The 262804-nt window shown below is 43.8% G+C and overlaps 3 protein-coding genes and 1 long non-coding RNA gene across 9 annotated transcripts; 1 reads left to right on the top strand and 3 right to left on the bottom strand.

The window, feature by feature from the left end:
- Positions 1-21244: 21244 nt before the first annotated feature.
- LOC120989910 (TRAF-interacting protein with FHA domain-containing protein A-like) lies at positions 21245-29942 on the bottom strand. Of its 2 annotated transcripts, none has more exons than XM_040418360.1 (2): positions 29815-29942; positions 21245-22119 (listed from the first exon to the last, which is right to left on the bottom strand). In XM_040418360.1, the coding sequence occupies exon 2, from the start codon at positions 22115-22117 to the stop codon at positions 21533-21535; it is 585 nt and encodes a 194-aa protein (XP_040274294.1). In that variant the 5' UTR covers positions 22118-22119; positions 29815-29942; the 3' UTR covers positions 21245-21532. The 2 variants fall into 2 exon arrangements, with proteins under 2 accessions (XP_040274294.1, XP_040274293.1); XM_040418359.1 differs by lacking the exon at positions 29815-29942 and adding an exon at positions 25420-25564.
- A 27434-nt stretch (positions 29943-57376) lies between these two features.
- Positions 57377-66642, bottom strand: LOC120989913. The gene is made up of 3 exons (XR_005776342.1): positions 66121-66642; positions 61698-61699; positions 57377-57389 (listed from the first exon to the last, which is right to left on the bottom strand). It is a non-coding gene; the product is annotated as an uncharacterized LOC120989913 (long non-coding RNA).
- Positions 66643-68230: 1588 nt separating this feature from the next.
- Positions 68231-89743, bottom strand: LOC120989911 (TRAF-interacting protein with FHA domain-containing protein A-like). Its single transcript, XM_040418361.1, has 2 exons — positions 89604-89743; positions 68231-69527 (listed from the first exon to the last, which is right to left on the bottom strand). Exon 2 carries the CDS (start codon positions 69523-69525, stop codon positions 68959-68961), a length of 567 nt encoding a protein of 188 aa, XP_040274295.1. The 5' UTR covers positions 69526-69527; positions 89604-89743; the 3' UTR covers positions 68231-68958.
- Positions 89744-89746: 3 nt separating this feature from the next.
- ALPK1 (alpha kinase 1) lies at positions 89747-262596 on the top strand. 5 transcript variants are annotated; one of them, XM_040418354.1, is made up of 14 exons: positions 89747-89834; positions 142495-142671; positions 161552-161706; positions 194186-194384; positions 195767-195826; positions 199168-199254; positions 218754-218830; positions 219418-219513; positions 230070-230171; positions 236813-239099; positions 241594-241747; positions 257061-257223; positions 259489-259669; positions 262299-262596. In XM_040418354.1, exons 2-14 carry the CDS (start codon positions 142554-142556, stop codon positions 262535-262537), a joined length of 3918 nt encoding a protein of 1305 aa, XP_040274288.1. In that variant the 5' UTR covers positions 89747-89834; positions 142495-142553; the 3' UTR covers positions 262538-262596. The 5 variants fall into 5 exon arrangements, with proteins under 5 accessions (XP_040274288.1, XP_040274289.1, XP_040274290.1 ...); XM_040418355.1 differs by having other exon boundaries at positions 89775-89834; positions 142443-142671; XM_040418356.1 differs by lacking the exon at positions 89747-89834 and adding an exon at positions 115436-115480 and having other exon boundaries at positions 142443-142671.
- The last annotated feature ends 208 nt before the right edge of the window (positions 262597-262804 follow it).

Below are 262804 nucleotides of genomic sequence, written 5' to 3'. Positions count from 1 at the left end.
ATAGTTCAGTGTCTGAGGAGTCCACTTCAGATGTGGACACCTCAGACACCAAGGGTACGTTACAGAAGTGTAAAAAGTGGCCTGGTCTTTCAGGGTGTTTAAGCACTGGGGGCTGAGGTGGTTAAGTGGTAGTATTGAAGGCAACAGATAATTGCATTAGGCTCGTCCGTAAAAGCAAAAAAGGAATAGACCACTGTGGTACTCAGCAGAAGTGGTCAAAATCATTAAAAACAAAAAGATTGCATTTAGTAATTGTAAAAAAAAAAAAGAGGATGACAGGCAAATTTATAAGATTAGGCAGAGAGAGGCCAAGCAAGTGATAAGAGCTTCTAAAGCACAGGCAGAAGAGAAATTAGCTCAGTCAATGAATAAAGGCGATAAGACATTCTTCAGATACAGAAATGAAAAAAGGAAACTGAAACAAGGAATTACCAAATTAAAAACAAAAGAAGGGAAGGTATATGGAAGAAGATAAAGAACTAGCTGACTGCCTCAATGAATACTTCTGTTCAGTTTTTACAAAGGAATATGAAGGGAAAAGGACCTCAGTTAGGAAGGAAGACTAATGAATCTTTTGATGCATGTGTCTTTACAGAGGAAGAGGTTCTAAGTCAGCTGTCTTAATACAAATAAGTCACAGGGGCCTGATGGGATACACCCAAAGCTATTAAAAAAGCTTAGCGGTGAACTAGCAAAACCATTAACAGATTTATTTAACCAATCACTGGTAACAGGAGTCGTCCCAAAAGATTGGAAATTAGCAAATGTTGTGCCCATTCGCAAGAAAGGAAGTAGGGAGGAATCGGGCAACTATAGACCAGTAAGCCTGACTTCAATAGTGGGGAAATTAATGGAAACCATACTAAAGGAGAGGATTGTGGAACATCTAAAATCTCATGGATTGAAAGATGAAAAACAGCATGGGTTTACTTCAGGGAGATCATGTCAAACTAATCTTATTGATTTTTTTGATTGGGTGACTAAAATAATAGATGGCGGAGGTGCAGTAGACATCGCTTATCTAGACTTTAGTAAGGCTTTTGATACTGTCCAACATAGAAGGCTTATCAATATATTACAGTCTTTGTGCTTTGACTCCCATATTGTTGAATGGATTAGGCAGTGGCTGAGGGACAGACAACAGAGGGTTGTAGTCAATGGAGTATATTCAGACCATGGTCTTGTTACCAGTGGGGTGCCTCAGGGGTCTGTTCTGGGACCCATATTGTTTAATATCTTTATCAGCGAAATTGCAGAAGGCCTCGATGCTAAGGTGTATCTTTTTGCTGATGACACAAAGATTTGTAACAGGGTTGATGTTATTGGAGGGATACACCAAATGGAAAAGGATTTAGGAAAACTAGAGGAATGGTCAAAAATCTGGCAACTAAAATTTAATGTTGATAAGTGCAAGATAATCCACCTGGGGCGTAAAAACCCAAGAGCAGAATATAAAATCAGTGATACAGTCCTAACCTCAGTATCTGAGGAAAGGGTTTCAGAAGACTTAAAGGTAGGCAGACGATGTCATTGAGCAGCAGGAAATGCTAGCAGAATGCTTGGGAGTATAAGGAGAGGCATTACCAGTAGAAAGAGGGAGGTGCTCATGCCGCTCTACAGAGCACTAGTGAGACCTCATTTGGAGTATTCTGCGCAGTACTGGAGACCATATCTCCAGAAGGATATTGATACTTTGGAGAGAGTTTAGAGAAGAGCTACTAAACTAGTACATGGATTGCAGGATAAAACTTACCAGGAAAGATTAAAGGACCTGATCATGTATAGCTTGGAGGAAAGACGAGACAGAGGGGATATGATAGAAACTTTTAAATACATAAAGGGCATCAACAAGGTAAGAGGACAGAATATTTAAAAGAAAAAAAACTTCTACAAGAGGACATAGTTTTAAATTAGAGGGGCAAAGGTTTAAAAGTAATATCAGGAAGTATTACTTTACTGATAGAGTAGTGGATGCATGGAATAGCCTTCCTGCAGAAGTGGTAGCTGCAAATACAGTGAAGGAGTTTAAGCATGCATTGGATAGGCATAAGGCCATCCTTCATATAAGATAGGGCCAGGGGCTATTCATAGTATTCAGTATATTGGGCAGACTAGATGGGCCAAATGGTTCTTATCTGCCGACACATTCTATGTAAAACATCCCAGATCTGGGGAGTGGGTCCCACACCCTCAAATCTCAATTTTTTTTATCTGTATGGGTTAACAAATCCCTAGACAAATCCTACAGAAACAAATTGAAAGCGGAATGTCCGAGACCTACCCTGCCTCAGAAAGTATCCCAAACTCCGGAACTAGATCCTATTATCACAAAATACTTAAATAAAACGGTAAAAAATCCCAAAAGAGGCCTTGATAGGTCATTCAAATTGTGTCAGAATAAACTCCTAGACCTACTAGGGCCTCTCACAAAAATATTGTGCTTGTCCGAACAAGCTGCTTCTACTGGCCAACCCGTAGACACATCAGTACTCCGTGGCTGGGCCCAAAGGGCCATATGTTTCTTTGGAAATATTCATTCTGCCCTCAGCGCGGAAAGAAGAGGTAATGTCTTAATGAATCTGGACCCACAGCTCACTCACCTGGCCAACTCAGAGCCTGATCCTTCTGCTGAGGGTCTTCTCTTTGGAGACACCCTCATCAAGGAAATGCAGAAGTTTGTCAGAGTGTTTACCTCTTGACAAAGCTAAAACATCTTTGAAAAAAGTAAGTCAACCAAAAATTTTTGGCAGGGCTGGGAAAGGTAGGGGCCACTTTCCCAGCCGGGCCTCGCACAGACAGACCTATCACCTCTATATCATCTGCCATACCTACACCATTCTTCCCTACCAGAGGACGCCCATGGAGAGATCGAGGCTTCCCTAGATCGAGACCATCGTCAGGTAAGTCTGTCTACCCTAAACTATCCCCACATTCCTTTAGGGGGAAGACTGAAACATTTTTTTTCCAGACTTGGGCTACGCTAACCTCAGACTCATGGGTCCTAAATACTATCTTAGGTTATCAGATAGATTTCCTATCCCCTCCTTCACAAAACCACACCCCTCAACCAATACTCTTCTCTACTCTAGATCAGAACCTCATAGAGTCAGAGATAAAAGATCTCCTGTACAAAGGAGCCATCATCCAAGTCCCCCTCCTATCTCCGGGTATTATCAGCAACATCTTTCTAGTAAAAAAGAAAGATGGGGGTCACAGACCTGTCATAAATGTAAGAACCCTCAACGATTTTGTCACTTACCATCACTTCAAGATGGAGGGAATCCATCTTCTCAGGGACCTGTTACTCCCTCAAGATTGGCTCATAAAGATAGACCTCAAGGACGCCTATCTTACTATACCTATACACCCTTGCCATCAACCTTACCTACAATTCTTCTGGGACAACCAAAAATGGCAATTTACTTGCCCCTTGGTGCTTCACCAAACTAATGAAACCAGTAGTCTCATCCTTAAGATCCCGGGGTGTACGTCTAATCATCTATTTGGATGACATCCTAATTATGGTACAATCCCTTCCACTAATCCGACTTCATTTACAATGGACCTTATTCCTTCTGAGCAACCTTGGGTTTCTAATCAACTCCAAGAAATCAATTTTTTTCCCCATCCAAGGAAATATAATTCCTAGGTTTCAATATCAATACTGTCTCAGCTCTCCTGAGTCTTCCTACCAGGAAACTCTCCCTGATTCGGAAGGAAATCTGATCGGTGTTAAACAAACATCTAAATAATATGCTTGCAAGAATCGCATATGACCAAACAATCTATACATGTCATGCAAAAGCCGTGGTTGGGTTATTCGGTGCACTCCGTCTTCTCCTCGCATTCCAGGGGGGCTAGTATCCTAGTTCATAAGAATATCATATTTGAATGCCTGAGGGTATGTGTGGATGAAGAGGGAAGGTTTATAGGAATGCATTGTGTGGTCCAAGGGATGAGAATGGTGTTAGCGACAATCTATATACCCCCCACCATTTTCCTCGGTACCTTTAAGGAAGCTTATAGAATTCATGGCAGAATTTCCTGAACTTCCAATGTTAATAGTGGGAGATTTTAATAATGTACTTGACAGTTCGCTTGATAGATGCCAGATCACACCTAGTGGTAGTAGTACGGGTGAAACCTCGTTTGCAAGAATACTGAGGGAAGTAGGTCTGATGGATGTATGGAGAGAGACCCACCCCCTGGACAGGAAGTACTCGTGTTGCTCCTCGACATATGGCTCCCTGTCGCGTATAGATCTAAATCTGTGTCACGGAACCATGAACCAGACGTACAACAAGAGATAAGTGAAAATAAGAAGGCTTTATTGAAAATAAAGCTGTAAAGCAAAAGTCCAAACGGATGGCGAAACCGAAGCAGAGTCTTTGCGAAGCCAGAGGTCAGGAACCAGAAGGGTAGTCAGACGAAGCCAGGATCAGGAACCAGCAGGGTAGTCAGACGAAGCCAGGATCAGGAACCAGCAGGGTAGTCGGACGAAACCAGGATCAGGAACCAGCAGGGTAGTCGGACGAAACCAGGATCAGGAACCAGAAGCAGCAGCAGTCTAGAAGCATGTGAACACAGGAGGACCAAGCAAGGAACTGAAGCCACAGACCTCCTATATATATGAGCTAGGCATCCAGCTCCTCCCAGTGGGAAGGAGGAGCCGCAGGGTGGGAGGCTACAAGAAACCCAGAAACCAAGATGGCCGCCAGCACATGTCAAACGAAGGACAACAGCAGAAGGTAAGACCATGACAGTCTGGTAAATGCTCATATGTTCCCGTTTGTACAGACCTCAGAGTATCTTTCTAGGACCCTATCTGACCATTCCTTATTTAGCATCACCCTTGATATATCTGTGACAGCCAGGCCGGGGGTTAGATACTGGCGACTAAATGCCTTTTGGTTAAAACTGATGGGTGATCCGTCCGATATGCTTCAATCCCTTAGGGAATATTTTTGTATAAATGAAGGGACTGCGTCTCCGTTAGTCGTCTGGGAAGCGATGAAGGCCTTCCTCAGAGGATCCTTTATTAAAACAGTCAGTCGGATTAAATCTAAATCTAGAGAGCTTGATCGGCAGAAACATGATAATATGAAGATAGCGGAGGAAGCTTTTGTGTTAAATCCTTCTATCATGACAAGTAATACCTTAAAGACTAGGCAGGAGGAGTTGAGGTGTCACCTTTTGGAGGTAGCAGAGAGGAAACGACTGTTTTACAAGCAGCAATTTTTTACTGAAGGTGAGAGTGTAGGCCATATGCTCTCTGTTATCGCAAAAGCGCAGCAAGGATCACAATGTATATCTGGCCTGTTAGATGCTGACGGAGTCCTCAGGCGTGATACGGATAACATTTTGAATATACTAAATAATTTTTATTCCTCTCTGTATGCTTCCAGGGTGACATGCTCGGATGAAGAGATTGACACCTTTTTGGCCACATTAGATCTTCCTAAGCTTTCCAGGGAAGACAGTATGCGGTTAGAGGAGCCGATTGAGCTAGAAGAATTGAGGGCGGCATTGGCTGCTATGGCTAATGACAAGGCTCCGGGTTTGGATGGGCTTCCGGCGGAAGTATATAAGTCTTTTGCGGAAGTGTTGCTCCCGGAACTTCTGAAGGTATTCAATTGTTCCAAGGAGAGGGGGGAGCTACCTCCGTCTATGCAGGAGGCGGTAATAGTAGTCATTCCTAAGCCGGACAAGGATCACTCTCTGCCTGACTCATATAGACCGATATCGTTACTCTCCACTGATGTTAAGTTGCTTGCAAAGGTCTTGGCCATGCGTCTGTCTAAGGTGATTTTGTCTATCATACACTCTGACCAGACTGGCTTCATGCCTCAGAAATCAACGTCAATTAATATTAGAAGAGTGTTTGCCAGTATTCAACTTCCAGCTGATAATGTTGGAGATAGAGCTATCCTTTCTTTGGATGCGGCCAAGGCCTTTGACAGCATCGAGTGGCGATTCTTGTGGAGAGTTATGGCGTATATGGGATTTGGAGATGAGTATATATCCTGGGTCCAGGTGCTATACTCTAAACCCGAAGCATGTATCAGGGCGAATGGAGGGGTGTCCCCCAAGTTCTGTCTGGGCCGGGGTACTAGACAGGGGTGCCCGTTGTCGCCTCTGCTATTTGCAGTTGCGATTGAGCCATTAGCCGCAGCAATTCGTAAATCAATGGACATCCGGGGGTTCCAATATGGGACAGTTAATAATAAAGTGGCGATGTATGCAGATGACACCTTGCTTTTTCTGGGAGATACTGGTCCATCGTTGGAAGCGGCTATGAAAATCATTGATTGCTTCGGGGATCTGTCAGGTCTGACTATTAACTGGAGTAAGTCGGCGATTATGCTGCTTGACGGGCAAGTGCAATCACAGACAGTGCGAGACAGAAATATTCCATGTGTAGCGACCTTTAAGTATTTGGGTATCCATATATCTCAGAGAATCCGAGACTTTGGGCGCCTTAACTTTGACCCGTTGGTTATCAAATTTCGTAATAAGACTAAGGCATGGTGTAAACTATATCTGTCGGTGGCGGGAAGAGCTAATCTCATTAAAATGGTGTTGATGCCCCAGCTACTTTATGTTCTACATAACTCCCCGGTCTGGCTGTCAAAATCCAAATTTGTTCCTATCAATGCTACTTTCAGGGAGCTCATATGGCGGAAGGGGCAACCGAGAATTAAGCTTGAAACGTTGCAATATCCTAAAACAGAAGGGGGCCTTGCAGTGCCAAACCCCTGGGTGTACTTCCTGGCTGCACAATGCCAACATTTTAAGGGGTGGATGGAACTGGAGTCGAGTGAGATGTCGTGTCAGTTGTTTAAACATTGCTTGTCCTCTAATGACCTACTGCTGATCCTTGAGACTAGGGGGGCTGGAAAGAGTGGTCCGATGGGCGATTTGGGACACTTGATGCAGTCCGTATGGAATAAGGTCAAGCTCCTGAGGGGGGTTTTCGGCAATACGGAATACACTCCACTGTGGGGCAATCCTGTGCTGCCAGAATTCCTCTCCCTGTCTGAGTTTGGGGCATGGAAAAGGAAGGGTATTCTGAGGTTGGGCCATCTTTTGGAGGAAAAGAAGTTCATGTCATTTGCCAGATTTCAAGAGAAGTATGATCTGCCTAGAACTCACTTTTATAAGTACCTTCAGGTGAGACATGCATACAACTCCACATTTAAAGGTACGACTATGGTGGCTGGGAGAGATGCTGCATTGCACCAGATTCTGTCCAGGGGGGCGAGGAGAGGTATGATTTCCTGTATATACAAGCTGCTGCTTGATAAGTTTCTAATGTCGCATCCGCTTACGGCTAAAAGTAAATGGGAGAAAGATGTTGGCGAATTAACTGATGACCAATGGTCTGACATACTGGAGGCGATACCTCTCTCTTCCTTGAGTGAAGGACGTAAACTCTCGCAGCTGTTTATTGTCCATAGGGTCTACAAAACACTGTTTTTTTTGTTCCGTATAGGGTTCAGACCTACGGATGAGTGTCCAAGATGCTCTGTGGTGTCTGCAGATCTGTTGCATATGATGTGGACGTGCGAGAGGTTAGGGAGATACTGGGAGTTGGTACGTCAGACAACACAGGAATTTTACAAAGTACAAATACCCTCTGACCCGAAAGTGTGTGTGTTAGGATATGTCTCTGAATTGGCCACTGGGCAGGTGCATAAAATAGCTATAGGGAGAATGTTATATGTCGCTAGGAAGTTAATAGCCCTACATTGGATACAGACAGCGCCGCCAATCCTAGGCGAATTCCTAAGTGTGGTTGACACAATGCTGAGTTATGAACGGATGGTGTACCAGAAGCGTGGATGCCCAGCGAAATTTGAAAAATTGTGGGATCCATGGCTGTCGTTTTGACGTCTGAATAGAAATGTTTAACAATGTGCCTTTGTATTTTGTAGGTTAGGGTGGGGTGGGATGGGGGGGGGTGGGGAGGTTGGATTGAAACTGGATTAATACACATAGTTTGGTGTCCTTTTTGTTATTAGTCCTATGGACAATATGTCTCCTATGTCATCCTTGTATGTATTGTGAAAAAACGTGTATTTACACTGTAAAATGTTTAATAAAAATGATCTGATTTAAAAAAACAAAACAAACATCTAGTATCCCTACGCACTATTGCGCGGATCGTGGGGCTGTTATTGGCTTCCATACAAGCCATCTTCCCCACCCCATTACACTACAGAGCCCTCCAATGCCTCAAAGCACAACATCTACGGGAGGGCCTACAATATTCAAACAAAATCCTCCTCTCTTCAGAAGCCAAGGAAGAACTACTTTGGTGGCTCCAACACATCCAGATATAGAATGGAAAAATCATTTTCAATTCCTTACTAGATCTGGTCCTAGAATCAGACGCCAGTTAATCAGGCTAGGGCGCTTGTTGCGGCCCTTATTCCACAGGAGGGAAATGGTCAGAAACAGAATCTCTTTTACACATCAACTGTTTGGAGCTTCTGGCGGGTTCTTTCGCCCTGAAAAGTTTTGCGAAAGACAGATCACACTGCTGCATCCTACTGCGTATGGACAATATCGCAGCAGTGCAGTACAGTACATCAACAGATTAGGGGGCACTACTTCCAAGATCTTAAACGATATTGCCAAGGAATTTTGGCATTTCTGCTTGGACAGAGATATTACCCTGAGAGCAGAATACCTTCTGGGTTTTGTCAATTCGGTTGCCAACTGGAATTCCCGATACCTATCGGATTCCAGCGACTGGCAATTGGATCCTCTCATCTTCCAACAAATCAACAGCTTATGGGGCCCCCTCCACATGGATCTATTCACATCACGACTGAACAGCCAATTACCCATCTTCAGCTGGTATCCAGATGCTCTGGCTCTGGATTCTCTTTGCCAAATCTGGCCACAAAAACGCCTTTACGCCTTCCCCCTCCTTCGCCCTAATACCCAGAGTTCTACTTCAGACGATTTCCCAGAGATCAACATTAGTGATAATCACTCCTTGGTGGCCGTCTCAAACATGGTTCCCCACACTACTCAGTCATAGTGGCCATAGATATCCAGAGTTCTCCCACTTTCCCAGGATCTAGATCCTTCAGGTCATCGTCACCCTCTGATCTTGTCGGGACTCCTATCATTAGTAGCCTGCTTGATCTCAGGCAATCAGAATTCGATCACGGCCTTTCACAATCTACTCTTGACATCCTCTCTGACGCATGGTCCCCAGGTACCAGAAAGGCTTATAGATCAGCCTGGAAAATTTGGCTTCATTGGTGCTCTCGATGGGATTTGGAGCCCGTTCATGCATCTATTACCTATATCTTAAACTTTTTATCTGCATCCTTTGAAATCGGGAAGGCCTATAGGACCATAAACCTTTACCGCTCTGTGATATCAACGGAACATGCCCCCGTTAACTCCATTCCTGTTGATAAACACCCAATGATCTGCAGACTTATGAAGGGCATACGTTTTAGGAAACCTCCTGAACCTAGATACCACTCCACTTGGGATGTTACCCTCCTTCTAAACCTCTTCTCATCTTGGGAGGACAATGAGCATCTACCCCTAAAACTGCTTTCCTTTAAACTCACGGCTCTCTTATGTCTTATCTCCATCAAGAAAGTGTCGGACGTCAGAGCTTTGGACATTACTCACAGATCCTTTACCCCGAACGGCGTAACCTTCCGTATTGTCTTCTACCCAGCTTTCCCTTTCCATGATAAACTATCTGTTGTCCGTTGTCTAAAGGCATATGAACTTATGACCCAATCTCTACGCACCCCTCAATCTTTCCAACTTCTTATCTCCTTTCGTAAACCACATCTTCCAGTATCTTCACCTACAGTGGGTTAAACTTACCATGCAAATGGCCGGGATTAATACATCAATCTTTGGTGCCCATTCAGTCCGAGATGCAGTATCCACTAAAGCCTTCCAAAAAGGAGGCTCTCTGATATTCGGAAGGCCGCAGACTGGTCTTCAGAGTCCACCTTTTAAAACGTTTTATTTCAAACCTAACTCTCATGTCTCTATGTCCATTTTATAAACCAATATTATTATCATGTTTTTTACGTACTATTTAGCTTTAAACTTGCACAATGTAAGCCTCCTGTTGCAATAAAATTGAAGATTTTTCTAGCTATTGTAACGGAAAATATAGATTTGATTGAAGACAGGAGGCGAACATTGTCCCTCCCTATTAACCCAACCCTGACTGTATATATTCGGTCTCCACAGCATACTAGAACATCTTGGATACTTAATCATTTCATCCATCCTCAGAAGTTCCTGTCTTCTATCATCCAGACCTACGTTTATTTCATTGCTGCCATATTCCGATTACTTCAAGCCAGTTCCACTTCTTCTCTGGTCGTCATCAAGAAAGGGGCGGGTTCTATGCTCTCCTCACCTTATATCCACTGACATGCTCACTGATTGGTTACCTGTATTCCTCATTCACATACTGATTACCTGTTTTGAAAAAATGTTTCATTCACCTGTTATAATAGTTCTTGCTGCTATGGGAGTAGTAAAAGAAAGTTCTGCACAATATTCGCCTCCTGTCTTCAATAAAATCTATATTTTCCGTTACAATAGCTAGGAAAATCTTCAATCACTTAGTATTTTCTTTGCTTGATGTTTCTTGGTCAATTATTCTTTGGCTCAACTTTATATGCACTTATAGCACACTTCCCTACCCAGCCGGTGTTGTATTTGCCTTCTGAAGATCCGGAAACATATGGAACACCCACATGGTGGTTGATTTTGAGTCCAGCTGCCACCGTTTTGGATCTGATCGTATTTTGAGACACTTTGCCAATGAAAGTAAGTCAAATATCAGGGACGCCTCCATTTTTTTTTTGTAAAAAATTAGGAATATACAGTGCCTTGCAAAAGTATTCACCCCCCCATCCTGACTTTTTTCGTATTTTGGTGCCTCACAACCTGGAATTAATATGGATTGTTTGAGGATTTGCATAATTTAATTTACAGAACATGCCCAAAACTTAGATGTGTGTTGTTTTTTTTTATTGTGAAGCAAACAACAAATAGGACAAAATAACAGAAAAAGTCAATGTGCATAACTATTCACTCCCCTAAAGTCAATACTTTGTAGAGCCACCTTTTGCGGCACTCACAGCTTTAAGTCGCTTTGGATAAGTCTCTATGAGCTTGCCCCATCTTACCACTGGGATTTTTGCCCATTCCTCCTAGCAAAACTGCTCCAGCTCCTTCAAGTTAGATGGTTTGTACTTGTGAACAGCAATATTTAAGTCTGACCACAGATTTTCTAATGGATTGAGATTGGGCTTTGACTAGGCCATTCCAACACATTTACATGTTTCCCCTTAAACCACTCAAATGTTGCTTTAGCAGTGTGTTTGGGGTCATTGTCCTGCTGGAAGATGAACCTCCGTCCTAGCCACAAATCACAAGTTTTGCTCAAGAATATCCCTGTATTTAGCACCATCCATCTTTCCCTCAACTCTGACCAGTTTCCCAGTCCCATCCCCACAGCATGATGCTGCCACCACCATGTTTCACTGTGATGTGATGTGATGTGTTGGGTTTGCGCCAGACATTAGCGTTTTCTTTGATGGCCGAAAAGTTACATTTTAGTCTCATCAGACCAGAGCACCTTCCTCCATACATCTTGGGAGTATCCTGCATGCCTCTTCGCAAAGTCACATCGTGCCTTTTTGTTTTTAGCTGAAAGTAATGGCTTTCTTCTGGCCACTCTGCCATAAAGACCAACTCTATGGAGCGTACGGTTTATTGTCGTCCTGTGTACAGATACTCCAGTCTCTGCTGTGGAACTCTGCAGCTCCTCCAGGGTTACCTTAGGTCTCTGTGCTGCCTCTCGATTAATGCCCTCCTTGCCCGCTCCGTGAGTTTTGGTGGGCGGCCATCTCTTGGCAGGTTTGCTGTTGTGCCCTGTTCTTTCCATTTGGTTATGATCAGTGATGGTCGGTCAGCAGTGTTCGCAGCGAACATCTATGTTCCCTGCCTGTTGAACACATGCGGGATGCCATCTTTAGTAAGGTAGACTCACCTGTATGAAGCAGTCTGGCGATGCACAGGTGAGCCCTTACCTGTGCCTGTTCCGGGAGACGGTCTGAAGACCGGCTGCCGGAACTCCGGCACCCCGATGGTCACGCTAGGCGCTTCATCCCGATGAAGGCTCCCGGCGGCTGTTCTCGGAACTGCCTGCTCCCAGTGACTGTATTTGATACTGTCTAGGGAATCAGGCAGCTACGTGGACAGCCACCGGGTGCCTTCATCGGGATGACGCGCCTAGGGACAGGTAAGCGGTGTGGCTGTTCGCTGTCCGTGGCGGACAGCGAAGGGCCATCACTAGTTATGATAGATTTGATGGTTCTCCTGGGGATCATCAAAGATTTGGATATTTTTTTTTTATAACCTAACCCTGACTTGTACTTCTCAACAACAGAGTTCCTTGGTCTTAATGGCAGTGTTTGGTTAGTGATGCCTTTTGCTTAGGTGTTGCTTCAAAAAAGGTGTGTATATGTAATGATCATGTGACACTTAGATTGCACACAGGTGGACATCATTTCACTAATTATGTGACTTCTGAAGGTAATTGGTTGCACCAGAGCTTTTTATGGCCTTCCTAACAAAGGGGGTGAATACATACGCACATGCCAATTTTCTGTTTTCTATTTCTAAACAATAGTTTTATTTATATATTTTTCTCATTTCACTTCACCAACATAGGGTACTTTCACACTTGCGGGAGAGGATTCCGGCAGGCAGTTCCAAACTGTGCCGGATCCGGCAATCCGGACGCAAACGGATGGCATTTGTCAGACGGATCCAGATGCGGATCCGTCTGACAAATGCATTGAAATACCGGATCCGTCTCTCTGGTGTCATCTGGAAAAACTGATCCGGTATTTATAATTTTTTTTGCATTTTTAAAGGTCTGCACATGCACAGACCCGAAAGCCGGATCCATTTTGCCGGAACACTTGATGCCGGATCTGGCACGAATACACTACAATGTAAATTAATGCCAGATCCGGAATTCCAGCAAGTGATCAGTATTTTTGGCCGGAGAGAAAACTGCAGCATGCTGCGGTATTTTCTCCGTCCAAAAAACGTAAGAGGGACTAAACTGATGCATCCTGAATGGAATGCTCTCCATTCAGAATGCATTAGGATAAAACTGATCAGTTTTTTTCCGGTATTGAGCTCCTGTGACGGAACTCAATACCGCAAAACAAAAACGCTAGTGTGAAAGTACCCTTAGACTATTGTGTTCTGATCCATCACATAAAAATTCAGATTAACAAAACTTGAACTTAAGGCTGTAATGTAATGTAATAAAATACAAAAAAAGTCAAGGGGGTGAATACTTTTGCAAGGCACTGTAAAAGTGCCATCTGGGGCTATTTTAGTTGCATTTGATGTGATAAGCCTTTATACGTCAATCAATTATAAATGTGGGTGAGTGTAAAAATAAAAAGCTTTGGCTCATTCAAATTTTTCAGATTTCTGTTAGGTTTGTTGGCAGTCACCATTTCATGTTCAGTAAGGAGGGTTTGGATGAGTTTTTGTCCATTTTGAAGTCATTTGATACTGACATGGTTAACTTTGAGACGTTTTGTACTCCCAGCTTTCCCAAAGCAATAACTTTTTTATTTTTCCATGCTCATATCACATGTCAGTTCATTTACTGGCATAAATTAGCTGAATTCTGCTTCGTTAATGAGGCACAAAGCAGAGTTCAGCTTAGCATTTTGATACAGTAATTTATGGGAATAAATGAAGTGACGTGATAGAGGCTAGATGAAGTCTTGTGATATTTACAGAAACCTTGGAAAAACCTCCGCGCAGGACATACATTTTACAGTAAGATGGAGCCCATATTATTAACAAAGTTTTTAAACTAATCCAGTTCAGATACAGAAATCCACAACCGATTCGCTCAACCCTAGTTGCATACAATGTAGTGGGAAGCTAGAAAAAAATTCCAAATCGGGTGGAATTATATATAAAAAAGAAAAAGTTCCACCACAGTTTTATGTGTTTTGTTTTCGCAGCTTTTCCTATGTGGTAAAGCTGACCTGTTTCATTCATTCTCTAAGGCAATACGATTATGATACCACATACAATCAGGTCCATAAATATTGGGACATCGACACAATTCTAACATTTTTGGCTCTATACACCACCACAATGGATTTGAAATGAAACGAACAAGATGTGCTTTACCTGCAGACTGTCAGCTTTAATTTGAGGGTATTTACATCCAAATCAGGTGAACAGTGTAGGAATTACAACAGTTTGAATATGTGCCTCCCACTTGTTAAGGGACCAAAAGTAATGGGACAATTGGCTTCTCAGCTGTTCCATGGCCAGGTGTCTGTTACTCCCTCATTATCCCAACTACAATGAGCAGATAAAAGGTCCAGAGTTCATTCCAAGTGTGCTATTTGCATTTGGAATCTGTTGCTGTCAACTCTCAAGATGAGATCCAAAGAGCTGTCACTATCAGTGAAGCAAGCCATCATTAGGCTGAAAAAACTAAACAAACCCATCAGAGAGATAGCAAAAACATTGGGCCTGGCCAAAACAACTGTTTGAAACATTCTTAAAAATAAGGAACGCATCGGTGAGCTCAGCAACACCAAAAGACCCGGAAGACCATGGAAAACAACTGGTGGATGACCGAAGAATTCTTTCCCTGGTGAAGAAAACACCCTTCACAACAGTTGGCCAGATCAAGAACACTCTCCAGGAGGTAGGTGTATGTGTGTCAAAGTCAACAATCAAGAGAAGACTTCACCAGAGTGAATACAGAGGGTTCACCACAAGATGTAAACCATTGGTGAGCCTGAAAAACAGGAAGGCCAGATTAGAGTTTGCCAAACAACATCTAAAAAAGCCTTCACAGTTCTGGAACAACATCCTATGGACAGATGAGACCAAGATCAACTTGTACCAGAGTGATGGGAAGAGAAGAGTATTGAGAAGTAAAGGAACTGCTCATGATCCTAAGCATACCACCTCATCAGTGAAGCATGGTGGTGGTAGTGCCATGGCGTGGGCATGTATGGCTGCCAATGGAACTGGTTCTCTTGTATTTATTGATGATGTGACTGCTGACAAAAGCAGCAGGATGAATTCTGAAGTGTTTCGGGCAATATTATCTGCCCATATTCAGCCAAATGCTTCAGAACTCATTGGACGGCGCTTCACAGTGCAGATGGACAATGACCCAGAGCATACTGCAAAAGCAACCAAAGAGTTTTTTATGGGAAAGAAGTGGAATGTTCTGCAATGGCCAAGTCAATCACCTGACCTGAATCCGATTGAGCATGCATTTCACTTGCTGAAGACAAAATTGAAGGGAAAATGCCCCAAGAACAAGCAGGAACTGAAGACAGTTGCAGTAGAGGCCTGGCAGAGCATCACCAGGGATGAAACCCAGCGTCTGGTGATGTCTATGCGTTCCAGACTTCAGGCTGTAATTGACTGCAAAGGATTTGCAACCAAGTATTAAAAAGTGAAAGTTTGATTTATGATTATTCTGTCCCATTACTTTTGGTCCCTTAACAAGTGGGAGGCACATATGCAAACTGTTGTAATAACTACACCGTTCACCTGATTTGGATGTAAATACCCTCAAATACAAGCTGACAGTCTGCAGTTAAAGCACATCTTGTTCGTTTCATTTCAAATCCATTGTGGTGGTGTATAGAGCCAAAAATTTTAGAATTATGTCAATGTCCCAATATTTATGGACCTGACTGTATGTATATTTTTTCTTGCGTTTTAATACTGAAAAAAATCAAACTTTGGAAAAAAAAACAATTATTTTTTTTTTCTTTGCTTCGCCATATTCTGACCCCCATAATTTTATTTTTATGTGTATGGAGCTCTGTGAGGGCTCATTTTTTTCAGAGCGATCTGTACTTTTCATATGCAGCATACTGTATGTTTAGCTATAGTAGCAAATCATTTCAGAGGCCATTTATTTGTTCGGTTACAGTAATATTTTTAGAGAGAACTTTTTACTTTTGTTTTTTATCCCCTGCTTATTTGGGATAATTCCTTTTTATTGTGCAAGGGATCATAAGGGATTTGCCAACATTTAAGATGGAGTGGTTGCTTTCTGTTTAATCCGCTGTGCAGATGCGGATGTTGGTGATGCAGTAGTGTTTTGTGGTCCAACTGTGCGGACGTCCTACTGCGCAGATGCGGACCTCAGGGGATGACAGTGCGGCTTCGCCCCTGTGTATTGTTAATAATGTTTTCGACAAGCTCAATGGATTTAGTCAGCTGCCGCACTGCTTGAATGGACATTGGCTTTACTTTTTGATCTGCTCCCAGTGAGTGTTTATTAGATGTTTTTAATGTACACTTAGCAAATATGACGAATGATACAAATTGTCGAGCTAATTGTGGGTTATAGAGACTTTATTATGCACTCGTCATTTTACTTGATTTATACCCATTCAAGGTTTTATTTAATGAGATTAATGCATGAATTGGACAGACTAGATAAACTACTAGATACACATTGCTTGAAAATGGCTCCATGGGGCAGCTGAAATATTGCTTTGTGGACCTTGGGTGAATAAAACACCACTGGAATGATGTGTTTTGTGTCTGGACTTTGATCCCTAAGAGCTTGCACTTTGTTTTTTGTTCTTTTTCACGGTGCCGCTCCGACTTCTTTTGGGGTTTGTGTGCAGTTTATAGCACTGGTATCCTCTTATATGGCAGAGAAATAGTGGACCAATTCCCAGAGGCAATAATGATATCCCACTGTGAAAATAAAGATGACGTTACAGTCCTAGCACAGTAAACACAGAGGTATAATAAAACCAGTTATGTCACCGAACAAAGATAAGGAACAATGATGAGATTATTGCACAGTGACAAATCTTCATACCAGAAGCATAAAGCGTGGTTACAGTAAGTCCTAGTAAAAACAAACTAGTATTTCCTTATGGGGTTGTGCACTTAAGGTGCCCATACACCTTTAATAGCTGTCACCCGAGTGCTCAGTCAGCTGACAGCTCTCTCTGGCTCCCCATACACAAGCACACTCAGGTCAGCTGAGCATGCATGTGTTTTCAATCAGGAAAAATAGAGGAAAGCCGCTGCCAGCCACCTCTAGTGGGAGTATATCCCCCAGGAACCAAATCCCAGATCCTTCTCCCCCAGGAACCAAATCCCAGATCCTTCTCCCCCTACATAATCTGTTGGGAAAGAACTAGGAGCTCCCCAAACACAGTACATCGTAGTCTCTGTCCCACTGAAAATGGCGTGCCTAGTGTGTATGAGGGCATTCAGACTGCTGCATCAGTGATGAAAATCTCTAGGTGATGTGCAAAGGATTTTCTGCCATATGGAATGACAGGCCAGAAGATTTATTTATTCTTAAGCAATTTTGCATAATTTAAAAAATAAAAAACTATCACAACTTTCAATATTTATCCACACGTGAATTAATTTGTTAACTTTACACAAGTCTGCAGGAGCTGAGGATATCAAATTCGAAGGCATTGGCTACGTTAATAGAAAAAAACCATAAATAGGGGCACAGTCTATCTGGCTCCCCAATAAAACATAGTATCCTATTAGCCCACCTGAGCTGGTTGTCAGAAGGCCCCCCACTGTCTGCAGGATCGGGACAGAAGCTGAACTGATCCAGCACCTGCGCAGCGGGGGATGCACTTGTGCATGGTTAAGAAGGCAGGTTAATGAAGCCGCAGTTCCCGTATCAGGCTTTCTTAGTGGAGATCCAGAAACAATGTACAACATTGTCAGGTAATCGGCAGTATTATGGATGTGTCCGCTCTTGTCACGATCATACAAGCTTTGAGAAGTTGTAAACAGAATTAGGGTTTGTTAAGGGTGCATTCACATGACAGTATGCATTTTGTGGTCCGCAAAAAATACAGATGACGTGACGTCCATGTGATGTCCGGGTTGCATCCATTTTTTTTTATTTTAAGGATCCATTGTAACAATGCCTATCCTTGTCTGCAAAATGGTACAAGAATAGAGTGTGTTCTATCTTTTTTGCAGGGCTATGGAACTGACATACGGATGTGCAAAATGCTGTCTGCATTTTTTTGGACCCATTGAAATGAATGGATCTGTATCCTATCCGCAAAAAAAATGCGGGTCGGGTGCAGACCAAAAATACGGTCGTGTGAATAGGGGCCTAAAGGGAATTTTTGCGGAGATTCATGCTCCTTAAACCATGAGCAGAGTGAAACGGAGACAAGCTCCCTGGTGATAAGTAGGTTTTACTCAGACGCTGTGGTGAAACCGTTTGATAACAGGCAGGGAACAAGGAGAAGAGTCATGGGGGCAGCTCTCCTCTGTTTCTCTTGCCCAGCTTGAGTTTCCCTATAAACAAATAGGAAGGGACTTGTCAATCAAGAGTTGCTTGGCCAGGAAGAGCCAGAGGAGAGCCCTCGACTCTTCTCCTGGTCTCAGTCTCGTTTTTTAAACTGGGTTTTCTCCATGTACTGTTGCTCTCATAGGAATGCACAGAGACACTGGCATCAGGTCCACAGCAGACACTGTGGAACTTGGGTAGTAAATGTGGGGGGGGGGGGGGGGGGGGCACGTGGTATAAAGCCACTGGTAAGAGAATGCCCTGCACTACCTATAACATTATGTACCTTACAAAACAGGGTAAACATTTTCCTGGAGTGTTTCTTTATTATATTGCAGATTAATATTATATGTAGAAGTAGTATAAATTCTTTGTGAATACAGGAGCCTCGAGAAACTGCCACTAACATGTTTGCATTTCATTAAAGGGGTTTCCCCATTACAACAACAGGATGGGGAGAAGTGTCTGACTGGCAGGGGTCTGACCACTGGGGCGCTTGCCACACTAGACTGGGGGTCCATGTTCCCCCATTTGAATGGAAATGCAGACACGCATTCAACTCCATGGAACTGCAGCACAGAGTACAAGCACTTGGTTATCTCCAGCAGCCCCATAGAGTAATGCCTTAGGCCTCATGCACACGACTGTTTGATTCCATGTCTGTTCCGCCGATTTTAGCGTATCTAATGCGGACCCATTCATTTCTATGGAGCCGTTGAAAATGCGAATAGTCCACCATTTGTTATCCGCGTCCGTGGTTCCAGTCCGTCAAAAAAATATAACCTGTCCTATTCCAAATGCGGATGCACAACAGTCATCCGCGTCAGTTTTTGTAGAATCAGTTGCCTGTTGACCAGCATATATACCTGTATCCTGGGTGGGGATATTAAAATTACACTTTTTTTACCTTCCTTTTTTTTTGGGGCGGTCCGCCAAAAACAACGAAAGACACACTGAAACAAAAACGTCAACGAATAATGTATCCCCAATTTGCGTACCGCAAAAAAAAAAAAAAAATGTCGTGTGCATGACATTCACACGTCAGTGTTCGGTCAGTGATTTTTAATCAAAACCAGGTGCGGGTCTAAACACAGAACAGTTGCAGATCTTTCCCTTATGGCCTATTGCACACGACCATATGGTTTTACGGTCCGTTTTAAACAGATCCTTTTTTTGTTTCAGTAGTGTTTCCGTTCCGCTTGTGATCCATTTTTTGGTGGAACGGAAACGTAAGCATACAATAATGTTTAAATAGTAAGTGCACAAAAAAATTGGGCTGGGCATAACATTTTCAATAGATGGTTCTACAAAAATGGAACAGATACGGAAGACATACAGATGCATTCCTTTTTTTGTTGAAACATTGAATTAAATGGAGCTACGGAACGTGATTTGCGGGCAATAATAGGACATGTTCTATCTTTGAACGGAAATACAGAAACGGAATGCATACGGAGCACCTTCCGTTGTTTTTGTGGACCCATTGAAGTAAATGGTTCCGTATATGGACCGCAAAAAAAGGGAACTAAAAAAAAAATACGGTCATGTGCAAGAGGCCTATGTCTGTGGAGGCTCCAATCCTGGTTTTGGTTCACAATCACTGACCAAAACACCGACATGTGAATGAGGCTTAAAATGGAGTGGGGACAGGAGATATGTTGTTGTAATGGGACAACCATTTTAAAATTGGAGTCGTTATAGGGGTGGCAGAAGTAGCAAAGTAGTGCACTCTATATTTCCATCCGCATAAGCAGATTATAAGAAGGTTGTACAATTATATCTTCTAAATACACAGTAATATAATCCAGTTAGATGGCGCCATCTCACAGTACAAAGTAATATATTTCAAAGGGTTATCCAATCAACAGTATTATTCAATGAACAGGGTATTTAAAATTTAGTATTATTGCAAAATACCATATTTTTCGCTTTATAAGTTGCACGTGATGATAAGACGCACCTAGGTTTTTGAGGAGGAAAATAAGAAAATATATATTTTGAACCAAAAGGTGTGCTTTTGGTGGGTTTTGAACTAATGGTGGATGACACTGTTATGGGGGGAATCTGTGGATGACACGGTGTTATGGGGGGGGGTCACTATTTACACAGGGACATGAGAAGACACAGAGGGGACCAGTATAAGATGCATCTTATGCGGGTCCCCCCTGTGTCTTCTTATGTGCTTGTGTAAATAGTGACCCATTACACCAGGCCCCGCTCACAGCAGTCTACATATGTAAAGTCTTGTCCTGTAATCCTCAACCAGCGGCTCTGCTTTGATAAACTACCGTAATCATCTTTAGTAGTACTCACGATCAAACTAGCAGGCAGCATAATGTCACTCAGTCACGCTCTGGCTCTGCCAGCTTCATTAATGAAGTAAGAGGAGCATGACCGAGTGACGTTACGCTGCCGGCCTGCTAGTTTGATAGGGAGTACTACTCAGACGATTACGGTAGTTTATCAAAGCAGAACCACCCACTGGTTGAGAATTACATGACTCGACTTTACATACGAAGACTGCTGTGAGCGGGGCCCAGTGTAATGGAGTACAGTGACTGCAACGGGCCTCGCCGCGAGTGCAACAGCAGTTGCCGGCCTCCAGCCCCTCCTCCCACCCCGCGTGATAGAGCTTAACTGTAACTAATACATCGCAGGCCGCGCTGTTCAGCATAGCTGCCGGCGATGTATCTGTGTCAGCAATGTAAAAATTGCACCATTCGCTTATAAGACGCACTGCAATTCCCCCCCCCCCAATTTTTTGGGGGGAAAGTGCGTCTTATAAAGTGAAAAATACAGTACATGCAGTCAAATATATTCTTTCCTATGTGCATTTGGGAATGGGTTAACAAGAGCTAATTGCAATGCATCTTGGGAGATGTAGGCCGCCCACAGAAAGGAAAGAAAGTCCTCCAAACATGCGAGTGATAGAGTTTTAAAGAGAATTTACATTCGTGGGATCACTCCTTTAAAAATGGATAGAGTGTCTTATAAGAATAACTTCATCCTGAGACACCGTATCATATGAAGTCTTTGGGAGCAAGATGGCCGCAGTGCGGCTTTTACACCAAGGCTACGGTGGCGTTATTTCATCAGTTCTTCATGTATTTGTATATGAATGGTAATACACAGATAATAACCTTTTTATACATAGTTTTCATCATCTTCCACTGGGGGAGGAGTTGGTGGGACACTAAGAGGCTGATGGTTTGACTCATTTAATGGGCCGTTTTCAGGAATGGATTGCTTCACTGGATGGCCTGTTTCTTGTACAAGAGAAACACGCGATAATTCACAGTAGACTGCAAATTTGTCCTCTGACTCTCCGGCTTCAGTCTCCATCAGAATCTGAAATTCCCCAAAACGAACCATGCACTTTGGAGGAAGGTCGACCTTATTGAGGTAACTCAGTTCCCATCCATCAACATAGAGTTTGGTTTTCTTGCTTAGGTTTTTTATCTCAAAAGACAATGCTGAACTATTGAATGGTTTGAAGAACTGCAAAGCAAACTGCATGCGGGAGACTCTGTTCTGTAGCAAGGTGAACCTACAGCAATTAACGTCCCGTCCAAAGGAAACCACCTCCTCGGCTCGGATCTCGTGTTTTCTGCACAATTCAATGGCACTAAAAATTCTTCTGTCATCTTGGTGAGGATGGTACAGCTTCATGAGCAAACATGTGAGAGTCTGTTCTGTGTCCACATTATTGTCCCCGCCTGTGGAGGCCATTCCTACAGGAAATTGATAAAACCAATAAGAATATAAATTTACATACTTATCACTGGTCACTAAACAAACTTGTTTTATGAAGTGGAATATTTACCAAATTGATAAGGCTGATATTGCCTTATCTTGGGTCATGGTTCACTCACATACACGTTATGTAAATAAATAGTAAAATGTAAAAAAATAATGTGATATTATAGGAGGCTCAGCGGTCAACACTGGGATCAAATCCAACTAAGGGCAGGAGTGAGGAGCAAGCTATCAGTGACAGGAGCGATCCCTGAGAAGGCACAGGCTTTGATGACCTATCTTCAGGAAGAACGGAAAATTATTTTATTAGATAATTATTAAAATAGAGAAGGAGAACCCAGTATAGATAGGCAGAGATGTTACTGTGGGCCTAGATGAAGCACCAGAAGAAATGTTCACAGTATTGTATGACATTGCTGGGTATACAAATCCTCCATAGCGTTGTGATTGCCCCCAGACTGAATAGAATTACTGCTGCTTTGTATCAGGTACTTGATTCTAAGCGGATCGAGGTCCACTATCAGATAGAGAGCATCTGATTAAGGTAATTGGGAAACTGATACTATGTGGAGCAGAGTCCACTATCAGACACAGTGTAACGGGTGAAGGGTAGGGACAGTGTGGACAGGGGGTCCACAGAGAGAAGGCCCCGCTAGCAGAGATCCAGATGTGACAGGGGACCAGGCTCTTACTGTCCGAGGTCTGGTGTATTGTTTGCCGCCAGTATGCTGTGACCGTCCTTTGTGAATACATTGCTGCACACAGCACTTTTCCTAGAAGATATACAATTACTGTGACTGACCACAAGTTAGGTGATTGCTGTGTCCCTATTGATTCCCCCACGCACTGCACAAACACATGGATTAGCGGTCCATTCCTCTCTGACCCCAATTCATCCGCAAATGCCATTCAGTTTTGTCTATTCCCCAGCCAGACAGCTTCATGCTAATTATCACCATTACTGATGCTGGATGGGGATCTCACTGCTCATATAGATAATGCCCATATGCTGTATGCGTTTCGCTGCTGTTTGGCTCATCAGGAGCAGGGCAGAGCGGTTTAAAGGGAACCGATCACCGGGATTTGATGTATAGAGCTGAGGACATGGGTTGCTAGATGGCCGCTAGCACATCTGCAATACCCAGTCCCCATAGCTCTGTGTGCTTTTATGGTGTAAAAAAAACGGAGATGAGTCCTGTCCCTGAGATGAGTCCAGCATGAAGGAGCCCAGCACCGCCCCGCATCCTCAGAATCTCCTCCTTGCTCCCCGACGTCAGAAAGCTAGAGCGCCGTAATCTCGCGATGCGCGAGCTAGCGCATGCGCAGTTCCTTACCTGGGGCTGATGCCAGCACAGGGAAGGAGCACTATGAGGACACTGCGCATGCACTAGCTCATGTATCGCAAGATTACGGCGCTCTGGCTTTCTGACGTCGGGGAGCAAGGAGGAGATTCGGAGGACGCGGGGCGGTGCTGGGCTCCTTCACGCTGGACTCATCTCAGGTTACTTTGCATATGGATCAAATCGGTTTTTTTATACAATAAAAGCACACAGAGCTATGAGGACTGGGTATTGTGGATCTGCTAGCGGCCATCTAGCAACCCATGTCCTCAGCTCTATACACAAAATCCCGGTGACAGGTTCCCTTTAACTAACTGAACGAAACAAAATGCCATCCATCTCTGATGTTGAAGTGGCGGCGTGACCACTGCTAGTGTGGCCTCAGGGTAGGTCATCAATACTAGATCTGGTGTCGGACCCCCACCTGTCAAGTATTTGAAGAGGCTGAGGCATTTACCAGAGCCTCCTTGCAGCTTACCAAGCACAGCGCCATCCACTAGATAGCTGCTGTGCTTAGTACTGCACCTTGGTCCCAATCACTTGAATAGGAGTGAGCTGTGCTCAGGTTATGTGACTGATGGATGTGATGCCACTGGCCTCGGAAGAGGACGCTCACCGCTGTGCCGCAGCCTCTGCAAACAGCTAATCAGCAGAGATTTGGGGAGTCAGACCCCACCAATCAGATACTGATGGCCTATCCTCAGGATAGAGATCTATTAGGGTGAACAGGATTGTCACATGCTCCCTGCAGCAGGGAGGCTACCATGGCAGCCATGGAAGGATTCATAAGCATCCAGGCTGCCATGGTAACCAATCAAAGCACCGCTATTTCACTGCAGGGGTTCTGATCGGAAGGCAGAGGGAGACGCATCCCTCTGCCTTGCCTCACAGAATTTGTGATCGGTGTTAATCGCGGCTTCTGAGAGGGTTAAATTACGGGTATCAGCACGATCGCTGCTCCCAGTCATTGCGGCCAGGTGCCTGCTGTACGATACAGCCGTCACCCGCCGTGTATTGAGCAGGCTCACTGCAGCAGCCTGCTCCATACATTACCTCAAGCACCATGATGTATGCGTATGTCACGGTGGTTGAAAGGGTTAATGTAAGTCACAAGCTACATGAGACTCAACTGTGTTTTTACAGCCAAAGCAAAGTTTTCAAATAGTTGCTGACAAGTCACACTTTTTTTTTTTTTGTCCCGAGACTTTTCTGTGACATGACACCATGTAGCATTAGCCTAAGGGGTTAAAAGCCACTGTTGTAAAAGAACTGCAACAGCTATAGAACAGCCCTGGTAGAGAAATGGCTGGGTCAGCGAGACCCACAGATCACCTTCTGGCCTATAGTGCAGCACTCGGCCAATGATGTCAGTGCATGTAGTCTCTGCACATAGGTGCCGCCCACCCTACAGACAGCTGCTGCGACCATGTCCCCGACCCCCACAAGCAGATTGTTAACACATTTCATGTTTCCTCTTTTTCTAAGTGTTAATGGTATGTTGCATTTTATGTTTTCTATAAACCGAATTTAAAGAAAAAAAAGAAAAAAGCCATTGTCGAATTGAAGTCGCTTTAGATAGTCTAAACATATAAGGGAAAATTTATTAACGAGCACCCGACAGCAGGATCAACCCTATTAAACAAATTATACTGACTGGTGGGGTCTATCCTGCTGATTAAAAGTCTTGTGAAAAAAGGTTGCAGTGTTTGGCCTCTTGCACGTGCGCCCCGTAGCCGTGCTGCGGGCCGCAATGCACGAACACCCACCGTGGGGTAGCCACAGCAGATCGCGGACCCATTCACTTTAATGTGTCCGGACATGTTCTATCCTTTTGCGGAACGGAAGTACGGGACAAAACCCCACGGAAGCACCCCACGGTAGCCACTAGTCCTCCTCTGTCTAGCACACATGGCTCCTTCTCCCCCAGTCCCTTACCTGTGTTGTGATGCGCTAGCAGCAAGTCACCTCTCCTTCACACCGTCCTTATCTGAGTTATGACTACTAGCCTCTGGCTGCGGTTCGGTATATTACACAGGCAGCAGCAGCAGCAGCCCGCCCATTCCTGTCACACGCCTCCTCCCTCCCCGTACATTCCTGTCACATGCCTCCTCCCTCCACTGCTGTGTGGAAAGCAGCAACCCCCGGCCAGGAGGGACGGACAGGGTGCAGGTCCCCCAGCTAAGGGTATTTTCACACTAGCATTAAAGTTTTCCGGTATTGAGTTCCGTCAGGTGCTCAATTCCCGGAAAAAAAACGCATCAGTATTGTCCTAATGCATTCTTAATGGAAAGCAATCCATTCAGGATGTCTTCCGTTCCATCCGCATGCTGCGGTATTTTCTCCGGACAAAATTCCGGAACACTTGCCAGATCCTGCATTCATTTCCATTGAAATGTATTAATGCTGGATGCGGTACCAAGTGTTCAGGAAATTGCCGCATTGACGGATCCGGTTTTCCGGTGCGCGTATGCACAGACCTTTAAAAATGTGAAAAAAATATATACCGGATCCATTTTTCCGGATGACACCGGCGAGACGGATCCGGAATTTCAATGCATTTGTTAGACGGATCCAGATCCGGAAACAAATGATATCTGTTTGCATACGGATTTCAGGATCCAGCAGGCAGTTACGGCAACGGAACTGCCTGCCGGAATCCAACAACGCTAGTGTGTAAGTATCCTAAGAGCCAGTTCAGACCTGAGCGTTTTACAGCGCGTTCCTACGCGCTGTAAAACGCTCAACAAGGAGAAACCAATGCTTCCCTATGGGAATGGTTCTCACCTGGGCGTTTTACAGCGCGTACGATCGCGCTGTAAAACGCCCGACGCTCAAACAAGTACATGAGCGTTTTTTCGGACGTTTGTCGCGCGTTCCCGTACATAGACTTTCGGGAACGCGCGACAATGTGTGTTTGCTTGTCTCTGTATGCGCGATTGTAAACGCCCGTACAATCGCGCATACAGAGCGCTCCTTTCACAACGCTCCGGTGTGAACCCAGCCTAATAGTATGTACCTGTAACGCTTTACTGTCTGTCCTGGCACACACGTACGGCAGCCGCCCCTTCCCCCATTATCCCCTCACACTAGTTGTGGTTAGACTTCACTTCCTGATCCTTATTGTTCCAAAGTCAGGAATTCCCCTCAGTGGTCGTGACGTCACCGGCGGAGCTCCTGCTCGGAGTTCAGACACAGGGATCAGTACTAGTGGAATTCTCATTGCAGATACGATGTATTATTACTACCAGCGTTATTATTACAGCTACTTCTGGCATTTTACTATTATTAACCCTTTCTACCTTGGAGGTTTCCGTTTTGCGCTCCATGCCCTCCCACAGCCATATCTTTTTCGGTTTCCTCGCTTCATGAGGGTTTTTTTTTTTGCAGGATGAGTTGTGCTTTCTAACGCCACCATTTAATATTGCATATGATGTAGGGGAAGCAGAAAAAATAATCCAAATGGGGTGGAACTGAAAAAAAAAAAAAAATAATAATTCTGCCACAGTTTTACGTGTTATTTTTTTATTTAAGAAGTTTGGATGTGCGATAAAACTGAGCAGTTGCTTTCGTTTTCCCGAATCCAGTGATACCATATATGTGTAGTTTTTCTTTTTGCATTTTTTTGAAAATAAAAAATCAGCTTTATTTTCTCGTCGCCGTGTTCTGACCCCTATAACTTTTTGTACTTGTAAATATTTTTCAAGACTGGCCGTTTTGGCATGATGTGTATTTTTTTTTCGTTTTAAAATTTTGCGAAATGCACACGGAACGGTGCCCGTGTATTGCAGATCCGCAAATGCAGTCCGCAATACGACCACAGAGCACACACGTGTGCAATAGGCCTTTCAGAGAGAAAAGAAAAAGAAAAAAAAAGACTTTACAAATTGCGGATCCGCAAAACACGGATGGCACCCGTGTGCCTTCCGCAGTTTGTGGAACGGAACAGAAGGCCTATTATAGAAATGCCTATTCTTGTCCGCCAAACGGACAAGAATAGGACAAGACTCTTAGATAATTTTTGCGGGCCCACGGAACGGAGCAAAGGATGTGGACAGCACACAGAGTGCTGTCCGCATCTTTTGCGAACCTGTTGAAATAAATAGTTCTGTAAACGGACCGTATGCGGAACGCAGAAAACGGCCCGTATACGGAACGCGAAATATGTTTGTGTAAACGTGCCCTTAGGCCCATTTCACATGAGTTTTCCGCACGGGTGCGATGTGTGAAGTGAACGCATAGCACCCGTACTGAATCCTGACCCATTCCTTTCAATGGGTCTGTGTACATGAGCGTTCTTTTTCATTCATTATCTCATTATCCAGCGCCAGTAAAAAACGGAAAGAATTAACGCAACTGCATACAAAACTGACTGAACTTGCTAGATTGCATCTGATTAAAGCAATTGTATATCAGTGAAAAACACACTGCACCCGGATTACATTTTCTGGAGAAAAAAAAATAAAAAGTTAAAAATGCAGTGCGAAACCACAGCGGCAGCCGCGTCATTTCTGTCTCCCATTCACTTCAATGGAGAATTCGGCGGGGCAGCTGCAACTCGGACATGTCCCTCTGCGGTCCTCAGCGCTGCCTCCCATTAAAATCAATGGGAGGCAGAAATCATGCGCCACCAGTGAGGTTTCAGAGCAGGTGTCTGCGCCAAAGTTCTACTGCAAAATACGCGGTGTGAATATAACCGAAGAGCTGTTGCACAGGAGCGAGTCCATTGTGGGAATCGCGCTCCGTGTGTGAGTGTGATCCTCGGCTCTGGACTTGCAGGAGCGCACGGCATTATCATGATTTATAATGCTATGTGCCTCTGCATGGCCTTTTTTCCCTAGAATCATAGTGACATAAAGCTGGCAGTATGATTCTGGAGAAATAAGGTCAAGCAGAGGCACATAGCATTAAAAATCATGATAATGCCGTGTGTTTCTGGAAGTCCAGAGCAGAGGATCACACTCACACATGGAGCGTGATTCCCGCAATGGACTCACTCGTGTGAAACAGCCCTAAGAGTACGTCCGCACACCACTTTTTTTTTATTCACTTCTGGTTTTGGCTTCCAAAACTGCATCAGAAAACCTAAAAGTGTAGCCAGACCCTAACCAGGTAGGGTGACCACGTGTCCCGGATCGCCCGGGACAGTCCTGCATTTGGAGAGTCTGTCCCGGGTCCCGGTCACCCTCATTTCGGGACAATGCAGTGTCCCGGAATGACCTGAGCCGCCGACCGCTGCTGTTGTGACAGTCACTTCTTTATACTATGCGATCGCCGAATCAGATCGGTATCGCATAGTACTGTCCAGTGTGTGTGGCTCCTCCCCTGCCTTGCTGCGCGGCCGACTAGCGTGACCGTGTGATGATCTTAGGGTACTTTCACACTTGCGGCAGGACGGATCCGACAGGCTGTTCACCCTGTCGGATCCGTCCTTCTGCTATTTCGCCGTGCCGCCGCTCCATCCCCATTGACTATAATGGGGACGGGGGCGGAGCTCCGGCGCAGCACGGTAGTGCACGGCGAAAGGCCGCCGGACTAAAGGTCCTGCATGTCCGACTTTTTAGTCTGGCGGCCTCTCACCGCGAACTGCGCCGGAGCTCCGCCCCATCCCCATTATAGTCAATGGGGACGGTCCGGCGGCACGGCGAAATAGCGGAAGGACGGATCCGACATGGTGAACAGCCTGTCGGATCCGTCCTGCCGCAAGTGTGAAAGTAGCCTTACACTCACGTGACGCCGGCCTGGCCGGGATCTCTACTGTGCCTGTAACTGTGCGGCCGTTATCAGCATTAAAGAGGACAAAAGGTACGTTTAACTTTGCAATGAATAATGAGGTCTGCCTCTTCTTTGGGTTTAGGGCAGCAAATATTTATTTCTTAGAAAGTTGGATCGGTTGTTGTGTGACTTGTAAATCGTGTAGTAAGTTAGTTACTACATGGAATTAGAGGCAGGAAATGGAATGTAAGTGCAAATTAAAAGATAAATGGAGAGAGGCTCAGGCAACATATAAGCAATGGATATGTAGATGTTAGGGCAGGCAACAGGAGATGTCTAAGTAGCCAGGTAATGTGTGCAGAAATACTGAAAAATGCACAGGCAGATATGTTTTTGCCAGTCTCAAGTATAAGTATGACGAAATGCACTTGTGAAAGTAAGTGTCCCTGAATGGCAGTTAGGAAATGTGGTCACCCTATAACCAGGATGCTGAGCTGAACATCTGCTGGCTTTATATGGCAGACAAGCGACTCCATATATCCTGCAAGGAACTAGCCACTAGTCCTCCTCTGTCTAGCACCCAGTGCACACATGGCTCCTTCTCCCCCAGTCCCTTACCTGTGTTGTGATGCGCTAGCAGCAAGTCACCTCTCCTTCACACCGTCCTTATCTGAGTTATGACTAGCCTCTGGCTGCGGTTCGGTATATTACACAGGCAGCAGCAGCCCACCCATTACGGTCACACGCCTCCCTTCCCCCCCGTCCATTCCTTTCACACGCCTCCCCCCGTCCATTCCTTTCAAACGCCCCCCCCGTCCATTCCTGTCACACGCCTCTCTCCTGTCCATTCCTGTCACACGCCTCCTCCCTCCACTGCTGTGTGGAAAACGGACAGGGCGCAGGTCCCCTAGCTAAGGGTATTTTCACACTAGCGTTAAAGTTTTCCAGTATTGAGTTCTGGCATTTTACTATTATTAACCCTTTCTACCTTGGAGGTTTCCGTTTTGCGCTCCCTGCCCTCCCAAAGCCATAACTGTTTTGGTTTCCTGTTCACATCGCTTCATGAGGGCTTTTTTTTTTTTGCAGGATGAGTTGTGCTTTCTAACGCCACCATTTAATATTGCATATGATTAGAGATGAGCGAACTTCTGTTTTAAGTTCGGCGTCTAAAGTTCGGCTTCCGGTTAGCGGAGGATCCCGATATGGATTCCGAATTCCGTTGTGGTCCGTGGTAGTGGAATCAATAATGGCCATTATTGATTCCACTACCACGGACCACAACGGAATTCGGAATCCATATCGGGATCCTCCGCTAACCGGAAGCCGAACTTTAGACGCCGAACTTAAAACAGAAGTTCGCTCAACACTACATATGATGTAGGGGAAGCAGGAAAAAAAATCCAAATGGGGTGGATTTGAAAAGAAAAAAACAATTCTGACACAGTTTTACGCGTTTTTTATTTATTTAAGACGTTGGATGTGCGATAAAACTGACCAGTTGCTTTAGTTTTCCAGGTCTGTACGAACGTTATACCTTATATGTGTAGTTTTTCAGAAAAATGTGTAGTTGTCAGAAAACCTGACAGTGTAGCCAGACCCTAACCAGGATGCTGACAATCTGCTGTTTTATATGCCACATATCACTTTTTATTTAATTTTTTGGTGGGAAACGAAGCGACCAAAAACTGTGAAATGGCCATTTTGAGGTTTTTTTTCCATTTCGCCAGTTGCTGTATGGGGAAAATATTTTTCTAGAGTGGCTGTTTTTGCATGTGACAAATGGCATGATGTGTATTTTTTTTTGTTTTTTCATTTTTATTTTTGGGGAAAGGGTAGTGATTTGAATTTTTATTTTTTTTAAACTTTATTTTTATTTTTTACACTTTTTTATGGTTCCCATAGGAAACTATAATAAGCAATCGTTAGATTGCTATTCTCATAGACTGCAATGTGTTAGCACTGGAGTCTATGAGAAATGTACTAGTTTCCTATGGAGCCCTGCTGCAGACAAAGAAACACTATGCAGCAGCCTCCTGTCATTCTCTATGACAGGGGCTGCTGCATACAAGCTCCGACTCCTCCGATCGCCGCTGGAGGGAGTCAGAGCATTACCGGAAGCGCGTGCTTTCGGGTTTTCGTGATCTCGGATACCTTGGTCAGGATTGACCATGACATTTGAAGTGTGGCCAGTGATAAACATCTGCATCTTCAAAGACCAGGCCAGCGCCGTACTAGTACAGTGCTGGCCGGGAAGGGGTTAATGGCATTAGTATTGTTTCTTGTTAGTATTATTTTACTGTGATTATTTCTACTTTTAGTGGTATCATTATCTCTTGCTTTTGTTAGGCTGCCTGTACACGTTCTAGTTTTGATCAGGTAACGGAACAACGGATGCGGACAGCACACTGAGTGCTGTCCGCATTTTCTACGGGGCCATTGAAATAAATGGTTCCGTATTTGCGGAACGGATGCAGATTACAAAATACTGACGTGTGAATGGACCTATACGCGGATTCGTCAAAAAAATAGAGCCCATTGTAGTCAATTGTTCCGCAAAAATGCGAATGACATGCGGAATGCATCAATATGTCATCCGCAATTGTGGATCCGTTTCCAGGAAATAGAAAAAAAAACTATTTTTTTAGTACCCTAGCAACATATATTTCTCCTTCCCTTTTTTTCTTTGCGGAAAAACTGAACGGATGTGGATCTGCAAAAAACGGAACGGAAATCTGGAAAATAAAAATACTGACATGTAAATGGACCCTTCAATGGGTTGTGCAAGAATGTGGGGAACACCCCCCTCACGTGGCCAGATCTATAAAAGAAAGCTCAGGCTTTGTTCACATTTCCGTCAAGATCCGTCAGGCCGTGTCGACACAGAGCACATAAATGCCGGTTTTGGCTGGACAAAAAACGTTGCATGTTTATTTGCCCGGACTGGCATTTGCACTGACTCCACAGCCCAGGATCAAACGTCTGACATAGGGCAGTGCCGCTAATGAGATGGTATGTCATATGGTTTATGTATGACGGTACCCTGGTGCAGGAACTCAGGAACTATGACCATGGTATTGGCATCAAAGAGAAACGTTCTCTTCATTCAGGGCTCATGCACGGAAACGTATTTTCTTTCCATGTCCATTCCGTTTTTTTATGCGGACTGTATGCGGTACTATTAATTTCAATGGGTCCGCAAAAAAAACGGAAGTTACTCCGTGTGAATTCCATTTCTTTATGTCCGCATGTCTGTTCCATAAAAAAATTGAACAGTCTTATCCTTGTCCGCATAATGGACTGTTCTATTAGGGGCCTGCTGTTCCGCTCCTCAAAATACGGAATGCACATGGACGTCATTCGTATTTTTTGCGGACCTCAGAATACATACGGTCGTGTGCATGAGCCCTTAGGGTCCATTCACACGTCCGCAATTTCGTTCCACATTTTGCGGAACGGAATTGCGGACCCATTCACTTCTATGGGGCAGCATGATGTGCTGCCCGCATCCGGAATTGCGGATCCGCACTTCCGGGTCCGCAATTCCGATCCCGAAAAAAATAGAACATGTCCTATTCTTGTCCGCATTTTCTATTAAGTGCCGGCGATGTCCGTGTTTTGTGGATCCACGGATCCGCAAAACACACACGGACGTGTGTGTGGACCCTTAGGCCTCATGCACAGGAAAGTGCTGTTTTTTGCGGTCCGCAAACCGCGGATCCGCAAAAAACGGAAGCCGCCCGTGTTGCCTTCCGCAATTTGCGGAACGGAAGCCGGCAATATAAATGCCTATTCTTGTCCGCAAAGCACGGACAAGAATAGGACATGTTATATTTTTTTAGTGGGGCCACGGATACTGTCCGCATCTTTTGCGGTCCCATTGAAGTGAATGGGTCCACATCCGAGCCGCCAAAATGGCGGCTCAGATGCAGACCCAAACAACGGTCGTGTGCATGAGGCCTTAGGCGCACGAACGTTTTTTTTCACAGTCCGCAAAAACAGGGTCCGTAGGTCCGTGATCCGTGACCGTTTTTTCGTCCGTGGGTCTTCCTTGATTTTTGGCGGATCCACGGACATGAAAAAAAAAGTCATTTTGGTGTCCGCCTGGCCGTGCGGAGCCAAACGGATCCGTCCTGAATTACAATGCAAGTCAATGGGGACGGATCCGTTTGACGTTGACACAATATGGTGCCATTTCAAACGGATCCGTCCCCATTGACTTTCAATGTAAAGTCCGGAGTCCCTTTTATACCATCAGATCGGAGTTTTCTCCAATCCGATGGTATATTTTAACTTGAAGCGTCCCCATCACCATGGGAACGCCTCTATGTTAGAATATACTGTCGGATATGAGTTAGATCGTGAAACCTCATTTCCGACAGTATATTCTAACACAGAGGCGTTCCCATGGTGATGGGGACGCTTCTAGTTAGAATATACTACAAACTGTGTACATGACTGCCCCCTGCTGCCTAGCAGCATCCGATCTCTTACAGGGGGCCGTGAGCAGCACAATTAACCCCTCAGGTGCCGCACCTGAAGGGGTTAATTGTACTATCATATCCCCCTGTAAGAGATCAGGGCTGCCAGGCAGCAGGGGGCAGACCCCCCCCCCCCCCCCCCAGTTTGAATATCATTGGTGGCCAGTGCGGCCCCCCCCCCCTTCCTCCCTCCATTGTAATAAATCGTTGGTGGCACAGTGTGCGCCCCCCCCCCCCCCCCTTCCTCCCTCTATTGTAATAATTCGTTGGTGGCACAGTGTGCCCCCCCCCCGCCCCCCCTTCCTCCCTCTATTGTAATAAATCGTTGGTGGCAATTATTGGCCCCCCTCCCTCTATAGCATTAACAACATTGGTGGCCAGTGTGCGGCCTCCCATCTTGCGCCGCCCCCCCCCCCCCCGATCATTGGTGGCAGCGGGTTACTAGCAATAGTACAAGATTCATACTTACCTGGGAGCTGTGATGTTCGTGTTCGGCCGGGAGCTCCTCCTACTAGTAAGTGACAGTTCATTTAGCAATGCGCCGCACAGACCTGTCACTTACCAGTAGGTGGAGCTCCCGGCCGGACACGAACATCGCAGCAGCAGCCTGGAGCAGGTAAGTATGAATCTTCTACTATTGTACTATTGCTAAGTAACCATGGCAACCAGGACTGTAGTAGCGTCCCGGTTGCCATGGTTACCGATCGGAGCCCCAGCGATTAAACTGGGACTCCGATCGGAACTCCGCTGCCACCAATGATGGGGGGGGAGATGGGAGGCCGCACACTGGCCACCAATGTTGTTAATGCTATAGAGGGAGGGGGGGCCGATGGGGGGCGCACACTGTGCCACCAACGAATTATTACAATAGCGGGAGGGAGGGGGGGGGGCGCACACTGTGCCACCAACGATTTATTACAATAGAGGGAGGGGGGGGGGCCGCACTGGCCACCAATGATATTCAAACTGGGGAGGGGGGGGGGGGGGGTCTGCCCCCTGCTGCCTGGCAGCCCTGATCTCTTACAGGGGGCCGTGATCAGCACAATTAACCCCTTCAGGTGCGGCACCTGAAGGGGTTAATTGTGCTGATCACGGCCCCCTGTAAGAGATCGGGTGCTGCCAGGCAGCAGGGGGCAGTCTTGTACACAGTTTGTAGTGTATTCTAACTAGAAGCGTCCCCATCACCATGGGAACGCTTCTGTGTTAGAATATACTGTCGGTTCGGAGTTTTCACGAAGTGAAAACTCAGCTTTGAAAAAGCTTTTATGCAGACGGATCTTCGGATCCGTCTGTATAAAAACTAACCTACGGCCACGGATCACGGACACGGATGCCAATCTTGTGTGCATCCGTGTTCTTTCACGGACCCATTGACTTGAATGGGTCCGTGAACCGTTGGCCGTGAAAAAAATAGGACAGGTCATATTTTTTTCACGGCCAGGAAACACGGCTCACGGATGCGGCTGCCAAACGGTGCATTTTCCGTTTTTTCCACGGAACCATTGAAAGTCAATGGGTCCGCGAAAAAAAACGGAAAACGGCACAACGGCCACGGATGCACACAACGGTCGTGTGCATGAGGCCTTAGGGTGTGAGAACATGGAAAATGCCTAGCTGCTGGAGTGGAAAGAGAAGGCTCACTAAGCTTGCCTATACACGGTGCAGCCCAGCCACAGGATCCACAGATGGATTACCACTATTTGCCAGACTGCACCTGTACTTGTCATTTGAAACAAGCCTGGCAATTAGTGTTAATCCACATGTGGATCCTGTGGCTGGGCTGCACCGTGTATGTCCACCCTTAGGCCTCATGCACACGGCCGTTGTGCGGCCATTCCGTGCTTTGGGGACCGCAATTTGCTGTTCCCAATGCATGGGTAATGTCCGTGCGGCGTCCGGGACGGATTGAGAACCATTCAACTTGAATGGGTCCGTGATCCGTCCGCACCACAAAAAAAATAGAACATGTTCTATTTTTTTGCGGTGTGGAGGCATGGAGAGAAACAGCACGGAAGCACTCCGTAGTGCTTCCGTGGGGTTCAGTGCCTCCGTTCTGCACTGCAGCTCCGGATTGCGGACCCATTCAAGTGATGGCCGTGGCCGTGTGCATGAGGCCTCATGCCTCTTTCACTCAAGCGTGAAGGATTGGCTCCGGATGCGTTCAGTGAAACTCGCACCATTTTGCAAGCAAGTTCAGTCAGTTTTGTCTGCGATTGCGTTCAGTTTTTTCTGCGCGGGTGCAATGCGTTTTGATGCGTTTTTCACTCGCATGATAAAAAAACTGAAGGTTTACAAACAACATCTCCTAGCAATCATCAGTGAAAAACACATTGCATCCGCACTTGCTTGCAGATGCAATGCGTTTTTCACTGAAGCCCCATTCACTTCTATAGGGCCAAGGCTGCGTGAAAAACGCAGACTATAGAACATGCTTCGATTCTCATGCAACGCAGAACTGATGGGTGAAAACAACACTCATGTACACAGACCCATTGAAATGAATGGGTCAGGATTTAGTGCGGGTGCTAGGCGTTCACTTCACGCATCGCACCTGCGCGGAAAACTCGCTCGTGTGAAGGGGGCGTTAGGGTTACTTCACGCGTTGCAAAAAATTCTGCCAGAAAATCTGCAGGTTTGTTGCACATTTTGTTGCAGTTTTCCTGTATAAGAATCTCTCCATTCAAGTCAATGGCAGACTGATTCTGCAGTAGAAAATATCGCTGAAAAATCTGCAACGAAATCCTCGCGGATTTGCTGTTCTGAAAAAGTGATTGAATGCATTACTGTACATTGGTATAGAGGGTTAGTGGCTGCAACAATAGGAAACAGTGGTGTGGTGCTCTTCCCATGCGACTCACCCCTGTGTCGCAGAAAATAGGTAAGAAATGCAAGATATAGATGTGGGAGGCACTCGGTATCCAGGTTAAATATGTGTAGGTTGTGGAAATATTGAGGGGTTAGTGGTAAAGGTGTGGATTGTGTTCTCGAAGTGGTATATAACGGTATATAATGATCACACCATAATTGTTGCTATTTAAAAAATGTTAATTTATTGATAAAATTATAAAGATATTTGTGTCAGGTGCTTACAATGGTAGAGGGAGGAACCCTAGGAAACAGGGTAACAAACGCAGTCGGTTGTGGTGTGCCGAAACCGAGGATGAGGTAGGCCTGAGAAAGAAGAGGGCCTACCCAAGGAAAAGATATGGAAAGGAATGAATGTGAATAAGTGGAGTGGTGGGAGGGTCAAGCAGTTCAGACCTCAGACGGTACAGGAGCCAGGTAAGGGGAGTGCCCTAAATAGACTGGAGGTGGAACTCAGCCCCTCCCACAAATCCAGGCAATTTGCCTTAATACTTGTGTCAGGCGCTTACAATGGTACAATGAGGAACCCTAGGAAACAGGGTAACAAACGCAGTCGGTTGTGGTGTGCCGAAACCGAGGATGAGGTAGGCCTGAGAAAGAAGAGGGCAAAATTGAAGTGAACAAGTTTATTGCAGACAATCAATATACGTATTTCTCAACCAGACATGTTTTTGAAAGCCTCCCTAACCTCCTGAACTGGATTGGGTATGTATCGCGAGTAAGCGGATGATTTCCAGCGCCCTAATGTTTTTATGACATGAGTTGGGATGTTGGCGCTGGAGGCTGTAGATGCGGCCCCTATACGAAAGGAGTGCCCTGAGTAGTTGGCTGCGTTGAGGCCTAGTTGTGTGAGGGAAGACCTGACATGAGTCATGAAGGTGGTGGTGGTGAGTACAGATCCTTGCAGCTGTAGTAATGGTTGTGAGGGTAGGAAATTATGACGCTGCATGTAGGCATCAAGAACCCTGACTGGACACCATCTGTTGTGCGTGGGGTAGTATGGAATGTTGACGGGTATGTGCTGACTGCTTTTGGAGTGAGGTAAGGTCAGGATGTAATGATCCATGTGTTTTGACAAGTTGGAGGAAAGGAGGAAAGGCGTAGTTTGGGTCGTGGAAGACGTAGTGAATTCTCCCGGCCTTAGGAATCCATAGAAAGCCAAGTATATCGCTGTTTTGATGATGGAGTTTGTACCTGTGTCAAAAGGCTTTGCGTCTAGTAGGTCGGATAACGCCTTGAAGATATGATTGTCTATGGGTAGCCTCTGGGCTGTGCGTGCGGGTTCCGCTTTCTGAATACCTCTGAGTATGGTTTTGACTTGGTGAGAGGCCATGAAACTGATGTTGTTAGGGTGTAAGATAAGCATATGGTGTTGAATGCCAGTAAGATAGAGTTTGATGGTGTTGTATGACATTTTGAGTTTAAGGTGGCAGAAAGAAGCAAACCCCAGAAGAGAAGTCATGACAAAAGGGTGCGTGATGTTATGATCCAGAAGGAATCTTTTAAAAAGTGTGAACGCTCTGCTGTATGTTCTGTGTGTATTGTCGGACAGTGCTAATTGGGACAATGTCCTGCTATGCTGCATGATGGTTTCTAGTCCAGTAAGAGCTGTTGAAAAGTTGGAGTGATGGTGGCTGTGGGCGTCGCTGACGGGAGAGCCTGGTGAAATGCCTGAAATTTAAAGCGAGTCAGATTGTCAGCAGCTGTGTTACACACCCCTGGGACATGGAAGCAATGTAAGGAAAAATTATTGCAAGCTGCCAACCAAGTGAGTTTCCGCAGGAACCTCATGATTGTGAGAGATTTGGAACAGCCTTTGTTAATGATTTGACAGGTCGCCTGGTTGTCTAAATAGCAACGGACTGGCATGTTTGCCCATAAATGACCCCAAGCTACGGCAGCCGCCACGATGGGATAGATCTCGAAAAGAGCTGAGGTAGCGGAAAACCCTTCAAGATCCTGGACTGCAGAAGGCCAGCTGCCCCAAAGCCAATTGTTCCCAAAAATTGCCGCAAAGCCTGTGGTAGATGCCGCATCTGACCAGATGGAGGGGGATGAGTCCGTCAGCTGAGGGAGGAACAAGCTTTTACCATTCCAGGTGGATAAAAATCTCTTCCACATGTTTAGATCTGCCGTAGCGTGGGCATCCAGGGACAACCTGTGCGTATCGTGTAAGAAAAGTGGGAAGAGGTGCAAAAGTCGTGATATGAATGAGCGACCCTGAGGTATAATACGCATGGCAAAATTCAGGGAGCCCAGCAGGGACTGTAGTTCTTTGCGGTTGCAGGTGCCAAGATGAAGGTAGTTGTCAATGTAAGTGAGAATATTCTGAATTTTGTCGTGTGGCAAACTGGCTTGCATTGTGGCTGAATCTAATTGGATACCCAAAAAGGTGATGACCGTGTCTGGCCCTTCTGTTTTCTTGGGGAAGATGGGTACGCCAAGTTCCTTGAACAGCTCGATGGTGGCTCTGAGACTGGAGGGGGGGGAAGTGTTCCCTTCTACCAGTAGGAAATCATCAAGGTAATGTAATACCGTAGGGCACCTTGCAATGTTTAAAAGTAACCAGCATAATGCTTCAGCAAATGTGTCAAAAATGGCCGGGCTACTCTTGGATCCAAAGGTTAACCGGGAGAAAAAATAGTAGTTCCCGGACCACTTGATGCCATGTAGGTGCCATAGTGAAGGGTGTATCGGAAGTAATTTGAAGGCGTTGGTGATGTCGGTCTTACTGAGCCAAGCTCCAACCCCTGCTTGTATGATGGCGGTAATGGCGTGGTCTACGGTGGTGTACTGCAGGGAGAACTCCTCAGAGGGAATGAGGGAGTTGAGACTGGGGTTGGCTGAAGAGTGGGGTGCCGATAAGTCGATGATGAGTCTTTGTTTCTGGGAAGACTTCCCTGTGACGATACCAATGGGGTTGGTGCGCCATTCGGTGAATGGGGGAGTTTTGAAAGGCCCTAAAACAAAGCCCACTTCTTGGGCTATGAGGGCGTCGACCGCAGTGGGGTTGTGTTGGGCGGATTGAAGATTGGGACATTCCATGGTGCCGGTTGGCATGTGCAGGATACCCGTATGGAAGCCTTCTGTCAACCCCGAAATGAGAAAATCAGTGAGATGTCTGGACGGGTGCTGGGACATGAAAGCAGTGAAAACTGGCATATTGATGGTCGTTAGATACGGTTTTGAATACATTTTATTCGGACACATGGTCTTGCATGTGCCCTGAAACATTTTGTACATATATGCAGTAGCCTACACCCGCTGTAGTTGCAGGACCCCACATTGAAATTGTTGCATATCTGGGATTTGCCCAGAAACTTGATTGGGCGTCCCAGTTTGTCCCGAGATGACTTGTCCGGAACCCCAGAGGGACCGGCTCCTTGCGTGAGGGCATGTCTGTCCGTCGTGTTGGGACAGAAATTCGTGGTGTGGGCTGTGGAGGAGCAGTATGCACAGGCCAGTGTTCTTAGACCCGCAAAGTGTCTGCAAAAATTGACAGTGTCAATCCTGGCCCAGTTGGAGCGGACTCCGTACTGGGAGAAGGCTCCAGACACTTTCGCAGAAAAAGACCTATGGTAATCATAGAAGCCTGAGCCCCCATATTTGTTGCCCAGGTCTACCAGCTTGTGCATATAGAGATGGAACTCCTCCCTTCTGTTGGGGTAGACCGCACAAATGACATCTCTGTAGATGCCAAAGGCCAGAACAAATTCGGGAATAGTCAGTTTCCTGTTTAGGCGGGCATCCCTAGATTTGACCACAACCGAAACATCGTCGTATGCGTACATCTTGTTTTCGACAACATCCTGGGAGGCAATCAGCAGGGAAGCCAGGTTGACGTCCTTACCTTCCAGGATATCTCTTTTGATATTCTCCGGTATCATATGCGCCGGACTAACCTCCTGGTCATCCAGGTTGATGGTCTGCGCGATCACTGGCAAGCCGGGTGGTGCCTGTAAGACTGCCGGCGGAGGCCCCGCCAAGGAAAGGGTCGTGGTGACTGACTCCAGTCTCTCCAGCCTGGAGTTGACCTTACTCATGGACGCCATTAGAGAGGATAGCATAGCACGTACATCCCCTGCACCGGACTGGCTAGGTCCTTCCCCGGCATCTAAGTAGTTTGTGGATGCGCGTAGTAGCCTGAAAAGCTCAGCTTTCCTTGCCGTAGCGGGGTAGGGGATTTGCCGTCTCCTCAATTCCGTTGTTATGCGCGGGATCGTCCAGGATCTGATAGATGCTGGACAGGCTAGGTCGTCTCCCTGAGTGGGAGTGACCGATCTAGCCGGGGTGCCAGGTAGGGCGAAGTCCTCTACCCCTTCCAGAGACATACTAAAACAAAACAGTTGATTGGCGTTGGAAAACCATGGACTGTGCTGGCAGGCTAGCTAGGCCGGATGGCGAAAGATTATACTTGTTTGGTGACAGATGAGGCCCTGCTAATTGCCAAGCGGCTTGAGAGGCTCTATCTATGCGTTGGCGCGAGGGGTTAATGAGGCCACTCGCCGTAGTGGCAGGAGTTTTAGGCCTCTCTGTGACTGTAAGACAGAAAATAGGGGAAGGGAGTGACAGGTGAGGCCCTCTCTATGCAACATGCGAGGCGGCTAGCTAACGTGTGGCTCGATGGGCGGATGCCTCTGAACGTTTTGAGGCGGGGTGTTGGCCTCGCGGGACCACTAACTGAGGGCAAAGCCAAGACGGGGCAACCTAGTGGGCTGTCTGTGACCCTAATGCCAGCACACTATCTCTGACGGGGTCATCTGAAATGAATGGAGGAAAATCGTATGAGCAGGTGTACGTACCTGGTGGTCAGAAAATTCACAGAACACGTGTAGAGCAAAATATGTCTATGCTTGACCGCCTAAAAGGGGTTAAAAGAAAGTAGTATGACGAGTGTGAACTGTGGTGCGAACAGACACATGACCTTGATGGGATCATAATGTAAGTATGAAAACAAGTACATGCTTGCGCGTGTGACTGGTCGGATCAAGACGTGAGAAATGAGGCCTAGCATGTAGGCTGACATGACCGTCATGAACGTGTGACCGCATGGTCTATGTAGGCGCTTAAAAAATATATATATATATATATATATATATTTTTTTTTCTTTCTGTCAGTGCTAAACATGGGAAGGTCTATGTGTGATGGAGGATGATTATGAGTACACGAAGTGACATTTATGGTGGTTTCCACACGATTGTATACCCATGGGATGGTAAAAATGCTTGCTGCCTGTGATTCAGAATTATGTTGTGGCTGCAAACAAGAATGATCTGAGTGTGCTGTGGATGGAACCGTGGCTCTAATGCGTGTTAGCCCGAGTGCAAGTACTTACGGCACTTACATGGGATGGCGGAGGTGGGGTCACACCCAGAATTTATGCATGGTAAAATCATGATTGAAGCCAGGATATGGCCTGTGTACTGTGCTGTATGGAGTTTGGTCACAAAGAGGAGCCGGACATCAGTATAAACACAGTATGAATCGACTGGAGTGCGAGTCAGCAAGGTATGGGGCAACCCATGTAGGAGCCGCTTAACATTTGACATGGTTGTGTTGCCTGACAAGCATATTCCTGGAAGCCCATGTTACCTCGGATGCCCCAGCGTCCGTGCTGCCTAGTGAGTGTGGGGTAGGAGGCTGACCGCCTGCACCGGGGCTCCGCCGGTTAGCCGGTAGAGACGGAAAACCCCGGATGCCGGCGGCCCCCTGCACTCGTTGCGGCGGTGGATGCCTGGACACTGCGCATGCGCAGTACTGCCGGCCGAGCGTGCGCAGACCAGCCAGTAGGACGCGGCCGGCCGCCATCGTCAGCGTGACAGGAGGGACGGAGGTAAGCAGGAACCGGAGGCAGAGTGGGGCCCTGTAGCCGCGGCGCGTGTGCCGGGCGGTGATGTGGCGATACAGGAGGCCAAACAATGGTGAAATGCAAGATGAGATTGGTACAGGGGGAAATAATGGTGAGGCCCCGTGCTGTACCGTGTGGTTAACTCACAGTTTTAGGGGCAAACGCAATCTGCGGTGAAACCGGGTAGGAACAAGATGAATGGTATCAAGGTATGCTCCAAAATCAAACGATGGCGACGAACTTCCAGAAACTCAGCAACTCGCAAGTAACTCTCCAGTGACTTCTCAGTGACTCTCTCTTAAGCAGTTCAGATGTCAGACGGTACAGGAGCCAGGTAAGGGGAGTGCCCTAAATAGGCTGGAGGTGGAACTCAGCCCCTCCCACAAATCCAGGCAATTTGCCTTAATACATGTTAAAAAATTGAAAAAAAAATGAAGAAATGAAAAATTCTAACAATATAGAAATTCGAAGAATATATAAAAATCGAAGAATATAGAAAGAAATATAAAATAATGGCGAAAATTATCTTCGGTCCACTTAAAGGGAATCTGTCACTAGCATATTAGCAAATTTATTTTTTTAATGAATCCATGTGTAATAAAGTACCTTATTTCCATATGTCTTGTTCTTTTTATTCTGTCTTGTCATTTCTTCAAAAAAAACGCTTTTTATGATATTCAAATGAAGCTGTAAGGAGCCCAGAGGGGCGTTATTCTTTGTCCACGGTGCCCAGGAACGCCCCTCTGAAGTGCCGTGCCCGCCTAAATTTGAAAACTAAGAACTCCTCCAAGATCGCCTAAATCACCTCACTGGGATCGGCGCATGCCCAGTGACGCTGTTGAAGCTGTTGCCCTCAGTCGTCTTATCATCGCGCAGGCAATCGCCGGCACTGCGCCTGCGTGGGATTTCAGCTGCGGGCGAGAGGAGGATCGAGGGTGTTTGCCACAGAGCGCGGCGCTGGGGGGGGGGGGAGCACTTAGCCTTGCCTCTGGGAGGTGATTTAGGCGATCTTGGAGGAGTTCTTAGTTTTCAAATTTAGGCGGGCACGGCACTTCAGAGGGGCGTTCCTGGGCACCGTGGACAAAGAATAACGCCCCTCTGGGCTCCTTACAGCTTCATTTGAATATCATAAAAAGCGTTTTTTTGAAGAAATGACAAGACACAGAATAAAAAGAACAAGACATATGGAAATAAGGTACTTTATTACACATTAATAAAAATTTTTTTGCTAATATGCTAGTGACAGATTCCCTTTAATGTGTTAGGACAGAGTTCGCATATAATGTTCCTTGTCATTTGTGTCCTGTAGGGGGAGCTAAAAGATGGTTACAGCTGAGGGTGATTGCAGCCGGGAACGATGCAAGTGCCTGGTTCGCTGGGAGAAAAATGTAAGTGTAGCAGGATCGACATATGAATAGCCTCTAAATTCGTAGCTTTGTGTCGATACGGGTTAGGTATGTCGATATAATAAAATACGTTGCAAATATGCGGCTAAAAAAAGGGGAGGAACATAGACAGGCAAATTTATAAGATTAGGCAGAGAGAGGCCAAACAAGTTATAAGAGCTTCTAAAGCACAGGCAGAAGAGAAATTAGCTCAGTCAGTGAAAAAAGGCGATAAGACATTCTTCAGATACATAAATGAAAAAAGGAAACTAAATCAAGGAATTACCAAATTAAAAACAAAAGAAGGAAGGTATATGGAAGAAGATAAAGAACTAGCTGACTGCCTCAATGAATACTTCTGTTCAATTTTTACAAAGGAAAATGAAGGAAAAGGACCTCAGTTAGGAAAGAAGACTAATGAATCTTTTGATGCATGTGTCTATACAGAGGAAGAGGTTCTAAGTCAGCTGTCTAAAATTAATACAAATAAGTCACAGGGGCCTGATGGGATACACCCAAAGCTATTAAAAGAGCTCAGCGGCGAACTAGCAAAACCATTAAGAGATTTATTTAACCAATCACTGGTAACAGGAGTCGTCCCAGAAGATTGGAAATTAGCAAATGTTGTGCCCATTCACAAGAAAGGTAGGGAGGAATCGGGCAACTATAGGCCAGTAAGCCTGACATCAATAGTGGGGAAATTAATGGAAACCATACTCAAGGAGAGGATTGTGGAACATCTAAAATCCCATGGATTGAAAGATGAAAAACAGCATGGGTTTACTTCAGGGAGATCATGTCAAACTAATCTTATTGATTTTTTTGATTGGGTGACTAAAATAATAGATGGAGGAGGTGCAGTAGACATCGCTTATCTAGACTTTAGTAAGGCTTTTAATACTGTCCCACATAGAAGGCTTATCAATAAATGCAGTCTTTGTGCGTGGACTCCCATATTGTTGAATGGATTAGGCAGTGGCTGAGGCACAGACAACAGAGGGTTGTAGTCAATGGAGTATATTCATACCATGGTCTTGTTACCAGTGGAGTACCTCAGGGATCTGTTCTGGGACCCATATTGTTTAATATCTTTATCAGCGAAATTGCAGAAGGCCTCGATGGTAAGGTGTGTCTTTTAGCTGATGACACAAAGATTTGTAACAGGGTTGATGTTCCTGGAGGGATACACCAAATGGAAAAGGATTTAGGAAAACTAGAGGAATGGTCAAAAATCTGGCAACTAAAATTCAATGTTGATAAGTGCAAGATAATGCACCTGGGGCGTAAAACCCCAAGAGCAGAATATAAAATCAGTGATACAGTCCTAACCTCAGTATCTGAGGAAAGGGATTTAGGGGTCATTATTTCAGAAGACTTAAAAGGTAGGCAGACAATGTCATAGAGCAGCAGGAAATGCTAACAGAATGCTTGGGTGTATAGGGAGAGGCATTACTAGTAGAAAGAGGGAGGTGCTCATGCCGCTCTACAGAGCACTAGTGAGACCTCATTTGGAGTATTGTGCTCAGTACTGGAGACCATATCTCCAGAAGGATATTGATACTTTGGAGAGTTCAGAGAAGAGCTACTAAACTGGTACATGGATTGCAGGATAAAACTTACTAGAAAAGATTAAAGGACCTTAACATGTATAGCTTGGAAGAAAGACGAGACAGAGGGCATATGATCTTTTAAATGCATAAAGGGAATCAACAAGGTAAAAGAGGAGAGAATATTTAAAAGAAGAAAACTGCTACAAGAGGACATAGTTTTAAATTAGAGGGGCAAAGGTTTAAAAGTAATATCAGGAAGCATTACTTTACTGAGAGAGTAGTGGATGCATGGAATAGCCTTCCTGCAGAAGTGGTAGCTGCAAACACAGTGAAGGAGTTTAAGCATGCATGGGATAGGCATAAGGCCATCCTTCATATAAGATAGGGCCAGGGGCTATTCATAGTATTCAGTATATTGGGCAGACTAATGGGCCAAATAGTTCTTATCTGCCGACACATTCTATGTTTCTAGACAGATGCTCGATGTAGAGGCACCCTATATAGTGTTACGTTACCCATTCTGCTGCTGTGTTATTCGCCGTCCTTACATAGAAACATAGAATGTGTCGGCAGATAAGAACCATTTGGCCCATCTAGTCTGCCCAATATACTGAATACTATGGATAGCCCCCGGCCCTATCTTATATGAAGGATGGCCTTATGCCTATCCCATGCATGCTTAAACCCCTTCACTGTATTTGCAGCTACCACTTCTGCAGGAAGGCTATTCCATGCATCCACTACTCTCTCAGTAAAGTAATACTTCCTTATATTACTTTTAAACCTTTGCCCCTCTAATTTAAAACTGTGTCCTCTTGTGGTAGTTTTTCTTCTTTTAAATATGCTCTCTTCCTTTACCGAGTTGATTCCCTTTATGTATTTAAAAGTTTCTATCATATCCCCTCTGTCTCTTCTTTCTTCCAAGCTATACATATTAAGGTCCTTTAACCTTTCCTGGTAAGTTTTATCCTGCAATCCATGTACTAGTTTAGTAGCTCTTCTCTGAACTCTCTCTAGAGTATCTATATCCTTCTGGAGATATGGCCTCCAGTACTGCGCACAATACTCAAAGTGAGGTCTCACCAGTGTTCTGTACAGCGGCATAAGCACTTCACTCTTTCTACTGCTTATACCTCTCCCTATACATCCAAGCATTCTGCTGGCATTTCGTGCTGCTCTATTACATTGTCTTCCCACCTTTAAGTCTTCTGAAATAATTACTCCTAAATCCCTTTCCTCAGATACTGAGGTCAGGACTGTGTCAAATATTCTATATTCTGCCCTTGGGTTTTTACGCCCCAGGTGCATTATCTTGCACTTATCCACATTAAATTTCAGTTTCCAGAGTTCTGACCATTCTTCTAGTTTTCCTAAATCCTTTTCCATTTGGCGTTTCCCTCCAGGAACATCAACCCTGTTACATATCTTTGTGTCATCAGCAAAAAGACAAACCTTACCAGCGAGGCCTTTTGCAATATCACTTATGAAGATATTAAACAAAATCGGTCCCAGTACAGATCCCTGTGGAACCCCACTGGTAACATTACCTTGTTTTGAATGTTCTCCATTGACTACAACCCTCTGTTGTCTGTCACTCAGCCACTGCCTAATCCACTCAACAATATGGGAGTCCATGCTCAATGACTGCAGTTTATTGATAAGTCTTCTATGTGGGACAGTGTCAAAAGCCTTACTAAAATCTAGATATGCGATGTCTACTGCACCTCCACCGTCTATTATTTTATTCACCCAGTCAAAAAAATCTATAAGATTTGTTTGACATGATCTCCCTGAAGTAAACCCATGTTGTTTTTCATCTTGCAATCCATGGGATTTTAGATGTTCCACAATCCTATCCTTTAATAGGGTTTCCATTAATTTGCCTACTATTGATGTCAGACTCACTGGTCTATAGTTGCTCGATTCCTTGCTCTACCTGCCCATGACGTGGCGTCCCACGTGGGCGGGAGCGGCGGCTTGGAGTTTGAAAAAAAGCGCGGGTATCGATGCAAGTCTTCTAATTGATGTGAATCTTCGAAATGATGCATTCTTTGAATAGAGCGATGAGTGTTTTTTTAATCCTATTTCCAAGTACTGTGTTTGCGATCTGAAGGGTGGCGATGCTGCAGGGTACCAGACGCGTTTCGAAGCACAATGCTTCTTCCTCAGTGGCCTGCAGCAAAGTGATATGTCCTGGCTTTTAAAGGGAGAGGTGCTTCACCCCAGGGAGGGAGGGGGAGGGGCATTTTCCAATTAGTAGAAAATGAAGGGGAGTGACAGTAAAAACGTGGAGTGGATGCTGCTGTTGTTTGCAGGGTGTGGTTGCCCATGTTTTTGTACATTCATTTGTGGGTGTGTTACTGTTTTTTCGGTTTCTCAGTGTTTGGTATGTGCCAATATGGCAGGGGGTGAGCAATTGTGTATTCAACGGATATTTGATGGAATTCTTATATCCACCATACATGATATGAGACACGTGCTGTATTGGTGCGTTATCTGGTGAATGTGCGATTTTGGTGATTGTGCGATTTTTTGGGTGCGATTTTTTTATTTATTTTTTTGGTGCCATTTTTGGGAATGTGCGTTTTCTTCTTGATAAGTGGGGGTACGGGATGGATGGTGATATTTTCCAGGTGCTAAATGAGAAATATGGTGATAAGAGTTTTTGGAAGAATTTCTTGGGAAAAATCTTCTCAAAAAAATCATTTTTTATATTAAATTCTTGGGTAAAGATGGTGGTGTTGGGGGGCCTGTTACTTTCCTTATATCTGTAAAGTTGGTATGAACTGTATATATGTTATATATATGTGGAGTCGTGTTGATGATCCTATTGTTCATATATTTTCTCTATTTATTTTGTTACAATAGTTTCTGAAGGGATGTCTACATGAGAAATGTAAGGAGATAGCCCCCCCCCCCCCAAAAAAAAAATAGTGCAAAAAAAATAAAAATAAATCACACCAGAAAAAAATCGCACATTCACCAGATAACGCACCAATACCGCACATGTCTCAATTCATTTCTATGATGGATATGACAATTCCATCAAATATCCGTTGAATACACAATTGCTCACCCCCTGCCATATTGGCACATACCACACACTGAGCAACCAACAAACCAGTAACACACATACAAATGAATGTACAAAAACATGGGCAACCACACCCAGGGCCAGTGCAAGGATTTTTGCCGCCCTAGGCAAGATAAAAATTGCCGCCCCCCCCCCCCTATCAGATAATCTGCCCATATCATGACATCACATATGTTTCACCCCTTTCTTAGCATTTAAATTAAAATAACTGCTATGTTTCCCTTAGGGTTAATCAAGCTTCTTGTAGCTGTCTCCCTGACAGCCGCTAGAGGTGCTTCCGCGATTCTCACTGAAAATTACAGTGGGAAGACGCGGAACATAGTTTTGAATGCATGCGCATGCGCATTCGGAGCTGAGAGGAGGATCGGGGAGAAGAGTTCCCAGTGCCGGCGCTGGAGAAAGGTAAGTGGCTGAAGGGGTTTTAAATCCTTCAGCCTAGTGGGAGGGGGACACGAGGGTGCCCCACTCCTAACAACTATATAGTGCCAGGAAAATTAGTTGGTTTTCCTGGCACTATAGTGCTCCTTTACACCAGTACTGCAGTGTCTTTTCTCTGCAGGAACAGGCTATAGACACCAGTACCACTACATTAAACTGTACTGGTTCTGGGACTATAGCGTCCTTTTAGGCTCCATTCACACATCCGCAATTTCGTTCTGCATTTTGCGGAACGGAATTGCGGACCCATTCTTTCCTATGGGGCAGCACGATGTGCTGCCCGGACACGGAATTGCGGATCCGCACTTCCGGGTCCGCACTTCCGTCCCGCAAAAAAAATAGAACATGTCCTATTCTTGTCTGCAATCAAGAACAGGCATATTCTATTAGTGCCGGCAATGTGCGGTCCGCAAAATGCGGAACGCACATTGCCGCTTTCAGTGTTTTGCGGATCCGCGACTCTGTGTATCCGCAAAACACGTTGCGGACGTGTGAATGGAGACAATGTGAGGTAAATTAGTTTCCAATGTAGTATTAATAACTAAACAATTAAATAATAAACATATTGCATTGTCTACTTACCACCAGGACAATAAGATGATCTGGTCTCTGGCTGCAGTCTGGCTCTTGGTCTGGCTCTGGGAACTCTCTTGTCACTCTCTTCTCCCCCCTCCCTTGTCACTCTCTTCTCCCCCCTCCCTTGTCACTCTCTTCTCCCCCCTCCCTCCCTTGTCACTCTCATTTACTCCCCCCCCTCTCTTGTCACTCTCATTTACTCCCCCCCTCCCTTGTCACTCTCATTTACTCCCCCCCACTCCCTTGTCACTCTCATTTACTCCCCCCCAGACTCCCTTGTCACTCTCATTTACTCACCCCCACTCCCTTGTCACTCTCATTTACTCCCCCCCACTCCCTTGTCACTCTCATTCCCCCCCACCTCTAGTGTAGCGTGGCCGAGCTCTGTTCGGTCCGCGGTACAGGACTATTTGTTTCCTGTACCCGGCCGGACTGAAAGCAAGTGCACACTAAGTGAGCACTTCCTGTCAGTCCGGCCGGGTACAGGAAACAAAAGCTCCTGTACCACGGACCGAACAGAGCTCGGCCACGCTACATTAGAGGCGCTTCCCTCCTGTCAGTCCCTCTCTTCAGGCTGCGCCCGGGCGGTGCACAATTATAGATGCACCAGCCCGGGCAGTGCGGCAGCCACCCGGTGCGGGTGAGGGCCCGCCGCCGTACTTTAAAAAAAAAGCTTGCGGCAACACTTTTTTTTAAAACTGCACGGTCGCCTTACAGGTGGCGGCGGCCCTGACAACACCCTGCAAACAACAGCAGTATCCACTCCACGTTTTTACTGTCACTCCCCTTCATTTTCTACTAATTGGAAAACGCCCCTCCCCCTCCCTCCCTGGGGTGAAGCACCTCTCCCTTTAAAAGCCAGGACATATCACTTTGCTGCAGGCCACTGAGGAAGAAGCATTGTGCTTTGAAACGCGTCTGGTACCCTGCAGCATCGCCACCCTTCAGATCACAAACACAGTACTTGGAAATAGGATTAAAAAGACACTCATTGATCTTTTCAAAGAACGCATCATTTTGAAGATTTGCATCAATTGGAAGACTTGCATCAATACCAGCGCTTTTTTTCAAACTCCAAGCCACCGCTCCCGCCCAGGTGGCACGCCACGTCATGGGCAGGTAGAGCAAGGCCGGCGAATTACACAGCAGCAGAACGGGTTACGTAACACTAATAGGGTGCCTCTACATCGAGCACCTGTCTATGTTCCTCCCCTTTTTTTGCATATTTGCAACGTATTTTATTATATCGACATACCTAACCCATATCGACACAAAGCTACGAATTTAGAGGCTATTCATATGTCGATCCTGCTACATGTGCACTTACATTTTTCTCCCAGCGAACCAGGCACTTGCATCGTTCCCGGCAGCACCTGAAGTGCTGTCTGCATCTTTTGTGGCCCCATTGAAGTGAATGGGTCCACACCCAAGCCGCAAAAACTGCGGCTCGGATGCAGACCAGAACAACAGTCGTGTGAATAAGGCCTAAGCCTGCAAAAAACATATTTTGCACTTTGCCTCTAGAGCCCTGCTATGAGTCCATACAGCAGGCTACAAGGACATATGGGGTGTTTCCTCAATGGGGAGAAAATGGGGAACACATGCTGGGGTGCAATTTCTCCTTTAACCCTTTGTGAAAGTGAGAAATTGGGGTCTGTTAGTAATTTGTATTTTTTACAAATGTGTGCTTTGAAATCCTTTAACAATTGTTTCTGCCTTCTGTGTACTGAAAAGTACCCTTTCCACCACTTAAAATGTTCGTACGGGGGTGTTCTTTCCAAAATGGGGTCAATTCTTGGGGTTTTTAATTTCTAGGGACCTCAGGAATTATTTTACATTTTAAATAATTTTTTATTCGGATTCATATATATGTATCAATTTCTAACTGTATCAATTTCTGACAATACTGTGTAATGTCGATGATGTTGATATATCTATATATATACACTGCTCAAAAAAATAAAGGGAACACTTAAAGGGCTTCTGTCACCCCACAAAAGTCATATATTTTTTTTTTGGATAGTTACATTCCTTATAGCGCGATATAGGAGAATATAATCTTGTCACTTACTTTCATGCGGCCGTTTCTTTAGAAAACAAAGTTTTATAATATGTAAATCCGGTCTCTACCAGCAAGTAGGGCGTCTACTTGCTGGTAGCCGCAGCAGAAAACCGCCCCCCTCGCCGTGTTGATTGACAGGGCCAGCCGGGATCTCCTCCTCCGGCCGGCCCTGTCAGTATTTGAAAAATCGCGTGCCTCTGTTCATTCGGCGCAGGCGCTCTGAGATGAGAAGGCTCGTCTCCTCAGCACTCCCTCAGTGCGCCTGCGCCGATGACGTCTTCTCTTTCGGTGATGTCATCGGCGCATGCGCACTGAGGGAGTTCTGAGGAGACGAGCCTCCTCATCTCAGAGCGCCTGCGCCGAATGAACAGAGGCACGCGATTTTTCAAATACTGACAGGGCCAGCCGGAGGAGGAGATCACGGCTGGCCCTGTCAATCAACATGGCGAGGGGGCGGTTTTCTGCTGCGGCTACCAGCAAGTAGACGCCCTACTTGCTGGTAGAGACCGGATTTACATATTATAAAACTTCGTTTTCTAAAGAAACGGCCGCATGAAAGTAAGTGACAAGATTATATTCTCCTATATCGCGCTATAAGGAATGTAATTATCCCAAAAAAAAAAAAGACTTTTGTGGGGTGACAGAAGCCCTTTAAACAACACAATGTAACTCCAAGTCAATCACACTTCTGCGAAATCAAACTGTCCACTTAGGAAGCAACACTGAGTGACAATCAATTTCACATGCTGTTGTGCAAATGGGATAGACCACAGGTGGAAATTATAGGCAATTAGCAAGACACCCCCAATAAAGGAGTGGTTCTGCAGGTGGTGACCACAGACCACTTCTCATTTCCTATGCTTCCTGGCTGATGTTTTGGTCACTTTTGAATGCTGGTGGTGCTTTCACTCTAGTGGTAGCATGAGACGGAGTCTACAACCCACACAAGTGGCTCAGGTAGTGCAGCTTATCCAGGATGGCACATCAATGCGAGCTGTGGCAAGAAGGTTTGCTGTGTCTGTCAGCGTAGTGTCCAGAGCATGGAGGCGCTACCAGGAGACGTGGAGGAGGCCGTAGGAGGGCAACAACCCAGCAGCAGCACCGCTACCTCCTCCTTTGTGTAAGGAGGAACAGGAGGAGCACTGCAAGAGCCCTGCAAAATGACCTCCAGCAGGCCACAAATGTGCATGTCTCTGCTCAAATGGTCAGAAACAGACTCCATGAGGGTGATATGAGGGCCCGACGTCCACAGGTGGGGGTTGTGCTTACAGCCCAACACCGTGCAGGACGTTTGGCATTTGCCAGAGAACACCAAGATTGGCAAATTCGCCACTGGCACCCTGTGCTCTTCACAGATGAAAGCAGGTTCACACTGAGCATATGTGACAGACGTGACAGAGTCTGGAGACGCCGTGGAGAACATTCTGCTGCCTGCAACATCCTCCAGCATGACCGGTTTGGCATTGGGTCAGTAATGGTGTGGGGAGGCATTTCTTTGGAGGGCTGCACAGCCCTCCATGTGCTCGCCAGAGGTAGCCTGACTGCCATTAGGTACCGAGATGAGATCCTCAGACCCCTTGTGAGACCATATGCTGGTGCGGTTGGCCCTGGGTTCCTCCTAATGCAAGACAATGCTAGACCTCATGTGCCTGGAGTGTGTCAGCAGTTCCTGCAAGACAAAGGCATTGATGCTATGGACTGGCCCGCCCGTTCCCCAGACCTGAATCCAATTGAGCACATCTGGGACATCATGTCTCGCTCTATCCACCAACGTCACGTTGCACCACAGACTGTCCAGGAGTTGGCAGATGCTTTAGTCCAGGTCTGGGAGGAGATCCCTCAGGAGATGGTCCGCCACCTCATCAGGAGCATACACGCGTTGTAGGGAGGTCAAACAGGCACGTGGAGGCCACACACACTACTGAGCCTCATTTTGACTTGTTTTAAGGACATTACATCAAAGTTGGATCAGCCTGCAGTGTGTTTTTCCCCTTTAATTTTGAGTGTGACTCCAAATCCAGACCTCCATGGGTTGAAAAATTTGATTTCCATTTTTTTATTTTTGTGTGATTTTGTTGTCAGCACATTCAACTATGTAAAGAACAAAGTATTTCAGAAGAATATTTATTTAACTCAGATCTAGGATGTGTTATTTTTGTGTTCCCTTTATTTTTTTGAGCAGTGTATATATATATATATATATATATATATATATCCACATCATCGACATTACACAGTATTGTCAGAAATTGATACAGTTAGTCAGTATAGACCTTTTACAGATAGACCACAAATCAGCCTGTTAAGGTTGTGCCATCAACATCTATTTAACTGTATAATAGAAAGGCGAATCCATTTTCTATGTGAAAAACAAAAATAAACTTCCCCTTGAACCCAGTGGCGTGGGCCCTACGCCACTGGGGGCCCGCCGAGACTGAGGATAAAAAATAAATAAAATGTGGCGAGTGGGCCAGGCGTAGCGCTGTGATAGGGGCAGGGCTCCAGATGGTCTCTCCCTCCCCCCTGTGCTGCTGCCGCGGCCAATAAGAAGAGGGACAGGGGGAGGGGCTGTGGCCACTGCGCCACCAATGAAGATAACTGACCTGTTAATACAAATGCAGGAGGCGGGTGCCGGAATCAAATAGCCGACACCCAACCTCTATGACAGGGAGCGGCACCTGAGGGGTTAACTGCCGCTGATCGCAGCTCCCTGTCATAGAGTTCGGGTGTTGGCTATTTGATTCCGGCACCCGCCTCCTGCATGTGTATTAACAGGTCAGTTATCTTCATTGGTGGCGCAGTGCGGCCCCCCCCCCCCCAACACCCCAGTATAATAAACATTGAGTGCGGCCCCCCCCCCAGTATAATAAACATTGAGTGCGGCCCCCCCAGTATAATAAACATTGAGTGCGGCCACCCCCAGCATAATAAATATTGAGTGCCCCCCCCCCAGTATAATAAACATATAAACATTGGTGGGCAGTGCCAATGAGGGTTAAAAAATAAAAATAAAAAATTAACTCACCTCCTCCAATTGATCGCGTAGCTGCTGCCGATCTCCTGTTCTTTCTTCAGGACCTGTGGTGACGTCACTGAGCTCCAGCCTCCATCACATGGTCCATTACCATGGTGATGGATCATGTGATGTATCATATCCTGAAGAAAGTACAGGAGACCGGCTGCTACGCGATCAATTGGAGGAGGTGAGTTAATTTTTATTTATTTTTTTAACCCTCACTGGCACTGCCCACCAATGTTTATATGTTTATTATACCAGGGGGGGGCGCACTGCGCCACCAATGTTTATTATACTGGGGTGTTGAGGGGGGGGGGGGGCCAACTGCACCACCAATGTTTATATGTTTATTATACTAGAGAGGGGGGGCGCACTGCGCCACCAATGTTTATTATATTGGGGGGGGGGGCGCACTGCGCCCCCAATGTTTATTATACTGGGGTGTATATAATGTTTATTATATTGACCTTCTACTGCGCATTCTGCATTAAAGAATGCTATTATTTTCCCTTATAACCATGTTGTTATAAGGGAAAGTAATACAGTGAATAGACTTTCATCCTAGCAACCATGCGTGAAAATCGCACGGTTCAACCGGAAGGATGGATCCGGTATTTTGAATGCCGGATCTGGCACTAATACATTTCTATGGGGAAAAATGCCGAATCCGGCATTCAGGCAAATCTTCAGTTTTTTTTCGCCAGAGATAAAACCGGTTTTATCTTTTGCCTGATCAGTCAAACAGACTGACCTGAAGACATCTTTTCCGGTATAGAGCCCCTGTGACGGAACTCTATGCCGGAAATGAAAAACGCTAGTGTGAAAGTACCCTAAAATATTAAGTTTAAATCCCCCCTTTCCCAATTTTACATATAAAATATATAAACAATAAATAAACATATTACATAGCGCTGTGTCCGAAATGTCCAAACTATTAAATTTTTTAAAAATTTCTCCTATGCGGTGAGCATTCGCCATTTTTAGTCACCTTGTCCCCCCAAAAAATAGGATAGGACTGTTCTATTATGGGCCGAACGTTTCATAAAATGAGAAATGCACGCGGCTTTTTTTGGTGTTTTTTTTTTTTTTGCACGGTATTGATTATCGCAATACTTTTTTATGGTGACGAAAGCGAATCAAAACTTTGGTATTGAAACAACCCTACGCCAATCTGATCGGCGTAGCGTTGTCACGATACCAAAATTTTGATTCGGCGACTAAAAATTAAATTTGGCTCCTAAATTTTTCAGTTCAGGAGCCAATGGCTACTAGGTATTTTTTTTAATCTGGAGCACTGGATAGGGGGCGGTCGGACTCGGAGCCGGCGGAGGTAGAGAGGCAGTCGCCGGAAGTGGAGGAGGCGGGGTCGCAGACTAGGAGCGGCACGTACTAGGAAGCTGCGAGTTGAGCTGCTGGAGTGTCGGTGGTGGGCGGCGCATGCGCAGTACGGGGTACAGTTCGGTTCGTTCAACTTCAAGTGGCTGAGGTGAGGGCTGGCTGGGGAGTGGGACTGAGTCTGACTAAGTCTCTGACCGAAGCGGCCTCGTCAGTCAGTGGAGAGATGTGGAGACTGGAGTACTGTAACTGGAGTCACTCTGGAGACTAGTGTAGTGGACAAGTTGAGGAGACTGGAGTTATTTTATCTGTGTGTGTGTGAGCTACCGCCGGATCTCAGCATCTTCCCTATTCACACATATACCTGCTCAAGCCTGGCAGGCGCAACTGCGCCCGCATTATTTAATAGTGTGGTGTGGTAATGGTTAATGGCATTGGCGAAGACACAGCCACCTAATCCTATCTGAGGGGTCTGTGATTAGGTGGCTGTGTCTTCCCCAAAATGCCATTAACCATTACCACACCACACTATTAAATAATGCAGCTGTGCCTGCCAGGCTTGAGCAGGTATATGTGTGAATAGGGAAGATGCTGAGATCCGGCTGTACCTCAAAGTGAGGTACAGCCAGATCTCAGCATCTTCCCTAATCCATATTCACACATATACCTGCTCAAGCCTGGGAGGCGCAGCTGCATTATTTAAAGGGATTCTGTCCGATTTAACCCCTCTAACCTAAACATATGCTCATGTCCAGACTAATAAGAAGAATCCTAAGCTGGCCTTATTAAACCTCACTGTGGCTCTATTTGCCCAAAAAACAGGTTTTTATAACCTGTCAATCACTTACTTAAGGTGCCCAAGGGGAGGTCCGTTAATACAGGGTGCCCAGCGCCGCCTTCCCTGTCTTCAGCGCCGCCTTCTACAGCTCACTGCCGCCTCCGCAATCCTCCCCGTCCCTCTGCCAGATCCCACGCCTGCGCACTAGGCTCAGCCTGATGCGCCCGTGCGGACTCCTGGCAGCGGCAGGCTCGGGATCTGGCAGAGGGACGGGGAGGATTGCGGAGGCGGCGCTGAAGACAGGAAAGGCGGCGCTGGGCAACGGACAGCAAGGGGTGCGGCCGGGCACCCTGTATTAACGGACCTCATCTTGGGCACCTTAAGTAAGTGATTCACAGGTTATAAAAACATGTTTTTTGGGCAAATAGAGCCACAGTGAGGTTTAATAAGGCCAGCTTAGGATTCTTCTTATTAGTCTGGACATGAGCATATGTTTAGGTTAGAGGGGTTAAATCTGATGACAGAATCCCTTTAATAGTGTGGTGTGGGGATGTTGGGGTGGAAGGTCTGAGAGGTATGTTGGGGTGGGAGATCCGGGAGGGGGGGGCATAATTTTTTTTTGCTATGGGGCACTGTCATTTCTAGCTACGCCCCTGCTTGAACCCCTATCCCACAACGTAGCCTGTGAACAGTAAAGTTTTGCACTGTGGGTAAATCCCCTTCAAAGATCAATCCCCTAGTTTACCTAGCCTATTAGCCACCCTTTCCTTCATGAACCAGGTAGTCTCTCAGGAATTATTAACATGTGACATGGCACCTAAAATCCATGTCTGCCAATTCAGGCCTGCCAGCCAAATTCACATTTAGCCGTTTGCCTGCTGTGCGCCCATACTGCAGGCTACAAGCACATATGGGGCGTTTCCTGATTGGGTGGAAAATTGGGAACACATACTGGGGTGCATTTTCTCCTTTAACCCCTTGTGAAAGTGAAAAATTGGGGTCTGCTAGTAATTTTTCTTTTTCACAAATGTGTGCTTTGAAATCCTTTAACAAGTGTTTCTGCCTTCTGTGAGACACCTGTTTGCTAAAAAGTACCCTTTCCACCACTTAAAATGTTCGTACGGGAGTGCTATTTCCAAAATTTATATGGGTTTTTAATTTCTGGGGACCTCAGGAATCTTTTAAATGTGACATGGCACCTAAACATTTAGGCCCCTTTCACACGAGCGAGTTTCCGCGCGGGTGCAATGAGTGACGTGAATGCATAGCACCCGCACTGAATCCCGACCCATTCATTTCAATGGGGCTGTGTACATGAGCGTTGTATTTCACGCATCAGTTCTGCGTTGCGTGAAAATCGCAGCATGTTCTATATTCCGCGTTTTTTACGCAGCCCTGGCTCCATAGAAATGAATGGGGCTGCGTGAAAAACGCATTGCATCCGCAAGCAAGTGCGGGTGCGATGCGTTTTTCACTGATTGCTAAGAGATGTTGTTTGTAAACCTTCAGTTTTTTATCACGCGCGTGAAAAACGCATCAAAACGCATTGCACCCGTGCGGAAAAAACTGAATGCAAAATCGCTGACAAAATTGACTGAACTTGCAAAATAGTGCGAGTTTCACTGAACGCATCCGGACATGAAGTCCACCCCTCCCATGAGCAAATTATAGTCGTGGACACAGAGGGGCTTTTCAATGACAGAGGGGCTTTTCAATTTGTATTGTCGTGTCTGCGTGAATGGAGAAGAGCATGTAAACGTCACGCTTGTCTCTCCATTTCACCGCGAGCAGTTCTTCGTTACACAAGGCAGCCCTCTCCCCCCTTGCAAGACGGGTGGTAACGAGCCGTTGGGGGAAGCCCACGCGACTAGTTCGCGCGGTGCCACAGCAGCCAATCTGTTCTAGGAACAAATGCCTGAAGAGGGCCACACTTGTGTAGAAATTGTCCACATAAAGATGGTACCCCTTGCCAAATAAGGGTGACACCAAGTCCCAGACTGTCTTCCCACTGCTCCCCAGGTAGTCAGGGCAACCGACCGGCTCCAGGGTCTGATCTTTACCCTCATAGATCCGAAATTTGTGGGTATAGCCTGTGGCCCTTTCACAGAGCTTATACAATTTGACCCCATACCGGGCGCGCTTGCTTGGGATGTATTGTTTGAAGCCAAGGCGCCCGGTAAAATGTATTAGGGACTCATCTACGCAGATGTTTTGCTCTGGGGTATACAAATCTGCAAATTTCTGGTTGAAGTGGTCTATGAGGGGCCGAATTTTGTGGAGCCGGTCAAAAGCTGGGTGGCCTCTGGGATGGGAGGTGGTGTTGTCGCTAAAGTGCAGGAAACGCAGGATGGCCTCAAATCGTGCCCTGGACATAGTAGCAGAGAACATGGGCATGTGATGAATCGGGTTCGTGCACCAATATGACCGCAATTCATGCTTTTTGGTTAGACCCATGTTGAGGAGAAGGCCCAGAAAAATTTAAATTTCGGAAACTTGGACTGGTTTCCACCGGAAAGGCTGGACATAAAAGCTTCCTGGGTTGGCGGATATAAATTGTGTGGCATACCGATTTGTTTCTGCCACGACTAAGTCCAAGAGCTCCGCAGTCAAGAACAGCTCAAAAAATCCCAGGGCCGAACCGATCTGAGCTGTCTCAACCTGAACTCGACTGGGCGGTGAAAGGGGGAACTAATGGTGCGGCTGAAGTTGGTGACTGCCAATCAGGATTTGCCAGCACCTCAGGGACTCTAGGGGCTCTACGGGCCTGTCTGTGCGGTGGCTGCGACGGGGTAACTACTGCACGTGCCACCGTACCAGCTTCAACTGCCCTTCTGGTGCTCGCTACTTCACCATGTTGTACGGCAGTGCTGGTACTAGGTCCAGGGAGGGCTGCGCTGCTGGTGTATGCCTCACCACGTGATCCGACAGCACCAGCCCCACTCTGCTGCTCTTGAAGCGGATCCTGCGGTCTAGCGACACGGGGCCGGGTACGCCTGGTTCTATCAGGGATCTCCACCTCCTTGTCCGAACTTTGGGTCAGAGTGCCACTGCTTTCTACAGGTTCATATTCTGACCCGCTAGATTCGTCAGATGAGGGTTCCCATTCCTCATCCGACTGGGTCAGAATCCTGTAGGCCTCTTCAGAAGAATACCCCGTTTGACATTTTGGACTACTAAATTTAGGGGTATTCCCTGAGACTACCCAAGAAAAAAAGCAAGCCTGTCTTACAAAGGGGAGGCTAGCGAAGTACCGGAGGCCGCTGCGGTTGATAAAAAATATCAAAACTGATTTTTTTATCGCCGCAGCGCTTGGAAAGTGATTGTGCAGTGATCAAAAAAATATATATTTTTTGTCACTGCGGCGGGGCGGGTGTGGGTGAACGCACGTGTGGGCGACCGATCAGGCCTGATCGGGCAAACACTGCGTTTTGGGTGGAGGGCGAGCTAAGGTGACACTAATACAATTATAAATCTGACTGTGATCAGTTTTGATCACTTACAGATACTATAAATGTACAAATGCTGATTAGCGATACGCTAATCAGCGAATCAGTGACTGCGGTGCGGGGGGGCTGGGCGCTAACCGACGCTAAACTACCTAACCAAGGGGCCTAAACTATCCTAAAACCTAACAGTCAATACCAGTGGAAAAAAAAAAGTGACAGTTTAGGCTACTTTCACACCTGCGTTTAGGTTGGATCCGTCTGGTATGTGCCCAGACGGATCCGCACCTATAATGCAAACGTTTAGATCCGTTCAGAACGGATCCGTTTGCATTACCATGAACAAAAAAAAAAAAAAAAAAAATTTTTTTTTTTTTTGTTCATGATAATGCAAACGGATCCGTTTTGACTTTACATTGAAAGTCAATGGGAGACGGATCAGTTTGAAAATTGAGCCATACTGTGTCAACTTCAAACGGATCCGTCCCCATTGACTTACATTGTAAGTCTGGACGGATCCGTTTGCCTCCGCACGGCCAGGCGGACACCTGAACGCTGCAATCTGCGTTCAGGTGTCCGCCTGCTGAGCGGAGCGGAGGACAAAAGGAGCCAGACTGATGCATTCTGAGCGGATCCGCCTCCACTCAGAATGCATTAGGGCTGGACGGATCCATTCGGGGCCGCTTGTGAGCCCCTTCAAACGGAACTCACAAGCGGAGCCCCGAACGCTAGTGTGAAAGTAGCCTTACACTGATCACTTTTTTCCTTTCACTAGGTGATTGACAGGGGCGATCAAGGGGTTAATTCGGGTGATGGGGGTGATCTGGGGCTAAGTGTAGTGTTGGTGGGTACGCACAGTGATCTATGCTCCTCTGCTGGAACCAACCGACGAAAAGGACCAGCAGAGGAGCAGACAAGCCATTTAACACATCATATTTACTAATATGATGTGTTATCTGGCTTGTGATTCGTTTTTTTGAAAATCGCCAGCCTGCCAGCCAATGATCGTGGCTGGCAGGCTGATGACGAACTTGTCCTCTAACTTTTGCCGGCCCGCGATGCGCATGCGCGGGCCGGCTTTGAGCGAAATCTCGCGTCTCACGAGATGACGCGTATATGCGTGACTGTGCGCAGCGCTGCCGCCTCCGGAACGCGATCCTGCGTTAGGCGGTTAAGGTGAAAAGTGGCTCGGTAGTGAAGGGGTTAATGTACACTTCGCAATTATGATCAATGATACAAAAGTCTAGAGAGACTTTATTATGCACTCGTCATTTTACTTGATTTATACCCATTCAAGGTTTTATTTAATGAGATTAATGCATGAATTGGAAAGACTAGGAAACTACTAGATACACATTGCTTGAAAATGGCTCCATGGGGCAGCTGAAATATTGCTTTGTGGACCTTGGGTGAACCTGTGGGCCAGATTTATCACTACACTTACATCTTACTACACTTTTAGATATGTCCAAAGTCACTTTTGGCTAAGTCAGATTTATTAATGGTCCTTTAATACTGTGATAAATGTGGTTTGACGGTAGCAGTTTTTGGTCGAACTCTAGGTCCGAACCAGATCTTGAGAGAGACCAATAATTAGTATAAAACAAGTGGATCTACGAAATCGGGGTATACCACTGAGGAAGGGGAAAGCATCTCCCCGAAACACGTCTGGTGAATACTTGGAAAAATACCCCGCTCTCCATGGATAAAAGTGCACTATAAAGAAGAAGAATTAGGATTTTCTCTATCTCAGAAAGACCTCAAATACGTCATCAACCTGTGCCTGAAGTTACGAGTACGTGACTCTCATACCAAGTCAGCTCTTGGAAGCAGCTGCGAAATACACGTGGGACGCGACGGACTCCATAGCCGGGACGCCGGCATCCAGCACGGAGTAAAAGTCGATTTACCAGTCCCAGCGAACTTGAGAACCAGGCAAAGGTAAGCCCACATAGTGGGTAAAAACTCATGAGGCAATATATCAAACTAATAAGACGGAGAAATTGATGAACTGCACCCGGTTATATGTCAAGAACATTTTCCAGCCATTGAACAAAATTGAATGAATCAAAATTACACCTTGTTGATATCGCAGAGACTGGATACTTTCTACAAAGATTATTAACTGGATAGGAGAAGTTACTTATGTAGAGCGCTACTTGTGTACTTAGAATTGGATACACATCATATTCACTAAGGACATTCAACGGCATTTAACATTTACGTGTGTTTTTTTTATTTGGACATAGGACTGAATTATATTGTTTAATGTGTTTTTAGTGGATTGGTCACATTTACCTTCCTTTTAGAATTGATATCATATAGAGGATACTTTATTCATTTTGGCAAAGGCTGCCTATACAATATATCCTCCCCCCTCTCAATTGTATTGGGGAACACTTCAGTGAGGATTTTTGGATCGGTGACCTCTGTCCAAAAAGCATCCATCTTTTCTATGTATCTCATCAATATTATTTTTATTTGTATTATTATAACTTTTTAACATATATGTCATAATAAATTTGTCCTATATTTCCGTTTGAGTGCCCATCTATATTTTTTCTTACATTTATTCCAATTTTGAGGGGTGCACCTACCTTGAAAGAGCAGGGGTGAGCGGATCTCTGTAACATTATCTTTCAGTAAGTGGCTTTAAAAAAAAGTCGCACGTCTTTACGAAAAAGTCGCACATTCTATTTAAATAGTCGTACGTTTGCATATGTTATAGATAAAAAGCTGTGTGTTTATAGGTTTCCGACAGAAAAGTCGCAAGATTTACTTTATTATCAGTTGTACCTAAGAGAACATGGCAAACATGGACCCCATCTTTGATGACAGATCTTTTTGATGATGAAAAAAGGAAAAGAAGAATTTTACAGAAGAAAAAATATTAGTTGAAAAGGTAAAAAAAAAAAAAAAAAAAAAAAATATCAATTAAAAAAAAACTTTAAAAAACAAAACTACATGTTATACTTTACAATATATTTAACCAAATATGCATTAATAAAACATTATTAATTCTAGTAAAATAATGAAAACTAATTAATTTATGTTGATGAACATTTTTACATTTAACATTCAACATTCATAAAGGTTAAAAGATAAGAAAAAAAAAAAAAAGGTAAAAGAGTCTTCTGTTTAATACCAATGTTATAAGTGCAGGAAATATATATATACATATATACACACACACAGTGGCGGAAATAATTATTTGACCCCTCACTGATTTTGTAAGTTTGTCCAATGACAAAGAAATGAAAAGTCTCAGAACAGTATCATTTCAATGGTAGGTTTATTGTAACAGTGGCAGATAGCACATCAAAAGGAAAATCGAAAAAATAACTTTAAATAAAAGATAGCAACTGATTTGCATTTCATTGAGTGAAATAAGTATTTGAACCCCTACCAACCATTAAGAGTTCTGGCTCCCACAGAGTGGTTAGACACTTCTACTCAATTAGTCACCCTCATTAAGGACACCTGTCTTAACTAGTCACCTGTATAAAAGACACCTGTCCACAGAATCAATCAATCAAGCAGACTCCAAACTCTCCAACATGGGAAAGACCAAAGAGCTGTCCAAGGATGTCAGAGACAAAATTGTAGACCTGCACAAGGCTGGAATGGGCTACAAAACCATTAGCAAGAAGCTGGGAGAGAAGGTGACAACTGTTGGTGCGATTGTTCGAAAATGGAAGGAGCACAAAATGACCATCAATCGACCTCGCTCTGGGGCTCCACGCAAGATCTCACCTCGTGGGGTGTCAATGGTTCTGAGAAAGGTGAAAAAGCATCCTAGAACTACACAGGAGGAGTTAGTTAATGACCTCAAATTAGCAGGGACCACAGTCACCAAGAAAACCATTGGAAACACATTACACCGCAATGGATTAAAATCCTGCAGGGCTCGCAAGGTCCCCCTGCTCAGGAAGGCACATGTGCAGGCCCGTCTGAAGTTTGCCAATGAACACCTGAATGATTCAGAGAGTGACTGGGAGAAGGTGCTGTGGTCTGATGAGACCAAAATAGAGCTCTTTGGCATTAACTCAACTCGCTGTGTTTGGAGGAAGAAAAATGCTGCCTATGACCCCCAAAACACCGTCCCCACCGTCAAGCATGGGGGTGGAAACATTTTGCTTTGGGGGTGTTTTTCTGCTAAGGGCACAGGACAACTTATTCGCATAAACGGGAAAATGGACGGAGCCATGTATCGTGAAATCCTGAGCGACAACCTCCTTCCCTCTGCCAGGAAACTGAAAATGGGTCGTGGATGGGTGTTCCAGCACGACAATGACCCAAAACATACAGCAAAGGCAACAAAGGAGTGGCTCAAGAAGAAGCACATTAAGGTCATGGAGTGGCCTAGTCAGTCTCCGGACCTTAATCCAATCGAAAACCTATGGAGGGAGCTCAAGCTCAGAGTTGCACAGAGACAGCCTCGAAACCTTAGGGATTTAGAGATGATCTGCAAAGAGGAGTGGACCAACATTCCTCCTAAAATGTGCGCAAACTTGGTCATCAATTACAAGAAACGTTTGACCTCTGTGCTTGCAAACAAGGGTTTTTCCACCAAGTATTAAGTCTTTTTTTGTTAGAGGGTTCAAATACTTATTTCACTCAATGAAATGCAAATCAGTTGCTATCTTTTATTTAAAGTTATTTTTTCGATTTTCCTTTTGATGTGCTATCTGCCACTGTTACAATAAACCTACCATTGAAATGATACTGTTCTGAGACTTTTCATTTCTTTGTCATTGGACAAACTTACAAAATCAGTGAGGGGGTCAAATAATTATTTCCGCCACTGTACACATATACACACACACGTTCCCAACATAAGCATGGAGTGAAAATGCACAATTTTTTGTGACTTTTAAATTGTCGCTGTAGTAAATCTGTCTAGAGATTGATTTTCATAAGAAAACACGCCCACTTTCAGAAAACTGGGGAGCATAGCGCAAAGCCAGAAAAAGTAGAACATTTTTGCACAGTTTTACCGATTGCGCAAAAATTTCACGCCATATATTTGACTTTAGCTAATGATAAATCTGGCCCTATGTGTTTTGTGTCTGGACTTTGAACCCTAAGAGCTTGCACTTGTGTTTTTTGTTCTTTTTCACGGTGCCGCTCCGACTTCTTTTGTGGTTTGTGTGCAGTTTATAGCACTGGTATCCTTTTATATGGCAGAGAAATAGTGGACCAATTCCCAGAGGCAATAATGATATCCCACTGTGAAAATAAAGATGACGTTACAGTCCTAGCACAGTAAACACAGAGGTATAATAAAACCAGTTATGTCACCGAACAAAGATAAGGAACAATGATGAGATTATTGCACAGTGACAAATCTTCATACCAGAAACATAAAGCGTGGTTACAGTAAGTCCTAGTAAAAACAAACTAGTATTTCCTTATGGGGTTGTGCACTTAAGGTGCCCATACACCTTTAATAGCTGTCACCCGAGTGCTCAGTCAGCTGACAGCTCTCTCTGGCTCCCCATACACAAGCACACTCAGGTCAGCTGAGCATGCATGTGTTTTCAATCAGGAAAAATAGAGGAAAGCCGCTGCCAGCCACCTCTAGTGGGAGTATATCCCCCAGGAACCAAATCCCAGATCCTTCTCCCCCTACATAATCTGTTGGGAAAGAACTAGGAGCTCCCCAAACACAGTACATCGTAGTCTCTGTCCCACCGAAAATGGCGTGCCTAGTGTGTATGAGGGCATTCAGACTGCTGCATCGGTGATGAAAATCTCTAGGTGATGTGCAAAGGATTTTCTGCCATATGGAATAACAAGCCAGAAGATTTATTTATTCTTAAGCAATTTTGCATAATTTAAAAAATAAAAAACGATCACAACTTTAAATATTTATCCACACGTGAATTAATTTGTTAACTTTACACAAGTCTGCAGGAGCTGAGGATATCAATTTTGAAGGCATTGGCTACGTTAATAGAAAAAAACCATAAATAGGGGCACAGTCTATGCGGCTCCCCAATAAAAGATAGTATCCTATCAGCCCACCTGAGCTGGTTGTCAGAAGGCCCCCCACTGTCTGCAGGATCGGGACAGAAGCTGAACTGATCCAGCACCTGCGCAGCGGGGGATGCACTTGTGCATGGTTAAGAAGGCAGGTTAATGAAGCCGCAGTTCCCGTATCAGGCTTTCTTAGTGGAGATCCAGAAACAATGTACAACATTGTCAGGTAATCGGCAGTATTATGGATGTGTCCGCTCTTGTCACGATCATACAAGCTTTGAGAAGTTGTAAACAGAATTAGGGTTTGTTAAGGGTGCATTCACACGACAGTATGCATTTTGTGGTCCGCAAAAAATACAGATGACGTGACGTCCATGTGATGTCCTGGTTGCATCCATTTTTTTTTAAGGATCCATTGTAACAATGCCTATCCTTGTCCACAAAATGGTACAAGCACTTGGTTATCTCCAGCAGCCCTATAGAGTAATGTCTCATTCACACGTCAGTGTTTTCCATCAGTGATTTTTAGCCAAAACCAGGTGCGGGTCTAAACACCGAACAGTTGCAGATCTTTCCCTTATGGCCTATTGCACACGACCATATGGTTTTGCAGTCCGTTTTAAACGGATCAGTTTTTTTGTTTCAGTAGTGTTTCCGTTCCGTTTGGGATCCGTTTTTTTGTGGACTGGAAACGGAAGCATACTGTTTAAATAGTAAATACATAAAAAAAATTTGGCTGGGCATAAAACTTTCAATAGATGGTTCCGCAAAAACGGAACGAATACGGAAGACATACGGATGCATTCCGTATGTATTCAGTTTTTTTTGTGGAACCATTGACTTGCATGGAGCCACAGAACGTTATTTGCGGGCAATAATAGGACATGTTATATCTTTGAACGGAAATACGGAAACTGAATGCATCCGGAGCACCTTCCGTTGTTTTTGTGGACCCATTGAAGTGAATGGTTACGCTTACGGACCGCAAAAAAAGGGAACGAAAAAAAATAATACGGTCGTCTGCAAGAGGCCTATATCTGTGGAGGCTCGAATCCTGGTTTTGGCTCACAATCACTGACCAAAACACCGACGTGTGAATGAGGCTTAAAATGGAGTGGGGACAGGAGATACGTTTTTGTAATGGGACAACCATTTTAAAATTGGAGTCGTTATAGGGGTGGCCGAGGTAGCAAAGTAGTGCACTCTATATTTCCATCCGCATAAGCAGATTATAAGAAAATTGTACAATTATATCTTCTAAATACACAGTAATATAATCCAGTTAGATGGCGCCATCTCACAGTACAAAGTAATATATTTCAAAGTGTTATCCAATCAACAGTATTATTCAATGAACAGGGTATTTAAAATTTAGTATTATTGCAAAATACCATATTTTTCGCTTTATAAGTTGCACGTGATGATAAGACGCACCTAGGTTTTTGAGGCGGAAAAGAAGAAAAAATATATTTTGAACCAAAAGGTGTGCTTTTGGTGGGTTTTGAACTAATGGTGGTCTGTGGATGACACTATTATGGGGTATCTGTGGACGAAGCACTGTTATGGGGGTATCTGTGAACGATGCACTGTTAATGGGGGGGGAATCTGTGGATGACACCGCTATGGGGGGGATGTGGATAACACTGTTATTGGGTGATCTGTGGATGACACATGGTGTTATGGGGGTCACTATTTACACAGGGACATGAGAAGACACAGAGGGGACCAGTATAAGATGCATCTTATGCGGGTCCCCCCTGTGTCTTCTTATGTGCTTGTGTAAATAGTGACCCATTACACCAGGCCCTGCTCACAGCAGTCTTCATATGTAAAGTCTTGTCATGTAATCCTCAACCAGTGGCTCTGCTTTCATAAACTACCGTAATCATCTTTAGTAGTACTCACTATCAAACTAGCAGGCAGCATAATGTCACTCACTTAGTCACGCTCTGGCTCTGCCAGCTTCATTAATGAAGTAAGAGGAGCATGACCGAGTGACGTTACGCTGCCGGCCTGCTAGTTTGATAGGGAGTACTACTCAGACGATTACGGTAGTTTATCAAAGCAGAACCACCCACTGGTTGAGGATTACATGACTAGACTTTACATATGAAGACTGCTGTGAGCGGGGCCCAATGTAATGGAGTACAGTGACTGCACCAGGCCCACCGTGAGTGCAACAGTAGTTGCTGGCCTCCAGCCCCTCCTCCCACCCCGCGTGATAGAGCTCAACTGTAACTTGTACATCGCAGGCCGCACTGTGCAGCATAGCTGCCGGCGATGTATCAGTGTCAGCAATGTAAAAATTGCACCATTCGCTTAATAAGACGCACTTCCCCCCCCCCCCCCCCAAAAAAAACGGTGTCTTATAAAGCGAAAAATACGGTACATGCATTCAAATATATTATTTCCCATGTACATTTCCCTCTCTGGTAGCGCCCCCAGCTGTAGATTAACACGTGCAGTAGCTTCCCTTCCTCCTCTCAGACCTGGGGTAGTGGTCTCATAGAGAAGCAGGTGAAGACGTCCACACACCTTTCTTTCATTCATACCCATTTCTAAATTCATAGAAATATTTGTGATGGACTATTTTGTATGCTAGGGAGGCAGGGGTTAACAATAGCTAATTGCAATGCATCTTGGGAGATGTAGGCCGCCCACAGAAAGGAAAGAAAGTCCTCCAAACATGCAAGTGAAAGAGTTTTAAAGAGAATTTAAATTCGTGGGATCACCCCTTTAATAGAGTGTCTTATGAGAATAACTTCATCCTGAGACACCGTATCATACGAAGAAGTCTTTGGAAACAAGATGGCCGCAGTGCGGCTTTTACACCAAGGCTACGGTGGCGTTATTTCATCTGTTCTTCATGTATTTGTATATAAAATGGTAATACACATGGATAATAACCTTTTTATACATAGTTTTCATCATCTTCCACTGGGGGAGGAGTTGGTGGGACACTAAAAGGCTGATGGTTTGACTCAGGAATGGATTGCTTCACCGGATGGCCCGTTTCTTGTACAAGAGAAACACGCGATAATTCACAGTAGACTGCAAATTTGTCCTCTGACTCTCCGGCTTCAGTCTCAATCAGAATCTGAAATTCCCCAAAACGAACCATGCACTTTGGAGGAAGGTCGACCTTATTGAGGTAACTCAGTTCCCATCCATCAACATAGAGTTTGGTTTTCTTGCTTAAGTTTTTTATCTCAAAAGACAATGCTGAACTATTGAATGGTTTGAAGAACTGCAAAGCAAACTGCATGCGGGAGACTCTGTTCTGTAGCAAGGTGAAGCTACAGCAATTAACGTCCCGTCCAAAGGAAACCACCTCCTCGGCTCGGATCTCGTATTTTCTGCCCAATTCAATGGCACTAAAAATTCTTCTGTCATCTTGGTGAGGATGGTACAGCTTCATGAGCAAACACGGAAAAGTCTGTTCTGTGTCCACATTATTGTCCCCGCCTGTGGAGGCCATTCCTACAGGAAATTGATAAAACCAATAAGAATATACATTTACATACTTATCACTGGTCACTAAACAAACTTGTTTTATGAAGTTGAATACTTACCAAATTGATAAGAGAACAAATCATAAATAGCAACTATACAAAAGGCTGATATTGCCATATCTTGGGTCATGGTTCACTCACATACACGTTATGTAAATAAATAGTAAAATGTAAAAAAATTATGTGATATTATAGGAGGCTCAGTGGTCAACACTGGGATCAAATCCAACTAAGGGCAGGAGTGAGGAGCAAGCTATCAGTGACAGGAGCGATCCCTGAGAAGGCACAGGCTTTGATGACCTATCTTCAGGATACTATCACTGCCTGGAAGAACGGAAAATTATTTTATTAGATAATTATTAAAATAGGGAAGGAGAACCCATATAGATAGGCAGAGATGTTACTGTGGGCCTAGATGAAGCACCAGCAGAAATTGAAAGCCTCATTGCATAATATTCTTGTTTTGGTTGTAATAGTGTTTTGTTGGCACCATCTAGCTGCGAATTCTGGGTACTGCATATCATTGAAATTTACATTGATTAATTTTTGATTGTATAATAAATCATTTATATTTTTGCATAGACGCTTGTACCCTGTTCTTACTAATTGCACAAAATAATTAGGTTCTCGATGGAACTCTTTTTGAGGTGTCAATATGTCCACCTCGTGGATCAATATAATTTGAATAATTTTTCTTTTGATTAGATAGAGATTATATATATATATATATATATATATATATATATATATATATATATATATCTCTCTCTATCTCATTTGCTTTATATTCCCAACATAAAATGGTCCCACCAAGATTGAGTTAATTCTTTGATTATTTGTGCAAATAGTAAAATGTTCCATTCTTTTCTTGGCTAACCAGATTATTCATAGATCTGTGTTTAACTTTGTTGTAGGAAAATGAGTGCAGCCGGTAGTGAAGCTGGTAGTGGTGATGCAACAGGAGATAGTCCATCTAGCCCGGAGCAGTTAATCCACAACGTTCTTGAATATGTAAATTCACATTTGGATCATGATGTGGCTGCATGGATAAGTGAGTTGCAGGCAGAAGCCAAGAGAATGTGTGGATGTATGGACGCCACCTGGCAGTCAGGAGACATCCAACTTATCTTAATGTGCCTAAAAATACCACCAGTAAAAATCAACACCTCTTAAAAAGATGTTGCCATCAATTCTGTACATGTTATTAGAGGTCAGCATACTCTCAGAGAGTAGACATGTGCATATAACGAAAATGCAAGCATATGTATCCCATATGGAAGAGAGATTAGAATCTGCAAAGGCATCGATCGAGGACTTAAAATGCGAGCTCGATCACAGCCAAATCACAAATTTAAAAAAAGTGAGTAAGAGAAGCTGCACCTCCGTTCTAGCAATCTGCAGCAAATTAACGAACCAAGCCACACTGTAGTCAATGTTGAAAGTGATCTGTCTGATCATGAGGGATCTCCAGACCCTCCAGTTCTCATACCCCAAAATGCAGATATGTCGTCACCACATGCTCTTAAAGCGGATTCCATCCGAGACCCTATGCCACCTGAGAGCGATGGCATGATTATACAGGAGGCCTTAACCCAATTAAGTCAGGTGTGTCAAGCTGTAACCGCCTTACAAGGCGCTAGCGACACGAAAGGTCACAGAAATGTCCCCCCACACCTTCCTTTGGAGAGGAATGTTAGGGTTAAGTCACCTGTGCCAAGTGGGTCTAATGGAAGTGATCGGAGAGTGAGGGATTGTGACCGTGATGTGGGAAAGCGTGTGGTTCATTCCCTACCGCGCAGGCATGAGTTTGCCCATAAGGAGGATGAGAGTTTCAGACAACCGACATATGCTGAGGTGGTCTCTAGAAAGAAAAATGCTCAGTGGGTTAGCGTATAGGTCCCATCCTACGCTTTATGGTGCAATGCCCATGCAAATTAAATTTAGCCTAGCTAGAGATCTTGATCTCAAAGCTCCCTTGGATAGGTTGGCGACTGCTGCCACTTCACTGTATAACATCAGTGAATGCCACGCTACAGGTGAGAGGAGATATAAAAAGTCCCCAGAACAAAACGGAAACCCTAGCTTGAAATTTGAAACGCAGCCACACAAGTACCCTCAGTCTACAGGACCTGTCCAACAAACCCAGCGACAACAGGTAGGACCCAAGCAAACAAAACCTCAGAGCCCGAATGGGCCAGAGGGGGATAACTCCGGTGCTGGGAGGTCTAACTACCATCCCCAATATTACAATAGGGGTCCCCAGGAATACAGGCGCTAAAACAGGCCCAGACAACACAAGGAAAGTAGGCCTGAACCCCCTACTTCACCTAGAAGTCAGTCACCCACCTCTAACAAGGGCACACCACAAGACCAAACTGCGCAAATCAAACAATCGATTTGATCAGTTGGCAGATCAAGTGGCCAAATTAAGTGAGATCGTTAGTAAAATACCCCACATGTCTACTGGAAAACAGCCGGAGTCTTTTTTTAGGGGCAACTGCAGGTCCCAGCTCAGCCCCATAATGCAGATGAGATGGTTGTAGAAGAATCTAACGTGATGCCTAATCCTATATTGCCTTGCAACGTTTTTGACCCTAAAATTGAGGCAAAGGAGGAGATATCTAACATGTTGTCTATCTTGCGGTCTAATGTCGATTCGTGCACTAGTGTGTCTTCTTCAGTGAGTGATCCTATCATCTCGGCGTCCAGTTGCGAGCTGCCGTCTGTAAGCTGTGGTGTGATCCAGTTTTCCCCAAAGGTGGGGGCTCCTGCTCCTGCGTGCAGCAGGAATGTACAGGGTTCACCAGACGTCGCATCGCTGAAAAAGGATCAAGTCCTCAAAAAGCATCAAATAAGTGAACATCCTAATTTCTTATGCGATTTATTTCAGGTTGAAGGACGATATTTTGTTGATTCTTATCTCAAAGATGAGCTTATCGGGCCGATCAGAGGTTTACTTGCCACAGGATCACAAGCCACTATATTGTCATATAGTTATTTCCAACAGGTATTGTATGTGACAGCAAAGAATCAGAGATTGAAATCGTTTGATGGCTGTTTGATAAGTGTAGGCGGAGACGCTTTGAAGGTAATAGGTACATCATGGTTAAAATTTACAGTTGGCAAGAAAGTAATTAGACATCCCCCATTGACTGTAGACCTTCCCTATGATCGGCTGATCATCGGAATCGACCTACTGAAAAGATTGCGTTCCATAGTAGACTTAATCAATGAAGTAGTCTGGGACTCAGGTGAAGACACCCATTGCCAATGAGTACTCTTGTAATGCATAACCCCAACGTAGTTGTCATGTGATGGAAGAAAGGCAACGTTGTAGAAGTTTATTTTAGGAACAATCAAACGCCGGATGTCACAATCCTGAAAAATGGTGAACTCGAGTAAGCCGTCAACGGTGCCGCCCATACCATAACCATCCAAAAAGACAGAATTGAAAAGGTAACCTTGGATAGGGATACATTAACCATTTCTCTTAAAAGGAGGAAATTACGAAGTTGTGGACCTGACCAAGCATACTCAATCTATGGTACGGATTGAGAAGGTTAGAGATAACTTATTGATTCCCGTACAGGTGAACAATATGGCCCAGGTAAAATACGCTAAAGTCTCTTGAAACAGGTCGCTAACCCTAAAGTGATTAAGGTTTCCTCTCCAAAGGACCAATGGGTTAATGATTTGGATGGAGATTCACAGAGTCATAATGTGATTGCAAGATGTCTATTTCCATAGGCGATAAGACTACGGAACATTTATTCATCATGTTGAATGAACCACGGTACCAGATGTATCTAGGTAATGACCTTCTACACCGATTTGCCGTGCAGATTGATCTGGTCAACAATACTCTATGGTCCAGATTACCTGGAGACCCGGAGGGATTCCAGGATGAAAGGCAAGCCTTGAAATGGGGACAACAGATGCCTTATGCCGTGAGTATCATGGTTGCTGATGAGTTTAAAATCCCTGAAGGATGCAAACCATTTCTTCTTCCCATTCAAGCAAAGAAGGGACAAAGACTGAATAATGCAGATGCAATGATCTGTTTGTCTAACCGGATGCAGCAACTCGGCCTGAAGGTAAGGCCCACTCCTGTGATAAATATCCATCAAGATCCAATGCATATGGTAATTCATAATATGGCTTCCCATGGTATAATATATCTACAAAAAGACACCATAATTGGTCTGGCTATGGATTCAGAGTATTATACATTTGGATTCCAAAATAATGTAATTGGACTTATTCCTCAAATACTTGACAGAAGAACAGGTAGTGGAACAACATTTTTCCTCAACACCTGAGGGGTTATCCACTCTGCTTATCCTTTCAGTTCTGAAGAAGGTACATGCCACATAAAAGAATCATCACTGGTTTTCAACCATGAGATCAATGAGAAGGAGTACGACTCATGCCAACAAGGAAAGGAGAAAGTACGCAATACTCAAAACGATTTAACTAGTGAGGTCGAAGAAGCTTATGAGTTAAGTCAACATTAAATCTTTCCAGAATTTCAGGAACAGGTGGAAGAGCAAATCTCTACAGCCGACGCATGTTCCGAGGAGTCAGAGCGTCAACGGCTAAAGGAGCTCTTCGCAGAATTCCAGGACATGTTTGCTAAGGATTCTTATGGCTCTAGAGAAACTGACCTACCACGTTGCAAAAATCCAGACGGATCCCAATGCACCCCCTGTATATGTCAAACAGTACCAACTTCCGCTGGCAGCTTACGAGTCGCTATCGGAAATCGTCAAGAACTTGGGAGAAGCGAGGACTCATCCGCACGGTGCGCAGCTCGTTCAACCATCCTATACTTGGGATTCTCAAACCCAATGGTCAGTTTCGTCTCTGTCCGGATGGCCCATGCCGTATATTGACCAGAGTTTGGCGCTAATACAGGGATCCAAAATTTTCACTGCTCTGGATTGTGCGCAAGGATATTGGACGATTAAAGTGGATGAGAGGGATCAATAAAAACTGACCTTTACATTTGGAAAACAACAATATGCATGGACCTGATTACCTTTCGGGTACATAAATGCGGGTCATGAATTTGCTGTGTTCATGCATAAGGCGATGCCTGATGCCACTGAACGAGGTACCTTATCCTATGTGCAGAACTTTTGAGGAACATATTGCGGAACTGAGGCATGTACTAACCCAACTGAGAAAAGCTGGTGTGAAACTTTCTTTACAGAAGGCTGTGGTGTCGTACCAAAGTTAATTTCCTAGGTCAAGAAATCACTGCTGATGGAACTATCCAAAGAGTTGAGATCCTTCCTAGGCATGATGAACTATTCACGTGAGTTCATAGACAACTATAACAAGATTACAAAACCTCTTTTGCAGTTGCTGAAGAAAGGAGTGAAATGGGAATGGAGTGAGCGTCACGAGCAAGCTGTGAACGAGCTCAAAGCCAGACTTATCCAGGCCCCATGCCTTGCCTATCCAGAAGGTGGAAAACCCTTTTACATTGAAACAGGCTTCACCGACAAAAGCATGAGTGCGGTCCTCTTCCAAAAACAGGACAACCTGAACAAGATCATCGCCTATGCCAGCAAGTCCTTGTCACCGGTTGAGGTAAAGTTCAATGACTGAAAAAACATTACTGTCAACTGTGTGGGCTGGGCAATATTATCCAAGGCGAAAAGATCATTGTGGAAACTGCACACCAACCACTGCAATATTTGCAAAGTGATAGAATCAAGGATGGGAATTTATCAAACGGCAGGATAGCCGCCTGGACGATGTCCTTAATGGGGTGGCCATTGGAAATGTGAGAGATGGGCTTTATATCTCTATATAATGTGGTGTGAACATTCTGTAGTACACTTTTTTTTCCACTAGATGGCCGCAAACCATATGTATGAGTAGGTCAATAAGGGAGGGGGAAAATGGGGATTACATTACAATTTTCAAATATACCTATGAACTCAGTTGAAGATGCCGAAACCACTCCTATCAGGTTAAGGAGCCAATAGTCTCTTCTTAAGGAACACGCCTTTTGTGAGGTCATGTCTGCTATTTAAGTCAATGTAATGTGAATAAAGGGCGCCTCTTCTACCATGGCTCAGGGAAGATGAGAAGATGCTTTCATGAAACCACCTAGTGTGTCTGGTCTTATAAAAGCAGTATGGTGTACACATACTTATACTTCTAATTGATTTGGCCCCACACAAACAAGATGAGAAGTGCATGAATTGCGCTGACAGAAATCAGGTACAAACAAAATAAGAATCCAGTTGCTCAAGGATTAGCTGAACTTCACGATTGTACCAATGCAGGACATAAAGGTGAATCACCAGAAAATGATTTCCTGGAAGAACAATCTTCATCTCCATACAAGTCTTATGAAGAAGAATACTGCAAATCATTACCATGTGTATATGTAGACGGCTGTTCTTTCCATACCAATATAGGAACTGAACGTACATTCGTTGCAGGTATAGGAATCGTGTGGAATAACACATTCCCAGACGTGTCCGTCGGATACAAAATTGGTTCCAAAAGTAGCCAGGTTGCAGAGCTTACCGCTGTGTATAAAGCCGTACAAATGGCTATCGATTCTGGTCTTAAAGAGTTTGTTCTAATCACAGATTCTAATTATATTCGCAACAGCTTTGTGGAGTACTTCCCTGGATGGAAAAGGTCTAACATGGTAAGAAGCAACAATAAGCCTGTTAAGCATGGTAAAAGGTTTTATAGGATCGACGAGATGGTTATCTCCCATCATCTCACCATTTACTGGAAAAAGGTAAAAGGCCACTCAAAATATCTAGGTGTGGATTAGGAAGGGAATGATTCTTGCAGACAAGCGTGTCCGGATTAGGTCCGGATGCATTGCGTCTGCGATCAGGGAAAATTGTGCGAGTAGATACGCAATTGCAGTCAGTTTTGACTGTGATTGCATTCCGATGTTCAGTTTTTATTGCGCAGGTGCAATGCGTTTTATCTTCATTCAGCAGGACCTGCGCTGACGTCACCGCGCTCACCACATGGTGAGCGCGAATAAGTCAAAAGGTCCTTTTGCAGGTCCTGAAAGAAGAAGAAAGAAGATGATGCCAGCTGTGCGAACAACAGGATGAGGGGAGTTAATTTTTTAACCCCTAAAGCCACATTTTAGTAAGCATTCTGTATTAAGAATTCTATTATTTTCCCTTATAACCATGTTATTAGGGAAAATAATGCAGTAAATTGACTTATCAATTTACTTACATCATCTCCAAGCAACCATGCGTGAAAATCACACCGCATCCGCACTTGCTTGCGATTTTCACGCAGACCCATTCATTTCTATGGGGCCTGTGTTGTGTGAAAAACTCAAATATACAGTTGTGTTCAAAATTATTCAACCCCCAATGCTGTAAAGGGTTTTAGGGAATTTAGTGTACATTTGTAATTGTGTTCAGAATGAAATCTTACAAGGACTTTTTAAAGAACCAAATGCAACTAAAATGACATCAATTGTTTTTGTAATACAGTATTAAATGTTTTTTTTGTGATTTCTTCATTGACACAATTATTCAACCCCTTAAAGACTACCACTCTTAAGAACAGAGGTTCATTCAAGTGTTTTCGATCAGGTATTGAAAACACCTGTGGATGTCAAGGAGCAGCAATCAAGCATAATAAGCACCAATTAGGCAGATTTAAAGGGACTGTGATACTCAGCTCCTTCTAGACATTTACTGGTGTGTTTACAAACATGGTGAAGTCAAGAGAATGGTCCAGGAAGACAAGAGAAGAGGTGATTTCTCTTCACAGGAAGGGCAATGGCTATAAGAAGATTGCAAAGATGTTAAACATACCAAGAGACACCATAGGAAGCATCATTCGCAAATTCAAGGCAAGGGGCACTGTTGAAACGCTACCTGGTCGTGGCAGAAAGAAGATGCTGACTTCGACTGCTGTGCGCTAGCTGAAGCGCAAAGTGGAGAAAAGTCCCCGTGTGACTGCTGAGGAACTGAAAAAAGATTTGTCAGATGTGGGTACTGAAGTTTCAGCTCAGACAATAAGGCGCACACTGCGTAATGAAGGCCTCCATGCCAGAACTCCCAGGCGCATCCCCTTGCTGTCTCCAAAGAATAAGAAGAGTCGACTGCAGTATGCCAAAAGTCATGTGGACAAACCACAAAAGTTTTGGGATAGTGTTCTGTGGACTGATGAAACAAAATTAGAACTGTTTGGGCCCATGGATCAACGCTATGTTTGGAGGAGGAAGAACAAGGCCTATGAAGAAAAGAACACCTTGCCTACTGTGAAGCATGGCGGGGGGGGTCAATCATGCTTTGGGGCTGTTTTGCTTCTACAGGTACAGGGAAGCTTCAGCATGTGCAAGGTACCATGAATTCTCTTCAGTACCAGGAGATATTGGATGAAAATGTGATGCAGTCTGTCACAAACCTGAGGCTTGGGAGACGTTGGACCTTTCAACAGGACAATGATCCCAAGCATACCTCCAAGTCCACTAGAGCATGGTTGCAGATTAAAGGCTGGAACATTTTGAAGTGGCCATCGCAGTCACCAGACTTAAATCCGATTGAGACCTTTGGTGGGACTTAAAGAAAGCAGTTGCAGCGCGCAAGCCTAAGAATGTGACTGAACTGGAGGCTTTTGCCCATGAAGAATGGGCGAAGATACCCGTATATCGCTGCAAGACACTTGTGTCAAGCTATGCTTCACGTTTAAAAGCTGTTATAACTGGAAAAGCATGTTGTACTAAGTACTAAGATTGAATGTCACTTGGGGGTTGAATAAAACTGATAATGATGTGAGCACAGAAAAGACATTTGTGGTTATTTCATTATAAATGTTATGTTATATTTGTCTGACTTACAAGTGCCTCTTTGATTTAATTGTAAACAAGATGACTGAAATGATCAAAATCAATGTCAAACTGGCCAAAACACTCAATTTCAGTGGGGGTTGAATAATTTTGAACACAACTGTAACAGGTAGAATTTACTGTTAGGAACCAGTCTTACAGAGATCGCCTTGACGTGCGGCAGACGGGCTGAATTTTTTTTTTACAAAATGTATTTGTCAACATCTATAATTTATAAGTATAGCACTAGCAATTATTATGCATTTTTGTACTTTATTTGGGTTTGCAGAGAGCTGTTTTACAGTGTTGTTTTCAGCCATAGCAACGTGCCCCTGCGCATTGGGATGTGCTGACTGACCCCCTTTTTCTTTGCAGTTTGCACTGAGGTTGCGGTTAGGTAAACAAATCAGGAGGATGATCAGAGTGAGGAAGTGGAAGATGAGGTGCTGGTCGACGAGGTCACTGACCTAACCTGGGAAGGTGGCAACAAGCAGAGTGAGGATAGCAGTACAGAGGGGGAGGGATCTGCAGCACTGCAACAGGCTGGAAGAGGCAGTGGGGTGACAAAAGGTATTAGGCGGGCACCACCGAACAGGCCCGCAACTGTTCCACGGAGCACCCCCTTGCGTAAATATCCCTTGCCAAGGGGTAGGTGTTCGGCAGTATGGCGCTTTTTTGAGGAAAATGCGGACGACAAAATAGTAGTAGTTTGCAACCTGTACCACACCAAAATGAGCCAGGGCGTGAACACCAGCAACCTTACCACCACCAGCATGATCCGCCACATGGCATCAAAGCACTGTAATAGGTGGGCCGAACGCCTGGGTCCACAATCTGTGTCTGCGGGTCACACCACTGCCTCCTCTTCCCCTGTGTTACGTGCTGGCCAATCCCCTGTCCAAGACGTAGGTCCGGATGCCTCCCGCCCTGCACCTGGACCTTTGCAAGCACCATCAGCGACCACATCTACATCCAAGTCCCAGCACAGAGTTCAAATGTCATTACCCTAGGCATTTGAACGCAAGCGCAAATACCCAGCCACAGGCCATAGCACTAAATGCGCAGCTTTCCAAATTACTAGCCCTGGAAATGTTGCCATTTAGGTTTGTGGACACTGAGGCCTTCCGCAGCCCGAGGTCGGTGGCCGTCCCTCGTTACGCAGTCCCCAGCCGCCACTATTTTTCAAGGTGTGCCGTGCCAGCCTTACACCATGTGTTCCTTAACATTACATGTGCCCTGACCAACGCAGTTACTAGGAAGGTCCACTTAACCACGGACACATGGACAAGTGCTTTCGGCCAGGGACGCTACATTTCGCTGACGGCACACTGAGTGAACGTTGTGGAGGCCGGGAGCGACTCATACCCCGGGATGGCACAGGTGCTACCGACGCCAAGGATTGCGGGCCCCAATTCCATCAGGGTTTCCGCCACCACCTAAGTTAGTGGCTCCAACCCCACTTCTCCTCCTCCTCCTCCACTTCCACCTCCGAAGTATCTGCGTGCAGCACCAGTCAGTCATCAGTCGGTAGCTGGAAGCAATGTAGCACTGCAGTGGGGAAGCGGCAACAGGCCGTGCTGAAGCTGATCTGCCTAGGTGACAAACAGCACACCACAGCAGAGCTGTGGCAGGGGATAAGAGACCAGACTGAGCTGTGGCTCTCACCACTCAACCTAGAACCAGGCATGGTTGTGACTTCTTTAGTGGCGTCTTTGGAGCTGGGCAACCTTAGACACATCCCATGCCTTGCCCACGTATTTAACCTTGTGGTTCAGCAGTTTCTAAAAACATACCCCAATTTGCCTAAGCTACTGGTGAAGGTGCGCCGCGTGTATGCACATTTCCGCAAGTCACCGACAGCTTCAGCCGGTCTGTCAACGCTGCAGCAGAGCTTGACATTGCCAGCTCACCGGCTGTTGTGCGACATGAGCACGCGCTGGAACTCTACGTTCCACATGTTGGCTAGGCTTTGTGAGCAGTTGTGGAATACCAGCTGCAACATGGTCTTCGCCTTTCCAGTCAGCTTCCGCTATTCACAAGCGAGGAGTGGGCATGGATGTCTGACCTCTGTGAGGTTTTACGCAACTTTGAGGAATCAACACAGATGGTGAGCGGCGATTAGAGTTGTTGCGATACCAAATTTTTGATTCGGTTTCGATACCATGAAAAAGTATTGCGATACTCGATACCATTCGATACCACGCGAAAAAAATAAACAAAAAAAGCCACGTGCATTCCTCATTTTCAAAAATGGCGAATCGCGCAGTTTTTATTTTATTTTTTCTGTTCCGGCATTCACCACCTAGATTTTTTTTTTATATTTTAATAGTTTGGACTTTTCTGACGTGGCGATGTAATATGTTTATTTATATATTTTATATGTGAAATTGGGAAAAGGGGGGTGATTTATACTTCATATTTTAGTGTTTTTTTTTCACTTTTTATTTAATAACTATTTCCCCCCTTAGGGGCTAGAACCTGGGATCTTTCATCCCTTTTCCTATTCACCCTGATAGATCTCTATCAGGGTGAATAGGACTCCACACTGTCCCTGCTGCTCTGTGCTTTGTGCACACAGCATCAGGGATGTTACCATGGCAACCAGGGCTTCTGTAACCGATCGGAGCCCCAGGCTTACACAGCTGGGGCTCCGATCAGAAGCTGCCACTGCACCACCAATGAGGGGGAGTGGAGAGGTCCCTGTGGCCACTGCCACCAATGATTTTAATACTGGAGGGTTGAGAGGGGCCGGCGCACTGTGCCACCAATGATTTTAATGGGATGGGGGGATTGAGGGGGAGGGGGTGCACTGCACCACCAATGATTTTACCCCTTTATACAGGAGGCGGGTACTAGCAGATCAGCGGCAGTTAACTGCCGCTGATCGCAGCTCCCTGTCAGGGGCAGGGTGCCGGCAATGCGATTCTGCTGCCGGCACCCGCCTCCTGTATGTGTTAAAGACTGACTACTGTATATGAGTCCAGACTTTCACTATCAGGCCACACAGAGCGGCGCCCAGCGATGTCTCAGCACTCACCATTTAGTCCTGGGCGCCGCTCCGTTCGCCCGCAGTGCCCCATTACTGTCTCCTCTCCTGCTCCACATGCTGCTGATTACTATCGGAGCGATGGGAGGAGACATCAGCTTCACTAGTGGGCGTTCCTTCTCCCTGGCTGTAGCGCTGTCCAATCGCAGCGCAGGGAAAAGGAACGCCCACTAGTGAAGCTGATGTCTCCTCCCATCGCTCCGATAGTAATCCTATCATTGGTGGCGCAGTGCGCCCGCCCCTCCTCCGCCCCTCTCTTCTCATTGCCGCCCCTCCTCCACCCCCTCTCTTCTCATTGCCGCCCCTCCTCCGCCCCTCTCTTCTCATTGCCGCCCCTCCTCCGCCCCTCTCTTCTCATTGGTGGCAGCGGCAGCAGCACAGGGGGAGGGAGGACAGCTTCCTTCTCCCCGTGCTGCTGAGAGAGAACATGAGCGCGCCGATAGCAGCGCGCTCATGTTCAGAGATACTAGACTGCGCAGAAGCGCAGCCCAGTATCGAAAAAACGGAAATCCCGGTATCGTATCGATACCGGGACAAAAGTATCGATTGGGTATCGAAATTTCGATACCCGCAACAACCCTAGCGGCGATAACACTATTATCAGCGTCACCATGCCACTTCTGTGTCTTCTCAAATGCTCGCTGCTCACAATTAAGGACGATGCTGTGCATGTGAAAATGGGGGAAGACATTACACAGGTTGATGATAGCCAGACCACCCTCAGTTCGTCTTCTCAGCGCGAATTGGAGGCTGAAGAGGAGGAGGAGGAGGAGGAGAAGCAGGAGACCGTTGCCTCAGCTACAGAGGGTAGTACCCATGGAAGTTTAATTCCATCTGTTCTGCGTGGGTGGGCAGAAGAGGAGGAAGAGAATGAGGAGATCGGGAGTGATCCTCCTGATGACGACAGCGAAGTCTCGCCTGTTGGTACTCTGGCACACATAGCTGACTTCATGTTAGGCTGCCTTTCCTGCGACCCGCGCGTTATACGCATTTTAAACAACACGGATCACTGGTTGTTCACCCTTCTCGACCCCCGCTACAAAGAGAACTTCTCATCTCTCTGGTGGAGAGGACAAGCAAAATGGTGCAATACCAGAAGATCCTTGGTGGAAAATTGCTCCATCCAACAACGCTGGCGGCAGAGTCCGTACTTCCTTGGCCAACCGAGGAGGGGAGACAAGGGGAACACACAGCAGTTCCAACAGAGGCAGGGCAACACTCTCCAAAGCCTGGGACAGTTTTATGACAACCCGCCAGCACCCTCACCCTGATGTGTGGCCTACTGCCACAAGTAGAGAAAAATTTTGGAAGATGGTGAAGGAGTACTTAGCAGACCGTGTCAGCGTCCTCAATGATCCCGCAGTGCCTTACAACTACTAGGTGTCCAAGATGGACACATGGCACAAACTTGCGCTTTACACTTTGGAGGTGCTGGCCTGCCCTGCCACCAGCTTTTTGTCTGAGCGTGTATTTAGTGCTGCTGGTGGCATTATAACAGATAAGCCTGACAGGATGACTCATAAAAATGAACAAGGCCTGGATTGACTATGACTTCTCGACTCCACCAGAGGAATGCTGATGAAAATAAAGGCACTTTACATGTGTTGTTTTTAATGTAGTTAATAGACTGCATTCCCATGCACCCCTTCCACCACAAAAAAGGGTACCGTATTTTTCGCCCTATAAGACGCACTCCCCCCCCCCCCCCCCCCCAAAGTGGGAGGAAAATGGCAGTGAGTCTTATGGGGCGAAGGCTGCCATTTTTACACTGATACACCGCCGACCGCAAGCTGCACAGTGCAGCCGGCATGTGTATCAGCAAGGAGGGGCTGGGGGCCGGCCTTTAGTTTTGTAATGGCAGCGGGGCCTGATGCAGTCACTGTATTCTATTGCACCGAGCCCCGCTCACTGTACTAATGCTATCTACTGTAACCGCAGGCAGGCAATGGTTAACTATAGATATGTTCGATCCAGCACTGAGCAGCCTGGAGGCAGGGCGGGCGGGGCACTGGCAGCGTAACTTCCTACGTCACGTGCTTGCTCCACCCACTTTATGAATGAAGCAGGCGGCGAAGGCACGTGACGTAGGAAGTTACGCTATACCCGCCCGCCCTGCCTCCTATGATCGTAAGTACAGGCTGCTCAGTGCTGGATCGAACATATCTATAGTTAACCATTGCCTGCCTGCAGTTACAGTAGATACCATTAGTACAGTGAGCGGGGCCCGATGCAATGGAATACAATGACTGCACTGGGCCCCCGCTGCCATTCAAAAACTATTGTAGATGCCAGCCCCCACCCCCTGTATTGGGGGTCATTCACAGTGGCTGACACTGTTATGGGGGGGATCTGTGGATGTCAAATAGCATAAGATGCTATTTATCTGTAATCCACAGATCCCCCCATAGCAGTGTCATGCCAGCCACAGACGCCCCCACAACAGTGCCTGCCACAGACGCCCCCATAACAGTGCCAGCCACAAGCTATCATTAGTTCAAAGCCCACCAAAAGCACACCTTTTGGTTCAAAATATTTTTTTTCTTATTTTACTCCTCAAAAACCTAGGTGCGTCTTATGGGCCGGTGCGTCTTATAGTGCGAAAAATACGGTATATGGTTGAATATTCCTTTTCTCATCCTCCTCCTCTTCCCTCATATCAACATGCATTGCTTATTCATCACATATAATGCCGTCGCATATATGGCCTTCGAATATAATTTTTTAGAGGGTCCGCTCACCTGCAGGACCGCAACTTAATGTGAATGAGGCCCTCCTTTATGTGATATACAGGTTGTATCGGAGTGCCTCTTCCTTGTAATTTTTGGCAGCACTTGCACTTTATATTTAAGTAAATATACAGGAAAGAAGGTTTTAAATCAATTTTTCCTATAAAGTCGATTTTTTACTTTGGTTTTGTGCGTAAAACCTTAATTAGATTGTGAGCCTGGTGATCACTTTAAGGCCGTTTAAGCAGCAGCATGGTGATAAAAATGAGTGGCAAGGTGACATGGCGTGGAGATGGCAGCATAAGGAGGCCACATAGTGTCACAATGACTGAGTCTGGATAAAAGACTGAGGCCACAGATTGTTTAGAAAGAATCTGTGGAGCTGTATCACGGTCACCTGCAGATTAATGCAGACCAGAGGCATAGCTATAGGGGAATCAGGGGAAGCTGCAGCTTTGTGGTCCTGACCCAGAAGGGGCCCATCCAGGAGAAGGAGGACTAAAGGATTTGGTCAGGGCCCCCCTCAACAGTATTACACAATGAAATTATATACAGTGACAGTATAGAAAACGGATGGAACAGCTGCCGGCCCTGGTCTGAGAGAGCGATCTTTACTAGCCACAGGAATGGGGGCAGCATGAAAGGAAGGGGTCGCTAAAAAATTACTGTGGGATGGCGCCCCATTAAAAAATTTGCTGTGGGGCCCAGTCATTTCTAGATACGCCACTGATGCAGCCCACAAAAGCAAGTTGGGTTTATCGATTCCAAAACCTTAAAGGGGTTGTCCAAGTTATATTTATTGATGACCTATCCTCGGGATAGGTCATTAATATCAGATCGGCTGTGGTCCGACACCCGGCACCTCCGCTGATCAGCTGTTTTAAGAGAAGGCGTGCGCTGTGCCATCTTTTTTAGACCTAAAATCTTTTACTGGGTCAGCTCAGCTGCAGGCCCTCGCATATAATGTTTTACAGGGTCATCTCACCTGCAGGCCCGCAACTCATGCTGCCTTGCTTTGAAGTAGTAGCCGTTTATCAGGCTCCCTCTCCGAAATCGAACAATGATTCCCCATTACCGGTGGTCACCATGTTAGGCGCATAAAAGAACATCGAAAGTTAATAGGGAAGATATCCCATTGGATCGTGCACGTCACGGGGATGTGCGATCAGGCAGAAGTTTTCTAGAGTCAACAAAGTGGCAGCACGGCCTCTCCTGTCTAACATTTCTCCCTCTCCAGAATCAAACACTGATTCCCCGTTACCAGTAGTTTACAATGGTTTTGAGCTGACAATTACATCAAACGTTGATAGGCCAGACATCCGAATGGATCGTCGCCGTCACGGGGACGTGCCATCGGCCCCAGGTTAACTAGAGTCACCAAAGCGGCAGCAGGCCACCGCCCATAATGTTTTAGATGGCCAGATCAGCAGGCCCTTGCTCCTAATGTTTTTAAGGGTCACCAGCAGGCCATCAATCATAATTTTTAAAGGGTGTGTATGATGCCCTCCTTTATGTGTAACTAAGGGTGTATCAGAGTGCCTTTTCCTTGTAATTTTTGGCAGCACTTGCACTTTATATACAAGTAAATATTCAGGAAAGAATGTTTTCTATAACTTTTTCCTCTAAAATCAATTTTTTCCCCCTTGGTTTTGTGCGTATTATTGTCATTATGTAAAAGTGACGTACTATTCGGACAACATAGTTCCCAGCAGCGACCAGCGAGTCCAAGATGCATCCAGACATCCTCCCCACGCTGTTACAGAACCATTTCGGTGGTGTTACCAACAATTTCTGACCTTTTCTTATGAACCAGGCACCCTCTCCTCTTCAGAGCAGGGGGTACCTGGTTTAAAGGGCTTCTGTCACCCCCCAACCCCCAATTTTCAGATTTTGACTTATTATATTTGTTAATGTAAGCAAATTCCATATATGTCCCCCTCTTACCTCGGGCTGTGCAGTAATTACAGTAAAAAACATACTTTTATTATATGTAAATATCTTCACTACCAGCAAGTTGGGCGGACTTGCTGGTAGCCGCCGCATCCTCCGTTTGAAAAAATGCCCCCTCCTCCACTTGATTGACAGGCCAGCGAGCGCTCTCCTCCTCTCGCTGGCCCTGCCTGCAGCCTCAAATCCCGTGCCTGCGCCATACCGGTCGTCATTCGGCGCAAGCGCTCTGAGAGAAGGACGGCCGCTCCTTCCTCAGTGCGCCTGCGCCGATGACGTCAGCCCTACACCAGGAAGAGAAGACCTCTCTTCCGGGTGTAGGGCTGACGTCATCAGCGCAGGCGCACTGAGGAAGGAGCGGCCGTCCTTCTCTCAGAGCGCTTGCGCCGAATGACGACCGGTATGGCGCAGGCGCGGGATTTGAGGCTGCAGGCAGGGCCAGCGAGAGGAGGAGAGCACTCGCTGGCCCTGTCAATCAAGTGGAGGAGGGGTCGTTTTTTCAAACAGAGGATGCGGCGGCTACCAGCAAGTCCGCCCAACTTGCCGGTAGTGAAGAAATTTACATATAATAAAAGTATGTTTTTTACTGTAATTACTGCACAGCCCGAGGTAAGAGGGACATATATGGAATCTGCTTATGCTGTAATAAGTCAAAAACTGAAAATTGGGGGTTGGGGGGTGACAGAAGCCCTTTAATGCTCGGGTTCTCCCATTATAATTGGGTGCTCAGTCGAGCACCCGAATATCACAATGTGTTCGGCCCGAGCCCCCGAGCACTACGGTGCTCGATCAACACTAGCTGTATGCATTTCGCTGCTGTTTGGCTCATCAGGAGCAGGGCAGAGCGGTTTAACTAACTGAACAAAACAAAATGCCATCCATCTCTGATGTTGAAGTGGCGGCGTGACCACTGCTAGTGTGGCCTCAGGGTAGGTCATCAATACTAGATCTGGTGTCGGACCCCCACCTGTCAAGTATTTGAAGAGGCTGAGGCATTTACCAGAGCCTCCTTGCAGCTTACCAAGCACAGCGCCATCCACTAGATAGCTGCTGTGCTTAGTACTGCACCTTGGTCCCAATCACTTGAATAGGAGTGAGCTGTGCTCAGGTCATGTGACTGATGGATGTGATGCCACTGGCCTCGGAAGAGGACGCTCACCGCTGTGCCGCAGCCTCTGCAAACAGCTAATCAGCAGAGATTTGGGGAGTCAGACCCCACCGATCAGATACTGATGGCCTATCCTCAGGATAGAGATCTATTACGGTGAACAGGATTGTCACATGCTACATGCTACCATGGCAGGATTCACAAGCGTCCACCCTGCCATGGTAACCAATCAAAGCACCGCTATTTCACTGCAGGGGCTCTGATCGGAAGGCAGAGGGAGCCACATCCGCCGATTCTGTGATCAGCGTTAATCGCGGCTTCTGAGGGGTTAAAATACGGAGAGCACCACCATCGCTGCCCCCCGTCATTGCGGCCAGGTGCCTGCTGTACGATACAGCCGGCACCCGCCGTGTATTGAGCAGGCTCACTGCAGCAGCCTGCTCCATACATTTCCTCAAGCACCGTGATGTATGGGTATGTCACGGTGGTTGAAGGGGTTAATGCAAGTCTCGAGCTACATGAGACTCACCTGTGTTTTCACAGCCAAAGCACAGTTTTCAAATAGTTGCCGACAAGTCACACTTTTTTTGTCCCGAGACTTTTCTGTGACATGACACCATGTAGCATTAGCCTAAGGGGTTAAAAGCCACTGTTGTAAAAGAACTGCAACAGCTATAGAACAGCCCTGGTAGAGAAATGGCTGGGTCAGCGAGACCCACAGATCACCTTCTGGCCTATAGTGCAGCACTCGGCCAATGATGTCAGTGCATGTAGTCTGCACATGGGGTGTATAAGGGGTGGTGCCGCCCACCCTACAGACAGCTGCTGGGGAATTCCCACACATGATGCAACCATGTCCCCGACCCCCACAAGCAGATTGTTAACACATTTCATGTTTCCTCTTTTTATAAGTGTTAGGGCCCTTTCACACTTGTGTTGTCCGGATCCGGCGTGTACTCCATTTGCCGGAATTACACGCCGGATACGGAAAAAACGCAAGTGAACTGAAAGCATTTGAAGACGGATCCGTCTTCAAAATGCGTTCAGTGTTACTATGGCACCCAGGACGCTATTAAAGTCCTGGTGGCCATAGTAGTAGTGGGGAGCGGAGGAGCAGTATACTTACAGTCCGTGCGGCTCCCGGGGCGCTCCAGAATGCATTAGGATAAAACTGATCAGGATTCTTCCGGCATAGAGCCCAGACGACGGAACTCTATGCCGGAAGACAAGAACGCAAGTGTGAAAGAGCCCTTAGGCTCCATTCACATGTCCGCAAATGGGTCCGCAATTTTGCGGAACAGGTGCGGACCCATTCATTCTCTATGGGAACAGAAAAGATGCGGACAGCACACTGTGTGCTGTCCGCATCCGCATTTCCGAGCCGCGGCCCCGAACTTCCGGGCCGCGGCTCCGCAAAAAATAGAAATGTCAAGACAAGAATAGGCAGCTCTATGGGGGTGCCGGCCGGGTGTATTGCGGATCCGCAATACACTACGGACGTGTGAATGGACCCTACATGGTGTTGCATGTTATGTTTTCTATAAACCGAATTTAAAGAAAAAATATAAAAAAAACGCCATCACTGAACTGAAGATGCTTTAGATAGTCTAAACACATAGGGGAAAATTTATTAAAGAGTGTCAGCAGGATCAACCCTTAAACAAGGCATATTGACTGGTGGGGTTTATCCTGCTGATTAAAAGGTTGCCTGTCTTGTGAAAAAAAGGTTGCAGTGTTTTTTGAGAGAGAAAACAAACAAAAAAACCTTTAGGCCCCTTTCACATTAATTTTCCACACGGGTGCGCCACCAGTGAAGTTTCAGAGCAGCTGTCTGCGCCAAAGTTCCACGGCAAAAGACGCTGTGTGAATATACCCTAAGGGTCCATTCACACGTCCGTAAGTGTTTTGCGGATCCGCACATCACAGACACTATAATAGAAAATGCCTTTTCTGGTCCGCAATTGCGGACAAGAATAGGACATGTTCTATTTTTTTCCAGGAACGGAATTGCGGATCCCAAAAAAACGGATGCGGATCCCAAATGTGGATCCGCATCCGTTCCAGCCCCATTTAAAGCGAATGGGTCCGCAAATTGTGGAACAAATGCGGACCCAAATTACGGTCGTGTGAATGGACCCTAAGAGCACGGCCGCACGCCACTTTTTTTCCTTTTTTTAATTCACTTCTGGTTTTGGCTTCCATAACTGCATCATAAAACCTGACAGTGTAGCCAGACCCTAACCAGGATGCTGAGCTGACAATCTGCTGGCTTTATATGGCAGACAAGCGACTCCATATATCCTGCAAGGAACTAGCCACTAGTCCTCCTCTGTCTAGCACCCAGTGCACACATGGCTCCTTCTCCCCCAGCCCCTTACCTGTGTTGTGATGCGCTAGCAGCAAGTCACCTCTCCTTCACACCGTCCCTATCTGAGTTATGACTAGCCTCTGGCTGCGGTTCGGAATATTACACAGGCAGCAGCACACGCCTCCTCCCGCCCATTCCTGTCACACGCCTCCTCCCTCCACTGCTGTGTGGAAAGCACCATCATCAACCCCCGGCCAGGAGGGACGGACAGGGCGCAGGTCCCCCATGCCGCCAGCTAATAGTATGTACTTTAACACTTTACTGTCTGTCCTGGCACACACGTACGGCAGCGGCCCCTTCCCCCATTATCCCCTCACACTAGTTGTGGTTAGACTTCACTTCCTGTTCCAAAGTCAGGAATTCCCCTCAGTAGTCGTGACGTCACCGGCGGAGCTCCTGCTCGGAGTTCAGACACAGGGATCAGTACTAGTGGAATTCTCATTGCAGATACGATGTATTATTACTACTAGCGTTATTATTACCGCTACTTCTGGCATTTTACTATTATTAACCCTTTCTACCTTGGAGGTTTCCGTTTTGCGCTCCCTGCCCTCCCAAAGCCATATCTTTTTCGGTTTCCTCGCTCCATGAGGGCTTTTTTTTTGCAGGATGAGTTGTACTTTCCAACGCCACCATTTAATATTGCATATGATGTAGGGGAAGCAGGAAAAATAATCGAAATGGGGTGGAATAAATAAAAAAAAATTCTGCCACAGTTTTATTTATTTAAGACGTTGGATGTGCGATAAAACTGACCAGTTGCTTTAGTTTTCCCGGTCTGTACAATCCGGCGATACCTTATATGTGTAGGTTTTTGATAGTGATAAAATAATAAAAGCCTCGAAATAAAATCAGCGTTATTTTCTCGTCGCCGTGTTCTGACCCCTGTATGGAGCTCTGTGAAGGCTACTTCTTTGCAGGGTGATCTGTACTTTTCATTGATACCATTCTGGGGTGTGTACGAGTTTTTAAAAAAACTGCATCAGAAAACCGGACAGTGTAGCCAGACCCTTACCAGGATGCTGACATTCTGCTGTTTTATATGCCACATATCACTTTTAATTTTTTTGTGGGAAGTGAAGCGACCAAAAAAGGTAAAATGGCCATTTTGAGTTGTTTTTTTTCCCATTTCGCCAGTTTCTGTATGGGGAAAATATTTTTATAGAGCGGCTGTTTTCACATGTGACAAATGGCATGATGTGTATTTTTTTTTGTTTTTTTATTTTGGGGAAAGGGTGGTGATTAGAATTTTTATTTTTTAAAAACTAAATTCTTTTATTTTACAGTTTTTTATGGTTCCCATAGGAAAGTATAACCAGCAATCATTAGATTGCTATTCTCATAGACTCCAATGTATTAGCACTGGAGTCTATGAGAAATGTAGCCAAAAAAAAATCGTCCAGCACGAACCGATTCTTTCAAGTCGCTTTGGTCTTTATTCGTGTTCCTTAAGAATACATTCAGTGAACAATATCTCCACTTCCCCCTCTTGTTAATGCGTTTCGAACATGAGAGATGTACTAGTTTCCTATGGAGCCCTGCTGCAGACAAAGAAACACTATGCAGCAGCCTCCTGTCATTCTCTATGACAGGGGCTGCTGCATACAAGCTCCGACTCCTCCGATCGCCGCTGGAGGGAGTCAGAGCATTACCGGAAGCGCGTGCTTCCGGGTTTTTGTGATCTTGGATGCCGTGGTCAAGATTGACCACCACATCTGAAGTGTGCCCGGTGATAAACATCTGCATCTTCAAAGACCAGGCCAGCGCCGTACTAGTACAGTGCTGGTCGGGAAGGGGTTAATGGCATTAGTATTGTTTCTTGTTAGTATTATTTCTACTTTTAGTGGTATCATTATCTCTTGCTTTTGTTAGGCTGCCTGTACACGTTCTAGTTTTGATCAGGTAACGGAACGTACCAACGGATGCGGACAGCACACTGAGTGCTGTCCGCTTTTTTTGCGGGGCCATTGAAATGAATGGGTCCGCATTTGCAGAACAGATGCAGATTACAAAATACTGACGTGTGAATGGACCCTAAGGGCTCATGCACACGACCGTATATATTCTGAGGTCCGCAAAAAATACGGAACAGCAGGCCCCTAATAGAACAGTACTATCCTTGTCCGTTATGTTCTATTTTTTTCCGGAACAGACATACGGAAATGGAATGCACACGGAGTAACTTCCATTTTTTTGCGGACCCATTGAAATGAATGGTACCACATACAATCCGCAAAAAAATCCCGGAATGGACACGGAAAGAAAATGCGTTTGCGTGCATGAGCCCTGAATGAAGAGAAAGTTTCCCTTTGATGCCAATACCATGGTCATAGTTCCTGCACCAGGGTACCGTCATACATAAACCATATGACATACCATCTTATTAGCGGCACTGCCCTATGTCAGACGTTTGATCCTGGGCTGTGGAGTCAGTGCAAATGCCAGTCCGGGCAAATAAACATGCAACGTTTTTTGTCTAGCCAAAACCGGCATTTATGTGCTCTGTGCTGGCACGGCCTGACGGATCTTGACGGAAATGTGAACAAAGCCTGAGCTTCCTTTTATAGATCTGGCCACGTGAGGGGGGTGTTCCCCACATTCTTGCACAACCTATTTAAGGCTAGGGCTGCAACGATTAATCGACTTTATCGATAATATTCAATAACGGGATTCGTTGTCGACAAATCCAGTGAGTGAGTGACGTTAGTGAGTGACGTTACGCTGCCGCCCGCTCTGCCTGTTACCGAAGCTTCATTGTAAGGTAATAAAGATGCGCTGAGTAAAAGTTACTGCTGTGAGCAGCGGGGCCGGGGGCTGTTATGGGGAGGGGGATCTGTGGATGGCACTGTTATGGGAGGGGGATCTGTGCACTGTTATGGGGAGGGGGCTCTGTGCACTGTTATGGGGAGGGGGATCTGTGGATGACACATATAGCATAAGATGCTATGTCATCTATAGATCCCCCCATATCAGTGTCATCCACAGATCCCCCTCCCATAACAGTGCACAGATACCCCTACCCATAACAATGCCATCCACAGATCCCCCTCCCCATAACAGTGTACAGATCCCCCTCCCCATAACAGTGCCATCCACATATCCCCCTCCCCATAACAGTGCATAGATCCCCCTTCCCATAACAGTGCCATCCACAGATCCCCCTCCCCATAACAGTGTACAGATCCCCCTCCCATAACAGTGCCATCCACATATCCCCCTCCCCATAACAGTGCCATCCACAGATCCCCCTACCCATAACAGTGCCATCCACAGATTCCCCTCCTCATAACAGTGCCATCCACAGATCCCCCTCCCCATAACAGTGCCATCCACAGATCCCCCTCCCCATAACAGTGCCATCCACAGATCCCCTCCACAACAGTGCCATCCACAGATCCCCTCCATAACAATGCCATCCACAGATCCCCATAACAGTGCCATCCACAGATCCCCCCCCATAACAGCGCCATCCACAGATCCCCCATAATAGTGTCATCCATAGATTCCCCCCCCATAACAGCGCCATCCACAGACCCCCCTCCCATAACAGCGCCATCCACAGAACCCCCATAGCAGTGCCATCCACAGATCCCCTCCATAACAATGCCATCCACAGATCCCCATAACAGTGCCATCCACAGATCCCCCATAACAGTGCCATCCACAGATCCCCCATAACAGTGCCATCCACAGATCCCCCATAACAGTGCCATCCACAGATCCCCCATAACAGTGCCATCCACAGATCCCCCATAACAGTGCCATCCACAGATCCCCCATAACAGTGCCATCCACAGATCCCCCATAACAGTGCCATCCACAGATCCCCCATAACAGTGCCATCCACAGATCGTCCATAACAGTGCCATCCACAGATCGTCCATAACAGTGCCATCCACAGATCCCCCCCATAACAGCGCCATCCACAGACCCCCCCTCGCATAACAGCGCCATCCACAGACCCCCCTCGCATAACAGCGCCATCCACAGATCCCCCATAACAGTGCCATCCACAGTGGCATCCACAATTTGTTTTAATATGGCGTTTGAACATAATATTTCAAGTAAAATCATATAAACCCCTTTTTTTGTCATTTTGGTGTTTTTTCCCGATTAATCGATGAAATTATCGACAACTAATCGATTATTCAAATAATCGTTAGCTGCAGCCCTAATTAAAACACAAGAAAAACAATATAAATGTGCTATCGCTGTAATGGTACTGACCTGGATAATGAAGGTAACAGGTCAGCTTTACTGCATAGGGCAGGGGTACTCAACTGGCGGACCGCGGTCCAAATACGGACCGCGGCCGCCAGTTGTCCGGACCCCGGCCATCCTTCAGAGCGCTGCTCCTCTCCTGCACACTGTGCCGTGCAGGAGGAGGAGCTTACCGGCGCACTTCCACCTGTCCCACAGCGCAGTGAGACAGGGCTCCACATGTAGCGCTCCTCCTCCTGCACACTCTGGCAGCTCTGCTCAATACAGCGGCGGGGCACAGGAGCTGATAGTTCTCAGCAGCGCAGGAGGAGTCTCTCCCTCCCCCCTGTGCTGCTGCTGTCCCCGCCGCTGCCAATAAGAAGAGGCAGGAGGAGGAGGGGAGGGGCTGTGGCCACTGCGCCACCAATGAAGAAAACTGACCTGTATTACAAATACAGGAGGCGGGTGCTGGAATCAAATAGCCGGCACCCGACCTCTGTGACAGGGAGCTGCGATCAGCTGCAGTTGAGTTAACCCTTCAGGTGCGGTACCTGAGGGGTTAATTGTAGCTGATCGCAGCCCCCTGTCACAAAGGTCGGGTGCCGGCTATTTGATTCCAGCACCCGCCTCCTGTATTTGTATAAGAAACGTTGGTGGCACAGTGCGCCCCCCCCCCCCAGTATAAGAAACATTGGTGGCACAGTGCGCCCCCCCCCCCCTAGTATAAGAAACATTGGTGGCGCAGTGCGCCCCCCCCCTAGTATAAGAAACATTGGTGGCGCAGTGCGCCCCCCCCCTAGTATAAGAAACATTGGTGGCGCAGTGCGCCCCCCCCCCCCAGTATAAGAAACATTGGTGGCGCAGTGCACCCCCCCCCCCCCTTCCCCATTATAATAAACATTGGTGGCTCAGTGGGAAGTGCCAATGAGGGTTAAAAATAATAAAAGAAAATTAACTCACCTCCTCCAGTTGATCGCGTAACTGCCGGTCTCCAGTTCTTACTTCTTTCTTCAGGACCTGTGGTGACGTCACTGAGCTCATCACATGGCCCATTACCATGGTGATGGATCATGTGATGAGCTCAGTGATGTCACCACAGGTCCTGAAGAAAGAAGTAAGAACTGGAGACCGGCAGTTACGCGATCAACTGGAGGAGGTGAGTAAATTATTTTTTAACCCTCATTGGCACTGCCCACTGCGCCACCAATGTTTATTATATTGGGGGGGGCGCACTGCGCCACCAATGTTTATTATACTGGGGTGATGGGGGGGCGCACTGCGCCACCAATGTTTATTATACTGGGGTGATGGGGGGGCGCACTGCGCCACCAATGTTTATTATTTTGAGGGGGGGGGCACTGCGCCACCAATGTTTATTATTTTGAGGGGGGCGCACTGCGCCACCAATGTTTATTATTTTGAGGGGGGGCGCACTGCGCCACCAATGTTTATTATATTGGGGGGCACACTGCGCCACCAATGTTTATTATATTGGGGGGCACACTGCGCCACCAATGTTTATTATATTGAGAGGGGGCGCACTGCGCCACCAATGTTTATTATACTGGGGTGATGGGGGGGCGCACTGCGCCACCAATGTTTATTATTTTGAGGGGGGGCGCACTGCGCCACCAATGTTTATTATATTGAGGGGGGGCGCACTGCGCCACCAATGTTTATTATATCGGGGTGATGGGGGGCGCACTGCGCCACCAATGTTTATTATACTGGGGTGATGGGGGGGCGCACTGCGCCACCAATGTTTATTATTTTGAGGGGGGCGCACTGCGCCACCAATGTTTATTATATTGAGGGGGCCGCCAGACGAAAAAGTCGGACATGTAGTACTTTTAGTCTGGCGGCCTCTCACCGTGCTGCGCCATAACTCTGCCCCCATCCCCATTATAGTCGATGGGCACAGAGCAGCGGCACGGCGAAGTAGTGGCAAGATGGATCTGACGGGGTGAGCAGCCTGTCGGATCCGTCCTGCTGCAAGTGTGAAAGTACCCTTACTAATGAGCGCTTCCATCATGGAACGCCCATTAGTACAGCCTTTACCTCCACCGCTACTTGTGCTAGTAAAAAAATATATATATTACGGCAGTGTTTCCCAACCAGTGTGCCTCCAGCTGTTGCAAAACTACAACTCCCAGAATGCCTGGACAGCCTTTGGCTGTGCGGGCATGCTGGGAGTTGTAGTTTTGCAACAGCTGGAGGCACACTGGTTGGGAAACACTGTATTACGGTACCTCCACCTCCATTTGCTCACGCTGTGGAGAACACTCCCTGCTGACTAGAAGCTCAGGACAGGACCTACAAGACGCCATCACGTTAGAGCACCGGTCCTGAGCGTGCAGTCAGCAGCGAATGTTCACCGCAGCCAGGTGAATGCAAATTTTTTTTTTTTTTTGCAAAAGCAGAGAAGGGGGGCACTAATGGGGGCAATACTCTTACTGGGGCACTAATGTGGCCATTACTAATTCTGGGACTTACCCGGGGCGCTCCACTATAACGTCAGAGCGCCCCACGCGCATGTATCACATGATCGCATGGCATCTTTACTGTTGGCGTTCAGCTCGGACCTTCACCTGACTGCAGACCCTGGTATGTGGACCTTTAATAAAACTAGTTGAGTACCCCTGGCATAGGGAATGCCTTAAAACTATGGTGGAATTGTGTTGTTTTTCCAATTTCACCCTATTTGGACTTGTTTTCAGCTTCCTACTACACTGGATGTAATATTAAATGTTGCCATTAGAAAGTATAACTTGTCCCGCAAAAGACATGCTCTCATACAGCTGTGTGAACGGAAAAACAAAAAAGTTATGGCTCCGGGAAAATATGGAGTTAAAGACGAAAAAGGAAGATGCCAGGGTCCTGAAGGGGTTAAAGTTAAAAGCTATGATTGTCATGCTAGCAGAAGGTTTGACCATTTGTATAGTTTTGTGTGGGAAGGTCTTGTGACTTGCATACCTTACAGGAGAGGGCTTGTTACAGTAAGTGGACTGGTATAATAACACAAACAGGTTTTATGTGTAAGGCAGAAAACCCTAGATTCACTGAATATTACATCATGCTCAGTGCTTTAGCATCACTGGGGTTTTCCTGGATATAAATATTAATTAGCTATCCTCAGGATAGGTCGTCATTCTTAGATCGGTGGAGGTTCCTTAAAGTGTACCTAAACTTAGAAAAAAAGGGACACATTTATTAAGACCGGTATTTTAGACGCCAGTCTTAATAAAGCCCTGCACTGGTGGTGGATCCGCCGGAGGTCTGTAGAGGCGCCAGCCTCTACATAACTTCTGTGGATCCACCGCTGCTTCTTCCTAGCTGTCTTACATTAGACCATTTTATAACTAGGTGTAGAAAATGGTAAATGAGACGGGCCTGCCAGCCCATCCCTAACCCTACCCCACCCCACCCACGTCACGGACACTTTTTTAGACCTGGCGTGAGCAGGGAGAAGTTTCAGATTGTGGCGCAAAGGACCTTCACACTGGAATCTGTGCCAGTAATACATCTAATATAGGCGTATTTCTGTTTAATAAAGGACCCCCAAAGTTTATTAAAACTTACTGTAAATGCCCTATAATGATTTTTTCTATTTTTTTTTGCTTTTCATGTGATATAGACACCTAAAGTTCAGGTGGCTATAGCGAGGGTTGCCAACCATCCAGACATTTCTGGACAGTCTGTAAGAATAGGTGGCTTTTTTCTGTGTCTGGGAAAAAAATAGATGTGTCTGTGATTTTTTTGAAGCTGGTGGTTCTTGACTAGATAGTTATCATCATTTTACAGCTCACAGTAAATGCTGGTAATTACTTTTTATTAGAATATTGAGCAATAGACATGTATTATTTATCATTAATTATGGCTTTCCAATTTGCCAGTAAAAAATGTTGGCTGTCTGTGTCTCTCTCTATTTAGGGATAAGTTGTCCAAAAAAAAAAAAGAAAATTTCCCTAAGGCCTCCTGCACACGACCGTATTTTTTTGCGGTCCGCAAAAACAGGTCCCGTTTTTCCGTGATCCGTGACCGTTTTTTCGTCCGTGGGTCTTCCTTGATTTTTGGAGGATCCACGGACATGAAAAAAAAGTCGTTTTGGTGTCCGCCTGGCCGTGCGGAGCCAAACGGATCCGTCCTGAATTACAATGCAAGTCAATGGGGACGGATCCGTTTGACGTTGACACAATATGGTGCAATTTCAAACGGATCCGTCCCCCATTGACTTTCAATGTAAAGTCAGGAGTTAATATACCATAGGATCTGAGTTTTCTCCAATCCGATGGTATATTTTAACTTGAAGCGTCCCCATCACCATGGGAACGCCTCTATGTTAGAATATACCGTCGGATTTGAGTTACATCGTGAAACTCAAATCCGACAGTATATTCTAACACAGAGGCGTTCCCTTGGTGATGGGGACGCTTCAGGTTAGAATATACTAAAATAACTGTGTACATGACTGCCCCCTGCTGCCTGGCAGGTGCTGCCAGGCAGCAGGGGGCAGCCCCCCCCCCCCTGTAGTTAACACATTGGTGGCCAGTGCGGCCGCCCCCCCCCCTCCCCTGTAGTTAACTCGTTGGTGGCCAGTGGTCCCCCCTCCCTCCCCTGTAGTTAACTCGTTGGTGGCCAGTGGGCCCCCCCTCCCTCCCCTGTAGTTAACTCGTTGGTGGCCAGTGGGCCCTCTCCCCTCCCTCCCCCTCCTAATTAAAATCTCCCCCCCTATCATTGGTGGCAGCGGAGAGTACCGATCGGAGTCCCAGTTTAATCGCTGGGGCTCCGATCGGTAACCATGGCAACCAGGACGCTACTGCTGTCCCGGTTGCCATGGTTACTTAGCAATTTGTAGAACCATTATACTTACCTGCGAGCTGCGATCTCTGCGTCCGGCCGGGAGCTCCTCCTACTGGTAAGTGACAGTTCATGTCACTTACCAGTAGGAGGAGCTCCCGGCCGGACGCAGAGATCGCAGCTCGCAGCATTAGACATTTGACACTTAAAGCTGTTTTTTTAGTTGCCACAACCACTGCTAAGAGGGTTAATGAGATCCAAGTTTTTCGATCAGAGAACCTTTCCTGATTGTGAAAGAAGATAGAATAATTTTAAGATTAAAAAATAATTTTCTTCCTAAAGTTGTATCGGAGTTTCACAGAATGGAGGATGTTCTTCTTTCTTTCTGTGAAAATCCTAAATCTGAAAAAGAAAAAGTTTTTCACAAGTTGGATGTAAGAAGATGTATTCTCCAGTACTTGTCTGTTACTAAGTCCTGGAGAAATTCTGACAACCTGTTCATTCAGTTCTTAGGGAATAGGAAGGGGTTCAAAGCCATTAAAGCTACCATTGCTAGGTGGCCGAGATCAGCTATTTGTAAGTCTTATAAGATTATGGGGAAAGATCCTCCTTCTAGTCTTAAGGCTCAGCTTCCTTGGAACAGATATGTCAGGCAGCGTCTAATCCTCACACCTTTGTCAAATATTATAGAATGGAGATTCTATTGTCCCACCCTAGTTATTGATTATCTGGTAGATCTCTATGTAAGGTGCCGTCATGGAGGTGAGGGTAAAAACTGAATTAGTCTTACCGGTAATTCCCTTTTCGCAAAATCTCTATGACGGCACCTTACATAGAGTAAAAGCAGAAAGCTTTAGGTTCAACTGGGTGGAGTTATACAGTACAGACCAAAAGTTTGTTGTTCAATTATTTTATTTAGGCATAAAAAAAAAATGTAACAACATGAATCAGTACAATGCGAGAAACACATCATATTTAAAATGACATCAGTAGGTTACAGAACTTAAGCAAGTAAACCTTGCATCTGTAGGATTCACAACAAAGAGTGTTTCCAAAAGCCTATGCATAAACATGAAACGAGACAAACGGGGGAGACAAACACAGACAACACAGATAGACACAAAAGGAAAAAGACAAACTACTAGGTATCTTCCATAAAAGCAAGCATCTACAGTCTTATACAACCGGAGACACACTGTACCGATTCATCCATTCAGAAAATCCCTGAGACCCTTTAAACAAAATCCATGGCATCCACACTTTCAAGTATTTCTGGTCTAGTCCCGCATCCTCTGCTATCAATTCCTCCATTCTACGTAAGTTCTCAAACGTCTCTAGCCATTCTGACATCTTCGGCGCGTCCTGTGACTTCCAATGTCTAGGCAACACCAAACGAGCCGCCTGCATGAAAAATCTCAGGAGGCCTTTTTTGACTACCAGAGTGGGACTGGCAAACATTGATAACAAAGCTTCCTCCGGGGTCCAAACATATGTCGTACCCACCACACTGTTGTACAATTCATTCAGGGCCGACCAAAAGGGAACAATTTTCTTACACCGCCACCAGATATGGGACATTGTACCCACCTCCTCCAAACATCTCCAACACAGGTCAGAGCACTCCGGGAAAAAGGAATGCAAAATAGCAGGGGTCCTATACCATCTAGAAAGTATTTTAAAATTCTTTTCTTGCACCCCACAGCATATGGAGGACTTGTGAGATAATACAAATGATTTCTCCCATTGTTCCTTAGAGAACACTTTTCCCATTTCCTTCTCCCAAGCCCGAACATAAGGCAAGGAAAAGGCCGGTCCAGCATTCTCCTGTAGCAGCCCGTACACCAGAGACACCAAATGCGCAGGAGGAGATGACTGTGAACACACTGCTTCAAAGGGGGTCAGATCCCTAGCCAGGGCTTCCGTCGGACCTAAGGATAGTATGTAATTTCTCAGTCCTCTATATAAAATCCACGCCCCTCTATTCCTACACCCCGGCAAGTCATCTAAAGTACGGATAGAGGTTCCCGAGATCAATTGTCGAACCCTAAGTCCATCCTCTCTACGATAACCCAGTATTTCTCTCCTACCCTTACACAGCGGAAAAGCTGGATTATCAAATATCGATGTCATAGGGCTCGGGAAAGATGAGCAACCGAGTGCAGCCGCACATCTGTCCCACACCTGTAGTACCCCAGCTGTAATGGTCGGGATTACCTTGCCACGCAAACTTTTTGGTATCCACAAAAGATTTTGAGGGGGGACTTCCATCTCGCTCCTCTCAAATCCAACCCACCTTTTGCTGGAGCTGTTGTGAAACCAGTCTAATATGTATGCCAGAACTGCCGCTCTATGGTATAATTTAATATCAGGGACCCCAACTCCGCCCCTATCCTTAGTCCTAAAGAGGAACTTGATCCCCAACCTAGGAGTAGAACCGGCCCAAATAAAGTTTATAAACAAGGATCTTATGGTCCTGAAGAACACGCCTGGCAACGGGATGGGAATAGTCCTGAGAACATAAAGAATCCTAGGGAGTACATTCATTTTTAACGCGTGTATTCTGCCAAACCATGACGGGTAATCCCTTCCAGACCGCCAGATCCTTCCTAATCTCCTCTATTAACGTAGAGAAATTTAGCTGATATAAGTCCTCTAAACGGGTAGGGATGGACACCCCCAGGTATGAAATGTGATCTGTCTTCCATTGAAATGGAAAGGCTTGTTTCAAAGCCTCCATTGTGGTGTGTGGAACCGTGACATTCAATATCTCAGATTTGTGGAAGTTCACCTTAAAATTACTCAAGTCTCCAAATATAGAGAATTCTTTAGTAATATTTGGTAAGCTAACAACTGGATCTGTACAGTATATCAGTAAGTCGTCTGCATATATTGCGATTTTAGATTCTAATGCACCAAAACACATACCTCTAATTGAAGCATTAGCTCTCAGTGCCCTTGCCAGAAACTCCATGACCAGAATATATAGTAATGGCGATAGCGGACACCCCTGGCGAGTCCCATTGTGTATCTCAAAAGAGGAAGACAATGCGCCATTTACTCTCACCTGAGCTCGTGGTTTATTGTAGAGCGCCATTATTCTGAGCAACATATTAGGGCCCAGCCCAAACGCCAACAAGGTCTCCCTGAGGAAATCCCAGTCGACGCGGTCAAATGCTTTTTCCGCGTCGACTGAGAGAAGGCACAAAGGCGATCTGTCAGCTCTAGCCTTTGCGATATGAGCCAAGGATCTGATGGTATTGTCCCTAGCTTCCCTGCCGGGCACAAACCCCACTTGATCTGCCGAAACCAGGGAAGGAATATGCCCCCTTAGCCTATTTGCCAGTATTTTCGCGTAGATTTTCACATCCACGTTGATTAAAGAAATCGGCCGGTAATTACAACAGGCCAGGGGGTCCCTCCCCGGCTTAGGGATGACACATATGTGTGCCGTAACTGCCTGCGCCGGAAACACATCCCCCTGATCTAGAGAATTGCACATATCCTTCAGAGGCCCTAATATCTCCGTCAAAAACTTTTTATAAAAACGAGGTGTGAACCCGTCAGGGCCTGGGCACTTGCCTACCTCCAATGACTTCACCACCCCCTTTATCTCCTGATCCGTCACCTCCCTCTCTAAGTCCAAACTATCTATAGATGAGAGTTTAGGTCCCTTTAGCTCATTCAGGTACTGTCTTATTTTTTGGGCTTTAAGTTCAGAGGCTAAATCAGCATATTTCCCTTTTAAGCTATAAAGCTCCTCATAATAGGCCCGAAACTCCCTCAGAATGTCCTCCGTAGCATGGACCTTCCCCCCTACTCTACAGTTGAGAGAGGGAATATACCCGGAAGCCGTGCGTGGTCTCAACGCCCTCGCCAGGAGTCTACCACTCTTATCACCTAAGCCGTAGAACAAACTCTTCAATTTGTCCCTGGCCCCCAAATATTTCTGGTCAATGAGTTTCCGCAACGCACTTCTAGTGTCGCAGAGCTCCTGAAACACTCCAAGATCCAGACTGCTCTTATGGGACTTCTCCAGATCCGCTACCTTCCTCAAAAGATCAATAATCTTAGCGGCCCTCATTTTCTTGAGTCGGGACGCGTGGGAAATCAGACGACCTCTGATCACACACTTAAGCGCCTCCCATTTAATAGTGGACCTGGAGGAGTCCTCCTTGTGAACCTCCACAAATTCCTCAATTACTTTTTTAATGTCAGCCACACACACACTGTCTTTCAATACGTTATCATTCAATTTCCAAGAGCTCCTTGAACAAGTGGGATCCCCTAGGTCTAAAGCTACCCAGGTCATTGAATGGTCAGAGAAGAGGATAGGTTCTATCGCCGCAGTCGGATGTAGATCTAATAGTTCATGTGAAATGAACACGTAGTCCAGGCGGTGATATGAGTTATGTGTCATAGAAAAAAATGTGAAGTCCTTCCCTGACGGGTGCAGTATTCTCCACACATCAACTAAACGCAGTGCATGTAAGTGTCTCTGGAAACCACGGGCTGCCCCAGGAGAAGTAGAGGACTCACCTGAGGACGTATCCAATTTAGCCTCAAGAGGGAGATTAATGTCACCACCTAGGATAATCTTTACACCATCCGCAAAGTCCTCCAATGCGGCAAAGGCCAAATTCGCGAAGCCACTCTGACCTGTGTTGGGACAATATATATTAGCAATAATCAATACTCTAGAGGCAATATTAACTTTCAGGAACAAGTAACGACCTTGATCGTCTCGGCGGGTATCCAGCACAGTGCATGGTACATTTTTATGTATAGCTATGGCAACCCCCCTTGATTTAGATTCAGCATATGTACTATGAGCCCATGTGGTGAAGTACCTGTTTTTACATGAGGGGATGTGACCTTCTTTAAAATGGGTCTCTTGCAGGAGGGCTATACCCACTTTCTGTTTATGTAGACTATATAGTACTTGATTTCTCTTGACCGGTTCGTTTAGCCCGTTGACATTATAGGAGCATACTTTAATGGATGCCATAGCTATTGTATGATATGCTTATGAAAGTTACTGGATACCTAACATATAAAGGCAGAACCACTGCCCTAAGGGAGACAAGACACAACAGGGGGGACATACAAACATTACATATAACAAATAAGCCCCTACAATATGGAGCGACAAAAATGACATTTCTTGTAGTTAACATTAGGTAGTGGAATAAAACAACCATCCTCCACCCACACCTCTTAGGGAGAAGAGGAAGCCCAAGATGACAGAGCAGGCCCTCCCCCCCCATCTCCATCTGATATTATCATCTGACAATTTAAAGAAAAGCTAAACTTAGTAATAATGCTAAAATACATCCTGCATTATATGAACTATAAAGGCCCTTACGGCCCATCCAATTCCTTGCTGGAACTCTCTGGAAAACATCGTATACCATAACATAATAACCTTCATCCCCCATACTATCCTGAACCAACTGCACAGAATATGTGCTAACTTAACAGGGAAGCCTATCGGCTATAACCACAGTAGTATGGGGCAGGTTATGATTCACATAAGTGGTCCACTATATGACCACTGTAACAAGATAAGTGACCCCAAGGTTAGTCAGACTATCTTCATGGTGACTTTCTTTGCCTAGAAGCCCTTGGGGAAACCTCCGACCATCTTTCTCTTTGTGGCCTAGGCGCAGGCTCCATAACCATCGGCCAATCCGGTAATGAAACACGTGGGAGCGACAAAGTCTCCAGAAACTTGGGAAGGTCCTCCGGATCTCTGAAAATCGCTGATCTTCCATCTCTCCTAACATGCAGTTGGAAGGGGAAGCCCCATCTATATGGTATCTCTCTCTCTTTGAGTAAGGCGAGTAGAGGCTTCACCGCCCTTCTAAGCTGAAGAGTACGTCTAGAGAGGTCCGGCAAGATCTGTACCGCAGAGCCTCCGAGTTCCAGAGTGTCCGCTTGCCTAGCTGCTTTTAATATCTCCTCTTTTACTTTAAAAAAATGCACACGGCACACAATGTCCCTTGGTCTGGAAACATCCATAGATTTAGGCCCCAAGGCCCTGTGCAGGCGATCCAACTCCACCGGTAGCTGCGCCGATTCCCCCAGCAGTGTGCTAAAAAAGGTCTGGATCGTTGCCTCTAATTCAGACGTGGATATTGATTCCGCCACTCCACGGATCCGCAGGTTATTTCTGCGATGGCGGTTCTCTAGATCATCCACATGTGAAAGAAGGTGGCTGATCTGCTGTGTATGCGCCGATAGTACCTTGTGCTGATCATCCAGCTGGTCTTGAAAGGACTCCTGTGTCTTTTCAGCAGCCTCGACTCTGGTGCCCAAGTGTTTGATTTCCCCTTTCAGGGTCTCCATTTCTGAGCGATATATGTCTGCTCTAGCCTCTGCACCGAGTGGGCTAAATCATCTTTGGTAGGGAGAGCCTGCAAAAACGTGCGGATATCCCATTCGCCGTCCGTAGTAACGGTCACCGGGCTTTCCGGCTCTCTGTCCTCATGTGGCGGGCTCGAGTTACCAGCGGTCGCAGGCACATTCTTTCCGGTCGCCATCTTGGGCGCCTCTGCCGGCCCTGTGCCACTCGACTGGGATCCAAAAAACTTCTGAATTCCGGACCCCTCCGGCTGTTGTGCAGGCTCCTGTAACCCCTTGGCAGTCCTACGACCCATCAGGAGACGTGAGTAAGCAGGAATGTAGGTAAAAATAGCTTTTCAAGCGGAGATGGCGGGAGAGCTTCACTGTCCTGCGTCCTACTCCGCCATGAGCAAGCCACGCCCCCCAGACCAAAAGTTTGGACACACCTTCTCATTCAAAGAGTTTTCTTTATTTTCATGACTATTACTTCTTGCAATCAGCGGCACAGAGATAAGTGCTTTGTACTGTCTTCTATGTTTACATGTTTCTATATGAAATATGTTTACATTTTTTTCAAAAATATTTTCTGCAGACTGAGATATAAGTGGTTAGCTTTTATAGGTATATCACAATTCCTACTAATCTTTGCATACCTCTTCCCTCCCATATATATTTGGACTCTATTTTATAGTTCATTATGATTATCTACAGTAAAGTTAACATTGCTTTTTTGTACGCCCCCTAACATATTTATATACAGTACAGACCAAAAGTTTGGACACACCTTCTCATTCAAAGAGTTTTCTTTATTTTCATGACTATGAAAATTGTAGATTCACACTGAAGGCATCAAAACTATGAATTAACACATGTGGAATTATATACATAACAAACAAGTGTGAAACAACTGAAAATATGTCATATTCTAGGTTCTTCAAGGTAGCCACCTTTTGCTTTGATTACTGCTTTGTACACTCTTGGCATTCTCTTGATGAGCTTCAAGAGGTAGTCCCCTGAAATGGTTTTCACTTCACAGGTGTGCCCTGTCAGGTTTAATAAGTGGGATTTCTTGCCTTATAAATGGGGTTGGGACCATCAGTTGCGTTGAGGAGAAGTCAGGTGGATACACAGCTGATAGTCCTACTGAATAGACTGTTATAATTTGTATTATGGCAAGAAAAAAGCAGCTAAGTAAAGAAAAACGAGTGGCCATCATTACTTTAAGAAATGAAGGTCAGTCAGTCAGCCGAAAAATTGGGAAAACTTTGAAAGTAAGGGCTATTTGACCATGAAGGAGAGTGATGGGGTGCTGCGCCAGATGACCTGGCCTCCACAGTCACCGGACCTGAACCCAATCGAGATGGTTTGGGGTGAGCTGGACCGCAGAGTGAAGGCAAAAGGGCCAACAAGTGCTAAGCATCTCTGGGAACTCCTTCAAGACTGTTGGAAGTCCATTTCAGGGGACTACCTCTTGAAGCTCATCAAGAGAATGCCAAGAGTGTGCAAAGCAGTAATCAAAGCAAAAGGTGGCTACTTTGAAGAACCTAGAATATGACACATTTTCAGTTGTTTCACACTTGTTTGTTATGTATATAATTCCACATGTGTTAATTCATAGTTTTGATGCCTTCACAGTCATGAAAATAAAGAAAACTCTTTGAATGAGAAGGTGTGTCCAAACTTTTGGTCTGTACTGTATATATGAGAGTAATTCATATATATAGTTTGGTTTATTAGGGTTATGTAAGGCTAGTTTCACACTAGCGTTAAAGTTTTCCGGTATTGAGTTCCATCATGGGGGCTCAATAGCGGAAAAAAATGCTTCAGTTTTGTCCCCATTCATTGTCAATGGGAACAAAACTGAACTTAAGGGAACGGAATGCTCCAAAATGCATTCCGTTCCGTTCCCACACCGGAGAGAAAACCGCAGCGGTTTTCTTCCCGTCCTGGGATGCAGAGCAAAACGGATCCGTCATGACCTCCATTGCAAGTCAATGGGGACGGATCTGTTTTCTATGCCACAATCTGCCACAATAGAAAACGGATCCGTCCTCCATTGACTTTCAATAGAATTCCAAACGGATCCGTCTTGGGCAATGTTAAATAAATGTTAAAGATAATACAACCGGATCCGTTCAAACTGATGCAGATGGTTGTATTATCAGTAACGGAAGCGTTTTTGCTGGACCCTGCCGGATCCAGCAAAAATGCTAGTGTGAAAGTAGCCTAAGACGAATAAGGAAGTCTGTAGGTATGCATTATGAGTTTAGGACCTGCCAACTGTGGGAGACACTGAAGTAAGCATGGAGGTGGTCCTTTTTGAAGTTTCCTGTCCCTGCCTGGTAGGAGGAGCAGGATAATCTTTATGTAAGGTGCCGTCGTGGAGGTTTTGTGAAAAGGGAATTACCGGTAAGACTAATTTGGTTTTCTCGATGGCAACCCTGACCCTGCAGTGTATGGGAGAACGGATTCCCTTGCTGCCGCACTGAATGCTTTAAACGCAGGAGCTCCTTAGCACATTGCTGCTTTTGTCTATATTGCTTCTCATGTGCTATGCCAGGCTTTATCAGAGTGGGCACAGGCAGAGGAGTGATGTTCTATGCTGAGTTTCTGCCCTGCGCCCTTTTGCTACGCTCTGCTAGACCCTGCACCATTAAAGGCTTTAGCAGAGCAGAACAAGCGGGCGCAGGGCAGGAGCTCAGCATAGCACAAAGCTCTTCTGCCTGTGTCAGCTCCACTAAACCCTGCCTCACATCTATGCCATGTTTTAGGAGAGCAGCATAGGTTTTAATAAACGTTATAAGTTTAGGAACACTTTAATGGTCAGCTGTTTGAAAAGACTCAGCACTACGATGAGCTCTGTGGTCATTGCATTGATTACAATGATCCACACACTCATACACCCTAAATAAAGTAGGGGCTGTGCTGGGTACTGCCATTTTTGTCCCATTCAAGCAAATGCGATAAAGCTGAAATACCCAGCTCAGCCACTTAAAGGAGTTTTCTGGGACTAAGATATCGGATTGGTTGTGTTCTAACACCCGGCACTCCCACCGATCTGTTGTTATCTGTAGACGCCGTTTCAGCTGGAACTACAGATAACTGGTACACCACTGCTCCGTACACCATGTAGTGGTCTTTCTCGTGTACTGCTCCCATTCACTTGTACCTGAGAAGGAGAATATTCAAGGTGATAAATTATACAGGTATGTTTCATGCACATGGTGGAGAGTATTTCGTTGTTGCATGCCACGTGTTCGTCATCACACAGGGATATAGTGCAATAGAATTCTATGGTTGATATATTTGGGATCTGTTAACTAGATCTTAAATACTGTACAGTAATACCACTTGCAGTTGATCATGGAATATCTAGGAGGGAAGACATTTCATAAACTGACTTGATACAATGGTGTTATGGAAACCCTCTGTTCTGGAATTTGGGAGAGACTTCAAAGGATCTCCAAGTCTGTCATTGTGGTTCAAATTAAGTCCTTTACAATGCATTGGAGAGAAAGAAAGACATATATACAATGTTTCTAGGTATCTTTCTCTGGGGAACAATGCCCTACGGAGTATTTTATTATCTACTAACACAGAGGTCGCAATAACGCCTGTACAAGCGTCACAGACGCTTGTTCAGGCCATTTTACTCCCTGGAAAAAGTCTAAGGCATACCAATACTCCTTAGACTTTTCCCTGCCATTCATCAGCGCCGTGAGCGCTGTGAACGGCACGGGCAGCGCAGCGATGCCGCCTGAAACAACCAATAACAAAGCTCTTTACAGTAAGGAGCTTTGTTATTGGTCAGTTTGAGTGTGCTGCAGGAGCTTATGGCACACCGCTCTGAAATGAGGAAAGAGGCGCGCGATCCTCACTGGCGGGGTAAGTGGCCTTGCTGTGAAATTTAGTGGGGGTCCCGGATCTGAGCGCCTTGTTTTCCTCTATAATGATGAGTCTGAAGCGCTCAGCCGAGCGCTGTCTCTCCTCCCTGCTGAGCGCAGTACTGAAGACGGCCTCAATAGAAGGTCTAGGGGACCGTCTTCACTAGGGCGCTCAGCAGTGAGGAAAAGTGGCTGAGCGCTTCAGACTTCTGCTTATAGAAGTCAGCGGGGGTCCCAGTGCTGGACGTGACAACAGGAGACCTCCATACAACCTCCATAACGGACAGACCTGTCACCCGTAGACCTCTACCTATGTCACCTGTCAGCTTTCCTATGAATCCATCAAGGATAATTCATTGCAGCATGTTCCATCAGATGCTGCTATCAGGATTTCTTCTGTAATGTGGCGCTGCATGGCGGCACATGGTGCTACAAGGACTGCATGTGGCCATTTACAGCCTCCAGGACACACAGTCCCTCTGCCAAGCGCATGAAGCCTTCGCTGTAAAACAGTATAATCCAATAACCACAGCGGTGGTGGCAATTTTGTGGCATTATCTGTTGGCATGAGATAGGGCAACCTGGTCATGGAAGACAAACTCCCCTTTATAGCAAGATCAAGCATAACACAAAATGACAGCCTCTAGATGAGGGATCAGCAACCTCTGGCACTCCAGCTGTTCTGAAACTACAACTTCCAGTATCCTCTTTTCACTTCTTTGGGAGTTACAAGAACAGCTGAGCAAGTGTGCATGCTGGGTGTTGTAGTTTCACAGCAGGTGGAGTGCCAAAGGTTGCTGCACCCTAGATCCAAAGGTGAGCCTGGTGGTTATCACTGCGTGATGACGTCATCCAGATCCACAACATGTGACTGTGGCAGTGCGAGGTATGTGCCCGGGTCTTTCGCTTGTGCCCTTGGCACCAGCATGCACCACCATCCATTGTGCCTGTGTCCTGCTCTGCCAGTGCCTCAGGTCTCTTCAGAGTCTACCAACAGCCCTGGTGGCACCGACATACCCACCTGAGAGCTCATCTACAAGGACGTAACTTTGGTGGGCAGCAATGGCCACGTGATGGATGGCAAACCCCAGTGGCCAGCGGCACAGAAACAGCAGCAAAAATTAAAGTGATTGTCCCAAGATCAACACTATTTACCTATTCATACTTGACCCAGAGAACACTAGAACATGGTAACCAAGGTGGGACCCCCAGCGATCATGTACTTGAAGGGGATATGTGTGTTTTAGTAACGACTTGCATTTCCCATGCAATAACAATTCTGGGGAGTCAATTCTTGTGACTCTATATTGTGCCATTCCTCTATTATTCCTACTAGAACTTATGAACGAATCGCTAGTAGTCTGCAATAAAGGTCCAGATGGGTGTTACCAGTTGACAGCACTGATTGAATAATGTCAGGCTGGGCAGAGACACCCCCATCTGGACCTTCACTGCAAACTGCCAGCAAGTCATTCATAACTAATAATAGGAATAACAGAGGAATGGTGCAACATAAGGTCATAAGAATAGATGCTCCAGGAATGTTATTACATGGAGGGTGCAAGTAGTTACCAAAACAGACAAATCAGGAGAGGTGAGGGGTCCTCTTTAATGACAGGTGATAAATATTGATCTTAGGACAGTGACCTCAGTGGTACCGACCCCTCAGAGCAACAGTGACCTCAGTGGTACCGACCCCCTCAGAGCAACAGTGACCTCAGTAATACCGACCCCCTCAGAGCAACAGTGATCTCACTGGTACCGACCCCCTCAGAGCAACAGTGACCTCAGTGGTACCGACCCCCTCAGAGCAACAGTGACCTCAGTGGTACCGACCCCTCAGAGCAACAGTGACCTCAGTGGTACCGACCCCCTCAGAGCAACAGTGACCTCAGTAATACCGACCCCCTCAGAGCAACAGTGATCTCACAGGTACCGACCCCCTCAGAGCAACAGTGACCTCAGTGGTACCGACCCCCTCAGAGCAACAGTGACCTCAGTGGTACCGACCCCCTCAGAGCAACAGTGACCTCAGTGGTACCAACCCCCTCAGAGCAACAGTGACCTCAGTGGTACCGACCCCCTCAGAGCAACAGTGACCTCAGTGGTACCGACCCCCTCAGAGCAACAGTGACCTCAGTGGTACCGACCCCCTCAGAGCAACAGTGACCTCAGTGGTACCGACCCCTCAGAGCAACAGTGACCTCAGTGGTACCGACCCCCTCAGAGCAACAGTGACCTCAGTGGTACTGACCCCTCAGAGCAACAGTGACCTCAGTGGTACTGACCCCTCAGAGCAACAGTGACCTCAGTGGTGCCGACCCCCTCAGCGCAACAGTGATCTCAGTGGTACTGACTGCCTCAGAGCAACAGTGACCTCAGTGGTACCGACCCCCTCAGAGCAACAGTGACCTCAGTAATACCGACCCCCTCAGAGCAACAGTGATCTCACTGGTACCGACCCCCTCAGAGCAACAGTGACCTCAGTGGTACCGACCCCCTCAGAGCAACAGTGACCTCAGTGGTACCGACCCCTCAGAGCAACAGTGACCTCAGTGGTACCGACCCCCTCAGAGCAACAGTGACCTCAGTAATACCGACCCCCTCAGAGCAACAGTGATCTCACAGGTACCGACCCCCTCAGAGCAACAGTGACCTCAGTGGTACCGACCCCCTCAGAGCAACAGTGACCTCAGTGGTACCGACCCCCTCAGAGCAACAGTGACCTCAGTGGTACCGACCCCCTCAGAGCAACAGTGACCTCAGTGGTACCGACCCCCTCAGAGCAACAGTGACCTCAGTGGTACCGACCCCCTCAGAGCAACAGTGACCTCAGTGGTACCGACCCCCTCAGAGCAACAGTGACCTCAGTGGTACCGACCCCTCAGAGCAACAGTGACCTCAGTGGTACCGACCCCCTCAGAGCAACAGTGACCTCAGTGGTACTGACCCCTCAGAGCAACAGTGACCTCAGTGGTACTGACCCCTCAGAGCAACAGTGACCTCAGTGGTGCCGACCCCCTCAGCGCAACAGTGATCTCAGTGGTACTGACTGCCTCAGAGCAACAGTGACCTCAGTGGTACCGACCCCCTCAGAGCAACAGTGACCTCAGTAATACCGACCCCCTCAGAGCAACAGTGATCTCACTGGTACCGACCCCCTCAGAGCAACAGTGACCTCAGTGGTACCGACCCCCTCAGAGCAACAGTGACCTCAGTGGTACCGACCCCCTCAGAGCAACAGTGACCTCAGTGGTACCGACCCCCTCAGAGCAACAGTGACCTCAGTGGTACCGTCGCCCTCAGAGCAACAGTGACCTCAGTGGTACCAACCCCTCAGAGCAACAGTGACCTCAGTGGTACCGACCCCTCAGAGTAACAGTGACCTCAGTGGTACCGACCCCCTCAGAGCAACAGTGACCTCAGTGGTACTGACCCCCTCAGCGCAACAGTGACCTCAGTGCTACCGACCCCTCAGCGCAACAGTGACCTCAGTGGTACTGACCCCTCAGAGCAACAGTGACCTCAGTGGTGCCGACCCCCTCAGCGCAACAGTGATCTCAGTGGTACTGACTGCCTCAGAGCAACAGTGATCTCAGTGGTACCGACCCCCTCAGAGCAACAGTGACCTCAGTGGTACCGACCCCCTCAGAGCAACAGTGACCTCAGTGGTACCGACCCCTCAGAGCAACAGTGACCTCAGTGGTACCGACCCCCTCAGAGCAACAGTGACCTCAGTGGTACCGACCACTCAGCGCAACAGTGACCTCAGTGGTACTGACCCCTCAGAGCAAAAGTGACCTCAGTGGTGCCGACCCCCTCAGCGCAACAGTGATCTCAGTGGTACCGACCCCTCAGAGCAACAGTGACCTCAGTGGTACCGACCCCCTCAGAGCAACAGTGACCTCAGTGGTACCGACCCCTCAGAGCAACAGTGATCTCAGTGGTACTGACTGCCTCAGAGCAACAGTGACCTCAGTGGTACCGACCCCCTCAGAGCAACAGTGACCTCAGTGGTACCGACCGCCTCCGAGCAACAGTGACCTCAGTGGTACCGACCCCTCAGCGCAACAGTGACCTCAGTAGTACCGACCCCTCAGAGCAACAGTGACCTCAGTGGTACCGACCCCTCAGCGCAACAGTGACCTCAGTGGTACCGACCCCCTCAGAGCAACAGTGACCTCAGTGGTGCCGACCCCCTCAGCGCAACAGTGACCTCAGTGGTACCGACCCCTCAGAGCAACAGTGACCTCAGCTAAATAAAAAATTGGCTAAATTAGCTATTTATGCATGGAAGACAGTTCTAGAGTACTAGTAATGATTTCCCTGCATAAATAGCAACCCCTTAATGTTATGTAGGCCTTCGTATTGACTATTTGAAAGACTGTAACTTTCGTACTCCTCATCGGCTAAAAATACTCCTCAAAAATGGTAAGAGGAGTATTTTTACTCTTCCAGAAAAAAATTTGCGCGACCTCCATAATTAGGTGGGATTACGTTCATCAAATCAGTGTAAAGCACACCTACATATTTACCTATTACTGTGAAGACTAGACATGACGCAAATCACATTGGGTAAAGGAAACATTCTAGACGCATGTCCATACGGAAGTTCTCCTGGCCTCCCATACTATACCAGTATGAACTGATTTGCCCAGTTTGCACCATCCTATGGTCATAACTTATGAACCCTAAATAACCCTACAATAAGAGAGATGAAGGGGGATGGGTGAGATGTATTGTAAGTGGAGAACTCATCTTTATCAATGATGACATAATATTACAGTACCACATTGGAATTCAGTGATCTCCGGAGAACGACCCATTCTTTCACTTATGTCTGTAACGGCGGACCCTATGGCTAGTTGCTGGATTTTATACACCTGTGGCAAAAGGAGTGAATAAACACCCTTGAATTCAATGATTAAGAGGTGTGCCCTAATACGTTTCTCCATATGTTGGAGTTACTGAAATGCTATGTGGGGAGGATTTATTAATGCCCTTCGCCAGTTTGCTGGCATAGAAAAGGTGCAGGTTTTGGCACAGAAGAATTGTGGCTTTTCCCCAGTTGATGCCGTTCTTGTCATGTGTATTTAACATAATTTACTCCAGAAAAGTACATTACAGCTGAAATCTAAGCCAGCTGCTTTCTAGCCTAGATTTCGTTTCTGGCACATGGACCTTCGGAGATGCAGCAAAATTATTACCAGGCGCGTGCCTCTTCAATAAATTGGCGCATCTTTCGCAAGCGGACTTTTTACTAAGACTGGCATATAAAATTTCCCCCATGTTCCTTGCTGTGAACCAGTAAACTATTTATTTCCCGTCTTCATGTATCGATATAACTATACATTTGTTTTGGTTCATGGTATAACAGTAAAGTGTTTTGTACGTATAGACATATGTCTCTAACTAAACCTTAACACACAGAAATGTGATCTTGCTGGAAGTGACAAGAGCAGAAACTGCTGAGATGAAAGCAGGAAACTCCAGGATGAAGCAATCCCTGGCCTTCTGCTCATGTGCCTTCCACAAAAGGAACTGAAAGCAAAACTTTGTCTGTTGCAATATGTAGTAACTCACTGCTATATGTCTGAGTTTAGTACTATGAGTCACCCAAGAAAAATGCTTATTGTGCTATCTGGACATGTCTGTTTTTAACCCCTTAAAGGGCTTTTGCGGTTTTCATCAACATCCTTTAATACAATCATTTTGGAAGGTCGCTGGACTTTTTTAATGTATTTATTTTACCTGTATCACTCCTGTCTTCTGGTCTGGGCTGTGATCACATGACCCTGTCCATGCCGCTCTTTCTTATTTCCAGGGATATTATGTCCATGAAGGGACATAGATAACTAGCTGGTGGGAGGAGCTATAAACTAGCTGGGCATTGTTAGTTATGGTGCTGGAGCTATGGCAGAGAAAGGAGAAGAGCACCATGGGTTTGGTTGTATACCCACGGTACAACTTGGCAACTATTTTTCATTTGCTCCAATGCGCCTAAGATTTGAAATATTTATAAATCACACTGTTCTGTATCAAAGGCTTTTATACAAACCTATATTTCTCCATAGTTACAGATTGGAGATTATACCCTGTGTAATCTGATTTCTCAGCCATATTGCTTGTCTCTAACCCTTGATAACATAACATATGGTTAGTCAGATGAAGTAGAGGCTAGCAGCAAGGGTGCCTGACTACAAGAAGAGACTAGCTTGCGCACCGACACTACTTTCTTAACCCACCAGTTATTCATGACTTCAACAATTATGTGTTAACACAGCATGTGACCATTGCAGCCAGTCACAGGCCACAGTACAGCGGTCCCTCAAGTTACAATATTAATTGGTTCCTGGACGACCATTGTGGAAACCAGTGTAACTTAATCGGTTCCAAAGCCCCAAAATGTCATCCAAGATGAGTGAAAGTTTCAGGCCTTGTTCCCTCTCCTTCTTCGTCCGATGTGGTGTCTCCCTCCCACACACGGGCGTGACGGTAACATACCCAATTTAATTTTTTCAATCATTGGTGGAGCGTCTTTTAGAAATATAGGCCTCTCCCACAGCCCCAGGCACAAATAAGCATATGAAGATACACATGATGCCCCCTTAGCAGTTTCCTGGAGCTGTCGTTTAAGTATTGCCTTAAAATAGAAAAATTATAGGTAAGACATAATTCCAGCAATTTCAAAACAAAATTACCAAAGTCATCTTCGAAGTACTACATCCTTAAAAATGCTCCCACCGCTGTGTATCTTATCAAGTAGAGTGACTTGACGTCGGGGCCATCGGTAATAAATAAAAAGAGAGAATGTGGGATCTTGCACATATATTCCAGTTGTTTTTGTTTTGTTTTTATTAAACCCTCATCCACTGCTCTAGATACATTTTGAGAATGTTCTTTTTGATATTGAATATGGGGATTATATGTCCACCTCTTGGAACACGTTACATCACAAAGTTGACGTAATGCATACCCTTTGTACATCTACATTGGCCATACAACGACATTCCGACCTTTATTGGAAGGCTTGATTATTATATCTTTCATCTGGCCCAACTCTTTAGTTGCCTTACTCTGAGCCTTGTGTATGGGATATTCTTCAACTTCTCACTGGCTTATTGAACAAATAGCTCAATATGTGGATACCTTGAGAAGGGTGGGAACTTCTCAGATGTGGGAAGAAGAGATTTAGGGAATTTACCTCCCTCCGATGTACATTGTTCATCCAATAGATCTAGAAAGTTTTTAATAGTTTCCTGCTCCTTAAGAGTGTTAAAATGTGTACTCGGTCCCTCTTTATAAAACATATTTTTTACAAACCAACTTCTGCGCGAATAGATGTAAATCCTTTATTACTGCAAAACTATCAAACTGTAAGGCAGGGGAAAATCTTAAACCCATATTTAGCACATCAATTTGGGAAGCAGTCAGTACTATATTTAACTGATTGCCGTTGATGACGAGCCCTGCTGTGATGACTGTAGACCATCAGTGGCCCATCTCTTGCTATCTGATCTACCAAATTGTATGTTTCTTCTCTTATTCCGTGTGTTATACAGGTTAAATTTGTATCCTGATGAGTTAGATTCCCCACGAACCAAAATTGAGGATAATATTGAAGTGGTTCTACGTACATATATCCTGTTTTGTCTCCATTTGTATATTCTGTTCCATTGGGCATCCTGCTGATCCCTCTTGAATTTCTTTCTTTCAACTGTTTCTATCTATTTCCACCTCAAATTCTTTATTAAAATTTTCAATCTTAGATGTAGATAAAAACTGCCCCACTCCCCTTTCCTTTTCTTCTATTTCTTGTGCTAAACCTTCCATGGAATTCACATTAAACAATAATCAGAGGCGGCTAAGTGTGGCCCTGGAACAAACCTGAAAATTGCCCATCCAAAATTACACAAGGTGGAGCAACACAAGTAGGCAGAGCAAACACAAGTAGGTTGGAGTTAACAATACCATCTGCAGTGCAGGCCACAGTCCTCTTCCAGCCCGAGGCCTGAGATGTTTGTGCCCCTATGTCGTCTGTATAAGCTTCTTACCTAGTGTCCTGTTTCCTATGGAGGTGAACAGTGGGGTAGGAAGCCATGGGCTTCTGTGCCCACAGGAGTATTTAACAGTATCACCATCTTGATAATGGTGATGCAGTTAAATTGAGGAGGGCATCTGTCGTACTTGGCTGAGTATATATGTATCTGATGCTCCCATTATTAATTCTGAGAGTGGCAGTTACATACTCAGCAGTTTAGGGAGGGCTCAAGTGCGCCCCCCCCCCCTCCCCCCTTCATTGGTATTGGCCCACTGGGAAATTTCCCTGTAGGGTCTATGGCCAGTCAGCCACAGAATCGAATTAATTAAATCAGAGATTTGGAACAGTTATTACCTATGTCAGCTTGGAATCAAATAATTAGCTAGATATCTTTCAAAGGACAATTTATTCCACCAGACTTCCGTTCTGTGGTGTAGCAAGCATAAATGTGATTATGCAACTTACGTATGTTTCTTTGATTCAAATCTTCAGTAGGTAATGTCCCAACACCAAATCTGCTTGAGAAAGCCAAGTTGCTTCCCACTCTCTATAATCTATGATGTAAAAATACAGGAAAAACATATGAATGAGACATTACTACACTATATATACACTCACCTAAAGAATTATTAGGAACACATGTTCTATTTCTCATTAATGCAATTATCTAGTCAACCAATCACATGGCAGTTGCTTCAATGCATTTAGGGGTGTGGTCCTGGTCAAGACAATCTCCTGAACTCCAAACTGAATGTCAGAATGGGAAAGAAAGGGGATTTAAGCAATTTTGAGCGTGGCATGGTTGTTGGTGCCAGACGGGCTGGTCTGAGTATTTCACAATCTGCTCAGTTACTGGGATTTTCACGCACAACCATTTCTAGGGTTTACAAAGAATGGTGTGAAAAGGGAAAAACATCCAGTATGCGGCAGTCCTGTGGGCAAAAATGCCTTGTGGGTGCTAGAGGTCAGAGGAGAATGGGCCGACTGATTCAAGCTGATAGAAGAGCAACGTTGACTGAAATAACCACTCGTTACAACCGAGGTATGCAGCAAAGCATTTGTGAAGCCACAACACGCACAACCTTGAGGCGGATGGGTTACAACAGCAGAAGACCCCACCGGGTACCACTCATCTCCACTACAAATAGGAAAAAGAGGCTACAATTTGCATGAGCTCACCAAAATTGGACTGTTGAAGACTGGAAAAATGTTGCCTGGTCTGATGAGTCTCGATTTCTGTTGAGACATTCAAATGGTAGAGTCCGAATTTGGCGTAAACAGAATGAGAACATGTATTTATCCTCAGATGGCTACTTCCAGCAGGATAATGCACCATGTCACAAAGCTCGAATAATTTCAAATTGGTTTCTTGAACATGACAATGAATTCACTGTACTAAAATGGCCCCCACAGTCACCAGATCTCAACCCAATAGAGAATCTTTGGGATGTGGTGGAACTGGAGCTTCGTGCCCTGGATGTGCATCCCTCAAATCTCCATCAACTGCAAGATGCTATCCTATCAATATGGGCCAACATTTCTAAAGAATGCTATCAGCACCTTGTTGAATCAATGCCACGTAGAATTAAGGCAGTTCTGAAGGCAAAAGGGCGTCCAACACCGTATTAGTATGGTGTTCCTAATAATTCTTTAGGTGAGTGTATATACACACACACACACATATATATATATATATATAATATATCATGGATTCATCTAATAAAGTTGTGATTTTATTATGCATCTCTTGGCCCTGTGCATGATTTATCAAAGTTAGCAAGAAAATTGGACATGGTTAGCCTGGAAGGGTCATATCCTGCATTACCCAGATTTTTTTAAATCATGTTTTATGCCATGCAAATCTACTATCCACCTATTAATTCTAGCGCCTTTACTTAAAAATTTCTACATGGATGATTCTGAACATCTATGTACAGAGGCTGCATCTCGAGCTACATTTAAAGCTAAATTACATTTTTTTTGTTTTCTGCGATATAGCACATTATACATTACATGTTGTACATATATTTGACGTCACTTAGCTCTGGAGAATTTATATATAATAAGAAAGCTCCAAAAAAATTGTTGGGTAGATTACCAAAAAAATACAACATTTGCTCTGGGCATGAAGGCCATAAACACCTCTAGTCATGAAAGAGTTAAGGAGAAGTACAGTATGGGAGATTTCACAAGTTCTTAGAAACAAAACCACAGGGCTTAAAGTGAATGGGTGCTGCTGCAGTTTTGTTTTATCCATTTATTCACAGAAGAACATGGGTATCTAAGATGGCCACAGCCGATTTGCTAATGTCACGGACGTTTCCGCGAGATCTGTGAGACTGGCAACACGTGGTTTGATCTGATGGGTTTCCCTTGTGGATCAATAGGCGTCTGTGTTGTTTCTGGTAATGGCCACACCCCTTGCCTCAGGTGTTGTTAATGTGGTCATTTAATTCTTTATTTATTGTTGCTTCCCCCACAATGCTGTGCAGTTTATAGCTTCAGTTTCAGTTGTGGATTGCTGGAGTGGGGATCTCAACAGAGTTCCTGGTGCTTCAATAGCTCCTTTGAAGTTAAGTCTTTCCTTTCCCATTTTGTTTGGGTTCTGTGTGTTGCATTTCCCTATTGTTTGTATTAGGCCTGAAGGAGACTTCTGTTCGTCCTTCCTTTTGGAGGAACAGGTAGTCTTGTCCCTGTCATTAGTACTAGGGTCCTATAGGGCTAGATAGGACTCTAGGTATTCTTGCGTATGAACACACCCACCTCTGGGGTCTGTTCATACTGGTAGTCAGTCAGGATTTTGGTTAGGGTTTTACTAGGATGTGTCCATCTTCCTTCCCTAGTACTTAGGCCTGATTCCCTCTTCCCCCCCTTCCCTGTTATGTTTGGTGTGGTGTTTCCCTCCCACACCGAAGCGTGACAGCTAATTGCGAGAAGATTTAGCAAGAAATGTCTCATTCGCGGTAGTTTCAATAAACCTTCCATGCAGTAATTTAATGGTTTGAGACGGAAATTCCCAGATTAATCTGTTAGAACACCTATATGAGATACGTGCAGATGTAGATGGGGTTAGTTTTAGACTTCACCCTATGCATTGCAAAGAGTGAAATCTGCATTGAAAATCCACAACATAAATTGACTTTCTACAGATTTAAAATCATCAATGCAGGTCACTTCAGAGAGAAAATCCATTGCGTATCTGCCCTGTGTGTGCCCCATTACTTTAGAGCTCTAGTTAGCGCTAGACTCAAGAGTATTGACTAATCATTTATTTCCAGAGCCAGACTATTAATGTCCATAGGGAAGCAGGTGAATCCCCGGTGGGCCCTGGTAGACTCCTAGTCCCCACCCCCTGCAGAAGTGGCACATAACACAGTATACTAACTGTACTACATACAGATAGAAAACATACAGCATCTCTACCAGCCTATACATCCATATAAAAACTGTGTAGCTTATTTAACAAACTACCCAATTTATTAGTATAGATGTATCGGGTGGCCGAGATGACTGCCAGGCAGGTCAACCAATATCCATTTTCCCCAGGAACCAACCTTCTTGATATTGTCCCCATCATTAATTATCGTGCAGTGTCCGGCTGCTGCTGAGTGAGTACGTATTCCTGGCTCACATTGCTATGAGAGCCGTAGTGCAAGGGAAGGGCATATCATCAGGATACTGACAGAAGTTCCAGGACAGATCAGTCTGAGGCTAGGCAGCAGGCTACATGGGGTTATCAATGATTATCAAATATGGACAAGAAACAGCAACAATTTTCAAGAGTCCTAAGACAATTTATTTACAAGCACCTAGGTCTTGGAGGTAGTCAATATTAACCCTTTCCCAACATGTGACATAATAGTACATCACGTGTCAGGTCTTTAAAGATGGCGCCCTCGCCGGAGTGGAGTTAGCACTATAGACGCCAGATGCCTGCTGTTTCACAGGGGGCTATTGTCTGCGACTAGCGAAAATGCCGATCTCAGACGTTTAACCCCTCAGATGCTGGGGTCAAATAAGCACCTGAAGGGAGAAAATGCCAGATCTGCGCGCCTTCTTCCTTGTAACAGCCTCTCCATACAGCCTTAGGGCTCATGCACACGACTGTATGTATTTTTCGGTCCGCAAAGCATGGATCCGCAAAACATACAGATGACGTCTGTGTGCATTCCGTATTTTGCGGAACGGAACAGCTGACCCCTAAAAGAACAGTCCTATTCTTGTCCGTTACGCGGACAATAATTGTTCTTTTTTTTTTTTTTTTTGGAACGGACATACGGAAGCGGAATGAAATGAATGGTTCCACATATGGCCCGCAAAAAACCCCGGAATGGACACAGAATTAAAATACGTTCGTATGCATGAGCCCTTACACTGAATAGGCTAGAGTCTGCTTTAGGCTCTGAGGCCTGTTAGTGTTATATCCTAGAGGCCTGCAGATGGCAGCACTGCATTGGAATATACTGAAATCTGTCTTGTAATGAATATAAATTCATATCAGAGGACAAATAGCAATCCAATGATTGCATGTTATAGTCACCTAGGATGACTTAAAAAAGTAAAACAAGCTTTAAAAAATATATATAAAAGTTCAAATCACCCATTTAAAAAAAAAAATTTTAAGCATTTTTTCATCACTTTACTCAGAAAAATTTAATAAAAAGTGATCAAAAAGTGGACACACCACAGTAAACACACCACAAAAAAGCGAGCCCTCACACAGCTCAGGAGATGTAACTATAAAAAAAAGTTATGGGGGTCAGACTATTCCAGCTTCCCACTACATCTTATGCAATATTAATTGGTGACGCAAATTGAGTCAGCTCACTTCCATTCACTTTGTTGGTGCACGAACATGGGGCTGGCTACTGGTTGATATATGGAAAATAGAAGTTTGTTCAGCACTTCATCATACTTTAGTCTTGAAGTATATAGAAAATGTTTAAATCATGACTGACTAAGGGTGGTTGTCCACCAGAAATGTGTAAGCGAAAATGAACATTTTTCTATATGTTTCAAGTCTAAATAAAATATGATGGATTTTATCTGAGCACTGAACAAACTTCGATTTTCAATATTATATGGTGCCATTAGAAATTGCAACTTTTCCCGCAAAAAAACAAGCCCTCATGCGGCCGGCCATGTGAATGAAAAATAAAAAAGTTATGGCTACAAAAAAGTCAGGAGTAAAAAACGAAAATGCAAAAAATGGAAAATCGCCCGGTATAGAAAGCGTTAAATCTAAGTATAGCATTATTTGTTTAATACAGCATTTAATGCATTCGAAGCATTTCTAGTATTATGCTTCTTTTAAATAATCCAGTATGAGTTTTCTTATTTCTAATATACAGTCGTGGCCAAAAGTTTTGAGAATTACATAAATATTGGAAATTGTTGCTGCTTAAGTTTTTATAATAGCAATTTGCATATACTCCAGAATGTTATGAAGAGTGATCAGATGAATTGCATAGTCCTTCTTTGCCATGAAAATTAACTTAATCCCAAAAAAACCTTTCCACTACATTTCATTGCTGTCATTAAAGGACCTGCTGAGATCATTTCAGTAATCGTCTTGTTAACTCAGGTGAGAATGTTGACGAGCACAAGGCTGGAGATCATTATGTCAGGCTGATTGGGTTAAAATGGCAGACTTGACATGTTAAAAGGAGGGTGATGTTTGAAATCATTGTTCTTCCATTGTTAACCATGGTGACCTGCAAAGAAACGCGTGCAGCCATCATTGCGTTGCATAAAAATGGCTTCACAGGCAAGGATATTGTGGCTACTAAGATTGCACCTCAATAAACAATTTATAGGATCATCAAGAACTTCAAGAGGTTCAATTCTTGTTAAGAAGGCTTCAGGGCGTCCAAGAAAGTCTAGCAAGCGCCAGGATCGTCTCCTAAAGAGGATTCAGCTGCAGGATCGGAGTGCCACCAGTGCAGAGCTTGCTCAGGAATGGCAGCAGGCAGGTGTGAGCGCATCTGCACGCACAGTGAGGCGAAGACTTTTGGAAGATGGCCTGGTGTCAAGAAGGGCAGCAAAGAAGCCACTTCTCTCCAAAAAAAACATCAGGGACAGATTGATCTTCTGCAGAAAGTATGGTGAATGGACTGCTGAGGACTGGGGCAAAGTCATATTCTACGATGAAGCCTCTTTCCGATTGTTTGGGGCATCTGGAAAAAGTCTTGTCCGGAGAAGAAAAGGTGAGCGCTACCATCAGTCCTGTGTCATGCCAACAGTAAAGCATCCTGAGACCATTCATGTGTGGGGTTGCTTCTCATCCAAGGGAGTGGGCTCACTCACAATTTTGCCCAAAAACACAGCCATGAATAAAGAATGGTACCAAAACACCCTCCAACAGCAACTTCTTCCAACAATCCAACAACAGTTTGGTGAAGAACAATGCATTTTCCAGCACGATGGAGCACCGTGCCATAAGGCAAAAGTGATAACTAAGTGGCTCGGGGACCAAAACGTTGACATTTTGGGTCCATGGCCTGGAAACTCCCCAGATCTTAATCCCATTGAGAACTTGTGGTCAATCCTCAAGAGGCGGGTGGACAAACAAAAACCCACTAATTCTGACAAACTCCAAGAAGTGATTATGAAAGAATGGCTTGCTATCAGTCAGGAATTGGCCCAGAAGTTGATTGAGAGCATGCCCAGTCGAATTGCAGAGGTCCTGAAAAATAAGGGCCAACACTGCAAATACTGACTCTTTGCATAAATGTCATGTAATCATAGAAACATAGAATGTGTCGGCAGATAAGAACTATTTGGCCCATCTTTCTGTAGGATTTGTCTAGGGATTTGTTAACCCATACAGATAAAAATTTTGAGATTTAAGGGTGTGGGTCCCACTCCCCAGATCTGGGATGTTTTACATAGAATGTGTCGGCAGATAAGAACCATTTGGCCCATCTAGTCTGCCCAATATACTGAATACTATGAATAGCCCCTGGCCCTATCTTATATGAAGGATGGCCTTCTGCCTATCCCATGCATGCTTAAACTCCTTCACTGTATTTGCAGCTACCACTTCTGCAGGAAGGCTATTCCATGCATCCACTACTCTCTCGGTAAAGTAATACTTCCTGATATTACTTTTAAACCTTTGCCCCTCTAATTTAAAACTATGTCCTCTTGTAGCAGTTTTTCTTCTTTTAAATATTCTTTCCTCTTTTACCTTGTTGATTCCCTTTATGTATTTAAAAGTTTCTATCATATCCCCTCTGTCTCGTCTTTCTTCCAAGCTATACATGTTAAGGTCCTTTAATCTTTCCTGGTAAGTTTTATCCTGCAATCCATGTACCAGTTTAGTAGCTCTTCTCTGAACTCTCTCCAAAGTATCAATATCCTTCTGGAGATATGGTCTCCAGTACTGAGCACAATACTCCAAATGAGGTCTCACTAGTGCTCTGTAGAGCGGCATGAGCACCTCCCTCTTTCTACTGGTAATTCCTCTTGCTATACACCCAAGCATTCTGCTAGCATTTCCTGCTGCTCTGTGACATTGTCTGCCTACCTTTAAGTCTTCTGAAATAATGACCCCTAGATCCCTTTCCTCAGATACTGAGGTTAGGACTGTATCACTGATTTTATATTCTGCTCTTGGGTTTTTACGTCCCAGGTGCATTATCTTGCACTTATCAACATTAAATTTTAGTTGCCAGATTTTTGACGATTCCTCTAGTTTTCCTAAGTCCTTTTCCATTTGGTGTATTCCTCCAGGAACATCAACCCTGTTACAAATCTTTGTGTCATCAGCAAAAAGACACACCTTACCATTGAGGCCTTCTGCAATTTCACTGACAAAGATATTAAACAATATGGGTCCCAGAACAGATCCCTGAGGTACCCCACTGATAACAAGACCTTGGTCTGAATATACTCCATTGACTACAACCCTCTGTTGCCTGTCCCTCAGCCACTGCCTAATCCATTCAACAATATGGGAGTCCAAGCCCAATGACTGCACTTTATTGATAAGCCTTCTATGTGGGACAGTATCAAAAGCCTTACTAAAGTCTAGATAAGCGATGTCTACTGCACCTCCTCCATCTATTATTTTAGTCACCCAATCAAAAAAATCAATAAGATTAGTTTGACATGATCTCCCTGAAGTAAACCCATGCTGTTTTTCATCTTTCAATCCATGGGATTTTAGATGTTCCACAATCCTCTCCTTAAGTATGGTTTCCATTAATTTCCCCACTATTGATGTCAGGCTTACTGGCCTATAGTTGCCCGATTCCTCCCTACTACCTTTCTTGTGAATGGGCACAACATTTGCTAATTTCCAATCTTCTGGGACAACTCCTGTTGCCAGTGATTGGTTAAATAAATCTGTTAATGGTTTTGCTAGTTCACCGCTGAGCTCTTTTAATAGCTTTGGGTGTATCCCATCAGGCCCCTGTGACTTATTTGTATTAATTTTAGACAGTTGACTTAGAACCTCTTCCTCTGTAAAGACACATGCGTCAAAAGATTCATTAGTCTTCTTTCCCAACTGAGGTCCTTCTCCTTCATTTTCCTTTGTAAAAACTGAACAGAAGTATTCCTTGAGGCAGTCAGCTAGTTCTTTATCTTCTTCCATATACCTTCCTTCTTAAGTTTTTAATTTGGTAATTCCTTGTTTTAGTTTCCTTTTTTCATTTATGTATCTGAAGAATGCCTTATCGCCTTTTTTCCCTGACTGAGCTAATTTCTCTTCTGCCTGTGCTTTAGAAGCTCTTATAACTTGCTTGGCCTCTCTCTGCCTAATCTTATAAATTTGTCTGTCATCCTCGTTTTGATTTTTTTTATAATTCCTAAATGCTATCTTTTTGTTTTTAATGATTTTGGCCACTTCTGCTGAGTACCACAGTGGTCTCTTCCTTTTTTTGCTTTTACTGACAAGCCTAATGCAATCTTCTGTTGCCTTCAATAGTGCCACTTTTAAGTAGTCCCATTTCTCCTGGACTCCAATGAAACTATTTCAGTCTGATAGGGACTCGTATACCACCAATCTAATTTTAGAAAAGTCAGTTTTTCTAAAATCTAAAACTTTTGTTTTTGTGTGGTGTGACTCTGTACTTATAGTAAACCACACTGACTGGTGATCACTAGATCCCAAGCTTTCCCCTACAGTAATATCAGATAAATCGTCGATAAAAGCCTTTGAAACGTATGAAGTGCGTGTAATTATATTTCACTACATCACAGAAACAACTGAAACAAAGATCTAAAAGCAGTTTAGCAGCAAACTTTGTGAAAACTAATATTTGTGTCATTCTCAAAACTTTTGGCCACGACTGTAGAATATTAAAGGTTGATAAGCTACTTTTTATCCACTAGGTGGCAGTATTACATTACTTCTTGCAATCAGCGGCACAGAGATAAGTGCTTTGTACTGTCTTCTATGTTTACATGTTTCTATATGTAATATGTTTACATTTTATTCAAAAATATTTTCTGCAGACTGAGATATAAGTGGTTAGCTTTTATAGGTATATCACAATTCCTACTAATCTTTGCATACCTCTTCCCTCCCATATATATTTGGACTCTATTTTTTAGTTCATTATGATTATCTACAGTAAAGTTAACATTGCTTTTTTGTATGCCCCCTAACATATTTATATATATATATATATATATATATATATATACACTGCTCAAAAAAATAAAGGGAACACTTAAACAACACAATGTAACTCCAAGTCAATCACACTTCTGTGAAATCAAACTGTCCACTTAGGAAGCAACACTGAGTGACAATCAATTTCACATGCTGTTGTGCAAATGGGATAGACAACAGGTGGAAATTATATGCAATTAGCAAGACACCCCCAATAAAGGAGTGGTTCTGCAGGTGGTGACCACAGACACTTCTCAGTTCCAATGCTTCCTGGCTGATGTTTTGGTCACTTTTGAATGCTGGCGGTGCTTTCACTCTAGTGGTAGCATGAGACGGAGTCTACAACCCACACAAGTGGCTCAGGTAGTGCAGCTTATCCAGGATGGCACATCAATGCGAGCTGTGGCAAGAAAGTTTGCTGTGTCTGTCAGCGTAGTGTCCAGAGCATGGAGGCGCTATCAGGAGACAGGCCAGTACATCAGGAGACGTAGAGGAGGCCGTAGGAGGGCAACAACCCAGCAGCAGGACCGCTATCTCCGCCTTTGTGCAAGGAGGAACAGGAGGAGCACTGCCAGAGCCCTGCAAAATGACCTCCAGCAGGCCAGAAATGTGCATGTGTCTGCTCAAACGGTCATAAACAGACTCCATGAGGGTGATATGAGGGCTGGACGTCCACAGGTGGGGGTTGTGCTTACAGCCCAATACCGTGCAGGACGTTTGGCATTTGCCAGAGAACACCAAGATTGACAAATTCGCCATTGGCGCCCTGTGCTCTTCACAGATGAAAGCAGGTTCACACTGAGCACATGTGACAGACTTGACAGAGTCTGGAGACGCCGTGGAGAACGTTCTGCTGCCTGCAACATCCTCCAGCATGACCGGTTTGGCATTGAGTCAGTAATGGTGTGGGGTGGCATTTCTTTGGAGGGCCGCACAGCCCTCCATGTGCTCGCCAGAGGTAGCCTGACTGCCATTAGGTACCGAGATGAGATCCTCAGACCCCTTGTGAGACCATATGCTGGTGCGGTTGGCCCTGGGTTCCTCCTAATGCAAGACACTGCTAGACCTCATGTGGCTGGAGTGTGTCAGCAGTTCCTGCAAGACGAAGGCATTGATGCTATGGACTGGCCCGCCCGTTCCCCAGAGCTGAATCCAATTGAGCACATCTGGGACATCATGTCTCGCTCTATCCACCAACGTCACGTTGCACCACAGACTGTCCAGGAGTAGGCAGATGCTTTAGTCCAGGTCTGGGAGGAGATCCCTCAGGAGACCGTCCGCCACCTCATCAGGAGCATGCACAGGCATTGTAGGGAGGTCATACAGGCACGTGGAGGCCACACACACTACTGAGCCTCATTTTGACTTGTTTTAAGGACATTATATCAAAGTTGGATCAGCCTGTAGTGTGTTTTTCCACTTTAATTTTGAGTGTGACTCCAAATCCAGACCTCCATGGGTTGAAAAATTTGATTTCCATTTTTTTATTTTTGTGTGATTTTGTTGTCAGCACATTCAACTATGTAAAGAACAAAGTATTTCAGAAGAATATTTAATTAATTCAGATCTAGGATGTGTTATTTTTGTGTTCCCTTTATTTTTTTGAGCAGTGTGTATATATATATATATATATATATATATAAATATATATATATATATATATGTGTTTTTTCAGCTTTAGGCAACTTTTTAACTATTTGGCCAATGCTGTGATGTCCCTAAAGAAAAGAAATCCCCTTACCTGCTCCCTGCTGCTCGCTTCTAGCACAGAGGCTCCTCTCAGTGGTGCTTCTGGTCCCAGGCATGTACACATCTGGACGGGGTCATGTGCACCTCTGTGGCAAATCACTAGCCACAGCGGTGCCGCTTGGGGACACATCACTACGAAGCCAGTGACTGGCCACAGCGGATGTGCAGTTTTTCTAATCCCCAGTTATCAGTCATTGACATGGAAAGCTCTTTGCAACCACTCATTTATAGTGTCTGATGTAGGGGAATTTAGTATTACATGGCATCCATATACAGTACAGACCAAAAGTTTGGACACACCTTCTCATTCAAAGAGTTTTCTTTATTTTCATGACTATGAAGGCATCAAAACTATGTAATAACACATGTGGAATTATATACATAACAAACAAGTGTGAAACTGAAAATATGTCATATTCTAGGTTCTTCAAAGTAGCCACCTTTTGCTTTGATTACTGCTTTGCACACTCTTGGCATTCTCTTAAAGAGCTTCAAGAGGTAGTCCCCTGAAATGGTCTTCCAACAGTCTTGAAGGAGTTCCCAGAGATGCTTAGCACTTGTTGGCCCTTTTGCCTTCACTCTGCGGTCCAGCTCACCCCAAACCATCTCCATTGCGTTCAGGTCCGGTGACTGTGGAGGCCAGGTCATCTGGCGCAGCACCCCATCACTCTCCTTCATGGTCAAATAGCCGTTACTTTCAAAGATTTCCCAATTTTTCGGCTGACTGACTGACCTTCATTTCTTAAAGTAATGCTGGCCACTAGTTTTTCTTTACTTAGCTGCTTTTTTCTTGCCACAATACAAATTATAACAGTCTATTCAGTAGGACTATCAGCTGTGTATCCACCTGACTTCTCCTCAACGCAACTGATGGTCCCAACCCCATTTATAAGGCAAGAAATCCCACTTATTAAACCTGACAGGGCACACCTGTGAAGTGAAGACCATTTCAGGGGACTACCTCTTGAAGCTCATCAAGAGAATGCCAAGAGTGTGCAAAGCAGTAATCAAAGCAAAAGGTGGCTACTTTGAAGAACCTAGAATATGACATATTTTCAGTTGTTTCACACTTGTTTGTTATGTATATAATTCCACATGTGTTAATTCATAGTTTTGATGCCTTCAGTGTGAATCTACAATTTTCATAGTCATGAAAATAAAGAAAACTCTTTGAATGAGAAGGTGTGTCCAAACTTTTGGTCTGTACTGTATGTAGTACATAGTGTTGTGAAGTCTGAAGAACAAGCTCTGTGGGGTACCCAAGGCAGAGGTTTCAGTTTATTTCCCTCACACCCAGTCCTTTAAATTCAAATAGAAAGCTATTGGATGGGCAGTCAGTACTTATGTTCTTATTCATATTGTTAGACACTGATTGGTAAAAAAATATATAACTTTCAGAACATTTCTTTAAAAAAAAAAAGGGATAAATTGCACCTATCCTTCATCCCACATATCCCTTGTTACACTTCTTACTTCTGTGTGGATTATGATTCCAGACATGAGTGCTACAATGTTTTTCCATACAAAAATGGCCTTTTGATTTTTAAATTAGGTGATACCTGCCTAATATTTGAAACTGCCCCTCAACAACCATTCACTTTGACTCTTCAAGACATGGACTCCACAAGACCTCTGAACGTGTCTTGTGGTATCTTGCACCAAGACACCATCAGCAGATCCTTTAAATTTTGTAAGTTCCGAGGTGTGGACTCCATTGATAAGACTTGTTTTTCCAGTCCATCTCAAAAATGCTCAATTGCATTGACATCTGAGGAATTTAGGGTTGAAGTGAGCATCTTGAACGCTTTGAAATGTTCCTCGAAACCATTCCTAAGCAAAGTGCACACAAGACCTGGTGCTTTAGAGATGCTCCGACCCAGTCATCTAGCCATCACAATTTGGCTGTTGTCAAAGTTGATTAGACCCTTACGCTCGCCTATTTTTCCTGCTTCTATCACATCAGCTCTTCATGAGTGCTAAAGTCATAATGAGCTGCTTAGCTGTCCAATATGGCTGGATGATTCCATGCTTCAAGCACCCACTTTATTAAAGGAGTTCTTTGGGGCTTTAACTGAATTGTCTGTTTCAGCTAACCTGTGGAAGGAAGAGAGATTCAGCAGTACTTACTTTTTCGGCCATGATCTCTGCTGTTATCATGTGACCGCCTTATTGTCTACAGGCTCTGTTGCCGAAGTCCCAACTGGATGTGCTACAGTGTCTTCCTGTTCAGCTGCATAATATACTTACAGCTGAACAGTAATAAACAGGCGCACATCTGGACTTCACTGGAAGATCACTCACAGTCTCTCACAGCAATGTTGGCAAACACCATGTTTTGGAGAAGTGCCTGGAAGGTAATGTAACTGGGCACTTTTAAATTATATTTTTTTATGTTTTATTTATTTTATTTTATATATATTTTTTTGAGGTTATTAGTATACGGTACCCTTCTGCAACACTCCTGTAATGGGATGTGTCTTCGTAGACGCTACCGAGCAAAGGGATTGAGATAATGCGCTGAGCTATAGAGGATTCCCCTGAATGTCAAGAAGCGTGGGTTCTCATTATTTCCCAAAATTTTGGCGTGGGTTTAGGTCAGTCAGCTTTAGCTGTGTCTGTGTTTGTATGCTATACTTCACACGGGCCTGTCAATAAAGACTCCGAGCTGGCAATACATATTCATGAAAGAAGCTCTTCTGGGCTCTATTAACATTGACAAAGACCTAGTTGTTTCAGGCCTCCATCTGACTGGTATTGAGTATGACCAGATTAGTGCACACAGCAAGATTATTTCTTAAGTCGTTAAGGACTCGCCTTCCCAACTATTTGGCCCAGTTGTCTTCTGTGACAAGTCTGTCATTAGGTGATGAGTTCTTCTAGACATCAGCAGATAATTTCCTTAAGTTCTATTTTATTTGACAACAGGCGGCTGCAGACAGAGAGGAAGTGCTTTAGCAGTTTGTGGATTAAGGGTTTTTGTCACTTCAAAGATATCTTTGATCTATAAGATATTGCCGTACTAAATTCAGTAATGTCACTTGTCGTGTCCTTTTTTGGGGAAGGCCATAATTTATTGCCAGGAGGTATATATTTTTGCCTTAACATTGGAAACAGCAGTTCCGATTTCTTTGTGACTACATGGAAATAACAACAGGTGCTCAGTCTACGGTATTACAGCCAATGAATACCCCGACTTTGACGTCCAGGTGAAACACTTCCAAACTGATTGACAGTCATCACTAATGAGAAGCATGTCATATCAAGAAAATAAAGCCACTATTGTCTACAACAATACATACCGTATAACACTGTAGGGAGCTATGCACTGAAACTCCAGCCTTAGCGATTGCCATGGGACAAGATTTATCTGTGATTAGAGGTCAGCAAGCGTCCCGCTGTTGCCTTTATTGGAGGTGGGTGGATCAAATTTCTTTGCGCTGTGCACATGCCTGAGAAGTGAATAATTATATCATCACACTTAATAACATGACATGAACATTCATTGTGATTTTAATTCACGGCTTCCTAAAGGAAATTGGAAATGGCAAACATATTTGTAAAAGGGTGTTTGGTTGAAATGATTAGAATGGAAGCAACACGTTGTTGTCAATACTTTGTGCATTGATTTTTAGATATTCACACATGAATATAATATAACCTATATAAATCCCATAATTTAAAGGGAAGTGTTTACAGAATGTTAAAACCCTAAAGGAAAATCAAGTGAGGCATGGATTATGACAAATTATTTTGTAATTGCTCCCACTATATATCTGTGTACACCTGACACCTATGTGGGGAAAGTCGATAAACATACAGCTGATGAATTTCCTGGTGTGGGAAAAAAAGTGTCATAGACAGCCAATAGATGCTACAAAGTTAAAAAAGAAATAAAATAAAAAAAATCACACGATTTTCACTGTGTACAGTAGACAAGCGCATAAAAACTGAAATAATTGCTTTTTCAATTAGTTTTCTTTTATCTGCCCAGAGTATCTCAGACACTGAATATTTTTATCCCATTTACCAGTTTTTCATATAAGCACTTTCCTTCCTCTAATCCCAGCATCACTTAATTCTGGTAAGATGTTTACATGCAGAACTTCCTGTTTTCATCAGGTTCCCGCAAAGTTTGCTCTGTAATGTTTCACAGGTCTTGCTGCACCTGCCAAATTGTTCTTTCAGCAGTACTCACACCCCTACACCTCCCTCCCCTCTCCATGTTAGGTGGAGCAAGCCAATGAAAACAGGAAGTAAGCCATGTAAATATCATACATATAGTGTCACACAGTGGTAAGTATATCAGTGTTTTTAGGAATTTTGGTTAGATTTTATATATATATATATATATATATATATATATATATATATATATATATATTATTTTAATATATTACAGTATATATTAATATGTGTATATTAATTAAATAAAAATGAAATGTTATACTGATGGATCAGGGTGGAATAGGTGGGTTTGGCAGACTTAGGGCAAGTGGACATGAAAAGCAGGTATTTGGGGGCAAAATTGTGCAGTGCTTTGGGTACTCTTGGGAGATGATTATGGGGTCAGATACCCCTTTAGCACCTTACAAAGCCATTTTGCATTTGTTTGATTTTGTTTTTTTACTTTCTGCCATCCAGAAACAATAACTTTTTTGTCTATTTACATAGCCAAATCAAGGCTTGTTCTTTTGTGGGACAAGTTATACTTTCTGTTGGCACCACTTAATGTTCCATATGTTGTTGTGGAAAGCAGTAAAAAGTTGTGGTGGAGTTGGAAAAAACCCCTGCAATTCTGCCATTGTTTTAGAGCTTAATTTTACAGTGTTCTGCGGAATAAATCCATCTTTTAACATTATATTACCTACTAGGGTGGTCACGATACCAAAATTTTGATCCGATTTCGTTACCATAACAAAGTATTGCGATACTCGATACCATTCGATACCATGCGAAAAAAATAAAACACCAAAAAAGCTGGGTGCATTCCGCATTTTATGGAACGTCCGGCCCATAATCGAACAGTCCTATCCTATTTTTTGGGGGGACAAGGTGACAAAAAAATTGTGAATCATGCAGTTTTTATTTTATTTTTTTCTGTTATGTCATTCACCGCATAGGAGATATTTTTATATATTTTAATAGGTTGGACTTTTCGGACTTGGCGATATGTAATATGTTTATTTATTTATTGTTTATATATTTTATATGTAAATTTGGGAAAGGGGGTGATTTAAACTTAATATTTTGGTGTTTGTTTATTTTGAATCGTTGTTTATTTTTTTACTTTTTATTTAATAACTATTTACCCCCTTAGGGGCTAGAACCCTTGTCCTATTCACCCTAATAGAGCTCTATTAGGGTGAATAGGACTTCACACTTTCCCTGCTTCCCTGTGCTTTGTGCACACAGCAGCTAGGAGCTTACCATGGCAGCCAAGGGGTCAGTAGCGTCCGCGCTGCCATGGTATCCGATCAGAGCCCCGCGATTTCTCGGAACTGCCACTGCACCACCAATGAAGAGGGGACCCTGTGGTCACTGCCACCAATAAAACTTGGGGGTGTTAAGGGGGTGCACCACCAATGTTTTTAATATTGGGGTTGGGGGGCGCACTGCGCCACCAATGTTTTTAATACTGGGGTTGGGTGGGCGAACTGCGCCACCAATGAAGATAACTAACCCATTAATACAAATACAGGCGGCGGGTGCGGGCTGCAGAATCACATAGCCAGCACCCGGCCCCTATGACAGGGCCCTGCAATCCGCGGCAGTTAATGGGGTTAACTGCCACGGATTGCAGTGCCCTGTCATAGAGGCCGGGCGCCGGCTATGTGATTCTGCCGCCGGTACCTGCCGCCTATATTTGTATTAACCGTTAGTTATCTTCATTGGTAACGCAGTGCCCACAGTCCCTCCCCTTCTCCTCCCGTCTCTCTTCTTATTGGTAGCAGCAGCGGCACAGTGGGGAGAGTGAGACTCCTTCTCCACTGTGCTGCTGGGGAGAACATAGCGCGCAGTGGGAGCGCTGCGCAGTAGCGCAGCCTAGTATCGGTAAAAGGCAAATCCCGGTATCAAATCGATCTGCGTACAAAAGTATCGATTGGGTATCAATAATCCTATACCTGGTGCAACCCTATTGCCTACAGTGCTTTACTAGCTCTGCTCCTTGATCCTAAATTACATAGGTAGAAAGGACGTAGAGAATTTGAGAGAAGGTACTGCAAAGGCTATTCAAGCAGTATTCAGCAGCATAAGGAAGGAATAACAGAGGGGAGGACCTGACACCTAATCTATCCACCCTGTTTGTGGAGTCTATGAGAGCAGTGCGGCCCGTTTTCTTTATCTCTAAGAAACTAGTGACACATCCCTTTAGCATAGTTGCTAACTGTCCTGAATTTGCAGGGACTTTCCCTGATTTTCAGTGACAGTCCCAGCAAATTTGAGCTGTCCGGCGCAGAAAACGGGCAGGGCTAACAATAACCCCACCCATAAGTGGGCATTTCCATGCGGAATTAGGGCGTTCCCAGCGGCAGGGTTTTGGATGCCCCAATTTTATCAACCTAATAATTGATCCAGCCATTTTGCCAAAATCATGTATTGAACACCTCCAGCCCATGCCAATGAGTCCCCATATTCAGGAGCTCATGGCTTTTCCCGCCCACCTGCTGCTGATTTATATGGAAAAACCTGTCAATCAGAGGCAGGAGGGCGTGAGCTCAGCAGGAACTGAAGACAGTAGAGGCCTGGCAGAGCATCAGGGATGAAACCCAGCGTCTGGTGATGTCTATGCATTCCAGACTTCATGCTGTAATTGACTGCAAAGGATTTGCAACCAAGTATTAAAAAGTGAAAGTTTGATTTATGATTATTATTATGTCCCATTACTTTTGGTTCCTTAACAAGTGGGAGTCACATATGCAAACTGTTGTAATTCCTACACCGTTCACCTGATTTGGATGTAAATACCCTCAAATTAAAGCTGACAGTCTGCAGTTAAAGCACATATTGTTTGTTTCATTTCAAATCCATTGTGGTGGTGTATAGAGCCAAAAATGTTAGAATTGTGTCGATGTCCCAATATTTATGGACCTGACTGTATGTAGGTAGAGCATCTCATAACAGCCTGGTTCCCTTTAAGTGTTACTGCCCTTTTCATGGTATTAGCCTGGATATTTACAGGCTAGGGCAGCACTAAAGCCTGCCCATTAGTGTCGGTGACATAACCGGGCTCACTGCTAGGCGGATGCCTCTGCCTAGCAGTCCCTATGGAGAACCCAGTACGTCACCGGATCTCCAAAGAATGCCTTTGCCCTGCACGATTCAGCGCAGGGCAAAGGAGAGCATCGGAACATGAAATGCTCCGATGCTCATATCAGGGGAGCTGGAGGGTGGAAGATGGGGATATGTCTGGGTTCAACTCTGAATCCAGACAACCCCTTTAACTGCTTAACCTGCATTTCTAATACTTTCATCCATAAATGTATATGAACGAAACCTGGAGTTTTGAAAGGCTGTGAACACATTGAGGGCATTTTCTTATTATTGCATTGCACTTATTTTGGTTTAAAAAGCAAGTCTCCAATTGATCTTTATTCATTTTTAACTATTTGCCCTCTACAGCTTTCATCTTTCGCTGACTCCTAACTGGAGACTACTCCTTTTCACTGAAATCTATCAGGAAGCTGCTCAGAGGGCTCGATCTGTAGCCCTTTCCCCCACTTTCCTGACATCTCATCAACACTCCTTTAAAGGGGTTATCCCATGATTAATGTAAAATATGAAAATCAGACACTATATAGTACATGGCTATCTCTTTCAAAAAAAAAACAGAACCACCCCTGTACCTCACATGAATCTCCCCATTTACTGCTCCAGTTGCTCTCCTAGATTTATTTTAGGCTAGCAGCTCAGTGGGTGTGTCCTTTCTCAGGAGACGTGCCCTTCTGCTGCACCTAGTGGCACTTAAAGAATGGAACTGAACATCTGCGTCCACCTCACTGAGGTGGACAGAGAAATTAGAAAAGAAAAACAAGCAGCAGGTGGCCCTATGCAGATGGATTTCATTGAATAACTCAGTAGCTATAACTGGGTACTGGGTATAGCGGATGTGCTAGCGGCCATCTAGCAACCCATGTCCTCAGCTCTATACACAAAATCCCGGTGACAGGTTCCCTTTACGCATACTTATTTAAAATCAATTTTTATATCACACCAGTGATTCGCCCATGATAAGTTATTACATATCGTTGTCTCACTGACCCTGGAGGAATTTTTAATTTGTAGCTCAATAATTTTAATAGGCACAATTACTTTCCTTCTATACATTTACACAAAGATGTGACTTTTTATATATTATCTTTATTGTCCTCTTTGAGTAGTAGGACATCTGATTCATTTATGTTTATATTAATAAATACTGCTTGTTAAGCTAATAACAGGCATTTTCTTCTTCTTCCCATAAAGTAGAGTCAATGGGATTGGGCACAACATAAGTATCATTTTCATGCAGATCTCCTGGTTAATGAATTGCTCCTTCAGAGTGATTTGTAAGCTCCGCTTGCATGCTCCTTATATACTCTCAAAGTCACTAAAGCTAAAAATAATGATATTAACCAAACCCACCAATGTGCCATTATCATTCTAACAAGTTCTCAGCTTAGGGTTCCTAACAGTGAAGTTGCTAAATACAAGCATTTCTTACGCTGGTTGGCCGGCTGTTCAGGAGTTGCCTGCTTATTCTTTAGCTTTTTTAATTGGCTGGGACCACCAGAATTCAGAGGACACAGATGTCACCGATAGTGTGCCTAGGGAACACATTCATGCCCATCTGTTGCTGTCTAGAGAACTGTTCATATATCCACAAGGCCTCCATTTAATTCTTGTCAAAAAGTAATGTAAATGCAGTTTACCCTCAGAAGTCACTGCAGAGATTTATGCCAATGAGCCCCCTGCAATTTGCACACACTGTAGCTGTGTAGGAAGAAAGGGCAGTCCTTTTCATGTCTGTGAATATTAACAAGAGCAGCCGGCCTTAAGAGGGTCCTTTTTGACTGAACGCACTCATTATTTTAATGCAGCCTGTGCTGCTCCTTCTCTATGAAAAGAAAACTAGATCGTAAAACGAAATATGGGGGCTGGGACAGGGAAGTTGGATGACACAATGCTGTGTCCCGGCACACTTTTATTGCCCCCGTTAAAGGATCTCTAGAGTAATACTAGTATCTTATAATCTGCTCTGATATGTTACGTGAATCCCATTTAACAGATGGTAGCAGTTGTTCTCTTGCTTTAGACTGACCAAACATTGAATTCTACATATGCTGCCAATTTGGTCTACAGCTTGGTCAAAGGAAATAATATGTGCAAGCTGTCACAACTGCGCAGAGCTGTCACACCGGTTGAATTTTGTGTACAAGTTCTCCAAATAATGCTAAATAACTGGTGCCAGTACATGTTTCCTAATATGAAATGTTTGGAAACTGTATGGGTCATAGACAATTGCTATCATGCACTCATTGAGAGTGTGCTTGTAGTGGGGTCATGCCCAGAAGGGCAGGTGAATTGTTCCCATAAGCAGATATCAGATCTAATGTTTTTACTTTTTAATATACAGTATGTTATATGCCCTTATTATCTATAATAAATATATTTGCATAAATTAGTAGTACATATGGATATATAACCCATGTCTTAGGCTGCTTTCACATCTGCGGCAGAAGCTCCGTTCGGAGCCTCCATCACAGAATTCGTTAAAAATAGCAGAGAGAAAAGTCTTCATGCAGGACTTTTCTCTACACTAAGAAAACCTTCTCCTGGATCCCATTATAGTCAATAGGGCCTAATACACTTTTTTTGCTTCAGTGATGTGCCGCATCTGGCACATCTGTTATTTTCGTTCTTTTGCTCCTATAACGGAGAGGAAAACGGAAATAATAAGAGCAGCGGTCTTTATTTTACATTTTTGTGCCTACATGTTCTCTGTAAATGTTCACAAACCTCCTCAGTCCCCACAAAATCTGAGTAATAAAGAAAATAGTAGACAAGAAGGAGGGGGTGCAGCTGCAGCTTCTCTCTCCGTGTCAGTGAGACTGCATGCTCTGGCATGGAAGTAGACATAGGGAGACATTTGAATCTTATGCCCTTTCTTAGTCCCCAGGTACATTAACTCAAACTTAACCTAATTTACTCTTACTTATGCTAACACTGCCAATCATGCCAATTGACGTTTACAGCAATTATAATAATTATCAGGGACAGCAAAATGTATGGCAGGATAAGCTGCCAAGATCAGATCTCAGGGGGTCCAACTGCCAGCCCCCACACTGATCAGCTGACTAAAGGGGTTGCAGTGCTCCGCTCTTGCTAGTAGCTGTACCTGGTACTGTAGCTGAGCCCTGTTCACTTAAATTATGAATGAGCTTTAGCAAGCTGCAATGTTGGGCAAAAAACCAACAGGGGTGCCAGGAGATGGACCACACCATATTGATGGCCTCTCCTACTAATGCCTACATTCACTTTTACTCACATTCACTGACTCACAATGGTTCACACTTAAATCGATTTTCCAAGTCAAGAAAAAAAAAATCATATTAACTGGGGAATGAGCAGAACACTTACATGGTGACCTCCTTTTCATCGGTTTAGTTGCAGATCTGCTAATTCTCTTCTGCCATCCAATATGGCTGCCTGGATTCTCAGACTCACACTGTGCATTGGTAGCTTAAGACACTTCCCACTTGTCCAGTCCTGCTCTTTGATTGGCCAGCACTGATCACCTTTTTTTTTGACCAGGAAGTGTATATATAAAATATATATAATCTTTTTTTCAATTTTATTTTAGCTGTAAAGATTGGAGCTCTGTTTTCCTTATACAATCTGCTGCTGCCCTTCACACAACTATAGTGTTAAATGATAAGATTCTGGATACCTGCTGCCACAACCTAGAGGGGGACCTTAAGAGCAGTGATGGTCAGTTTGCAGTGTTCGCCAGCGAACACATGCGGGCTGCCATCTTTAGTAAGGTAGACTCACCCGTCTGGCGATGCACGGGTAAGCCCTTACTTGTGCCTGTGCCACGAGCTGGTCTGAAATCAAATGCGGTCATCGGGAGCAGGCAGTTCCAAGAACAGCCCGATGAAGGCCCCGGCGGCTGTTCTCGGAACTGCCTGCTCCCGGTGACCGCATTTGATTTCAGACGGGCTTGCGGCACAGGCACAGGTAAGGGCTTATCTGTGCATCACCGGACGGGTGAGTCTACCTTACTAAAGATGGCGAACACTCCGAACTGACCATCACTGCTCAAGAGTGAACGGAATACCACTCTACATGATTGACTTCAATGATAAAACAGTATACAGTAAGCTCCTACACTTCCCCTAGTCATGCAGACTCTCAGGGATTTCTAGCTCTGTATCTGAAGAACAAAGCAGAGATCTCTGTCAAGATATGTTATACAATTAATGTGTAAAGAGTGTTAGCCCCAAAAGCTGCATGGTGTTTCAAGGTAGACACTTACTTTAAAGCAAAAACGTGCAGTCAGAGCGGGATAAACTTCTTGAACTCACACGATTGTCTTAATTGTACATTTATAGATCTCCTTCTTAAATAGATAAAGGGTATTTGCCATTAAAACATTTATTACCTGTCCACAGGATAGGTGATGAATGTATGATCGCTGGGGATCCAACGCTGGGACCTCCATCGATCACCGAAACAGGTGTCTATGAGTCCACTGTGTGAATTGATTGGTAGTGCACTTGCATGACCAATGAACCTTTCACTTCTATGGGACTGCTGACCGCAGCTACAGTTGATATAAAAAGTCTACACACCCCTGTTAAAATGTCAGGTTTCTGTGATGTAAAAAAATGAGACAAAGATAAATCATTTCAGAACTTTTCCCACCTTTAATGTGACCTATATTCTGTACCACTCAATTAAAAAACAAACTGAAATCTTTTAGGTAGAGGGAAGAAAAAATATAAAAATAAAATAATATGGTTGAATAAGTGTGCACACCCTTAAACTAATACTTTGTTGAAGCACCTTTTGATTTTATTACAGCACTCAGTCTTTTAGGGTATGAGTCTATCAGCATGGCACATTTTGACTTGGCAAGATTTGCCCACTCTTCTTTGCAAAAACACTCCAAATCTGTCAGATTGCGAGGGCATATCCTGTGCACAGCCCTATTCAGATCACCCCACAGATTTTCAATCTGATTCAGTTCTGGGCTCTGGCTGGGCAATTCCAAAACTTGAATCTTCTTCTGGTGAAGCCATTCCTTTGTTGATTTGGATGTATGCTTTGGGTCGTTGTCATGCTGAAAGATGAAGTTCCTCTTCATGTTCAGCTTCCTAGTAGAAGCCTGAAGGTTTTGTGGCAATATTGACTGGTATTTGGAACTGTTCATAATTCCCTCTAGCTTAACTAAGGCCCCAGTTCCAGCTGAAGAAAAACAGCCCCAAAGTATGATGCTGCCACCACCATGCTTCACTGTGGGTATGGTGTTCTTTTGGTGATGTGCAGTGTTGTTTTTGCGCCAAACATATCTTTTTGAATTATGGCCAAAAAGTTCAACCTTGGTTTCATCAGACCATAACACCTTTTCCCACATGCTTTTGCGGATCTGCAATTCCGGATCCGGGCAGCACATCGTGCTGCCCCATAGAAATGAATGGGTCCGCAATTCCGTTCCGCAAAATGCGGAACGAAATTGCGGACGTGTGAATGGACCCTTAAGGTGGAAAAAGTTCTGAAATGATTTATCCTTGTCTCATTTTTTTACATCACAGAAACCTGACATTTTAACAGGGGTGTGTAGACTTTTTATTTCCACTGTATATCCGTCAGTCCCATAGAAGTGAATGGAGCACTGGTCACATATCCTGACTACCTGAAAGAGGCCGGCGCCTTTTACTATAGTGTGCAAGGACGGCCGCTGCTGCTGGATTGCAGGGTGGTCCAATCCCCTGGATACGAGCAGTGTATACTGTGATGGAAAACTTAATCCAGCCAGCAAAGGAGGCATTATGGACAAACACAATACATTAGTAAGTGCCTTGTATTAAATTTCTCTACATGATCAGGGTCCATTCACACATCCACAAAATGGGTCGGCATCTGTTCCGCAATTTTGCGGAACAGTGGCGAACCTATTCATTTTCAATGGGGCCGGAATGTGCTGTCCGCATTTGCGGATCCGCACTTACGCTTCGCAAAAAAATAGAACATGTCCTATTCTTGTCTGCAATTGCGGACAAGAAAAGGCATTTTCTATGAGAGTTCCGGCGTTGTGCGGTCCGCAAAATGCAGAACGCACATTGCCGGTATCCGTTTTTTGCTGATCCGCAATTTGCGGATCCGCAAAACACGTACGGACGTGTGAATGGACCCTAAATGCCATTTGCTGAAGTGAGACAACCCCTTTATTGGGGGAGATTTATGTTTTGTAATATACACATTTTGAGAACTAAATCGGAGTGGGTGTACTCTAGACAAAGATGACTGTTTACATATGTATATATCATATCTCTGTGAACGTTCTCATTTATCCAGGTCATGGTATATCTGTAAAGAATAAATCAAGGCAACTGGACTTACTGTAGATTTCTTGAAAACGTTTCACTCGTTCTTCCAACGAGCTTTCTCAGTTCTGAGTGACTGTACAATTGAGAAAGCTCGTTGGAAGAACGAGTGAAACGTTTTCAAGAAATCTACAGTAAGTCCAGTTGCCTTGATTTATTCTTTACAGATATATATCATATCCATTTTATCATTTTTGCCACTCCAACGATCGCTACAGACATAAAATGAACTGAATCACAGCGAGCTAATCGTTTTTCTGCAGCAATACTCTTTTGAAGATGCCATCAATGGCTATGTGTGTGCTTCCTTTAAGGGCAGGTGCTCCTAAAGTAACAGGCTGGAGTTCTTTATCAACTAGTTGCTTTCTAGTCCACCATGTCACCAGAAGCTGTCTTCTATAGAAGACAAGATTTCTGTATCTCTTTCATTCTCTTATCTAAGCTATGTGTTTCTTCCCCATGTGTGTCAGGCACCCTGCCGTAATTTCACAGACTTCTCCAATAAAGTGCTCAGATGCTGTCCTGTGTTTTCATGTACTTTTTTCCCCATTATCTCTCCGCAGCTTGAATCTTGCTTATAATTGATGATGCTTTAGTTAATCATCTCTTTTCCCCTTTTGTTCGGCAGGTACCTCAACCTTGAAAGATCTCTTTTATTCAGAATATGTGTCTTCTCTTAGGTCATTGATCATAGAGCACCCAGGGACACTCATTCACAGTCAAGTGGGAAACGGTCGTCATGAATAATCAGGAGGTTGTGGCTATGCTGCAGGAGTGCAGGCAAATGCTCCAAGTTCTCGTTTCAGAGGTGTCAGAGCCATCTGAAGAGGGAAAGAATGACTTCCAGCGGTGCGAAGGTGAGGACCTTATGTGACAGCACAGGACTGCCAGCAGGTTCCTCTCCGCCTCTGTGCAGCCACATGTACTCGCTCCTGCTCTATTTTTCTTCTTTTGGCAGGCGAGGCTGGCTGGGCTGTTGGGTTTGTGGGGCATGAATGGGATTTGGAAAGCAGGCGGAGAAGGAAGCTCATTTTGTTAGAGTGAATTGCTGTCACTTCTAATTTCAGGCTCGACTAAACCCAGGCGGAGCCACATTTATTTGTGGTAACAGAACAATGAGCAAAAGTTTGATGGCAGGTGACATAGTTTTTTGAATATTAGAAAATGATAGAGGACAAGCTTTTGCCGCAGTGTGCCACAAATGTATTCACATTCAATGGGTTGGAGATTTGAATTTAATGACTTAACTTGCTAATTAGTTTTGCATGATTTATTCCAAAGAGAACCGATGAAAACATTTTTTTTTTTTATTCTGAGGATTAAACAAACCAGCAGTACTTAGAAAATTGGTCTTAATGATATTTGTGACAGCTTTTGCCCCGTTGCACGTCCCAGTTAATGAAGTCTTAGAATTAGCATAACTGAAATCTTTATTGAATTCAATATCAGTGCACTAATATGTGTTGATTTTGTGGAAGCTGGTGGAATAAAAGTCAAAGTACATGCTTCTACGATAAATACATTATTAACTTGTCCTCTTTTATACAACAACGTTTATAAGATGGTAAAGTATGTGTTAGGAAAGGAATATTAGCATTACATCATATTATCAGTTATACTTCTAAATCATAAATGTTCAGAGGTTGACATCCACAAGCAGAAGCATAAATAGAGAAAAGGAGTGCCCAAATACCACACCACGACAATCAAATCTCCATACTTGTACAGGAAGGCTTAGTGTGTATATACTTCCCTCTGTTCCACCTTTTAACCCCTTTAGAAGTAGAGGGGAAAATAAAACCATAGGTGATTAATTTGTTCACCATATATAGACATTATCATTAGTGCTGCCATGTTGGAGACCTTACCCAAGTAGAAAAGGATTGTTGGCACTGGTAAACTGTACAGAGTGCACAGGTGGCAATGATCCTCTTCACTTTGGGGTAAAGGGCAGCATAACCTTCAGCTAGTTGCCTCTTTTTTACTGTCTTGCATTGCAAATATCCTGCCCAGGTTTAGACTGTCTACTGGAAGGGTCATAAGGCCAGTCAGAGCTTAGATCATCTTTTTGGGAAGTTGGTTCATCTTCTGTTTTCTAAACCAGGTTGGAAAACAAAAATGGCACCTGGATTCATTGCCACCTGCAACTTTTTAGCTCATCATGATTTATCTCTTCTATTTTAAGCACACTTCAGCTAAAAAGAGGTTGTCCAGTGTCATAATTACAATCGCTAGGACAGCCTGATGCGCCCGTGCGGACTCCTGGCAGCGGCTTCGTTGAGCGAAGTGCGCATGCGCATCAGGCCGAGCACCCTGTATTAACGGACGTCCCCTTGGGCACCTTAGGTAGGTGATTGAGAGGTTATAAAAACCTGTTATTTTGGCCTTTTTCCATACAGAAGCCGTTTGGGTCTCAAAATGTGCTTGTGTATGAGCCCTAACCTGACATGGTCTCAGTACCAGTCCACTGAGCTAGAACAAGTTGTAGCTCCATAATCACTAAATTAGACACAACATATGAAGTAAAATTCTTCAGGAAGAGAGGAGTGATCAGAGCAAAGAAAGGATTAAGAATTCTACAAGAAGATCTAGCCTCAGGGTAGCCAGTAGGAAAGCTCTACATTCACACAATAAGGGTCCATTCACACATCCGTATGTGCTTTGCGGATCCACGGATCCGCAAAACACAGACACCGGCAATGTGCGTTCCGCATTTTGCGGGCCGCACATCGCTAGCACTATAATAGAAAATGCCTAATCTTATAGAATAGGACATGTTCTATTTTTTTCTGGAACGGAATTGCGGACCTGGAAGTGCGGATCCGGACAGCACATAGTGTGGCCCCAAAGAAATTAATTGGTCCGCAATTCCGTTCCGCAAAATGCAGAACAGAATTGCTGACGTGTGAATGGACCCTAATTAATATATTTGTCCCATAGACAGTACTCAGTAATATAGGACAAATAATTTCAACACAGCTTCTGTGACACAAGTTCGCACATTTCAATTCTGTGAGAATCTGACTTGCAATCTGATTGCTGTAGTAAGTGTGCAGAATTGGGGAATATTTATGGCGCACCATATGAGCAGTGCGTAAGTGTACTTCCCAGTGCAGTATTAACCTGACTAATCAACCACCAGCATAATAAACCATGTTCTTCTTAGTTCTGAAACCTTGCTCACATTTTCACACACATTCATATTTTTTATGCCAAGTGCCAAGTGATACTAGCCACATTGCCCGCACTGTTGTTGACAGTACGCTGTACTAATGAAAAGCAAAAACCCCAAAACCGTGCTGTCTGCAGATGGGTTAGGCTGATATCTTTGTCATATTGCAAGGCTCGTTAAAGGGATGGACATTAACTTACAGGTTGGTAGCCCATAAGTGACACATGAGAGAAAGTTTTCTTCCCTTTGAAGAAGAACTAATTTGCATACTTTTTCAGGGGTGCATTCTTTGTAAGACTTCCTACACCAGCTGGATCTCTACAAGAAGAACCAGTGCCTTGCAACAGGAGTATGGAAGCACAAACTGATGAGGGCGCTGTGTAGTTACTGCTGTCTAGAAGCGCTCTGTAAATTTCCTTCAGGGATGACATGACTTTGCAATATACTGGTTTCTATTCTAGATCTGTTTTTAGAACTCACTGTACTGTTTGGCTGTCAATTCCTTAAAGAGACTGTCTCCTTAAAGTGTCCTTGTACTTTGGGAAAATATTTAATATGTCATAGCAATATATCAAAAGTTTTTTATCAGTGGGGGTTCAAGCGCTGAGACCCTCATCGATCGCTAGCCTGAGGAGAGAGAAGCACTCACATAGTGCTCTCTCTATCTCCACGCTGCAAGAGACAGAATTGTGATGGGCCCATAGACTTCTATTTAGTCTGGTTCCGTCTCTTGCAGTGAGGGGAGAGAGAGCGCTATCCTCGTTTTAGTGATCACAGGGTCTCAGCTCCCTGACCTGCACTTTTTGATAGACCATTATATCATATTTTCCCCAAGTAGTGAACCCTGCCTCCATGTCAAATGGCTGACCTCTGTGTGTTCAGCTTCTGAAACTCCTGTCGGCAGGACATACTGGCCATACACAATATTATATATATACACTAACCTAAAGAATTATTAGGAACACCTGTTCTATTTCTCATTAATGAAATTATCTAGTCAACCAATCACATGACAGTTGCTTCAATGCATTTAGGGGGGTGGTCCTGGTCAAGACAATCTCCTGAACTCCAAACTGAATGTCAGAATGGGAAATAAAGGTGAATTAAGCAATTTTGAGCGTGGCATGGTTGTTGGTGCCAGACGGGCCGGTCTGAGTATTTCACAATCTGCTCAGTTACTGGGATTTTCACGCACAACCATTTCTAGGGTTTACAATGAATGGTGTGAAAAGGGAAAAACATCCAGTATGCGGCAGTCCTGTGGGCGAAAATGCCTTGTGGATGCTAGAGGTCAGAGGAGAATGAGCCGACTGATTCAAGCTGATAGAAGAGCAACGTTGACTGAAATAACCACTCGTTACAACCGAGGTATGCAGCAAAGCATTTGTGAAGCCACAACACGCACAACCTTGATACGGATGGGCTACAACAGCAGAAGACCCCACCGGGTACCACTCATCTCCACTACAAATAGGAAAAAGAGGCTACAATTTGCACGAGCTCACCAAAATTGGACTGTTGAAGACTGGAAAAATGTTGCCTGGTCTGATGAGTCTCGATTTCTGTTGAGACATTCAAATGGTAGAGTCCAAATTTGGCGTAAACAGAATGAGAACATGTATCCATCATGCCTTGTTACCACTGTGCAGGCCGGTGGTGGTGGTGTAATGGTGTGGGGGATATTTTCTGGGCACACTTTAGGCCCCTTAGTGCCAATTGGGCATTGTTTAAATGCCACGGGCTACCTGAGCATTGTTTCTGACCATGTCCATCCCTTCATGACCACCATGTACCCATCCTCTGATGGCTACTTCCAGCAGGATAATGCACCATGTCACAAAGCTCGAATCATTTCAAATTGGTTTCTTGAACATGACAATGAGTTCACTGTACTAAAATGGCCCCCACAGTCACCAGATCTCAACCCAATAAAGCATCTTTGGGATGTGGTGGAACGGGAGCTTCGTTCCCTGGATGTGCATCCCTCAAATATCCATCAACTGCAAGATGCTATCCTATCAATATGGGCCAACATTTCTAAAGAATGCTATCAGCACCTTGTTGAATCAATGCCACGTAGAATTAAGGCAGTTCTGAAGGCAAAAGGGGGTCCAACACCGTATTAGTAAGGTGTTCCTAATAATTCTTTAGGTGAGTGTATGTATATATATATATATATATATAAAAATTTTCCTGGCAAACTAAATAATGAATCAGACACAGTGCAAAGAACCCAACTGTATCTGAGGAATTTATCAACCACTGTGCTCCAGTAAATTGGTGACAGAAAGTGACCATTTGCGGCAAGAATATTTGACTTTTTTGGAGTTTTATGCCGCATCACCATTATTCTGTAAAGGCAGGCGGTGTAACCTCCCACAGGCCTGCAAATTTACTACAATTTATGTAATTTAGGTAAATTATGGCGTAGATTTGACTTTCTGCCACACAGTCTGCCAGATATGTGCTTGTTTGGCTGAGGACTGTCTCTTCCAATCATCCCATACATGTGCATGCTAGGCCAAGCAACTCGGCCAAGCATATGTTTGTAATGAATGGAGAGAATGCCTTATCATTATACCCTTAGACATCTGCCTTTGGGGTTGATAGTAGCGTGGATGCTATCAACCTTGGTTGATCATCAGAACCCACTAAAATTGGTGGGTTTGGCAGACATACAGCTTAAGATTAGTTGTGATTAATATTTGTATACAGTACTCTTTTACTCTTATATTCTTTTTTTTACTTTCACATAGGCCTCTACTTATTTATTATTATCATCATCATCATCACTAATAATGTGATATTTAGTTATAAATGCTTTAAGATATGAGTACATTTCAATTGAACATCACTTTGTCTTCTTGTAAGGCCCCTTTCACACGGGCGAGTATTCCGCACGGGTGCAATGCGTGAGGTGAACGCATTGCACCCGCACTGAATCTGGACCCATTCATTTCTATAGGGCTGTGCACATGAGCAGTGATTTTCACGCATCACTTGTGCGTTGCGTGAAAATCGCAGCAAGCTCTATATTGTGTGTTTATCACGCAACGCAGGCCCCATAGAAGTGAATGGGGCTGCGTGAAAATCGCAAGCATCCGCAAGCAAGTGCGGATGCGGTGCGATTTTCACGCACGGTTGCTAGGAGACGATCGGGATGAAGACCCGATCATTATTATTTGCCCTTATAACATGGTTATAAGGGAAAATAATAGCATTCTTAATACAGAATGCATAGTACAATAGCGTTGGAGGGGTTAAAAAAAAATTAAAAATAATTTAACTCACCTTAATCCACTTGCTCGCGCAGCCCGGCTTCTCTTCTGTCTTCTTTTTTGCTGTGTGCAGGAAAAGGACCTGTGGTGACGTCACTCCGGTCATCACATGGTCCATCACATGATCTTTTACCATGGTGATGGACCATGTGATGACCGTAGTGACGTCACCACAGGTCCTTTTCCTGCACACAGCAAAAAAGAAGACAGAAGAGAAGCCGGGCTGCGCGAGCAAGTGGATTAAGGTGAGTTAAATTATTTTATTTTTTTTAACCCCTCCAGCGCTATTGTACTATGCATTCTGTATTAAGAATGCTATTATTTTACCTTTATAACCATGTTATAAGGGAAAATAATAAAATCTACCCAGCACCTAACCCAAACCCGAACTTCTGTGAAGAAGTTCGGGTTTGGGTACCAAACATGCTGATTTTTCTCACGCGAGTGCAAAACGCATTACAATGTTTTGCACTCGCGTGGAAAAATCGCGCATTTTCCTGCAACGCACCCGCCTCTTATCCGGGCAAAAAACATGACGCCCGTGAGAAAGAGGCCTAAGACATCCAGATTCTTGTGAATACTTAGAAAGGACTTCTGGGCTTATGATAACATGATCAGAATATTAGGTGTTCCTGCCCGGGGATTTTTTCCCCCCAGAAATGAACAGTTAAACTGGTGCACAGTTTGCTGTAGGATGAATGAATGTCTAGGAATATTCCGCTTCATGTGATTGATTTAAATCAGTTGCGTTGATGCTCATCTTTCACGAGCAGGTGTCCTGCCATAGCTGCACTAACGTTCAGATAACGGACTCGCAAAGACACTTGCATCATTGGTTTTAGTGCCCAGTCACAAACTGAAGGGCTTTTGTTTTAGACTGTATCATTAACCTCTTTTATTCTACTACTAATTTAATAACAACCGTTTTTCTTTGACTTTCTTAACGTCTGTTTTATTTTTAGTATATGGATCCAACTCCTCTTGACCTCATATAAAGTACAATTAATTATATGAGCCCAAAATAGGGTATGTACAACTCTGCCTTCAAATATCAGGCTGATCAAAACTACAGTAAAATATTGTAAATATTAATAAAATGAAAAGCAATCAGGATATTATAAATCACACAATTATGTCTCACACCACATTTATAAAAATCATATAAATCACACACAGAACATTTAATGCTTGCAACAAGTAAAAACAAACTTTATTTAACCACTTAAAGACATATTTTTTTCCTTTCTGGTTTTTCCTCCCTGCTTTTCAAGAGTCATAATTTTTTTTAAACTTTTACATTTACATAGCCATGTGAGGACTTTTTTACAGGACAAGTTGTAATTTTTAATGCCACAGTTTATGGTAATCTACAATACTTTGTAATGATAAACAGAGAAATAAATTGAAATAAAGAAATGCAATTCCACCATCATTTGGGTTTTGTTTTTACAGCATTCACTCTGTGGTGAAATTGACATGTATCCTCTGTTGTGTGGATCAGTCTGATACCAAATGTATATAGTTTTTCTTTTGCTTTACTACTTCAAAAAAACAACAGACCAACCATGCACAATAAAGCCTTTTCTATTTTTTTAAAATGGTGACACCAATTATGTTAAAAAAAAATGTTATTGTATATTTTTCTATGTAAAATTTTGTATACTTTTATTTTTAGTCCCCCCAGGTGACTTGAACATGCAATCAGTCAATCGCTTATACCATAGACCAGGGATCAGCAACCTTCAGCACACAAGCTGCTGTGAAACTACAACTCCCAGCATGCAAACTTACTCGGCTGTTCTTATAATTCCTACAGAAGTGAAAGAAGGATTCTGGAAGTTGTAGTTTCAGAACAGCTGGAGTGCCCGGGGTAGCTGATCCCTGCCATAGATTGTAATACTATCAGTATTCCAGTCTATGGTGGTTGCAACACCTGCAAAACGGGCTTAAAAAGAAAATTGCAATGGCAGACCTGGGAGCCTTCACAAAGCACCAGGCTACCATGACAACTGATCGACACCACGCAATTATGCCGCAGGAGGGGATGATCAGAGGACAGAGGGAGCCACCTCCCCCTGTCAAACTGCTAAGTTGTCGCTGTCTGAGGGGTTACTGGAATCAGAGTTATCCCTGATCCCAGTCATTGCGGAGGGTGTGAGCTGTGCAACACAGAAGACACCCGCTTGGTATGCCCACCACCATATGACATACATATATACGTTACATTACGTTATAAGGGTTGTCTCACTTCAGCAAATGGCATTTATCATGTAGACATCGTTTACACAAGGCACTTACTAATGTATTGTGATTGTCCATATTGCCTCCTTTGCTGGCTTGATTAATTTTTCAATCATATTATACACAGCTCGTATCCAGGGGTTATGACCACCACTGCACCGCAGATACGGGGTGGCTGGGAGGGGAGCTGCTATGCACTTTTTCCTAATGTGTGCAAGCACAGCCACCGATGCTGGATTGCTGGGTGGTCATAACCCCTGGATACAAGCAATGTATCATGTTATGGAAAAATGGATCAAGCCAGCAAAGGAGTCAATATGGACAATCACAATACATTGGTAGGTGTCTTGTATTAACATTGTCTACATGATAAATGTCATTTGCAGAAGTGAGACAACCCCTTTAAAACCCCATACCTCTGGACATGCTTCAAAAATCTGACATGAGATGCATGTATTAGAATTTTATGTGTTTTAGGCTACTTTCATATTCGCGTTTGGTGCGGATCCATCATGGATCTGCACAGACGAATCTGCACCGATAATACAACCGCATGCATCCGTTTGTATTATCTTTAACATTGCCAAAACGGATCCGTCTTGAACACCATTGAAATTCAATGGGGGACGGATCCATTTTCCATTGTGCCATATTGTGTCAGTGAAAACTGATCCGTTTGCCTCCGAATCGTCAGGCGGACACCAAAACGCTGCAATCAGCATTTTGGTGTTCGCCTCCAGAGCGGAATGGAGGCGGAACGGAGGCAAACTGATGCATTCTGAGCGGATCCTTTTCCATTCCGAATGCATTAGGGCAAAGCTGATCCGTTTTGGACCTCTTCTGAGAGCCCTGAAACGGATCTCACAAACGGAAAGCCAAAACGCCAGTGTGAAAGTAGCCTTAATAAATTCATGCACATAGACTGTTCTCCAAACATTCTCTACTTGTTGAGTGATATGTAAGATATGTAAATGTTTTATACAGATATGACACCAAGCAGTTAGGGTGCTGACACATGATCAGATTTTTTTAATGCAGTTTTTGAATCCAAATTTAAGAATGGATCAGGAAGTAGAGAAGGTATAAAGTACAGATAGAGTTAGATAGTAATGATGCCAGCCAGAAGCCAGAGCACTGATATGAAGCCGAGCACCAGAGCACAGAACTTTAAGGAAGCAAGGTCCCCCTTTAACCCCCCCCCTCCGCAATGCACTCTGCTGTTTGCTGTTGGCCCTATTGAGTATTGGAAACATATAGGGGAGCCCCTTTAGCAGACATAGATATATGAAAATGTAGACAAAGTTACAAAGGGTTAGACAATCTAATAAAACTTGCAGGCTAGCCAGTAGCATAGCCTTTAAAGCGCTCTTTAAAATTCGTGGTTGGTGGGAGCAGCCATGGACCCCCTGAGAGCCTTGGGCCGCCAGCCAAACTCCTCTTATAAACCTACATGTGAGCAGACGTGTGGAGACGTGAGGGGAGACCTGTTCCTGACTGCGGCTCTGTCTCTACAACCAATAATCTGTGCCTTACTGCTGCCTCTCTTCATGAACTCTGGCTGCAGCTAAGTGCCCTCCGTGATCTTCCAATGGTGGCAAGTTACTCCAGTGTGTGTGCATTTAAGTAAAAGTGAACATGTGTGTAAAAAGAGTCAGATGTTTGGGGCATATTTACTGGATGTGTAACTTAGGCTAGACTCACTATGTTTTCAAATGTATCTAGGTACAGTTGAAACCAGAAGTTTACATGCACTATATAAAAAGACACATATGCATGTGTTTCTCAATATCTGACATGAAATCAGAATCAGAGAGACTGGCAACACATGGGTTAATCTGAATGGTTCCTTGTGGATCATTTGTGTCTGTGTTGTTTTGGTAATGACCACACCTTTGGCAAGTGTTGTTGCTTTGGTCATTTAACTTCCCCTATTTATTATTGCTTACCCCTTCTAGAGGTGCAGTTTATAGCTTCAGTTTCTGGACTCTAGGCTAGCTGGTTGTTGGTTCTCGGTTGAGCTCCTGGCGCTGCCTTTGCTCCATGTGAAGTTAAGTGTCGTCTTTCCTATTTGTATTTTGTTTGTTGTATTCCCTTGTCTGTTGTATCCAGGCCTGAGGGAGAATCCTGTTCATCCTTGTGGTGGAGGAATAGGTTGTCTCAAGTCCTGTCACTATACCAGGGCCCTACAGGGTGTGTTAGGGCTCTAGGTTCCTGTGTATGAACTTTCCTACCATCAAGGTCAGTTCATACTGATAGTTAGTCAGGACTTGGATTAGGGTTGTTCTAGGAGGTAACCTTCTCATTTACCCTAGTTTCCAGGCCTCGTTTCTTTCCCCTTCCCTCCTGTGCTCGGTGTGGAGTTTTCCACCCACATCGCATCCGTGACATTACCATAATTATTATTATTTGCCAAATGCCAGAGTAATAAGAGAGAGAATGTTTTAAGGCATTTTTATTATTTTTTGCAATGTCAAAAGTTTACATACACTAAAATGACTATGCCAATTCTGGACTGCCCATATGATGATGCCATGTGTTTGGAAGCTTCTGTTAGGTTTGTTGGCAACATCTGAGTTAATTAGAGACACGCCTGTGGATGTATTTATATGCACACCTGAAACACACTGCTTCTTTGTGTAGCATCATGGCAAAATGTAAAGAAATCAGCTAAGATATCAGGAAGAGAATTGTGAACAAGTCTGGCTCAACCTTGGGTGCAATTTCAAGATACCTGAAGGTTCCTCGTTCATTTGTACAAACAATTATACGCAAGTACAAACAAGATGGGAATGTCCAGCCATCATACCGCTCAGGAAGGAGACGGGTTCTGTGTCCCAGAGATGAATGTGCTTTGGTCCGACATGTGCATATCAACCCAAGGACAAAAGCAAAAACCTTGTGAAGATGATGGCTGAAGCTGGAAAGATTGTGTCAATATCCACAGTGAAACGAGTACTATATCAAGATGGGCTGAAAGGCCACTCTGCCAGGAGGAAGCCATTACTCCAAAAGAAACATAAAAAAGCCAGATTAATGTTTGCAAATGCACACAGGAACAAAGACCTTCATTTTTGGAGACATGTCCTGTGGTCTGACAAAACTAAAATGGAACTTTTTGGTCATAATGACCATCGTTACGTTTGGAGGAAAAAGGGAGAAGCTTGGAAGCCTAAGAACACCATCCCAACTGTGAAACATGGGGGTGGCAGCATCATGTTGTGGGGTTGTTTTGCTGCAGGAGGGACTGGTGCACTTCACAAAATAGATGGCACCACGAGGAAAGAAGATTATGTGGAAATACTGAAGCAACATCTCAAGACATCACCCAGGAAGTTAAAGCTTGGGCGGAAATGGGTCTTCCAAATGAACAATGACCCGAAGCATACTGCCAAACTGGTTACAAAGTGGCTTAAGGATAACAAAGTCAATGTTTTGGAGTGGCCATCGCAAAACCCTGATCTCAATCCTATTGAAAAATTTATGGGCAAAACTCAAAACAAAGTCAGGTGCGGGCAAGGCGACCAACAAACATGGCTCAGTTACACCAGTTTTGTCAGGAGGAATGGGCCTAAATTCCGACCAACTATTGTGAGAAGCTTGTGGAAGGATATCCAAAATGTTTGACCCAAGTCATACAGTTTAAGGGCAATAGTACCAAATATTAATGAAATGTATGTAAACGTTTGACTTTGCAGAAAGTAATAAAAATGCCTTAAAACATTCTCTCTCTCTTTCTTTTTCTCTCATTATTCTGCCATTTGGCAAATAATAATAATTATGGTAATCCTAATTGACCAAAAACAGGAAAGGTTTATTCTGATTTCATGTCAGATATTGAGAAAAACATGCATATGTGTCTTTTTATATAGTGTATGTAAACTTCTGGTTTCAACTGTATATACAGTATATTCTGTTTTTGATGGATCTTTTTTTGTTTTGCTTTATTTATGTTTTACAATGGTAGTGGAGATATATTTGTTATACACTCACCTAAAGAATTATTAGGAACACCATACTAATACGGTGTTGGACCCCCTTTTGCCTTCAGAACTGCCTTAATTCTATGTGGCATTGATTAAACAAGGTGCTGATAGCATTCTTTAGAAATGTTGGCCCATATTGATAGGTTAGCATCTTGCAGTTGATGGAGATTTGAGGGATGCACATCCAGGGCACGAAGCTCCCGTTCCACCACATCCCAAAGATGCTCTATTGGGTTGAGATCTGGTGACTGTAAGGGCCATTTTAGTACAGTGAACTCATTGTCATGTTCAAGAAACCAATTTGAAATGATTCGAGCTTTGTGACATGGTGCATTATCCTGCTGGAAGTAGCCATCAGAGGATGGATACATGTTCTCATTCTGTTTACGCCAAATTCGTAATCTACCATTTGAATGTCTCAACAGAAATCGAGACTCATCAGACCAAGCAACATTTTTCCAGTCTTCAACAGTCCAATTTTGGTGAGCTTGTGCAAATTGTAGCCTCTTTTTCCTATTTGTAGTGGAGATGAGTGGTACCCGGTGGGGTCTTCTGCTGTTGTAGCCCATCCGCCTCAAGGTTGTGCGTGTTGTGGCTTCACAAATGCTTTGCTGCATACCTCGGTTGTAATGAGTGGTTATTTCAGTCAACGTTGCTCTTCTATCAGCTTGAATCAGTCGGCCCATTCTCCTCTGACCTCTAGCATCCACAAGGCATTTTTGCCCACAGGACTGCCGCATACTGGATGTTTTTCTCTTTTCACACCATTCTTTGTAAACCCTAGAAATGGTTGTGCGTGAAAATCCCAGTAACTGAGCAGATTGTGAAATACTCAGACCGGCCCGTCTGGCACCAACAACCATGCCACGCTCAAAATTGCTTAAATCACCTTTCTTTCCCATTCTGACATTCAGTTTGGAGTTCAGGAGATTGTCTTGACCAGGACCACCCCCCTAAATGCATTGAAGCAACTGCCATGTGATTGGTTGACTAGATAATTGCATTAATGAGAAATAGAACAGGTGTTCCTAATAATTCTTTAGGTGAGTGTATATGATACATTTACTCTGTATCTGACAGGGTCAAAACATGGCCTGGTACCATATCTATACAGTAAACTTGGTTCACATACCAAATCTATGTGATAAAGTTGGTTCTGGTCTCTTATCAAAGTAGTATGCTTGGTTCAAATTCTGTATCTATGTAGTAAGCTTTGTTCTAGTTTCATATCTATGTAATAAGCTTGGCTCTGGTTCTGTATCTATGAAGTAAGTTGGTCCTTTTAAAACCTTAGACTGGTAGGAGAACTGCAATCTTCATACAACCATACAGCCTTAATCTGTAAAGGTTATGAGGTATTGAAGATAAAGTGGGCTGGACAGTCAAGGGGTGAGGAGTTGTTGCACTATTACAGTTACTGAAGATATTAAGATGAGGGTTCAAAAGGGGCAACATACTTATTATTAAAGATAAGGGGGATGTTAATGAGCTGCTCCATAACACTTATTGAAGATGTGGATTGAGGGGTGGACTGCAGTGGAAGTTATGAGCTGCACCATAATCTTTATTGAACATATTAAAGGTGAAAGAGTAGGGCTTGGAGAGCTGGTACAATGTGAGGGCCTGTATTCTAGGAGAGTGTAGCTTTGGGAAAGTGCACTGTACTTTAAAATATGTATTTTTGCATTATAACAGTTTAAACAATAATTATTTTGTTTGAAAGTTGCAACAATGACTATTCTATATTTATTTTACAATTCTTAAGCTATTTTATTAACATTTAACTGATCACTTCTTTAGGGGTACTGGGAGGGAACTTTTTTGTCACTAGGGGGTACTTAGCATGAAAAGGTTGAGAAACACTGCTTTAAGGAATCTTTGAACTCACTGGTCCCTTGCTATATGTTCATGAGACAGATTTTTTAAATCTGCCTACAAAATTCAGTGCAGAATCTGTGCCTTTTTTTGGATGCGGTTTTTTTATTTTTTATATTTTTTTTAACTATTTAGTGTTTACTTTGATACAAAAACTTCAATACAATAAAAAAAAAGTTATGGGTCTTGGGATGTGACAATGCAATTGTGCAAAAGTAGTAAAACGTTAAAAAACTATATGTATTTATTATCACTATAATTGTACTGACCCAGAGAATAAAGTTATCATACTATTTATGCTGCAAAGTGAACGTCACTAAATTTACAACGTAAAAAATCTAGCCATATTGATGTTTTTTCCCATCCCCCCAGAAAGAGTTAATAAAATGAGTTATGTGTACCCCAAAATGGTGCCACTATAAACTACAACTTGTCCTGCAAAAAACAAGCCTTAATGCAGCTACATTGATAGAAAAATAAAAAAGTTATACTATAGCTCTTAGAATGCGACAATGAAAAAAAAAAGACCCCGAATGCCTACAGATGACTACAGGTGACGGCGACTTGGTGTCATTGTCATAGTTGCACGTGTTGATAATTTGAAGAAAAGCATTTAGCTTTTGTGTATAATAGTCTTGAAATACAAAACATAGTATATACCAGTTATGGTGTGTTACCTTTACAATATTAATTCAGCTTTATAGAAAACATTCAAAAAGGATGAGGACTGTCTCTCTACGTAATTCACCCATAATGGGCACTTGTGTGTCACTTTTATTCTCTCTGCCTAGCCATGCAGAGACAGAACAGTTCATGGAGCTGTGTGCACAGGAAGAATTTCCTCTCATGTCTCTATTTTTCTTTTCAGACCTCAGGCCGGCCAGTAGACCTTCTTTGCCTTAGGCATTTTCATTTGGATTCTTGTCCTCAGTGAAAATTGCTCTTTAGGAAGCATATCTGTCATCCTTCTTGTATCACTGCTCATTTTGGGTGGTCTGTTTGATAGCCTATGAAAAACAATCTGCTTATTCTCCTTTGATTGCATGAGTTGTTACAGGGCATCAGCGCCATAAATATTCAAGGAAAATCGCCATATCACTTTAAGGGCTAGAAAAAAGTTGTACCTTTTGAAGATATTGTGCATCATGTTACAAAGGAAAATCCATAAAGCTGTATCTATGAGATAGACATATCAATCAAGGATATTGACTGTGCCATTTAAGATTTGATCGTACAGCTGTTGTGCTAGTTTATGGTTTAGTTAACTTTTAGTAAAGTGTGTACAGAGCCTCTTAGGTGACATACAGAGTGCCTACAGCTGGCACTGTAGAGACATAGGCACACGTGTGGCACTGTTTGGCGCTTCTGTAGAAAACCATATTAGTCCTTTTTCACACGTTCGGTATTTGACTAGTTTTTGTATCAGTATTTGTGAGTTAAAACCAGGAGTGGCATCTACAGAGAGAAAAAGGATAGTGGAACGATTTCTACATCTTCTTTAACTGAACCCACTCCTGGCTTTGGCTTGCAAATTGTACATAATACTGACTGTGTGAAAATGGCCATACCAAATTATTTGATGGAGCATATGGGGGATACAGTATGGCTCCATATACTTCTGTAAGAGTGGCTTCACTAACAAAATCTTATATTTCACAGAATTTGCCTGCACATTAAAGTTCAAGGCTATATATATATATATATATATATATATATATAGGTGTAAAGTAGAAATGGCTTAGTTTCCCATAGCAACCAATCAGATTCCACTTTTCATTTTTCACAGCTCCTTTGGAAAATGAAAGGTGGAATCTGATTGGGCAACTACTAAGCCAGTTTTACTTTACACCAGTTTGATTAATCTCCCCCATAGATTTGGAAATCTGAAGGTCTCTATGCTACAAGATGAAGGAACACAGTGATTTTAGTAGCCTGGGACCTCCACCTAGACAGTCATCTATCTCCATGACATGTCATTAGAGGCATACAAAGATTGGGTAGTATTTTTAAAGTGTTAATAGAGCCAGGTATTATAGGGATTGCTGAACATATCACAGGACCTCAATGAAGAAGGTAGTTTCTCGGCCAGTGTTTCATATGATCCATCTTGCCGCAGATTGACAAAAGGATTCACCTTGGTGAGGGATTCAGTGATGGCGCAGATTGTGCAGGCAATTGCACCCAATATTTTTCCTGTATAATCTGGTTTAGTACTGCTTTTTTTTTTTTTGCGTAGAATGACATCTCAGTGTAATAGCATCTCAAGTTCTTCTAACTGTAGTTAAAATTCTAACATATGATTGGATTAAACAAAACCAAACTTGGACAAAATGAGAGCCAGGTTAGTGCAAAGTGGGCTGCGTGGAACATATTAAGACAAACGAATGGATGGAGCTAATTCTACCTAAATGCATCATTTAAGGGTGTGCCAAATTGTGCTGCACCCTCTCCATTATGACACATTTATCATTTTTAAAACCATCTAGAGGCTAATTGACCATTATAGTATTATGAATAATTTTATTTTTCTTGGTTAGTTATTTACTGAAGTGGACACATGAGAGCCTCAAATGGTTGCAGTCAGATTCTCTTACCTTATTTAACCTTGTCTTTCAATCTGTGCATTTTATGTGACACTGTATTCTATACTATATTCTACGATGTGCAGTTATTTTTCTTTGATGTGCATACATATTTTGCTCACTTTTACTTCCATAATTAACCATCATTTTGCTATCATATGCTTGTACCCCATAAATTGTCCATTATGTCCATGCACAAGGAATCACCCACTTAGAGTAGGTACAATAGGTTACATCCTGGTGCTGTTTGCTCATGCATAGTGGCTAGATAAGTGGATGTGTATCTTGCTGACAAATTCACTAACAGGACCTTTATTTACTGTAACTTTACATGCTTGAATGGGTTTTATGAAGTCACAATATTGATAGGAAGAGCAGTCAACATCAGATTGAAGGGATTCCTCTTGGTACCCCAGCCTGTCAACTGTTTGAAGGGCTCATAATTGAAAACTGTTGGAAAGCCTTTTTATTGATTATAGTGGTCCATAGACCAGAACGCTGCACCTTTAGTAAAGGCTGTGCATTGTAATTTTGTCCCATTCAAGTTTAATACCCAGAACAACCGGTACTAAGTGTGACCAGTGCAGACTGGGCCCGGCGAGTTCTTAAAACAGCTGATTGGTGCGGGTTCTGAAAGCTGGACACCCTCCGATCTAATATTGTCATCTCAGAAATTCCTTTAAACCTGAATGGCAATTAAAAAGCACGAGGTGGAGAAAAGAAAGGCGTTCATAGGGTTAGAATGTACAGACTTTATGCAGTATACACCGCAAATCTAGATCAAGGAGGCTCACAAGTTGTGCAATGAATATGTAGGTGGGTGAATGCAGCCAGTGCCCAAATCTCCTCGTCTTGAGTGCCAACCAACTTGGTGTGAGAAAGCAGTAACAGTATAGCAGTTTGTGCCCAGAAACATGTATGGGAGACCTGGAATATTAAAGGATTGCTTGGATTTCTTCTTGCTGGGAATTATCCTTAAAGAGGACCTTTCACTTGTAAAAACTATGTGAACTAAGTATGCTGCCATGTAGAGCGGCGCCCGGGGATCTCACTGCACTTACTATTATCCCCGGGCAGGGGATAACGGAGCGGTGCCTGGGGATAATAGTAAGTGCAGTGAGATCCCCGGGCGCCGCTCTACATGGCAGCATACTTAGTTCACATAGTTTTTACAAGTGAAAGGTCCTCTTTAATTATTGTGATGCCAAGTACCGTGTGACTGGTCTGTAAAGTTGCTTTAAACATAAAGAAAAGTGCTACCATGACATTAACTGTTACTCTATAAGGAAGTTACTTAGGCTGTGGATGTGATGGTAGCAGAGCCTAACTCGCCTATATTAGCATTCATAACTTACACTATCCAGACAGTTCAGCTGGGCTCCTTTAATGCAGTCTTCTCTGTTGTCCTGCATTTTGGCATCTGAGTTTTTGTTTGGGACATTAGTACAAATATACTGTACAGTGCATGGTGTGAAAACTATGCTACTCAGGAGGCCAACCATCATAGTGGCACACAGGCTACACCTAACAAGCAGGTACTGTTGAGATATTTATCTCACCTTTTAGAAGAATTCTGAATACACAAGAATCACAAAACACAACCCTAATACAACACATACAACTCATGAACAGCTTTTAGGTAAACGGGTAAATATTGTAGACTTGTATATGACCATAAATGTTAGGACATGAACATAATATCATACCTTGAAGGGGTTGTCTAATATAATAAAAACATGCCCAGCAACAGTAAATGTGATAAAATAACAAATGAAGTAATAGTTACAATTTTTTCCCCTGCTACCTTGTTATGCAGGTGGTCCGTCCCCATCACTGCATTTCTCTTGCTGGTGGTCATGACCATCTCTGTGCTCACTCGCTCCAGGGCACTGTCCTGCTGGCAATGCCTCTCGCTGCCTGTAGGACATGCGTGTGCTCTCTATGGCTCTTAAAGGGCCCTAACCTACCCCTGCCTATGCCTGGCTAACCTAGGATACTTAAGGCACCTTCCTCTATAGGAAAGTGCCTGAACAATAGATTCTAGAACGCTAGTTTCCTGCAAAGGTGTACCGTTAGCTTGTTTGCCTGTCCATGTACCGACTTCTGCCTGACTTTTTTGTATTTGACCCTTCACTGCCTGACCTGACTGTTTTATTACATTTACTATTGCTGGGCACGTTTTCCTCTAACTTGGACAACCCCTTAAAGCTATACTGTGAAGTGCTACACTTTGAAAACATTGTCGTGTTAGTAGGTGAAAATAGATTTTTCTTTCTCCTATTGATTACAGAGTAGATGGGTTTACTTCCTTTTGAAAGTATGTTTGTCTCCACTCACTCAGTTAACTTAATGTTTTACTTCCCATTAAAAACCTATTTAATGGCCGATTGCTCTAGCTTACCTTGAGGGCACAAGTGAATAGTCCCTCAGTTGACAGACAATTTCTTATTATCAGTGTTGTGGTTGAAGGCAGCTATGTGTAGCAAGTGCACAAAGGTATATGGGAAAATGAGGTATTTTCATATGGTGTGCATACCACAACATAACAGATGAGTCTTGTCATTACGTAAAGGAGATATCTTTACATGTGCTTTGACCTTTTCCAGCTTCGCTCCCAGCCGATCTGAAGACCCTTATCCAGGAGGCAAAGGAAATGAAGTGGCCATTTGTACCAGAAAGGTGGCAATACAAACAGGATGTGGGCCCAGAAGACAAAACAAACCTTCAAGACCTTATTAACCCAAGACTGCATGACTTACTGGTATGGATGACATAGCCTGCTTATATCAATTTGACATGTATGCATGTGTGGCAAACCTCTTAAATCTATCTCAGTTAACACTTTGGCCCACATTTATTAATCTATTTGCTCTATTCTTTTTTTTATGTGTCTTACCTGTACCCCAAAATATTAACTTTTCACATTTCACTGAATATACACATCAATGATGGTGTGAATAGGGCATTAGATGTGCAGTTTGCTGAATAGGTTAAAGTGGTTGGCCAGAAAATTAAAACTGAGCAGAGCCTGGAGGAGAGGTGTAAACCGATAAAAGAAAGCCACTTATCTTATGACGGTCCTGTGACCCAGCCCAGCAGCCCCCATTACCGCTAGACCACAAGTGATGGTGTGCAGGTCCTACTAATGTGGCCACTGCAGTCAATCATTGGTCTCAGCAGTCAAGTGTGCCAGAACAGCACAGTTGGACTTGGGGGCATGACATAAAGTTTCTCTATACCTATAGGCTCTTTAACTGGAATGTCAGCTACAAAATGCACTATAAACTGCAAGCATTACCTTGCAGATGTTGTCATCATGTTTCTAAAGATCTTTTTGCCTTAGATGTTGGATGCGCATGATTGCTGAAAAAGGACTTTCATTTCCCGGCAGACTGTATGTAAAACGGGTTCTTGAAGTCAAGGGGGCAGCGGCTTTCTTGCTTGAATTCAAGCTTGCCACTCCCTTTTCCCTTTGCATTAGATTGACGGCCTTTGGTATGCTTTCAGGCGCGATTTTATCCTCAGATCTCGTGCATGCGCTGTCTGATCATGCTCTGCAGTCTACTTGGCTTCTTGCTTGGCACAAGAGTGAGATCTGTGGATGAAATTGTGCCTGAAAGTATACCAAACATTAGGGTAGCTAGTGTTCCCTCTAAGCCGTGCTTTCTGAAAAGGAAAGGGTTAAACTCACATGGGAATTAACAAGCCCAATAACAGTTTTACTTGCTGCATAGTTTGGAATGTTTAACTCTTTCAGTTCTAAAGAACACAGCTTAGAGGGATTGGTAACTACTGAGCTTTTTAGTCTACCACTGGATGCAGGAGAAGGTGGACCACAGTTAAACAGCAGGGGGCGCTACTAGAGAGGAAAATAATTTACACAAAAAGCTGAACAGTATTTTTATTACATGTATATTGCACTAAAACTTCATTTGCATTCTCCCTGGCTAAGAGCGGTGCGCTCTGATTGGATGCGCTCACTGCCAGGGAGAAGAGAACCGCCCCCAGCTAAACTGCGAGTCTCCGCCTAGTATAACCGAGTCGGCTCATTATAATAAAAGGCGCCAAAATCAACGGGGCCAACAGCGTCTTTGAAAAAAAAAAAGTGCCATGGCATCAGTGGGGGCTGCCCTATAAGGTAAGACCATAATTAGACTAGGGCTAAACTGATGAAAGGTCCTCTTTAAGTATTGCATAATAATTTAAAGCTACGCTGACCTTCTTTAGTGTCTAGTTATACGCTTTAAACTAATGGTGGCCGAGCACAATGTGATCACTTTTATCTTTTGTGTATGTGTGTGCATGACGTGCTTTAAGAAGGAAGCCAAACCCTTACATTTGGCTGATTATGTTGCAACATTAGACTAATTCTGTATTGTCATTTTATTTGGGGGGGGGGGGGGATTTGTGACCTTAGACAGAAATTTATGGCTGATTTTGACCTTTCCTGTGACCCCTGCAAAGCTTCTTAACTTAAAAGAGTACAGTCCTGATTCTCTCACAATGAGCACCTGCAGGAAACACCCCAAGAAACCTGGATAGATGAGAGATTAATGTGGCTAGAATAGCAAAGCAGTGTTTTCCGTATTATGCCCTCTCCACAGGTAGATAGGACTTTTCTGAGATGATACCAATTATTTATTGCCGAAACATCTGTTGATAACTGCAGCTGCCCCTGTTAGACAAAGCACATCACAGGGTCACAGACTATAAGGACCTGAAATCCTTGCCTCATGCTAGTTTAAGACTATTCACCAAATCTCCTGCCTGTGTTCTGTACCCTTCCCCCTCGGACACAAGACCATGGGAAGTGTAAACGTTTCCTACATGATCAACAAGGAGTTGCCTTCTCCTTCTCATACACTTTGAAGTATCATTTCATCCTTTGAACCAATTTATAGCTCACAGTTATTAAAGCATGCAGGGCCAAAAAAAAGACAAGCCGCTTCACTGCCATTCATTGCACCAGGGAAACGTTGCACCTTTGACCCATAGATAATATAAAGTGTCAATTTTGCATCTATTTCATTATCATTAGTCATAGCAAGTTTTATTATACATATCTGTATAATAAGCCTATGTAGTCGAGGACAGCTTTAAAAGCGTGCAGATGTATCATTGTAATTCATTAAATGCTTACTGCTTAGACATTGTCTCAACGTTACAAAGGCAAGGGTGCGCCGTGCTATCGAAGGCTTTCCACGTTCCAACCTTTCATATGTACAATTATCATCCATTATGTTAATTTAACCACACTCTTACTACAGGACAGGGTTTGCAGTCTCATCCATTGGACTGTGTTTGTTAATACGGCCTACAAGCTTCTACAATATATCCTGATGTCTGCGAGAATACATATTGCCTCCAGGTGGAGTTCTCCTTCACTTTCTATATTTTTGAAACATAAATTTAAAGAAAAAATGTATAAAGATGTACATGGAGTTTGTTAATAAAAAAAAACCTTTACACTGATTTAGCCGATGGCTGTAACTTCATTATGGAGACAGGGCACATCTTAGAAGCTTAGGTGGCTCAGCAGAGCAAAATAATTTTCAAGTATTTTCCATTCAGAGTGATCATTTAAGGCTTTTCACAAAATATGTGAAGCACCATGTGCATGGACTTGGCAGTGTCATCATAAAATGACCATTAAATTGTATCTCACACATTATCATCAGCAGTCCATAATGTGTATATTCTTGCTCAGTTATGTAGCAAATTATAATCTGAAGAATTACAATATTTAGCAATACAGGCAGGGCTTTTAGCTTCTTAAAGGGGTTAACCGGGGTACAGATATGATGACCTATCCTCAGAATAGGCCATCAATATCTTATCGGTGGGGAACCAACACCTGATACTCCCACCAATCAGCTGTTTCAGCTGCCACGGCACCAGTGATTGTGTGGAGTGGAAGCAAAAGGCTAAGTACACTGACACAGGTTTACTCATATTGGTGCATTTTGCACCATCTTAGAATATGAACCACAGTCTCATTATTAAACAAATTTACTATTCTGGTGCATGGACCTTTGAGTATCGTAAATCTTGCGCCAGAAATGCGCCAAAAATGTGTCCATGCACCAAAAAAATGGTCTAGTCTAAGTTTACATTCTAACGTGTACTTACACAGTTTTATTAAAAAGTGCGCATGATTGCTGAAAAAGGACTTCCATTCCCCCGCAGGTCGTATGTAAATTAGGTTCTTAAAGTCAAGGGGGCAGCGGCTTTTTTGCTTGTAATCATGCTCACCTTTGCATTTTATTAACGGCCTTTGGTATACTTTCAGGCGCGATTCCATCCCCAGATCTCGTGCATGCACTGCATGATCGTGTGTCCGGCGCATGCGCATTGATCCCTACTGCAGTCTACTTGGCTTCATGCTGGGCGTAAGCGTGAGACCTGAGGATGGAATCGCTTTAGAAAGTATACCAAAGGCTAGGATAGCTAGTGTTCCCTCCAAGCTGTGCATTCTGAAAAGGAAAGGGTTAAAGTCACATACTTAGGGCGCATTCACACACTCACTGCTCCGTGTTTTGTGGTCCGCAAAGATGCCTCCTGTGTGCGTTCCGCAATTTACAGAACGGACGGCCCATTATAGAAATGCCTATTCTTGCCTGTGATTGCAGACAAGAATAGGACCTGCTCTATATTTTTTGTGGGGCTGTAGAACGGAACAACGGATGCGGACAGCACACATCTTTTGTGGCCCCATTGAAATAATGGTTCCACCCCCGTTCCGCATAATTGCGGACTGGATGCGGACTCACTCATACAGTCATGTGAATGAGCCCTAAGAGGGATTAATAAGCCCAATAACAGCTTTACTTGCTGCAAAATTTTGGCGCACTGGGATGCATTTATGGCATGCCCCTTTCACACAAAGCCACAAGGAATAAAAAACGTAGAAATTATCGGTAACTATGGTACAAAGCATATACACCAGTTTTTTGGTGCAAAATGCCCCATAAACTGGCACATTTTCAATAGTAAATCTGCCCCACTGTTCATCTTCCAGCACTTGCGTACTGAAACTCAGTTCCTATTCACTTGAATGGACACTGAGCTGCAGTATCCTATCAAGGTCACTACACAGGAGGCTCCCTCATGAATAGGCCATCAATGTAAAAATCTGATAAACCCCTTTTAGATATCTTCTGACATATAACATTGGTAGCAGTCCAGGAGCTTAGACCCCCCCACTGATTCCCAGAATAAAAGTCACAGAACTCTATTTTGTCTGCAAACCCTCCTTGCACAGGTTGGAGATTTTTATAACTCACAATCTCTGGGAATAATCGTTGTGCATTGGTTGATTTCATTGTTCTGCATTTACATTTATAAATTAAGGGGCACGTTTTGTCCATACCATTATTTTCTTGTCCCCTGTTGAAAAATGACAGCTCTAATCTGATCGGCCCCTAAGAGAAAAATTATTTCAGATGTTGAATTAGACATCACTAGCATGATTATAAAAAATAAAAAAATTCAATGAGCAGGTGTTAAAAAAAAAAATGATTACTGGGCTGGAGTTTACATTCAGCCACTCAACGTCCATAGACTTTATTAGATTTTCAAACAACAGTGGGATCCTTCAGCTTTGTAGAGCACTTTTAATTAGAGTAGTAAGGGTTTTGTAGTAAAGAACCCCCATTTTTTGCAAATTTCTAATAATACTGAAAAGCCAATTGACGTGAAGGCTACAATATTACTTTTTTTTCACATTCTTCACACAAAGCCTACTCAGCGTGATTTAGTGATCTGGACTTCACATCCTTATTCCATATTGATATGAATATTCCTTATGTGTTCATTTAAGCAAACAGCCGTTTACAAGACTTTTATTGGAAATATAATTTATTTCATTGATAAGTTTTGCGGCACTGATATTTAGTTTCACCTTTCTTTTAGTTTAGAGCCTACCTTGTGATAATTTTATTAGTCTATTGTATGATATATTTTTTTAATATTTTAAAATGTTCTAAAGAAGAGCAGGGAGCACCTTTTTAATGCAGACATCCCCCTTTGTGGTCCATTGTAGTCGCGCTCTGCGAGGAACATTGTTAGTGGAGATGTTTGCCCTTGTTATCACCAGCTGGAACCTCCCCCTGTGAAATCAGAAACTTTTTTTCCTTTTTGTGTTATGTCAACGGAAAATGTAGAGCAGAACTGCACAATAGACTGATCGGCTCTGTCCCAACACTGTTGATATAATTGAGTTTGATCACGTGTGTAGATCTGGGACAGGGTGAAATGAGATTTGTCTCCACTCGGGATTGTTTGCCTGAGACTCACACAAAACGGTATTAGAAAGTGGCACACGTGGAAACATTAGTCTTTAATGTAGGTTTTGTAAGGATGCTTTTCTTTTTGTTTAATTCACTTGAAAAAAAGAAAATGTTTATCCTACTTTTATAAATGTCACTGCTATTGTCAAATATATTCACTGTGTATGATATTCCAATAGCATTCACAAAAATGGTAAATGGCAAAACCTGAATTATTCAGTGTAAACAGGAAAGAATATAAAGTCAGGTCCGTAAATATTGGGACATCAACACAATTCTAACATGTTTGGCTCTATACACCACCACAATGGATTTGAAATTAAATGAACAAGATGTGCTTTAACTGCAGACTGTCAGCTTTAATTTGAGGGTATTTACATCCAAATCATGTGAACGGTGTAGGAATTACAACAGTTTGCATATGTGCCTCCCACTTGTTAAGGAACCAAAAATAATGGGACAGAATAATAATCATAAATCAAACTTTCACTTTTTAATACTTGGTTGCAAATCCTTTGCAGTCAATTACAGCCTGAAGTCTGGAACACATAGACATCACCAGATGCTGGGTTTCATCCCTGGTGATGCTCTGCCAGGCCTCTACCGCAACTGTCTTCAGTTCCTGCTTGTTCTTGGAGCATTTTCCCTTCAGTTTTGTCTTCAGCAAGTGAAATGCATGCTTAATCGGATTAAGCTCAGGTGATTGACTTGGCCATTGCATAACATTCCACTTCATTCCCTTAAAAAACTCTTTGGTTGCTTTTGCAGTATGCTTTGGGTCATTGTCCATCTGCACTGTGAAGCACCGTCCAATGAGTTCTGAAGCATTTGGGTGAATTTGAGCAGATAATATTGCCCGAAACACTTCAGAATTCATCCTGCTGTTTTGTCAGCAGTCACATCATCAATAAATACAAGAGAACCAGTTCCATTGGCAGCCATACATGCCCACGCCATGACACTACCACCACCATGCTTCACTGATGAGGTGGTATGCTTAGAATCATGAGCAGTTCCTTTCCTTCTCCATACTCTTCTCTTCCCATCACTCTTGTACAAGTTGATCTTGGTCTCATCTGTCCATAGGATGTTGTTCCAGAACTGTGAAGGCTTTTTTAGATGTCGTTTGGCAAACTCTAATCTGGCCTTCCTGTTTTTGAGGCTCACCAATGGTTTACATCTTGTGGTGAACCCTCTGTATTCACTCTGGTAAAGTCTTCTCTTGATTGTTGACTTTGACACACATACACCTACCTCCTGGAGAGTGTTCTTGATCTGGTCAACTGTTGTGAAGGGTGTTTTCTTCACCAGGGAAATAATTCTTCGGTCATCCACCACAGTTGTTTCCCATGATCTTCCGGGTCTTTTGGTGTTGCTGAGCTCACCGGTGGGTTCCTTCTTTTTAAGAATGTTCCAAATAGTTGTTTTGGCCATGCCTAATGTTTTTGCTATCTCTCTGATGGGTTTGTTTTGTTTTTTCAGCCTAATGATGGCTTGCTTCACTGATAGTGACAGCTCTTTGGATCTCATCTTGAGAGTTGACAGCAACAGATTCCAAATGCAAATAGCACACTTGAAATGAACTCTGGACCTTTTATCTGCTCATTGTAATTTGGATAATGAGGGAATAACACACACCTGGCCATGGAACAGCTGAGAAGCCAAATGTCCCATTACTTTTTGTTCCTTAACAAGTGGGAGGCACATATGCAAACTGTTGTAATTCCTACACCGTTCACCTGATTTGGATGTAAATACCCTCAAATTAAAGCTGACAGTCTGCAGTTAAAGCACATCTTGTTTGTTTCATTTCAAATCACTTGTGGTGGTGTATAGAGCCAAAAATGTAATAATTGTGTCGATGTCCCAATATTTATGTACCTGATTGTATAATTTTGCAGGATAAAAATCTATCCAACAAATGCATTCAGTTTTTTTTTTTTTTGTAGTAGCAGACTTCCTTGCCAACTGAGCAAATTAGGCTAGTTTCATACTAGCGGCAGGGGACTCCGGCAGGCTGTTCCAGCAGGTGAACAGCCTGTCGGATCCGTCCTGCCGCTAGTTCACGTGTGCTCCCGTACTGCCACTCCGTCCCCATTGACTATAATGGGCGCGGAGTTCCGGCGGCGGCACGGCAGTGCACGGCAAGAGGCAGCCGGACTAAAAGTACTTTTAAAAACATATAATACACACACTAGTGGGGTATGAGATAATAGTTGAATTAACTCGTAATAAAGTCCATACAATGCAGTTGGTAAATAGTTAATGTCCCATGATTCTACGATTAAATAAGTAGAAAAAATCGAGAGAAAAAAATCAAAAGACAAAAAATCCGAAGGAGAAAATCAATAGCAAGCAGTCTTTGACTATATTGAGTAGGATACTCACTTTTTGCGCAGTTCTGTGGCGTCCCACATGTAAGAGCGCTTACCTCGGTGTCGCTTTAATCAAATACCGGTGGCAAAGTGTAGTTACTTAACTGACATCCTAAAATCAGATCTCCATATGATCACTTCGATTTTCGCGAGGTGAGCTGTTTCTTTTCCTTTTTCTTTTCAGATAATACAGACTCTATCAATCTCGGTTAAAGTTGTAATGAAGCTTCGATCTTTTTGATCATGAATTTTTGTCAGTTGCCAGCCTTTAGTGAAATCGATCACCAGACAGTTTGCTTGCATTCGTTTCAGATGATAATTTCCAAGGTCTCTTTCAATATTGCATGGCCATGCTTCAAATTTCGGACTCTTTATGAATATCCCATCGATGCCAGACGCGTTTCGAAATAGATCCCTATTTCTTCCTCAGTGGGTATGTCCATATTCAAGAGTCCAAGACCTTATATACCTGTCTGTTGATTGCTGGGGCGGAACCCAGCAAATCAAACAGAATGTGCAGCACATGGGTGGGTCAGCGCTAATTCACCACCTCTTTTCTGTCAAAAAATCGCATTGCAGTAATAGTGCGTTTTCGATGCTGTTTTTTCGCATACATGCGTTTTTTCGGCTATAATTGCAGAATAGCATACAGGGCTCCAGATGGCGACCAAAACGGTCGCCAATGCGCCTTAAAATTTGCAGATGGCGACAAGACTTTTTAGTCTTGTCGCCATTTGCGACTGTACCGCCGCGATCCTGCGCAGCCTAAGTTCAGTAGCACACTGCACAGTGGAGAAGGAAGGAGTCCCTCCCTCTCCACTGTGACGCTGCCGCCACTACCACCAATGGGGAGATAGCAGGGAGGAGGAGGGGAGGGGAGGAGCTGTCGCCACTGCGCCGCCAATGAAATGAATGTAAAACATAAGTGTCTGCGACTCTGCAGCGGTATCACAGACCCGGCACCCGGCCTCAATAACAGGGCATGCGATCCGCGGCCATTAACCCCTCAGGTGCCCCAGATCGCATGCCCTGTTATTGAGGCCGGGTGCCCGGTCTGCGATACCGCTGCAGACAATTGTATGGAGTCAAAGAGGACCTTTCGTGGGTCCAAAGAATCTGAACTTATCAGCAGGCTGCATAGAGCGGCGCCCAGGGATCTAAGTGCACTTACTATTATTCCTGGGCGCCGCTCCGTTCGTCCGCTGTGGCCCCCGGTCTTTTCAGCATTCAGAGGAAGGAGGAGGAGACGCCAGTGTCTGTCCTTCTCCCTGACAGCAGCGCTGTCCAATCACAGCGCAGAACTCAGAGCCAGGGAGGTTTTTTCTCCCTGGCTTTGAGCTCTGCGCTGTGATTGGACAGCGCTGCTGTCATGGAGACGGAGACACACTGGCGTCTCCTCCTCCTTCCTCTGAATGCTGAAAATACCGGGGGCCACAGCGGACGAACGGAGCGGCGCCCAGGAATAATAGTAAGTGCACTTAGATCCCTGGGCGCCGCTCTATGCAGCCTGCTGATAAGTTCAGATTCTTTGGACCCATGAAAGGTCCTCTAGTGCGCTCTCCCAAAGCCTCTCCCCCCCCCCCCATTATCACTGGCCACAAGTCGTCCCCGTCTCCCTCCCATTGTTATATGGTGGCCACAGTGTCCCCATCCCCTTCATTGGTGGCAGTGGCAGATTACACTGCTGGGGCTCAGATAGTTACCATGGCAGCCAGGAAGCTACTGAAGCCCTGGCTGCCATGTTCAGCTCCCTGCTGCTGTGTGTACTATGCACAGGGCAGCAGGGAGAGTGTGAGGTCCTATTCACCCTGATAGAGATCTATCAGGGTGAATAGGACAAGGGATGAAAAGATCCAGGTTCTAGTCCCTAATGGGAGAAATGGTTGTCAAATAAAAAGTAAAAAAAAAACTAAAAAAATACTAAAAGTTTAAATGGCCCCCTTCCCAGTTTTACATATAAAATTTACAAACAAAGAACATATTACATATCGCCACGTCCCAAAAAGTGTGAGCTATTAAAATATTAAAAAATATTCCCACTCGGTGAAGGCCGTAACAGAAAAAAAAAAACTCTAAACCACGCAATTCGCCATTTTTAGTCACCTTGTTCCCCAGAAAATGTCCCTGGATGTGAGAGGCATGTGGTGCTGTTTTCTCCTATATGTAGTGCACCTGCGTCTCATCTTCTCAAAGTCCTTTTTTTTAAAATGATATGCATTTTAAATTTGGCGACTAAAAAATGTAATTTGGCTCCTAAATTTTTTAGTTTAGGAGCCAATGGCTCCTGGTCATTTTTTTTTTGTCTGGAGCACTGGCATATTAATATCAACCAATAAATCAAAAACATATTCCCACTTTTAGTTTTTAAGATAAACAATTCAATATGAATATATTGCACTTAATGTCAATAAAATCTATATGAGCACTTACACTATACTGGTTGCAGATCTTCCTACGTACAGAAACATAATAAAATTGATATGAAATGGTAAAATTTGTAAAAATAATTTGTAAAATTTGGAGTAGCTTCTACGATGGTGATGTGTGGAGGTGATGTGTGGAGGTGATGGTGATCGTAGAAGCTACTCCAAATTTTACAAATTATTTTTACTAATTTTACCATTTTATGTCAATTTTATTATGTTTCTGTACGTAGGAAGATCTGCAACCAGTATAGTGTAAGTGCTCATATAGATTTTATTGACATTAAGTGCAATATATTCATATTTAATTGTTTATCTTAAAAACTAAAAGTGGGAATATGTTTTTGATTTATTGGTTGATATTAATATGCTATTCTGCAATTATAGCCGAAAAAACGCATGTATGCGAAAAAACCGCATTGAAAATGCACTATTACCGCAATGCGATTTTTTGACAGAAAAGAGGTGGTGAATTAGCGCTGACCCACCCATGTGCTGCACATTCTGTTTGATTTGCTGGGTTCCGCCCCAGCAATCAACAGACAGGTATATAAGGTCTTGGACTCTTGAATATGGACATACCCACTGAGGAAGAAATAGGGATCTATTTCGAAACGCGTCTGGCATCGATGGGATATTCATAAAGAGTCCGAAATTTGAAGCATGGCCATGCAATATTGAAAGAGACCTTGGAAATTATCATCTGAAACGAATGCAAGCAAACTGTCTGGTGATCGATTTCACTAACGGCTGGCAACTGACAAAAATTCATGATCAAAAAGATCGAAGCTTCATTACAACTTTAACCGAGATTGATAGAGTCTGTATTATCTGAAAAGAAAAAGGAAAAGAAACAGCTCACCTCGCGAAAATCGAAGCGATCATATGGAGATCTGATTTTAGGATGTCAGTTAAGTAACTACACTTTGCCACTGGTATTTGATTAAAGCGACACCGAGGTAAGCGCTCTTACATGTGGGACGCCACAGAACTGCGCAAAAAGTGAGTATCCTACTCAATATAGTCAAAGACTGCTTGCTATTGATTTTCTCCTTTGGATTTTTTGTCTTTTGATTTTTTGTCTCAATTTTTTCTACTTATTTAATCGTAGAATCATGGGACATTAACTATTTACCAACTGCATTGTATGGACTTTATTACGAGTTAATTCAACTATTATCTCATACCCCACTAGTGTGTGTATTATATGTTTTTATATGTATTTTATGTTTTATTAAATTGCACTATTTACAAAAATATACTGCTCAGCGTGAACCCATATGTTTGAGTGCCGGTCCAATATTACTTAGATTGTTACTATTTTGAAGGGGTGATTCTAATTTGGACCCAGGCACCAATCCGTGTATATAGAGAGTGAGCCGTTCCACTTTTTCTCATTTAAAAGTACTTTTAGTCCGGCAGCCTCTCGCCGTGCGCTGCCGTGCCGCCGCCGGAACTCCACCCCCGCCGCCATTATAGTCAATGGGGCGGAGCGGCAGTCCGGGGGCACACGTGAAATAGCGGCAGGACGGATCCAACAGGCTGTTCACCCACCGGAACAGCCTGCCGGAGTCCTAAATAAATCCTGGAGTTAAGCCTTTGACCAAGAAAGGTAAAAATAATTACTCAAGAAGAGTATATGACAGTCAGAGCTACCTGACTTCGCTGGTTTGTAATATGCCTCCCAGTGAGTACCTTGCCTTTAGGGTACATTCACACTGTGTTTTGCGATCCACAAGTTGCGGATATCGGCCGTGTGCGTTCCACATTTTGCGGAACGCACACAGCCAGCCTTATGATAGAAATGCCTGTTCTTGTCCAAAAATATGACATGCTCTATCTTTTTTGCGGGGTCGCGGTACGGAAGTGTGCTGTCCGCATCTTTTGCAGCCCTATTGAATTGAATGGTCTGCATCTGTTCCGCAAAATTGACCCATAAATGCGGTTTTTGTGAATGTAGGCAGTATGCACTTTCATTCTATTCCAGATGGTGGCAGCACTGAATCCAATTTTGAAAACTGAAGTTTGATGTTTGTAATTTTCTTAAAATGATACATTCCAAGTTAGAAAGTCTAGCAGTATGTTTTAGCAGTATAGAAGGAGCTCCGAGTACGTAAGATAACTTCACATGATGATAAGGACTTCCACATAGGTTTAAGAGGTTCTGCTCAGACCATGTGCTAAGTGCTGGAAACTAGACATTTTAACCATTGCACTACCAAGCTGTCTTAAAAATATGAAATAATTGAACAATGTTTAGTTTTACATAATATGTAACCACAGCTACTGCTTATTTACCCTTTAAGGACTGGGCCAATTTTCATCTTCCTTTTTATTTTTAATGGCACCATTTATTTTATCATATCTTGTTTTGAAAAACAAGAAAAAAATTCTTAGTAGCGAGAAATTGAAGAAAATGTAATTCCACCATATAGACAAAAAATGATATGAAAATATCACTCTGTGGGTCAGCGCAATTAGAGTGATAGCACATTACATATATCATAATATTTTATATAATTTTTTTCCAAAAACAGCAAATCAACCATGTTTTTTTTTCTGTTGCAGTGTTCATCATATATTAGAATCATTTATAAATCTCTTATATCAGGGATGCTCAACCTGCGGCCCTCCAGCTGTTGCAAAACTACAACTCCCATCATCCCTGGTCAGCCTACAGAAGGGCATGGTGGGAGTTGTAGTTTTACAACAGCTGGAGGGCCGCAGGTTGAGCATCCCTGTCTTATATTATAAAAATGAGTTTCTGTCTGTCCCGACGTCTGTCTGTTCTTTATGCGCGACCAAACGACTGGACCAATCTTTACCAAATTTGGCACACAGGTACATCAAGACCGGGTCTCAGCTCTTTAGGACGTACCGTTCCTGAGATATTCCCAAAAAATGATCTGCATTAGCCAATACAAGCCCCCAACTGCCATGCACACGGTCACATGTCCCTTATCAGCCAATAGAAGCTCTCAGGCCCTTAGTCTCCACATACACACAGTTTTACTCCAGGTTTCCATAACAACCCAGCCATTTTTCTTCACTGCTGTAAGGCTACTTTCACACTAGCGTTCTGGGCTCCGCTTGTGAGCTCCGTTTGAAGTGGCTCACAAGCGGCTCCGAACGCATCCGTACTGCCCTAATGCATTCTGAGTGTACGCGGATCCGCTCAGAATGCATCAGTCTGGCAGCGTTCAGCCTCCACTCCGCTCAGCATGCGGACACCTGAACGCTGCTTGCAGCGTTCGGGTGTCCGCCTGGCCGTGCTGAGGCAAGCGGATCCGTCCAGACTTACAATGTAAGTCAATGGGGACGGATCCGTTTGAAGTTGACACAATATGGCTCAATCTTCAAACGGATCCGTCCCCCATTGACTTTCAATGTAAAGTCTGGACGGATCCGTCTGAACTACTTTCACACTTAGAATTTTTTCTAAGCTATAATGCAGACGGATCCGTTCTGAACGGATACAAACGTCTGCATTATAGGAGCGGATCTGTCTGTGCAGACAGCAGACGGATCCGCTCTGAACGCTAGTGTGAAAGTAGCCTAAGTCAGCTTTAGGCTAGGGCTACACGACGACATGCACAGCTCAGTAGACAGTATCACACAATAGACTTAGATACACAGCAGACAGTATCACACATGATAGGATTAGATACACAGCTCAGCAGACAGTACCACACATGACAGGATTAGCTACACAGCTCAGCAGACAGTATCACACAGGATAGGATATTAGATACATATCTCACCAGACAGTATCACACAGGATAGGATTAGATACACAGCTCAGCAGACAGTATCACACAGGATAGGATTAGATACATATCTCACCAGACAGTATCACACAGGATAGGATTAGATACACAGCTTAGCAGACAGTATCACACAGGATAGGATTAGATACACAGCTCAGCAGACAGTATCACACAGGATAGCAATATATACACAGCTCAGCAGACAGTTTCACACAGGATATGATTAGATACACAGCTCAGCAAGGATTAGATGCAGAGCTCAGCAGACAGTATCATATAGGATAGGGTTAGATACACGGCTCAGCAGACAGTACCACACATGACAGGATTAGATACACAGCTCAGCAGGCAGTATCACACAGGATAGGATATTAGATACACAGCTCAGCAGACAGTATCACACAGGATATGATTAGATACACTGCTCAGCAAGGATTAGATACAGAGCTCAGCAGACAGTTTCACACAGGATAGGATATTAGATACACAGCTCAGCAAACAGTATCACACAGTATATGATTAGATACAGAGCTCAGTAGACAGTATCACACAGGATAGGATTAGATACACAGCTCAGCAGACAGTATCACACAGGATAGGATTAGATACACAGCTCAACAGACAGCATCACACATGATAGGAATAGATACACAGCTCAACAGACAGTATCACACAGGATATGATTAGATACAGAGCTCAGCAGACAGTATCACACATGACATGATTAGATACACAGCTCAGCAGGCAGTATCACACAGGATATGATTAGATATAGAGCTCAGCAGACAGTATCACACATGACATGATTAGATACATAGCTCAGCAAACAGTATCACACAGGATATGATTAGATACATAGCTCATCAGACAGTATAATACAGGATATGATTAGATACACAGCTCAGCAGACAGTATCACAGAGGATAGTATTAGATACACAGCTCAGCAGACAGTGGGGCGGGGTGCTGTAGTGGTCACTGTTATGGGGGATACTATCTTTTAACAACACACACAGAAACATTAGATGAAATATACCCGTGCGAAGCCGGGTCCTTCTGCTAGTAATTTAATAAAATATAATAATAATTATATTTTAATAGCTAGCTTAGACATTTTTAGGATGTGACGATATCAATTATGTTTATTTTTTATTGTTTATTTTTACATATAAATTGGGAAAGGGGTAAATAGATTTTTTTATGGTTTTGTGGCTGTTTTTTTGTATTTATTAAAACTTTTTTTTTACTTTAACTTTTAGTCTCTAATATGAGATCTTTACAGGCGTCCTCCTACTAAAGGATTTTTTGAGGGAGTAAAATATTGATTGGATAGGTCATCACCCATGGGTGTTTGACTCCCGTCACCCACACCAATGAATTTTGAAGAGGCAGCAGCACTCTGGTGAGCGCTGCAGTCTCTTCCTAGTCAGTGACATCATGTTCATTAGTCATTTGGTCTATGTGCAGCTTGCCCCTATTCAAATGAATGGGTCTGTGCTGCAATACCAAGCACAGGCGCTATGTAATATATGGGGACCGTTCACATGATGGCTTTTACAGCAGAATTTTTCCACAGAAAGCGACGCTGAAATAACCTCTGGTGCCTGCGTTCTTTCTGTGTGCTATACATCTGTATGGGAGGCGATGAGGATCGCGGAGTGGTAGCTTATAGCTGCAGCCGCGCGGGAAATGGAACATGTCTCTTCTTGGGACAATCTTGAAATGAAAGGGAGTAAGGTTCTGGGCGGAATTTTGGCATTGCTTTCCGTGCCGAAATTTCACTGTAAAGGCAGTCATGTGAACAGTCCCTAAGCCAGTTTCCTATGGCAGGCCTTCAGATGTCATGGTCGCTATTGACTGCTGCATCTGAGGGGTTCAATGACTGGGATCGAATCCAATGCCATTTCCAGGGAAATTTGAATTCCTTTTTGTAACTCACAGAAACTTTTTGTAGGGACAGATAAAGCATTCTGTATTCATTGTTCTATAAGACTGGTTTTCATTTTCACAGTGATTTAACCAGGGGTGCCCATATCTTTATATCCAGCTGTATTCGAAAGAACATTTGGGAGAGATTTCTCATTAGGAAACGTTTAAAATCAATTTTGAGGAGTCTGTGTTGTCATAATTTTTGCCAAATTTACCAAATGTCGCAAAATATTTGATAAATTTGGCAATTCTTTAAGTCTAAAGGGATTTCAAAAATCCATGGTGGTCATGGTTTTCATACGGCTGCAGTTTGTAGCCACGATTACACAAAGCGAGGGCATGTGAGGAATCCAACTCCCATTGTTTTCAATAGCAGGTCACGCAAATGTTTACGCAATCGAAGTTGGCATGGTTGTGGCTATAAACCAAGTTCACAGGAACAAAAATGTGGCCTCCCATTTGAAATTGGAGGTGCCTTCCGTGCAGCAGTGGATTCTGCACCAAATTCCACTGCCAAAAGCCACTGCCTAAATTACCCCTAACATTTCCTTCTTGAAATGCTATTTCACATTCTATTTAGTTCATTTGCTGAAGAAGCATTGCAACAATTTCTGCAACTGAAAAGTCGCAGATGATAAATTTGGCTTCAGTCATCTATACAGGCTAGCCACACCCATTTTTCAAAATTAAAGTGAGTGGTGTAAAAATGTGAAATGTCGCAAAAAAATGTCCAAAAAGTTGTAAAGCCTTATAGATTGATTTTTATGATATTTTGAATCCATAATTCTGGAGTGCAGTGCTAGTTAAATTCCCCCCTTTAACTTTTAAATGTAAGTTTTGTCTTGGAATTTTTACAGGCATTTTACACCTTTTCTATACGGGAAAACACCATGTCAAAAACGTTAGTGGTAAACCAAAATATAAAAAATATATATATATAAAAACACAGGTGCCAAAAAAATTATGCTTATTCTGGATTTTTTCTTTTACAGCTAAGGGTACTTTCACACTTGCGTTGTTTGATTCTGGCAGGCAGTTCCGTTGCCTGAACTGCCTGCCTGATCAGGCAAACTGTATGCAAACGCATGTCATTTTTTCTGACTGATCAGGTATTTTTCAGACTGATCAGGATCCTGATCAGGCAGAAAAATGCATTGCAATACCGGATCCGTTTTTCCGGTGTCATCAGGCAAAACGGATCAGGTATTTATTTTTTTCTCATTTTTAGAGGTCTGCGCATGCGCAGACCGGAAGGACGGATCCGGCATTCCGGTATTTTGAATGCTGGATCTGGCACTAATACATTCCTATGGAAAAAAATGCCGGATCCGGCATTCAGGCAAGTCTTCAGTTTTTTTCTCCGGCGATAAAACCGTAGCATGCTACGTTTTTCTCTTTTGCCTGATCAGTCAAAATGACTGAACTGAAGACATCCTGATGCATCCTGAACGGATTACTCTCCATTCAGAATGCATGGGGATATGCCTGATCAGTTATTTTCCGGTATAGAGCCCCTGTGACGGAACTCTATGCCGGAAAAGAAAAACGCTAATGTGAAAGTAGCCTTATAAAAATACCTGTGCCACATTGTTAACTGTGGTGACTCTTATTGGTGTGCCATTTATGCTAGGATGGTCTGTGGTTTACATTGTTGTAGGTGGTATCGTATTACTTTTGATTTTATTTTCTATTTGTGTATTTTGAAGATCTCGATTATTTTAGTAGCAGAGCTGGTTGATTTTGTTCTTCCTTCTGGAAGGGAGTAGCTTAGGGACAGTACACATATAATGATGTTAGCCTCTGTATATGTATATACAGGTATAGGACATCATGCTTTTCAAGTTACATAGTTAATACGGTTGAAAAAAAGACATCGGGCCAGATTTATCATTAGCTCAGGTCAGAATAATGGAGTGAAAAAGTCCCAAACGCTAAAACTGCACACAAATTTGCGACTTTTTTCTGCTCTGCACTATGCTCGCCAGTTTTCTTAAAGTGGGCGTGTTTTCTTATGTAAATGAATCTCTAGACAGATTTACTATTGGGATTATTTAAAAAGTCGCAAAAAAGTCGCAATTTCACTCCAGTGAGGACCATGCTTATCTTATGAGACTTTTTAATAGAACATGCGACTTTTTCATAAAAACGTGCGACTTGTTCGTAAAGATGTGCGACTTTTGTAAAGCTGCTTACTGACGGATAAACTGCTACCGTCAAACCACATTTATTACAGTCTTAAAGGGCCGATCATAAATCTAACTTGGCTAAAACTGACTTTAGCCATATGTGAAAGTGGAGTGAGCTGTCATGATAAATCTGGCCCATCAAGTTCAACCAAGGGATAGGTAGGGACATGAATCCCAGAAGGAACTGAGACTCAGATTTCTATACATTTTCATAAGCATTAATGTAATTTACTTTTAAGAATTCATCTAAACCCTTTTTAAAACTGTCCACTGTTTGTGCTGTGACCACATCCTGAGGAAGTCTATTCCACAGAATCACAGTTCTTATAGTAAAGAAGCTTTGACGCTTCTGGAGACTGAACTTTTTCTTCTCCAGTTGGAGGCAGTGCCCCTTGTCTTTTTCAGGCATTTGACATGGAACAGTTTTTCACGGTATTTTTTGTATGGCCCATCTATATATTTGTATAGGTTAATCATGTCCCCCCTTAGACGTCTCTTCTCAAGACTAAATAAATGTAATTATTTTCATCTTTCTTCATAACTTAGACCCTCCATGCCCCTTATCATTTTAGTCGCTCTCCTCTGTACTTTTTTCAGCTGCAGAGCATCCTTTCTATGTACTGGTGCCCAGAACTGAACTGCATATTCCAGATGTGGCTGCCCCAACGCTTTGTAAAATGGTAATAAATCCCTGCCCCGTGAGTCCATGCCTCGTTTAATGCATGACAATATCCTGGTGGCCTTAGAAGCAGCTGATTGACATTGTATGCTGTTATTTAGTCTACCATCTACAAGGACACCCAAATCCTTCTCTACAAGTGACTCTCCCAAGTGTTTTCATGGAGTCTTGTCTTTTCTAACAGAATTGAATCCATGACCACACCTTAGCCAAACCACTGGTTAATCCCCCTTATCTCACATTATTAAGAGATCACAATTTTTTTTTTTGATATCTTTAAAATGGTTGGCCAATCTCATACATTAGGTGTATATCACTAGAATATGCCCACAATATCTGATAGGTGCAAGTCCCACCACTGGGACCCGCACCTATCTCTAAAACGGAGCCCACAAAGAGGGGAGCGGCCCGCATACGAGTGGCCGCCCTACATTGATTTCTATGGGAGTGCTGAAAATATCCGCGTATTTTTAGAAATCCCATAGAATTGTATAGGAAGTGCACCGCAGAAGCACGGCCGCCGCTCCATTCATTTCTATATGGCTGATGAAAATAACGGAGCCGGCCATACATAGACCATTCTCAAAGAAAATATATGCCTGTACATTAAGAACTGTGTGCAACTATGAGTTTTTTTGTCCTTACTAACACAATGCTAGCGCTCCCTTAAAAGACTGTATACACTTGTAGGGTAAATTCAGTCATCTTTTAATGAAAAGTATATATTTAGTCATTGCAGTTATGCATGGACCATAAAGAGTAACATAACCATGACTGGGCTAGAAACCAACTAAGCCATGTGGTTGTGGGTTGATTTGGTAGGGCTTCCATCTTGTTTACTGCTAAACTATGTAAATGTAAAACTTCTTTTGTTAGCATTCCTTCACTGGTGCTTGTAATTTGCTTTGGTAAGTGACCAAGTTCAGCTCACTCTCATGGTCTCTGAAGGACTACATTGATCTTGTAGAACTAAGAAAACATTGTCGCTCTAAATGTGGAAGTTTCACCCAAACACAAGATGTAAAGAGCAGAAAGGGCAAGACACCCAAGCAAAAGACAAGAAACACATACAGGCTGGCCATTCTGTGCAGAAGGCCTGGCATCTTCAGCTGTTCTATAGAACATTAAAGGAGCCTTCATCATTACTAGAAAACATGTCCAATGGAGTGAGTCAGATAATGCTGCTTTACAGCCTTTAACACCTGGCACAGAATCCTAAACATGTGCCCTTTGTGCTGCCAGCTCAATGGCAGTCAGATATTTCCCACCAAGTGAATTAGGTGGCAGAATAAGTTAACATTGACATACTGTGTACAGTGTCAGTATACTTAGCAGGTACATAATACTTGAGCTTTACTTTGGTCTTTCTTTTGCCCTAAACTGTATCTTTCAACTTCTTGATCATTCCAGATTTCAGTTCTGACACATGCCTCTAAATCATACCCAAAGCCGTCTGCTGTTGGCATTCTGGACATGATCATTTTCCAGAGGGATTGGTTAGGTAAGGCAAATGCAAGACGCCAACTATGGAAGAGCTTGTAAACATTGTCACTGTGTCATCGGCCTGCCCTTTAACCATTCACAGCACTGTAGACTGGAGTTGATACCATAGCTTCTAAGGCATGATGCAGCTGCAGCCTGACATCTCTTCAGAATGAGACGCTTCCTTTAGATTTTCCACAATGCTATTCAAGTGCTTATTTTCCTCCTGAAGAAACACAAACAGATGCAAACTTCTGTAAACACTTTAGGAATGAATTCAGTGAGTTTGGCCTCTCAGCAGCATTCAATAGGTGACAGAAAAATGTCTAATTAGTGCAAGTGGAAATAATAGGGCCACTTGGATTCCATCCATCCTCCTTTAAGTCTTCTTTTCCGAGCAACTCAAAACCCTTTTGTTTGTTGGGTCACTCTCTTTCAGGCTTTTGTGTTGCAATCTACGAAGAGGAGAAGTAAGGAAGAAAATAGATTAGGTGGCAGTCTGCATTTAAATACACCCTATACTATATGTTATCAAAGCTATAATGTGCAAGGGCTGCTTGGAAACATTCATCTATTGTGTTCAGCCACAGGTATTCAGTATGAGCCAGGTGGAAGCATCCTTATTGTCCTAACATTATAGTATGCTGCCTTTTTTTCCATGTATCTCTAGCAGTATGATATGAAGCTTTCCAGCCTACTTAATTGGTCCTTTGAAATGTGAGACGTATGTATGAGAAATTCAGTATCCATGCATTTTTTCCCTAGGCAATCAGAAACTTTATGACTGTTATTATTTATTTATTTTATAATGTATAGAGGCATTTAATAGAGCATGAATATTATTGACCTTTAATATATAAGCAATAGATACGCTATTTCTAATATATAAGCAATTAGCAGCAAGTATCCAAAAGAATATAGTTTTAACCATATATTATCTCTTTTCATCATTGCTTCCTTTTCCATACTGTGCCCCATTGTGCATGGTCACCAGCTTTATTTGTGCTCTATAAAATGTATTTAACATTCATCTCTGCAATAGTAGTCAGCAGGTCTCTTTGTTAAAGAGGACCATTTATCTGTTTTACTTATAGGAGCTAAATACCTGTACTTACGGGGTACCCCCCACTGATGCTGCCACACGTTTTATTTATTTATTTCTTTTTTTATTCGCCCTTCTCCCTGGCTGTGACGCTCTCGGCTGTGATTGGACCGCGGCACAGCCAGGGAGAAGGAGATGCCCATTGAGAAACCCTGGCGTCTCCTCTTCCCCTGGTGTGTTCAATAAAAACATGGTAACATTTAATTCTTTGTGTGTTATTAGTTTAATTGGTTGTTTCATTCCGAGTGGACGCGCCGGCGCGTCCTCTCGCGAGACGCGAGATTTCGGTCACAGCCGGCCCGCGCATGCGCATCGCGGGCCGGCAAAAGTTCGAGGAGAATTGCATCAGCAACCTGCCAGCCAATGATCGTCGCTGGCAGGTTGCTGATTTTTAAAAAATCGAATCACAAGCCATATAACAGATCATATTAGTAAATATGATCTGTTATATGGCTTCTCTGCTCCTCTGCTGGTCCTTTTCATCGGTTGGATCCAGCAGAGGAGCAGACTTCACAGTGAGTACACCAAACAGCACACCTTAGCCCCAGATCACCCCCCTGCACCCCAATTAACCCTTTGATCACCCCTTTGATCGCCCCTGTCAATCACTAGTGAAAGGAAAAAAAGTGATCAGTGTAAACTGTCACTTTTTTTTTTTCACTGGTATTGACTGTTAGGTTTTAGGGATAGTTTAGGCCCCTTGGTTAGGTAGTTAGCGTCAGTTAGCGCCCACCCCACCGCACCGCAGTCACTTTTATTCGCTAATTAGCGTATCGCTAATCAGCATTTGTACTTTTATAGTATCTGTAAGTGATCAAAACTGATCACGGTCAGATCTATAATAGTATTAGTGTCACTTTAGTTTGCCCTCCACCCAAAACGCAGTGTTTGCCCGATCAGGCCTGATCGGTCGCCCACACGTGCGTTCACCCATGCCCGCCCCACCGCAGTGACAAAAAATTATTATTTTTTGATCACTGCACATTCACTTTACACGCACTGCGGCGATAAAAAAATCAGTTTTGATATTTTTTATCAACCGCAGCGGCCTCCGGTACTTCGCTAGCCTCCCCTTTGTAAGACAGGTTTGCTTTTTTTCTTGGGTAGTCTCAGGGAATACCCCTAAATTTAGTAGTCCAAAATGTCAAACAGGGGGTATTCTTCTGAAGAGGCCTACAGGATTCTGACCCAGTCGGATGAGGAGTGGGAACCCTCATCTGACGAATCTAGCGGGTCAGAATATGAACCTGTGGAAAGCAGTGGCTCTCTGACCCAAAGTTCGGACGAGGAGGTGGAGGTCCCTGGCAGCACCAGGCGTACCCGGCCCCGTGTCGCTAGACCACAGGTTACGCAGGATCCGCTTCAAGAGCAGCAGAGTGGGGCTGTCGCTGCCGGATCACGTGGTGAGGCATACACCAGCAGCGCAGCCCTTCCTGGACCTAGTACCAGCACTGCCGTACAACCTGGTGAAGTAGCGAGCACCAGAAGGGCAGTTGAAGCTGGTACGGTGGCACGTGCAGTAGTTACCCCGTCGCAGCCACCGCGCAGACAGGCCCGTAGACCCCCTAGAGTCCCTGAGGTGCTGGCAAACCCTGATTGGCAGTCACCAACTTCAGCCGCACCTGTAGTTCCCCCTTTCACCGCCCAGTCTGGAGTTCGGGTTGAGACGGCTCAAATCGGTTCGGCCCTGGGATTTTTTGAGCTGTTCTTGACTGCGGAGCTCTTGGACTTAGTCGTGGCAGAGACAAACCGGTATGCCACACAATTTATAACCGCAAACCCGGAAAGCTATTATGCCCAGCCTTTCCGGTGGAAACCAGTCCAAGTTTCCGAACTTAAAATTTTTCTGGGCCTTCTCCTCAACATGGGCCTGACAAAAAAGCATGAATTGCGGTCATATTGGTCCACGAACCCAATTCATCACATGCCCATGTTCTCTGCTGCTATGTCCAGGACACGATTTGAGACCATCCTGCGTTTTCTGCATTTTAGCGACAACACCACCTCCCGTCCCAGAGGCCACCCAGCTTTTGACCGGCTCCACAAAATTCGGCCCCTCATAGACCATTTCAACCAGAAATTTGCAGATTTCTATACCCCTGAGCAAAACATCTGCGTAGACGAGTCCCTAATACATTTTACCGGGCGCCTTGGCTTCAAACAATACATCCCAAGCAAGCGTGCCCGGTATGGGGTCAAATTGTATAAGCTCTGTGAAAGGGCCACAGGCTATACCCACAAATTTCGGATCTATGAGTGAAAAGATCAGACCCTGGAGCCGGTCGGTTGCCCTGACTACCTGGGGAGCAGTGGGAAGACAGTCTGGGACTTGGTGTCACCCTTATTCGGCAAGGGGTACCATCTTTATGTGGACAATTTTTACACAAGTGTGGCCCTCTTTAGGCATTTGTTTCTAGAACGGATTTGCGCCTGTGGCACCGCGCGAACTAGTCGCGTGGGCTTCCCCCAACGGCTTGTAACCACCCGTCTTGCAAGGGGGGAGAGGGCTGCCTTGTGTAACGAAGAACTGCTCGCGGTGAAATGGAGAGACAAGCGTGACGTTTACATGCTCTCCTCCATTCACGCAGACACGACAATCCAAATTGAAAGGGCAACCCGTGTCATTGAAAAGCCCCTCTCAGTCCACGACTTTAATGCGCTCATGGGAGGGGTGGACTTCAATGACCAGATGTTGGCTCCCTATTTAGTTTCCCGCAGAACCAGACGCTGGTATAAGAAGGTGTCTGTATATTTAATTCAATTGGCGCTGTATAATAGTTTTGTTCTCTACAGTAAGGCTGGGAGAACAGGATCCTTCCTCAAATTCCAGGAAGAGATCATCGCGAACCTCCTTTACCCAGGAGGTTCCGTGGCCCCATCCACCAGTGTAGTTAGCCGTCTACACGAGCGACATTTCCCCAGTGTCGTTGCTGGTACCTCAACCCAACCGCCACCCCGAAAAAAATGTCGTGTCTGTAGCAGGAGTGGAATAAGGCGTGACACCCGCTATTTCTGTCCTGACTGCCCTGACCACCCTGCCCTATGCTTAGGTGAGTGTTTCCGGAAGTACCACACACAGGTACACCTAGCATAGGGATTGCATCTCACAGGACAGGCACACAGGGCTATTAGGGCCCTTTTACTCACAGCTGCTGCAAACCTCTCCTTTCACCTGGGATAAAGTGCATAACGTACTTCGCCACATCTTTGGGCGATTTGCGCTTTGCACATTGTCCCATGGGGAAGGAGAGGTTTGTTCTATAAAGGTAAAAAAAACTAAACAAAAAAAAAATTACCGGTAAGTAAAAAAGTTAGAAAAGTTTAAAAAAAGTTAATATGTTCTGTTCTAAAGTTAATAAAGTTATTGCGTTGCGGCCTGGTTTTTTCTTTTTTGTTTTGTTTTTTTTACCTTTCAGGTGGACCAACCGATCGACTAGCTGCAGCACTGATGTGCATTCGGACAGAAGCATTGCGCTGCTGTCAGATTACACGCAAGTCGGTGTATGCGGCGCTGCAAGACGAGATTTCTCCTCTGCAGTAAAAGATACGTTTGCCGAGGCATATGAGCTGAGGAGGTGGCGGTGTTCATATACTTTGGCAAACACTTTGTATATATAAAAAAAAAAATCCCGGCAATGATTTATTCATCCACATCGATTGATGTGAATGGAGAAATCGGGTTTGCCAGGGCATACGAGCTAAGTGGGTATGGATGTTGGGCGGAGCTCCTATGTCCTGGCAGACGCCTTTCCCCTCCTTTTTCTTTTTTTGGCAGAGATTTTTTCATCCACATTGATCGATGCGAATGAAGAAATCTGTGCCGTTCATTTTTTTCTTTCAGCCCAGAGGCTGAACGGAAAAAAAAATATCTCATTACCTGTATGCTCAATATAAGGAGAATAGCAGAAACTCCTAATGCTGGGCATACATGTAATGATTGTGGAGACCCTCAAATGCCAGGGCAGTACAAACACCCCACAAATAACACCATTTTGGAAAGAAGACACCCCAAGGTATTCGCTGAGGGGCATATTGAGTCCATGAAAGATTTAAATTTTTGTCCCAAGTTAGCGGAAAGGGAGACTTTGTGAGAACAAAATCAAAAAAATCAATTTCCGCTAACTTGTGCCAAAAAATTTTTTTTTCTATGAACTCGCCATGCCCCTCATTGAATACCTTGGGGTGTCTTCTTTCCAAAATGGGGTCACATGTGGGGTATTTATACTGCCCTGGCATTTTAGGGGCCCCAAAGTGTGAGAAGAAGTCTGATATCCAAATGTCTAAAAATGCCCTCCTAAAAGGAATTTGGGCACCTTTGCCCACCTAGGCTGCAAAAAAGTGTCACACATCTGGTATCTCTGTATTCGGGAGAAGTTGAGGAATGTGTTTTGGGGTGTCTTTTTACATATACTCATGCTGGGTGAGATAAATATCTTGGTCAAATGCCAACTTTGTATAAAAAAATGGGAAAAGTTGTCTTTTGCCAAGATATTTATCTCACCCAGCATGGGTATATGTAAAATGACACCCCAAAACACATTCCCCACCTTCTCCTGAGTACGGAGATACCAGATGTGTGACACTTTTTTGCAGCCTAGGTGGGCAAAGGGGCCCACATTCCAAAGAGCACCTTTCGGATTTCACAGGTCATTTACCTACTTACCACACATTAGGGCCCCTGGAAAATGCCAGGGCAGTATAACTACCCCACAAGTGACCCCATTTTGGAAAGAAGACACCCCAAGGTATTCCGTGAGGGGCATGGCAAGTTCCTCGAATTTTTTATTTTTTTTCACAAGTTAGTGGAAAATGATGATTTTTTTTTTTTTTTTTTTTCATACAAAGTCTCATATTCCACTAACTTGTGACAAAAAATAAAAACTTCCATGAACTCACTCTGCCCATCAGCGAATACCTTGGGGTCTCTTCTTTCCAAAATGGGGTCACTTGTGGGGTAGTTATACTGCCCTGGCATTCTAGGGGCCCAAATGTGTGGTAAGGAGTTTGAAATCAAATTCTGTAAAAAATGACCTGTGAAATCCGAAAGGTGCTCTTTGGAATATGGGCCCCTTTGCCCACCTAGGCTGCAAAAAAGTGTCACACATCTGGTATCTCCGTACTCAGGAGAAGGTGGGGAATGTGTTTTGGGGTGTCATTTTACATATACCCATGCTGGGTGAGAGAAATATCTTGGCAAAAGACAACTTTTCCCATTTTTTTATACAAAGTTGGCATTTGACCAAGATATTTATCTCACCCAGCATGGGTATATGTAAAAAGACACCCCAAAACACATTCCTCAACTTCTCCTGAATACAGAGATACCAGATGTGTGACACTTTTTTGCAGCCTAGGTGGGCAAAGGGGCCCACATTCCAAAGAGCACCTTTCGGATTTCACAGGTCATTTTTTACAGAATTTGATTTCAAACTCCTTACCACACATTTGGGCCCCTAGAATGCCAGAGCAGTATAACTACCCCACAAGTGACCCCATTTTGGAAAGAAGAGACCCCAAGGTATTAGCTGATGGGCATAGTGAGTTCATGGAAGTTTTTATTTTTTGTCACAAGTTAGTGGAATATGAGACTTTGTATGAAAAAAAAATCAAAAAAAAAATCATCATTTTCCACTAACTTGTGACAAAAAATAAAAAATTCTAGGAACTCGCCATGCCCCTCACGGAATACCTTGGGGTGTCTTCTTTCCAAAATGGGGTCACTTGTGGGGTAGTTATACTGCCCTGGCATTCTAGGGGCCCAAATGTGTGGTAAGGAGTTTGAAATCAAATTCTGTAAAAAATGACCTGTGAAATCCGAAAGGTGCTCTTTGGAATATGGGCCCCTTTGCCCACCTAGGCTGCAAAAAAGTGTCACACATCTGGTATCTCCGTACTCAGGAGAAGGTGGGGAATGTGTTTTGGGGTGTCATTTTACATATACCCATGCTGGGTGAGAGAAATATCTTGGCAAAAGACAACTTTTCCCATTTTTTTATACAAAGTTGGCATTTGACCAAGATATTTATCTCACCCAGCATGGGTATATGTAAAAAGACACCCCAAAACACATTCCTCAACTTCTCCTGAATACAGAGATACCAGATGTGTGACACTTTTTTGCAGCCTAGGTGGGCAAAGGGGCCCATATTCCAAAGAGCACCTTTCGGATTTCACAGGTCATTTTTTACAGAATTTGATTTCAAACTCCTTACCACACATTTGGGCCCCTAGAATGCCAGGGCAGTATAACTACCCCACAAGTGACCCCATTTTGGAAAGAAGACACCCCGAGGTATTCCGTGAGGGGCATGGCAAGTTCCTAGAATTTTTTATTTTTTGTCACAAGTTAGTGGAAAATGATGATTTTTTTTTTTGATTTTTTTTTCATACAAAGTCTCATATTCCACTAACTTGTGACAAAAAATAAAAACTTCCATGAACTCACTATGCCCATCAGCGAATACCTTGGGGTCTCTTCTTTCCAAAATGGGGTCACTTGTGGGGTAGTTATACTGCCCTGGCATTCTAGGGGCCCAAATGTGTGGTAAGGAGTTTGAAATCAAATTCAGTAAAAAATGACCTGTGAAATCCGAAAGGTGCTCTTTGGAATATGGGCCCCTTTGCCCACAGAGGCTGCAAAAAAGTGTCACACATCTGGTATCTCTGTATTCAGGAGAAGTTGAGGAATGTGTTTTGGGGTGTCTTTTTACATATACCCATGCTGGGTGAGATAAATATCTTGGTCAAATGCCAACTTTGTATAAAAAAATGGGAAAAGTTGTCTTTTGCCAAGATATTTCTCTCACCCAGCATGGGTATATGTAAAATGACACCCCAAAACACATTCCCCACCTTCTCCTGAGTACGGAGATACCAGATGTGTGACACTTTTTTGCAGCCTAGGTGGGCAAAGGGGCCCATATTCCAAAGAGCACCTTTCGGATTTCACAGGTCATTTTTTACAGAATTTGATTTCAAACTCCTTACCACACATTTGGGCCCCTAGAATGCCAGGGCAGTATAACTACCCCACAAGTGACCCCATTTTGGAAAGAAGAGACCCCAAGGTATTTCGTGATGGGCATAGTGAGTTCATAGAACTTTTTATTTTTTGTCACAAGTTAGTGGAATATGAGACTTTGTAAGAAAAAAAAAAAAATCATCATTTTCCGCTAACTTGTGACAAAAAATAAAAAGTTCTATGAACTCACTATGCCCATCAGCGAATACCTTAGGGTGTGTACTTTCCGAAATGGGGTCATTTGTGGGGTGTTTGTACTGTCTGGGCATTGTAGAACCTCAGGAAACATGACAGGTGCTCAGAAAGTCAGAGCTGCTTCAAAAAGCGGAAATTCACATTTTTGTACCATAGTTTGTAAACGCTATAACTTTTACCCAAACCATTTTTTTTTTACCCAAACATTTTTTTTTTATCAAAGACATGTAGAACAATAAATTTAGAGCAAAATTTATATATGGATGTCGTTTTTTTTGCAAAATTTTACAACTGAAAGTGAAAAATGTCATTTTTTTGCAAAAAAATCGTTAAATTTCGATTAATAAGAAAAAAAGTAAAAATGTCAGCAGCAATGAAATACCACCAAATGAAAGCTCTATTAGTGAGAAGAAAAGGAGGTAAAATTCATTTGGGTGGTAAGTTGCATGACCGAGCAATAAACGGTGAAAGTAGTGTAGGTCAGAAGTGTAAAAAGTGGCCTGGTCTTTCAGGGTGTTTAAGCACTGGGGGCTGAGGTGGTTAAGCAGACTGTGATTGTCTATTGTTGTGACTTAGATGAAGATCAGATCACATTTTATGACCAATTTGTCAGAAATCCATATTATTTCAAAGGGTTCACATACTTTTTCTTGCAACTGTATAAATCTAGTGTACCCGTATGTGGCAGAGAGGCCAGCGTCTGAGTTTGACTGCTACCTCTGCACCTCTAGATAGATACTTCCCTGCATATATAGTCCATTTGCTGCTATACAGATTCCAATAGACCTGGATGTCATGACTCTATGGGAAAATACCAAAATACATGCAAAGTCCAATGCAGCATTCATAATTTTTTATGGAATTTAACAACGTAAAGAACATTCTTATGAAATTTGAGGCATACAGTAGAGGGAACATGCACCTCATGGATGCCCCTTTAGGCTGGGTTCAGACCTGAGCGTATTCGATATGCGCTGTTTACAGGCGTTTTTATCAGGCGTATTTTGGGGCGTTTTTGTATTTTGGAAATGCGCGTCGTACGCGCGTTCTTGCTATTGACCACAGAGGCGTACAATGAAAAACAGAGGTGTTACGCGCGACAATACACCCCAAAGAAGCTCCTGTACTTCTTGGAGTGTAGGGCGTTTTACAGCGCGTTCGTACGCGCTGTAAAACGCTCAGGTGAGAACCATGCCCATAGGGAAACATTGGTTTTTGCCTGTTGAGCGTTTTACAGCGCGTAGGAACGCACTGTAAAACGCTCAGGTGTGAACCCAGCCTTAGGGCTATGTACAAAGTGGAACTGTCATACAGCTTACTTAGACCCATTTAGCAGTGTGAAAATCTGGGTGTTCTATAGTTTTGTGTAGTGGTCTTCGTTCCAAAGTAATTGATATTCTACTCTTATAAGTCCCATTTGTGTTCTGCTTCTTAAACTACTACTCTGAGCAACGCTAGAGGACCTCATAAATGCACAGCAGATCAAATACATCTGGTAAGGTTACCAATGGAAATGCATTAGGGTTCTGTTCACAGAAATGGTTTCATGCATAGTGCTAACATATTCCGCAGCACTGTACAGAAATTGTCACAATGCTCCAGTACTCCAAGTTCCCACTGTTCCCAGTTTTCCTTTGTTAGATACACACACTAGTCGTTGATGACCTATCCTCATGATAGCTTCACACACTAAGCCAGCAGCACAAACCCCAAGCTTCCTCACAGTTCAATATCGTAAATGGGTGCAAGCAACATATACATAAAGTCCCAAAAGATTCCAGTGATCGGACATAAGAATACTTCAGGCTTTATTAAGATAATCCTTAAAAACCAACATTCAAGTAACATTTACAGAAAAAAGTGTTGTTTTCCCGTATTTGTCACATGAATGTCGAATTTAAGGATTATCTAAATAAAGCCTGAAGTGTTCTTATCTCCAGTTTCTTGAATCTTTTGGGACTTTAAGTGGGTTATTGTGCACTTCGCATTTCTGTGCCCCAGATCTCCTGATTGAGCTGGAATTTTTTGTGGAGTTGCAAGCAACATATACAGTAGTCCCAGTTCACAAGACGAAATCAGTATTCAAGTAGATATTGCAGCACTCCAAGAGTTACACAAAATCATCCATCTTTATTCCCATGGACATCGTCGATGTTTCAACTCCAACTGGCGCTTGAAAAAGACCGCTGATGTTCACAGGAATAACGGTGGATGATTTTGTGTAATTCTTGGAATGCTGCTATCCTTAGGACAGGTCATAATTATCAGATTGGTGGCAGTCTAACACCAAAACCCCTACTGATCAGCTGTTTTCACAAGCACTGGTGCCAGAACCATGCACAGCTCGATCGTATGTGTAGTGGCTCTAGCTTGTTACTGCCGCACAGCTCCCATTATGAAACATTGGATCCCATCGGAGTGCAATTTATTTAAAATGAGTCTTCACTCAAACAATAGCACCCACTGATATATTGTATAGAACATCTAATTGATGCTCTTATTTAAAGTATAACTGTAATTTTATTATTTTTTTTATTATTTAATATTATACTTTATTAAGAAATTATGTTGACTTTTATAAGAAAACTATTTAAAGTTTCCCATCAGAAATCCTCTAAATGAATGTCGCTAAGGAAATTCTATATTCAGCGTCTGTAATAATTGTAAGATGCAGAGGCAGGCGTCTCAGCCTGCCTCTCCTCTCCCTGCCTACACAAATGTGTATAACATATTTTACTATAAAACATTAATTTTACTTAAGGTCCTTTTACACCGATAATCAGGCCAATTATGAGGAATTACCGTTTGTAGAACAGCTTGTTGCCAATAATTGGCCTGTTTAATAACATATTTTCTGTCCAGGAACAATTATTTCCCAAGGACACAAGTGATTGTTCTATCAGTCATTTGTCCCCATACACCGTTGATCACCAATTATTGGGAAGTTTGGTTTATTTCCGATAATTGCCAGAGACATTGTTCCATGTAACAGGACCTTAAGTTTCCCTGCCTAATTGATCTTTTGCAAACACTGATCGCTGGCAGCTCTGTCTTACCAATGCATCCCTGGTTAGTTAGTGCCAGGCAGATAGTGGAGAGCGGCGCTGCCAGCAATCAGGGCTGCCATTAAGTGTACAGGAACAAAGGCAGAAGGCTTTATACCGCCTTACTGTTAGTACTGATTACTGACAGCCCTGCTCTTCTCTATCTACCCAGTGCTTACTAACTATCCAGGAAAGTGCCAGGCTGAGAGACAGGGGAGCAGAGCTGAAAACATATCTCATGTGGACCTCCTAAAATAGCCACACAGTGGTTCTCTATTTCTCTGGTTTCATCATATGACGCTTATTTATTTTATAATAAAGCGTTAGCTGTATACTTTGTGTACTAAGTGCTGATGGTTTTCAAGATCTCTGCATGCACTCATTGAATGTGTGCACCTTCCTTGTTTACTGCTAGTAGAGAAAAAGCAGTCTTGGTCATGTGATGATCAAACAGGCGCAGGGCTCATTGCAAGACATAAAAGCATAGCATTGATCTGCCTGCAACACACATCCATGAACTCGCCCACATGCAGTAGCCAGTGGTGCCACACACCATGTGGTCCTACCCTAAGGGGTAAGCATGCAGCTCAGACCCACCCACCCACTGGCCAAAGCAGTAAGATCTTCTTAATCGCATGCAGCAGCTGGTAAATGTGGTTTCACTTTTTGAAGTATCCGTTAATAAAAAAAAATTAAATCCCAGTGATATGATGAACATAGTTATTAAGAATAATTTTCTTTGCTTTATAGGTATTTTTGAAGTCTTGTATCCTGGTCCATGACAGTTGTACAGCAGCTGCCATTGTATTTTTGATTGACCGATTTCTATACTGGGCAGATGCATCCAGAAGACTGCTCTCTGTTGCCAAAGCTTTGCATAAAATTTGGCCCTCCGCTCCAATAGCTCCACAGGTGGTTATTCGGCAAGCTCGTATCTCGGTAAATTCAGGTGACGTATCTCTTTGAGTTGATCTTTCTCTGTTTTCTCAGCTTAGTCCCAATTAGGAGCTACTTGACTTTCAAGAGGACACTCTGTGCCATTATAGGGATGACATTCCTCTGAACCCCGTGGCATCTTTTGAAACCTAGAGCCAGCCTTCCTTTTCTCCAACAAAGGAACCAGGATAAGAGTTTCTGAGCCAAAAGAGGTAGAGGGATTTGTGAAAGGGTGTGGAAAATACTAATTGGGGCTTTTGTTCCCTAACAAATATTCCCTGCTGGTTTCAAACAGGGGTATCTGAGCTGCCTTACTTCTGATCAAGCCTCTATAACACCAAACACAGAGTTTGGTCCTATATTCTTTTCAGTAGGACCACTTGACTAAACAAACAATACAATCAACAAAGCACAGGTTCCTTCTTGTGCATCAGGTAATTGTCACCCAAAAGATCACCACCAATGGCCCTTCAGTCATGGACATACATATTCAGCTCAGCCATATGCGCATAATAATGTTTATGGAAGTGAGCGGATTAATGGCTGGTAGATGTAACCAATTCTGCCTATTATAGATATCATCTTATTTAAAGGGGTTGTACCACGAAAAATATTCAGCAATTTTCAGCACCTGGATCTGAATATGTTTGTAATTTCTTGTAATTAAAAATGTAGTCTAGCCATTGAGTTATTCAATAAAAATGTATCTGTATAGCGCCACCCACAGTTTGTTATTTTTCTTATTTCTCTGTTTACCTCACTGAGGTGGATAAACATGCTCAGTTCCATCCTTCAACTGCCTCCTGAGCTCTGATAGGAGAGAGCTGCAGCAGAAAGGACACATCCCTGAGCTGCAGCAGAAAGGACACATCCCTGAGCTGCAGCAGAAAGGACACGTCCCAAGCTGCTATCTCTTTCTCTGTGTGTATATATATATATATATATATATCTAGCAGAGCAATTTGAGCAATAAATGGGGAGATCTCTGGATCCATGTGAGGTACAGGGCTGGTTCTAGCTTTGTTAGAAATAGATTGTCATGTACTAGCTATGTCTGTGATGGCTAACCTCCGGCACTCCAGCTGTGGTAAAACTATGACTCCCAAAATGTACACTTGCTTGGCTGTTCTCAGAACTCCATAGAAATTAATGGAGCATGCTGGGAGTCGTAGTTTTACCACTGTACTATGTGATGTCTGTAGTGTCATCCTGTGGTGTTTGGGAGTCTATCAAAGAGCGTTCTTACATGTGATGAAGATGGCACAGATTTGTAAGGTGATGTTTTCTCTCCCATGTAAAAACAAGTTTAATGTGTATATAGGAAACTAAGATTTTAAATTTACATTATCATGAAATAGTTGTTGTGATTAACAAGATTAATATTTACTTCTACAGGGAAACTTTTGAAAGCGGAATATATATTAAGCAGTTTGATAAGCAACAATGGAGCAACAGGTAAGTGGATCACAACAAGCTGTTGATCAACATCTATTTCTCTTGAATGGTCAGAGGGGGTAAGTGAGACAAGTCTGGCAGCAACTAAAGAATCAGCATGTGCTGTTGGGAAGTGTCTGGAGGCCTCCATACATATTTGATAGGAGGCCAGTCCTGTCAAAGTTGACAAGTTCAGCCAACGTTAATCTAAGGCAGGCATGGACAACCTGAGGCTCACCAGCTGTTGTAAAACTACAACTCCCACCATGCCCTGGTGTTGGCTGATAGCTGTAGGCAGTCTGGGCATGCTGGGAGTTGTAGTTTTGCAACAGCTGGGGAGCCTCAGGTTGGCCATCCCTGATCTAAGGTGTATGGCCAACTTACTAGCTGTTGTCTGTTGAACATAAAAGAGCAAGAGTACCTTCGGCTCTGTCACCAGGATCAGCCCTATTAAACCAGACACACTGGCTGGTAGGGCTCACCATGCTGATTAAAACTATACTTTTTTTTGTGTGTGTATGATAAACAGCTACAGAGAAATCAGAATTTGTATTCATATGCAAATGAGAATTTAAAGCACCAGGAGGCGGGCTTGAATCCTTTGAGCACTGCTTTGTAACACCCCCTGTACTCTGCACACGCCCCCTCCCGTTGATTCTCAGGGCTAGACATCAGGCTGAGAGCAGAGTCCTAGCATCTACATATCATATACTCTATGTACTATAGCTTCACCACACTGAGATCTTGCTCAAAAAGCTAATCTACATATTACTGCTTTATTTACAGACACAATATATGAATATACAGACACCAGTGATCTGTATTAGCTTATAAGCATGGCAAAAACCTGCATGATTATGTGGTAATGCTATAGGTTAGTGGCTAAGTGATTGGTTTCGTATGTAGAGATCCCAGGTTTGAATCTTGGGAGAGACGTAAAAATTTCTCATTTGCATATGAATAAAAACGCAGATTTCTCTGCAGCTATTTATCATATAAAAGAAAGGTATACTTTTCATCAGCATTATGAGCCCTACCAGCCAGTATGTCTGGTTTAATAGAGTTGATCCTGGTGACCGAGCCGCTTTAATCTTTGATGATTAATCACAAATTGGCATTATTATGTTTTAATTGTAATTCAAAAAGGACTCTAACCAACATTCCAAAATTAAACTTTTTTTGTTATTTATATATATATATATATATATATATATATATATACTGTCAAAGAGAGGGCCTCAAATCATGAAAAAGGATACAGTGCAATCAATAGGGTTAGGCTACTTTCACACTCGCGTTTGGTGCGGATCTGCACAAACGCATCAGTTCAGATAATACAACTGTCTGCATCCATTCAGAATGGATCCGTTTGCATTATCTTTAACATAGCCAAAATTGTGCCATATTGTGTCAGTGAAAACGGATCCATCCCCATTGACTTACATTGTGTGTCAGGACGGATCCGTTTGGCTCAGTTTCGTCAGACGGACACCAAAACGCTGCAGGCAGAGTCTTGGTGTCCGCCTCCAAAGCGGAATGGAGGCAAACTGATGCATTCTGAGCGGATCCTTTTCCATTCAGAATGCATTAGGGGAAAACTGATCAGTTTTGGACCACTTGTGAGAGCCCTGAACGGATCTCACAAACGGAAACCAAAACGCCAGTGTGAAAGTAGCCTAACAAAGAAATCACCACACAGTGCCTACAAATGCAGTCCGAGTATACAAAAAGTAATTCTCCATATATCCGCATGATTTCTCAAAGAATCATGTCTACTTGGAGACTCAATGAGTTTTGTCAGGGTTGCCAACCATCCAGGAGTTCCTGGACTTACTAGAAAAGTAGGGGAGATTTTTCCTTCATCCGGTATAAAACAATTCATGTGTCACCATGTAACCAAATCACTCTGGTTTCATTACATCCTGTATGTAGCAAATCCTGTTGTATCCAACCAAACCCATGATGCACTTCTCCTTTTCCTATCACAGCTCCAGCACCGTCCCTAACAGTGTCCAGATAGTTTATAGCTCCTCCCACCTAGCTAGTTACATAGACAATCCCCATCACTGTCCCTGCATGTTCATAACATCCCAGAAAATAAAGAGCTGCATGGACATGGTCATGTGACCACAGCTCAGAATGGAAGATAGGAGCAATAAAGGTAAAAGAAATACATAACAAAATTACAGCTATCTTTATAAATAATTATACTAAAGGATGTTGATGAAAACTGGAAAACCCCTTTAAGCAAGTTATTTTGGGTTGGCCCATCTCAGACATTGATAGCATATCGCTAGGACTTCTGGGACCCGTTCCTATCACCAGAATGGGGTCTCCGAAGTGAAGGAGAGCACACTGTACATGCTCTCCATTCACGTCTGTGGGAATTCCCAAAGTAGCCGAGCAAAAGTTCCTTAGAGAGGAACAGAGGGTTGCCGTGCCAGAGGAAAGATGCTTTAAATGGTCCTACCACCCCTAGAGGACTTTAATAACGAAAAGCTCATCCTGCTGCTAATAAATTAAAAGTTCTTAAGAAAAAGGGTAGTTAGCAAGCTCCAAATCAGTTATAGTATTATGAAAAATATGCAAACTTGGAAGGAGACATGATGGGATTTTTTTAAGTCTAAAGTGCATATCTACACCACTACTTTCCTAAAGTAAGATTGCAACAATTTTTGTAACGTTTTAAAAAATCGCAATTGATAAAGCTGCTTCAGTCAGTTTGACAGGCTAAACAGGCCTGCTTTCCCACTCACTTTGCAAAGCTGGAATGAATGGTGTTTAAAATACAAAATGAGTAATTTATCAAGCTGAAATACGACTAAGTTAGGCATATTTCAGGCACAGATGCGGCGCAACAGTTAGATGCGCCACAATCTGCGACTTCTTCCCACTCACGCCAGGTCTAAAAAAGTGGGCGGGGAAGGGGACAGGCTGGCAGGACCATCTCAGTTACCATTCTCTACGCCTGTTTCAGATCTAAATGTAAGACAGCTCGGAAGCTGTCTTACATTTAGATAGAAGCGGCGCTGGATACGTCAAAGTTATGAAGGGGCCTGCGCCTCTTCAAAACTTCAGCGATCCACCGCCGCCAATGGGGCTTTATTAAGACTGGCGTCCAAAATGCTAGTCTTAATAAATGTGCCCCAAAATGTTGCACATTTTGCACAAACAAGCCCCAAAAATCACAAAGCAACTTTTTGACGCCAGAATTCTGGGCTGCAGGGCTTTTTAAATTCCCCCCGTTATTTTTTTCAGCTTATACATTTATGGAGGCTACTGTAGTCTAAAAATGTGTAACTCTTGTTAATGGTTAATTGCTTACCTCATATTTTGCTTCTAATTTTACCTTCAATATACAGGAACCTGGAATTATTCTGAAGAGAGTGATAGACATCTGGTTCAGTCTGTTTGTATACAGATACGAGGACAAATCCTGCAGAAATTAGGTGAAGAATTTTCAATATCAATAAATTATAAATTGATATATAATAGCATGCTTCTTGTTTAACTACATACATTTTAAAGCTGCACTCTGACTACCTAAATTCTATTTTTTGTTTTTGCCTAATTTGCATTTACTTACATGCATTTATTCATCAAGGTAGAAAACGCTTTAAGATTTATTCCAAAATCTTGATTAAAATCTGTTTTAGTTCACAAAATATGAAATATTATTATACAGGTGAAATTGAATATTGTGCAAAAATTCTTTTATTTCAGTAATGCAACTTAAAAGGAATTGCATTAATGCAACTTAAAATTAGAATTTTGTGAAAAGGTTCAATATTCTAGGCTCAAAGTGTCACACTCTAGTCAGCTAATTAATCCATACCCCCTGAGCAAAGGGGACCTGAGATTGTGACTTTGGGGTTTCATAAGCTGTAAGCCATAATCATCCGAATTATAACAAATAAAGGCCTGAAATATCTCGCTTTGCATGTAATAAGTCTATCTCATATATTAGTTTTACCTTTTAAGTTGCATTACTGAAATAAATGAACTTTGCGCGATATTAATTTTTTTTTCGAGTTTCCCCTGTATGTGTTTTCAATCCTTGGGTTCTTTTCACAGCATATGTCAACATGGGAGGGAGAATCCATTTAAGATCACATTGGACCAATCCACAAACTGCATACCTTAAAGTGATGCAAACATATAAATGCAAAATGTAAAGTGCATGATAAGATAATGAATACATGTGTAAAGGCTATATTACAGTGGCCGATACTTTGGACGATAATCCCTAACGAGTGTTCGTATGAACGCTTGTTAGCGATCATCTTGCAATGTAATACTGCCGCTGATTGCCCGATGAACGAGTAAAGCATGCTTAAAAATCTGTGCTCGCCAGCAGCAAATCGTGCTGTCTAATAGTGATCTGCCGCTGGCAAACTACTAGACAGTATGGGGACGAGCGATGGCATAGTGATCGCCCCTCCCCATGCTGTGAAGGAGATCACTGCATGTATTTACAGCGATCTCCTCCGTTGGATAGCAAGCGATTTCCAGGAGGGAACGCTTCCCTCCCTACTGTCGATTGCTGATCTGCCTGTCTAATACAGGCTTCAGAACAGTAACTGCACAAACCTACAGTATGCATGTTGATAGAAGGATTGTGTTTCTACTCCAATCTCAGCTTCTTCTCAGGTAAATTATGAAGTAAAAATAAATTTTATCTGCCACCCACCAAAAAGGTATGGAAGAGATAAGTTATAGTGAATTTATAATTATCTGTAACGCAGGAGGAGCAGTGATTGTTTTAAGATGTAAATTTATTCATCAGACAGGGCCTTAGCAACTAGTCCACATATCATACAATAGATAGAAATTCTACAAGTCTTTTTAAAATGGTCAAAACCACTGTAAGACCCTGGTGCCTAGATAGGGCTATAGTACAAACTATTTTTTTTATAACAATTGTATAGAACATTTATAACAAATGGCATAAAAGGAATGTGCCATCAGAAAATTACTTAATAATAATAATAATAATAAAATGTACTTATATAGCGCCACCATATTCCGCGGCGATTTACAAATTCATAGGGTTCATGTACAAAACAAAAGTAACTGGCTAATATGCAACTAAAACACTAGGAGTCAGGGCCCTGCTCCCAAGAGCTTACAATCTATGAGGACGTATTGTTTAAATCACATTTTTATCCTTAACATATTTTTAAATCATTTTTGATTATGTTATTTTTAGTTTGTTTTTTTTCATTAATGAGCAACAAGGGACGATTTAGCGAGGCAGTTACGCTCAGTGGGGCAGATTTGTCCAGGGGTGGACTGGGAACTTAAAGTGGCCCTGGAAAAAAACTAAAGTGGCCCATGTTGTAGGCAGTTTCAATTTGACAGAAGGCAGGGAAACACAAGTAGGCAGGGATAACAGAAGGTAAAGCAATACCATAGTGCAACACAAGATACTGCACCTGCAGAACCAAATACCACAGTGCAGCCCAACATACCGCCCCTGCAGAACCAAATACCACAGTGCACCCCAAGATACCACCCCTGCAGAACAAAATACCACAGTGCAGCACAAGATACCGACCCTGCAGAACCAAATAGCATAGTGCAGCCCAACATACCGCCCCTGCAGAACCAAATAGCACAGTGCAGCACAAGATACCACCGCTGCAGAACAAAATACCACAGTGCAACACAAGATACCGACCCTGCAGACCCAAATAGCACAGTGCAGCACAAGATACCACCCCTGCAGAACCAAATAGCACAGTGCAGCACAAGATACCACCCCTGCAGAACCAAATAGCACAGTGCAGCACAAGATACCACCCCTGCAGAACCAAATAGCACAGTGCAGCACAAGATACAACCCCTGCAGAACAAAATACCACAGTGCAGCACAAGATACCGACCCTGCAGAACAAAATAGCACAGTGCAGCACAAGATACCACCCCTGCAGAACCAAATAGCACAGTGCAGCACAAGATACCACCCCTGCAGAACCAAATAGCACAGTGCAGCACAAGATACAACCCCTGCAGAACCAAATACCACAGTGCAGCACAAAATGCTGCCTCAGCAGAATCAGATTGCAGCACATAATACTGCTTCCTTCATCGCAGTATTTAATTTTGCATTGTACTCATTATGAGTTAAAATAATTTTTTTAATTGGTCTTTATTAAAAATATGGAGTCCTTTTTTTCTGTACAGAGCGGAGATGCTCAAGTACACCCTTTTGATTTTCTGTCTTTTCCGTCAGACCAGGAGCAGACGGACTCCTTATCTCTGCTCTGTGACATTATAAACAGTCATTATATAAGTTCTTACCTTACTAATAAGAATGTGGCTTAGGCTACTTTCACACCTGCGTTCGGGTGTCCGCTCGTGAGCTCCGTTTGAAGGGGCTCACAAGCGGCCCCGAACGCAACCGTTCAGCCCTAATGCATTCTCAGTGGACGCGGATCCGCTGAGAATGCATCAGTCTGCCAGCGTTCAGCCTCCGCTCCGCTCAGCGAGCGGACACCTGAACGCTGCTTGCAGCGTTCGGGTGTCCGCCTGGCCGTGCGGAGGCAAGCGGATCCGTCCAGACTTACAATGGAAGTCAATGGGGACGGATCCGCTTGAAGATGACACCATATGGCTCAATCTTCAAACGGATCCGTCCCCCATTGACTTTCAATGTAAAGTCTGGACGGATCCGTTCAGGCTACTTTCAGACTTAGTTTCTTTTCAAACTATAATGCAGACGGATCCGTTCTGAACGGATACAAACGTCTGCATTATAGGAGCGGATCCGTCTGAGCAGACATCAGACGGACCCGCTCTGAACGCTAGTGTGAAATTAGCCTTAAATAAGTGTTTATGACCTCTCATTAATTTAGAGATAAGGCTTATTACATGACCGCACAAAGTGAAAGTTAAAGTACCAATCACACAGCTAGAAAAACAGTTAACCCTTTGTGGCAGAACGTCTGAATATTGTTAATAAAGGCCAATTGAAAAAAAGATTTTCAGCCAAAAGTAAATAAAATGCAATCATAAAAAAAAATTGCCTCCAAAGGTGTACAGTAGGGATGAACGAATTTCATGTTATGAAATTTGTTTGCGCTTCATTTGGTGGTAAAAGCAGAATTGCGTTATGGATTCCGTTACCACGGACCATAACGCAATTCTATGACGGAATGTATAACGGAATGCCTTTAGAGGCATTCCGTTATTCATTCCATCATAATAGAAGTCTATAACTTCCGTTTCCGTTATGCAGGAGAGGACTCCCCTGCATAACGGAAACGGAAGTTATAGACTTCTATTATGATGGAATGAATAACGGAATGCCTCTAAAGACATTCCGTTATGCTTTCTGTCATAGAATTGCGTTTGGTCCATGGTAATGCAATTCTGCTTTTTCCACCAAACGAAGGGCAAACAAATTTCAAAATATGAAATTCGCTCATCTCTAGTGTACAGCCTTTAACTGTATCACCATCCTGAGAATGGCAATACAGTTGAATTCAGCAGGGTACATGCGGCCGTTGGCCAGGTGCTTAACCCCTTAAGGACTCAGCCCTATTTCACCTCAAGGACTTGGCCATTTTTTGCAAATCTGACCAGTGTCACTTTAAGTGCTGATAACTTTAAAACGCTTTGACTTATCCAGACGATTCTGAGAATGTTTTTTTGTCACATAGTGTACTTCATGACACTGGTAAAATGAAGTAAAAAAAAATCATTTTTATTTATAAAAAAAATACCAAATTTACCCAAAATTTGTAAAAAATTGCAAATTTCCAAGTTTCAATTTCTCTACTTCTATAATACATAGTAATACCTCCAAAAATAGTTATTACTTTACATTCCCCATATATCTACTTCATGTTTGGATCATTTTGGGAATGATATTTTATTTTTTGGGGATGTTACAAGGCTTAGAAGTTTAGAAGCAAATCTTGAAATTTTTCAAAAATTTTCAAAAACCAAATATTTAGGGACCAGTTCAGGTCTGAAGTCACTTTGCGAGGCTTACATAATAGAAACCACCCAAAAATGACCCCATTCTATAAACTACACCCCTCAAGGTATTCAAAACTGATTTTACAAACTTTGTTAACCCTTTAGGTGTTCCACAAGAGTTAATGGCAAATGGTGTTAAAATTTTAGAATTTAGATTTTTGGGCAAATTTTCCATTTTAATCAATTTTTTCCAGTAACAAAGCAAGGGTTAACAGCCAAACAAAATGCTATATTTGTTGCCCCGATTCTGTAGTTTGCAGAAACACCCCATATGTGGCCGTAAACTACTGTACGGGCACACAGTAGGGCGTAGAGGGAAAGGTGCGCCGTATGGTTTTTAGAAGGCAGATTTTGCTGGACTGTTTTTTTTTACACCATGTCCCATTTGAAGCCCCCCTGATGCACCCCTTGAGTAGAAACTCCATAAAAGTGACCCCATCTAAGAAACTACATCCCTCAAGGTATTCAAAACTGATTTTACAAACTTTGTTAACCCTTTAGGTGTTGCACAAGATTTTATAGAAAATAGAGATACAATTTCAAAATTTCACATTTTTGGCAGATTTTCCATTTTAATATTTTTTTTCCAGTTACAAAGCAAGGGTTAACAGCCAAACAAAACTCATTATTTATGGCCCTGAATCTGTAGTTTACAGAAACACCCCATATTTGGTCGTAAACTGCTGTACGGGCACACGGCAGGGCGCAGAAGGAAAGGAATGCCGTACGGCTTTTGGAAGGCAGATTTTGCTGGATTGTTTTTTTTGACACCATGTCCCATTTGAAGCCCCCCTGATGCACCCCTAGAGTAGAAACTCCAAAAAAGTGACCCCATTTTAGAAACTACGGGATAGGGTGGCAGTTTTGTTGGTACTAGTTTAGGGTACATATGATTTTTGGTTGCTCTATATTACACTTTTTGTGAGGCAAGATAACAAGAAATAGCTTTTTTGGCACCGTTTTTTTTTTTTTTGTTATTTACAACATTCTGACAGGTTAAGATCATGTGGTATTTTTATAGAGCAGGTTGTCACGTACGCGGCGATACCTACAGGGGTGTGGAATTCCTATCGCCCGACGCCCGGGACATGCAGTTCCGGGCGCCGGGCAAGTAGTTTGAACAGTTGTTTAGCCCTGTGCGGGCAAGTAGCAGGGACATGTCGGTTGGGCAGTAATAGGAGCGGTCATATGCTAGCCGCGAGCTGACCGCTCCTACATCTATGTCAGCCTGCATCGTGCATATGAGTACCGTACATATCACTTCCTGCAGGCGGCCCCCGCTCCTCCCAGCTCCTGTATCGAAGTCTCCGCCCACCTACCAGCACAGGAGCGCACAGTAAGTCAGCACACCGTCTCCAGAGACTGAGTAATTGCAGGCCAAGATGGGAGAAGAGGAGTGAGAGACCCTACGGCCCCCTGCAGATGAGCGTTCCTCCCGGAGCCTGTCCACATCGCAGCTCCCGGCCTGACCTGCAAGCGCTGACTGGGGTCACATAGCATTATACTGATTTATGATGCTATGTAACCCTTACAGTTCTGGAATGTGTTGGATAACACTGACAGCATTATGTCAGTGTTATCCAATACATTCCAGAACTGTAAGGGTTACATAGCATCATAAATCAGTATAATGCTATGTGACCCCAGTCAGCGCTTGCAGGTCAGGCCGGGAGCTGCGATGTGGACAGGCTCCGGGAGGAACGCTCATCTGCAGGGGTGTCAGAAATAAAGGTTGTGCTGTCTGTCTTCTGAGGCTCTGGCCCTGCCTGCAATCTGCACTGCACGTGGCACTTGATAAACTATAATGTCTCCCTGTTGCCCCCATACAGTATAATGTCTCCTTGTGGCCCCCATACAGTATAACGTCTCCTTGTGGCCCCCATACAGTATAACGTCTCCCTCTTGCCCCCATACAGTATAACGTCACCGAGCGGCTGCCCCCGCACAGTATAGCGTCACCCTGTGGCCCCTGCCCCCATACAGTATAACGTCACCCTGTGGCCCCCGCCCCCATACAATATAACGTCTCCCTGTGGCCCCCACCCCCATACAGTATAACATCTCCCTGTGGCCCCCGCCCCCATACAGCATAACGTCTCCTTGTGGCCCCCGCCCCATACAGCATGACATCTCCTTGTGGCCCTGCCCCCATACAGCATAACGTCTCCTTGTGGCCCCCGCCCCCATACAGCATAACGTCTCCTTGTGGCCCTGCCCCCATACAGCATAACGTCTCCTTGTGGCCCCCGCCCCATACAGCATAACATCTCCTTGTGGCCCCCGCCCCATACAGTATAACATCGCCTTGTGGCCCCCGCCCCCATACAGTATAACGTTAGTATAAGTTCAGGACAACTAGATGGTCATGAGGGACAAGTAGATTGAGCCCCCCCTTTAGTCCTTCGACAAGTATTTTTTTTTTTTATTTCCACACCCCTGACCTAATATGTATACTTTTTCTTTATTTATGTAAGTTTTACACGATGATTTAATTTTTGAAACAAAAAAAATTATGTTTTAGTGTTTCCATAGTCTAAGAGTCATAGTTTTTTCAGTTTTTGGGCGATTATCTTGGGTAGGGTATGATTTTTGCGGGATGAGATGACGGTTTGATTGGTACTATTTTGGCGTACATGCAACTTTTTTGATCACTTTTATTACCTTTTTTGGGAAGTAAGGTGGGCAAAATTTCAATTTTCTCATAGTTTTTATTTTTATGGCGTTTACCGTGCGGGGAAAGTAACATGACCGTTTTATATATCAGGTCGTTATGGACGCGGCAATACCTAATATGTGTAGTGTATTTTATTTTTTTTATTTTTATTCAGTGATAAATGTATAGTGTATAGTGTATTGTACTGTATTTTACTTACACTTTGACTGAACAGATCTATGCCTTTAGCACAGATCTGTTCAGCACCATGGACAGCAGGATGCCTGAGAAGGCGTCCTGTTGCCATGGGAACCTTCCCCGTCTGCTCGGTTGTGGCCACAACTGAGCAGACGGGGAAGAATAAGGAGGTGGGCTCCCTCCCTCTGTCACCCCATCCTGTCTGGGGGCTGCAAAGGCACAGCAGCCCCCCGATGGGAGAGGGAGGGAGCTCCCTGACCCTGACTGTTAACCTTTTCTATACAGCGGTCCGTACGGACCGCGGTATGGAAAGGGTTAAACGGCTGACATCTGCACAGATGTCCGCCGTTTATACCAGAGTGTCAGCAATGTGCTTACACTCTGGTATAACCACTGGCCACCAATGAATTTTCAAGAGGAGGCGGGCGGGGGATTGCGATCCCGCCTGCCGCAACACCCGCCTCCCGCACCGCCTGCAACCTCCCCTCTGCACCACCCGCCAACATAAAATCATTCAGGGGTGCAGGGGGGGTGAAAAATCTACATTTTGGGCATTTTAAAGTTTCTGATCCCCGCGGTCAGGGACCGCGGGGATCAGAAACTGCAGAAAGCGCAGCAAACCGCAGGTCTGAATTGACCTGCGGTTTGTGGCGATCGCCGATACGGGGGGTCACATGTTTCCCCCTGGCGTTGTGACAGGATGCCGGCTGAATGATTTCAGCCGGCATCCTGTTCGGATTAACCCCTGCGGCGCCGCAATCGCGATTTAAACTTAGGACGTACCGGTACGCCCTGAGTCCTTAAGGATTCGGGAAATAGGGCGTACCGGTACGCCCTAAGTCCTTAACCCCTTAAGGACACAGCCTTATTTCACCTTAAGGACCAGGTCATTTTTTGAAAATCTGACCAGTGTCACTTTAAGTGCTCATAACTTTAAAACGCTTTGACTTACCCAGGCCGTTCTGAGATTGTTTTTTCGTCACATATTGTACTTCATGACACTGCTAAAATTGGGTCAAAAAAGTTAATTTTTTTGCATAAAAAAATACAATTTTTACCCAAAAATTTGAAAAATTAGCAAATTTCAAAGTTTCAGTTTCTCTACTTCTGTAATACATAGTAATACCCCCAAAAATTGTGATGACTTTACATTCCCTATATGTCTACTTCATGTTTGTAGCATTTTGGGAATGATATTTTATTTTTTGGGGATGTTACAAAGCTTAGAAGTTTAGAAGCAAATTTTGAAATTTTTCAGAAATCTTCAAAATCCCACTTTTTATGGACCAGTTCAGGTTTGAAGTCATATTGTGAGGCTTAGATTATAGAGACCTCCCAAAAATGATCCCATTCTAGAAACTACACCCCTCAAGGTATTCAAAACTGTTTTTTCAAACTTTATTAACCCTTAAAGGAGGGGAACACCATATGGGTTTTGGAAGGCAGATTTGGCAGGACTGGTCTTGTTTATACCATGTCCCATTTGAAGCCCCCTGTTGCACCCCTAGAATAGAAATTTCAAAAAAGTGACTCCATCTAAGAAAGTACACCCCTCAAGGTATTCAAAACTGGGTTTACAAACTTTGTTAACCCTTTAGGTGTTCCACAAGAGTTAATGGCAGATGGAGAAACAATTTTGAAATTTCTATTTTTTGGAAAATTTTCCAATATAATCAATTTTTTCCAGGAGTAAAACAAGGGTTAACTGCCAAACAACACTCAAAATGGGTTGCCCTGATTCTGTAGTTTGCAAAAACACCCCATATGTGGTCGTAAACTACTGTTTGGCCGAACGGTAGCACATAGAAGGAGGGGAACACCATATGGGTTTTGGAAGGCAGATTTGGCAGGACTGGTTTTGTTTATACCATGTCCCATTTGAAGCCCCCTGTTGCACCCCTAGAATAGAAATTTCAAAAAAGTGACTCCATTTAAGAAAGTACACCCCTCAAGGTATTCAAAACTGGGTTTACAAACTTTGTTAACCTTTTAGGTGTTCCACAAGAGTTAATGGCAGATGGAGAAACAATTTTGAAATTTCTATTTTTTGGAAAATTTTCCAATATAATCAATTTTTTCCAGGAGTAAAACAAGGGTTAACTGCCAAACAACACTCAAAATGGGTTGCCCTGATTCTGTACTTTGCAAAAACACCCCATATGTGGTCGTAAACTACTGTTTGGCCGAACGGTAGCACATAGAAGGAGGGGAGGTTTTGTTTATACCATGTCCCATTTGAAGCCCCCTGTTGCACCCCTAGAATAGAAATTTCAAAAAAGTGACTCCATCTAAGAAAGTACACCCCTGAAGGTATTCAAAACTGGGTTTACAAACTTTGTTAACCCTTTAGGTGTTCCACAAGAGTTAATGGCAGATGGAGAAACAATTTTGAAATTTCTATTTTTTGGAAAATTTTCCAATATAATCTATTTTTTCCAGGAGTAAAACAAGGGTTAACAGCCAAACAAAACTCAAAATGGGTTGCCCTGATTCTGTAGTTCGCAGAAACACCCCAAATGTGGTCGTAAACTACTATTTGGCTAAACGGCAGGACATAGAAGAAGGGGAACGCCATACGGTTTTTGGAAGGCAGATTTTGCTGGACTGGTTTATTTACACCATGTACCCTTTCAAGCCCCCTGATGCACCCCTAGAGTAGAAACTCCATAAAAGTGACCCCATCTAGGAAACTACGGGATAAGGTGGTTGTTGTTTTGGGACTATTTTAGGGGTAAATATGATTTTTGGTTGCTCTATATTACACTTTTTTGAGGCAAGGTAACAAAAAAATAAAATTCTAAAATTTTCTACATTCGCTATTTCGTTTTGTGGAACACCTAAAGGGTTAACAAAGTTTGTAAAGTAACTTTTGAATACCTTGAGGGGTGTAGTTTCTTAGATGGGGTCACTTTTTTGGAGTTTCTAAGTCTAGGCTACATCAGGGGGGGCTTCTAATGGGACATGGTGTCAAAAAAAAAAACTGTCCATCAAAATCTGCCTTCCATAAACCATATGGAGTTCCCTTCGTTCTATGCCCTGCCGTGCGGCTATATAGCCATTTACGACCATATATGGGGTGTTTCTGCAAACTACAGAATCAGGGCCATAAATATTGAGTTTTTTTGGCTGTTAACCCTTGCTTTATTACTGGAAAAAAAGGATTCAAATGGAAATTTTGCCCAAAAATGGGTGTTTTGGCACCGTTTTTATTTTATATTTTTAACGCTGTTAATCCGAGGGGTTTGGTCAAATGTTATTTTTATAGCGACGACTTTTACGCACGCGACGATGCCCAATATGTATGGCTCTCAGACTTTGGAGACACTAAGCAGGCATCCTAAAACTGCGGCCCTCCAGATGTTGTAAAACTACAATTCCCACCATGCCCTGCTGATGGCTGTAGGTTGTCTGGGTATGCTGGGAGTTATAGTTTTACAACATCTGGAGGGCCGCAGTTTGAGGATGCCTGCACTAAAACTAATATTTTTTTGGGGAAAAAAAATTGTTTCTGTGTCTCCAAAGTCTGAGAGACATAGTTTTTTATGTTCTCTAGGGGACTGTTGGAGATTATAAAAATTTAGTACTCCATGGAAGTGTGATACTCCCTGAAGCAATCGATAACGCAGAGGCCCGGATGATCGGGGCAAGTGTCACATTGAGTGGTGGTGTCCTTCCGTATCCCCCTCTTGTGACACACTCTGCATCTTTTTTGGGTTCGTCCCTTCTTTCCAGTATGGGGGACCACACCTGGAAAGTGTTGGCCAGGGACGATCCGGGCGCCTCCAGTTCCCGAGGTACTCCGGCCTGCTCTTTCCCGGTCCGAAAAGATCAGGGCCTTGAGGACTGCCTCATAGAATTGGAGGAATGTCCCTGTGCTGCCAGCGCTTCGGGATAGTACAAAAGAGTTGTACATGGCAACCTGTACCAAGTAGACCGCAACTTTTTTGTACCATGCCCGAGTTTTGCGCATGGCATTATATGGCTTGAGGACTTGATCAGAGAGATCAACTCCTCCCATATACCGATTGTAGTCGACGATACAATCGGGCTTGAGGACCGTTGCCGCGGTACCTCGCACAGAGACGGGGGGTGGTGCTGTTACTGTGGATTGTGGACAGCATAAGGACATCCCTCTTGTCCTTATACCTGACCAGCAACAGGCTTCCACTGGTAAGGGCACGGGTCTTACCCCTGGGGATAGGTACCTGGAGGGGGTGGGCAGGGAGGCCGCGTTGATTTTTCCGCACGGTCCCACAAGCGAACGTGGATCTGGCGGCAAGGGACCTGAACAAGGGAATGCTGGTATAAAAGTTGTCCACGTACAAGTGGTAACCCTTATCCAGCAGTGGGTACATAAGGTCCCACACGAGTTTCCCGGTAACACCCAGAGTGGGGGGACATTCTGGGGGTTGAATCCGGGAATCTCGCCCCTCGTACACACGAAATTTGTAAGTGTACCCTGAGGTACTCTCACAAATTTTGTATAGCTTCACGCCATACCTCGCCCGCTTTGTGGGAATGTATTGGCGGAAACTGAGTCTCCCCTTGAACGCAACGAGAGACTCATCAACCGCGACCTCCCTTCCAGGTACGTAGGGCTGCTGAAATGTGGCCCCAAAGTGATCGATGACCGGCCGTATCTTATACAGCCGGTCATAGGCAGGATCACTTCGGGGGGGACATGCTGCGTTATCGGAATAATGCAGACATTTCCGGATGGCCTCAAACCGGGAGCGTGTCATGGCCGTACTGTACAGTGGGGTCTGGTAGAGTATGTCCCCACTCCAGTATTGCCTGACACTGGGTTTTTGCACTAGACCCATATGCAGCACGAGGCCCCAAAATGTCCTCATCTCGGCTGCACTGACCGGCGTCCAGCCACCGGGTCTAGCCAAAAATGAGCCCGGGTTTTGAGCGACGAACTGTTGGGCGTACAGATTCGTCTGCTCCACCATCAGATTCACCAGTGGGTTACTGAAAAAAAAAACTAAAAAAGTCAATTTCAGTAAACCCCACTGTGGGAATCTGGATTCCTGGATTGCCAGCAAAATCCGGAATCTCGGGCTCAAAGTCCACTGGGGGACACCAGCTAAGTTCATCGGCAGGGGGCTCCGGTGGGCTTATTTGGTGGGCCGGGAAACCAGTACGAACCCCAGGGCGGCTCGTACTAGGGTGGGCCACAGGATCCCTAGCATGTGGGGCCCCTGGCTCCGCCTGGCGGCGTCTCCGCCGCCTTGGTGGCTCATCGTCATCCGATGATGATGAGGAGGATGCGGATGACAAAAGGAACGTGGGGTCATCCTCATCCTCACTGGGGCTCTCTGAGTCGGAGGCAATCTGGGCGTATGCCTCCTCCACCGAGAACATCCGGCGGGCCATGGGTGTGTGTGTGTGCGTGTGTATGTGCGTGCGTGTAAACCTTTATTCTATGTGCGTGTGTGTGGGGGCACGGGTGTTCACGTACTAAAAAGTCCAGGCAAAAAAATGTGTTTAGAAAAAAAAAAAAATATATATTTCAAACTTGCTGATCAGCGGTTCAACGCTGATCAGCGGTGGGGCGGGCGATGCGCTAACAGTGGCCGGATGCTAAGAGTGCCGGCCAGTCAGCGCACGCAGAAAAAAAAAAAAGTGGTGGTGGGGGAAGGGGCCGGTGGGAAGGATGGGGGGTGGAGGGGTTGGTGGGGTGGGGGGGCTGGTGGTGGGGGGGGGCTGGTGGGGGGGGGTGATGCGGGGGGGCAAGTGGCAGGGGGTCTGGGGTCTGAAAGCTGAAACAAAAAAGTTTGGAGTAAATGTGCTTTTTTTTTTTTTTCTAACTTTTCCCTTCTATCCCTGCCTAAAGGTGCCTCTCCCTCACTGACCCTAACCTACCTGGGTGGCGATGGGTGCAGGAGGGTGATGGATGCCGATTTGGGGGACACAGGAGCTGGTGCTGGACGATGCTGCACGGTCAGGGTGCTGGACAGGAAGAGGAGGGGAGAGAGGAGCGCAGGAAGTTTGAATCTCGCGCCTCTCTCCCCTGCACCAATCAGCACCCTGGACAGCGGCGTTCAGCACCAGGGCCAGCACCGCCTCTCCAAATCCTCGGACTGCGATAGGTGGTGTATAATTACGCCACCGATCGCAGTCTTTTTCCGGTTCATCGGGTCACAGGACACCCGAATGGACCGGAAACGCAGAAAACCGCAGGTCTGAATTGACCTGCGGTTTTTTGCGATCGTCGATGCGGGGGGGGTCAAATGACCCCCCCCCCCGCATTGTTACAGGATGCCGGCTGAATGATTTCAGCCGGCATCCCGTTCCGATTAACCCCCGCGGCGCCGGCATCACGATTTAAAGCCATGACGTACCGGTACGTCATGTGTCCTTAAGGACTCGGGAAACATGCCGTACCGGTACGTCATGTGTCCTTAAGGGGTTAAGTACTTGATGTTGTTATGTACCTGGCTGGCAGCTGTGAGGAGCACTCAGGCGGCCCCCTGGGCATTGTTCTGCCCGGAAATTTCCCTGTAGGGTCTATGGCCAGTCCACCTCTGGATTTGTCCAATCAATGGAAAACGCTTGCTATTCAGTTGGTACATATTATTTCATTTGATAATAATTGCTCAAATGCAAATGTTTATATGAAAATTCAAACACTAATCACTCTAAGTCCATTAAGTATCTAAACAAGCATATTGCAAGTGTGCAGGATGCAAACTAGAGCATGCCCACTACATACTTGTCACCGCCAGTTCTGTGAGAAGGTCTGGCAGACGTCCTTCTCTGCCTCTTGCATGACGTTCTTTGTTATGGTTTCACTTTGTCATCTCCTTTCCTTCTCCCAGGTGTCACCTATTTAGACTAATCGTCTCCCTTTATATTCCCTCCCATACTGCCTCACTTTGCGGTTTATACTACTTCCTGGATGAAGTGTTCACTGCTGGAGGCTGCTGCTGCTGTTTGCTCAGATAAGTCTTTTCATGTATTGTGTTTCCTTGCTGGCTTGATTCTAGGTGACCCTGACTTCGTCCGTATTAAGTGCAGGGAGCTGGTGGTCGTGTCCCCTCACTATTATAGGGTTTTCAGGTGTCACACAGTCTTAGGTACGTGGGCATGCAATCGTCTACCATTGAGACCCTTGCATGGGCATAGCAGTCAGGGAGAGCTCTTAGGGTTTTATAGGGCTCACCTATATGCTCCTTAGTTTGGGATCAAGCCAGTCGGACGTTTATTCATAAGTTCCAGCTATCTGCAACATCATCCGTGATAATAAACCGCCGTAACCGTCTTAAGCATGGATCCGGTTTCAGCCTTGATTGACCGCATGCAAGGTCTTTCGCTGGAGGTAGCAGATCTCCGTAAAACTGTGTCTCAGTTTCAGGTGACCGGTTTTGCTGGCGTTCATGGAGTTTGTTCCGAGCCTAAGATCTCGCTTCCGGATACGTTCTCCGGGGGTAGTGCAAATTTTGTTTGCTTTAGAGAGGCTTGCGAACTCCATTTTCGCCTACTTCCCAATTCCTCTGGTGATGAGGACCAGAGGGTGGGGATCATCATCTCGCTGCTCAGGGATAACGCTCAGTCTTGGGCCTTTCCGCTGCCGGTGGGGGCACGGCCCCTCCGATCGGTGGATGAATTTTTTGTAGCCCTGGGGCAGATATATGATGACCCGGATCGTATTGCTCTGGCTGAATCTAAACTGCGTCTTTTATGCCAGGGGACACAGTCCGCAGAGATATATTGTTCTGAATTTCGGAGATGGGCAGCTGATACTGGTTGGAATGATGCTGCACTCTGAAGTCAATTTTGCCATGGTCTTTCGGAAAGATTGAAAGATGCATTTGCTTTTCATGAGAGAGCAGCCTCGTTAGAATCTGCCATGTCTCTAGCTGTTTGTATTGACAGGCGTCTTAGCGAGAGAGAGAGGAGACTACTCCTTCCTGTCATACTCAGCCCAAGGACAGTGGGGCTGTCTCATTCAGTGTGCAGATGTCTCAGTCTCTCTCAATCCCCTCTGAGGAGGAGGCCATGCAGCTGGGTTTGCTTGCCTCTGATAGTAGAGGATTCAGCTCTCAGTGGAGGGTTTGTTTCTGTTGTAGGGGTATAAATCATTTGGCTAATGTTTGCCCCTCTAGGAGATTCATGGAGTTTTCTGAGGGAAATAAAAAAAATCCCTCTAAAAACTTTCCATTTGCTACTATTGGCAAGGTTGATGCGGAAATTGAAGGTTCCCTCCTGGAAGTTGGGTCCTAAGTTTATTGGGCCTTACAAGATCTTGTCCGTCATCAATCCCGTTGCCTTCCATCTTGATCTTCCTCAGACTTTGAAGATCCATAATGTTTTTCACAGGTCCCTATTAAAACCTTATGTCCAACCTTTTGCCTCCTCCTCCGATTGTTGTTGATGGTAATCTTGAATTTCAGGTCTCTAGGATTGTGGATTCTCGCATTATCCGCGGTTCTCTCCAGTACCTCGTTCATTGGGAGGGTTATGGTCCTGAGGAGAGGATGTGGGTCCCAGTGGCGGACATTAAGGCCACTCGTCTCATCAGGCTTTCCATAGGTCTCATCCTGAGAAGGTGGGCTTTGAGTGTCCGGAGTCCACCCCTAGAGGGAGGGGTACTGTCACCGCCAGTTCTGTGAGAAGGTCTGGCAGACGTCCTTCTCTACCTCTTGCATGACGTTCTTGTTTTGGTTTCACTTTGTCATCTCCTTTCTTTCTCCCAGGTGTCACCTATTTAGACTAATCGTCTCCCTTTATATTCCCTCCCAAACTGCCTCACTTTGCGGTTTATACTACTTCCTGGATGAAGTGTTCACTGCTGGAGGCTGCTGCTGCTGCTGTTTGCTAAGATAAGTCTTTTCATGTATTGTGTTTCCTTGCTGGCTTGATTCTAGGTGACCCTAACTCCGTCCGTATTAAGTGCAGGGAGCCGGTGGTCGTGTCCCCTCACTATTAAAGGGTTTTCAGGTGTCACACAGTCTTAGGTACGTGGGCATGCAATCGTCTACCATTGAGACCCTTGCATGGGCTTATTAGTCAGGGAGAGCTCTTAGGGTTTTATAGGGCTCACCTATATGCTCCTTAGTTTGGGATCAAACCAGTCGGACGTTTATTCCTAAATTCCAGCTATCTGCAACATCATCCGTGACAATACTAGGCCAATTGCCTTTACCCCACTTTCTCCACCTGACGGCTGTCTTTGTTTATTTTACACACTTATATAAATGTAGCTTTAAATGTTTACAATCAACCTCAGATTAAGGCTCCATTCACACGTCCGCAATTCTGTTCCGCATTTTGCAGAACGGAATTGTGGATTCATTCATTTCTATTTCGCCACACTATGTGCTGCCTGGATCCGGAAATGCGGATCCGCTTTTCCGGGTACGCAATTCCGTTCCCGAAAAAAATAGAACATGTCCTATTCCTGTCTGCAATTGCGGACACGCATTTTCTATTGCTGGCAAAATGCGGAACGCACATTGCCGGTGCCCATGTTTTGCAGATCCGTGGATTTGCAAAACACATACGGATGTGTGAATGGATCCTAATACAGGAAGTAATAAAGGTAAGATTAGAACATGAACACATTTTTATTCTATATGGCTACCAAGCAGTGGCGTAACTAGAGTGTTATAGACCCCATTGCAAGCTTTTTACAAAGAGATGGCAGATTTTCTTTACACTAAGGGCTCTTTCACACGAGCGGATGTCGTGCGCGTAATCCGCTGCGTGAAAGAGGGCCAAGCCCCGTTCCGGACAGCAGGGACACGGAGCATTAACATGATTGATAATTCTCCGTGCCTCTCTGTGATCTTTTTACTACAAAATCACAGTGAGATAAAGTTGTCACCATGATTTTGTAGTAAAAAGATCACAGAGAGGCACGGAGCATTATCAATCATGTTAATGCTCTGTGTCTCTGCTGTCCGGAACGGGGCTTGGCTCGCCTTCACGCAGCGGATTACCCGCACAGGATCCGCTCGTGTTAAAGAGCCCTAAGCCCAATGCATGGCTACACTCACCCAGTCCTAATAAAATCTAGTCCTACCTTATCCAGGGCGTCGCTGGCGTCGGCGTGATGTCCGCTGCATCCAGAACAAGGTACCTGTGGTGATAGAGAAAAAAAAAATAATCGCATAAAGAAGGGATGGCCCCTGTGAAATCACCAGCAGGGGGCGCTGTGCTGGCCTGTAAGACTGAGCCATACCAATGTATAGCCCGGCATTCTCACTGTACTCTTCATGCCAGGCCCCGTCAGAGCGCTCCCATTACACGTGAGTGCGGCATTCCCCTTCCCCCACCGGGCCCGGTCGCGGTCGCACCCTCTGCGACCGCGATCGTTACGCCTCTGCTACCAAGTGAACAATAATCTTCTACAGATTAACCTGATAATGACCATGTACATGTACAGCTCTTGGTCCTGGGTGTTAAACCCAAAATGTTGTAAATGTATAGCGCCAGTTTACAGCTTTCTCCTCCAGCTCCTCCAGAGTATGAGGAGGAGCGATCGCTAATGCCATCGCTCTTCCCCATACAGACTTGTTCTTTCCGTAGATCGTGTTTACACAGCACAATCTGCCACCAGGAAACAAGGATTTCTTGTGCTGCACAAACAATCCAATTACCCAATGAACGAGCATTTTGCTCATTAATCAGGTAATCGGTGGTGCATTTACGCCACCAGATCATCTCTAACGAGCGTTACTATGAACGATGATCTGTTCAGTTCTCGGCCCATGTAAAGGGCCCCTTAGGCTGGCCATTCTTATGAGACACCTGCTGTTAGCTGCTCATTCAGGCAACAGCTATGTCTCCGATTCTCCATACAAGTGCAAGCGTGCATTTGTTGTGAATTTGGAAAGGAGACTAAAGGTGCACTTAGACTATTCGAGGAGCAGCCAATTGTCAGGAAGGAAGCGTTCCTTCCCGACAGTCAGCTGCTCGTTAAGTGGAGGTGAAGCACTGCATTTACATGCAACGATCACCTCCACAATATGAGAACAAGCAATCACTGCTGCTATCACTTGTCCCCAAACAAAATCATTGCTCCTGGGCAGCAGAGTGCTGTTTAGATGATCTGCTGCCCAGAAACAATGATTCAGATCATTTCACCCGATGAACAAGCATTTTGCTCGTTCATCATCTGCAGCACCTTTTGAAGGGCAGATTATCGGGAATGAGGGTTTGTAGTACGTTCGTTCCCGATAATTGGCGCAAATATTGGGCTGTATAAATCCAGCATTAGTCACTGCAGACACCTTTGGTTTTGACTTATCTCCCAGAAAAAAAAAATCATCAGTTATGTTGAAATCCCCTTGTACATTAGATGGCTGGCCAGTCCTGCTGAAATCGGCAGGTCTGGCCATCATTTATCTGTATGACCGGTAGGTTTTAAATTGCTTACCCTTGTTTTATTGCTTGTTTATTTCGATCCTTCTCACTGACAGACCAGCGCTCCAATCCCGAAATTCTCTCCGATGGAGGTCATGTCACCAGAACCATCCATCAGCAGTTTCCTTTGGCCAACAATGTGCACTTCACAGTGCATGTACTAGTTCCTCAGTCCGTCCATATTGTTATTCAATGGATGCTGCTGATGAATGGATTTCATCACATGGGACTGGAGGAGCGGGCTGTACCAGGGAATACTGTACATGAAGTAGAGTCTGTTCTGGGTACTGCAACATTGTCCCAATCAAGTGAACAGCTAATCGACAGAGTTGTCAGCTCTCAACAAACCATACTGAAGTATAATGGAGCCCACCAGGGTTTCATCAGGGTTTTCACCATTTTGAAGACAGGAATAGCAATGTAGGCTGCACTATCCTTGCAGTCAAAAATGGACTGAGCTACCAACTGAGGATACAAACGGAGCCCAGAACTGCAATGTAAACAATTTGGATACTATAGACACATTATCATGAACTGAAATAAATAAACTGTCAAAGGATGTGTCAGTATTTTTCATTTTTACAAGGAACATATGCCCATTCACTGTTAATAGGCATTGTATAACTGTTTCATGCATGTTTTCCAATATTGCAAGTTCATCCTAAAGATTTTAAAATCTGTACTTGATTGTATTAATTGTACCTGGCTAATTAGAACACTGTTCCTTCTGGATTGCAGGCATGTGGTATGAAGCAGCTGAGCTGATCTGGGCCTCTATTGTTGGTTTTTATGAACTCCCCATTCCTGACAAAAAGGTAAATTTGACTGCATTGGATTGAGCTATCCAGGCTAGTGGCGTTATAACTGATGCTCTTGTAGACAGTTAATTCAGCCTTTCTTTCATTCTACAACATCAGAAAGGTGGGAGTAGCTTGGTGGGTTCTCTCCACCTATGTAATTCTTTACTATTTCTAAAAGCTAAAGTGATAGCTTTCAAGTTAGGCACAAAGGCAAACAATTTAATGACAGGGCAGTCTCAGGTGCAATCATACGGCTCTTTGCACTCTCTGATAATGAGATGCAAGGAGGAAGTTTTAGCTTGCTCAGTAATCTGTGGCACTAATTACTGTTTTAAGTAATTGATCAATTATTATAGTCCGAAAAAGATTAGGCAGGAGGAAAGCACAAGGAAAGTCTAATCCTTTCCAGTGTAAAACCCATCCCTTGCTCTAAGCCATATAAGCAGCGGCAATAATGTGCTCAGTGACCACATGTTCTTGCTGTTTTATGCAAGCTACACATTGTTTTCATAATCTTATGACTTATTAGTCATAGGCAAATTAATAATTATTTATGTTCTTTAGTCCGCCTCTCTGTGTTTATTTTTATGCTTTATTTTAAGGGAATTGCAACATCTCTTGGTGCTTTAGCGGACATCTTTATATCTATGAGTGAGAAGGACTACCAGAGGTTTAAGCAAAGTACCCATGTGGGATTGGTAAGTGTTATATTATACATTGACTTTTTTTCATTTCATTTGTCTCTTGAAATGTTTTACTTTGTTGCAGTGTTGCTATGACAACATTGTATTTTTATCTACCCAAAAAAATAAACTAAAGCTGCTTAAAGGCTATGTACACCTTTGGGGGAATTTTGTATGATTGCATTTTACTCATTTTTGTCTAAAAATCATTTTTTCAATTGGTCTTTATTAATAATATTGAGCTGTTCTGTCACAAAGAGTTTACTGTTTTTCTATCTGTGTAAATGGTACTTTCACTTTGTGCTGGCCATCTAATAACCCTTATCTCTAAATTACTAAAAGGTCACAAACACTTATTATTATCAGTAAGATAAGAATTGAGCTTTATAATGTCAAAGGTAACAAATAAGGAGCCCATCATTGTCCTGCCTGACAGAGCAGAGAGAAAATACAGATCCTGCTAATAGATAAACTCAAAGCTGTGCAAGGAAAAGGGCTCATCATTTTTAATAAAGACCAATTGAAAAAATTATTTTTAGCTCAAAATAAGTACAATGCAATAATTGTAGGATTTTGCTAGTTTCACGAAAGTCATGATTTTATTAAAGACACGGAGGCGAGTATTGCATTCTCTTTCTTTACTGAAAACGATAGCAGCAAATACAGGACAGGAAGAGAAAAAACTAGTGACCTAGGCAACAGGCCACTCCCCCTGTTACAGCCAGTATAATAACCAGCCACTCCTCACAATCTTCCTCTTTCTTTCAAATCATGTCATGCGAACAGGCCAACAATAAACTGGAACCGTGGGACTCCGAAACGAACATCCCCACAGGAACTCAAACCAAATGAACTGGAACTTGAAGCACACCGGTGCAACCTCACAAACTGCAGGCCCATCAGCGCACGGGTAGAACGAACGAGAATCCGGACAGTCGGATCATTGAAGAATCAACCTAAAAGGGAAGGAGAAGAAAATATGCAAAATCAATTCCGCCCTACTACATATGGGAGAGAATATCCTGCGTAGCTGGAAGAAACATATGCAAATACAACGGAAGATACAATCAACCATTTCCCCTGAGATCCCATACTTACCATACCCCTGGAAGAAGCTTGGGTGGGAGTTGCAAACCGGGTGGGTTAATACTCGCCTCCGTGTCTTTAATAAAGTCATGTCTTTACGTCGTGAAACTAGTAAAATCCTACAATTTTATGGCAGACACGGAGGCTTCATATTGCAAGTTCAAAGCTGCATGACCAAAGCGGAGAAAACATGAGGTGACCGGCAAAAGTAGAAAGGTAGATTTGCGCGACCAGTCGGCCGCTTTCAAGATGTCTTGCAACCGTGCCCTCGAAACCATCATAGAAGTGGCCGACGCACTACGGGTGGAATGAGCGGTAAAGATGGAAGTGTCCACCCCAGCGAGCGACAGTACCCATTTGACCCAATGCGCCAAGGTGGCGCTAGACACCGGAGCAAAAGGAGGGCGATACGAGAGAAAAAGATTGGGAGAGGCAGAAGATCGGTAGGCCGCCGTCCTTGTCTCATATTCGCGTAGGCAGGAAACCGGACACAAGGCTGGCCTAGCCGGGAAACTCTGGTAAGAGACCGAACGAGACACAGTCTTGGTGCGCCTAGAGATCTCAAATGTCACCCCTTCCGGAGTAAAAGACCTGGTGGAATAATCCAAGGCCTGCACGTCGGAGACCCGTTTGCAAGACACCAGACACAAAAGGGAAACCAACTTGGCCGACAGTTGGCGCAGGGAGAGATCCACGTTAGAGGGCCAGGAGGAAAAGAGAGACAGAACGCAGGAGACATCCCAGGTAGCCGGGCCTAGGAGGGCACGCAAGGCGAGAACCCTTAAGCCGTCTGCAGGGCAGCCGTTGAAACCTTGGTGAGCCGAGGATATGGCTGATCTGTACACATTGATGGTGCGATAAGCCCGACCGGCCTCAAATAAGGACGTCAAAAACTGAAGAATGGCCGTCACAGGGGCTGAAACGGGATCCAAGTCCCGTCCCACGCACCAACTAACAACTAAACCAAGCCTTCCATGCGGACCGATATAAGCATCTAGTGCCGGGGGCCCAAGCGTTAACCAATAAGCGTCGAGTCGAGATCGGAAGTCCCTGGAAATCCTCCAAGCTAACAGGGGCAACGAGCACTCTAGTAGAAGGGGGGTAACACTGATTGAGGGGTCCCGACAAGAGATGCGGAAGGGCCGGCAGCAGCCTGGGGATATCCACTGTCAACTCCCGAACCTGGGGAAACCACACCTGAGACCTCCAAAACGGGGTCAGCAGAACCAGTTGGGCGCCCTGGCGTCTGACCTGAAGAAGGACTCTGAGAATGAGGGCAAACGGAGAGAACGCATAAAGCAGCGAGTTGGACCAGTCCTGGAGAAACGCATCCACGCCCTCTCCCGCGGGATCCGGGCGCCAGCTATAAAAGCGCGGAAGTTGGGCGTTGAGCCGGGATGCAAAGAGGTCGATGGCAAAGGGACCCCAAAGAGAAGAAATAGCGAAGAAGACCTCCACCTTCAACTTCCAGTCGCTGCTGTCCGACCAGTGGCGAGAACTCCAGTCCGCCTGGGTATTGTGGAGACCGGGGAGATAGTCTGCCTGGACAAGCAGATTCCTGGAAAAACAGTAATTCCAAAAATCCTTCGCCAAACGAGACAGCAACGCAGAACGAGTGCCGCCCATGTGGTTGACATAGCGTACAGCGGACACGTTGTCCATGCGAAGTCGTATGCAAGCATTCACGGTGTCTTTCGTGAAACTCCGGATTGCAAAAGAGCCGGCAAGCAGTTTGAGGGCATTGATATGGAGGCCCGACTCCTCCAACAACCACAGGCCCCCCGTGGATACACCGCTGCAGTGGGCTCCCCAGCCGAGGAGGCTGGCATCCGGAGTCCACCGCGAGATCCGGTTGGGACCCGAAGCTGGCTCTGCCGTTCCAGGCAGACAGATTGTGGATCCACCACGTCAATTCATCCCGTGTCTCCACATCCAGTGACACCCCATCTGAATACGAGGCCCCCCTGCGAAGATGGGCAATCTTTAGGCACTGGAGAGACCGATAATGAAGAGGGGCTGGGAAGACCGCCTGAATGGAGGACGAAAAGAGGCCGATAATGCGGGCCAGGTGGCGCAACGACAGCTGACTGCGTGTCAATGCACGCCGTAACTCTTTGCGAATCGAGCGTACCTTTGCCAAGGGGAGGCTGAGGGATTCCGCTTCCGAATCCATTAGAAAACCGAGGAACTCCATGCGCCTGGCCGGGGACAGACAGGATTTCTCCAGGTTGAGGAGGAAACCTAGTCGCGAAAGGAGGTCTATTGTCCATTGAAGATGAGAGAGCAGCGTCTCCCGACTCTGGGCCATGAGGAGGATGTCGTCCAGATAAATGATTAGACGGACACCGCAGCCAGGACACCACTGGGCACATCAACTTGGTGAAGCACCAAGGAGCTGAGGAAAGGCCAAAGGGAAGGCAGGTGAAGTGCCAGACTTCGTTGTTCCAGAGAAACCTGAAAAGGTCTCTGGAATGTTCCGCAGCCGGGACCGTTAAATATGCGTCCTGGAGATCCAATTTCGCCATCCAATCCCCGGGAAGGAGCAGATCTCGCAGGAGGTGAATGCCCTCCATTTTGAAATGCCGGTAACGAACTAAGTGCGGAGGTTGATCACCGGTTGCATCTGACCACCCTTTTTCTCTACTAGGAAAATGTTGCTCAAGACCCCCGGTGAAGGGGTGGGGGCTCGTTCTATGGCCCCTTTGAGGAACAAAGCAGAGAGTTCCTCTTCGACCAAGGCGCGGTCGGACGATGATAATATTATTGGGTGGGGGGTGGGGATACTGTCTGGGGTGTCTACAAGCTCTATTTGGAAGCCCCTGATAGTCCAAGATGATGGCTTGCCAGGCAGGGAAAAAATTACGGAGTCTGCCCCCTACAGATGTATTGGAAGAAACATAGGGAAGTCGTAGGCTTACCATATGGACGTCTTGAGCCGGGAGTTCCTTTGAGACCTCGGGAACGCCAGGATCTTCTGCGGGAAGAACGGGGATTGATGGCGCGTCTCCTGGAAGGACGACCCATGGAAACCAGTCGATTGGGTAAAGGAGCCTCGGCCCATGTTAGGGGCTTGGTTGGTGGACCGGCCGTACAGACCGCCCCTGACACTGCCAGCCCTGGTAGAGACCTGGCCCTGAAAAACTCTCCTCATGGAGGACTGCGCCTTGTCTAGGGCTGTGAAAGGCCCCCACGAAGCGCCCTAACTCTTTGATAAAAGAGTCCCCAAACAGGATGCCCTGGGCATCTTTGCCCGATTCCGTGAGGGCGAGGTTCACCAGCTTCGGTTCAATTTTGAAGAGAATGGCTTTTCGCCGTTCTATAGACAGGGAAGTGTTGACACTTCCAGCAATACAGATTGCTCTTTGCACCCAACCGCGGAGCTCCTCCGGGTCGACCTGCTTGTCTTCCGCTCTGGCGGATTCCGCCAAATCAAACCATTTTGCTAGTGGGCCAAAGATATCCAATAACTTATCTTGGCATGCCTTCAAAGCGGAATACAATCCCTTACGGGGATTCCATCCTAGTTTAGCTAGGAATTGGGTCATTTCTGGATCCACAGTAGGGGTCTCACATACTTTATTAGGGATTAAGGGCCTAGGACATTCCGCTTTGAGCTTGTTACGGGCCGCTTTGCTAAGCAGACGGCAGACCCAGGTCTCCAGGTATTTGGATACGTGGTCTGTTGGGAGCCATTTGGCGGACCTCGGATGGTGTAAGGCGTCCGCGGTAGCGGGGGGATCGTTGGGGGCGCCCGAAGGGAGGGCCTTAGGTGGTGCCAGAGTAGAAGGACCCGGGTCCTGCAACTCCATACCGTCATCTGAATCATGAACGGACTCATCCTCAGCCTCTTCACTTGACCCGATTTCTTCACCGGTCACATAGATTCTGGAGGCCTGAGCGTCATGATGGGGATAATCAACTGAGGGGAGCTCAGAATGCGCCGAGCGTGCTCTATGCGCCGTGCCCTGAGCGCCAGAGGACCGCACCAGGAGAGCTTGTGAGAGAGTGTGGGAGATGGTAGCAGAAACGGATCCCATGGCCGTGGCAATGGCATCTGCCACTGACTTTTGAAAGGCCAAAGGGTCGTCTGGTATTGGGCCTAAGGTGGGAATGGGGAATGATTGGGGCGGCAGTGCCTGTGGATTGGTCTGTGCCTGAGGGGAATCGGTGTCCCCCGGGGGGTGAGATGGGGTGGCTGGGTTAGGCATGGTGGGGCAGGCCACAGCCACAGGTGGGACCAGGTTAAGGGTTACTGGTGCGGGAAGTGTCCAAAATGGGCACAAACAAAGATGCACCTGACCTGGCCAGTTGGTTACTGGGGACTGCGGCACTGAAGGGGGGAAGAAAAAAAAACCAGAGAGAAGAGAAGGCGCGCTGCAGGAGCCAGGATCTCCAGATCCCGGCAGTTGGGGAGCGGTGCGCGGTATTCACAAGATGGCCGCCGAAATCTCGCAAGATTTTGGGTCACACGGATGACTAGGTGGGACGCGCTCGCCGCCGAGATCTCGCAAGATTTCCGGCGCAATGGCCGGAGAGAGAACCCGGTGGAGGAGCGCAATGCAGGCTGGGGTAACAGGAGCAGAGCGAACCGCTCTGAGCGGAGACTGGGCGAGGCAGGGAGCCAGAAAAGGTCAGATGGGTAGGGAAAAATAACAAGGGGTAAAAACAGGGAAAAAACTGGTGACGATATATATATATATATATAAGCCAAAGAGCAAACCCTATACTTATCTCCTCCTGTGAGCAGCAAAGAAAGAGGAAGATTGTGAGGAGTGGCTGGTTATTATACCGGCTGTAATAGGGGGAGTGGCCTGTTGCCTAAGTCACTAGTTTTTTCTCTTCCTGTCCTGTATTTGCTGCTATAGTTTTCAAGATAGAGAATGCAATACGAAGCCTCCGTGTCTGCCATAATATTAAAAAAATATAATCAAAGGAGTACATAGCCTTTAAAGCTTATGGACACCTTTACATGGAATTGTTTTTGTTGTTTATTTGCTTCCTAAATGCAAAATATTCAAAAAAAAATTAAAAATGTCATATCATTATGCTTCTGCAGGGCGTGTGTAAAGACCCTCATAAAATATGCCGTATTCAGCAGAATACTGACAGTCTAATGTTTATGGGGAGCTCCTGACTCTCCCCTGACAGATGATGTCAGGGGAAAGAATAAGTTCACATTGAGTTCATTGATTGAACCTCCTGTTCTCCCCCAAGATAAGCTACCTCTAGAGGTGTCTGGCAGCGCCTTTCTTCTCCCTCCCCACTGAAAACATATACACGCTCAGGGGAACCAAGCATGTATGTATGTTGGGGAGTCGTTTGGGTGGCACTTGTAGAAGTGGTATGGGCACCTTAATTCCTTTACCTAGCTGTTGGTGCTGCTTAATCTGACATAAACTTTCTGTCAGTGTTAGAGACAACAGCAGGAGGTTGTACATAAGATGTGTGTGGATAGAGGACCCAAGAAAGACAGCTCAGGCTGTAGATAGGGAGGAAAGCATACTCAAAACAGTTTGTAGATGATGACAGGGAGCATCCTGGAGACACATATCCAGTATGTCTTATTGGTAGGAACACTTCCACATGAGAAAAGTCTGAAACAAGGAGCAGGTTGCAAATGGAATATTCAGAATCTAAAAATGAATGAAGATTGCAGACTGAAACTTCTTGCAACTTTTTTTTATTAGTCAAGGTAACCACAGACTTGTGAAAATCATTTTTCCATGTCAAAGGTATCCACAACCTTTAAAGAGCATATGTCAGCAGGATTAACCCCATTAAATCTGGCATATTGGCTGGTAGAGTTGAGTCTGTTGAATAAAAGGATGCAGGTGTTTGATTACAGCCTGCCCCTGTCAAACAAGGGTATTGGAGGAAAGGCTCAAAGTACAGAGCAGAGAAGTTCTGCCAACCCCTTGATGCCCCAAACACCTAATAACAAGTAATAATGAGGCATTGTTTTACTGAGCAGGAGCCTACTGACAGATGCTCTTTGAACTTTATTAATATGTATTCACTACTCAATGGAATCCTCCTGAAACATATAAGGTGCCAATACACATTAATCTAAGTTAATCAAAATGGATGATTTCAACAAAAACAAACAATTTTAACTAATTTAACAATGAACGATCATTTTCGACTGATGACAGACCTTTATCATCTGAAAAGAGGTTGGTTGTGTTTAATATTTTTGTCTGATAGTCGGACAAAATATATTTCTATGAAAGAACGTTCCCGGAAAGATTTTTTATCTATCTCCCAGTTTTTATTGAACGTGTATAGCCAGTCTGAAGATTTGTAATGGCCAATACGGACCAATATGTGTATGGCTGTGTCTGCGAACAGATCATGCACACAATGATGGTTTGTTCAATTGATGTTCAACTATCAACCAACTTTTATCTAATGTGTATGGTCACCGTTTCTTGTTAGGGCCTGTTCAGATTTTGTGGTAGTGGTGCAGCCTAGGATACTAAAAGAATTTGCTGCAAATCAACTTCCCAGAGGTGGAAGCCCACCTTTAGACAGCATAAATTTCAACTGCTGAAATACCACTATAACATTTACAGTTAAAGACACTCTGTCACCAGGATCAACCCTATTAAACCAGATATACTGGTAGGGCTTACCATGCTGATTAAAATGATACCTTCCTTTTCTCTGTATGATAAATAGCTGCAGAGCAATATGCGTATTTATTCATATGCAAATGAGCAATTGGAGCACTAGGAGGCAGGGTTAAATTGTCTGAGCACTGCTTTGTAACACTCCCTGTGCTCTGCACACTCCCCCTCCCCTTGATTGACAGGGCTAGTCATGAGGCTGTGTGCTAGCAATATCATATCACTATATACTATAGCTTTACCACACTGAGATCTGCTCAGAAAGCTAATCTACATATTACTGCTTTATTCACAGGCACAATGTATGATTATAAAGACTCCAGTAATATGTGTCAGCTTTTAAGCATATTTTTTTTAGGCATATCTATGTGGTGATGCTATAGCTTAGTGGTATAGTAGTTTACACTGCATATAGAGAACCTAGGTTCAAATCTTAGAAGAGATGTTCATTTTCTTTCTGTTATTTTTTTTCTCTTATTCAAGACCATATTAAACGGCTATACTACAATAAATAATATATAATCATTTTTTTTATTTTTTTTTGCTAAAACATATTACTTATTTATTCACAGACACAATATATGATTATAAGAAAAACAGTAATATTTATTAGCTTTCTAAAAAAAAACATTATTCTCAATATAATAAGAACATAGACTTTTTGTTATAGGATAAATGTGGAAGAAAAAGAAATGTTGATATCTCTGCCAAGATTCAATCCTGGGATCTCTACATACAAAAGCAATCACTTAACCACCAAGCTATATCATAACCGCATAGAGATGTGTAGTTATTCTATGCTTATAAGCTAGCACATATTACTGGTGTCTGTATAACAGGGGTGAACTGGGAACTAGAAGTGGCCCTGGAAAAAAAAAACTAAAAGTGGCCCCATTTTGTAGGCAGGTCCAAATTAACATAAGACGGGGCAACATAAGTAGGGGGGGTCTACAATACCATAGTGCAAAATACCATCCCAGCAATACCAAATAACACAGTGTAGCACAATATACTGCCCAAAAGTTGGCCCTCTGTGGTGGCCAGGGGCGTAGCTATAGGGGGTGCAGAGGTAGCAGTCGCTACCGGGCCCAGGAGCCTGAGGGGGCCCAAAGACCCTTGTGCCACATAAGACACTGGCATTATAGAAAGTGCATACTGGTCAATTTACACCTCTGGCTGGAGGGAAGGGGTTAGGTTAAGAATTTGGCATGAGGGGGGTGCCCTTTCAATGTTTGCCTCAGGCAGCAGGAAGGCTATGTGCTCCCCTGCCCCTTGCCAACAAGCACTGAGGGACGGGGGCCCAAGCTGAACTCTTGCACCAGGGCCCATGAGCTTTTAGCTACGCCCCTGGTGGTGGCCATCAATAGCTACCATCTTCTGTCCTCCTCCTCCAGTTGTCTATGGAGCAGGGGGCTTAGGAGGTGAGATGTGGGCCAAAGCAGTTGAATTCAGGAGAGCATGTGCGGTCACTGGTGGGGCACATGAGTTTTTGATTCTCATAGCGTTAATTACTGTTGAGAGCGCATTATGTACCCGGTCAGTGACAGAGAGGAAGACTTGGGCGGCCCCCTGGGGCATCGGCCCACCAGGAAATTTCCCTGTAGGGTCTATGGCCAATCCGCCCCTGCTGTATAATCATACATCGTGCCTGTGAATAAAGCAGTAATATGTAGATTAGCTTTCTGAGCAGATCTCAGTGCGGTGAAGCTATAGTACAAAGTAATATGCTAGTGCTAGCACACAGCTCTAGGACAGGGCTCTGCCCTTAGCCTGATGGCTAGCCCTGTCAATCAAGGTTAGGGGGGCATGTGCAGGGGGTATTAGAAAGAGGTGCTCAGACAATTCAGCCCTGCCTCCGAGTGCCCGAAAGTCTCATTTGCATATGAATAAAACACAGATTTCTCTGCAGCCGTTTATCATACAGACAAAAGAAAGGTGTAGTTTTAATCAGCATGATGAGCCCTACCAGCCCGTATGTCTGATTTAATAGCCCACAAAGCCAGACATGTGTGGCTTTAAAATGTTTAAATGCTCTTACAAAATAAAGAAAATGATTGTGGTGCACAACATCTAGTACCCTCAGCAGCCTTCCCATTTATCCTCCCTGGGTGTCCCCCTCTTATTCACACAGCACTCTAATGCTAAGTGTCTAATGCTAACTAAATTATGTGCATTGATTTATTCATAATACAGAGTGGCCCACGAAAAAGTAGCCTGCCTCCAGTCAGCAAAGTCCAGTCATTTCCGCGTTTTGCTTTGTCAGACTCGGTTCCTGTACACACGTTATTCAGTGCAGTTTCAGGTTCAGAGATTTCAGCACTCGCTGACACGTCATTCGTGACACACCAACTTGCTGAGATAATCTTCAAGTTGATTTTTAGGGGCTACTTGCTATCCGCTGCTGAATTTCATGCACAACTTCAGACTTCCTGATCTATGGAGCCTTCGGTTTCTTCATTTTTGCAACAGAGCTACCCTGTACTTGTATGTACAATATGCAGGTGGAATTTGCATGAACCTGTGTATTTATATCATCATCTTAGTTACTATCCTAAATACATAGTTGTAGTGTTTAACGGTTTCTAAATACTTATAGGGGGAATTTATGAAGCCTTGGCACACATCAGGTTTTCCTAAAAATTTTCAACTTTTATGTGATGTCACGCCATCACCACCTCCAGTAGGAGGTGATATAAAAACTGGAGTTACACCTCTAAAGATGTACCAGATCTATCCAAAAACATGTGATGGTTCATACATTTGCATACTAAATTGACTTAAAAAATTCCCCTCCTGATAAATCTCCCCATAGTGTGAGGTTTTACAGGCCTAACAGGTCTTGTATTTTTTCATTAACAGACTTTACTGGAAGATGAACACAGATTACTGTCTGCAGCAGAAGCATGTAAACTGGCGGCAACCTTCAGTCTGTACACACCCCTTTTTGTCCTTACCAATCTGGTAACTAATTATATGTTAAATTAAAAATGTTACTTTGTTATTTTTCTGTAGCTTAAAGAGTAACTAAACCTTAGTATCAAATTTTAATAATGTCCTAATAAAACTTTTTCTAATATACTTTATTCATTAATTTTGTATTTTTATTAGACTTTTTCCTCCATAAAGCGCACTATTCCCTGTGCGCTTAAAATTCATGTACTGTGCCAGGATTAGGCTACTTTCACACTCGCATTTTGGCTTTCCGTTTGTGAGATCCGTTCAGGGCTCCCACAAGCGGTCCAAAACGGATCAGTTTTGTCCTAATGCATTCTAAATGGAAAAGGATCCGCTCAGATTGCATCAGTTTGCCTCCGATCAGTCACCATTCCGCTCTGGAGGCGGACACCGAAACGCTGCCTGCTTGACGAAACTGAGCCAAACGGATCAGTCCTGGCACACAATGTAAGTCAATAGGGACGGATCCCTTTTCACTGACACAATCTGGCACAATAGAAAACTGATCCGTCCTCCATTGACTTTCAATGGAGTTCATGACGTCTTGGCCATGTTACAGATAATACAAATGGATCCGTTCATGACGGATGCATGCAGTTGTATTATTGTAACGGATCCGTTTTTGCAAATCCATGACAGATCCGCCCAAAACATGAGTGTAAAAGTAGCCTTAGCTGAGTGGAACGGGCTCCTGCTCCGCTAAGCTAAGAGAACTGCATGTCAGCTCTTAGCTTAGCGGAGCAGGCAGAAGCAGGAGCCCGCTCTGTTCAGCTAATCCTGGCATAGTACATGGGTACAGGGTACCCATGTGCTATGCCAGGAGTTAGTAATCCTCCGGGGGACATGGGCAGGAGCAGCAATATGCTCTCCTTGCCTGTACTAGCTGATTATGCGGCCCCATTCATAAACTTAACGGTCCTTACTCCATACACCGCTGAGCTGACAGCGAACTTAGTTTTAAGCGCACCGTGAATAGTGCGCTTTATGGAGGAAAAAAAGTCTAATAAAAATACAAAATTAATTAATAAAGTATATTAGAAAAAGTTTTATTAGGGCATTAGGGACAACATATTAAAATTTGATACAAAGGTTTAGTTGCTCTTTAAATAAATATTTCCTGTTTGGTATAGTTACTAGCAACATCCAGCAGTTCATCCAGTTGCTAGAATTACAGGAGTATCATTGCTGTTTGAGCTCCTTCCAACTCCTGCGAGCTGTTCTTACAGGGATCCAGTTGCCTGAGATCTTGGGTGCTGTGTTGCACCTCCCTCATTGATCTGTAGGTATACAGAATTTACATGAACAGCAAGGTGGTGCTTACCAGTAAATATCTTCCACTGATAAAACCTAGCCTGTGTTAAGTGAACCCCCTTTAATCTCTAGGCCTGAAAAGGACTTAATGACCACTTTTCTGTGATTTAGCACATGTGGTGGTTTAACAGTTGTAACTATTTGTTGGACTACCAAAATAACTTTTGTGACATTTTTACGTGACACATTTGGTTTTTTTATTAACATGTTTTTTTAGCAATGTTGTATTTTTTTGTTTTATTTAGGAAAACTGAACAAAATGTTTTTGAAAAAGTCATATTTTTTCACGCTATAGCTCCTTATTCTTTATTTGTGTTTGGTTTGCATATTTAAATTATTTAAATAGGTTCCCTATTTTGTTTTGGTCATTTTCATATATATAGAATATGTATAGTTTTACGATAATGGCAACAGTTTAATTTGGCCTGGGTGTTTTTATTTTTTGGATTTTATTTGTATGTTATATTTTTACTTATTTTTTACATTTATTTTGGCACATAATATGTCCCCCAAGAGATCATTAAAAGTCCTGTTCAGGGGACGGGACACTGACACTTTTTTTTTTTTTTTTGCATTTTGAACCATTTCCACTGTAACTGGGGCATCCAAAGGAAATACAGCCTACTATGGTGGCATTGTACACAGGCAGAGCTGATCAGAGTCTGCTAAGAACCTGCAGCTCTTCTATGTCCGAGACATCCAGCGATCACGTGAGCACTGATAGAGGAAGCGGCTATTCACCATAGCGCTCATTGAGCACTATGCATCTACGAAAGGAAATAGACCTCTTCTGTCTTCTTCTAGGGGTTGTCCGTTTATTTTATATTGATAATGAGATAGAACTGTCCCATTGAAATAATTGGGACGGAGTAGCTGTAATTATACGTGTTTGCCGCTGCAATGTCGATGGGTGATCAGTGAAGAAAACACAGCACTCGTACAAGCGCTGCATTCTTTTCATACAGCTGATCAGCGGGGACTGATAGGATAAGCTATCCATATAGAATAAGAGGAGAACCTCTTTAATCTGGCAGTGTACATGTACTGTGCACCAGAGTAAAATCTAGCACCAAGCGCTGTACGTATGCAGCCCAAAAATCTGGATCAAACATTCATAAGAATGTTCTTTGACTGACCATTGGACCAATGTGTTAAAAAACTTTGTCTGCCATTGTAGCACCCTTTTAATGAAAAGTAACAAAATTGCTGGTGAAAAAGGTAAGCCTGTAATCCATGCTTTTTAAAATGTGAGTATCTAAGGCAGTAAAACTAACGGCAGAGAGATCAAAATTAAAGGGATTCTGTCATCAGAATTTAGGCCTATAACCTAAACATATGGCGAGGTCCCTACTAATACACTGAATCCTAAAGTGACCTTATCAAATGCGCCTGTGGCTCTATAATCATATAAAACAGGTTTATATAACCTGTCACTCACGTCACAAATGTGTCCAAGGGGACGTCTCATGATGCAGGGTGCCCGGCTGCAGCCATCTCGTTTTGGTGCCCAGCGCCGCCTTCTGAATTGAAATCGCCGCCCTCCCTTTCATTAGAGCCGCCTACCTCAGTTCATCGCCGCCTCTCTAACGTCCGCTCTCCTCAGCCAGATCCCGCGCGTGCGCAATAGGTATAACCTAGCTGTAGGAGGTTGGATGGCTGTAATAGGGCGGTCAAGGCAGGTTCGAGCGAAGTGCGCCGGACGGCGCATGCGCACTTCGCTTAACGAGGCCGCTGCCAGGAGTCCGCACGGGCGCATCAGGTTATACCTAGTGCGCACGCGTGGGATCTGGCTGAGGAGAGCGGACGTTAGAGAGGCGGCGATGAACTGAGGTAGGCAGCTCTAATGAAAGGGAGGGCGGGGATTTCAATTCAGAAGGCGGCGCTGGGCACCAAAACGAGTTGGCTGCAGCCGGGCACCCTGCATCATGAGACGTCCCCTTGGACAAATTTGTGACGTGAGTGACAGGTTATATAAACCTGTTTTATATGATTATAGAGCCACAGGCGCATTTGATAAGGTCACTTTAGGATTCAGTGTATTAGTAGGGACCTCGCCATATGTTTACGTTATAGGCCTAAATTCTGATGACAGAATCCCTTTAACTATATCAGTTTATATTCTTTAATTTATCAAAAAATAGTGCATTTTTTTATTATGTTGGCTTGAAAAAGCCAACATACTGTTATTCGATTGTTTCAGCTTATTATTCCGTTTTATTATTCTTGTCCGCCGCCCCTTTTTCTATACGCTACTCCTCCTACAGATTTGGGGTTACAAATGCTTGTGCTTTAATAAGCGATCCCACCCTCCGGGCCCCTGCGGCAGACCACCAAAGACCCCTTTTTTGCCATTGACTTTAACAGGAAAAAATTTCAAATCGTTCCCACTTGCACAGTTTTGAAGCTACACTCCCCAAACTCGGACCACATATTACATATTGTTGGTGTCAACCCGAATAAAAGGGTATATTTTGAGGGGACCCCCCAAAGTGGGCGGAGCTAGCAAAGGAGGAGAGCATATTTAAAAGAAGAAAAACTACCACAAGAGGACACAGTTTTAAATTAGAGGGGCAAAGGTTTAAAAGTAATATCAGGAAGTATTACTTTACTGAGAGAGTAGTGGATGCATGGAATAGCCTTCCTGCAGAAGTGGTAGCTGCAAATACAGTAAAGGGGTTTAAGCGTGCATGGGATAGGCATATGGCTATCCTTCATATAAGATAGGGCCAGGGGCTATCCATAGTATTCAGATATATTGGGCAGACTAGATGGGCCAAATGGTTCTTATCTGCCGACACATTCTATGTTTCTATGTTTCTATTTTCTATACGCTACTCCTCCCACAGTTTTAGGAGTACAATTACCAAACTTTGCACACTTGTTAGGCACATACCCGAATAGGTTGCTTGTGCTTTGTTAACCGATCCCACCCTCCGGGCCCCTGGGGTGGCCCCCCAAAGACCCCACTTTTTGTCATAGACTTTCATTGGAAAATTGTAAACTTTTGCCACTCGTACAGCTTTGAAGTTAAACTCACCAAACTTGGGTCACTTAGTCATGGGGTCAACCTGAAAATTTCTGTCACATTTTGGGGACTCTAAAAAGTGGGCGGAGCCACAAACAACCAATCAGATTTTCCCTATTGACTTCAATCATAAAATTTTAATTGCTGTCATTCTCACAGTGTTTAAGCCAGAATACCCACACTTGGCACCGTGGGTCACTGGGTGACTGAGGTTAAGATTTATAAAAATTGGGTGGGTCTACAACGGCCAATCAAATTTCAGCCATTTGTTTAAATGGGAAAATTTAAAACTGCCGCTGCTCTTAGACTGTTAATGGCAGGGTCCTCAAACTTGGCACAGTTGGTCACTGGAGGACTGGGATTAAAATTCTGAAAATTGGGCGGGGCCAAAAACAACCAATCAGATTTATTTGATTGATTTAAATGGGAAAAACTAAAAATGCTGCCATTCTCACATTATTGATGTCATGGACCTCAAGTATCACAAATGTGGTCATTGGGTGTTTCCACTTCAAAGTTAGAAAAAGTGGGCAGAGCCACCAACAACCAATCAAATTTCACTCATTGATTTTGAATAGAAAACAATAAAACTGCTGCCATTTTTACACGTTAAATGCCATAATTCCCAAACCTTAAAGTGTTAGTCACTGGGTGACTGTGGTTCACAATTAGGCAAAAAAGGGGCGGGGCAACAACAGACAATCAGATTTCAGCCTTTGACCTTAATGAAAAGCAGATAAACTGCTGCTATTATCACAGTTTAAATGCCAAGTGTCACAAACTTAGCACAATTACTCACTGGGTGACTGCGGTCAACATTTAGGAAAAGTGGGTGGAGCCTAAACAGCCAATCAGATTTCACCTATTGACTTCAATGTAAAACTTTCAAATACTGCTATTCTCACAGTTTTAAAGCCAGAGGCCCCAATCTTGGCACAGACCATGGCTGAGTGACTGGGCTTAAAATTCGGGAAACTGGGCGGAGCTTAAAACAGCCAATCAAATATTACCTAGTGCTATTCAATGGTAATATTTAAATTGCTGCCATTCTTACACTGTTAATGGCAGGGTCTTCAAACTTTGTACATTCGGTTACTGGGTGACAGGAATTTAAATTTTATGAGTGGGCGGAGCCACAACCAATCAGATTTTCCCTATTGACTTCAATGAGAAAATTTAAAAAGCTGTTATTCTTGCAATATGAAAGCCAGAGTCCCCAAACTGGCACCATGGGTCACTGGGTGAGTATTGTTAGGACTTAGGAAAAGTGGGTGGAGCCTTTAACAGCCAACATTACATTTCAGCAATTTGTTTTATATGGGAAAATTTAAATTACTGCCGCTCTTTGACTGTTAATGGCAGGGTCCTCAAATTTGGCACAGTCAGTCATTAGGTGACTTGGGTTAAAATTTTAAAAAGTGGGTGGAGCCACAAACACCCAATCAGATTTCAAGCTAACATCCTGTGGTTTCTTCAGAAACGACACCATTTAGTTATTAATATTATGTCATAAGGACGTTTCGATAGTCATCCAATTAGCTTTCTCGATTTCTAAATGTACCAGTCAGATGACTAGCGAAATGTCTTCAAGAGACAATACAACAAATCCAGTTACTCTAACTTAATACTACTCATATGTCATGACTTGGATGAATGAGAACCTTCACGGACAGCTTGCCCTATCCTTCTCTCTCCTGACATCTAATGTCAGCAGCCCCCACACGTATTAGAAGCTCGGCTGGTCCCATCAAAATTGTCGGGTTTGTCTGACATAAATCTAATGTATATGGGCAGTTACCTCTTTTAAAGAAAACGCCAGTGTCATTCACACATCTCATCTCAGTAGTTTTTAAATATATTCTATGTACATTTCATTTTATACAATTTTTAACCTGCAATCCATTTAGACAGCAAATTGAATAATGCAGCGGAATAGTAATATTTATGTAACCCAGCATCCAATAGTCATTGGTCTCAAAATCTGTAATCTGAACAATGATCAATCAACATCTTTAACTGCTTTTATACAGTCAACTAGTATGGAAAGTCAACATTCAAGTCCATAGGTGAACGAAGGTGAAACTAGCACACATACTTAGTATAGCGGTTTTTGTATTTTTTTTTCATACTGTACATCAGAAAATGCACAGCATGATAACCATCAATAACGGATCCTACAGCGGTCATTTTTATCACACAAATTGTCATGCAAGTTTATTTGAACCTGTTCTATTTAAACCTAGTAAATCTTATATGCATCACGGTACTGTGTCAATTACTAACATTTATATTGTGTCATTTTATTTCCCAGAACATCCGTGGTTCATGCTTATTATCGTACAGCTTGTCAAAAGAGTGTCCAAATGATAGAAAGTCTTATTATCTCTCCGAAGCTAAGGAATCATTCCAAATTGGTCTCCTCACCAAGAAGAAAGGAGACCGTGTGATAAGTAAACAGGAGCTTCACAGCTTTGTCAAGGCAGCCTTTTGTCTTGTAAATGTACATAAGTGGATTAACGGCACAGAACCCATAAATGAAGATGTGAATCAACTTTGTAGAGAAGCCATGGAAAAACTTGCAAAGTATAACCTGTTACCGGATAAACAAGACAAAGTAGACTTATCCATTGATATCATGTCTCTTGTAAGCTCCATTAAAGATCATTTAGATGTACAGGCATTCCAGAACTCTGAGGATAATTGTTATGTTCCTGACACCTACAAGGACTGTCTGGAAAAAAATTTGTTTACTGGAAAAGTCAGTTTTGCAAAGCTATTGGATATGTATTCTCATCATCACAATTCCCTTTGTGAAGTGTTTGACATTACATGCAGGCAGCAGGCCACCACAGATGGGTTAAGATCAGGTGCTTGTGTCACCGCCTTGAAGACTACTGATACTATAAGTACAATGGACAGCACATCCAGCCACACATCAGACAAGAAATCAGTTAGAAGAAAAAAATTAATACGGTCTAATGCAATAAGTGCCTCTGATAGCAGTAGAAGGAAATTAAGTAGGTCCTCCAGTAGCAGTCATAGCTTAAGTTTGTCAAATTCCAGTTTTAGTTGGGAATGCATCCCTGAACAAAATGAAATTCAAGATAGTGGTAAAGCAGAAAATGCTTCCAGCTCTTCAGATAACCTTGGTGAGCATTTCAGTGGAGATGGCAAAAGCCTGGAAATAGACTTTCAGGAACTATCTGTTCAAGAAAATATGATCTCGGATAAGCAACCAGAAGAATTAATTTCCAATGATTCATGTCCAAGCTCAAGAACTGGAAATGTTGTCAGTACATTTTCAAAAGCAGCAGGTCTAAAAAATGTACCTGCTGTATCACATAGTGCGGATCAGTGTTCAGATGATGGAAGCTTTGAGTTTATTGGCGATTTTTCTGAGACAAAGTATTTACCTAATATTAGTAAGACATACAATGTAGCAGAAAAACATAGTGTGCCTCATAGTGGTTTTACGGAAGAAAAGATTTCTAATATAAATGACTTTACTGCAACATGTGATAGTGAAGATTATATGTGCATTGGAATTGATAAAAGTTCATCAGTTGGTAAGGCAAGGCTAACAGAAATTCATGGAATTGACATGCAAGCTGAAACAGCAGACACTACAAATGATGAATTCATATCTACGGGACAGTCAAAGGGTCTTGGAGGACATACACTGATTCAGGAAATTGATATAAAAGCTGAAAGAGAGGAGGGTACAGATGTAATCTCTAGAACACATGATAACTTCATATATCTAGGTCCATCAAGGTGTCATGTAGGACAAGCAGTAATTCATGGAACTGCCACTGAAACTGAAACAGATGATATTGCTGATAATAGAATACATGATAGTCCACAACCCAGTCCTTATTTTCCAGATGGAGATGCCGAAGGACAGACTGGAACAGATGATAATATGAATGATGTATTTGTTGCGTCATCTAAGAATAACCCAAAATCTGTAGTCCTAGCAGGTGGTACAGCTGAGAAAAGGTTGTTTCATGGAGTTGACATAGAAGCAAAAACAGCAGATACAGCAGATGATGCACCCATTGAAAGGAAAGCATCTGTGTTGATCCCTTCAGGTGCACCTACTGGTAGCCATCATACATCTGGCTCAGTTTCTGAAGAGTTATTGGGCACAGAAGACAAATTAGAACGGCAATTCCTTCATCAGCAATGTTCTATAGAAACTTCAACTGATATACCTGCTTTAACTCACAAGGACAGTAGTTTAAATTTGTCTTCAAGAAATAGCAAAGCACCATTGGTAAACAATGGTGATCCATGTGAGAGCACAGAAGAAGGAGATGAAAGGTCAAGTCAGGGTCTCAGTATCAGCCATGGATCCAGCTCTTGGAGCAAAATAAGTCAGTTTTCTAGATCTTCTTCTGCATCCAATTCATTTCTCAGTTCAAGTGCAAGTTCCTTTGATATGCTACCAGGACTAAATAATGAGCAGATACAACAAGCTCGTTTTCTAGACAACACTGATTATGAAATGCTTCTTTCTGGAGTAAGTCATAATTGGCTGCTGAAGAGGCTAGAACATACAGGTCTTTTTAGCTTCACATGTTCAAAAGAGACACACAGTAAGTAATGTGATATGTGTTTTACAATACTTTTTTGTACAGAAACTTGATGTTCATTGGGCCTAAAGCATCTGTAGCTATTCCACTGGTTTATATACATATTTTTCCCATGATACAGTTGTACTAGTGCCACTACTAATAAATATAAAGGAATAACAATTATTTTAAAGATGTTCTAACAAGTCAGCTTTGAGCAGGAGCATTAGTTCTAGGGAGATGGGATATTGTGCACGAGATGAGACATGATAAATCTGCATTATGTGCCTTAAAGGGCTTTTCCAGGTCCTATATACTGTTAATCTATCCTAAGGATAGGTCATCAGTTGTGTTTCCGGCATCCAATCATCTGGTGCTGCAACTTCTTCCCAGGCCTGTGACATCACATCCATCAGTCACATGGCCTTTGTGCTGTTGAAGCTAATGTGATTAAAGGGGTTGTCTCACTTCAGTAAGTGGCATTTATCATGTAGAGAACGTTAATACAAGCCACTTCCTAATATATTGTTATTATCCATATTGCTTCCTTTGCTGGCTGGGTTCATTTTTCCATCACATTATACACTGCTCGTTTCCATGGTTACGACCACCCAGCAATCCATCAGTGGTGGTTGTGCTTGCACACTATAGGAAAAAGCGTCATCCTCTCTTGTGGCCGGGATCAGGGGAGAAGCATATAGGCTTGTGTTTTTTCCTATATCGTGCAAGCACTACCACCACTGATGGATTGCTGGTTGGTCGTAACCATGGAAATGAGCAGTGTATAATGTGATGGAAAAATGAATCCAGCCAGCAAAGGAAGCAATATGGGAAATCAAAATACATTAGTAACTGCCTTGTATTAACTTTCGCTACATGATAAATGCCACTTACTGAAGTGAGACAACCCCTTTTAAGTAGCAATGACAAGCTCAGCTGTTGTACATTTATACATATAACTGTTAGAATGACCATGTGCATGTGAACCCCTACATAATGAAGAGATTTTTGGGTCTTCATTCCTAGAGCAAAGAAAAAATCACCTTATTAATTACTGCATTCTGAAGATAATTTGTTTTTCCTACATGTGTTGTCTTACACATTGGTGGCATATCACTAGGATAGGTGCAGGTGCACGGTGTGCTCTTTATTCACGCTATTTTTGGAAGTCCCATAGAGACAAATGGAGAGTGCACCACACAAGGATAGGTCATCAGTATCGGGGGCCCAGAAAACGTCTTCAATCTACTTTTTACTGCCAGCAGGAAAAGTTCTGTGGTGACTTATATTAAACAATCTACAATAATAAAGTATGATTGATTTACATGTGACATTTGCATCTTTTGCTGTTATTACCAGTGGGAGTTAGGCCTCTTTACTATAAGTGATATGGTTTGCAGGGGCACACTGGCCATAGACCCTACAGGAAAATCTCCTAGTTGGCCGATGCCCAGTGGGCCACCCGAGCCCCGTTCACATCCACCAGCTGAGTACATAATGATTGGATGCGCTAATTATTAATTAATGGTAGGAGCATCAGGTACGTATGCACCCGGCTAACGGCCGCAGGTGCCCTTCCATCCACAGGATGGTGTTTCAATAGAACACTGTGATGAGGGCAGCAGTATTTTGTGCTGCACTAAAGTGTTGCAGGCTTTGCTTACTTCTGCCTACTTGTGTTGGCCCTGACTACTTGTTTTGCCCTGCCTTCGGTCAATTTGGACCCACCTACAACATGGGGCCACTTTTAAGTTTTTTTTCCAATGCCACTTTAAGTTCTCATTCCTTTCCTGATGGATTGTGTCAGGATCTGTTCAGGAAAAAACTGATGGTCTTGCATGCAGGTTCAATCAGTTTTTTTCTGCAATTGCATTTTTTCTGTCTGGATCATATCCAGTTTGCATGTGTTTTTCATGCGCGTGAAGAAAAACTGAAGAATAACATCTACATCTCCTAGCCACCATCAGTAAAAACGCTTTGCATCCAGATGCCTTCTGTTTTTCACGCAAGCCCCATTTACTTCTATGGAGCCAGAGCTGCGTGAAAAACGCATGATATAGTAAATGCTGCGATATTTCCTGAATGCGTGAAAAACGATGCTCATGTGCACAAACCCATTGAAATGAATTAGTCAGGATTTAGTCCGAAGGCTACGCGTTCACAACACGCATCAACATCTGGACAGAAAACTCACTCATGTGGAAGAGCCCTCAGAGTATTCACATGCAACAGATTTGTTGCAGAAATTTCTGCAACTGAAATTCGTTTCATTCAGTTGAATGGGTCTTGCAAAAATACATGTGTTTTCTGCCAAAGCAACCCTATTTAAAAGAAAGGAACTGATTTACAGTTGCAGAAATGTCGAGATCTACCGTGTAAACTGTTCCAATTTGAGTTTTTCTTTGTTTTATTTGTGCACTGAACTGAAGGAGGTTCAGTCACTGTAAAATATATTGTTATTTTTGTGATATTCTACTCCTCATGTGACAGTTGTGTCACCTCTTTGTATCATATGTAGATGCACTGCTTCTCAAGTTTTCAAAAAAATCTGAGCTTTGGACAGCCCAGGAAACAGTTGTTCATATTGGAGATGATGTGGATGTTAAAAAGGAAGGCAAGCAAAGAATAGCTTTCTGGATTCACTTTCTACACCAGGATGAGACTCTGGGAAGGTATGTAACAGACCTTATCTGGTATATACATTACTGTAGCTAGACTTTCCTTCAGCAGGACCAGAAATGTGCTGCCCTTGTTGGCACCTGCCCTAGGCACCAAGCATCTGAGTGCATGCTCTGCCAACCTATCCTGACTACATCCCTTAAAGGGAATCTGTCAGTTCCGAAACACCTCTCAAACTACATTAAGCGGTGAATAGTGTAAGTGACGCTGCGTCCAGTAATGTCATTTTTATCTTCATACTCACTTGCATTCCAACGCTGCCCTTAAACAATCCTGCAGTAAAATGCATTGAGAGGACTCCGGAGCTTATAGGCTATGGACACCTTTGTAAAAAAAAAACTTTTTACACTAATTTATTTATTTTGTGGAGAAAGTCATTTCTCCAATTGGTTGTGTTTATTTATCTTTTTTCATTTTTGTTCTACAGCTGCATGTGCTTCCTATGCACTGCTATCAATTAATTTACATCTGACGGATTTTCTGTAACTCCTCCTGTCTCCAGATGGGAGCACGCACTGTATCTCCCTCCCCAGCAGCAGTCCTCCCTCCACCATCTCCCCTCAACATGATGGCCGAGCGGTGCAGAGTGTCAGCTGTCACATACAGCTGACACTCTGCTTGAAATGGCGGACATAACCTCTTCCATGCCATGGTCCTTGTATGGAAGGGGATAACCATCAGGCCGCTGCTCTACCGTGGCAGCGTCCCGATGCTAGGAGGGTTACTAGAGGGAGGCATCCGGCTTGCCATGGTATATTTGAGCCCCTCCTTCCCCCCGCTCAGTATGTCCGAGCGCAGCAGAGTGTCAGCCTGACAGCCTGCAGTGTATTGTAGAGCAATCATACCGACTAGATCTTCAAGAACCAAGTAAGTCTGGGTCAAAAAAGTGTAAAAAAAAAAAAAAAGTGAAAAAAAGTAAAAAGAAAATGTAATTTCTTCCTATATCCACACATATAATAGTTACAAATGTAAAAAAATAAAAAACACTAAACATGTTTGGTATCGCCGCGTCCATAACAACCTGATCTACAGGGAGTGCAGAATTATTAGGCAAATGAGTATTTTGACCACATCCTCTTTATGCATGTTGTCTTACTCCAAGCTGTATAGGCTCGAAAGCCTACTACCAATTAAGCATATTAGGTGATGTGCATCTCTGTAATGAGAAGGGGTGTGGTCTAATGACATCAACACCCTATATTAGGTGTGCATAATTATTAGGCAACTTCCTTTCCTTTGGAAAAATGGGTCAAAAGAAGGACTTGACAGGCTCAGAAAAGTCAAAAATAGTGAGATATCTTGCAGAGGGATGCAGCACTCTTAAAATTGCAAAGCTTCTGAAGCGTGATCATCGAACAATCAAGCGTTTCATTCAAAATAGTCAACAGGGTCGCAAGAAGCGTGTGGAAAAACCAAGGCGCAAAATAACTGCCCATGAACTGAGAAAAGTCAAGCGTGCAGCTGCCAAGATGCCACCAGTTTGGCCATATTTCAGAGCTGCAACATCACTGGAGTGCCCAAAAGCACAAGGTGTGCAATACTCAGAGACATGGCCAAGGTAAGAAAGGCTGAAAGACGACCACCACTGAACAAGACACACAAGCTGAAACGTCAAGACTGGGCCAAGAAATATCTCAAGACTGATTTTTCTAAGGTTTTATGGACTGATGAAATGAGAGTGAGTCTTGATGGGCCAGATGGATGGGCCCGTGGCTGGATTGGTAAAGGGCAGAGAGCTCCAGTCCGACTCAGACGCCAGCAAGGTGGAGGTGGAGTACTGGTTTGGGCTGGTATCATCAAAGATGAGCTTGTGGGGCCTTTTCGGGTTGAGGATGGAGTCAAGCTCAACTCCCAGTCCTACTGCCAGTTTCTGGAAGACACCTTCTTCAAGCAGTGGTACAGGAAGAAGTCTGCATCCTTCAAGAAAAACATGATTTTCATGCAGGACAATGCTCCATCACACGCGTCCAAGTACTCCACAGCGTGGCTGGCAAGAAAGGGTATAAAAGAAGAAAATCTAATGACATGGCCTCCTTGTTCACCTGATCTGAACCCCATTGAGAACCTGTGGTCCATCATCAAATGTGAGATTTACAAGGAGGGAAAACACTACACCTCTCTGAACAGTGTCTGGGAGGCTGTGGTTGCTGCTGCACGCAATGTTGATGGTGAACAGATCAAAACACTGACAGAATCCATGGATGGCAGGCTTTTGAGTGTCCTTGCAAAGAAATGTGGCTATATTGGTCACTGATTTGTTTTTGTTTTGTTTTCGAATGTCAGAAATGTATATTTGTGAATGTTGAGATGTTATATTGGTTTCACTGGTAAAAATAAATAATTGAAATGGGTATATATTTGTTTTTTGTTAAGTTGCCTAATAATTATGCACAGTAATAGTCACCTGCACACACAGATATCCCCCTAAAATAGCTAAAACTAAAAACTACTTCCAAAAATATTCAGCTTTGATATTAATGAGTTTTTTGGGTTCATTGAGAACATGGTTGTTGTTCAATAATAAAATTAATCCTCAAAAATACAACTTGCCTAATAATTCTGCACTTCCTGTATAAAAGGATCACGTTAGTTTTACCGCACGGTGAACGCTATAAAAAAAAGAAAAACTATGATGGAATTGTAATTTTGCCCACCTCACTTCCCAAAAAATGGTATAAAAAGTAATAAAAAAGCTCATATGTACCCCAAATTAGTAGCAATCACCTCATCCTGCAAAAAATAAAAAAAATATGGCTTTCAGAAAATGGAGACACAAAAACATGATTTTCTTTTTCAGAAATGCTTTTATTGTGTTAAACCGAATTTTTTAAAAAAAAAATAGACATATTAGGTGTCACTATGTCCGTAACAACCTGCTCTATAAAGATATCATGTGATCTAACCAGTCTGTTGAACGATGTAAAAAAATAAAATTAAAAACTGTACCAAAAAAGCCATTTTTTTATCACCTTACATCACAAAAAGTGCAATACTAAGCAATCAAAAAGTCATATGTGCCCCAAAATGGTATCATTAAAACCGTTATCTCATCCTACAAAAAATTAGACCCTACCAGTGACAATCGTCCAAAAAATATGGCTTTCAGAAAATGGAGACATAAAACATGTTTTCTTTTTTTTTTATGCTTTTATTGTGTAAAATAAAAAAAAATTAAATCCACATATTAGGTATCGCCACGTCCATAACGACCTCCTCTATAAAAATAGCACTTGATCATATCAACGTTGTAAAAAATAAAAACTGTGCCATTTTTTTGGTTACCTTGCCTCATAAAAAGCGTAATATATATATATTATATGTTAACGGGGCAGTTACTGTGAAAGTCTCTGTTAAAGGGGAAGTCACTGTGAAAGTCACTGTTAAAGGGGCGGTCACTGTGAAAGTCACTGTTAAAGAGGCGGTCACTGTGAAAATCACTGTTAAAGGGGCGATTAGTGTGAAAGTCACTTATAAAGGGGCAGGCACTGTGGAGATCTCTGTTAAAGGGGCGGGTACTGTGGAAGTCACTGTTAAAGGGGCGGTCACTGTTAAAGGGGCGGCCACTATGAAGGTCACTGTTAAAGGGGTGGTCAATGCTAAAGGGTTGGGCACTGTGGAGGTCACTGTTAAAGGGGCAGGTACTGTGAAGGTAATTGTTAAAGGGGCGGGCACTGTGGAGGTCAATGTTAAAGGGGCGGCCATTGTGGAGGTCAATGTTAAAGGGGCAGACACTGTGGAGGTCATTGTTAAAGGGGCGGGTACTGTAGAGGTCACAGTTAACGGGGGAAACTGTCGATATTTTTTTACGACACACAGAAACATAAAATGAAATAGATGAAATATACCCGTGCGGGTCCTTCTGCTAGTATATATATATATATATATATATATAAAAAGAAAAAAGGGAATGGCAGCACCGTCACAAAGAACTTGGAAAAAAAGGGTGCACAGGCCCAGATGTGGATATAAGCCAATCCAACAATTGTAAAAAATGGAAAAAGGGCAGCACTCCACTGGATTTAAAATAAAAATAAACTTTATTTACCCATAGGCAACAGCGACGTTTCGGCTCATACACAGGAGCCTTCCTCAAGCAGTGAGGAAGGCTCCTGTGTATGAGCCGAAACGTCGCTGTTGCCTATGGGTAAATAAAGTTTATTTTTATTTTAAATCCAGTGGAGTGCTGCCCTTTTTCCATTTTTTATATATATATATATATATATATATATATATATATAAAATGAATGAAATCCGCAGCACATCCAGGTAGTGAACAAGTGAAAGAAGCTTTAATCACCAAGCATGCGACGTTTCAATCCTCTCAATGGGATTTTTCTCAAGCAGTGCTTGAAAAATCCCATTGAGAGGATTGAAACGTCGCATGCTTGGTGATTAAAGCTTCTTTCACTTGTTCACTACCTGGATGTGCTGCGGATTTCATTCATTTTATATTATTTGGAGGTGGATCGCCGACTCAGCCGCTGGCACTCCGTCTGTACCTTTCAGACAGTGGTGCTGCCCACATTCCTTGATTTTTATATATATATATATATATATATATATATATATACATATACAGTTAGATCAATATATATTTGGACACTGACACAAATTTTGTTTATATTACCTGTTTACTAAAACATATTAAAGTTATAGTTATATAATGGACATGGACATAAAGTCCAGACCTTTTAGCTTTCATTTGAGGGTATCCACATTAAAATTGGATGAAGGGTTTAGGAGTTTCAGCTTCTTTACATGTGGCACCCTGTTTTTAAAAGGACCAAAAGTAATTGGACAATTGACTCAAAGGCTGTTTCAAGGGCAAGTGTGGGAAATTCCTTCATTATTTCATTCTCAATTAAGCACATAAAAGGCCTGGAGTTAATTTGAGGTGTGGTGCTTGCATTTTGAAGATTTTGCTGAGAAATAAAGATGCTGTCAAAGGAGCTCTCCATGCAGGTGAAACAAGCTATCCTTCATCTGCTTAAACAAAAAAAAAACATCCGAGAAATTGCTACACTATTAGGAGTGCCAAAATCTACAGTTTAGTACATCCTGAGTAAGAAAGAAAGCACTGGTGACCTCAACAATGCAAAAAGACCTGGACACCCACGGAAGACAACAGTGGTGGATGATCGCAGAATAATTACCATGGTGAAGAGAAAGCCCTTCACAACAGCCAACCAAGTGAACAACACTCTCCAGGATATAGGCGTATCAATATCCAAATCTACAATAAAGAGAAGACTGCATGAAAGTAAATACAGAGGGTTCACTGCACGGTGCGAGCCACTCATAAGCCTCAAGAATAAAAAGGCTAGATTGGACTTTGCTAAAAAAACATCTTTAAAAAACAGCACACTTCTGGAAGAACATTCTTTGGACGGATGAAACCAAGATCAATCAACCTCTACCAGAATGATTAAAAGAAAAAAGTATGGCAAAGGCATGGTACAGCTCATAATCCAAATCATACCACATCATCTGTAAAACCGCGGATAGTTACTACATGATTCTTTATTGAACAAAAATAATGACATACATGATAAAAATCAAGAAATGCAGAGAAGTGTGGATAAAAGCCTCCAGAACCGAGTATAATGCAATAGTGGTATTGCAAAAAGTCACTGCTGTGCGTGTAATACACCAGAAGAAGGAAAATATGCTGAGTATAGCCCCACATGCAAGTGTATATTTGCGATGAATAAAGGAGGGGCACTCAGCGGTCTGAGTAATATGGACAACAGTAACAATATAGCAAATGGATACTTTAATTGGTATGGTAAAAATATCATAAGTTATCAATGAAGTATCGTAGAATTAGCACCATGCAATACAATAATAGTACACATATAAATAAAAATAATATAAAATATATATAAAATAATGAGTAACTGTCCCAATATCTAGTGGAAGGTAGGGTACACGCTAGGGTTCCGTTGATATCACTAGCAGCAATGTCAATGTTCAGATGATATAGTGATCATAGATATTTGGTACGTTACCACCCGGCTAGTTGGCGTCTGTTCAGCTTGTTGTGCGGCCGCCCGGACCTACCACGGCGTCCCGTGTGGTCTCGCGGTCGTGATACGGCGTCCCACGTGACCGGGTAATGACCACATGACCGATGTGCACAGGAAGTAAGATGATCAACTGTGCGTTCCACAGTGCGCTCCAGTGGGGAACTTGTGCGTTCCACAATGCGTTCCACTTGTAATTTGGAAGGGTAAAACCCTCTCAGACGTCTGAATGTGATGGAAAAAAGCTGTATCGTTACCGTATCGTACAGCCTAACTATCCGGATGGTATAGATGCTTGCTAGGACACTTCCGCCACAGTGTATATTTGCGCCAATAAATGACATAACCAAGTATTAGAAATTAACATTTTATTTACAATTATTTAATTTGTCCAATTACTTTTGAGCCCCTGAAATGGGAAAAAAAAGTTCAAGATCTGTTTTGGTTATTCCACGTAATCTTTGTTTTTTGGTGCGCTGAATCCAAAAATGACCTCCATTTTGTCATAGGACATCACGTTTCCTGACAATTTAGGTAGCTATGTTAAATAAGGCAATACCTCAAAATAAATGGAAATAGACTTATAAAATTAAAGTTTTATTACAATTTTTTCATGAAAATCCTTTTTTGAACTGAAATGAGCTCACCTACACACGTTAAACTCGATTCTTCTTCCCTGTGAGGCTCCTCTTGGTGCATTTACGCTTGTGAGTAGCATCTGGAATGTCTCTCTGAAGCATCCAACAGTAGTCTGCCATCATTGTAATGCTCCATTTTCCCTCGTATCTCCTTTCCATCTCTTTAATGTCTTGGTGAAATCGTTCACCTTGTTCCTCACTCACAGCTCCCAAATTTTCAGGAAAGTAGTCAAGGTGGGACTGGAGGAAATGCACTTTCAAACTCATCAGGCAACCTAAAGCTTGAAATGCTTTCAGTATTCATCCGACAATGTTTTTGTAGTGAGGATCTTTTGTTATTGCCTAAAAATTTCTGTACGACTTCTTTAAATGCAATCCATTTGCAATCCTCCTTCTTTTTGAGGATCCGTCATGGTATTGACAAACTCTTGATCAACTATAAGCCTTCTAATGTCTGGTCCGACGAACACACCTTCCTTCAATTTTGCCTCGGACAGGCCTGGAAACTTGGTGACCAAGTATTTGAAGCATTCTCCATCTCTTGGAAGTGATTTTACTAATTACTTTATCAATCCCAATTTTATGTGGAGAGGTGTTGGAAGAACTTTATGAGAAGGTACCAAACTTTCTTGGAGGACATTTTTTTCACTGACTGTTAGCACCCTCGGCTGCCATCTCTTCTTGTTCCAGTGATTTTGTCGGTCTCGACTGTCCTATAGACACAGAAAACAAGGGTATTTGGTATACCCAGCTTGTTGCCCGAGCAGCATGCACAAGACCTTCAAGTCCCCACACACTTGCCAACCATGGTCTTCATATTTAAGTTTACGAAGAACCAATTCCAAGTTCTCATAGGTTTCCTTCAAGTGTACGGAATGACCTACAGGTATGGAAGCGTAAAAACCACTGTTGTGGAGTAAAACTGCTTTGAGACTTCTTTTTGAAGAATCTATAAAAAGACGCCATTGCTCTGAATCATATTGGATTTTAAATTGACCCATCAGACCTTCGACAACGATGCAATAAACCAACTTGTCTTTCTGGGCGGAGTAAGGAACGAACTCCTTTTCACAATGTCTGAACCATGAAGATGACATTCCTGGCAACAATAAATTCCTGCTTTTCAGCCTTGATCCGAGTAACTCAGCGGCATCTTTGGGAAGATTCAAGTCTCTTACCAAATCATTCATCTCCTCCTGAGAAAACAGTTTTGGTCTTGTATCATCTTCAAAGTCAGAACTTGATTCGTCATCTGGTTCAGGTATGACTTCACCTTCATCGGAGCTACGTATCTCTTCCAAGGTAGCAGGGGGCTTGGGTACTGGTATATCTGTGCCATGGGGGATAGGACGAATTGCTGAGTAAAGATTGGGGTATGAAATGGAATGCTTTCATTTGGAATTAAACCCTTTCACATCGCAATACCATAGGAATCCCATAACAGAAAGTTTTTTTCTTACCCTTGAACCAGTTTCGGAGGTCCTCAACACACCGGTTGCACACTTTATGAGGCGCCCAAACTTTATCTTGAATGACGAGCTAACACGAACTACGATGAAAAAGTGTGAACAGCCTTGAACCAAGAACCTGATGATGATTCGTGCACAAGTGTGGACTCCAGGAGAGAGCAGCTCTGTGTCTGTACACAAGACGTCACAGTGCTGGCCACGCCCCCTGCACTGATCGGAGCTGCTGCTATCTGCCCTGTGTCTCCCTCCCACTGGATTCTTCAGGAAAGATTAACCCTTTCTACCATTAGAAGCACAGACTTCAGGGCTGAGGCTTACATATACAGCATGCTGCTGAGTATCCCAGTTGTCAGACATGTCACTCAGAGCAGCACTTGTATTCACCCCCTTTGCAGGGGGAAGGGGCAGGGATTGTTCAGCTGCAAATAACAACAAAGGGCCAAGAAGAGAACTAGGGAAATGAGGAAATAGAATGTTTTCCCCTAAAACTTGCTTAGCTTATGTATATATTGTTGACCATCAGATTTACAGTGCTATATCTTTTTTTTTTACATAACTCGGACAACCCCTTTAAGGTTTTTTGGCATTTTATATCTTGAATGCACTTATGTAAATTAATTAATAGTAATTTGGACTTAAAAGTTTGTTAAAAACCCATAATATAAAAAAAATACCAAAAATTTAAAAAATCTGATAAATTTGAAGACAATTTTGCATTTTGTGGCAAAACATGACGTCTAGGAGTTTTTTCAATATTTTATTTGTTTTCAGCACACCAAAATACATGGAAATTAGATGAAAATAATCAAACAGCTTTTTAGTCGCAGACCTGTGTTACTTTTGAGCCCCTTAAATGAAGAGATTGAGTTTAAAAAATGCTTTAGTTCCTCACATTTTTATGCAATCATTTTGTTCAACCCACTGAATTAAAGCTGAAAGTCTGAACTTCAACTGCATCTGAATTGTTTTGTTCAAAATCCATTGTGGTAATGTACAGAACAAAAATTTGAAAAATATTGTCTTTGTCCAAATATATATGGACCTAACTGTGTATATATACAGTACAGACCAAAAGTTTGGACACACCTCATTCTTTATTTTCATGACTATGAAAATTGTAGATTCACACTGAAGGCATCAAAACTATGAATTAACACATGTGGAATTATATACATAACAAACAAGTGTGAAACAACTGAAAAGATTCTAGGTTCTTCAAAGTAGCCACCTTTTGCTTTGATTACTGCTTTGCACACTCTTGGCATTCTCTTGATGAGCTTCAAGAGGTAGTCCCCTGAAATGGTTTTCACTTCACAGGTGTGCCCTGTCAGGTTTAATAAGTGGGATTTCTTGCCTTATAAATGGGGTTGGGACCATCAGTTGCGTTGAGGAGAAGTCAGGTGGATACACAGCTGATAGTCCTACTGAATAGACTGTTAGAATTTGTATTATGGCAAGAAAAAAGCAGCTAAGTAAAGAAAAACGAGTGGCCATCATTACTTTAAGAAATGAAGGTCAGTCAGTCAGCCAAAAAATTGGGAAAACTTTTAAAGTAAGGGCTATTTGACCATGAAGGAGAGTGATGGGGTGCTGCGCCAGATGACCTGGCCTCCACAGTCACCGGACCTGAACCCAATCGAGATGGTTTGGGGTGAGCTGGACCGCAGAGTGAAGGCAAAAGGGCCAACAAGTGCTAAGCATCTCTGGGAATTCCTTCAAGACTGTTCGAAGACCATTTCAGGGGACTACCTCTTGAAGCTCATCAAGAGAATGCCAAGAGTGTGCAAAGCAGTAATCAAAGCAAAAGGTGGCTACTTTGAAGAACCTAGAATATGACATATTTTCAGTTGTTTCACACTTGTTTGTTATGTATATAATTCCACATGTGTTAATTCATAGTTTTGATGCCTTCATAGTCATGAAAATAAAGAAAACTCTTTGAATGAGAAGGTGTGTCCAAACTTTTGGTCTGTACTGTATATATAAAGAAACAAAAAAGTTCAGTGGCAGCACCGTCAATGGAACAAATACGGGTGCAGCTGGCCCAGTGTGGATGTATGCCAATCCAGATAGATAAAAATAACAAAAAGGGCAGCACTCCAGAAAGTAAAAGATGAAAAAATCTTTAATTACCCATATGGGACAAGCGACGTTTCGGCTCAATGTGTGAGCCTTTCTCAAGCCTTGAGAAAGGCTCACACATTGAGCCGAAACGTCGCTTGTCCCATATGAGTAATTAAAGATTTTTTCATCTTTTACTTTCTGGAGTGCTGCCCTTTTTGTTATTTTTATATATATATATATATATATATATATATATAAATATATATATTGTAGGAAAGCTCAAGGGGCCGTCATTGACGGAAGATGTGTCACTGAGGTTCCTGGCCTCGGTGAGGTAAGAGCCGTTAATTGTAAGAGTCAGCCGCAGCTAGTGCTGACTGACACTATTGATTATTTAGTGTGGCTGTAAAGCCCATCCGGGCCGGCTCTTACTGGGAGCAGCCAAAGTGCAGGGTGGGTGGCTGTTCCCCACGTTCCAGGCCAGGTTTTGGTTTGGAATAAAAACCCAGCCAGCAGTCTCAGCTGGGTGGATTATCCTCCATCTGATAGTTGAGCTTTGTCAGTCTGGGTGTTGGAGCATGAGAGTTCGGCCTGGGATTAAGGCCTGCTATATTGTTTGGGAAAAAGCACGTGGACTTCTGCTTCACCCAAGGACTTATGTACTGCAGCCTGGTGTGAACAAACACCAGACTCAAGGTGACTGTTTGTTTTTCCCTGAAACTGCTTTTTTTTGTTGTCACTTTATTGGGAAAAATTGGGAAAACTTTGAAAGTAAGGGCTATTTGAACATGAAGGAGAGTGATGGGGTGCTGCGCCAGATGACCTGGCCTCCACAGTCACCGGACCTGAACCCAATCGAGATGGTTTGGGGTGAGCTGGACCGCAGAGTGAAGGCAAAAGGGCCAACAAATGCTAAGCATCTCTGGGAACTCCTTCAAGACTATTGGAAGACCATTTCAGGTGACTACCTCTTGAAGCTCATCAAGAGAATGCCAAGAGTGTGCAAAGCAGTAATCAAAGCAAAAGTTGGCTACTTTGAAGAACCTAGAATATGACATATTTTCAGTTGTTTCACACTTGTTTGTTATGTATATAATTCCGCATGTGTTAATTCATAGTTTTGATGCCTTCATAGTCATGAAAATAAAGAAAACTCTTTGAATGAGAAGGTGTGTCCAAACTTTTGGTCTGTACTGTATATATATATATATATATATATATATATATACACAAACCGGATTCCAAAAAAGTTGGGACACTATACAAATCGTGAATAAAAACTGAATGCAATGATGTGGAGGTGCCAACTTCTAATATTTTATTCAGAATAGAACATAAATCACGGAACAAAAGTTTAAACTGAGAAAATGTACCATTTTAAGGGAAAAATATGTTGAATCAGAATTTCATGGTGTCAACAAATCCCAAAAAAGTTTGGACAAGGCCATTTTCACCACTGTGTGGCATCTCCCCTTCTTCTTACAACACTCAACAGACGTCTGGGGACCGAGGAGACCAGTTTCTCAAGTTTAGAAATAGGAATGCTCTCCCATTCTTGTCTAATACAGGCCTCTAACTGTTCAATCGTCTTGGGCCTTCTTTGTTGCACCTTCCTCTTTATGATGCGCCAAATGTTCTCTATAGGTGAAAGATCTGGACTGCAGACTGGCCATTTCAGTACCCGGATCCTTCTCCTACGCAGCCATGATGTTGTGATTGATGCAGAATGTGGTCTGGCATTATCTTGTTGAAAAATGCAGGGTCTTCCCTGAAAGAGATGACGTCTGGATGGGAGCATATGTTGTTGTAGAACCTGAATATATTTTTCTGCATTGATGGTGCCTTTCCAGACATGCAAGCTGCCCATGCCACACGCACTCATGCAACCCCATACCATCAGAGATGTAGGCTTCTGAACTGAGCGTTGATAACAACTTGGGTTGTCCTTGTCCTCTTTGGTCCGGATGACATGGCGTCCCAGATTTCCAAAAAGAACTTCGAATCGTGACTTGTCTGACCACAGAACAGTCTTCCATTTTGCCACACTCCATTTTAAATGATCCCTGGCCCAGTGAAAACGCCTGAGCTTGTGGATCTTGCTTAGAAATGGCTTCTTCTTTGCACTGTAGAGTTTCAGCTGGCAACGGCGGATGGCACGGTGGATTGTGTTCACTGACAATGGTTTCTGGAAGTATTCCTGAGCCCATTCTGTGATTTCCTTTACAGTAGCATTCCTATTCGTGGTGCAGTGTCGTTTAAGGGCCCGGAGATCACGGGCATCCAGTATGGTTTTTCCGGCCTTGACCCTTACGCACAGAGATTGTTCCAGATTCTCTGAATCTTCGGATGATGTTATGCACAGTTGATGATGATAGATGCAAAGTCTTTGCAATTTTTCGCTGGGTAACACCTTTCTGATATTGCTCCACTATCTTTCTGCGCAACATTGTGGGAATTGGTGATCCTCTACCCATCTTGGCTTCTGAGAGACACTGCCACTCTGAGAAGCTCTTTTTATACCCAATCATGTTGCCAATTGACCTAATTAGTGTTAATTGGTCTTCCAGCTCTTCGTTATGCTCAAATTTACTTTTTCCAGCCTCTTATTGCTACTTGTCCCAACTTTTTTGGGATTTGTTGACACCGTGAAATTTTGAATCAACGTATTTTTCCTTTAAAATGATACATTTACTCGGATTAAACGTTTGATCTGTCATCTACGTTCTATTACAAATAAAATATTGACATTTGCCATCTCCACATCATTGCATTCAGTTTTTATTCACAATTTGTTTAGTGTCCCAACTTTTTTAGAATCCGGTTTGTATATATATATATATATATATATATATACACACAAGGGCAGCACAGCAGGCCAAATATAACTATGGAAGTGCATGCCAATTGATCCGGCAACAAATCCAGGACAATATAAGAATTTAAAAAAATAGCAGCACTCTCCCAAAAAATTTGTGAAAAGAAAAACATTTTGTTCACCCCTGTGGTCGCAACGTTTCAGCTCATAGCTTTAAAAAAGGCTCTATGAATGAGCTGAAAACATTGCGACCACAGGGGTGAATAAAGTGTTTGAGAGTGCTGTCATTTTTATATATATATATATATATATATATATATATTAGTCATTTTTCAAACTGGTGTAAAGTAGAACTGGCTTAGTTGCCCATAGCATTGTGTGTCTTATTCACTCACTAAATGAAAGGAGGAATCTGATTGGTTGCTATGGGCAACTAAGCCAGTTTTTCTTTGCACTAGTTTTGATAAATCTCCCCCACTGTGTATTTATATGAGTACATAGCATCATGTGTCTTAGGCTACTTTCACACTAGCGTTTTTGCTGGATCCGGCAGGGTTCAGCAAAAACGCTTCCGTTACTAATAATACAACAATCTGCATCCGTTATGAACGGATCCGCGCCACTTACTGTATACACCACTATTTAACATAGCCAAGACGGATCCGTCATGTACTCCATTGAAAGACAATGGAGGACGGATCAGTTTTCTATTGTGGCAGAGAAAACGGATCAGTCCCCGTTGACTTGCATTGCGTCTTGCTCCGCATCCCATGACGGAAAAAAATACAATGCAACAGCACTCTGCAAACCAGATAAAGTACAATAATGCCATAGTCACAAAAAATATTATAGTGCTAATGCTACGCTTATTTATAAAGTGAGATGCTTGGCAAATGCATTTTGTACAAAACCATTTTATCCCGTCTGCCGAACATCAAGGCGATCTCTGTAAGACGGGAACCTTACACTAAATACTACCTGCACCTGCGCATTGGGATGTGCTGACTAACCCCCTTTTTTTTGCAGATGACAGAAAGAAAATCGCAGCTTGCTGGTATGGGAACGCAAACAAACGGAACAGAATGCATTTTGGAGCATTCCGTTCTGTTCAGTTACGTTTTGACAATGATTGGGGACAAAACTGAAGCGTTTTTTTCTGGTATTGAGACCCTATTATGGATCTCAATACCGGAAAATAGAAACGCTAGTGTGAAAGTAGCCTTATTCACTCAGTAATCGTCACACTATACTAATCTGTGTGGGAAAAGTGAGGGACTGCACACAAATACTGTATTCAGTAGAGAGTGCAGGTAGTGAGAGTAATGAGATCTATATCCTGCTTATAGTGCCATGGTTCTGACTGTAGATCACTGCACTAACGTTATCAGCAGAGATATCTATTGTATCTACAAGTAATGCATTTGCTACAGAATGGAAAGCTGATAGCTGTAGGGACAGGGCTTTGTTATCTCAGAGAAGGGAGGGGGAGAATAGCTGTGCTAGTGAATGTGAAATCAACAGACAGGGCACAGGCCATGTGACCAGAGCAACTAGAACGCCCACAGAGCCTTACAGGAGATGACAACAGTGAGTAAAAATCATATCAGAGCATTTCTGTGTGTGTGAAGCAAAGCTGATACCAATAAACAAACAAGTGCAATTTTATTATGTGCTGCATTGCAGTGGGTTTATTGATTTTCAATGCACAATGGTTTCCATAGCCTTTAAAGGGGTTCTGCAGTTTGTTTAAACTGATGATCTATCCTCTGGATAGATCATCAGCATCTGATCGGTCCGCCAGTTGATACTAGTCGTGACGTCACTGGGCCTGCGGTAAACAATGAGAAGGCCTGGAGCGCCGCTGCCTTCTCAAACAGCTGATCGGCGGGGGCCCCGGGTGTCGGACCCCAGCCGATCAGATGCTGATGATCTATCCAGAGGATAGATCATGAGTTTAAACAAACTGCAGAACCCCTTTAAGCACATAATAGAGAGCACTCAATTTACTGCTGGTTTGTAGGCGCATAGTGTCTGAATGCAAGTGAGCATGGAGATACAAATTACATAACCAGACTACGCGCCACTTACGGTATACACCGCTTACTCTAGTTTGGGGGTTGTTTTAGAGCTGACAGATTCCCTTTAATGTGGCTGCAAATTGCTGGACGACTGAAAAAAAGTGGTTCATAGAATAATCAGCGCACCTATGGTTACTCTGATATACTGCCCTGTTGGTTCATTTGCTTGTTTTATTTTATTTTTTGCTTGTCTTTGATTTATCTTTGTCCTTTTTCAAGGTACATCGGAAAAGCATACAAAAAAAACAAGGAACTGCTTTACCATTTCTGTGATGTTGAACGTCAGATGACTGCTCAGTTCTATGTCACAGAATTCAACAAAAGATTGTATGGATTAAATATCCCCACACAGATATTCTATGTCCCGTCTGCTGTTCTATTGGTAAGACTGCTCTAGTAAGCAACACTATTACTATGTTATAACACAAACCTATGGAGTTTTATTTTTTTTTATAAATTTTTTTAGAAAGTCAATTATTAAGACAGCGATCTTTTAGAAATTGAAATGTTCCTTATGTAATATGCCCGTACATGTGGCAGAATTGTGTTTCGTGACCAAGAATTACCAATGTTTTGTGATAATTTTACTATAATTTTGACCATATTTTTGAATAAATGTTTATTACCTTTGCAGTTGACAAGCTGACTGTAATCATCATATGATCATTATCTACAGTATAGTGTTTAAATGTGTTTTCACTTGCATAATTTCAATAAAAACAAGATACAGGAATGGTTAAAACTAGAAAACAATGACCACTTACCTCACTGATCCCCTGTCAATGATGTCCTGATATAGCTGTAGTCACCGCTGCCCTCCACTTTCTGGTCACAGGCTGAACAGACAGGAAATGGCTCGGACTACCCACCCAGGCAGTCACTAGCTGCAGCTGTGAATTACAGCTGCCCATAGAAGTCTATGGAAAGGAAAAAAGGGAGGAGTAGTGAGACAGAGTGAGAGGTACAGATACAGAGGTTGCAGCAGCTAATAGTAAGCGTATCTCCCCTCAAGTGTTTTATTCACATCTACACTGCTTAGTACTTCTGTATAATGTTTCTATATGATTCAATTAAGTTAGTGACGAAGAGCAGAAGCTCCTGTCTCTATGTGTAGTGTATGGGAGATACATAGCAGCTAGTCTTCATTAAAAACAGCTCATACTATGGCCAGAAATAGTGCTCTTACTGATGTTCACACATGACAGCTTCAAAGTTACCTTAAAATGTAGGTATGTAGCAGATTCTGCAAAGTTTTCTGAGTATAAGGAAAGATACCGTACTCCTTATTTAACCAATTCTCCCCTGCAAGACAATTGTAAAAAAGTAAAAAATAAAAAAAACTTTTCCTTTTCTCATTGTAAAAAAATTATATATAAAAAAAATATAGAATTTTTGTTCCCACATCCTAAATTACTATGGCTGTGTAACACATAAAAAAAAAAATATACAATACAAACCCGTACTGACCCACAGAATAAAGTTAACATGTTCTTTTTATAGCGCCATGGACACAGTAAAAATGAAAACAAAACAGTGGCCTCCAAATGTAACCATCATGAGTGGCTTGGTCCTTAAAGGGTTAGATGCTTTCTTATGTGCACTGCAAAACGATGCTACAAATATATCCTGTCTTGAAAAAAAATAAGACTTTATATAGCGATGTTGATTAGAAAATAATAAGCAAAAATAGGTAAAACTAAAATAAAATCTTCAATAAGGATCCAACCACGAAGCCAGAAGCAGTTATGAAAGATTGTTTTCGATTTTGGGGTAGATTAGGAGGACATAGAATGCAGAAGAACACATGGGCAGTAAAGTGCATTGAACTAGTCTAGGTGCTGTGTTACTTTTATAAAGGGGAGTTTTTGTGGAGGGCTCATACTTTAAAGAGAACCTGTCACCATGAGAATGCAGTGCAATCTATAGGCAGATTGACAGCCATCCCTATATAGGCGTGTACAGAGAGAGCTGTTGATAGGACCATTCATGTAACAGCTGAGCTCAGAAAGACAGAGATTTACATCAATAAGGTACACATTTTAAACTTTTCCCACAGAACTATATATCAATCTGCTCAGCTCCTTCATTTCTAACATACTGCCTGTAGATTGCACCACATTTTCATGGTGACAGGTTCTCCTTAAAGGGGTGGTCCTATGTGGGACATTGAGGACATATTGCTAGAATATTCCACCCCTGGGATCTCGCTCCTATCCCCAGAATGGGACCTGAAGTGAATTGAGAGCAAGCCGCGCATGTACGGTCACCCTACATCCACCGCTATAGGAGGTTCAAAAATATCCAACAATTTTTTGAGGTCCCAAAGTGGTGAATGGAGAAGTTGTTGCTCTTGTGCGGCTATGGGACTTCCAAAAATAGTCAAGTATCCTTGCTTGGCTATTTTTCTGAGACCTATAACAGTGAATGAAGAGGAAGCTGTTCATGTGTGGTGCACACACCATTCACTTCAGGGGCCTGTTCTAAGGATAGGAGCAGATCCCTGAGGTGGAACCTGCTGGTATTTGACATTTATAGCATATCCTAGCGATAAACCATAAATGTCACAGATGGAACAACCCCTTTAAGACTGTGACCCGTTTTAGTACATATAGAGCAGTTCTCATTGTATGTAATGTTACTGTTTCAGATCCTGGAAGGCAGAAGCATAAAGGAATGTGTGAGTGTAGAGCCATACATTCTTGGGGAATTTGTAAAACTTACCAATAACACTGAAACTGTAAAAGCAGAGTATGAAGCTACAAAGTACGGTTTGGCCTTTGGACATTTTGCGTACGAATATTTTTCTGACATCGTGGTGGATTTACAGGGTGAGATATTATTTATTTTTTATTTCAAGCTTTTTTTCTAATCCAACTTATAAATAAGCTAAGCAACAGTGATATTACCCCTCTATAAGTCTCTAGAATATGGGATTCAATTTTTAGCTCCACATAAGGGCTCATGCACACGCACGTATATTCTTTCCGTGTCCGTTCCGTTTTTTTTGCAGACCGTATGCGGAACCATTTATTTCAATAGGTCCGCCAAAAAAAAGGGAAGTTACTCAGTGTGCATTCCGTTTCCGTATGTACGTTCCGCAAAATAATAGAACATGTCCTATTATTGTACGCATGACGGACAAGGATAGGACTGTTCTCTTATGGGCCAGCTGTTCCATTCCGCAAAATACGGAATGCACACAGACGTCATCCATATTTTTCGCGGACGGCAAAATACATAGGGTAATGTGCATGAGCCCTAACTAAGACCTTTTTCACACATCCATGTCAGTGCTGAGATAATCTTCATTACAAGACGGTCAGTGTTTGATCAGTTAATATGTCCTTGAAGGGTCCATGTTTGGTGCTTGTGTCTGTTTTTTGCCCTCCATGTTGCATCCGTATTCCACGTGCACTGCTAGGCTGAAAAGGCAACTTTTCTCCTACCAATTTTAAGTGAAAAAACACTGCCATCTGTGTTTTGTAAGTGGTTTTCATGTACTTCATTGAGCGTGTTTTGTCCACATCACTGACTGTTCTATTAGGGGCCAGCTGTTCCATTCCACAAAATACGGAATGCACACGGAGGTCATCCGTAATTTTTTGCGGACTGCAATATACATTCGGTCGTGTGCAAAAGGCCTAAGGCCTCTTGCACACGACCGTATGCCCTCCGAGACATACGGTCTGTGAGCGGGCCATATGTCAAGGAGCGGCATTGATGGTGCACACGGGAGTACACAGCATCATAGATTACAATGATGCTGTGCGCATCGGGTCGCCCGCGGGATCATGTGAGTGCGGGACAATAGCCCCACGGGCGGCCTGACGTGCACAGCATCATTGTAATCTATAATACTGTATACTCCCATGCGCACGATCAATGCTTCTCCAGGACATATGGCCCGCTCACGCACCGTATATCTCGGAGGGTATACGGTCGTGTGCAAGAGGCCTAAGGGTTATACGTAAGCTGACAATAAATGTTATGTAATTGAACTGAGAGAGGTCTTTTTTTTCAATGTATGTAACACTACATGCAAACAAATGAGTGCATGTGTTAGAGTGCCAAGCTCTTCCATGCCCTGGACCTCTGTATTGGAGCTGGCCGTGATTATTTATTTGCCTATGTAACACTGCACATTAAAATATTTTTCTAAGGATATTTTTTATTGACATATTTTATGTATATAAAATGACGGGTGCTAGAAGAGGTGTTATTTTTGGTTTATTTGATATATATATATATTTAAGTAATAACAGCTAAGACGATATCCCGTCAGAGGGAGAATAAACACGGATGGTATGTATAAATTGTATAATCACAGGGTACCACCTGCCATGTGGTACCCTGTGATTATACAATTTATACATACCATCCGTGTTTATTCTCCCTCTGACGGCAAGGATCTCCGGCAGGCTGTTCCGGCGGGTGAACAGCCTGTCGGATCCGTGCTGCCGCTAGTGCACACGTGCACTATAATGGGGGCGGGCCGGAGTTCCGGCAGCAGCACTGCAGCCATGCCGAGAGGTGGCCGGAATAAAAGTACGATAGTCAATGAGCCGGGGCGGTAGTCCGGTGGCACGCCTGCACTAGCGGCAGCACGGATCCGACAGGCCGTTCACCCGCCAGAACAGCCTGCTGGAGATCCTTGCCGCTAGTGTGAAACTAGCCTAATTCCCCCAACTGCAACCCAGTTGAGCATCTATGGGACCACCTTCATTGTTGTGTCCGCTCTATAGATCCTCAGCATGGCTCAACATACATGTGACAATCTACCAGGACCTTACTGAGTCACTCCCAGTCCATCTAGGGGCTGTCCCTGCTGCACGCAGCGTTCACTCTGGTTCTTAGCTGGTGGGCATAATAATGTGACTCAACTGTGTATAATCTTTTATTTCGAATGTGTCATTCTGTGTGAATTGTTTTAATTCCACTTCATTGTATACAGCATTCAATTCTGAGTATTGATATCAATTTATAAATAACTAAAGTAGTTTTACTCTTACCGAGGCTGTATTTCATTCAGGTTTGGCTACTTGCACATGACCGTACCATGTTTTGCAGACCCAAACGGTCATGTGAATGAGGCCTTATTAGTTGTCACAGAAGTTGTCACCCAGTTTTCTCCTGCTCCTCTGCTAAATTTGACTAGCTATGTATTGATACCTTCTCTGTTCCCTCATATCTGCATAGGCAGATTTGCCTTTTAAAGAAAATCTGTGTGGTAACCTCCATTGGACTTATAATGGTAGCCATATTGTCCAGTCATTCAAAATAACTTTGTATAGCTAGTTATTCAGTAAATTATTAAAATGTAGGTATGAATAAGATGTACACATGTTATCTGTTACTTTTGTATGCTTATATTGCAATATATGGTTTTATAGTTTATCTGTATAGGATTTTCTTTTTTGTGTCTCCAAATAACACAGCAATTTACTGTATTTTTTACAGGCTGGGTAACTGGAAGTGAGAAAGGTGAAGCAATCATTTATCTAACAGACCCACAGATCCATTCAGCTGAAAAAACACCAGGAGCCATGAATATCCATTTTGGAAATTACGGAATATATTTGTTTTTCACTTCTCAACATAAAGAATGCAATGAAATCTGTAAAAAACTTTCTCTAACAAGACCTAGTGCCGAAATGCTAGCAGAATTTGGTAAATCGCGGAAAAATAAGGGCAAATAAAGTGTACCTCTACCTTCCTCAGAATGTTAAATAAAGGCATGGGCTTGTGGTATACATGGTCGTCCTGTCTTAAAAAGGTGTTTTACTTGTCATACCTTTTTTTTGTCTGACAGCCCTGTTCATGCAGCATCCTCACTGGATTTACTATTCGGGCAGATTATCGGGAATGAACGTTCCTGTGAACTCTCGTTCCCGACAATCTGCCCCGTGTAAACATCCTGCTGATCACTCAATGAATGAGCAAAACGCTTGTTCATCAGGTGATCC

Source organism: Bufo bufo, chromosome 2 (genome assembly GCF_905171765.1).
Source record: "Bufo bufo chromosome 2, aBufBuf1.1, whole genome shotgun sequence".
Lineage (NCBI taxonomy): Eukaryota > Metazoa > Chordata > Amphibia > Anura > Bufonidae > Bufo > Bufo bufo.
The sequence above is the reverse complement of the archived record's forward strand: the minus strand, read 5'-3'. Positions and strand labels throughout refer to the sequence as shown.

What these genes read in the sequence shown, in the direction of transcription:
- LOC120989910 (XM_040418360.1), bottom strand. Translation starts at nt 22,117, where the DNA reads ATGGCCTCCACAGGCGGGGACAATAATGTGGACACAGAACAGACTCTC.
- LOC120989911 (XM_040418361.1), bottom strand. Translation starts at nt 69,525, where the DNA reads ATGGCCTCCACAGGCGGGGACAATAATGTGGACACAGAACAGACTTTT.
- ALPK1 (XM_040418354.1), top strand. Translation starts at nt 142,554, where the DNA reads ATGAATAATCAGGAGGTTGTGGCTATGCTGCAGGAGTGCAGGCAAATG. An exon ending in ACAAATCCTGCAGAAATTAG is followed by an intron (nt 199,255 to 218,753) that starts GTGAAGAATTTT and finishes TCTGGATTGCAG; the next exon opens with GCATGTGGTATGAAGCAGCT. An exon ending in TTTTTGTCCTTACCAATCTG is followed by an intron (nt 230,172 to 236,812) that starts GTAACTAATTAT and finishes TTTATTTCCCAG; the next exon opens with AACATCCGTGGTTCATGCTT.